The 258,283-nt window shown below is 48.5% G+C and overlaps 13 protein-coding genes, 1 long non-coding RNA gene, 5 other non-coding genes and 2 pseudogenes across 49 annotated transcripts; 16 read left to right on the forward strand and 5 right to left on the reverse strand.

Moving 5' to 3' along the window:
* The first annotated feature begins 26,074 nt into the window (after positions 1-26,074).
* Positions 26,075-27,759, forward strand: LOC131397154 (uncharacterized). Its single transcript, XR_009216726.1, has 2 exons — positions 26,075-26,232; positions 27,499-27,759. It is a non-coding gene; the product is annotated as an uncharacterized LOC131397154 (long non-coding RNA).
* Positions 27,760-30,435: 2,676 nt separating this feature from the next.
* On the reverse strand, positions 30,436-38,062 carry LOC131397639 (orphan sodium- and chloride-dependent neurotransmitter transporter NTT5-like). Its single transcript, XM_058530727.1, has 11 exons — positions 37,661-38,062; positions 37,066-37,223; positions 36,749-36,875; positions 36,389-36,564; positions 36,081-36,191; positions 35,658-35,899; positions 33,342-33,528; positions 32,749-32,950; positions 32,471-32,630; positions 30,911-31,073; positions 30,436-30,711 (listed from the first exon to the last, which is right to left on the reverse strand). The coding sequence occupies exons 1-11, from the start codon at positions 38,022-38,024 to the stop codon at positions 30,436-30,438; spliced, it is 2,166 nt and encodes a 721-aa protein (XP_058386710.1). The 5' UTR covers positions 38,025-38,062.
* A 19,134-nt stretch (positions 38,063-57,196) lies between these two features.
* On the reverse strand, positions 57,197-114,021 carry LOC131397152 (orphan sodium- and chloride-dependent neurotransmitter transporter NTT5-like). The gene is given in 15 exon segments (XM_058529853.1): positions 57,197-57,631; positions 57,633-57,827; positions 58,033-58,195; positions 60,020-60,179; positions 60,321-60,522; positions 60,865-61,051; positions 74,166-74,407; positions 74,583-74,693; positions 74,936-75,111; positions 75,332-75,458; positions 75,644-75,801; positions 76,193-76,701; positions 77,297-77,398; positions 103,916-104,121; positions 113,958-114,021. Coding segments are annotated over 14 exon segments (2,550 nt in total). The 5' UTR covers positions 104,068-104,121; positions 113,958-114,021; the 3' UTR covers positions 57,197-57,565.
* Positions 85,387-85,748, forward strand: LOC131397149 (replication protein A 14 kDa subunit-like; annotated as a pseudogene).
* Positions 110,412-115,559, forward strand: CD37 (CD37 molecule). 4 transcript variants are annotated; one of them, XM_058529831.1, is made up of 8 exons: positions 110,412-110,568; positions 110,679-110,751; positions 111,643-111,767; positions 111,882-111,956; positions 112,557-112,661; positions 113,334-113,570; positions 113,975-114,058; positions 115,176-115,559. In XM_058529831.1, the coding sequence occupies exons 1-8, from the start codon at positions 110,500-110,502 to the stop codon at positions 115,251-115,253; spliced, it is 846 nt and encodes a 281-aa protein (XP_058385814.1). In that variant the 5' UTR covers positions 110,412-110,499; the 3' UTR covers positions 115,254-115,559. The 4 variants fall into 4 exon arrangements, with proteins under 4 accessions (XP_058385814.1, XP_058385816.1, XP_058385812.1 ...); XM_058529833.1 differs by lacking the exon at positions 113,975-114,058; XM_058529829.1 differs by lacking the exon at positions 115,176-115,559 and having other exon boundaries at positions 113,975-115,168.
* Positions 115,560-115,709: 150 nt separating this feature from the next.
* On the reverse strand, positions 115,710-130,592 carry TEAD2 (TEA domain transcription factor 2). Of its 7 annotated transcripts, none has more exons than XM_058529817.1 (13): positions 130,568-130,592; positions 128,723-128,960; positions 128,257-128,321; positions 127,724-127,786; positions 126,202-126,213; positions 125,868-125,975; positions 125,707-125,765; positions 123,178-123,242; positions 122,000-122,148; positions 119,387-119,560; positions 117,703-117,864; positions 116,861-117,013; positions 115,710-116,320 (listed from the first exon to the last, which is right to left on the reverse strand). In XM_058529817.1, exons 2-13 carry the CDS (start codon positions 128,952-128,954, stop codon positions 116,207-116,209), a joined length of 1,356 nt encoding a protein of 451 aa, XP_058385800.1. In that variant the 5' UTR covers positions 128,955-128,960; positions 130,568-130,592; the 3' UTR covers positions 115,710-116,206. The 7 variants fall into 7 exon arrangements, with proteins under 7 accessions (XP_058385800.1, XP_058385802.1, XP_058385801.1 ...); XM_058529819.1 differs by lacking the exon at positions 130,568-130,592 and adding an exon at positions 130,528-130,550; XM_058529818.1 differs by lacking the exon at positions 130,568-130,592 and adding an exon at positions 130,524-130,546.
* DKKL1 (dickkopf like acrosomal protein 1) lies at positions 129,851-136,451 on the forward strand. 4 transcript variants are annotated; one of them, XM_058529837.1, is made up of 5 exons: positions 129,851-130,073; positions 132,432-132,606; positions 133,083-133,223; positions 133,346-133,438; positions 136,050-136,451. In XM_058529837.1, the coding sequence occupies exons 2-5, from the start codon at positions 132,451-132,453 to the stop codon at positions 136,359-136,361; spliced, it is 702 nt and encodes a 233-aa protein (XP_058385820.1). In that variant the 5' UTR covers positions 129,851-130,073; positions 132,432-132,450; the 3' UTR covers positions 136,362-136,451. The 4 variants fall into 4 exon arrangements, with proteins under 4 accessions (XP_058385820.1, XP_058385821.1, XP_058385819.1 ...); XM_058529838.1 differs by lacking the exon at positions 129,851-130,073 and adding an exon at positions 131,884-132,145 and having other exon boundaries at positions 133,346-133,387; XM_058529836.1 differs by lacking the exon at positions 129,851-130,073 and adding an exon at positions 131,962-132,145.
* A 17,255-nt stretch (positions 136,452-153,706) lies between these two features.
* KASH5 (KASH domain containing 5) lies at positions 153,707-175,479 on the forward strand. Of its 2 annotated transcripts, XM_058529785.1 has the most exons (20): positions 153,707-153,874; positions 154,261-154,401; positions 157,615-157,719; positions 158,216-158,402; positions 158,884-158,948; positions 160,215-160,281; positions 160,540-160,701; positions 161,218-161,335; positions 161,675-161,725; positions 165,861-165,938; positions 166,214-166,270; positions 166,539-166,598; positions 167,289-167,353; positions 167,516-167,603; positions 167,909-168,031; positions 170,659-170,714; positions 172,546-172,591; positions 174,038-174,105; positions 174,193-174,309; positions 174,428-175,479. In XM_058529785.1, the coding sequence occupies exons 1-20, from the start codon at positions 153,721-153,723 to the stop codon at positions 174,567-174,569; spliced, it is 1,950 nt and encodes a 649-aa protein (XP_058385768.1). In that variant the 5' UTR covers positions 153,707-153,720; the 3' UTR covers positions 174,570-175,479. The 2 variants fall into 2 exon arrangements, with proteins under 2 accessions (XP_058385768.1, XP_058385769.1); XM_058529786.1 differs by lacking the exons at positions 153,707-153,874; positions 154,261-154,401 and adding an exon at positions 155,012-155,244 and having other exon boundaries at positions 174,190-174,309.
* A 2,863-nt stretch (positions 175,480-178,342) lies between these two features.
* SLC17A7 (solute carrier family 17 member 7) lies at positions 178,343-195,394 on the reverse strand. 13 transcript variants are annotated; one of them, XM_058529789.1, is made up of 14 exons: positions 195,333-195,394; positions 190,864-191,116; positions 189,101-189,219; positions 188,694-188,808; positions 188,528-188,615; positions 188,251-188,337; positions 188,017-188,159; positions 187,202-187,351; positions 186,896-187,056; positions 186,123-186,233; positions 185,832-185,959; positions 179,095-179,219; positions 178,677-178,765; positions 178,343-178,577 (listed from the first exon to the last, which is right to left on the reverse strand). In XM_058529789.1, the coding sequence occupies exons 1-14, from the start codon at positions 195,392-195,394 to the stop codon at positions 178,391-178,393; spliced, it is 1,818 nt and encodes a 605-aa protein (XP_058385772.1). In that variant the 3' UTR covers positions 178,343-178,390. The 13 variants fall into 13 exon arrangements, with proteins under 13 accessions (XP_058385772.1, XP_058385776.1, XP_058385774.1 ...); XM_058529793.1 differs by lacking the exon at positions 178,677-178,765 and having other exon boundaries at positions 186,896-186,965; XM_058529791.1 differs by lacking the exon at positions 178,677-178,765 and having other exon boundaries at positions 186,896-187,028.
* Positions 181,601-184,129, forward strand: GFY (golgi associated olfactory signaling regulator). The gene is made up of 3 exons (XM_058529854.1): positions 181,601-182,797; positions 183,053-183,226; positions 183,717-184,129. Exons 1-3 carry the CDS (start codon positions 181,618-181,620, stop codon positions 183,914-183,916), a joined length of 1,554 nt encoding a protein of 517 aa, XP_058385837.1. The 5' UTR covers positions 181,601-181,617; the 3' UTR covers positions 183,917-184,129.
* Positions 195,395-198,250: 2,856 nt separating the features above from the next.
* On the reverse strand, positions 198,251-203,425 carry PIH1D1 (PIH1 domain containing 1). Of its 2 annotated transcripts, none has more exons than XM_058529856.1 (10): positions 203,348-203,425; positions 202,259-202,352; positions 201,861-201,927; positions 201,302-201,481; positions 200,082-200,143; positions 199,912-199,993; positions 199,340-199,469; positions 199,012-199,087; positions 198,515-198,658; positions 198,251-198,372 (listed from the first exon to the last, which is right to left on the reverse strand). In XM_058529856.1, exons 2-10 carry the CDS (start codon positions 202,346-202,348, stop codon positions 198,331-198,333), a joined length of 873 nt encoding a protein of 290 aa, XP_058385839.1. In that variant the 5' UTR covers positions 202,349-202,352; positions 203,348-203,425; the 3' UTR covers positions 198,251-198,330. The 2 variants fall into 2 exon arrangements, with proteins under 2 accessions (XP_058385839.1, XP_058385840.1); XM_058529857.1 differs by lacking the exon at positions 203,348-203,425 and adding an exon at positions 203,121-203,174.
* On the forward strand, positions 202,362-217,748 carry ALDH16A1 (aldehyde dehydrogenase 16 family member A1). The gene is made up of 17 exons (XM_058529855.1): positions 202,362-203,376; positions 208,172-208,274; positions 208,682-208,808; positions 209,380-209,558; positions 209,645-209,722; positions 209,932-210,113; positions 210,200-210,352; positions 210,840-211,025; positions 211,256-211,351; positions 211,561-211,697; positions 211,866-211,971; positions 212,056-212,186; positions 212,536-212,703; positions 212,998-213,199; positions 216,010-216,195; positions 216,503-216,625; positions 217,166-217,748. Exons 1-17 carry the CDS (start codon positions 203,098-203,100, stop codon positions 217,325-217,327), a joined length of 2,598 nt encoding a protein of 865 aa, XP_058385838.1. The 5' UTR covers positions 202,362-203,097; the 3' UTR covers positions 217,328-217,748.
* Positions 217,749-222,710: 4,962 nt separating this feature from the next.
* Positions 222,711-235,725, forward strand: FLT3LG (fms related receptor tyrosine kinase 3 ligand). 4 transcript variants are annotated; one of them, XM_058529861.1, is made up of 8 exons: positions 222,711-223,240; positions 223,558-223,624; positions 228,026-228,136; positions 228,316-228,369; positions 228,586-228,729; positions 229,231-229,369; positions 232,551-232,735; positions 235,461-235,724. In XM_058529861.1, exons 2-8 carry the CDS (start codon positions 223,592-223,594, stop codon positions 235,668-235,670), a joined length of 876 nt encoding a protein of 291 aa, XP_058385844.1. In that variant the 5' UTR covers positions 222,711-223,240; positions 223,558-223,591; the 3' UTR covers positions 235,671-235,724. The 4 variants fall into 4 exon arrangements, with proteins under 4 accessions (XP_058385844.1, XP_058385842.1, XP_058385841.1 ...); XM_058529859.1 differs by lacking the exon at positions 222,711-223,240 and having other exon boundaries at positions 223,350-223,624; positions 229,285-229,369; positions 235,461-235,725; XM_058529858.1 differs by lacking the exon at positions 222,711-223,240 and having other exon boundaries at positions 223,350-223,624.
* On the forward strand, positions 234,213-235,471 carry LOC131397158 (large ribosomal subunit protein eL21-like; annotated as a pseudogene).
* Positions 235,726-236,716: 991 nt separating the features above from the next.
* On the forward strand, positions 236,717-241,065 carry RPL13A (ribosomal protein L13a). 2 transcript variants are annotated; one of them, XM_058529863.1, is made up of 8 exons: positions 236,717-236,754; positions 238,890-238,965; positions 239,399-239,464; positions 239,658-239,759; positions 239,961-240,046; positions 240,227-240,286; positions 240,624-240,746; positions 240,950-241,065. In XM_058529863.1, the coding sequence occupies exons 1-8, from the start codon at positions 236,740-236,742 to the stop codon at positions 241,034-241,036; spliced, it is 615 nt and encodes a 204-aa protein (XP_058385846.1). In that variant the 5' UTR covers positions 236,717-236,739; the 3' UTR covers positions 241,037-241,065. The 2 variants fall into 2 exon arrangements, with proteins under 2 accessions (XP_058385846.1, XP_058385847.1); XM_058529864.1 differs by having other exon boundaries at positions 236,725-236,754; positions 238,893-238,965.
* Positions 239,013-239,096, forward strand: LOC131398007 (small nucleolar RNA Z195/SNORD33/SNORD32 family). Its single transcript, XR_009216806.1, has one exon. It is a non-coding gene; the product is annotated as a small nucleolar RNA Z195/SNORD33/SNORD32 family (small nucleolar RNA).
* LOC131398006 (small nucleolar RNA Z195/SNORD33/SNORD32 family) lies at positions 239,798-239,881 on the forward strand. The gene has a single exon (XR_009216805.1). It is a non-coding gene; the product is annotated as a small nucleolar RNA Z195/SNORD33/SNORD32 family (small nucleolar RNA).
* LOC131398009 (small nucleolar RNA SNORD34) lies at positions 240,087-240,157 on the forward strand. Its single transcript, XR_009216807.1, has one exon. It is a non-coding gene; the product is annotated as a small nucleolar RNA SNORD34 (small nucleolar RNA).
* On the forward strand, positions 240,366-240,452 carry LOC131398011 (small nucleolar RNA SNORD35). Its single transcript, XR_009216809.1, has one exon. It is a non-coding gene; the product is annotated as a small nucleolar RNA SNORD35 (small nucleolar RNA).
* An 8,678-nt stretch (positions 241,066-249,743) lies between the features above and the next one.
* RPS11 (ribosomal protein S11) lies at positions 249,744-252,176 on the forward strand. The gene is made up of 5 exons (XM_058529865.1): positions 249,744-249,843; positions 250,559-250,690; positions 250,888-250,963; positions 251,236-251,365; positions 252,001-252,176. The coding sequence occupies exons 1-5, from the start codon at positions 249,829-249,831 to the stop codon at positions 252,122-252,124; spliced, it is 477 nt and encodes a 158-aa protein (XP_058385848.1). The 5' UTR covers positions 249,744-249,828; the 3' UTR covers positions 252,125-252,176.
* LOC131398010 (small nucleolar RNA SNORD35) lies at positions 251,036-251,123 on the forward strand. Its single transcript, XR_009216808.1, has one exon. It is a non-coding gene; the product is annotated as a small nucleolar RNA SNORD35 (small nucleolar RNA).
* Positions 252,177-258,283: the final 6,107 nt, after the last annotated feature.

Consider the following 258,283-nt stretch of genomic DNA (forward strand, 5'->3'; position numbering starts at 1 on the left):
GGGGGTCAGAGCTCCCCCTACAGGCCTTCCTGACTCCAATTTAGTTAAGGTTTCTTTTATTAATTTCAACAGTATATAACAGGAAAGCTCCAGGTCTGGTGGGTAGCAATCTGACATGAGTCATCAAAATGGAGAATTACAACCTCTTGCTTCATTTCCACCTAATAAACCAATTTGGAAAACAAAAGTCCCTTAATTGAAGAGGAGGCTAGACTCTTCAGGAATTAACCTATAATACTGCCGTAAGTTCATATTTTACATCGTCCCTATTTGTGTGTTTTTCCTCAATGAGCCTATTTCACTTGTCTATTGCATAGCCCTAGTGGTGCATAGCCTGACCCCCTTGCATGATATTTGGTGACCACAAAGGAAAATTCTCCATCGGTGCTGGTGCTTTGTTTTCAGAAGCCATACAGAGTGTAACTGGGCTGTTATGAACGTGGAAGATATTCCCTCATACGAGTGATGGCAGGCCACCAGCAAGGCCAGTAAGTGACTGGGTGTCCATTAACCAAGGGTGGGCAGTGTAGCCACGATCTGCTAGTCTGGGGTCCTCTGGAGGGGGGGCTGCTGAGGGCGTGGCACAGCTCTGGCATCCACTAGCCTGGGATCCAGCAGGGCCCCCCAAGATGTCTGCTCCAGGTCTCAGATGTGGGGAAGGGGGAATGGCCATCAGTAGAATATGTGAGCCACTAAAACCCCAAACCAGCAGGTCATTTGAAAGAGGGGTGAATTTTATACAAAAAAAGGAAACTCCAGATAGAGGGGCTGTAGGTCATCAGAGAAAAGGGGCAACAGAGTGAAGACTCAAGAATGCATGTGCTTAATGATGGGAGGCGGAGGAACCGCAGTGTTAGAGGGACAGATGGGGCTATAGGAGATGGAGCTGTAAAGGCTGCTCAAGCTGCAGCCAAAACCTGGAATGGATTTGGTTGCTCCTGTGGGGTAAAGACTTAGGCAAGCCAAGGGGCTGATACAAAACCCGGACTGGATTTGAGAAAACTGTGGGTAGTGGACATATGTTTTTGTTTCTCTTGGGTAATAGCTAAGACTGGGATGTTTGGGTTGTATAATAACTTTATAGGAAACTGCCCCTCTTTTCCTAAGTGGTTGCATCTTTAGCATTTTGCATTTCTACGAGCAATATAGGAGAGAGTTTCGGCTGCTCTGCATCCTCACTAGCACTTGCTATTATCAGTGTTTTTAATTAGCCATGGTAATAGGTTTGTAGTGGTGTCTCATTGTGGGTTTAATTTGCATTTCCCTAATGACTAATGATGTTGGGCATCTTCTCACTTGCATTGCCATCTGTATGGCTTCTTTGGCAAAGTGTCAGTTCAAATCTTTTACCCATTTGCAAAATGGGTTATTTGGGGGCCGGCCTGGTGGCATAGTGGTTAAGTTTGCACTTTGCTTTGGCGGCCTGGAGTTCGCAGGTTCAGATCCTGGGTGCAGACCTGCACATCGCTCATCAAGCCATGCTGTGGTGGCGTCCCACATACAAAATAGAGGAAAATTGGCATGGATTTTAGCTCAAGGAGCATCTTCCTCAAGCAAAAAGAGGAAGATTGGCAACAGATATTAGCTGAGGGCCAAGCTCCCTCACCAAAAAAAAAAAAAAAAAAAAAAGGTTTGTTTGTTTTCTTATCATTGAATTGTAAAATTTAATGTATTCTGGATACTCCTTGATCAGATGTCTGTTTTGCAAATGTTTTCACTCAGTACCTAGCTTACCTTTTAGTTTTCTTAACAGTGTCTTTTGGAGGGCAGAATTTTTAAATTAACAATGAAATTTTATCAACATTCTTTTACGTTTCATACTTCTGTTGTCCTATCTGAGAGATCTTTGACTAACCCAAGGTCACAAAGATTTTCTCCTCAAAGTTTTGTAGTCTTGGGTTTTACATTTAGGTCTTCAATCTATTTTGTAGGGTTTTTTTTTGTTGTTGTTGTTAGAGAGTAATGTTAGAGTTAAGGTTATTTATTTATTTAGCATATGGGTTGTCTAATTCTTCCAGCACTATAGGTTGAAAAGACTGTTTTTTTCCTCCATTGGAGTATTTGGCACCTTTGTTGAAAATCAATTGACCATATATGTACGGACCTACGTCTGGGCTCTCTATTCTGTTCAGTACATCTATCTGTCTGTCTTTTCACCAATATCATTCCGTTTTGAAACTGTAGCTTTACACTAAATCTTGAAATCAGGTAGTGGAAATCTCCAACTTTCTTTTCTCTTTACAAAACTGTTTTAGCTATTCTTGTGTCTTTGATTTTTGATATAAATTTTGGAACCTGAATTGTCGATTTCCCCAAACAACCTGCTGGGATTTTGTCTGGGATCGTGGTGAATCTACAGATCAGTTTGAGGCAATTGATGTCTTAATGGTATTGCATCTTCCGATGCATGAACGTTACACATTTATTAATTTAGTTAGGTCTTCTTTACTTATGTCTGAAATATTTGTGGTTTTCAGCATACATATCTTGCACATATTTTGTTAGATGAATTCCTATACAATATGCTGTTGTATAAGATACTGTTTAAAATTTTTTTAATTTCTCATTGCTTATTGCTAGTATACAGAAATACTGCTGATTTTTTTGTATATTGACCTTGTATTCTATGACTTTGCTAAACTCACTTTATTAGTTCTAGTATCATTTTTGCAGATTCTTTAGGATTTTCTATGTATACAGTCATGTTGTCTGTAAATAGAAGCAATTTTATTTCGTTGTTTCCAATTTGTATTTTATTATTTTGGTAAAATACACATAATATAAAATTTACCATTTTAACCCTTTTTAAGTGTACAATTCAGTGGCGTTTGGTACATTTACAATGTTGTAAAATCATTACACTATCTATACCAGAAGTTTTCATCATTCCAAACAGTAGTCTTGTGCCCATTAAGAACTCACTTCTCATTCTCCTCTCCCCCCAGCCCCTGGCAACCACCAATCTGCTCTCTATCTCTATGGACTTGCCTGTTCTGGACATTTCATATAAATGGAATCATAAAATATGTGGTATTTTGTGTCTGACTTCTTTTACTTAGCACAGCGTTTTCAGGATTCATCCATGTTGTATCAGAACTTCATTCCTTTCTATGGCTGAATGAGATCTGTAGTATGGATATATCACTTTTATTTTATCCATTCATCCATTAACAAACATTTGTGTGGTTTCTACATTTTGGCAATTGTGAATAACGCTGCTATGAATGTTCATGTACAAGTTTTTGTTTGAACACCTGTTTTCAGTTCTTTTGAGTATCTACCTAGGAGTGGAATTGCTGATATTTCTATATTTAACGTTTTGAGGAACTGCCAAGTTGATTTTCCCAAGGGCTGCACCATTTTACATTCCCACCAGCAATCTATGAGGTTCCAATTTCTTCAAATCCACACCAACACTTGTTACTTTCCATTTTTTTTGGTTATTGATATCCTGGTGGGTATGAAGTGGTCTCACTGTGGGTTTGATTTACATTTCCCTAATGACTGATGACCTTGAACTTCTTTTCATGTGCTTGTTGGCACATCTTTGGAAGGAATGACTTTTTAGTAGTGACCTCCACTGCTTGTGTTGCTTTGCCTGCCGCCTAATCACCATTAACTAAGGATGGACGGGCCTTGGATGAAGAAAAAAATGAAGGCCCTGCTATCCAAGTCATTATCTTGAGGACTCTCTGGGCTCAAATGGACATTTCATAGCTTAGAAAAGACAAGCTGTTGGTCCTGCAGCCTCTACCTGCAAAGGAGGTCCAACAAAGATCAGCCTTCATGGATCTTGGAGACACGATGTCCCACAGGTGGAGAATTCACTTAAGCGGATGCTGTGGTCCCAAACTCACACATGTTAGACTCCTTGGTCCATGTCCCCCAAGGAGGAAAACGCACCTGAATTCAACTGATAATGCTCACACTGGGGGAAAAGAAGCTGAAGCGACTTTGTGGGGTCAGGCCTTTGGGCCAATTCAATGTGCCGTTGTTGTGGCTTCCACTACTGAATGTATAATTGGTGTTGATGTTTTACACGTTCATATTGTCAATGTCCCCTTAGTGTCAGATGATTCTCCCATCCAGGGACTGCAGCATGTGTGGTCCTCTAGGCAGAATTCCAAAAGGAGAAAGGAAAAAGGAAAATCACAGCTCTAGTGACTTAATGGCTGCGGGAGTAACCGAGAGGCCATTTCCCGGTACAACGGCGCCACCTGCCTGATGCAGCCACCATGACACCCCTTTGCAGAAAAGGCAGCTATTAACTGCTATTAAGCTCTCCTTGAAAGGGAAGGCCTGACCCGTGCAGACCTTGCGACGTCCTAGCCTTACGTCTCCGTTTTGGGGTAGGTCAGCTTGAACTTGACAACTAGTAAGGTCTGAAATGGTTAAATGTAAATGGCATATTCAAGAGCACTGCCGGCCTGGTCCTCGTGTCCTCTTAGTTTTGCGATGGAAAATGGCAGCTTTGAAGGAAACTTTATCCCCCTCTCCACTGCCTGAAGCACAGCCGCTGGCTCAGTGGGGCCCTGGATTTCCAGAGGTTCCCATAAATGGCTGGGCCTGGTTGGCTGCTGGTGGGGCTGAGTTAAAAGCTGGTGGTGTCCACTAGGGTGCAGCAGCCGCTCAACCCCCAAAGCCAACTGCAGAAGACAGACTGCGGGCGGTTGACAGTTAAGGTCTTGGCTGGGACTTTCTGCTTTCCCTACCACCCACCGGGATCTGGTATTATTGATTGTTAGAACAGTTTCCTCAAAAATCTGTTCAAGAATATATTTCTCACTCTCCTTTCCTCACCTCCTCCTGGTCCACACGCCTTAGGCAGTTTGGTCACTGAATGTGGGTGTTTCCAGAGCGGCCTCATCTCCTCTTGGTTGCCTCCTGGGTAGTGACTGAGACCAAAGGCATAGGGAGTTATACAGACCTGTTTTGAAAATTAAGGATTCTGCCCCCTGACCATTCTTGGGTCACTTTTCTTTCTTTCTTCTTTTTTTTTTTTTTTTTTGGTGAGGAAGATTGGTCCTGAGCTAACATCTGTGCCCATCTTCCTCTGTTTTGTATGTGGGACGCTGCCACAGCATGGCTTGATGAGTGGTGTGTAGGTCCACGCCTGGGATCCAAACCTGCGAATCCTGGGCCACCGAAGCGTAAGGCATGAACTTAACCACTATGCCACCAGGCTGGCCACTTGGGTCACCTTTCTTTCTGCTTGCTGGACAGCCTGGTGGTTACATCCTCCGGGTGGCAGCCTGGCCCAAAGCACGCCAACTAAGGAGTTCAAACTCAATTCTGGTTTAGCTGCCAGCATTCCCTCGTTGGCTTGACATGGCCCTAGATCAGGGGTTGGCAAAGTATGGTCTGTGAGATAAATCTGGCCTGCAAGCTAAGAATGGTTTTTACATTTTTAAAGAGTTGTAAAAAACAAATAACAAAGGGGAATATGCAATACAGATCATATGTCCTGCAAAGCCAAAAATATTTATCATCTGGTCCTTTATAGGAAAAGTTTCCTGACTCCTGTCTTAGCTGCAACTACTTGCTGACACTACCCATGTGGCTTACCCAAGTCAATGGAATGGTCATCCAAATAACAACGAAACTCACCCGCCCACCCTGCAAGACTGTCCTAGCAGACATACCTCCTCCACCACAGCCCATTGCAGGGGGGCCAGAGGCTTCCGCCCCACATTCACCAAGACCACCAATCTCCCCTGTGGAAGTTAATAAAAGAAACCTTAACTAAATTGGAGTGGGGAAGGCCTGTAGGAGGAGCTCTGGTGTCCTGTCACACATCGTCAGTTACACCAAACAGGGAGAAATAGATGCTGGCATCTTCACAGGAAGTAAAACCACTTTACCACTGACGGAAGATTTCTCTCCCCACCCAGCAACAGCTCAGCCAATGAGAAATGCCACAGCTCAGCCAATGAGAAACGCCACAGCTCAGCCAATGAGAAACGCCACAGCTCAGCCAATGAGAAGCCGTTGCTGCCCTGAACAGTTACTTCTTCCCAATGGACTTTCCTTTAGCACAGCCCCTCCCTACTCCCCCTTTTCTCTATAAAGGCAGCTCCCCTCCTTTGTTCTCTGGACTTGCCTATGTTTTGCCATAGCATGCACATCCTGAATTGCGATTCTTTTGGCTATTCCCGAAAGAACTTGTCTTGAGGGTAAAACACCAGGCGAATTTGCTTCTTCAGTTGACACCTCATACACAAAGGTCACCTCGCGTGTCCTTGTTTCCCCCTCCAAGCTTGTGGGAACGCCTCAGACTGGGGAATGTAGGTCGCATGCTGGCACCCTAGCCTCAAGGGTCAAGAAGCATTTAACCCGGTAGAGAAATGAAAAATGAAAGGATCCCAGGCCAGGAGACGGAAGACTTTGATTCTGTTTTCACCTCAATCGCTGACTGGTTGGTTGACCTCAGGGCAGTTCTTTTTCTTCTCTGAGCCTCCTGCAGTACCTACGTCCTGAAAGGAGAGGCGGGTGAAGGAGCCCAGCAAAGGGCCTGTCTGTTGCCCTGTCCAAGTATTAACGAGAGCATGGGGGCTTCTCGCAGGACTGGGACAGTGTCCTCTGTGCCAGGACTTCTCACCCCCCCAACTTCACACAAAACCACCGTAGAGCTAGAGCTCTACGTGACTTAGGACGCATCATCTAATCTGGCTTTATCTTACCCCCGCCAGACACGGTGATACCCGGTTCATGGCGGCCCGTCCTGGCTCTGAGAGGGGAAGAGAGACATAGAAGTGTGGGTGAGGGGGGAAGGGGGACCAGGCCCCCTCTACTCAGCTCCAGTTTCCTGAGTTGTGTCACCCCAGACCCAGGGTCCCTGGAGAGCAAGGGAGGAGGCAGGAGGTGTGAGTCTCAGGGGCAGGCAGGGCCTGGGGGCTTCTGCCTCTGACCTTTTCAGGGCTCTCCGATTTGGACTGTAGAAGCCATTACATTGGGGATGCAAGAAGAAAAATTTAGAATTCCTTCTTGTATCTATTTTTTTAACCAAAACAAGCAAAACAAATTAAGCTTTATTGCTATTAAGCATGGTAGAATGACAGTATTTCACATGTCAATTTTCCACATATGTTGGGGATATTTTCTCAAAATGTTGTCACTGATAGGGAAGTGTGATAAAGAATGTTTAGAGATCTCTGAGGTAAATAAAATGTGTGAAAGGGCAGGCGAAGATTTGGGAAGTGATTGGGAACCAGAGTGTGTGGTGATGGGAGCTGGCATTGATTCTTGAGGTCATGACCTTTGGGGATGGGGAATATGGGAGAAGTGTTTTTGCCCAGGAAGTCACTAAGGGGTGTGGTTTCTGGAAGGTGCCTCCACCGCCTGAGCTGCCTTAACTCCATGTGACATTTGAAGAGTAGTAACAGCCGGATAGTATTACCTAATCCCGTAGACAGCCCTAATAAGCTCCAAGTTCTCCAAAACTCCTTGGTGTCTAGCCCACAGAAACCACGTGACCCACCTCCCAGTGCCCAGGTGGGTGAGAGACTCTACCCCAAGTAAGAATGAAGCCAACTAGAGAGGACCTCCATGCCAGTGCTGTTCTAGGCATGCTGTCCTCTAGGTAGTAGTAGTGAGATGATCGTTATGGGACAGACTGAGTTTGGTCACCAATTACCAAGTTAGATTTAGGGATTAACACGCTTTCTAGATTAAGTGATACTGATTGCTGCAAAGTTCCCCCGCGGTTTGGCTCAACTCCGGGACAAGGAGGGGTCTAGAAACTCAGTATCTGTGTCCCCAAGGCAGAGAGGGATTGGGGTCCCCAGACTGGACACTCAGTTCACCAGAGGTTGGCGATTTGGAAGATGCGTGTGTGGGAGGAGGCTGACATCTGGGCTGCTCACAAAAGGAACGCTAGGTCCACAGCCTGGGCTTGGGTCGCATTGGACCAATTTATTGACTGATTTATTTATTGTTGTCCCAGACCCGTTCTGAGAGGACAGTCCCGGAGAAGTTAGCCACTCCACTGATCCAGTTTGGTGGGGAGGTGGAGGGTTGGAGAGAACACTGTTTATCTCCATGATAACTGGGAGCGTTGGATCCTGGAAAGTGCTATGATGCCCATCACCATTATGCCAAAATGGTGCCCCCACTTCATAGGAAGAGGGGGGCACTAGGTCCAACCCTGTGAGCAGCTGAGTTGATTTCTTCTGCGTTCTCCAATCCCAGAGTAGGGCGTTCCACTTAGCAGAATTGGTACTATTCCAGGAGAGGGAAGAGATCCCAGGTCGTCGATTTCCTTCTGAGGCCAAATGAGTGACGTCACCGGTTGCTAGGCAAGTTTTCCACGCGCCCCTGCCCCTCCTTTCTGGCAGAACCAGCTATTCTTGTAGCAAAATGGGCACTAATGCTGACAGTTATGGGACGGATTTGCTGCCTTGGAAAAGTGAGTGGTGTCCACCAGTTACTGAACAGATTTCTTGTGCAGATTTTCCCCCTTGGTCTCCCTGTGCTTGTCACTGTTGTCTATGGCTATCAAAGCCCAGCTCACCTGCCTTGAAGGCTGGCACTCCTCATGGACGATGCGGAAGTCAGGGAGGCAAGGGGAGGCAGGCTGAGCCAGGAAGAGCCCTGACTGCTCCTACTCTAGGGCGGGCTGGACTGACATAAGGAGTCCAGGTTCGGCCCCCTGTCCAAGGGCGTTGAACCCCCTCGATGAGCTCCGCTGTTTCTCTCCTGCGATGTGAAGTCGGACTGTATCAAGTGGTGCGAAGACCACTGGAAGTGCTTGAGGGGCACCAAGGGCATCTTTTTGGACAGTGGCTTTTCAGAGCATTCAGAGGCAATGTGGCCCTGGAGGCGCCACCACTGGTGAAGTGGGTGGCCTGGGATTGGCAGAAGGGAGAGGATACCAGCAAACCACTAGAAGCTAGCGGGGAGGCATGGAACAGATTCTTCCTCATCACCCTCAGAAGGAACCAACTCTGCCAGCACCTTGAGCTCACACTTCTAGCCTCCAGATCTGAGAGACAATAAATTTCCTGTTTTAGTTCCCCAGTTGGTGGTACTTCGTTATGCAGCCCTAGAAAACTAAGACACTCAGAATTTTCTCTTTTTGGACCTCAAGTTTGGAGTGCTGTGTTAATCAAACCCATTCATAATACATTTTCCTCAATTGGCAGAGCAAAATCTGTTTAATCTTTTTCTTCCTTCATCTCTGAATTTTATTCTTTCTCCTGCTTCTATAGCTACTCACTTTCGTGTGCTTGACCAGTAACGTTAAATATGGGCATTTCTTTGTGAAAAAATATGTTGTTTTGTGTGTGTCATTACTTAAGTGTCATTGTGCTGTAAATAGTTTTGTCTGTTATTTTTTCCCCTCAAGTTTTTGGCGACATCTCTACGTTGCTGGATGTTGAATGTAGTTTGTTGTTTCTGACTACTGCACTCTACTGTGTAACACGCATTTACAATCCACGTTTTATGTTTGATTTCCCGAATAATGACCCCACCTCCTGTGATCACAAACATTGCCATGGTGACCGTCCATTTGCAGGGCTGTGTGAGAAGTTGTCTGGGATATACACTTGGGAATGGGGTCATTGGGCCATACGTACTGTGCTTGCTTAATTTAACGAAATGCTGCCAAATTCTCAACTGTATTCTACTCTCTTGATTAGAAAACTTCTCTTCTCTGTAGCCTTGTCATTCAAAGTGGGCTCTGTGAAACAGCAGCATCACCTGCTGTTGTCAGGAACTTGTCAGAAATGCGGAATCTTAGACCCAGCCCAGATTTACTGATTCAGAGCCCCAGAAGATTCATAAGGCCCTTTACAGTTTGAGAAGCTCTGTCTAACGAAGGGCAGGGGGCTCAGATGGCAGTTCTTCTAGGGCCGCCCTGTCCAATATGATAGCCATTAGACACGTATGGCTATTTTTATGAAAATTAATTACAATTATATAAAATTAAAAATTCAGTTCCTCAGTCATATTTGCCATATTCGGTCGCATTCGCAACATTTTCAGTGCTCTACAGCCACATGTGCTGGTGGCTACTGTACTGGACGGTGCAGGTGTAGAGGGCTTCCGACATCACAAAGAGGCCTAGTGGACAGCGCTGCCCTAGGAGATAGTGGTCCTCAGTCTAGGCTGCTCATTGGAATCACTCAGGAGCCTTTTTAAAAAATATGAGACTCGGTTTTTATTGAGCTATAATTTTTTTTTTAATTTTATTTATTTATTTTTCCCCCAAAGCCCCAGTAGACAGTTGCATGTCATAGCTGCACATCCTTCCAGTTGCTGTACATGGGATGCGGCCTCAGCATGGCCGGAGAAGCGGTGCGTTGGTGCGCGCCCGGATCCGGGCCAGGGCTGCCAGCAGCGGAGCGCGCGCACTTAACCACTAAGCCACGGGGCTGGCCCATATTGAGCTATAATTTACAGACAATAAAAAGCGCAGATATTAAATGTACACTTCAATGAGTTTTGACAAATGACCCGTGTAACCAAGACCCCAGTCAAGACACAGAATATTTCCATCAGTCCAGAGAGTCACTTTGGGCCTCTTTCCAGTGTTTTCCCTCCGCTACAGAGGCAACTATTGATTTCCTTCCATACATATTCGTTTTGTGTTCTTGGATTTCATATAGATTCATACAATGTGTAGTCTTTTGTGTCTGGCTTGTTACATTCAATACAATGCCTGAAATTCATCCATGTTGTTGCACGTGTCCATAGTTCATTCCTTTTTGTTGATGAATAGTATTCTGTTGGTTGAATGAATTTACTAAGATTTGTTATCTGTTCACCTCCTGATAGACATTTGGGTCATCACAATTGAAGTTGGAGGGGCGCGTTGAGGCTGGGGATGCTGCTCGACATCGTACAATGCACAGGACAGCGCCCTCCATCTCCAGCAAAGAATTATCTGGCACAAAATTCCAATAGTGTCAAAGTAGAGAAACTCTACCTTAGCTGATGGAGTAAGTTCTGTTTTATTTCTAGTTTGTTTGCTTTTTTTTTCCCCTGAATAGGTGTTGAATTTTGTCAAGTTGTTCCTCTCCTTAATCTGTTAATGTAGTGGGTTACATTGATCAGCTAATTTCTGGGATAAACCCTCTTACTCACAATGTGTTTTGTTTGTTTTATGTATTATGGATTAAATTTGCTAATACTTTGTTAAGAATTTTTTCATCTATGTTGATGAAGGGTGTTGTTTTGTAATTTTCTTTTCTCATAATGCCCTTGAGGTGTTTTGCTGTCAGAGTTATGCTGGCCTCAAAAAGAGAGTTGGGAAGTGTTTCATCTTCCTTTATTACCTGGAAGATTTTGTGTTGGATTGGTATTACATCTTCCTTGAATGTTAGATAGAATTCACCAGTGAAGTCACATAGGCCTAGGATTGTCTTGGTGGGAAAGTTTTAAATTATAAATTTAAGTTTTAAACCCAGAAATAGGGGGCCATTTAGATTTTCTATTTCTTCTTGTGTCCGTCTTGATAATTTGTGCCTCTCAAGGAGTTTGTCCATTTCCTTTAAGTTATTGAATTTGTTGGTATAAGTTTGATCGTAACATTTCATCATTATACATTTAATGTCTACAGGATCCATAATGATGCTCCCTTTTTTAATTTCTAATATTTTAAGTCTGTATTTTCTTTCTTTCTTTTTTATCAGTTAGTGAGAGGGAATCGTTGAAATCCCCAACTATGATTATGGATTTATCTGTTTTATTTATTTATTTATTTATTTATTTATTTATTTATTTATTTATTTCCCCCAAAGCCCCAGGCGATAGTTGTATGTCATAGCTGCACATCCTTCTAGTTCCTGTGTGTGGGATGTGGCCTCAGCATGGCCGGAGAAGCAGTGCGTCGGTGCGCGCCCAGGATGCGAACCTGGGCCGCCAGTTGCGGAGCGCGCACAGTTAACTGCTAAGCCATGGGGCCAGCCCTATCTGTTTCTTTCTTTAGTTTTAAATTTTTTTCTTTGTTTTGAGACTCTGTTAGGAGGTGCATAAACATTTATATAATTCAGTCTTCCGGCTGAATTGACCCTTTTATCATTACAAAATGCTCTCCTTAATCTCTGGTGTTACTTTTCTTGACTTTGTTTGATATCAATATAGCCACACTAGCTTTCTTATGATTATTTGTTTGCGTGGTGTATTTTTCCATTCTCTTACTTCAAGCCTATCTGTGTCTTTATACAGAACATCTCTTGTAAACAGGATATATTTGAGTCTTGCATTATCTAGTCTGATAATCACTGCCTTTTAAGAGGGGTGGTGATTCGATGTAATTACCAATATGATTTGGTTTATGTCTACCTTCTTGCTCTTTGTTTCTTTTTGTCTCTTCTATTCATTTTTCCTCATTTTCTGCCTCTTTTTGGTATTTATCAAATAATTTTTTGTTTTCATTTTATCTTCTCTATTGCCTTTTGAGGTGAACCTCTTATTATTTTGTTTTTGGTGATTACTTGATGTTTTGAGAGGTTCGGTGGATTCGATTGGAGACACAAAAAGAAACTTTCCAACCCAAACGAATGGACTGAATGTATATTTTATTATATAGAGGAGAGTAAAGGCGATAATCTGCAAACAGATCTGAATAGGTCAAATACATGAGGGAAATGACACAAATTGATCGGAAAGGGAAACACCAGATTGACCAAGATAGAAGCAGATTCAAATAGGTCAAATAATAAGAGAGAAAAACATCAGATCGATCGGAAAGGGAAACACCAGATCGACTGAAGGGAAATAACACAAATCAACCGAAAAGAGAAACACCAGGTCGACCGAGACAGAAACATCGGATCGGTTGCTCACAACATCCACGCCCCTCTGCAGGGGAGAGTTCCTTCGATTGACACGGCTAGGCTGGGCGGGAGTCCAGTCGTCAGAGGTCTTGGGCAAGGCCTCCCCTCCACAGGTGAGACTCTCACCAGGCCTCAGTTTCCAGCAGTTTATATAGCATCGGTAATCTCCAGAGTAAGCATTTGCAGAGTTTGCAGAGTCAGCATTTGGTGTTCCCACGCACAAATGGTTTTCAGTTGCGTACATGCCCTGAGTCCCCTGGCTATCGTCCCAGCCCGGCACAGATGGCCAGTCCATCCTGAACTATGACGCCCAAAGAGCCTTGTAATCTTACAAATTGCAACTATCTCCGTGGGAGAAGGGCCAGTTCCCACCACACAGAAAGCAGCTTTATATTTCTTTGTGTGCTGGTGGCTGTAGGGCCATGGAATGGCCAAACATGGCTGTATTCATGTCAAGACACTCAAAAGCTGTGCTGTCTAACATAGAGGCCACTAAGAAGATGTGGCTATGAGTACTTGAAATGTGGCTAACATGACTGAGGAACTGAATTTTAAATTTTATTTAATTTTAATTAATTTAAATTTAAAAAGCTAGGTTATTTGGTTATTGGAAAACAATTAAGTGTGTTTGGAACAACTTGGCTTTGTGAAACTACTTTTTCAACTGTATATTTTTAGGAAATCTAAATACAAACCCAAGTATTACCGTTCAGCTGCAGGAATTTCCTTTAGGGCCGGCCCCATGGCTTAGTGGTTGGGTGCGTGCGCTCTGCTGCTGGCGGCCGGGGTTTGGATCCCAGGCGCGCACCGACACACCACTTCTCAGGTCATGCTGAGGCTGCGTCCCACGTACAGCAACTAGAAGGATTTGCATCTACGACATACAGCTATCTACTGGGGCTTTGGGGGAAAAAATAAATAAATAAATAAAACATTAAAAAAAAAAGAATTTCATTTAGTATTCTCTTGGTATAGATTTGCTGGTGATTAATTCTCTCAACTTTATCTGAAAATGTCTTCATTTCACTGTCATCGTTTAAGGATACTTTTGCTGAATATACAACTCTAAGTTGCCAGATCCTTTCAGCATTCTAAAATGTTTTATTCTATTGTCTTCTGACTTCCATTGTTTCTGACGATAACTTAGCCATCATTCCTATCATTGTTCCACTAGGTGCAATGTACTTTTTAATTTTTTCATTTCTGTAAACATTTTCTATTTATACTTGGCTTTCAGAAATATGACCACGATGTGCCAAGGTGTGATCTTCTCTGTGTTTATCCTGGTTGGGGTTTTCTGAGCTTCTGGGATCTGTGGGCTGATGTTTTTAATAAAATTTGGAAAAAATTTGCCCACTATGTAAAATAAATTTTTGCCCCAATTCTCTCTCCAATTGTACGTATTTTAGTCTTACAGGTCACTGATCCTGTTGCTCAGGTTTCCTTATTTTTTTTTTTTTTTCTCTCTGTGCTTCACTTTGTATAGCTTCTATTTAGCTGTCTTCAAGTTGACTGATCCCTTCTTCTGCTGGTTCCAATCCATATTAAATACATCCAGTGAAACTTTCATTTCATTTACTTTTTAAGTTCTAGAATATCCACTGGGTTAATTTTTAGAGTTTTCATATCTTTCCTAAAATATCCCCATTATCTTCACACACTTCATTCTTCTTTTCTGTTCAATTTCTTAACATATTTATAACGATTGTTTTAAAGTTCTTCTTTGTTCATTCTAATGTCTGGATGATATTTGGGTCTTCTTTTTCCTCTTGGCTATGGGTTACATTTTCCTGGTTTTTGGAATGTCTTGAGATATTTTTTATTTTATGCTGGACATTGTATATAGAAGAACAAAGGAGAAAGGTATAGTATTTGCTTTATTTTGTTTAGTCTCAATAAATTTAAGCCTTTTATTCCAACAGGCAACTAGGATGAGGGCTAATTATTTAGATTTTTCTAAGAGTGGAGTTGAGCTGGGGCTGGGTGGCAGTTTTAATTAGTTAAGCTGTTCTCTGCCTTTATATGGGATTAAGGAAAGCTCACTTTGCCCTTGAGCCATGCCTCCAACTTCCTGCACCCCCCAGCAGGGACTAATTCCTTTGAGGTTGTCATAATTTGAGTTGGAATAGTTGGATTGTAGCTTTAGATGTTTTTGGTTCGTCTTTGTATTCGACCCCTGTGGGGCCATAAATCTGAGCACCATAAGACTTTACATCCTCCCTCTGCTTGCGAGCCCTGACTCCACGGCAGCGTCTGCCACTTCCTCGACACAATTCCTAGGAATAGAGTGAGGATAACGGTTGGGTCAAGGAATTGATTTATCTTGCTGTCTCTTTGAGATTCCAATATCTATTGACAGCCCATACTGTCACTAAATGCTTGGATGGTTTATTCTTATCTGTGCAAAGTCTCTCCATCTATGACAGACCTGCTCCCCTCCACCCACAGGCACCCAGATTAGCCACTTACCTCCAGATATAAATGCGTTCATGGCTCTTTTCTCACTGACGATGGGCTTATTACTCTCTAGGATTTAGTTCATTAAGGCTTCTTTGTGTCCATTGCTCTTCAATAACTTTACAGGAAAGTAGGATTTTATTTTATCCATTTAAAAAATTGCTACCATTTAAACATTGCTATCCGTTTAAAAAGTTGCTACCTCGAAAGCATGATCTTTTGCGTCCTTCAACAGCCTAACTGGAAGGAAAATCCTACCTTGGAGCTTTTAAAAATCCCAATGCCTGAACGCACCCCAGGCCAAGTAAATCAGAATCTCTGGGGGTGAGACTCAGACCTAAATGTTTTCTAAGCCTCCTCAAATGATTCTAATTTGCAGTGTAGGCCAATAACCACTGATTGTGGCTCAGAATGCTGTAACAGCCTTCTCTGTGAGTTAAACAACTGATTTTGAAATCTTCTTTACATCATTTGCAATTTATGGAAACCTTTGGACAGTCACGTCTCTGAGACTATTATCTATAAAGTGGTGGATGTTAGAATATTCCCTTTTTGACTGTTTTTTCTGAGAACAAATGTGATATTATTGTTATGACTATTATTGTTGGAGAGGGTTGAGTTTGAAGATCCATGAGGCTGGGGGCTTGCTAAGGTAGAGGGAGGGGGATCTCTTCTTGGACCTGCAAGGCTGTGATTACTCACGTCTCAACACAGGTGTGGCCACTGGTGGTGGCCCAGAATCCCAGCGCTATAAAGATGATGGATGTGGCCAGCAATGAGGTCACCAGGTTGGCCAGGGCCATCGAGGAGGCCACCTGGACATACTTTTTGCCTCCAGCCTTGCAGGAGGACAAGTTGATGATGGTGCCCAGGCCCAGGCCAGGGGACTAGAGCACGTGGCCTCCTGCCTGTCGCCACAGGTCCAGCGAGGCCCAGGCAGAGAGCTGTGGATGGGGATGGGTGAGAGAGTTGGGGAGGGGGCTCAGAGTGGGGAACCACCAGTGAGCTGTCAGAGGGGCAGGCTGGGGCAGACAGCAGAGGAATGAGGGGAAGGATAGGGACAGAAGGAAAGATGTAGGGCAGGGCGACTCAGAGAAGGCCTGGGGTGTTGAGGAAGCGAGATTTGGAGTCGCTGGCCTCCCGGCTTTGGTCACCATACGTCTGAGGCTGGTGACTGCGCCTTCCAAGAAGAGACCTGGGATGAAGAGGCAGAGGAGGAGGGTGTAGAGGAGGAACATCGAGAAAATCAGCTTCTGGTCATGACAGAAACCAGAAGTCAGGGGAAGGGGGGAGGAGAGGAAGACAGAGCATTAGCAGGGGACTGCAAGTCAGCAGGAGTAGAGAGATGGAGGTGAGCCGTGTTAAGATGGCCCAGATGTAACAAGAGGGAGCTATGGGAGGAGTATTCTAGGGAGATAACAATGTTGTTTAGGGGAAAAAAAACACACCAATAAGCTGTTCAGGAGTGAGGGGTAAGACCCTAAGTAAAGACGACTGTTACGTGGTGGTGCAGTTGGACACTGTTAATTCACGGACCTTGGTTTTATGGCCTCTGTGGGGGTTTAGGGACAGGAACTGCAAAGGGGAGAGGAGCCAGTGAGGCTGAAGGCTGCATGGAACAACTTCACAGGTGAAGGGGGAGGAAAGGAAACTGAGACAAGACTTTGGGAGAAAGGAACACGGTTAATAGGAATTTTAAAGTCTTTTCACTCTGGGATAGGTGAGGTAAGGCCCCTCTCCCAACCTCAGTGTGCCCTACTAAGCCTTTAGTAAAGTCTGCTTTTTTTTTTTTTTTTTGTGAGGCGATCAGCCCTGAGCTAACATCCGCCAATCCTCCTCTTTTTTTTTTTTTTTGCTGAGGAAGACGGCCCTGGGCTAACATCGGTGCCCATCTTCCTCCACTTTATATGGGACGCCGCCACAGCATGGCTTACCAAGCAGTGCGTCGGTGCGCGCCCGGGATCCGAACCAGCGAACCCCGGGCCGCCGCAGCGGAGCGCGCGCACTCAACTGCTTGCGCCACCGGGCCGGCCCCTAGTAAAGTCTGCTTTTGTGCGAGTGGTTTATTTTGGAGGCTGTGAAGAGACAGGGAGTTGAGCCTCAGGGATGCATGCAGTGCAAGTTAATTGCTTGCATAGATGCAGGGGCGAGAAGATGCAGGTAAAGTTAACCAAAACGATCTAATAAACACACTGAAATAAATTTTCCACGTAAGGAGAATATCCAGGTGCCAAGGTGATGGATTGGAAGTATGGATTGGAATAAAATACTCTAAATGGGAAACTCTGGAAAGGAATCGGTGCCAGTCGGCTCCCTTAGGGGTTAACAGGCACTGTCACAATGCGAGAAGGTGGAAGATGCAAGGCTCCGTGGGTGAGGCTGTGGTCTGAATTCAAAGGCTGCCTGGGGGGCCCGCCTGGTGGTGCAAGTGGTTAAGTGCGTGTGCTCTGCTGCGGCGGCCCGGGGTTCGCTGGTTTGGATCCCAGGCGCGCACTGATGCACTTGGCAAGCCATCATGTGATGACTTGGCAAGCCATGCTGTGGCGGCGTCCCATATAAAGTGGAGGAAGATGGGCATGGATGTTAGCCTACGGCCAGTCTTCCTCAGCGAAAAAAAGAGGAGGATTGGCAGATGTTAGCTCAGGGCCGATCTTCCTCACCAAAAAAAAAGGTTGCCTGTAGGTCTCCACATGCAGTGACACGGGCATGAGAGATGGTGAAGAGGGAGTTGGGTCACTACAAGGTGATCCAGACATTGTATGGTATATCCATACAATGGAATATTATATGTCCATAAAAAGGAATGAAATTCTGATATATGCTACAACATGAGTGAGCTTTGAAAACATTATGTTAAGTTAAATAAGCCAGACACGAAAGGACAAATGTTGTATGATTCCACTTACATAAAGTATCTATCATAACATAATAGGAAAATTCATTGAGACAGAAAGTAGATTAGACATTACGAATGGGGCTGGAAAGAGGGAGAAATGGGGACTTGGGCAAATATAAGGGACTATTAGGACCACTTAAAGCAGTTGCACAGCATTGTGAATGTACTAAACGCCACCGAATTTTTCACTTTAATATGGCTAGTTTTATGTTATGTGAATTCCACCTTAATAAAAATAAATAATAAAAAATGAAGGTGAAATAATAATGCTATCAGACAAAGACAAGGTGGGAGGATTTGTCATCAACAGACCTGCACTGCAAAAAATATTAAAGGAAAATGTTTCAGCTGAAGGAAAATTACCCTAGATGCGAGCAGAGATATGCAAGAAAGAATAGAGAACACTTGAAAGGGTGAATATGTAGGCAAATATAAGAGACTATTGACTGCTTAATAGCAACAATAACAGCAATGTATTGTGGGATTTATAATATGTAAAAGGAAAATATTTTAGAACAATGGCAAAAACTGATGGGAAAGCTAGGAATAGAGGGTAACTTCCTTAATTCACAGCTTCCTTAAACCCACAGCTAACACTACACTCAACGGTGAAATATGAATGCTTTTCTCTTGAGGTTGGGAACAAGACAAGGATGTTTGTTATCACCGCTTCTACTCATATTGTACAAAACTCACACGAGTAGAAAGAGAAACTTTGAATTGTCCTATAACTTTCAAACAAATTGCTCCTGTCATTAGTAACTTTCTTCCAAAGAAAACTTCTGGCCTGGATGATTTCACTTGTGAATTGTACCAAACGTTTAAGAAATAATTACTACTAATCTTGCATAAAGTCTTCCAGAATAGAAAAAGTGGCAAGACTAGCATAACCTTAACCCCAAAATCTGGCAAGGGAATTATGAAAAAGAAAATCACACACCAATGTCGTTCATGGACATTGATGCAAATGTCCCAAACCAGATATTAGCAAATCAAATCCATCAATATATAAAAGCAATATTACATCACAACTGAGCTGAATTTAGTCTAGTAATTCATGGGAGTTTAGATATTTTTCCCCCCAAAGCCCCAGTAGATACTTGTATGTCATAGCTGCACATCCTTCTAGTTGCTGTATGTGGGATGCGGCCTCAGTATGACCGGAGAAGCGGTACGTCGGTGTGCGCCGGGGATCCGAACCCGGGCCGCCAGCAGCGGAGCGCGCGCACTTAACCACTAAGCCACGGGGCCGGCCCTCATGGGAGTTTAAAAGTAAAAAATCAATCAGTGATAACATAATAAAGAATAAAAATCATATGATTATCTCACTATTTGCAGAAATATTTGATAAAACCCAATAGCCATTCATTAAAAAAAACCTCAACTCTTAGGAAACTAGGATTAGGAAGGAACATTCTTGTTTTCATAAAGGTTATTTACAAAAAAGCTTACAGCAAACATCAGACTTAATGATAAAATGTTGAAGGCTTTTCCTTGGAGCTCAGGAATAAGACAAGGATGCCCACTACCATCCCTTCTAGTCAAATTCAATTTAAAGTTTGAGTAGATTAAGAGCATTAATGGTCCCAAGTCTTCAATTTTTCCTATATCCACCATCTTTGCAATGTGAGTCTGCAGTTCCTCTTGCTAAGGAGGCAATAATCTACTCTCCTACCCCTTGAATCTGGGCTGGTGTGCCAATTCAGAGCCTGGGCTTCAAAAGACCTTTTTTGTTATTGCTTGCCCTCTTACACTTCTGCTATCACCATGAGGACATGTCTAGGCTAATCTGCTGGGAAATGAGATGTGTCAATCAGAGCTGAATCACTCCAGCGGTCCCAGCTCAAGCTAGCCTAGATAAGTCAATAGCCAGCCAACTCCCTTACATATTTGCTGAGCCCAGCCCAATAACTCATGAGATATAATATGAAATTCTTGTTTTAAGCCACTGAATTTTGAGGCGGTTTGTTACGCAGCATTGTGGTAGCAATAGATATTTAATACAAGGGTCTAGAAAATGCAATAAGATTTTTAAAAGTTTGGAAAAGAAGTAAAGCTGTCATTATTTACAAATATGATTGTGCATGTAAAAGGTAACACAGAATCTGTAAATACATTATTAGGATTAATAAGTGATGTTATCAAGGTTGCTAGATACTGAGTTAATGGAATACAATTAATAGATTCTTTACACACTAACAAGAAATAAATAGATAATGAAAAAAATTAAAGGTAACATTTATAATAACATGGAGATATTTCAAGTGCTTAAGAATAAATCTAACAAAAGAAAGACAAGACGTCTATATCAAAACCTATAAATAATTATTGAGAGAAGTAAAAGTTTTAAATAAATGGAGAGAGAGTACATGTCAACCCAGAGTATGGTAGAAATAACAGTGTTAATTAGGATGGGAAAAGGTATATTCATACAGAAAAAATAAAATTTGATCATTATTTCACATCATACAAAAGTTAAACCATGAGGATTACAGGTTTAAACATGAAAGGCAATTCATAAAGCTTCTAAAGAAGTTAATGTTGGAGAATATCTTCATGAGCTGGAGGTTAAGAAAGATTTCTTAAACAAGACTCAGAGAGCACTAACCATAAGGGAAACAATAGATAAATTTGAGTTTATTAGAATTCAGAACATCTATTCCTTAAAAGACACCATTAAAAGAGTCAAAATAGAATAGAAAAAAGTTGCTACATATGTAGTTAATACAGGGCTTTTATCCAGAATCTATAAAAAGCTCCTACAAATCAATAAGAACAATATAAATAACCCAATAGAAAAATGCTCAAGAAACTTGAAGAGACCTTTCACCAAAGTGGTTCTCCAAATGGCCAGTGAAGATATGAAAAAGTGCTCAGGCTATTTAAACAGCAGGGAAATGGTAATTAAAACCATAATGAGGTGCCACTACACACCAGTCAGACTGGCTAGTATGAAAAAACTGAGAACACCAAATATTGGCAAGAATGACGAGCCATGGGAAATCTTATACACTGCTGGTGGGAATGGAAACTGACAAAAATTATTTTGAAAGATAAGTCGGCCATTATCTATTAAGATTGAAGGTATACATATCCCGTGAACAGCAATTTCACTCCTACGTATAATTGCAACAAAAATGTGTGTACATGTGCACTAAAGAATACACACAGTAATTTCCTTAACAGCATTGTTTGCAACAACCCCAAAAGGAAACAACCCAGAAATCCATCACAGTAGCATGGACATATAGCGATATAGCCAGTACAAAGGAATACTACACAGCGAAAAAAGACATGAACTACAGCTATGCTTAATGATGTGGATGAATCTCAAAAACGTAACACTGAGTGAAAGAAGCTATATCCTAAAGAATATATATCAATGGGGCCGGCCCGGTGGCCCAAGCGGTTAAGTGCACGTGCTCTGCTGCGGCAGACTGGGGTTCGCCGGTTTGGATCCCGGGCACACACTGACGCACTGCTTGGCAAGCCATGCTGTGGCGGCGTCCCATATAAAGTGGAGGAAGATGGGCACGGATGTTAGCCCAGGGCCAGTCTTCCTCACACACACACGAAAAGAGGAGGATTGGCAGATGTTAGCACAGGGCCAATCTTCCTCACACACACACGAAAAAGAAAGAATATATATCATATGGCTCTGTTTATATCAAAGTCCAAAAGAAACAGGAAAAACTAAACTTAAGTGTTTAGATATGCATACTGAGGTGGTAAAACCATAAAGTAAAGCAAAGAAGTGATGATCGTAAGTGTCAGGATAGTGATTCCCTTTCAGGCGGCAGGAGGGATTGGTGGCTGGGAAAGGCTCAAGGGAGCATTTTTAGCATGTAGGCAATGTTCTCCTTTTTTGACTAGGATGGTTGGGGTATTTGCTTTGTAATAAATCATTGAGTGGAAAATTTCAGTTTTGTACACTTTTTTGAATACGTATTATATTTTATGATTAAAAAGAGGTATATATGTATGCAAGAACATAACAAAGTCCAAAACACACTGCTAGGTGAAAAGGCACAGAATATCAAATGTATGATACCATTTATGTAAAAAACGATCCACATAAAGAAAATAACACATTTCTAAGTGTTCGTACATATGCACGTAAATGCATAGAAAACTCCTTTCTGGCTGCTGTTTTTCACACTAACATTCTCCTTTCTGTCCCTTCCCATCCTCCCTCATCCAGATAACTCCAACGCATCATTGATGTCTCCTCTCAGATCCAACTTCCTCCAGAATGCCGAGCTTGATCACCTTTGCTGCTTCCCTGCTGCAGTACCTGACATGAAGTTGGAACTCTCCAGAGATCTGGTGAGGTTTTAATACAACCACCTTACACATAAACGCCCTTTTGTAACTGAGCAAAAAGGGGCTCATTCTGCTTGCCACAATCTGATGCCAATCAATTGCAAACAAGCCAGTGGTTGAGAAAGGAAAATTTATACGATTAGCTAGCATAATCGGAAGATGGCAGACTAGTGTCCTAAAGAACCATCTTAAAATCATACAGAATCTTGAGGCAGTTATATAGGGGAAATGGGCAGGGAAGGAGAGGGTTTAGGGATATTGACCATCTGGTGTGATGAACTTCAAGGCACCTCATTATCTCTTTCTTCTGTCATTTGTGATGGATACCAACATAAAGTTTTTCTTTCTGGAGGTCATCACGTTCCTGGGGAACTCAGAGAACAAAGTTTTCATCTTATCACAGCTGGGAGATATATGTAAGCAAGAATCACAGAACTAGCAGATCATGTATTTTGCAAAAGTGAGAGGTGCTTAATCATCTAGGCTACATGCAGGCTAGAATGTATTCACAGAGACTAGTGAGTCAGGATCATAGTTACAATATTGCTTCCTTTCCCTAAGCTGGCTTCCCTCATGCTAACCTAAGATCTAGCTGTTACACTTGCACATCCCCAGCGCAATGGCCCCAATAGGCTCCATTCGGGGAAGTTCTGATTAAAATGCTTCCGCAAACTGTTGCAATCTGGAAATGCTGCTATTTTGGTATTCAGCTGGCATCTCCCTGACTTTTTGTCTCACCAGGACAGCCTTTGTTGGGTAACCAGTTTCCAAATTTGGTTTGGGGAATGTGGCTCCTCCCCGCCCCACCTATTCAAGAGCCCACTGCACAGACTCTAGCTGGGTGGGCGGTCATCCTGCTCTGCAAACACCTTTCAGCCTCCTCTGTGGGCAGTGCTGGCACCAGCATCAGCTTCTGCACCAAAGCAGCACACAATCCAGGTAGATTCGACCTGGTGACTTGAGAAAATGGCTCAGGGAGGATGCAAAGTGGGGTCATTTGGCCTCCTCTTGGTTTAAGTTTGAAGTTTTAGTTTAACTAGGTGCAAAGCCTCCAAAATCTTAAAAGGTACCATGATTTAAAAATGTTTGCTCCTTTTAGGTTTGGGAAAGCGGCACAGCCAATCTTAGAAATTGGATATTATCATATATGTATATATGAATATTTTATACGTGTGTATCTCTGACAAATTGGATATTATTATTTATATATATTATGTATTGGACATTGTTATACATAGAATATAAACACGTTAATATATTCCATGAGTATATGTATGCATCTTTATTACAAATTCGATATTATTATAGACTATATATTATATATTGGGTAATATTGTTAAATGTAACATATAGATATACATATATATTAATATATACTCTATGAACATATGTGTGTGCATTTCTTACAAATTGGAGATTATATATATTTCCATTATAACATAAGTATTTTCCTATGTAACAAAGTATTCTTTAAAAATATGATTTTTATGGCTACTTAATATTCCAGAGTTATTATATAAACCTGATCAAGTCTATCGTTTGCTTAAATCCTCCCCAGGGGCCTCAGGGCCCTGGCTAGCTTAGCACCCAGGGCCCTTCCTGACGGCCCGCTTCTTCCCGCTCCTGCTCCCGCCTCCCACCCTGCCTCTAGCTACAGCCCCACACTTGTCACCCTTTCAAGGCTACGTACCTGCAATTAACTCTGCTGCCGATGCTCCTCTGCCCTCGCCCCCGGGCGGTGCCAGCCCAGGGAGCATCCGCCTGGGGTAATTGTCTCTGTCACCAGGCCGGCCTGCCTGGATCTGTGCACTGGGTCTTTCTCGGCCTCCGTGCCCCCTGCTCTGTCTACTCTCCGCCAGGCTCTCGGAGCATCAAAGGAGCGACAGCCTGTTTGGAGGCCAGCTGAGAAACTGATCCGGACGGGCGAGTCCCAGGAGTCCACCCAGGAGCGAGTCAGCGAAGGGCGCGCCGACAACATCCCAGCCCCACCGGGCTCAGCCCCGCTCACCTGCCGGGAGGAAGTCGGTGTCTCCAGGGCGGGCCCATGCGCGACCTGAGAGAAGAGAGAGAGAGAAAGGGCTCGGGAGCCAGGAGGGGGCGGGATGCGCCACCAGATCTCTGCGCCACCCGCTGGCGTACCCCGCCCCTCCTCTCCCAGGCTCAGGGCATCCTTGACCCCTAAGTTCCTGGAAAGCAAGGGAGATGAGAAGGGAGGCTCGGAGGTTTGGGAGGGGTGGTGGCCGGGGCAACAGAGGCCTGGCTTCCCGAGAGGTCAGGAGCTGGGGGCCAGGACTACTGCACCCCCCTTTACCCGCCACCGACTCGAGAGTCCGGAGAAGACCAGCCGCTTCTGCGGGCACGCGTGTGTGTGTGTGTTGGGGGGCGCCTGGGCGCGCGACCGGGGGCCGAGGGTCTGCGGGAGCCACCGCCATCCACTGGGGCCAGAGGCGATGTTACTGTGTCGCTGCAGCCGGAAGGCGATTTAGGCAATTCACCCTGGAGATGCTCGCATCTGAGGTGCCCCCTACAGACCCCCAGCCCAGACCCTCTTCTGCCCCTGTTGATTCAGTCGTCTGGGCTCCGGACCCGCAGGTCGTAGGCCGCTGCCGGCGTCTCGGCCCCATCTCTCTGAAGCGTGCCGCCTCCCCCACGGTACCCCGAGCTCTGAAACCTGATGATCTGCGTGCTTCGGAGTGAAGCGCACTTCAGTTCCTCCCACTCCTTCCACCCTGTAAAAAGCACATGGTTATAGCGTCAACCAAACCATGGCGCTCAAAGTGTGGTCCATGAACCGGTAGCGTTACCTGGAGGCTTGATACAAATGCAAATTAATTGATCTAAATTTAGCTCCACTCAATCCGAATCACTAGGAGTGGATCCCAAGAATCTGTTGAACAAACTCTCTGGGTGATTCTTAGGTATACTAAAGTTTGAGAAACAAAGACCTAAATCGCAGAAAAAGATGGAGAGCTCATCATTTTACTTGATGAAGCTGGCATAACTTGAACACTAAAATCTAAAAAAGACAGTAAAAAAAAATTCATCTATGATGAGTAGAGGAACAAACTAAATAAATATTAGCAAATAGAATCGAGCAATATATCAAAAGGATAGTACATTACAACTAATGAAGGATTGATTCCACAAGGATGTTTCAATACCAAAAAATCTATCAAGAAGGTGAAAACACACTTGGTAAAATTCAGTTCTATCAATATATTAAAAAACATTGCATTGTAACTTTTAAATAGGTGAACTGTATGATATATGGATTATATCTCAATAAAGCTGCTATAAAGAAAATCTTAGACCTCTGAACAAAAGGGATCTTGGAAGGCAAGGTAGAAAGCAGACAGAATTAACGACTGCATTTTGGGTATTATGTGGGGAGATGGCAGACACGGGAGAATGGCGTCTCCAACTCCTGAGTCACCTTACTGCTCTGTCTTGAAAGGTGGAAGCCAAGAAGTGAAGGAGTGGGCGGTGCCAAGAGACCCTCTAACCTCTAAGAGGTTAGAGCCAATGGATATCAACAAGCAGAACCACACCCACAAAGTGGGCGGTGTCCCTTAACTCCTCCATCGTAATTAGGTTCTTTCAACGGCCAAATTAACCTCTTCTCAGCAGGAGTAAATGAGGAAGTCCAGAGAAAACGGCCCCTTGGACAACAGTTCTCTGACGAGCTACCCCAAACTTCAAATCCCACCCCCACCCCACAACCCTCTCAAGGGCAACCTACCCTGAATTATTAGGCAATCTGAAATCCTGGATCTCCAGGTAAGGGCTATCATTTCCTCGGTCTTGTAGGACTTTGTTCATTCAAAATTTTCAAGGCCTCAAGTTCTTCATTAAAGTCTCTTATTAACTTTTTGGAATCTCTGCTGCATTTGTAAAAACCAGATTTTTATTTATTCATTTTTTTGAAACTCAGCTTTTGACTTTGTGATCCTTTTTTCTATACCACTAATTTCTGCAACTTATTATTTTCTTCCTTCTATTTATTTTGGATTTATTCAGTTCTTTTTCTAGCTTCTTAAATTGGATGTTTAGCTCATCAATTTTCAGCCTTCTTTTCTGCTACTGTGTAATAATTTAAAATTAATTTACCATTTTAGCTCCCTCCCGTCAATTTGATATGGTTTTTATTTCTTACTTCTCTGTAGTTTCTAATTTTTATTATGATGTAGTCCTTCACCCATGAATTCTTTTAAATGTGATTTTTAAAACATCCAATTGTATGGCTTTTTCTTTTGTTATATTTTCATTGTTCATATCTGACTTAATTGCATTGTGGTCATAGAACATGGTCTGTATAATAATCACCTGAAATTTGTTGAGACTTGTGCTATGGATTACCGTGTGATCAATTGTATATTCTGTGTGCTTGAGAAAATATGTATTTTCTAATTATTGAATACAACATATGTTCAACATATGTCCCTATGTCAAGCTTGTTGTGTTCAAATCTATATATTTACTGTTTTTCTGCTTATCTATGGATTTTGATAAATGTGTGTTAATTTTCCTTTGTCGATTTCTCCTTGTAGTTCTGTCAGTTTTATACTTTTGAAGCTATATTATTAGGTTCATGCAATTTGTAATTTTCATAACTTCCTGTTAATGTAAACTTTTAACCTCTTTAGCTCAAATAATATTTTATTGCTGTAACGTGTATAATGTCTTTTGTTTAGTATTTGCCTGGTAGAGCTTCCTTCTTCCTTTTACTTTAAATCTTCCTATGTCCTTGTGCTATAGATGTGTCTCACATAAATAGCAGATAGCTGGATTTAAAACATTTGTCCTCAATATTTGTCTTTTAACTAGTATGTTTAGTCCATTGCAAATAATTGTGATTCCTACCATATGTAGATTTATTTCTAATATTTTACCTTCTGCTTGTCCCACTTTTTCTACATTAACCTTTTATATTTTGCTTTGCATTCTTTTGGGTTGATTTCTCTCTCTTTTTCTCCCTCTGCTGGTTTGTGAATGCAGCAGAGACTACTAATGCTTCCTAATAACTGTGTTCCTCTGTCCTACCAGCCTTCTCGTTCCAGCCAATGGAAGGTGAACAGAAGTGATGTGCTCCACTTGTAGACCTGACCCATAAAACTCATTCTCCTTCTCCATCCAGAAGCTCACTGGCAAGAACTCCAGAATCTAGAGGAGGGAAGAGCCCCAAGATGAAAGGAGCCTGGGTTCCTTAATGACTGAATGAAGTAGAGCCCCCCCCACCCCCATTCCAGGCTATACTGTACTAGACCTTAATATAAGCAGGAAATAAAATTTGATTGTATGAAGTCATTGAGATTTTGTATTTGATCTGTTAGAGAAGCTATCATTATTTACCTTAAATTAATACAGAAATTGTAAATTGTGTCTATCTTTTTTAGTGGTCACCCTTGAAATTTTAACATGCATCCTTATTGAAGTCTAATCAATATTATATTTATCATCCTGCTGAGATGAATACTCTGTCTCTAGCTTGTGTGTTATTTTTGTCCAGTATTTTAGTTCTATGTCATTTTTTTAACCTTACAAATGAAACATTGTTATTATTGCTTTATAGAATCAATATGTGTTTACGTTTACCCACATTATCATCAATTTCTTGGCTTGCCATGTCTTCTGTCTCAGGTCTCAGATCTTCCTTCTGGGATCATTTTACTTCTCCTTGAAGTATATTCTTTACCAAAGATTTGTGGGTGGAAAACTATTTTGTTTGCCTGGAAATATCTCTATTTTACTTTTTTCTTGAGAAATAGTTTTTTGCTAGATTAACAATTCTAAGTTGACAGTTATTTTCTATCACCCCTTGGCAGATACTTTCCCACTTCTCCTGCTGTTGATAAGGAACCAGCTGTGAGATTGGCATTCCTTTGTAGGTAATGTCTTTGTGCCTGGTCCCTTTAGATCTATTTTTAGAGTGTAGTTTCCTTTAGCTGCAGTTTCCTTTTATTTATCCTCCTTTGGATATGTTGTGCTTCCCCAGTCCAAAGATTTGTGTCTTTCCCCAATTTTGGAAAACACTCAGCTTTTTTTCTCTTTGCGTATGGCTCTGCCCCATTCTTCCAATGATCTCTTTCTGGAACTCCTGTTAGATGTATGTTGGACTTTCTTCCACTATCCTCTATGTCTCTTAATCTCATATTTTTAATACTGTAGTTTCTCTGTGCTACATTATTGGCAATTTCCTCAGATTTATCTCTCTTCATAGTTTTTTAACTGGTTGTTTAACCCATCCATTGATGCTTTTAATATTAATGATTTGTTCATTCCTAAAAGTTCTTTTTGGTTCTTTTTCAGACACCCTGATCATTTCTGAGAATCTTTTGTTCCTTGCTCTTCATTTCAACTCTTTAAAAATTTTTGTCTTTTCATCTTTAAATATATTAAGCATATTTATTCTATATTATGTACCTGATAATTCCAGTACGTTAGGTCTTTGCAGGTCTGACTCTGCTGCTTGATAGTTCTGCTAATTCTCCTTTAAGGTGCTTGGTTTCCTTGTGTGTTTTGTCATTTCTTTTTGTGACCTCATGTTCATTGAAAGTTTATCTGTGGGAATCCTGCGAGGCCTGGGAGAGGCTGTCTTTCCCCCAGAGATGATTTATATTTACTTATGACAAGTGCCGGGGGGCGGGGTGCTATCCACCAGGCACCTTTTATATTAATCTCAACTTGGATTTTTCAGACTACGCAGGTTGTGTGAATTTGAACCAAAATCCCATGTGAGAGAAGGTTTTGGGTTACAAATTCTCCAAAAAGACACTACTTCCCTCCCGTCAGAGACAGGACGAAGACATATACATTTTATTGCTATCTAACTCTTTCATAGAGGGTATAGCCCTTCAGTTTTCTATGTGTAGGGGTTTCTTTTCTTTCATCAACCCAAGACTTTGTCTTCACCTAGCCTCTAAAACCAAAATCTCTAAGTTACTAGAGAGTGACAATTGTCCCAAAGCAGTTACTAGCTTTAACACTTGCTTACCTATCTGAATTCAAGCCTAGGCTTAATTTCTGGCTTCTTAAAGATTTCCCTCAATTTCTTCTAAGCTCATCTATGCATTTAAAGAGGATTGTTGAAATGTATTTTATGTTACATTTTAGGTGTCTTATAATATGGTGTGTTTTGTTTGTCTTGTTTTATTGTCACATTGGCCCAGATGAAGTCCTCCTTGGTCTTCTTCCATCTCTGTAGTCAATCTCTACTCTCCCCCTCATTCCCTGCCAAATACCCTTCCTCCAGGCTCCTAGACCACCTTAGCAAAAATAAACAATGTTGTGTAAAGCTTTAAGCCCCTTGGTTGACTTGGTAAAGTAATCTTTCCAAGTATTTAAGTATTTAATTTAAATACTATTCCAAGTATTTAAGAGATATGCGAGGAGGTCACTAATTAGCAGATAGTTAACCACTTTGCCATAATCAGTGAATCCACTGTTTTCTGAGCAAACTCTCTCTCTCTGGTCCAGTTTACTTACAGGAAGCACCAGGCAGAGAGGACCTCGGATTCTAGCATTTGAGTTTAACAGAGTCATTGGAAGGCAAGACTGGGAGTTGGACACTTTTTTTTTTATGACAGAAGTAAAGTTCCACTGAACTGGTTTATTGACCAGCACCATTTTTGCCCTAGTTTCATAGTGGCCAGACCTTACACAGACCAGTTCCAAGAGGAAGGTAGCCTAGGAGGTGTGGGGTCAGCAGTCACCATCAACCAAATACTGGAAGTCAAAGCACACCATTATTACGGGTCTGGTGAGGGAAAGTGTGGGAGAGGTGGGGAATGACTGCTATGTTAATCCCCACCAGGCCAGAAAAACCTTCCTAATCCGGAAAAACAAAAGGTCTTTGGGTCCAGTTACATTAGCACTTGTACATTTACCTCTTCTAATGTCAAGTTGCCAGCCAGGGAGTTCCACTTTGAAAAAGAAATGATGCTATGCCAAATGCACCAAGTATTTATTTCCAAACGGAATTACTCACAGGGCAGAAAGTTTTTTCCCTGGGTATTTACCCACTTCATTAATCTTCTTTTGGCTTTGCCTCACCTGAAGCCGTGGACAAGGCTTGGGTAAGCGCCCTTTAGCTTTAGGTTTGAAGATATCTGTGGCCCTACTGTGGATCATGGAGACTACAGGAGGCATCTGAAGGAGGATGTACAAGAAGTAGGCAGGGATGGGCAAGATGGTAATGACGATGAGGACTATGAGCAAGACTTTAGCCCAAGATGGATAAGTTCGGCACACCTCATTTGACTGTGGAGAAAGGGAAGGAAGGTTTAGAATGTCCAGGTTCTGTGAAATGCAGAGGGTGGGGGTAGGAGACAAACCAAGGCAAGAGACTGAACCCCCAGGGAATCAGGGAATAAGACGACTGAGTCCTATAGGCAAGAGTGGATTGAAAGTTTTGTCCCCACTCCCTAAGGGGTTCTGGGGTCTAGGGAGGGAGGCTCACAATGCTTGAGTCCCAGGCCAAGTAGGTGATGGTCTTCAGATACAGATGAAACAGGGTGCTTACAAACAGGACCAGCAGCACAAGTGGAGACAGAAAGCACCACAGCCAACGATAGACGGGGGAGATGGGGCGGCCCAACATGATACTCAGATCTGCAAGGAACCTGGGAGGAAGGGCCACAAGGCTTTGGGAGACCTATTCAGGCCTTATCCAACCTCAGGGGAGGGGTCAGTCCAAACCCAGCCTGGAAGAGAGAGCCCTTAATATTTCTGAGAGCTTTCTGCTCACCTCCACAACCAGTCTTCTTGCCTCTAATACATCTCCTTTCAGTCTGATTTCTGTCTCAGCCCTAGGATGTTTTTTTTTAAAACATTTCTCTCCTTTATCAGTCTCAGGATAAAAACCAAGTTCGTTTTTTTTTTTGTAAGGAAGATCAGCCCTGAGCTAACATCTGCCAATCCTCCTCTTTTTCTGCTGAGGAAGACGGGCCCTGGGCTAACATCCGTGCCCATCTTCCTCCACTTTATATGGGACACCGCCACAGCATGGCTTGCCAAGCGGTGCATCAGTGCGTGCCCGGGATCCGAACCGGCGAACCCCGGGCCTCCGCAGTGGAGTGCACGCACTTAACCTCCTGCGCCACTGGGCTGCCCCCAAAACCAAGTTCCTAAATGTAGTTTCTTCAAGTCCATATATCCAGCTTTCTTTGGTGCACATTCTTAACCCTAATACATATGCAAGTAGGGTTCCTTCTGCCTAGAATGCTCTTCTCTCTTTCCCTCCCTTGACAAACTCCCCTTCAGCGGCCTAGATTCTGTTCAAGCATTCTCTCCTTGCCTGACTCTTAATCTTTAGATAACCACCTGTGTTCCGAGAGTGCCCTTGGCTGCCTCTGTCATAGACATACCACCCTGCCAAGGATCTGCTTCCCATATGTCTTCATTTTGGGGATCTAAGAGCAGAAACTAAATATAGTTTATCCCAGTATCCCCAGTACTCACCACAAGGCCTGCCTGGCACACAGGAGGCCCTAAGAAATTAATTCTAGAGTGAGCGAGTGCATGAATGAGTGAACTGATACCAAGAACCACCATCACCTGGAAACACTGCCACCCTTGGATCACACAGTGCTTCTCAAATGTTAGTATGCATAGGAATCCCTTAGGGCTCTTGTTAAAACACAGAAACAGATTCGAAGATCTGGGGTGGAGCCTGAGGGTGTGCATTTCTAATAAGCTTCCAGGTGACGCCAATGCTGCTGGTCCAAGGAGCACACTTTGAGAAGCAAGGGATTACACGTTCCAGAGGTAAACACGACTCTGGTTAAAAGTAGGGCTTGGGGCCCCCAGGACTTGATATAGACTGTTCACCACTTCTCCGTTTTACAGCTGTTTTCTCCAGGAACCAGCCCATGCCTTTCTCCTTCCCACCCTCCTGGGGCGTCTCCATAAGCCCTGGGATCAGAGACCTGGCGGTGAGAGCAGGAGGGGCCAACACCGCCTAGGGACCCTAGCTGAGTGGGTGCATGGCAGGAGATCCTGAGCTTGGGACATCCATCACCTCCTGGCCCCATAGATCCAGGCCATGGCCACGTTCTCCAAGATGACAATGAAGAAGAGGGGCAGAGACGCCCAGTAATCATCCAGCAGGTTCACATAGTAGCTGCCCGAGGGCCTCACGAAAAGGAGGCTGCCTAGGAACATAGGCACACAGACACCCACTGGAGGAAAACATCAGATTTGGATCAATGTCAGAATTCAAGCTGGGCTGTATAAGAGTCCCAGTGGGGTTAAGCTAAACAATGCCCATAGTGGGAACGGGGTCATAGGTCAGAGTACCTGTGAACAGCTTTGCATGTTTCCTGAGGGGAGAGAAGGTGTCCTGGAGAGGGGCAAGGATGCCCTGCAAGATCCCTATCATGGTGCTCAGCCCCAGGTTTGCCAGCAACAAGAAAATGGTGATGGCCCAGAAGGTGGATCCAGAAAACAGAGAGATAATGTCGGTAAATGCCACGATGGCCACACCTGGACCCTCCATAACCTGTGAGTGAAGGGAGGAATGGCGAGGGCTCTGAGCTCAGTCTGTAGAGTCCCAACTCTGTCCCCTTCCCTAGGAAACTATCTGCAGCACTGTCAATGAACATTATATACTCATCTGGCCTTAAGGCATGAGAACTTCCTCCTACAACAGCTGCTGTTTAACAACTCTTTTGGGTTGGGCGAATAGGCTTATATGAACTCTAGTGCTTGGTGCTACAGCTGCTACAACTGCCTCATCACAAAAGGATACCATGAACCTCAGTCTTGGTTGTCCAGGATGCTGCTGAGAATTGCCTTTCTGGATTCTACAGACACCTAAGAAGGGCTGAAGTGTCCAGTGCACTCGGGGCTTTGAGGGGAACTTTAGGGCCCCATCCCCAAACCTTACCTACCTCCTCCAATTTCTCAGATAGGTTGCAATCAGACAAATGGAGTAGGACCATGTTTCTGACTTGTTCGGGGAGGTTGTCGAGCCACCTGGAGTAGATGGAGCTCGGATCATGATACAGACTCTCTGGGGGCTGGGCCTCAGGAGGGATCACCCCAGTAGCTACCAGATTCATCACTGTCTCAGCATTCCTGGGGACAGGGGTAGAATCATATAAAATCATTTGGCCCTTTAGGATAACTTCTCCTTTATCTTCTAGATGAGAAGGGAAATCAGCAGCCTAGAGTTTTTTTTTTTTTTCCTTGTGAGGAAGATCAGCCCTGAGCTAAAATCTGATGCCAACCCTCCTCTTTTTTTTTTTCCTGAGGAAGACTGGCCCTGAGCTAACATCCATGCCCATCTTCCTCTACTTTATATGGGATGCCGCCACAGCATGGCTCGACAAGCAGTGCGTCGGTGTGCGCCCAGGATCCGAACTGGCGAAGCCCGGGCCACTGCAGTGGAGCGCGCGTACTTAACCACTTGCGCCACTGGGCCAGCCCCAGCCTAGACTTTTTGATCTGATTAAAGTAGAGCCAGCGCTGAAACCCAGGTCTCCAGGATCCTAGTGTACACTGCTTGACACCTACTTTCATAATCACAAAGGTGTTTGTGTGAGGCCAGAGAATTTCTGACTTAAGTGGACCCCTAAGGGGGTCTTTCCTACAGTATCACTGAGGACTTTAGCACCCGTACCTCCTCCTACACAATCTCCACATAACATTAAATTCCTTAGCTTTCTTGACCTGCTGGCCTCTCCAACCTCTTTACTTACAATTCTCTTCACCTTCTATACTTCAGCCATACTCAACTATTAAACCTTCAACTTGCCATGCTCTCTTGTCTCAGTATCTTTGGTACATGATGTTCTCTCTGCCTAGAACTACCCCACTCTACCCTGACTCAGTCTACCCCAATTCTACGCGCCACGGCACATTCTCCATATGGCAAATTCCTACAAATCCTTTCTCATCTCACTGAACTCTATTTACTGTCATGGAAAGCTGTTCAAGATCTACTCTCTTTATCTTTTTCTTTGTGTGTGTGTGTGTTATTCACTTTTTAAAATTTTATTGAGGTCACATTAGTTTATAACATTATATAAATTTCAGGTGTACATCATCATATTTCGATTTCTGTATAGACTGCATTGTGTTCACCAACAAAAGTCTGGTTTCCAACCATCACCATACATATGTGCCCTTTTACTCCTTTTGCCCTCCCTCCACCCCCTAAGAATTATTTTGATAAAGTCAAATCAACAAGCTACAGAAAAGTAGTACAGTGTGATCCAACTTTTTGAAAAATGGTACGTTTTTATATATAGGTCTATGAATGGGAAATATCTGAAAGAATACTAGCAGCGGGGGGCCGGCCCAGTGGCGCAAGCGGTTAAGTGTGCGCGCTCTGCTGCAGTGGCCTGGGGTTCACCGGTTTGGATCCCGGGCGCGCACTGACGCACTGCTTGTCAGGCCATGCTGTGGCGGAGTCCCATATAAAGTGGAGGAAGATGGGCACGGATGTTAGCCCAGGGCCAGTCTTCCTCAGCAAAAAGAGGAGGAACGGCAGATGTTAGCACAGGGCTGATCTCCTCACAAAAAAAAAAACAAAAAAGAATACTAGCAGTGGTTATTTGTCAAGAGACAAACTCAGCTCAGGATTGCCTCCACTAGGAAGCCTTCTCTGACTGCCCCAGGAAGTTAGTAGCTTCCTCCTCTGTGTCTCCTCATCATCCCTACTACCAGTTCTCACTTAGTTTGTGATTATCTGTTTAGTATCTGCTTTCTCAAAAGGCTATGATTTTCCTGAGGGCAGGGTTGTGGTCTGATTCATCATTGGCTGTGTTTCCAGAACTCATAGGGTTTGGTAGATAGGAGATGTTTTACAAATGTCTGATGAATATTTTTGGAATGAATGTCACAGGAGAAGAAAATGGGGAATAGGCTATGGGGGCTCTGGTGTTGTGGGCCTTTTGTTCCTTCTCTAATGGTTCAGCTAAAGGTATCCCCTAATTTTTCCATGGCAGTCCCCAGTTAAGAATGGAGCGCACACACCTTTGAAAACCTCCAAGATTGGGGCTTTCCTAGTTTAGAAAGGCAGCTCTGAAAGGGACAGAGTTGGAGAGATTCAGGTGTTTCTAAGGTTTAGGATGCTCCAATTTGAAGGCCCCATATTGACTGAACCAATATCCCTGAGGGATGGGGCCTAGACTGGAGTTTTGTGGGCTATTTCCGAGACTTTGGTCTTTTGTGATGATCTCCATATGAAAGATTGGGCTCACTTCAGGTAACATTTGTCGTTGTTCTCTACAGCCAAGTGGCCCATTAAGGCAAATACAAACACCGTGGCCGTCAAGGAGGCAGCCAAGTTGAGAAGAGCCACAGCAAAGGCGTCAATGACACAGTTGTTGGACCGAGGGATGTACGAGCTGATTGCGGTGAAGCTGCCAAAGCCGAGGCCCATGGACAAAAAGATTTGGTTCCCTGTCCGGCGCCACACTTCCACAGAGTACAGGGCTGACACCTGAGGAGGAGAAGGACCATGCAAACTGGGATGTAAAGCAGGGAGAGGTATACCATGATGGAGATGCAAGATGAGAGGGGAGTGAAAGAGGGAGCTAAGAGGGCCTCTGTCAGACTGACAACCATGCTGTCCCTGACAACCCCATTTGGATAAGAGGATTAAAGGGCAGAAGACACCTCACCTTGGCAGCCAACAAACTCTTCAGACCAAAATGTGCGCCTTTCAGCATGAGACTCCGGATAACGAGGCAGAAAAGGATGATGTAGGGAAGGAGTACTGAGACATACAGCATCTGAGTAGGAAGTATGATTCAGGAATAGAGTTCACAAAGGCAGAAGTTGGGATAGTAGAATTAAAGGCTATTGGGAATGACAGGTCAGATTAGAAGGAGTGAAAAGTTGGAGACCTACAGGCATCAAGTTGGGAGCATATTAGGGGGTCTCAGATAGAAGGGAGTCCGTCATCTTCGTAAGTTAGAGGGAGGCTCACCTTCCCAATGGACTTGGGCCCTTTGATCATGGAGATGCAGATAATTAACCAGGTCACAAAAAGAGAGACACTGAGATGCATGACTGGTAGCCCACCGATCTCAATTTCATCTGTGGCCTTCAATACCTTCCGGTACCAGAAATACGTGGTGGATGTTGTCCGTGCACATTCAGGATCTGAAGTGAACTGGCCATGGAGGAAACTGCAAGACCAGGCGCCTCCCCCTTCTTCACATCTACCCCCTCAATCCCACTTTATCATCTTCCTGCTCATCCCTATTCTCTCAATGATCCTCTTCCTTTTTCATTGCCCTATCCTTTTCTCAGCCCTCCCACTTGCTCTTTTCTTCCCTCTTCTCACCAAAATCACTGGAGTTCTTCAGTAAAGGGCACCATGCCCAAGGTAGTGGAGACTGGAAAGACTGAGCCAAATAGAAGAGACTCCAGGCCATGAGGACACTGTAGTACAAGCCCACAATGATGCACACCTAGGGAATATGAAGAATTCTGGAGGCAGGGGAAGAAAGGTGGCCAGTAGATGGGAGGGAATTTGACCTCACGACTGGGGAATTGGAGGGACTTGACCCATGGAAGTGAAGTCATAGGACCCATTCCAGGGCAAGGGTTGGGATGGGGTGGGGTGTAAAGGGTGGACCTGGGCAGCCCAGGCCTCCTCACCATGAAGCTGGTATACCCCACGCCACCAATCCAGGGGCTGACGACCTTCCATACACCAATGCTGCCCTGACGCATCCTCTGACCAGCTGCCATCTCCAGGAATAGAAGAGGAACTCCAACCAAGAACAGCATGAGGATATAGATGATGAGAAAACTGCCTGTGCAGGGGATTCAAGAAGAGGCTCTGAGAACCCTCTGGCTCTTCAGTGCCCAGACTTCTTCCAGGGTCCAGGAAAACACATTCCCCACCAGTGACCTCCTTAGGGCCATAGGCATCAAGGATTAATTGTTTCCACATACCTCACAGTCCCAGATGTCCAGTCCCTTGGCCCTCAATTCCTAGAAGACCCAGATACCTAGTTTCCACTCTCACCCTTGACCCAGGCCTCCAGCCCCACCATCCTTATGAACCTAAGTATTCAGATATTCTGCTCCCACCCTCCCAAGGTCCTAGGTGTTCAGGTACCTCGCTCCTGTCCCAGTCAGAATCCCAAATCCTCAGCCCCTACATTTCTCAGAGACCCTGGAATAGCCAGGAGAGTCCTCTGGTTCCTCATCTCCTTGTGGGTCCATGATTCCTGGTCCCCAGGCTTACCACCTCCGTTGTGAAAACACAGATAAGGAAAGCGCCAGATGGTGCTCAGCCCCACAGAGAAGCCAACCTGGGCCAGGAGGTACTCAGTTTTATTGGCCCAGAATGGGCGGTCAGTAGGGGCTTCATCCTTTGGCTTATCATCTTTTTCTATGGTCGCCAATGCTTCCTCATTATCTTCATCAGACCAAATGTCTGATGATGGCGCGTCATACTTCCGTCTCCCAATCAATTCCTCAGTAGGCAACAACTCGGACTTTAAGAACTGGGAAGTTGAGGTAGTAGCAATCAGGGATTCAGAATCCGAAGGTCTAGACATCCGGGGCTTCTCATCCTGGGCCTCCCTGTTTCCACTAACAGTTGTCATCCTGGGTAGACTCTAGTTCCTGCTTCTGCAGGGATGGTGCCTCCTTCCTTGTTGACCTTAAGGACATCAAGAACCATAGACTTGAGGTATATGAGCTGAGGAAAGACAAGACTAATCCTACAAGAACCCCTGAGGCCTCTCCAGCCCTCTTATCGTTGTGTGGATAAGAACATGGATTCTCCACCTGGGAGAAGATACCAAGAATATGCCTGCCTCTAGAAAATAACAATATAAAAATACCATTTACAATAATAGTAAAAGACATAAAATGCCTAGGAATAATTTTGACAAAAGATGAGCAAGACCTTTACACACACCAAAAAACTATAAAACATTATTGAGAGAAAATAAAGAAGCTGCAAATAAATTGAGAGAGATAACATGTTCATGAGTTGGAAGTCTCAATAGTAAACAATGTCAGTTCTCCCCAGTTTCATCTACAGATGCAATGCAATTCCTATTGAAATCACAGCAGGTGGGCCGGCCCCGTGGCTTAGCGGTTGAGTGCGCGCGCTCCGCTGCTGGGGGCCCGGGTTCGCATCCTGGGTGTGCACTGACGCACCGCTTCTTGGGCCATGCTGAGGCCGCGTCCCACGTACAGCAACTAGAAGGATGTGCAGCTATGACATACAACTATCTACTGGGGCTTTGGGGGGAAAAATAAATAAATAAAATCTTTAAAAAAAAAAAAGAAATCACAGCAGGGTTTTTGTGGCAATTGACAAGCTGATTCTAAAACATACATGAAAAGCAAAAGGCCTAGAGTGGTTAATACAATCTTGATGGAGAAGAAGAAAACGTAAAGACTAATTATAAAGCTGCAGTAATTAAGAGAGTATGATATTGACACAGGGATCTATGGCACAAATAGATCAATGGAGCAATATGCTGCACTTTTCAATATGATAACTACTAGCCACATATGGCTATCTAAATTTAAATTAATTAAAATTAAATAAGATTAACAATTTAGTTCCTCAGTCACACTAGTCACAATATCAAGTGCTTGGTCGCCACATGGCTACCATATTGGAAGGACAGACATAGAACATTTCCACTACCACAGAAAGTTCTTTGGATACCACTGGAAGATTTCAGAAACATACTCACACCTGGATATCTGATTTACAGCAAAGGATGGCACTGCAAAACTGTAGAGAAAGGATATTCTTTTCAGTAAATGACTGGTTGTTAGGGCAATTGGATATCTATATAAAAATAAATGAACCTTGGCCTCCCCAACTTCACATATTAAACAACAATCTATTCAGTGCAGATTATAGTTCTAAATGTGAAAGGTAAAACGATAACATTTCTAGATGAAAAACTTAGAAGAATATCTACATGACTTGAAGGTAGGCACAGATTTCTTAAATAGGACACACAAAACCACCAATCATAAAGAAAAAGTTTGACATAGACTAGAGTAAAAATAGAAACTTCTGTCAATCAAAAGTTACCATTAATTGAGTAAACAGACAAGCCATAGAGTAGTGGAAGATATTTGCAAAATATATGGTAGACAGAAAAACGCCCTCCTCCAAAATATCTACATCATAATCCCTAGAACCTGTGAAATATGTTACCTTAGATGGCAAAAGTGACTTGACTTTCCAGTGCAGTTAAGCTATGGATCTTGAAATGGGGAGATTATCCTGGATTATCTATGACAGGCCCAATGTAATTACAGCGTCCTTATAAGGGCAAGAGGGAGGTAGGAGAGTCAGAATCAGAGAAGGAAATGGGATGGCAGAAGCAGAATTTGGAGTGATGTGCTTTGAATGTGGAGGAAGGGGCCATGATTCAAGGAATGCAGAGGGTTCCTAGAAGCAGGAAAAGGCTAGGAAACGGATGCTCCCCTAGATTCTACATAAGGAACACAGGTCTGTTAACACCTTGCTTTTAGCCCAGTGAAACTGATTTCAGATTTCTGACCTCCAGAACTGTAAGATAATAAATTCATGTTGTTTAAGCCACTCAGTTTGTAGTTATTGTTAGAGCCACAGTAGGAAATTAACAAAATATACAACCAAAAACAGGACTTGTTTCCCAAAAAAATATTTATAAAAGAGAAATACCTACAAATAAATAAGAAAAAGCAGACAACCTAAAAAGTGGAGGGAAGGGAACAGAAAGCTTAAACAGGCATATTACTAAAGAAGATATACAAGGGGCCAGCCCGGTGGCTTAGCGGTTAAGTGCGTGCGCTCCGCTACTGGCGGCCCGGGTTCAGATCCTGGGTGCGCCCCGACGCACCGCTTCTCCGGCCTGCGTCTCTGGCCATGCTGAGGCCGCGTCCCACATACAGCAACCAGAAGGATGTGCAACTATGACATACAACTATCTACTGGGGCTTTGGGGGGAAAAAAAAAAGGAGGAGGATTGGCAATAGATGTTAGCTCAGAGCCGGTCTTCCTCAGCAAAAAGAGGAGGATTGGCATGGATGTTAGCTCAGGGCTGATCTTCCTCACACACACACAAAAAAGATAAAAAAGAAGATATACAAATGGTCAATATACCTATGAAAAGGTGCTCAGTGCTCAATTTCATTGGTCAACAAGAAAACGTAAATTAAAACCACAATGAGAATAGATGGATATATATGTGCTAAATCGATTATAGTAAAATGTTAATTGTAGAATCTAGGTTGATGGGTATATGGATGGTCACTGTATAAATCTTTCAACTTTTCTGTATGCTTACATATTTTTTCATAATAAAATATTGGGTGGGAATCACAATGAGATACCACTATATACCCACTAGATGAACTGACATGAAAAAGACTGATTAAACCAAATGATGGCATGTGTGGGAACTTCTGGAACTCACATACACTGTTGGTAGGAGCATAGATTGGTACAACTACTTCAGAAATAGTTGAATGTATCTACATACTTTAAATATTTTCATACTTTCTCACCCACTCCAAAGTGGTCATCTAACAGAAATGTGTACATAAGTACACCAAAAACCATGTCCAAGAATGCTAATAGCTGCACTATTCATAATTGCCAAAACCTGGAAACAACCCACATAGCCTTCAACAGTAGAATGGATAATGATAAAATAAAAAGAATGAATTACCGATGTGCACAACAACATGGATGAATCTCAAAAATGTTATTTTGAATGAAAGAAGCCAAATCCAGAAGAGAACATACTATATAATTCCATCGATATGAAGTTCAAGAATAGGCAAAACAAATTCACAGTACCAGAAGCCAGGATACGGGGCCGGCCCAGTGGCGTAGTGGTTAAGTTCATGTGCTCCGCTTCGGCGGCCCAGGGTTTGTGGGTTTGGATCCCGGGCACAGACTTGTGCACTGCTTATCAAGCCATGCTGAGGCAGGTGTCCCACATACAAAGTAGAGGAAGATGGGCATGGATGTTAGCCCAGGGCCAATCTTCTTCAGCAAAAAGAGGAGGATTGGCAACAGATGTTAGCTCAGGGCTAATCTTCCTCACCAAAAAAAAAAAAAAAAAAGAAGCCAGGATAGTGTGCTCACATTGTGATAATTTATCTAGCCATAATTATGATTTGTGCATACCTCAATATGTGATACTTCAATAAAAGTTTATCTAAAAAATAAATATTAGAAAACAAAAAAATCCTAGATTTCCATACAGTAATAATAAACAGAAAGTGGATTTTAAAAAAGAAAGATAGCACTTACAATAGCAACAAAAACTATATGGCATCAAGAAAAACCTAAACAACATTAAAACAGACCTAAATAAATACACAAATATCTAATGTTCATGGATATAAATATTCAATACTGTAAATATGGAGTTTCTCCTCCAAATTGAGTTATAGATTCCATGCAATTCCAATCAAAATCTCAATATAATTTTTCACGAAAGCTAACAAGATTTTACAACTTATATAGAAGAACAAAGTGCCAAAAATAATGAAGCAACTCCACTAGTCTTTGGTTGCTAGACACGATGGAGTAAACTAACAACATACAGCCAATCTCCCCCACTGATTATAGCTAAAATCTCTGGATAGAATATAAAAAGCTACTACCTGAAGACTTTGAAAAGTAAACAATAGTGGTCACACTGGGGATTTAAGTTAAAACTTGAATAATGACTTATAATAGGGGGAATGAGTTTCACATATATTTTTCCTCCTTTGTCTCTTGATCCAAGCCAAATCATGGAACTGTACAAAAAGCACTAAAAGCAAAAACTCCAGGAGAAACCCCCTATTTCCAGAGGACAAGGAAAAGGAGTTCCTATGCACCAAACAGTGCGAGGGAAATACCAATTTTCCCTTCTCACGTCAGAGGCTCACCTCTGAACTACACAAGTACAGAACAAATGCCAAGAATCATAGCAAGGCTTTAAAAACTGAACCACTGCCCAAGTCACAGACTAACCCCAGGGTGGCACATGCTAACCCAAATAGCACAGCAAAGGCTTTGAAAATTGAGCTAACATTGTAACCAACGCCCTCAGAAGATATGACAAAACTTGCCATCTGAACCTAACCGGGTTGATTGCCTGCTAAAATAAATAAGCAAACAAAATTCAACACTCTCCTGAGGATATTATATCTACAGGACCCTGAGTTTCAAAACATAATATTCAAAATTCCAAGGATACAATCCAAAATTACTCATAATTAAAAAAAAAAAAACACAAGAAAAATCTGACCATTTCCCAAGGGAAAAGACAATCAATAGATGTCAACTCTGAGATGACCTACATGATGGAACTAATAGAAAAAGACTACTATTTTTTTTAAAGTATGTATTTTATTTTTTCCAGCTTTATTGAGGTATCATTGACAAATAAAAATTGTATATATTTAAGGTGTACAATGTGATGTTTTGACATACATATATATTGTGAAATGATTACCACAATGAAGCTAATTAACTTATCCCTCACCTCACATTTACCATTATTTTTTTGTGTGTGGGAAAAACACTTAAGATCTACTCTCTTAGCAAATTTCAAGTATATAATACATTATTATTAACTATAGTTACCATGCTGTACATTAGGTCTCCAGAACCTATTCAGCTTATAACAGAAAGTTTGTACTCTTTGACCAACAAACATCTCTCCATTTCCTCTACCCCTCAGCCCCTGGTAACCATTCTTCTACTCTACGTTTCTATGAGTTCAACTTTTTTAGATTCCACATGTAAGTGAGATCATGCAGTATTTGTGTTTCTGTGCCTAGCTTACTCCACTTAGTATAACATTCTCCAGGTTCATCCATGTTGTCACAAATGCCAGGATTTCCTTCTTTTTTAAGGCTAAATAATATTCCATCATGTGTACGTGTGTCTGTCTGTCTGTCTATCTATCTATCTATCTATCTATCACATTTTCTTTATCCAGTCATCCATTGATGGACACGTAGGTTGTTTTCTATTTTGGCTATTGTGAATAATGCTGCAGTGAACATGAGAGTGCAGATATCTCTTTGAGATACTGATTTCATTTCATTTGACTATGTACCCAGAAGTGGGATTGCTGGATCATATGGTAGTTCTATTTTTAATTTTTTTTGAGGAACTGTCATCCTGTTTTCCATAATGGCTGTGCCAATTTACATTCCCACCAACAGTGTATAACGGTTCCCTTTTCTCTACATCCTTGCCAGCACCTGTTATCTTTTGACTTTTTGATATTAGCGAATCCCTGGGTAGGAAGACTGCCTTTGGAACTGCAGTAGAGCAGGGCTGGAGCTGGGTCACAGGATTGCTTCAGGTTCTACAGTCAGGACAAAGATTAGCGGGCCTGCCACTGGTGGTTTGGAGGGACATGTCTCCTGCCAGTTCCCTAGGTAGGCAGGACTCCCCCCAGCTGTGGCAGAGTGGGGCTGGCACTGAGTCTCAGGGCCACTTCAGAGTCCATAGGTGGGACTGACTTCAGGATCCACAGCCAGGACTGAGGTTGGCAAGCCTGCTACCAGGGGCACAAACAGGTGACGCTGGGTCTTTGGGCAGGCAGGACTGAGATCAGGGCTGAAGCCAGGTCACAGAGCTGCTTCAGGATCCGTAGTCAGGACCAAGGTCGGCAGGACTGTTACGATGGCATGTCTCCTGTAGGATCCCTGTGCAAGCAGGACTGACTCTAGACTGGCAGTGGAGTGGGGCTGGAGCTGGGTCACAAGGATGCTTCAGGATCTGCAATTTGGTCCACAGCTGGTGGGCCTGATACTGGGGGCATGGATGACCATGGTTCCTCCTGGGTGCCTTAGTCGGTGGAGCTGGTTGCAGGACTGCAGCCAAGTGGGGCTTGAGTCAAGTCCATAAGGGGATGGGGCTGCTTTTGTTCTGCACCCAGGACCACATTCGGTAAGCCTGCCCCCAGGGCGAGGGTCTGCCTTCTCAAAGCAACTCTCCTTAGTCTTGGGTTTCCATGGAGTTTCACAACCTCCCACCTGGATCCCAAAGTCCCACAAAGCAGATTTTTCTGTGGATGGCTGCTAGATGATTGCTTGTGTGGTGGGACATGAGCTGAGGCCCTCCTGTTCTACCATTTTGCTTAAAAACAAAAGCTATGCAAAGACTTCAAAGTAACTATTATAACCATCCTCCATGAGGTAAAGGTGTAATGGAACAATAGAAGTTCTCAGCAGAGAAATAGAAACTATAAAAAATAACCAAATGGAAATTTTAGAGCCAAGAAACAAAATATTGGCAATAAAAGAAATTCATTAGCTGGAACATGAAATGATCCAATCTGAAGAACAGAGAGAAAAACTATTGAAAACAAAATGAGCAGGGCTTCAGGGACCTATGGGACAATATCAAAAGTCTAAGAATGAGAAAGATTAATGAAGAAAACTATTTGAAGAAATATGGTTGAAAACTCCCAAAATTTGGTGAAATATATAAATTTACAGATGCAAGAAGTTCATCAAACCCCAAATAGAATAAACTCAAACAAAACCAGGTTCGGGTGTATCATAATTATGCGGCTAAAAAGCAAAAGAGAAGGATCTGTAAAGTAGGCAGAGAAAAACAACAGATTATATACAAGGCTACAACAATCGGAATGATTGTGGATTTCTCATCAGAAAACATGGCAGCCAGAAGTTGGTGGAACAATATCTTTAAAGAGCTAGCAGAAAATAAAGTGTAATATCATAATTCTACATCCAGGAAAAATATCCTTCAGAAATGAGGTGAGATAAAAACATGATCAGATGAAGGAAAACTAAGAGAATCCCTCATTAGCAGACCTGCTCTTACAGAAAGGCTAGTAAAGTTCTCCCGGCTTTAGGGAAGTGGTGTCAAAGGAGAACTAGGAACTTCAGGAAAGAGGGAGGAACAATAAATATTGGGGTATATAACCAGGACTGTTTTTCTCCTCTTAAAGATTTTCTTTAAAATATTTGACAGTTGAAAGCAAAAAATTATAACATTGTTTGGGGAGGCTTTCAATGTATATAAATATAATACATATGACAACTATAAAATAAACAACGAGGTAAAAGGTCCCATAAGGTTATAAGGTTTCCACATTTACTGGAAGTGGTAAAATATTAATTCAAGTGGTCCATGCAAAATTAGGTATGTATAATATAATTCCTAGAGCAACCACTAAAAAACTTAATTCAAAGATATATAGCTAAAAAGCCAACAGATAAATTAAAGTGGCATACTAAAAATGATTTAAATAAGCCAAAAGAAGGCAGGAAAGGGGAAACAGGATCTTAAAACAGAGAGGACGGTTAGAAAACAAATAATAAAATGGTAGACCTAAATAATCCAATCATAGCAATAATGTGTATATATATTGTAAATGGTCTAAATAGGTCAATGAAAAAACAGTGATTATCAGATATGGAGAAAAAAGATCCAACTATATGCTGTCCACAAAAAAACACCCACTTTAAATATAATGATATAAATAGGTTAAAAGTCAAAGGATAGGTTTTTGGAGGGGATGATGAAAACGTTCTAAAATTATATTGTGGTGATAAATGCACAACTCTGTGAATATACTAAAAATCACTGAACTGTACACCTTAAATGGGTAAATTTTATGACATGTGAATTACATCTCAATAAAGCTGTTCAAAAAATAAAGGATGGAAAAAGATATCCTACTCAAATATCAAAAGAAATCTCGAGTGGCTACGTTAATATCATACAAAGCAGATTTCAGAATAAAAAAAATCCCAGGGATAAGGAGAGACACTACATAATGTTAAAAGTCTCAATTCACCCAGAAGACATAACAACCCTGAACGTATATGCACCTAATAACAGAGCTCCACATACATGAAGCAAAAACTGATAGAACTGATAGAAGAAATAAAGAACCCACAATTAAACTTTGAAACTTCAGCACTATTCTCTGAGTAATTGACAGAACAAGTAGACAGAAAATCAGCAAGAACATAAAAGACCTAAATAACATTATCAACCAACATAATCTAATTTACATCTCTAGAATACTCCTCCAATAACAGCATAATACACACTATTTTCAAACACATGCAACAACCACCAAGAGAGATAATATCCTGGCACATAAAACAAGACATAATTTTTTTTAATTAAAAAAATTTTTGTGTGTGTGAGGAAGATTAGCCCTGAGCTAACATCTGTCACCAATCCTCCTCTTTTTGCTGAGGAAGACCGGCCCTTGGCTAACATCTGTGCCCATGTTCCTCCACTTTATATGGGATGCCACCACAGCATGGCTTGACAAGCCGTGCGTCGGTGTGTGCCTGAGATCCAAACCCTGGGCTGCCGCAGTGGAGTGCATGCACTTAACCGCTACACTACCTGGCCAGCCCCAAGACATAATTTTTTAAAAAAAACAAATCATATAAAATACATTCTCTGACCATAAGAGAATTAAACTAGAAATAAAAAACAAAGATTCTTGAAAATCCCCACATGTTTGGAAGTTAAACAACATACTTATCAATAACCCATGGGTCAAAGAGGAATTATCAAGGGAAATTGGAAAATGTTTTGCACTAAACAAAAATGAAAATACAACATATCAAATTTTGGGTGACGTAATTAAAGAAGTGTTTAAGGGGAAATCTATAGCATTAAGTGCTTATACTGGAAAAGAAAAAAAGAGAGAAATGAAGACATTCCCAGATAAACAAAAGCTGAGGGAGTTTGTTACTACTAGACCATCCCTGTAGGAAATGCTCAAGGGAGTCCTGTGGGGTGAAATGAAAAGACACTAGATATTAACTTGAGCCATATGAAGAAATAAAGATCCCAATAAAGGAAAATACATGGGCAATTATAAAAGCTAATATTACTGTAACAACAGTTTGTAACTCCACTTTTTATTTTCTACATGAAAGAGACTAAATCAAGAAACCAACACATTTTTTTAAAAATATTATTAGTCTAAAACCTAGTATTATTGTAACTTTTATTTGTAACTCCACATTTGGTTTTCTACATAATTTAAGAGACTGGTGCATTGAAAAGAATTATTAGTTTGTGTTTTGGCACCCACAATATACAAAGATGTAATTTTGTGAGATCATCAAGCAAAACGGTGGTAACAGAGCTATAAAGGAGCAGAAGTTAAGCAGTATGTTGTTTTAGTTAAGCTGGTATAAATTCAAGTTAGAGTGTTATAACTTTAGGATGTTATATGTAATCCCCATGGCAACCATAAAGAAAATAGCTGTAGAATATACAGAAAATGAAATGAGAAAGGAATTTAAACATTTCACTGCAAAAAATCACCAAAGAAGACAGTAATGCAGGAAATAAGTGACAAAAAAAAAAAAGCTGTAAGGTACGCAGAATACAAATAGCACAATGATAGAAGTAAATCTCTCCTCATCAGTAATTACTTTAAATGTAAATGGATTAAATTCTCTAATCAAAAGACAGATATTGTCAGAATGGATAAAAACACATGATCCAACTATATGCTGTCTACAAGAGACTCACTTTAGATCCAAAGAAACAAACGGATTGAAAGTAAAAGGATGGAAAAAGATATTCCACACAAACAGTAGTCAAAAGAGAGCAGGGGTTGCTATGCCAATATCAGACAAATTAGACTTTAAATTGAAAAAGTTTAAAGGGGACAAAGAAGGACATTATATATTAATAAGAGGTTCAATTCAGCAAGAATATATAACAATTATAAGTATTTACACATCTAATAACAGATCATCAAAATACGTGAAGCAAAAATCAATAAAATTGAAGGGAAAAATAGTTCTACAATAACAGTTCAGAAAATATTGCTGAAAGAAATGAAAGAAGAGATAAATAAATGGAAACACATCTCATGTTCATTGGATTGAAAGACTTATATTGTTAAGATGTCAATACTATCCAAAGCGATCTACAGATTCAATGCAATCCCTATCAAAATCCCAATGATGTTTTTATAGAAATAGAAAAATCCATCCTAAAATTCATATGGAATCTCAAGGCACCCTGAATAGCCAAGACAATCTTGAAAAAGAAGAACAAAGCTGGAGGACTCATACTTCTTGATTTCAAAACTTACCACAAAGCTACAGTAATCAAAACAGTGTGGTACTGGCATAAAGAAAGACATATAGACCAATAGAATAGAATGGAGGGCCCAGAAATAAACCCTCGCATATATGGTCAAACGATTTTTGACAAGAGTGCCAAGACCATTCAGTAGGGAAAGAAAAGTCTTTTCAACAAATGGTGCTGGGAAAACTGGATATTCTACATGCAAAAGAATGAAGTTGGACCCTTACTTAAACCATATACAAAATTAACTCAAAATGGATCAAAGATCTAAATGTAAGACTTAGATAACCTAATAATCTAAAATAATAATAATCTAAAATATAATAATAATAATCTAAAAAATGATAATCTAAATGTAAGACCTGGGGTAAAATCTGCATGACACTGAATTTGGCAATGATTTCTTGGATATGACACCAAAGGCACAGGCAACAAAAAAATATATAGACAAATCGGACTTCACGAAAATTTTAAAAATTTGTGTATCAAAAGATATTAACAGAGTAAAAAGGCAACCCACAGAATGAGAAGAAATATTTGCAAAATCATATATCTGATAAGATATATAATTATATATCTGATAATATTCAGAATATACAGAGAATATAACCTGATTCAAAAATGGGCAAAGGACTTGAATAAACATTTCTCCGAAGAAGATACACAAATGGCCAATAAGCACATGAAAAGATGCTCAACATCACTAATCCTTAGGGAAATGCAAATCAAAACTACAATGGGATACTATCTCACACTCATTAGAATGGCTACTATCAAAAAAAAAAAAACAAAAAAAACCCCAGAAAACAACAAGTGTTGGCAAGGATGTGGGGAAATTGCAACCTTTATGCACTATTGGTAGGAACGTAAAATGGTACAGCCGCTGTGTGGAAAACAGTATGGAGGTTCCTCAAAAAATTAAAAATAGAACTACCATATGATCCAGCTATTCCATTTCTGGGTATTTATCCAAAGAACATGAAAACACTAATTCAAAAAGATATATGCACCCCTATGTTCATTGCAGCATAATTTACAACAGCCAAGACTTGGAAACAACCTAAGAACCCATCAACAGATGAATGGTTAAAGAAGATGCAGTACTTATATATAATGGAATACTACTCGGCCATATAAAAAGATGAAATCTTGCCATTTGCTGACAACATGAATGGACCTTGAGGGTATTATGCTGAGCAAAATAAGTCTGACAGAGAAAGACAAATACCGTATGATCTCACTCATACATGGAAGATAAAACAACAACAACAACAACAACAAACAAATACATAGATACAGAGAACAGATTGGTGGTTACCAGAGGGGAAGGGGAGTGGGGGAAGGCGAAAGGAGTAAAGGGGGACCTTTGTATGGTGATGGATAGAAACTAGACTTTTGGTGATGAACACAATGTAGTCTATACAGAAGTCAAAACATAGTGATGTACACCTGAAATTTCTATAATATTATAAACCCATGTTACCTCAATTTAAAAAAATTGGGAAAAAATGGAATGCAAAATGGTATAGCCAGTTTGGAAAAGAGTCTGACAGTTTCTTAAAAAAGTTAAACCTACACTTTCCATATAACCCAGCAATACCACTCCTGGGTAATTTTCCAAGAAGTTTTGTTCACAAAAACCTGTATGCCAATATTTATAGCAGCTTTATTCATGATTGCCCAAACTGGAAAAATCCAAATGTCCTTCAACAGTGAATAGATAAACTGTGGTATATCCATGGAATACAATGCTAATCCGCAGTAAAAAGGAACAAACCATCGATACACTCAACAACATCTATGAATCTCATATATATGCAAAATGAAAGAAGCCAGACTCAAAAGACCACATATGGTATGGTTCCATTTAAATGACCTTTTGGAAAAGGCAGAACTATAGTAATGAAGAACCAATCACTGGTTGTCAGGGGTTAAAGGTGGGGATAGGGTTTGACTGTAAAGGGGTAGCACCAGGGAGTGTTTTGGGGTGGTGAAACTGTTCTGTATCTTGACTGTGGCTGTAGTTACGTGACTTTATATGTATTTGTCAAAACTCATAGGACTATACACGTAGAGTGAATTTTACTGTATATAAATTTAAATTTTAAAAAAGAATAATGAGGACACTTTTGAAGAATAATAAATCTATACATATATAGCTCGCTCACTCTCCATACATATGTATATATATAGTTTTTCAAAATGTATTCTGTATATTGTCTTAAACTTTCAATTTTTTGTTTATTTTGGTGAGGAAGATTAGCCCTGAGCTAACATCCATCACCAATCTTCCTCTTTTTGCTGAGGAAGATTGGCCCTGAGCTAACATCTGTGCCCACCTTCCTCTATTTTATACGTGGGACGCCTGCCACAATGTGGCTTGATGAGTAGTACAGAGGTCCGCACCTGGGATCCAAACCTGCAAACCCCAGGTCGCCGAAGCAGAGGGTGCAAACTCAACCACTACGCCACCGGGTAGTGGCGCCACTGGCCCCTCAAATTTTTGTTTTTTAATATTTAAGCCTTTAATCCATCTTGAATTGATTTTTTTTGTGTAAGATGTAAGGTGTGAATCCAAATTTATTTTTAAAAATATGGATATCCAATTGTATTAGCACCATTTATTAAACAGAATTTTCTTTCCCCATTTATCTGCAGTGCCAACTCTGTCATTTATTAAAGTTCCATATATGGGTGGGTCTGTTTCTGGGCTCTTTATTCTGTTTCATTGGTCATTTTGTATATCCTTGCACATTTACCTCAGTGTCTCAGTTACTGTAGCTTTACATAGTTAGATGATAGATAGATATAGATACATAGATACATGATAGATAGATAGATAGATAGATAGATAGATAGATAGGTGATAGATAGATAGATAGATAGATAGATAGATAGATAGATAGATAGATAATCTCCAAAACAAGCAAAGTAAAACTATGTAGCGATACATACATAGGTTGTAAAACTATAAAGAAACAAGGAAGTGCTTATCTTAAAAGTCAGAATAGTAATTACCTCTAGAGGGGAGGGAAGTAGTGGGGGGGGAGTAGGCACATGGGGCCTTATGGGATGCTGACGGTGTTCTATTTCTTGACCAGGGTGGTGGGGACAAGAATGCCTGGATTTCCTATGGGTCAAGTGGGCACCATGGAAGATAGCTCAGCTTACACTCATTAGTAGGTACACTATCTCAGAAGGCTGGCTTCTGGAGTAGGATGAGGGGGCTCAGAAGAGGTTATCTTGGAGTCAAATCTCCATGTCAGGGAATTATACTGTCAGGGAGAACTCACATATAAACCTCACCATTCAAACACCTCCTACACATTGGGGCACACAAGGCCAGTCTGTTCGCTAGAGAAACAGAGACCACCAACAGAGAGACAATTGCAGTCATGTCCCCAGTCAAATGGGAGATGACTGCTCCTTATTTCCCTCCATGGAGACTTAGGCTTGGGAAAAGGAGAGAGTCTTAAGCCTGAAAACATTAGAGAACTTGGGGTTAGAAATGCAGGCTTGGAAAGTGGGAGGAGATGAGTCAAAGGGGAAAGAAAAATAAAAGAACAGACACCTCTTCTTCAGTTCAGGTCCACTGAGTCACAAGCCTCTCCAAGCATGGGAGTGGGGAAGCTTTGAATCAGACGAGATTGGAGTTTTAAAATGCACGTTGGACTGGATTTTTAATGAATGAAATTGACCAGGAGTTAAGGGATCTGGAACGCAGCAAGATAATGTCAACAATATAAAGATAGGCACAGTGCCTGGGGAAAAACACAATCTTTTCATATTTATACTTTACCACTTCAGACTATTAAAAGGGTTTCTTTTTTTTTAATTAAGGAAGAAATAACAAATGAAGTGGAAAATTCTCACATTCAGACTGAAAACTGCTTTACTTATTTAAAATATCAACTTCTGGGATTAATCTATTCACTGAACAAATATTTGACGGCCTACTTGGGCTAAACACATGTATGACACTGTTCTAGGCATTGTGGATACAGTAGTGAACAAACGAAACTCCTGTCTTCTTGGAGCTTACATTATATTCTAGTAACAAAATATCTTATATAGTGGGGAATATCTGAGTGTGTAATATCTGTGTATAAAGTCTGAACAAATGTCCAGATTTAGAGAAAAATTATATAATCTCAGCACACTATCATCTATATCAGCTCTTTAATCTAGGGATAATGCCCTTATGCTTAACAATTTAATTTTCCCAACAAATCTGTGGGGTTGTTTCCCCATCTCCATTTGACAGATAAGAAAGCTAAGGATAGAAGACATAGTAACTTGCTGGGGGTCACAGGACTACTTGTGAGTTTGATATAACATACACACACAGATTTCTTTGTCTCCAAATGCCATGTTCTTCCCACCAGGCCAAGAAGCCCAAGACAGGGACTGCAACAACAGTCCCATCAGTGAGTGTGTCTAGGATCAGTCTTGCTGCCCGTGGACCCCTAAATCCGTGAGAGGACATGTGGGCATTTCCATCTTCGATGTCTGCCAACCCTACCACATAGAGTCCTAAAACCAAGGGTTTGCCTCAATTTGTCTGCCTAGACTCTAGGTCCACCAGATCTAGGTCTACCTGCTACTCCCTAGGTAGAAATACGGATGGATTTGTAAGTTTGGGGATGGGAAAATTGATAGAGACAATGACGAGTTCAGTTTGAGATGAGGGTGAGGGCTTGTGAGCACCAATTTCTAGCTGAGAAACAAAAATCAAGAGCCTCAGATCACATGAGAGAAATATATATAAATGTAAGATCCAAGAGGCGAAGTTAAGGGGCCGGCCCATGGCATAGCAGTTAAGTGCGCACGCTCTGCTGCTGGCGGCCTGGCTTCAGATCCCAGGCATGCATCAACAGACTGCTTGTCAGGCCATGCTGTGGCGGCGTCCCACATAAAGCGGAGGAAGATGGGCATGGATGTTAGCTCAGGGCCAGTCTTCCTCAGCAAAAAAAGAGGAGGATTGGCATGGATGTTAGCTCAGGGCTGATCTTGCTCACAAAAAAAAAAAAAAAAAGAGAGAGAGAGAGAGAGATAAAGTTAAAACCCTACAGTCCTGAATTTGAATTGAAAAAATGAGTATGAACTTACGATGTATTTTTATCTTAGAAAAAAACGTATTTCCTAGCTGTATCTATTGAAAAGGCCTAGAAACAATGACAAATGCAGCAGCAAGGAATACCCCTAGCACAAAAGTGTGATCTCTAAATACTATTTCCCACTAAAAACAACTAGGTATCCTTGGAAAAATAGCTGATTTCAGATCTGAAGGATGAAATGTCCAAGTTAATCGTGGACCACACAGTCATACCAGAAAGCAAGGAAATTATTAAATCCTACTGGGGTCTTGTTGAAAGCACTCAGGAGTCAACTTGAAGATGCTCCCACAAGCCAAAGATGAGATGATTTGAGCATCGACAAGAATAGCTGCAATGGACCAAAACACATCAAATATGTTTAAATCGATGAGGTCAGAGAGATACTAAAAAGAGAAAATCTCAATGATCACATTTGGAGGATATTAGGCAACAACCTCATTTTTTAAGCTGGTAAATAAAGGGAAAGATCAAAATTTATTCTGCTTTTCCTGTATAAACTGTATGCTAGGGTAACAAATGTTTGATAAGGAGAATTTTATCTTTCTGGGATATTCCAGCTAGTTAAAAAAATAAGGAATGATAAACTTAGAATACCACCATTATATAATCTCTAATGAATGTGTCAATGTACACAATGATCATCAACAGCCGCCAAGATATCAAAGATACACCCAGACACTTTGTGCCTCCTCAAAGAAGTACATAAAACAATTCATGAAATATTCTTGCCAGAATATTGAAGTTTCAACTAATCAACTTCTCAACCTAACTACCAATTTATCAGAAATATAGAGGACAGAAGAATATATTAAATGACACTACAGGGAGGCAATCAGCAAATTCCAGACGGCTGGAAATTCCACAGGACAAATAACCCATTTTTATCAACAAATACATTGCAAGGGAATAAAACAGGGAGGGAGCCCCATAGATTAAAAGATTCTTAAGAAATATAGCAACGAATTGCAACATATGAATTTTATTTGGATGATGAGTCAAACAAACTTTAAAAAATTGAGACAGTCTCTCAAAGTTAGACATAGAGATAGCATATGATCCAGCAATTCCACTCCTAAGTTTATGTCAAGAGAAATAAACACATACATTCGCCAAAAATCTTTTACATGAATGTTCATAACTGTATTATTCATAAAAGCCCCAAAGTGGAAACAACCCAAAATGTCCATCAACTGATAATTAGATAAATAAAATGTGGTATATCCATACAATGGAATATTATTCAGCAATAAAAAGAAATGAAAAACTGATACATGCCACACATGGATGAATCTTAAAAACACACTATGTGAAAGAAGTCAGTCACAAAGGACTAGTCATATAGTCTGATTCCATTTATACGAAATATCCAGAATAGGCAAATCTATAGAACAAGAAGTAGATTAGTGGTTGTCTAAGGCTGGGGTTGGGGGCTGGGGCAGTTGGGGTGATGGCTAAGGGGTGTGGGGTTTCTTTCGGGAGTAAGGAAAATGAGCTAAAATTGACTGCAGTAATGGTTGCACAATTTTGTGAATATACTAAAAGCCACTGAATTGTACACTTTAAATGGGTGAATTGTATGGCATGTGAATTATATCTGAATAAAGCTGCCAAAAAAGATAAAGCTACCACAAGAAAATTTATGAGACAGCCAGGAAAATCTGAATACTGATTGGATATTTGATGATATTAAAGGACTACTGTTATGTGTTTTAGGTGTGATAATAGTTTTGTCAAGTTTTTTAAGAGGTTCTTGTTTTTTAGAGCTATGTATTAACATATCTGCAGGTGAAATGATAAATTGGGAATTTGCTTCAAAATAATGGGGATGCATACAGCGGGGGGAGGAGAGATGAAACCAGATTGGTCAGGAGATGGTCATTATTGAAGATGGGTGATGAGTACAAAGTAATTCATTATGTTAATTTTTTGTATGTGTTTGAAAATTTCCAAAATAAAACGGCCAGGAGCCACAGGACAAGAATCTTGGTCAAGCTCTACTCCTGACTCACTGTGTGAACCCCTTTCTTTCAGGTCTTCTGATGAAAATTGAGGATGACAATACCTATATCTCATACCAATCTCGTGAGGAATAAAAGTGAAGACATGTGTAAGGTACCCTACCAAGGGCTGGGGCTCCATGTTGTCTAACAAGGCCAGAGATCAACAGCAGTCCACAAGAACACCCCCGCATCACACACACGGGTGGTACGAAACACGACTGTCGACAATAAGGACCTCTAGAGCTACCTAGAGAAGCACCTACGATAGAAGTCAGTGCTCCTATCTCTAATCAGCACTGTGAGATATTCCCACTTCAAACAACCTTGCCGTTAGGTGCCAAGGGACAGTCAACAAGTGGCCTGAGCAGAAAAAAATTTAGGGTGGGAAAAGGAGACACACCAAGATCTTCGTTCCACTCCCATCAGTTTATCCGGTAAGCCCTACTTTTCAATCCCCCTCCCACGGGTTCCATCCCAAAGCTGGAACTGGACTGGGGGAAGCAGAGAGGAGGATGAGCACCTGGGTTTCCAAAAGGAAGGAGGCTGAAAACAGACTATTTGATCAGGAGGAGAAGGTGACTGTCTCCTCTCCGATTCCCACCTTACCCGACTCAATAGCACGGGTCTTCGAGCAGACCGATCGTTTGGATTGTAGGGGTGGAGGTGGCGGAGGCGGAAGGAGCGTGAGGGGGGCGGGGCTACAAGGTACAGGAGCCAATGGGTGATGACATGCAGGTTCACGTCCTCTCCAGCCCTCCCATCTTCCAGCTTGCGGAGCGTGAAACTTCAGAGGTCTGGAGACATCTGGGAACTGCGCTCTCCATTCACCAAACCCACCCCCTAGAGTCCCACCTGCCAGCGATCGGGGATGTCTCCTTTTTCTTCCTTTGTCGCAGAAACTTACGCAGGGGCAGCCTCCCTGTGGGCCGTAAGCAATCCAAAATCCTGGGATCTCTGAGCATTTAAGGAAAACCCATTCCCTGGATCTTCGAGAATCCCAATCACCTCTACCCGCAGCCTCCATCCTCAGTCGCTAACTGACTGACCCCCATCTCCTTTTGGGAAGTACTTCAGCTCAGTTGTGGAGACATCCCTCCCACAAGTTCCCAGAGACCCACTCAGTTACCATCTGATGGGCAAATTCATTTGATTTAGCCCTGTGGTCAAACCTGCGATGTCTCTTACCAAGCAGATACGGGACTAGGGGGCTCAGTAATACAATTCGGTAGTTTCCTAAACTGTGGGTTGATTCACAGATACACTTAGTCCCTAACAGTCTTGGAACCTCTTTTTAAAAATAATTTTTAGACCCATGTAGGATTACCATGTCCCATTAGCAAGCACATTAATATTCTTTCCATCTTTGTTGAAGCCACCATTTCCTAGGTTTCTCTTGGCTAAAGGCCAGTCCATGGATAAAGTAAGTCTAATAATCTAGCATCTGAATTTGCCATGACAAGGAGAGGGCAGGAACTCAGGGCTGGACATTTGGCTCTCAAAAGAATGGAAGCCTCCTGAGGAAGACTAAACATCTGAGACATTTAGAGAAAAAAAAAGATCTGCTCACACCCAGTGCTTAGAGTCCCAGTGGACTGATTTATTGACCAACAGCATTACTCCTCCAGCTCTATTCCAGGAGCTGGGCAGACCAGTCAAGAATTAGGTTCGGTAGGCATCATCAATGGTGTATACGATGATGGGCAAGTGTAGGAAGGGGATGGGGAAAACACAACGACAGTGGTAACCAGCAAGGATGGGGTGTGGGAGGAGGGGCTGCAAAGCCAGGCCCCATGAGCCTCCCCAAATAATGCCCCTATCCTTGGGAATAAAAGCAGTTCTGGGTCCAGGGACATCAACAGTTGCAAGTTGGTATTAAGAGTTGCCTGTTAGAGCTGTTTTGAGGGACGTGTACAATGTCAGGCCAAACAAATGAAGTTAGGATGTCACACAACAGGTTGATCAGCAATTTTATTATCACCCTGTAGGAGTTCCTCCTTTTAGACCTCTTTAATGGGGAGTTAGTTGGATACTTAGGGGTAGGGATTTGGAGGATATCAAAGGCCTGGCCCAGCTCATGGCTTTGAAGGGAATCCTATGGGTGAGGCAGTATACAAAGTATGTGGGGATGGGGAGGATAACGATGATAAAAAGGGCAATCATCGCGAGCAGCACCCATGATGGGTATTGTCGAAGCACCTCTTTTGACTGTGGAGAGATGGGAAAACGGTTCAGAACATCAGAGTTCCCAAGAGAGGGAGGATATGGAAGAGAAGGGTGGGAGGGGAACCAGGGCAGAGAATAACCTCAGGGAGTCAGAGAATGGGATGATAGGGTCTTTAGGCCAAGAGTGGATTGAAAGATCTGGCCCCTACTCCCTAAGAAGGTCTGGGGTCTGGGGAGGAAGGCTCACAGTGCTTGAGTTCCAGGCCACGTAGGTGACAGTCTTCAGAGATAGATGAATCACAGTGGTCACCAACAGGACTAGCAGTATAACTGGAGACAGACAGCACCACAGCCATCGAATGATGGGGGAGATGGGGTGGTCCCACAGGGTCGCCAAGTCTGCAAGGAAACTGGGAGGAAGGGCCACAAGACTGTGGAAGGCCCAGTCAGGCCTTACCCAGTCTTGGGGGGTGAGGCCAACCTGACTTTAGCATCTTTCAAATATTCTACTTCACCTCCACCCTGCCTCAGCTCAAGCCTCATCCTCTCTTATCTTCTCCCTAGTCAGTCTTCCAGCCCAACCCAAGAAAAATTTTCAAACGTTCCTCTACTGCTCAAAAACCTTGCATGGGTACCCAGTGCCCTCAGGATAAAGGCCAAGTTCTTTTCATTCATTCCATGAATATGAGAATGTCTATGATGTGCCAGGGACTCCTCTAGGTGCTGGGTATCCATAGTGAACAACACAGACCAAAAAAAAAAGGTAACACTTGATCCTCAGGGAACTTTTCTTAGTTTCTTGCAGCCCATATATCCAGCCGCCTTTACTGCATGTTCTCAATCTCAATAAATATACACGTGGGGTCCTTTGGCCTAGAATGCCATTCTCTCTTTCTCTTTGTCTACCTGTTCCTCTGCCCCAACTCTGCTCAACCATCCTCTCCTCTAGGATGCCTTCTCTGACTCTCTAGGTGCCCCTAGAGGGCCCCTGGCTACCTCTGCTATAGACTTACCCCCTTCTACTGGGATTGTCTGCTTCTATATGTCTTTGTCTTTGGACTTTGTGCACTTTGAAAGGAGGAGCACATTCTAATTCATTTCTATCCCAGTACCACAAGGCTTTCCTGACACAGAGAAAATCTCAAGAAATATTTGTTGAGTGAGCTAATAAATGAATGAACTGACCCCAAGAACCACTATCACGTGAAAATGCTGCCACCTGAGCCTTCTGCCCTTGAATTATACCATTGGATGTCCACACACCAGCCTGTTAAACAGTCGGGCTCAGGAGTCCCTTGTAGTTGACTTAGATTCTCCCTCTCCTCCTTCCAGTTATGTCTACTAGCTGCCAGCCTCTGATTATCTTGTTCCCTCTTCCCTGGTAGCTCTTCCTTGCAGAATTAGACAACACATCTCAACCTACACCTCTACCACCCTAGCCCAAGCCATTGTTAGCTCTCATTTGGCATATTACAATAGCTCCCAACTGTTCTCCTTGCTTCACTCTTGACTCCTCGTAGTCTATTCTCCACACAGCTGTCATGAGTATCTTTTAAAAAAGTAAGTCTGATAATGTCACTCTCCTACTCAAAACCCTCCAATGCGTCCTCTCTCATTCTGCATAAAAAGCTAAGTCCTACCACGACTTAGAAGACCCTACATGATCTCCTGTTACCTCTCTGGCCTCATCTCCTAACATTCTATTTCAACCTCTTTGATCTCCTTGTTGCTCAAAAACTCTATGCACGATGTTTCCTCTTGCCTTGCTGCCAGTTCCTCTGCTTGGAATAGTCTTTCTCAAAATCTTGTCAAGGCTCCTTCCCTCATTTTATTCGGGAGTCTGCTCAGATGTCCCCTTATCGGAGAGGCCTTGCCTGCAATCCCATCTAAATTAGCACCACACCACCTTTGATCATCTTACTCACCCTATGATTTTCTCCCGTCAGTTATCACCACCTGAAACTTTTATTTGTTCATTTGGTTATTGTCTATCTCCACCACTAGAATGTAGACTCCCTGAGGATGGGGATGCTTGTTTTATTCAATGCTGTATCCCTGGTGGCTAAAACAGTGCCTCGCACATATTAAACACTCAATAAATATGCTAAATGAATGAATAAATAAGAAAGTTTCTCAGAAGGCCCTGAAGTTAAGGGTCCCTATGTCACTCTAGCTGGGTGAGAACAGAGGCCACAAAAAAGGGGTTAACCTTCCCTATAGACCCAAGCTATCACCTCCTGGCCCCATAGGCCCAGGCCACAGCCATGTTTTCAAATATGACGATGATGATGATGGGGAGGACTGTCCAGTATTGAACCAGCAGTGTGAAGCAGTAGATGCCTGGAGGTCGAATGAAGAAGAGGCCGCACAGGAACATGAGCACAAAGACAATCACTGGAGGAAACATTGGATCTGGATCAAGGTCAGAGGTCTGGCTGGGTGACAAGGGCTAAGCAGAGGTCATAGACCAGGGCTGGATAAGAGTCTCAGTGAAGTCAGGGTCATTGGTGGGAGTAGAGCCATAGGTCAGGGTACCTGTAAGCAGCTTTGTATATTTCCTGAAACAAGAAAAGGTGTCCTGGAGAGGGGTAATGATACCCTGCATGATCCCTATCATGGTGCTCAGCTCAATGGTCAGCAACATCAGGAAGGAGAGGATGGACCAGAAGACAGACCCAGGAATGAAGGACATGCTTTCAATGAAGGCCAAGAATGCAAAGCCTGGGGCCTCCTTAACCTGTTAAGAGGAGAAAGAGCAGGAGTTCAAGTGTCCTTGAACATAACAACAACAACAAAATACAGAAAAAAATACATTCTACCTTCCCTGTAAAACTCCCTAAAAGCCCTGGGTCACTGAGCAAATCAGATCTCTAAGCTGACCCTCTGACACGGAAAACCAATCCACCTAGCATTATCCATGGGAGGGTGTTCTGCAAGCTATAGTTCTTTGCGTTACCAGGGCTGTGGGTTATCCTGGTGCTTCTGGGTTTTTTTTTTTTCTGGTGCTAATAAATGCTGAAATTTCTGTTTTACAGAAGGCTTTGAGGAACTCTAGGCCTCACTCATCTATTTTACTGACCTTCAAAAACTGCTTCTCTAAGTTGCACTCAGGCACGTGGCTGAGGACCATGCTCTTGATGGGCTGGGGAAGGCTGTTGAGCCAGGAGGTGAAGATGGAGGTCGGGTTATCAAGCAGATTTGGAGGGGGCTGGGCCTCAGAAGGCAGTTTCCCCAGGGTTACCAGCTTCATAAGTGTTTCAGCATTCCTGGGGATAAAGAGTTGAATCACATAGAATCATCTGGCTCCTTAGAAGACCACCTCCTTTTCCCTTATCTTCCAGATAAGAAGGGACATCAATAGCTTAGCATTACTGATCTGGGTAAGGTAGACCCTGGGATGAAACCTAGAAGGCACCCACCTTCAGGGACATGAATTTGTGTGAGCCTAGAGAATTTATGACAACGGGGGGGGGCCAGGAGAAGCCTATTCTATAGTCTTCTTGGGGACTCTGGGGTCCCTGCTCCAGTGATAGAGTCTCTTATTCACCCCCTACTTCTTCCCTTCCTCCCTCCTTAGACAAGTGGGTAAAAGTCAACCTTCTATGCTTTGCATTACACAACGTCAATGAACACCGTTTACTTAGATTACTATATGCATAATGCTTCCATGGAGTTGTGCTATGAGAGAGAAATTGCTTCTTCGACTTTTTGATCTGAGCCCTGTTGACCTCTGTAGCCTTATGCTCCCCCCACGACCTTCTGTGTATTTCATACTCTGGTCAGACTTAACTCCTTACAGTTTCAAGACCTGCCACACCCTCTCATGCCCAAGACCAACCCCACCCCCGCCACAATTCTTCACTTGGATAACTTCCACAAATCCTTAAAAATTCAGCTCACTGCTCTATAAGAACTGCAATGGGAGGCCTGCCAAATCTTACTTATTAGAGCAAAATGCAAGCTGCAGGAAAAGAAGTATAATTTGATCACATTTTAGAAAATAAAATACTATTCTTCTGGTAATAGGCAAGTTAAATATGTAGACCAACCTTCTCACTGGAAATAATTTAAAAGTCTGGCAGATATTTGCTAATCTTAAAAGAGTGAAAATGTTGACAAGATAATAAGGAATTATTAAACAAAACTGAAGTACAGACAAAAGCAGTGGGGAAGGGGCCGTCCAAAACAGCTCTGCCCTGAAGGCACATGTCAAACACAACACTGTACTTGCAGTGTCCAATTTCATGACCTTTAAGAAATAAAAGGAGCGTGGGGATCAGATATAAAGCATCAGAGCCTGACCAAAGTAAGGATCAGAAGAGAAGGTTTTTCCCTACATCTGGCACTTCAAAGGGCTACACCTTCAGTATAAAAACGAACCAGAAGCAGCACGCAGCCCTTCCACACAACAGGGACGGTGAGGAAAGCTGCTTCAGAAAAGAGCAAAACAACGGGAAATTTTTAAAGTTCCTGACATGTTATAATCACAAGCCAGCACAAGTTTGGATTTGCAGCCCAAAGTTTTGAGCCTGGTTGTCTCAAAAGCTCAAGCCAAGAACCGAGTTTCCTTTTTCTTTCTTTCTTTTTTCTGAGTTTGAAGAAGTCTCTTTCTAATGTCCCTATGCATCAGGTAGAAATAAAAGTCCTATCTGGATGAATACACCTTCATCTTAGGCCTTAAAGAATTCCATAAATAATAGTCAAATAAATAAATAGGACATAGAGACTACCAAGCACACAAAAGCAAGACACCATGAGCAATAACCATCAGAAACAACACAGTAAAAATAGACCTAAAGTTACTTCCAAATATTAGAATTATTGAAGATTATAATACAACTGTGTTTACTATGCTTAATTAAAGACAAGCTTGGAAATATTTGCAGGGAACAAGAAACTATAAATTGACCATGAAGATTTAAAAAAACTAAACAGAACCTCTTGAAATAAAATATGAAATAACTGAGGGGCTGGCCTGGTGGCATAACGGTTAAGTTAACGCACTCTGCTTTGGCGGTCCAGGGTTTATGGGTTCAGATCCTGGGCATGGACCTACCCACCACCCATCAAGCCATGCTGTGGTGGCGCCCCACACACAAAATAGAGGAATATGGGCACAGATGTTAGCTCAGGGCCAACCTTCCTCACCAAAAAAAATCATAATACTATAATAAAATAAGTGCAACTGCAGTCCTAGAAAAAGAGGGGGGGAGAGGGGAGTATTTGAAGACAATATTGGCCTAAATTTTTCCTAATTTGATAAAAACTGTAAATCCCCAGTTCCAAGAAGCTTAACAAACCCCAAACAGGATAAACAGAAAACTGAAAGAAGACCTATGATAATAAAATTCCTGAAAAATGGTGAAAAGGAGAAAATCTTAAAAGTAGTCTGAGAAAGAATAAGACACGTTACAGTGAAAAAAAGATAAAAATGAATGCGGAAAAGCCATCAGAAAGTATAAAATCAAGAGGACAAGAAATTACATCATTAAAGTGTTGCAAGAAAAAAACTGTCAAACTAAAATTCTACATTCAAATATTCTTTTGTGACTGAATATATTTTATATATTCATATAAATATACGTTTCATAACTAAAGGTGAAATAAAGACTTTCAGACAAATAAAAGTTGAGAGAATTCATTGCTGGCAGGTCTGCATTACAAAAAATGTTACAGGAAGTTCCTAAATGAAAGGAAGATGACACCAGATGGAAACCTGGATCTACACAAAGGAATGAACAGTGCTGGAAATGCAAAATATTTAGCTAAATATGAGACACATTTAAAAATTTCTTTAAAAGACATCGATTATTTAAGAAAAAAATAATAGCAATGTATTCTGTTTATAACGTGGTAAAAAGAAAAATGCATGACAACAACAATAAAAAGGACAGGAAGAGAGAATAGAAGTATATTGTTGTAACGTTTTTAAAATTTGTGTGAAATTGTTTAATGTTATTTGAAAAAAGACTGTGATGATTAAAGATGTATATTGTAAGCTCTAGAAAAGCCATTAAACACACAAAACAAAAAGGTATAGTGAGGGGCTGGCCCGGTGGCACAGTGGTTAAGTTCCGCTTCAGCAGCCCGGGGTTTGCTGGTTCGGATCCTGGGTGTGGACCTACTCACCGCTCATCAAGCCATGCTGAGGTGGCATCCCTTATAGAAGAACTAGAAGGACCTACAACTAGGATATACAACTGTATACTGGGGGCTTTGGGGAGAAAAAAGAGGAAAAGAGGAAGATTGGCAACAGATGTTAGCTCAGGGCCAATCTTCCTCAAAAAAAAAAAAAAGTAAAACAATGCCACTCTTCTAAAAAATAAATAAATGAAATAAAACTCATTTCTTCCTTACCAATGAGAAACTTAAAAAAAAAAAAGGGTTATAGTGAATAAGCCAAGAATGGAAATAAAAATGGAATCCTAAAAATCTTTTTACAAAAGTCAATCTAATTAGGAAATGAGGAATAAAGTAACAAAGAAGAGATAGGACAAAAAGAAAAGTAGCAAGAGGGTAGACATACATACTGGTGAATCACTGCTTTTCCCTGAAAATGGCAAAATGCATGCATGTCCATTCTCACTCCTTATCAGCACAGCACTAAAGATTCTAGTCAGTGCAGTAAAGCAAGTAAAATAGTTTTTAAAAGATTAGAGAGGAAGAAGTAAAAGTCTTCATTTGCAGATACAAGATTGTGTATGTAGAAAAACCTAAAGCTATAAAAATAAGTGAGTTTATCTAGGTCAGTGTACATAAATCAGTTGTATTTCAATATACTAAGCAATGAACAATTGGATTTAAAATTTAAGAATGTTATTTAAGATAGAACATAAAACATTAAATCATTAGGGATAAACTTTACAAAACATATGCAAGGTGTGTTATATACTGAGATTTACAAAATATTGCTGAGAGAAATTAAAGAGCAGGTAAATAGAGAGAAGTACCATGTTCCTGAGTCATGTATTGTTAGTTGTTCATTCTTCCCCAAATGATCCATAGATTCAATGCAATCCCAATTAACACCCTGAAGGATTTTTTTTTGGTAAAAAATGGATAAGCTAATTCTAAAATTTACACAGAGAGCAAAGATATACAATAGCCAAAACAATTTTGGAAAAGAACAACACAATTGGAGAACTTACACAACTTGATTTTAAGATTTATTGTAATATCTTAGTAATCAAAACAGGGTGGTATTGGTAAAAGGATAGACATATTAATCAATGGACTGGAATAGACTCCAGAAAAAGAGAGATGTAAATATCTATGGTCAATTGATTTTCAACAAAGATAACAAGGCAACTTAATGAGAAAAAGATAGTCTCTTCAACAAATGGTGTTGGAATGAATGGGTATCTAAGCCGAAGAAAAATTAACCTTGACTCTTACTTCACACCTTATACAAAAATTTACTTGAAATAGATAAGATACCTAAACAGAAAAATGCTAAAACTGTAAAACTTCTAGAAGAACACAGAAAAAGACACATACTGTATGATTCCATTTATATGAGGCATCTAAAGTGGTCAAATTAACAGAAACAGAAAGTAGACAGTCACCAGGGGGTGAGGGGAGGGGGAAAAGCGAAGTTGTTGTTTAAATGGTATAGATTCTCAGTTTTGCAAGATGAAAATGTTCTGGAGATCTGTTTCAGAACAATGTGAATATACTTAACAGTATTGAACTGTACATTTAAAAATGTTTAAAATGGTAAATTTTATGTTTTTTTACCACAATAAAAAAAAATGATGCTGCTATGACCACTACAAAAAAAACAGACCCACAAAAAAGGTTCTGTGGTGAAAGAAGCCAGACACAAAAGGCCACATCATATTGTTTTATTCCGTTTGTACTAAACGTCCAGAATAGGCAAATCTGTGCAGACAGGAAGTAGATTCCTGGTTTCCAGGGGCTTGGAGGAGAAGAATAGAGAGTGACAGCTAATGGGGTTTCTTTTTGGGGTAATGAAAATGTTCTGGAATAAGATAGTGGTGATGGTTGCACAACCTTGTAAAAATAATAACAACCACAGAACTGTACTTTAAGAGGGTAAACTTTATGGTATGTCAATTACATCTTAACAAAGCTGTTTCTTAAAAAAAAAAAAACTTCTAGAAAAAAAGCAGGAGACAATCTTTGTAACATTGAGGTAAACAAAAACGTCTTAGGGCACGGAAATTTCAAACCATGAAAAAATTTTTGGTAAATTGGGCACCATCAAAATTATAAATGTCTGATCACTGAAAGGCATCATTAAGAAAATAAAAGGCAAGCCACACACTGAGATATAATATTCACAATATGTATGTCTGACAAAGAACTTGCATTTAGAATATATAAGGAATTCTTATAGCTCAATAATTATACACATACACACAAAATTTTGAAAATAGGCAGTAGATTTGAAAAGACACTTCACAAGAGAAGAAATGTAAAAATCCAACAGCACTTTAAAAAATGGCCAACATCATTAGTCACGAGGGAAATGCAAATTGAAGTCACAATGACATACCACTACACATCTACCAGAATGGATAAAATTTAAGACTGATGTTATCAAGCAACAGCAAGAATGTAAAGCAACTGAACTCTCACACCTTGCTAATAAGAATGTAAAATTGGTAAAAATAACTTTTGAAACAATTTAACAGTTTTATATGAAGTTAAACATACAGTAACCATATCACCAGTGATCCTTCTCCTAGGTATTCACCTAAAAGAATTGAAAACATATGTCTACCCAAAGGCTTGTACATGAATGCTCATAGCAGCTCTATCCATAATAGCCTCAAATTGGAAACAACTCAAATACCCAGGAACAGGAAAATGGATAAACAAAATTGTGGTATATCTGTATAATGAAAGACTATTCAGCAATAAAAAGGAACAAACCACCAATACGGATAAACACCAAAAACATTATGCTAAGTGAAAGGAGTCAGATATAAGATTGCATGCAGTATGATTCCATTTGCTGTAGAAAAGACAAATAAAATCTATAGTGATTGACTGTGGCCAGAGTGAAGAAAATACAGATGGAAAATACGAGAGTTTAAGAGACCTGGATGGCATAGTGGAAAGGTCTAACAAATGAGATGAGGTGGATAATGAGGCAGAGCCTCATTCTATGTGAACAAATATATGTGCTCCTATACGTGAACAAATAATGGTTAAGAATTTTCAGAAGTAATGAAGAACAGTAATCCACAGATGCAGGAAGCTGAAAGAATCCCAAGCAAAACAAAAAGAATTCCTCTTTGGATATATTACAATGAAATTGTAGAAAGCCAAATAAAGAGAAGCAACCTTAAAAGGTGCCTGGGAAAAACACAGATTACCTTCAAACTGACAGCTGAATTCTTAAGAGCCACAATGGAAGTTGGCAGACAGTGGAAAGAAGAGAGCCAGAAAGAGGAGCCCCAAATTCTGTATATAAACTCTGTCCTAATCTCTGGCTGACCTCTGAACAGCTCCAAGCAGCGCAACTAGAGTTAAAAATGTTGAAATACAATTTCAGTTGGCATATACCACAGGAAAGAAAGCTTCCATTTTGAGTTCAGTCAAGTCAACCGCCTTCCTAGTAAAACAACAACAATAACAATGAAATCAATACACTTTTGAGGAACATAACAAAATCCAGAGTCTCTACACCATATCTACAATGTCCAGGATATAATAAAAAAATATATTGGCACACAAAGTAACAGGAAAATGTGATTTATACCAAGAGAAGATGATGTTGAAATGAGCAGACAAGAATTTTAATGCTGTTGGACTGATGCTCAAGGACTTAAAAGAAAATATACTTGTAAGGAAAGAAAAGATAAAGATCACAGCAAAGAAAAAAATTATAAAAGAGAACCATAATGGATGTTTCAGAACAAAAAAATACAGTATCTGAAATTTAAAAATTCAGTAGGTGGACTGAATCAGAAGTGAGTTGGTAACTTAAAGACAGATCAATAGATACCATATGCTCTGAAGAACAGAGAAAAAACATATCTAAAAATATGATAAACAGAGCGTCAGGGGCTTGTGGGACAATAAAAAAAAAGTCTAACGTACATATGTATACACAATTAGGGTTCCAGAAGAAGAAGAGAAAATGAGGCAGAAAAAATATTTAAAGGAAGAATGGCAGAAAACTTCTCAAATCTGGTGAAAAATATATAAATTTACAGATTTAAGAAGCTCCGCAAACCCCAAGCAGAATGAATATTTTTTTAAAATACCTTCTCATCAGAAACTACAGAGCTCAGAGCACACTCACTCTGCCTCTACTGAATGCAACTAAAAACTCTACACAGAATACATGGAAAGACTCTGAAAAAAGTAAACAGTAGTGAGCAGCGTGGGGAAGGAAAATAGAACCTAAAGTACCACCAAAGTAGCCATGAGTTTCCAGTAATTTTTCCCTTCTGTATCTCCCAGTCTGGACTCAAAAGCAGCCTGAAACCCAGAACTACATATCAGGTATGGACAGAAAGAGTTCCAAGGGAAGCCCTCTATTGCTGGCCAAAGGAATAGGAAAGAGGCCTCAAAGTCTCAGAGAGAGTGGGGGAAATCCCCTGATGTTTATTGCTCTTTTTCTGTTTTATCACACACATCAGACAGTCCTGCAGCAACAAAGGTGGCTATGGCAGTGGTGGCTGGACAAGCACCTATAACTCTGAGATGGAAACCCTCCTCTGACCAAAGAAACTGTGGTCCTAAGAACATGGATAAAGGAGGAGAATTCTGCTTTTTAAAGATTTCTATCCTCTCAATCCTTAGCCCTGGACACAGATGCAGTTGATGAAATGGGTAGCAGAGCGGAGAAACTAAAGCTCTAGTTGTCTAGGCAGAAAACCAGGTAGTGTGACTTCTCAGAGCTGGGAAGTGTCAGGGAGATTTCAGGTAAGAGGGGGCTCAAGAAAGTGATCCCATACAGCGTTATATGAAATGCTGGGCAACACATGATTGTATTTGACCCTAAACAGTATTCCAAAGACTTTGAGAACTGGAAAACAGGGTATACCACTGCCCAGCTCCCAAAGTACTGGTGGCACACAGCCAGGACAGATCCAAAGAGCAGTGCAAAGACTTTGAAAACTAAATGTTGGAACCACAGCCCACAGAAGATGGGCTGAAACTTCCAGCTTAAATCTAACTGGGTCAGTTGCCTCCTAAAACTAAAAAAAAAAAAAAAAATCAACATTTTCCAAAGAACTTAAATAAATGCAGTCTCAAATATATTTACTTATTTATTTATTTATTTATTTATTCATTCATTTATTTGTGGAGGAAGATCAGCCCTGGGCTAACACCCGTGCCCATCTTCCTCCACTTTATATGGGACGCCTCCTCAGCATGGCCTGACAAGTGGTGCATTGGTGCATGCCTGGGATCCGAACCCAGGTTGCCAGCAGTGGAGCGCACGCACTTAACCGCTACGCCACGGGGCTGGCCCCCTCAAATATATTTAAAATAACCAGAATACAATACAAAATTACCTGACGTATGAAGATCCAGGAAAATCTCAACATGCCATAAGGAAAAAGATAATCAATATACACCAACCTCAAAATGACACAGAACTTTTAATTAACAGACTTTAAAGCAGCTATTACAATCATATTCTGAGAAGTCAGAGCAGCCACTCTTGAAACAAACAGCAAGACAGAATATCAGCAGACAAAAGATATAAGAAAAATACTAAGGGGAAAATTTTATAACTAAAAGCTATAACCACAAATAAAAAATTCACTTGATCTGCTAAATAGCAGAATGAAGATGACAGAGGAAAGAGTCAGTGACCCTGAAGATAAATCTTCAAGATTCATCTTGATAAAATAGGAAGCATCCAATAGGAACAAGAGACAGAAAAAAGAGTGAGAAAAAGTGTACAGAGCCTCAGAAACCTATGGGACAATAACAAAGGGCCTATTATCCGTGTCATCAGAGTCCAGAATGAGAGATGAAAGAGTGCAGTGCAGAAAAAATACTTGCAGAAATAATGGCTGAAAATTTCCCACATTTGGGCAAAGTCGTAAAGCTTTAGATTCAAGAAGCTCAGCAAACCTCAAACAGGATACACCCAAAAAGCCCAGGCCCAGACACACCAAAATCCAACAATTGAAAACTAAACATAAAATTTTAAAAAAACTTTGAAAGCAGCCAGAGAAAAACGACACATTACATATAGGGGAACAACAATGTGAATGACTGCAAATTTCTCATCAGAAATGGAGGCCAGAAGGAAATGGTACATTTTTAAGGTGCTGAAAGAAAAGGACTGTCAATAACTCTATATCCAGTGAAAATATCCTTCAAGAATGAAGATAAAATAGGGGCTGGCCCGGTGGTGCAGGCGGTTAAGTGCACGCGCTCCACTGCAGCGGCCCGGGGTTCGCTGGTTCGGATCCCGGGCGCGCACTGACGCACCGCTTGTCAGGCCATGCTGTGGCGGCGTCCCATATAAAGTGGAGGAAGATGGGCACAGATGTTAGCCCATGGCCAGTCTTCCTCAGCAAAAAGAGGAGGATTGGCAACAGATGTTAGCTCAGGGCTGATCTTCCTCACACACAAAAAAAAGAATGAAGGTAAAATAAAGGCATTCTCAGATTTTAAAAACTCAGAAAATTCATTGCCAACATACCTGCAACATAAAAGAAATGCTAAAGGAAGTTTTCAGATGGAATGGAAATAATACCGAAGGGAAAATTCAAACTTCGGAAATGAAGAGCAACAAAAACAGTTAACTATCTAGGGAAATATCAGAGCATATTTTTCTCCTTCTAAGTTTTAGAATATATATGTCAGTTAAAAGCAAATGTATATCAGTTTAAAGCAAAAATTATAACATTGTTTGATGGGGTTTTCAATGTATGTAAATATAGTACATACGACAACTACAATATAAAAAGGGGGAGAGTAAGGGGTCCTATATATAAATTTCTCCAATTTTGTGGCATGCATTTTCATTATCTTAATGGTATATTTAAAAGAGAAAATGGCTTTAATTTTGATAGTGTCCTATTATTAACTATAACAGGGGCTTCTCTACTAAGGGGTAATGAGAACTCTACAGAATAGAGGAAGAGCCGATACAGAGGAGAGCAGGCACTACCTCTAGGCCCTAAGGCAGATCACCTAAGAAAAGAATGAATGCGGAAGAGATTCCCAGGATAGCTTGTTAAATGAGAAAAGTAAAAAACAAGAGTATAAAATCAATAGTATGCTATCCTTTGTGTAAGAAAATATACATCTTTCTGCTTATTTTTACAAACAAACACAGGAAAGATAAACCAAAAAATCGTGAAATTATCTATAGGGGATGGGTGGGAATTGGGTTGAAGTGATGGTGGGCGAGTGATGTTTCTCTGAGCATCTTTTTGTGTAATTTTGTCTTTTGAAACCATATTAATGTTTAACAAAAAATAAAATTAAGTTTGGAGTGACACTAAAATGTCGTACAAACAGAAACAAATGAACCTAACCGTATTTCAAGTCAACATCATAACCATACTGAATGGAAAAAAAACTAATCCAAGTAATTTTTTAAAATAATTTTATTTATTTATTTTTCCCCCAAAGCCCCAGTAAATAGTTGTATGTCATAATTGCACATCCTTCTAATTGCTGTATGTGGGACGAGGCCTCAGCATGGCCAGAGAAGCAGTGTGTCGGTGCGTGCCTGGGATCCGAACCCGGGCTGCCAGCAGCAGAGCTCGCGCACTTAACCACTAAGCCACAGGGCTGGCCCAAATCCAAGTAACTTTTGAATACAGCATTTTGACGGTAAAATCCAGGACAAAGACAAAAAGTCTTCAAAAAATAACGAACCCTGGAATTAGTATGTTTCTTTTTGCAGTGGCATGGGCTAGCAATCTTGTAACGATTATGCAGTGTATTCTAACTCAGGATTAAGCAAATGGGTGTGTGTGACACAGAGAGAGACAGACAGAGACAGAGACAGAGAAATCACTACAATCCTACCAACACTGTGGAAGGTAATTTGGCATTATCTAGTGAAACTGAAGATATACATGGTAGATTGAAGACATATGGTCACGGTACTTTGCAGCTCCTCTCATCAAGAGGTAAAGTCTACTTTTCCATCTCTTGAGTCTAAGGTAGCTTTGTGACTTCCTTTGACCAAAGAAATGTAGCGGCAATGACAATGGGAACACTCCCATGCCTAGGCTTCAAGACACTTTGCTGATTCCGCCTTTGTTCTCTGTGAGCTGCCATATGAGGAAGCCCAAGCCAGCTACATGGAGAGGCCTTCTGGAAGAGAATGGGCCTTGCTGGCCGGAAAGCTGACTGCGAGCTCTGGAGCGAGCCCAGCCAGCACCACATACAGCAGAGCAGTGCACTCCCAGCTGCGCCCAACGGAAGGCAGACGTGTGAGTTAACCCATGCAAGCCCAACAGAAGAACTTTCCAGCCAAGCCACAGAATCACGAGAAATAGTAAATCGTTGTTTTCAGTCATTGACTTTTGGGGTGATTTGTTACACCCCAATGTGTAATAGATAACTATGCCCCAACAATCTCACTCATAGGTATATACCCTAGAAAAATGTGCACACACACAGTACATTAGGAACACGTATAAGAATATTTAGAGCAGCATTGTTCTGAGAGCCCCAAACTGGAAAGACTCCAAAGGTCCATCAATAGTAGAATGGATAAAGAAATTGCGGTACAGTCATTCTTCACTTAACAACACGAATACATTCTGAGAAATGCATCATTAGGCAATTTCATAGTTGTGTGAACATCACAGAGTGTACTTACACAAACCTAGACGGTATTGCCTACTACACATCTAGGCTATATGGTACTAATCTTATGGGACCACCATCATATATGTGGTCCATCATTGATCGGAACATCATTATGCGACGCATGACTGTGTATTCATACACCAGAACATTATACAGCATTAAAAAGCACAGACTAGAGCCACACACAACAATATGGATGAATCTTACAATCATACGTTGAATGAAAGAAGTAAAATAATACAAAGAGAATATATATAAATCAACAAATTACACAAATGGACATACTAAACTATATTGCTTTATATAAGTGTACAAATCAAACTATATTGTTTAGATAGGCATACATAGATAATAAAATATAAAGAAAAACAAAAAACCAATTATCATAAAAGGCAGGACAGTGCTTACCTCTAGGAGTGAAGAAAGAGGTTCTAATTAGAGATACATAGAGAGGTTCCAGGGTCATTCCAGTTCTTAACATTGATGGTGTTTATTTTATAGTTCTTTACACTGCACGTTTTGTTTTATGTGTGTTTCTATATGTATGTAATATCTCATAATAAAATGTTTTTTAAAAACATTAAAAATTACCATTACACTCCTAGCAGATTGGCAACAATTTTAAAGTTTGACCAAGTTTAATCAAGTGTTGTGCAGAAAGTAGAATACATGGAATTCTCACACATCATAAACCACTTTGAAAATCAGGCAATATATGGCAAAACTGAAGGTGTGTCTACCCCACCCAGCAGTTCCATTCCTAAGTACATACCCTAGAAAACTCTTGCGTGTGTGCACATGCCCAGGTATCTTCTAGAAGAAAATGGCGGTTATTTTCATGGGTTAGGATTGCAGGGGACAAATTCAGCTTAGGTTTGCATCCTCTGGGAGTCCTTCTCTGACTAGCCCAGGCAGAAATAATGGCTCTGTCTTCTGTCTTCCCCATCACTCCTGCTACCGGATATCATGAGTTTATGACTATCTGATTAAGTATCTAATTCCCTTCCCCCTTTCTCCCTCCAAAACTGAAAATTCAATGAAGGCAAGGACTGTGCTCTGATTCACCTGTCCACGTCCCTGTGGTACACAAAGAGTACTTTCTAAATGTCTGATGGATGTTTTTTAAATTAATGCCTAAAGAATAAAAAACAGGGGTGAGCAGACAGTAAAGGCTCTGGTTCTGAGAGTCCTTTTGGGATTTAAGTATGATAGATTGACAGAAATCCCTAAATTTAGAAGTTGACAATTAAGAATGAGGACATTCAGGAAGAAGGTTCTCCAGATGGGTGTGGTCTTAGATGCTGTCTGGGACTAGCATAACCTTGATGTTTGCCACTTTTAGCATATCTCTGTGGTGGTAGTCCGAGGTGTACAGTTGTCAACCTCTGAGTCTGAAGATTTCCAGGGCTAGAAAAGGGCTCTGAGAAGGATAATATATGACAGCGATTCTATTGTCTCTGTTTTTCACTCTAAGAGAAAACAGGCTTGCAAGGGCATCTAAGGTTGAGATGTGTGAATGTGGACCTTTGTAGCACCTCTAAGGTTAGGATCTCTGGGTTTGTAGTTCCCTGGGGCTGGGACCCTCGACTAAGGGGCTGGCCTTACTTCTCACTGCAGCGGTGCGTGATGACTGTCGCCCAGAAGCCCAGTACAGAGAAGACAAAAATTGTGAAAAGCAGCATGGTGACCAGGTTGATCAGAGCCACAACAAAGGCATCACTGAGACAGTTGTTGGATGGGTGCATGTGCGAGGATAAGGAGACAATGGGGCCAAAGCCTAGGCCCAAGGCAAACAAGACTAGGATCCCTGCTTGGCACCACACATTCATGTTGTACATAGCCGATATCTAAAAGGGAAAAGACAAGTATAAGGGGGAATGTCAAAGAAGGAGAGGAGAACCTTAACAGTGGGGGAGAGGGACACGGAGGGAGATATTGGGGAAAGGACGCCCTAAGAATAGGCAATAGGTGTCCTCTAAGGCCTGATAGGGGAGTGAGGAAGATACACCTTACCTTCCTTACCTTGGCAAATGCCAAATATTGAAGGCCAAATACTGCCCCTTCCAGCAGTAGACTCCGGATAAGGAAACAGAGGACGATGAGATAGGGGACTGGTACCAAGACATACATTACCTGAATTGAGAGTGGGACACATCAGCAACCATGGACCAGTGGGAGTCAAACAATAGTCAGCAGGGATCAAAGGTTCTGAGTCAGAAATGAGGAGGAGTTAGACGACAGCTTTCAGCAGGGGTCAGGGGCTAGCAGGAGTAAAAGGCCAGATGGAGTGAGAAATTACAAGATTAATGAGTAACAATGTTAGGCGAGGACTAAAGCATCTGAGAACATCAAGAAATCCAAAAATGGTGGCTCACCTTCCCAGTGGACTTGAGCCCATTGATCATGCAAGCACCAATAAGACACCAGGCCACCAACAAGGGCAGGCTCAGGCTGAAGACTGGTGGCCCACCATCCTCAATTCTGTCTGAGGCCTTCAAGGTCAGCCGGTACCAGAAGTACGTGGAGGGTGTCGTCCGTGCACATTCAGGATCTGGGGGGACCTGGCTTTGGGCACTCCTGCTAGACAGAGTGACCCCTCCCCTCTTCTTTAGGCCTTCCCCCACCTCCCTCTACTCCTTCCCCTCCCATTTCTTCTTCCTTCTACTGCCTTCCTTTTCTTTATCCACCCCCCCACCCTGCTCCTTTCTCCTCTTACAAATTCCCTTCCACCTCTGTTTTCCCCTTCTCCTCCTCTTTTACTTCCTCCTCACCAAAGTCACTGGAGTTCTTCAGTAAGGGACATTTCTCCCATGGAAGGGGAAACTGGAAGGATTGGCCCAAATAGAAGAGGGTCCAGGCATTGACCACATTCAAGTACGAGCCGGTGATGAAGCACACCTGGGGATCAGGGAGGAGGTGGCTGGGGAGGAAAAGTGGGGACTAGAACGGAGGGGATTTGACAGAGGATTGGGGAGCTGAAGGGACTTGACCCATGGAAATGAAGTCACAGGACTCACTCCAGGACAAGGGTTAGGATGGGGTGGGGTGTAAAGGGTAGGCCTGGGCAACCCAGGGCTCCTCACCATGAAGCTGGTATACCCCACGCCACCAATCCAGGGGCCAATGAGCTTCCACACACCAATGCTGCCCTGACGCATCCTCTGACCAGCTGCCATCTCCAGGAAGAGGAGAGGAATCCCGATCAAGAACATCATGACAGTGTAGATGATGAGAAAACTGCCTGTGCAAGCAATTCAAGGAGGGGCTCTGAGAACTCTCTGGCTTTTCAGTGCCTGGACTTCTTCGGGGGTCCAGGAAAATATATTCCCCACCAGTGACCTCCCTCAGGGCCACAGGCATCAGGACTCAACTGCTGAACATCCCTCATAGTCCCAGGTGTCCAGTCCCTTGGCCCCCAATTCCTGGAAGACCCATATACCTAGTTTCCACCCCCATGCCCGCACCTCTACCCCTCTCATGACCCTAGGTGTTCAGGCACCTGGTTCCTATCCTGCTCAGAATACCAAATCTCCAGCTTCTACACATCCCAGAGACCTTCAAGTTTGAAGCCTGGACAGGCCTCTGTCCTGCTAGCCCCTTGTAGATCCACGATTCCTGGTCCCCAGACTTACAACCTCCGTTGCGAAGCCACAGGAAGCTAAAACGCCAGAGACTGCCTGCCCTCATGGAGTAGCCCACCTGGGCCAGCATATACTCAACTTTGTTGGACCAGAGTGGACGGGTGAAGAGGGCCTTACTCGTTTCCTTCTCTGACACTTGCACATTCTCAGGTAAGAGTTTCCGTTTCAGGGCTGGGGCAGCTGCCACTGGCAATACAGAGGTTTGCCTGGGTTGGCTGGCCCTGCTCTGAGCCTCAGAAGCGTGAATCTCCCAGGCCTGAGCCTTCGCAGCCTGGGTCTCTGAAGCCTGGGCCTCCGAAACCCAGGCCGTCAGAGACCAGGTTGCTATGCCCTTGTCTTCCCAAGTTTGGCTTCCTGGGGCACTCTCAGAAAGCTTTAACTCAGTAGATGAGGCTTTTGTTGGGTAAGATTCTGAAGCCTGGGCCTCTGTCTTCATTCCAGGCGGACTCTCTGGAGCAGCTTCAGCGTTTTCCAGGGAGGGTTCATCTTCTTGAGTAGGCCTTAAGGACACCAAAAACTAGATTTCAGAGTCAAGGAATAACTGAGTTCCAAAACAGTCCTCAACACCTCCTTAAAGCAAACTTTTCATTTCTGTCCCTACCACCACCAAATTCAAAGCACAAAAACATCCCTTACATAAGTTTTACTTCTTAGAAGCGTTTTGGTGAAAGGGATTAGGGTAGAGATAGCCAAGCTTAGAGTTCAGGAATTCCACTCAAAGAGTTTCTGAAAATATTGAGGTATACTGCCTACAGAGGGAGGTACATTTATAGTGGGCTTTTGAATCAAAGAAACTAATTTAATACTAAATCTGCCTTGTAACCTTAGGAAAGTTGCTTTACCTCTCTGACCTTTCTCATCTGTAAAACACCCAGGTCTCTGCTCAAATATCACCTCACCTAAGATGCCTTCCCTGCCCATCTGTCTAAAATAGCAGCTACCTACCCACCACTCTCTCTATCCTAGCCACTTTTATTTTTCTCCATAGCTTTTCTCACCTCCTGATGTGGTTATCTATTGATTGTTAATCTAGTTATTGCCTATTTCCCCCTCCCCCACTGCTGCTCTATTCCCAGCAAGAGGACGGTGCTCTACCTCATGTCCGGGGCCACTTTCCTCTCTGCTCTCTGTGCTTTCGCCATTCTCGCCTTTTGTTGGCTCTTCAAATGCTCTACAAGGCAAAGGGCAAGGAGCGTGCTAAAAAAAAAAAAACAAAAAAAAAACCAGGATGTGGAAGAGGGGAAGAGAAAGGCAACTGGAGTTTTCTTTCAGAGGAGGAAGAAGCATGCCATCCAAAAGCAGAGGCAGTGGGTGGGCATCAAGGCAGCACTGGCACATCTGGGTCACAGGGATAATCAGTTGTGAGACACACTGTTTCCAAAGAGTTCTTTTTTTTTTTTTTTTTTTTTGAAGGAGATCAGCCCTGAGCTAACATCCGTGCTAATCCTCCTCTTTTTTGCTGAGGAAGACCGGCTCTGAGCTAACATCTATTGCCAATCCTCCTCCTTTTTTTTTTCCCCCCAAAGCCCCAGTAGATAGTTGTATGTCATAGCTGCACATCCTTCTAGTTGCTGTATGTGGGACGCGGCCTCAGCATGGCTGGAGTAGCGGTGCGTCGGTGTGCGCCGGGGATCCGAACCTGGGCCGCCAGTAGCGGAGCTCCCGCACTTAACCGCTAAGCCACAGGGCCGGCCCTCCAAAGAGTTCTTAGTAGCTCAGGGAATGCTTATAATTCGGTGATAGGCTAAAAAGACAAAACTCAGACACAAATCTCTACCTTTAGTTCTCTCTCTACTACATTTAAAAACGCAATGGAAGAAAAGGCTGAAAGAAAATACATCAATATATAGAAGACAACAGGATTATAGGTATTTTTACCTATATCTTTATATAGGTAAAGATATCTTTATATCTTTCTCTCTGATTTCAAATTAGTCTAGTAAATTGTCTAAAAAAACACGTGTTACTTTAATAATCAAGAAAAATACGTATTGATAAGCAAATACTAAAAATAAAAAGATGACACTGGACACAGAAGTCAGATTGAAGGCGCTCCCAGCAGCCAAATATGAGACAATTAGAGCATCAAAATAAATAAAATAGTAACAGATGAGAACCCATAGAATAAAATAAGAATCCATGAATTCATAGTGATATAAATAAGGAAAAGAAAAACCTCTTCCTCACAGTAAAATGCAAACTAATAGATGTACAAAGAATGATGAAATTAGAAGATCATCCTTTGGAAACCATGAGAGTAATAAGTGATTCAAGCAAGCATCATCAATGGTTGCTAATACAAGGTAGTGAAAGTTTGATGGGGACAAATAATTGCCTGGTATTAATGCATCTCCCTACAAGATAGCCTTCTCAAAAAAACAGAAAAATAGTACCTTTACAGTGTTAGACACTACCTTAAGCAAGAAATGGAAGTTAATTGATACCATCTGCCTTCTGATGTGATGCACTGAGAAGAACATGCCATCACTTCAGCTATTCCTGCCAAAAATGTAGAGCCAGAATCTAATTATGAGGAAACATCAGACAAATCGAAATTGAGGGACTTCCTATAAAATAACTGGCCTGTATTAAAAATGTAAAAGTCACGAAGACAAGGAAAGATGGAAGAATTGTAGGTCCGAAATAACAACTGCAAGTCTGAAATCATGTCAAAATAAGAAGTTAATACTGGAACTCGAAAAACATCTGGGCTGGACTTCCAGTTTCCAGTTCACAGGTGAGGAGCTTGGAAGTCACCACTCCACCCTAACAAGCAAAAAGCTCAACAGACGGAAAAATCAACAACTATTCTTGGATCCCTAAGGAAGGTGAGGACATAGGGCAGACCACTGCCCCCAAGATTGGAGAGACAGACAGGCAAATACAAAGGTTCGCTGATGACCAGAATAGAGACTCACCAGCGGAAACCACCACAGGAACCAGTGCCAGGGTAGGAAAATCCTGAACCGTAACTGACAAATTGCTGGAGGCTCAGCATGGACAACTCTGAGAATTAGAAACTCCAGGGGGACCCAGTCATGGGGCGAAAGGAGCACATTTTTGTGAGTTTAACTTCCAGGAACCTAACCAAGTTCTCACAGAATATCAGAGAAAAAAACCCCTGTGCTTCCAGCAAGGGGAGGGAAAGGGAATCATTTTGAAGTGCTCCAGAGAATTCTGTTCTTAACAAGGCTTGCCCTCAGGAGAAACTATAGACCAGGGCCTAATCTGCTGGGATAATATCAGAGTCAAACTGACCTAGAGGAAAGGAAATATCCAACTCCAGCTCACTCTAGCCATCCTGTCCCACCTAAGAAGGGAGAAAAAAAGACCCCAAGAAACACAAGTGAAGTTCACAGTGCAGAGGCATAGGATCACTAAAAGACTGAGACCTACTCACAGGACTATAGAACACTTCTACACCTCACCACATTACTAAAGGCCTGTTCACAGCAGTTCCTTTTACCCGGTAACTCATATCTGGCTATCAAGAATAAGTTAAAAGGCATACCAAAAGGGAAAAAACACAATTTGAAGAGACAGAGTGAGCATCAGAACCAGATATGGCAGAGATGTTGGCATTATCAGACCAGAAATTTAAAACAACTATGATTAATATGCTAAGGGCTCTAACAGACAAAGTATATAGCATGCAAGAACAGACGGTCAATGTAAGCAGAGATGGAAATCCTAAGAAAGAATCAAATAGAACTGATGGAGATAAAAAATACTGTCACAGAAATGAAGAATACCTTTGACAGGCTTATTAGTAGACTGGACACAGGTGAGGAAAGAATCTCTAAGCTTGAAGATATCTCAATAAAAATTTCCAAAACTGAAAAGCGAAGAGAACAAAGACTGAAAACCAGCAAGAAGAAAATCAGTAAGGATATAGTCGAACTCAAAAACACCATCAATCAATTGGATATAATTGACATCTACAGACTACTTCATCCAATAACAGCAGAATACACATTTTTCTCAAGCTCATTCACCATGATGGACCACATTCTGGGCTATAAAACACCTTAACAAATTTAAAAGACTATAAGTCATACAATGTTTGCTTTCAGTCCACAACTAAATTAAACTAGAAATCAACAACAGAAAGATAACTGGAAAATCCAAAAATATGTGGAGATTAAACAACACACTTCTAAATAACACATGGGTCAAAGAAGAAGCCTCAAAAGAAATTTAAAGATATTTTGAACTAAATGAAAATGAAACACAACTTACCAAAATTAGTGGGATGCAGCAAAAGCAGTGCTTAGAGGGAAATTTATAGCATTGAATGCATATATTTAAAAAGAAGAAAGATCTGGGCCGGCCCGGTGGCGCAGGCGGTTGGGTGCGCGCGCTCCGCTGCGGCGGCCCAGGGTTCGCTGGTTCGGATCCCGGGCGCGCACCGACGCACTGCTTGGTGGGCCATGCTGTGGCGGCGTCCCATATAAAGTGGAGGAAGATAGGCACCGATGTTAGCCCAGGGCCGTCTTCCTCAGCAAAAAAAAAAAAAAAGGAGGAGGATTGGCGGATGTTAGCTCAGGGCTGATCTCCTCACAAAAAAAAAAAAAAAAAAAAAGAAGAAAGATCTTAAATCAATAATCTAAGTTCCCACCTTAGGAAACTAGAAGAAGAATAGAAAATTAAATCCAAAGTAAACAGAAAAAAAAGAAGAATTAGAGCAGAAATTGAAGACAGGAAATCAATAGAGAAAATCAACAAAATCAAAAGCTGGTTCTTGGAAAAGATCAATAAAATTGATAAGCCTCTAGCCAGGCTAAGTAAGAAAAAAAAGGAAAAGGACACAAATTACTAGTATCAGAAATGAAAGAGGGGACATCACCACAAATCCCATGGACATTAACAGGATAATAAAGGAATACTATGAACAACTCAAGGCATATAAATTTGATAACCTAGATGAAACGGGCCAGTTCCTTGAAAGACACAATCTTCCAAAACACACACAAGAAGAAATATATAATCTGAATGGGCCTGTCTCTATCAAATAAATTTAATAAATAATTAATAACCTTCCAGAACAGAAAGTACCAGGCCCAGATGGGTCCACTGGTGAATTCTACCAAATATTTAAGGAAGAAATTATACCAATTCTCTACAATCTCTTTGAGAGAATAGAGGAAAAAAGAATACTTCCTAACTCATTCTACGAGACCAGGATTACCGTGATAATGAAAGTAGACAAAGATAGTACAGAGAAAGAAAACTACTAACCAATACCACTCATGAACATAGATGCAAAAATCCTCAACAAGATATTAGCAAATCCAAATCAACAACATATAAAAAGAATTATCCACTATGTCCAAGTGGGATTTATCCCAATTATGCAAGGCTGGTTCAACATTCAAAAATCAATTAATGTAACCCATCACATCAACAAACTAAAAAAGAAAAATCATATGATTGTATCAATAGATACAGAAAACGTATTTGACAAAATCCAACACCCATTCATAATAAAAGCTTATCAGTACACTAGGAATAGAGCGAAATTTCTTCAACTTGATAAAGAATATCTACCAAAAACCTACAGCTAACATCATGCTGAATGGTGAGAAACTAGCTTTCCCACTAAGAGCAGGAACAAGGCAAGAATGTCCCTTCTCACCACACATTTTCAACATTGTACTGCAAGTCCCAGCTAATGCAGTAAGACAAGAAAAGGAAATAAAAGGCATACAGATTGGGAAGAAAGAAATAAAACTGTATTCATTTGCAAATGAAATGACTGTTTATGTAGAAAATCCAAAAGAATTGACAAAGATGTCCTGGAACTAATAAGCAAGCATAGCAAGGTTGCAGGATACAAGGTTAATATACAAAAGTCAATCACTTTCCTACATACCAACGATGAATAAGTGGAATTTTAAATTAAAAACATAATACCATATACATTAGCACTCAAAAAAATGAAATACTTAGGTATAAATCTAACAAAATATGTTCAAAATCTATATGTAGAAAACTCTGATGAATAAAATCAAAGAACTAAATAAATGAAGAGATATTCCGTGTTCATGGATAGCACAACTCAATATTGTTAAGATGTCAGTTCTTCCCAACTTGACTCATAGATTCAATGCAATCCCAATCAAAATCCCAGCAAGCTATTTTGTGGATATTGACAAACTGATTCTACAGTTTATATGGACAAGCAAAAGACCTAGAACAGCCAACACAATATTGAAGGAGAAGAAAAAAGTCGAAGGACTGATATAGCCTGACTTCAATACCCACTATAAAGCTATAGTAATCAAGAAATATGGTTTGGCAAAAGAATACACAAATAGATCAATGAAACAGAATAGAGAGCCCAGAAATAGACTTGCATAAATATAGTCAACTGATCTTTGAAAAAGGAGCAAAGGCAACACAATGGAGCAAAGACAGTCTTTTCAACAAGCGGTGCTGGAACAACTGGATATTCATATGCAAAAAAAGAATCTAGACACAGATCTTACACCCTTCACAAAAATTAACTCAAAATAGGTCAAAGACCTAAATGTAAAATGCAAAACTATAAAATTCCTAGAAGATAACATAGGAGAAAATCTAGATGACCTTGGGTATGGCAATGACTTTTTAGATATAACACCAAATGTAATCCATGAAAGAAATAATTGATAATCTTCATTAAAATTAAAACCCTGCTCTGCAAAAGACTCTGTCAAGAGAATGAGAAGACAAGCCACAGACTGAGAGAAAATATGTGCAAAAGACACATCTGATAAAGGACTGTTATACAAAATATATAAAGAACTCTTAAAACTGAGCAATAAGATGACAAACAACCTGGTTAAAAAAATGGGCCAAAGACCTTAATAGACACCTCACCAAAGTAGACATACACAAGGCAAATAAGCACATGAAAATATGCTCCACACATCATATGTCATCAGGGAAATACAAAACAAACAACAATGAAACAGCACTACACACCTATTAGAATAGCCAAAATCCAGAACATAATGACACCAAATGCTGGTGAGAATGTGGAGCAGCAGGAACTCTCATTCATTGCTGATGGGAATTCAAAAAGGTACAGCCACTTTGGAAGACTGTTTGGCGGTTTCTCACAAAAATAAACATACTCTTACCATATGATCCAACAATTGTGCTCCTTGGTATTTATCCTAGAGAGTTGAAAAGTTACATCCGTACAAAAACCTGTACATGAACATTTATAGCAACTTTATTTATAATTGCCAAAACTTGGAAGCAACCAAGATGTCCTTCAGTAGGTGAATGGATAAACCGTGGCACATCCAGAAAATATGATTCAGTATGAAAAAGAAATGAGCTATCAAGCCATGAAAATACATGGAGGAACCTTAAACGCATATTACTAAGTGAAAGAAGCCAACCTGTAAAAGCTACATACTATACGATTCCAACTATACGACATGATGGAAATGGCAAAACTATGGAGACAGTAAAAAGATTGGTGATTGCCAGGGGTCAGCAGGGGATGGATAAGGAGGTGGAGCACAGAGGATTTTCAGGGCAGTGAAAATACTCTGTACGATACTATAATGGTGGATATGTCATTATACATTTGTCCAAACTTATAGAATGTACACCACCAAGAGTGAACCCTAATGTAAATTATGGACTTTGAGTGATTATAATGTGTCCACGTAGGTTCATCAATTGTAACAAATGTACCACTCTGGTGGGGGATGTTGATAACAGGGGAGGCTGTGCATGTGGGGGGGGCAGGAGGCATATCAGAACCCTCTGTACCTTCCTCTCAATTTTACTGTGAACTTAATGCTGCTCTTAAAAAATAAAGTCTGCAGCTGGCCCGGTGGCATAGTGGTTAAGTTCGTACGTGCCACTTCGGCAGCCTGGGGTTCAGATCCCGGGCACGGACATACACACCGCTCATCAAGCCATGCTGTGGTGGTGTCCCACATACAAAATAAAGAAAGACTGGCACAGATATTAGCTCAGGGACAATCTTCCTCAAGCAAGAAGAGGAAGATTGGCAACAGATGTTAGCTCAGGGCCAATCTCCCTCACCAAAAAATTAAAAATAAATAAAGTCTTAAATATGACAAAAAATACTGGCAAGCTCTCTGCCACTCCTACTATTTGTGATCAAAACAAAAGGAAGTGTCTTCTAGGAAACATGGTTACATGAACACTGATGTGCAAACTTACAATCTCCCCCACAACCAAGAAAAAAACAAGTGAATGATTATAAAATATTAAAAATATGGGGATATATGCATCATTTCTGAAAAACAGTTTCCACCTTCATGTCAAAAATGGAGAAAATTCTGCTACATACACAATAGAGAAGACCAAATTGTAGTCACTGAGGTGTTAATTTACATCTATCCTTCCTGATGAAGTGGTTCAATATTTTATGAAGTAAGTTATAATTTTCCAGGCAGCTTGTTGGAGAGATAAAAACAATCCCTCTCCAAAACTCTTCCGCTCCAGTGAACCAATGACTTCCAGACGCTGTGTCCCAGAGGGCACAAAGACACGTGAGCCACTCCAAAGAGAAAGTCAATGGGTTGATGGGTCTCTCCTTGAGACAAACTGTGTCACCACAGCATTAAGAGGGAGCATTAATTTGCACCACAAATGTTCAGAGAAGAACAAAAAATTAGGTAGTGAAACCCAGCGTTTGGCATATCTTTAATTAAAAAAAAAATTGGGAAATACTACAGAGATGAAGAGTTAAGTCTAGTCACAGGCCCAGCTGCCTCTTCTCTCCATCAAGCAGCCTAAATCACTAAACAGGAATATAATTCTAGTTAGCAAGCCTTCAAGCTTAAGACCCGTGAAGAACATTCTACATCAAGAATCAGATAATCAGTGGGGTTACAAAAAGAAATTTAATGCCACACAATTTTTAGGCAAGAAGCAAGCTAGGACTACTACGTCTTCATTCAAAGACAAATAAAAAGAAACAGAAAACACAATTTGGATCTTAATGCACGTGCACTCTTCCTTAAAAAAAAAAAAAAAAACCTCAGGGTTAACTAAGATATCAAGCAATAATTGGGATATAATGGCCTGGTGATAACCATAGAAAAATAATAACATTTTTAGCAATCATTTAGGGAGTGTCTACTAAATTTTCCAGGAATAAATGTAATATTTTTACACCCCTACTCAAGACAGCTACAGTTTGCACCGCAATCATGGTGGACGAGATGGAGTTGCTCAGGTCGTGCATTAAGGCCACACAGTTCATCAACTGGCCCATTTTTATTGGGAGCCTGGAAAAGATTCACCCCACTGGAAAAAAATGTTTGTTTTTCCAGAAGGAGAAGGGAAAAAAATGAAACCATTGAATTGATGGAGCTCCTTGATGAAGAAATCTCTGGAATCATGGAATTAGTTGGAAGAATAACAGCCAAAGTAACTATCATGTATGCATCTTATGTCCAGTTTAAAGAAGATACCCAGCCATCCTTTCGATGTTGAACTTTACAATGAAGCTGTGAAAGTTACCCACGAGTTCCCTCAGGTTTTTCCTTTGGGAGTTGTGCAATATGATTGATCTTGATGAATTTTTTATGATTGCAAATGAGCTACATTAAAGACTATTAAAGAAAGCCCCTTTTTTGAGGGAGAGATTCCTGTGGTTTCTAATATTTAATTTGCTCTCTTTTTAAATTTCATTTACCTCATTTTAGATATTCTAATCTGCAGTTTTTGATGGAACTATATTGACAGTTCTCATCTAAGTCCTCTTATAAAGAATCACTTCTCCAGTATATGGAATGATTAGAGGCAAGAACAAAACAGTTGTCTGAGTTCAGTTTTCTATTTTACTAATAAAAATTAAAATTCTTTTAGTCATGTATTCAAGCATAAACTTGGAATTTCATAGCTGTAAGGTCAGGTCCTACCAAAGGAAACCCTGTGTCAAGTGTATTAAAGATTTACTCACTACCTCACAAACAATGCCATGTTAATTACTTCTTTGACATTCCCTATAAAAAAGATTTTGACAAATTAAAAGAGCAAACAGAATGCTACATCTTCTGTAATTTGTGAAGCACCTCTTTTTTGGGATTTTAAAACTGAGCATTCACTAGTGCCAAAAAAAGGATACATGATCATTAAAACAGTTGACGAAATCATTTGATTTTTTTTCTTCCTTTCAACTGTCATTATCCTTAATATGGAATTCCCGTTTACCACCAAGTAATTTTGGGCGTGGGCAGGGAGTGATGTGGCAAGTGTAGGATAGAGGGTGATGCTGAATAACTTGCGATGAACTGTATGGCCAGTTAGGTTTTATGGCTTGACCCATTCTTTTCAGTGAGAAAATAAACTAATTCCAAACCCACTTAGATTGTAAATTATACCAAAAATACTTATTTTAAATTGATATAATATTAAATTTCAACTTTCATCATCCCAAAATATTCTGCAAATTACCTAAGGGACATTGCCATAGCCACTTAGCAGTAAAGCACTTTATTACAGAAAGTGAAGACAATTATAATTGAAATTTAGGAGGGACATCAGCCAGTGTTGATAACAGTGTTACCTTAAATGCCAGAGAAGGGGTCAGTCTCAATCGTGGTAACCTCTGAAAACTCAGTGCTATTAAACGTTAAGTGTCCTGCTTGCAGCCTTCCCTTGAGCTACCATGTTTAGTAAATTGGACTAAATGAATAGGGTATCTTGCTTTCTGTTGATGAATCCTTTATGCTAATGATTTATGGTGCCATATCTCTAGATCCAAACTCACTTCTGAGCTGCACAACATCTGCACCTGGATGCCCCACCAGTACCTCAATTTGAACATGTACAGTTTGAACTAGTGTAGCTCCCCTGCCATGTGTTCCCTGATTTTTTGTAATAATTTTATTGAAGTATAGTTCACATATCATACAATTTACCATATTTCAAGTGCACAATTCAGTGGCTTTTAGTATATTCACAGAGTTGTGCAACCACCACCATAATCAATTTTAGAACATTTTTATCACCCCAAAAAGAAGCTCTGTACCATTTACCTATCATGGCCCAATACCTCCACCACCACTACTCACCCCCCAGCCCTTAGCAACCACTAATCTACTTTCTGTCTCTATAGATTTGCCTATTCTGGACATATAATATAAATGGAATCATATAATATATGGTCTTTTGTGACTGGCTTCTTTCACCTAGCATAACGTTTTCAAGGTTTATCTATACTGTAGCATGTATCAGTGCTTCACCCTTTTTTATGGCCAAATAATATTCCACTACAACACATTCTGTTTATCCATTCATCAGTTGGTGGACATTTTGGTGGTTTCCACCATTTAGCTATAATGAATAATGCTATTATGAGCAATTGAGTTAAGTTTTTTTTTTTTACTTATTTTTTTCCCCCAAAGCCCCAGTACATAGTTGTATGTCATAGCTGCACATCCTTCTAGTTGCTGTACGTGGGACTCAGCCTCAGCATGGCCGGAGAAGCGGTGCATCGGTGCGCGCCCGGGATCCGAACCCGGGCCGCCAGCAGTGGAGCACGCGCACTTAACCGCTAAGCCACGGGGCCGGCCCTGAGTATAAGTTTTGTGTGCACATATGTTTTCATTTTTCTCAGTTATATACCTAGAGTGAAACTGCTGTGGCAAATGGAAAATATGCTTAACTTTTTGATGAACTGCCAAACTGTTTTCCAAAGTGGCTGCACCATTTTACATCCCCAGCACCAGCATATGAGGGTTCTAATTTCTCCATATCCTCAACAACACTTGTTATTATCTGACTTTTTTATTATAGTCATCCTATGAGTGTACAGTACTATCTCATTGAGATTTTAATTTGTCCTGTTTCTTTTAAGGTTACCATAAGCCACTCAATTTCCCAGAAATGCTTAAATACCTCCTTTTCACAGCCATTGCCACCATAAGTTCAGGTGACTGTCATCTCTCACTTGAACTACTGCAACAGCCATAGGTATATAACCGGACTTTCTGTTTCCAGCTTCTTCCCATCATCCAGCTAAGAGAGTTGCATTAAACATCAGTTGTAATCATTATACTGCAAAGCTTAAAAACTTGAAAAGCATAAAAAGGGGAAAACTTCCTGGGAAGCATACAGTAGAGAAACCTGGGAAACAGTACCTTAGTGAAGTGATCAAGGTTAAGATCACCAGTGATGTCAGGCAGATATCACGAGCCTTCTAACATGATGTGATGAGAAGGGCACTTCACTTCTACGGTACTTTTGCTAATACTCTTAACTCCAGTCTAATCATGAGAAAACAACAGACAAACCCAAACTGAGGGATATTCTACAAACTATCTGATCAGCACTCCTCAAAACTGTCAAAGTCATGAAAAACAAGGAAACACTGAGAAACTCACAGAGCAGAGGAGACTGAGACATGACAACTAAATATGATGTAGGATCATGGATTCACTCCCGGAACAGAAAAAGGATCAATGGAAAAACTGGTGAAATCTTAATAAAGCCTGGAGTTTAGTTAATAGTAATGCACCAAAGTTAGTTTCTTAATTTTGAGAAATGTACCATGGTAACGTAAGATAACATTAAGGGAGATGAACTGGATGAGGGGGTAGATGAGGGGTTATACAAGAATTCTCTGTACTATCTTTGAAACTTTTCCGTAAATCTAAAACTACTCCAAAATCACTAATAATAAATTTCTAAAAATATACAAGACTTATATTAAAAATACAAAAATTTATAGAAAGAAATAAAAGAAAACTTGGATAAATAAGGAAATACACTACATTCCTAACTTTGCCTCCAGTCTTTACCATTCCCAGCTATGGGGTGTAAATAAAGCATCCAGTTTAATCCACAATCTTCCCTCAAGCCAACTAAAGAATTTTTAAAATTTAAAAATATAAGAAAATCCATATCATTTATGGACAGTAAGGTCTCATCATCATGTCAAAACACAAGGAAATTCTAAATAGAACCAAATCAAAGTCACCAAAGGGACAACTCTCAATTCCCATTCCTGATAATGTGGTTCAGTGTTTATATTAGTTGCTCAGGGCTGTCATAACAAAGTACCACAAATTAGGTGGCTTAAAACAATATAAACTTACTGTCTCACAGTTTTGGATGATAGAAGTCCAAAATCAAGGTGTCAGCAGGGCCATGCTCCCTGTGAAACATGTGGGAGAATTCTCTCTTGCCTCTTCCTAGTCTCTGGTAGTCGGCTTGCAATCTTTGGCATTCCTGGGCATACAGCCGGACAATTTAATTTCTGCCTTCATCATTACATGGCATTCTCCCTAATATGATCATCTTCTTATAAGGACACCACTCGTATTGGATTAGGGGCTCACTCTACTCCAATATGACCTCATCTTAACTAATTACATCTGCAATGATCCTATTTCCAAATAAGGTCACATTCTGAGTTACTGCGGGTTAGGACTTCAACATATATTTTTGTAGGGGACATAATTCAACTCATAACAGCATTTCAGAAAATAAATTTAAAATTGTCAGGCAGAACTGCATTAAAATTCACTGAATTGTCTAAATAGCTAATAGATAGAGCAGAGTCAGTAAACTTGAGCATGGACTGATAGAAATCATCCAATTTCTGAAAGAGAAAGTGAAAAAAAGATGAAATTTAAAAAGTCTTAGGAATCTGGGAGGCCAATCAAAAGGTCTAACAATGGATAAGTAGAGTCCTAAAAGGAGAGGAGAGAATGAAAATAAGTCAGAAAAATATATTTGAAGAAATAATGGCAGAAAACCTCCCCAATTTAGTGAAAGGGATAGATTTCAAGTCAAAGAAGTTCAAAAAAATGCCAAACAGGATAAATACAAACAGAAACATGTGTAACATGAGTACAATCAATCTGCTGGAAATCAAAGATAAAGAAAAAAATCTTGAAAGAAGCCAAAGAAAAAGAACATATTACATATAGAGGAACAACACCAAATACTGCATACTTCTTATCAGAAATTTATAGAGGCCAAAAGAGAGTGGAATAACATCGTCAAAGCACAGAAAGGGAAGAAAAGACTGTCAATCAGAATTCTATAAGCAACAAAAATATCCTTCAGAAAAAAAGGTGAAATAAAAACATATTCAAATAAAGAACAACTAAGAGAATTCATCACCAGCAAACCCATACTACAAAAGATGACGAAGGAAGTTCTTGAGACTGAGGGAAATGATATCAGAGTGAAAACTCAGATCATCAGGAACAAATAAAGAGTACTGGAAATGGTCTATATGTGGCTACACATAAAAACTATATTTTCCTTTTAATTTCTTTAAAATACATATGAATGTTTAAAACAAAAATTATAATATAAGTTGTAGGTTTCATACTACATGGTAAATGTAAGACATATTAAAAGCAGTGGGGGTGCAAATATTATGTGGTTGCAAGATTTCTACATTTTATGTGAATTGATAAAATATTAACTCTAAATAGACTATAAAAAGAATATGAATTGTAATCCCTAGAAAAACTGCTAAATAAATATCGCAAAGAGTTATAGCTACCAAGACAATAAATAAATTAAAATGCATACTAAAAATTATTCAAACTATCCAAAAGATAGAAAAGAGAAATAGAACCAAAAAATGGACAAATAGAAAATAATAAAATGAGAGGCCAAAATCCAACCATATCAATAATTACATTAAATGTTTTTAGTTTAAGCATTCCAATTTTTTTTTTTTTTTTGGTGAGGGAGATCAGCCCTGAGCTAACACCTATTACCAATCCTCCTCCTTTTTTTCTTCCCCAAAGCCCCAGTAGATAGTTGTATGTCATAGTTGCACATCCTTCCAGTTGCTGTACATGGGACGCGGCCTCAGCATGGCCGGAGAAGCAGTGCGTCGGTGCGCGCCGGGGATCTGAACCCGGGAGGCCAGTAGCAGAGCGCGTGCACTTAACCACTAAGCCACGGGGCCGGCCCTAAGCATTCCAATTAAAAGGCAAAGATTGCCATGATGAATAAAAAAGCAAAAGCCAATTACATGCTTCTGAAGAGATGCACTTTAAGTTCAAAGACACAGACAGATGAAAGTAAATTAATAGAAAAAAAGATATATCATGCAAATTAAGCATAAGAAGGCTGTGATGGCCTTATTAGTATAACATAAAATTGGCTTCGAGATAAAGAGTATTATCAGATATAAAGACAAACATTTACTAATGATAAAAAGGTCAATCCATCATGAGGACAATAGCCACAAATATGTAGAAACATAACAAGTCTCAAAACACACGAAGCAACAATTTACAAAAGCCAAAGGAAAAATAACCTAATTCCACAATCATGGTAGCAGTTAACACCCTTTCTCAGCAATTGATAGGAAAAAAGAAGACCAAAATACCAGTAAAGACATAGAAGATCCAAAAACAGTATCAGCAACTTTGACCTAACTGATATTTATAGAGCCCCAAAACTGCAGAATACACATACTTTACCAATGCCATAGGCTAGGTCATAAAACAAGTAACAATAAATTTACAAGGACTGAAATCACACAGAGTATGTTCTCAGACTCCAATGTAAGCAAATTTAAAATCAATAACAATAAGATATTTAAGGAAACTCCAAATACTTGGAAATTAAAGAACACATTATTAAACAATCCACAGGTCAAAAAATAAATCACAAAGAAATTATAAGATACTTTAAACCAAAGGATAATAAAACTACAAAACATCAAATCTGTGGGATGCAGCAAAAGCAAGGCTTAGAGAGAATTTTACAGCTTTATGTGTTGATATTAGAAAAGAAGAAAGGTTTAAAATCAGTGTCTTATAAGATGCTTTCAAGAAGAGAACAAAGGAAAGTATAAAATCAGAAATCAACGAAATAGAAAACAAACAGGCAATAGAGAAAAGTAAGGAAGCCAAAGCTGGTTCTTTGAAATGATCAACAAAACTTGTAAACCCCTAGACAGATTAAGACAAAAAGAGATAATGCAAATAATCAATATCAGGAATAAAAGACAAGTTATTACTACATATCCTACAGACATTAAAAGAATAATAAGAAAATATTATATGACAGCTTTATGTCAACAAACGTAACAACTTAGATGAATTGGGAAAATTCCTTAAAAATACAACTTAACAAAATTGACATCAAGTGAAATGAGAAGTCTGTATAGTCCTATATCTAAGAAATAAATTGAATTTCTTATCAAAACTCTTCCCAACAAAAAAAAATTCCAGGCCCAGATGGTTTCAATTAGTGAATTATATCAAATATTGAAAGAATAAATAACACCAATCTTACACAAATACTTTCAGAAAAATAGAAGAGGGAGAAAAACTTTCTAATCCATTTTATGAGGCCATCATGACCCTAATACCAAAACTTGATAAAGATATTAGTAAAAGAGACAATTTCAGACCAATGTCTTCACGAATATAGATGCAAAAATCCTCAACAAAAGTTACAAGGCAAATCCTGGAATTTATAAAAGGGATAATAAATAATGATCACATAGAGTTTGGCCCAGAAATGCAAGGTGAATTCAACATGCAAAAAGCCAAACAATGTAATTCAGAAATAGACCCATAAGTATACTTTGATTCTTTTGATTCTTGACAGAGAGTCCAAAGACATCCAATTGGGAAAGAAAAGTCATGTCTGGAATAATTGGATATCCATATGGGGAAAAAAGTGAAACTCGAACTCTACTTCACACCATATGCAAACATTAATTTGAGTTGAATCATAGACCTAATTGTAAAATCTAAAAGTATAAAGCATTTAAAAGAAAATATAAGAGAATATCTTCATGACTTAGGGGTAGGCAAAAGTTTCATAGACAGGACACAAGATGCAATTATCATAAAAATTAATCATTTAGACTTTACCAAATTAAAAACCTCTACACATCAAAAGACTTGATTAAGAAAATTAACAGGCAAGCCTGAGACTAGGAGAAAATGATCTCGAGACGTATATCTGACAAAGGACTTGTATTTAGGAAACGTAAAGAATTCCTACAACTTAATAAAAAGATATACAACTCAATAAAAAATGGGTAAAGGATTTGAAAAGGCACTTCACAAAGAAAGATATACGAATGGCCAACACATATCTGAAAAAAGTGCTCAACATCATTACTCATCAGAGAAATACACATTAAAACCACAATGACATACCATCAAACACCCAGGAATTAAGTATACGTGGTACAAGACTAATGGTACCCCCAGGCACTTTGCAGAAACAAACTGAAATCCTCCCTGGAGTAAGAACTTTCATTCTAAGGCCTTAAACTATTCCTCCAAATAATTTGTCAAGAACAAGGAGAAGCATAGCACATAAGGAAAAAAGGTACCACTAGTGAGAATTGACAGGAACAATAGATGTCAGAATCAGATTAGCAAAGACATCAAATATTGGAATCATTAGACAATGTCAACAAAATAACTGGTTTCCATTTTTAAAGAAATAAGTGAAAAGTTTGAAAATATCTGCAGGGAACAGGACTCTATAAAAAGTGATTTAACAGGTTTTTAAAAAAATAGAACTCCTAGAAATGAAGAACAGAATAATTGAAATAAAGTTTACTGGATGGATTTAACAGTGGTTTAGATTCTGCTGAAGAGGGTATTAGTGAACTGAAATAGGTCAGAAAAATAACCAAGAACATATCACAGAAAGATAATGACACGGAAAATATAAAAAGGAGGTTAAGAAACACATAAGTTAAAGAAATTTTTTAAAGTCTGACAAATATTTAATTGGAGTTCCAAAAGGAAAGAAAAAAAATGGTGCAGAAACAATGGCCAAAGAGATTAAAACAGAATTTTCCAGGGGCCGGCCCGGTGGCAGAACAGTTAAGTTCACATACTCCACTTTGGCGGCCTGAGGTTCTCAGGTTTGGATCCTGGGTGTGGACCTACACACCGCTCATCAAGCCATACTGCGGCGGCATCCCACATACAAAATAGAGGAAGACTGGCACAGATGTTAGCTCAGGGACAATCTTCCTCAAGCAAAAAGAGGAATATTGGCAACAGATGTTAGCTCACAGCCAATCTTCCTCACCAAAAAAAACCCCCAAAACAAAAAAACACAGAATTTTCCAGAACTGATGAAACACACCAATCCTAGATTCAAAAAGGCCAACAGAGTCCATGGGAGACAGAAGGAACTCCATATATAGACACATCATTATAAAACACTTTAAAACAATTATAGGAACACAAATTACCTGTAAAGGAGAGACATAAAGGTGACTTCTCAACAGCAAAAATGGAAGCCGCAAGACAGCGGTAGGATATGATCAACATATTGAAAGAAAAAAAACCCTGCCAATCTAGAATTTTAAGCCCTAAAAACACTCACCTTTTAAAATGAGGGTAAAATATAGTTTACAATAGACAAAAATTTTGAAAATCCGTCACCAAAAGATCCTCATTAATGGAAATTCTAAAAAATGTGTTTCAAGCAGAAGCAAAGTAATCCCAGATGGGTGATTTGAGAAGCAAGAGGAATAAGGAGGAAATATTTAAAATATATAAACTATGTAAGAAAATCTGAATGAAAAAAGCGACTACATGAAACAAAATAATAATGTCCTGGGAGGTTAAAAAGTAAAAATAAAAAGCATCAAAACAATAACATATAAGTTGGGGAAAAGGTAAACAGAATGCAAATATTCTAAGTTTTCTGTATCTTCTGGGAGGAAGGGAAACATACTGTAACTTCAATAAGTTAGGTGTGCATTTTTTAAGTTCTAAGATGATGACTAAATAAATATGGAGTGTAAAATTTTATAACTACAAGAAGGAGAAAAATATACGTAATGATAAAAAATACCAGTCTTCTTACTTACCAAAATCGATAAAATTAAGAAGACGAACACCAAATGTTGGCAAAGAGGTGGAGCACCTGGAACTTTCATACATTATTGGTGGGAGTGTAACTGGTATAACCATTTTGAAAAAGGTCTAGCAGAGTCTATGAAACAGGACTTTTTGAATCTTAGTTCTTATTAAACTCTAGACCCAGTAATTCCCCTCCTATGGGTTTACCCCCCCAAAAAATAAAAAGATTTGCCACAAAAAGATTTTTACAGGAATAGTCATAGCAGTGTTATTCATAATAACCAAAAAATTAATGAAATAGAAAACAAATATACAATAGAGATCATCAACAAAGCCCAAAATGTCTTTAAAAGAACTAATAAAATTGACAATCTTCTAGTGAGAATGGTCAAGAAAAAGGAGAGAAAGCACAAATAATTAATATTAGGAATAAAAGAGGGAACATTACTATAGATCCTGCAGACATTAAATAAACAAATAATAATAATGAATATTAACATTATTGCATCAATAAATTTGAAAAAATAGATTAAACACTCAAATACCTTTTAAAAATTAACCAAAGAACTACCTGAAGAGGAATAGAAAACCCGAGAAGTCCTATAACCATTAAATACATTGAATCTGTAATCAAAAATCTTTCAAACACACATATGTATTCATGCGCGCACGCACACACACACACACACACACACACATACACAAACCTGTCTAGTATCAGATGTCATTGTTGGCAAATTCTACCAACCTTTAAGAAAGAAATAATTCCAGTATTAAACAAGCTCTTCTAGAAAACAGAAAGAGGAACACTCCCCAGCTATAAGACCACCCATAACCTTGACATCAAAATTTGTTTGAAAATGCAAAAGCCCAAAAATAGCTAAGATACTCCTGAATAAAAACAAAGTGAGAAGACATGCTCTAACAAGTATTAAGCCTTATTATAAATCTGTAGTAAGACAGTGTGGATTGAGACAGGGACAAACAAATAGACTAACGGAACAGAATAGAGAGCGTAAAATCAGACCCGTGCCTATATGGAGTCTTGATACATGACAGATCCGCCTTAGCAGACCTGTGGATAAAGGGTGAACTTCTCAATAAACGGTGCTGGGATAACGGGGTATCCATATAGCAAAAAAAGAAACTGACCCTCTACCTCAAAGAACATGCAAAAATCAATTTCAGATGGACAAAAGAAGTAAATGTGAAAAGCAAAACTATAAAATTCTAGAAAATATAAGAGATGGGGGATCAATGGCTTATACTACTCCAGGGGACAAAATTACTGACTACGTAAATGGTGTCCCTTAGTACACCACCTCGGTGTAAGAAAAGATTTCTTAAAAAAGACACAATAAGCAATAACCATAAATTTTCAATTTGATATATTTTACTATATTAAAATAAAAAACTCCTTTTCATCAAAACACCCCAAAAGGAGAAGAGAAAGAAAAACTATAGAATGGAAGAAGATATCTGCAACCTACATAACAACAAATGACTAACATTCAAAAGATATAAAGAACACCTACAAATCAGGAAGAAAAAGACAGACAATCCAGCAGGAAAATGGGCAAGAGGCTTGAAAGGCACTTCACAAAAGGCCAATAAATATTTTAACAAGTGTTCTATTTCATTAATAATCAGAGAAAGGCAATTAAAATAAAAATGAAATACCATTGCACACCCACCAGATTGGAAAAAATGTTTAAGTCTAATAATACCATGTGTTGATAAGACATAGAGCAATCAGGAAATCTCATCTTCAATTAACGGTAGTGTAAATTGTTATAACTACTTTGGAGAACAAGTTGGTATTACTAGTAAAATTGAATACACAAATACCCTATGACCCAATAATTTCCACTACTGGGTATACTCCCTAGAGAAACCTTCACTTGCACAACAGAATACAGTAATAATGACAATAATGATAACCAACACATTGTGCTTACCTTTTGTCAGCCACTGTTCTAAGTGCTTTACAGTTTGAAATTACATTACTCCTCACAACAACACTATCAAGTAGGTACTACTGTTGTTTCCATTTTACAAAGGCGAAAAAACTGAAACACAAAGAAGTTACACAATTTTCCCAAGGTTACACCGCTAATGAGCGGTAGAGTTAGGATTTAACACAGTCTGGTTTCAGAAACAGAGCTCTTAGCCAACTACATTATTCCCCTGCTCACAAGAATGTTCTCAGCAACATTACTGATAATGGTCATAAAGTGGGAAAATAAAAATGTCCATCGACAATAAAATAAAGTCTAGAATATTCAAATAAAAGAATACTGTGCAGGGCCAGCCCTGTGGCTTAGCGGTTGGGTGCGTGCGCTCCACTGCTGGCGGCCTGGGTTCGGATCCCGGGCGCGCACTGCTTCTCCGGCCATGCTGGGGCCGCGTCCCACGTACAGCAACTGGAAGGATGTGCAGCTGTGACATACAACTATCTGCTGGGGCTTTGGGGGGAAAAAATAAATAAATAAAATCTTTAAAAAAAAAAAAAAGAATACTGTGCATATGTGAGGAAAATAAACTACAGCCACACTCAACAATACAAATTAATCGCACAATGTTGAGCAAAAGCAGCACGACATAAAATATTCCAGACAGAATGAGTCCATATTTCTAAGTTCAAAAGGAAGCAAAATTAATCTATATAGTTTAGGGATGCATGTACATGGTAAAAGTATAAAAAAAAGCAAGGAAATGATTATCACAAAAGTCAGACTAGAAGTTACCTCTAAAAGGGAGGAAGGTAAGAGAAAGAAACTAAAAGACCAATGGTGAACTGACAACAGGAGATGTTCTAGATTCACGGTAATGTTCTGTTTCTTGATCTGAGCGGCAGTTACACAGATAAGCTTTATAATTATTCATTTAAAACTCTGTGTATATGTCCCATGCACTTTTGTGAATGCATATTCTATTTCACAATTTAGAATGTTAAAAATAAAAAATAAAGAAAAAGAAGTTATGGCCAGAGAATTAGGAGAAACGCTGGAAGAAAACGCTGTCACAAAAGCTCAAGATAGACAAAGTAACCAAGAGCCTCAGTTTTATCAACACAAAATCAAATAAGATAAACTCTAAAAAGCGTCCACAGTGATTTCTTTCTTTTGGGTTTTGCTTTCCTGTTGGGGAAGCTGGTGGTGTAAGAATAAACAGAAATCTTAATTCAATTCGTTCAAAAGTTAACCAAGTTGAGCCAGCTGGAGACATTTGTCTCATAGTTGGCAGCTTACCTAGGAAGCACAGATCTTCACTACTTCTAGATATTTTTCCAGCAGCTGAAGTGTAACATACCTCAAAACAACAAGGAGTACTTCTGATTCTCATAACTCAGGCTGTGAACACTGACCCTGACTCTGTGTTCCACTAAAAACAGGAAAATTGTATTCAAGAAAAATATATATCCACCTTTCTTGAACACGTTGAAAGAGTGTATTCCTTAAAACGAGGTTTCTGGTCAATTAGTAAATTTGATCCTTCAGTGAGAGGACTGAGTTTTGGCAACCTGAGATTCTGCAATCTGGCCACCTGTGACACCTAGAAAGCCCCTTGGACCCCTGGCAGACCCTTCCTCCCAGGCTCGGGAGGCCCCGGTGGTGACCCAACGTTTGAGACCCCCCTATATCGTCATTCCAGCAACTGCTCTCCCAGGCCCATGCCCTGTGGGGGGATGCTCAGGGTCCCCCAGAAATGCCTGTTCCTCCCAGTCTACCTCCCTCCTTGGAACTATAACCTCCAAAAAGGGAAGGAGGGAGCTGTCCAGGTTCCTCAAGGAGCAGGACATAACTGTTAGTCCCTAACAGGCCGGGGATGGGGCTGGACCCGGCTTCCGCTGTCTGGGAGCCTGAACCATGGGTTTCCCCGGCGGGCAGGGACTGATGGCCGAGTCTCCCGAAGGCTGGGCCTCGGGACTGACTCCAAGCCAGATTAGGAGGGTCAAGGGGCTGAAGCCAGTTTCCTAGGTCCTAGGGGACGAAAAAAGAGGGCCCTCTCAGGCCTATTTAATCCCTCAGCCCCACAGAGCCCAGGAGGCTCCCGGCAGGTGGCCTGTTACCCCTCGGGGGAGTCCAGGGACCTCAGGCCCCGGGAGTGACGCCTAGCCTCACACACCTCAGGTCTACGAGTTTCTGGGTTCTCTGGAGCCAAGTCACCCTCACCCTAGCCTCAGGGGGCCTGGGCTCTTCAGTCTGGTCAGTCAGGCGAAAATGAGGGTGAAAAAGCCTCAACTGAGAAGCCTAGCGACCATCTCAGTTCCCTTCAGGCCTCGTCGGGCCCGCTCACGCGACGCTCCTCGCTCTGTCTGAAGGGTCGCCTTTCCCGCTGTTCCTCTGCGCATGCGCAGCTGCTCCCCACGCGCGCCCTCTACCGATTTAGCGGATGATTCCGCCACTCCGCCCGCGCCGCGTCAGCTTCATCCCTACACGCACGCGCACACATGCACCCCAGAGCACGCCCTCCGCCCGCGCATGCGCCGCTGCTTCTCTCGCTTCCCGCTTTGGACCAGGAGCCCAAGCCCGTTTCCGGTCCCGTTTCTCCCCTCCACTGCTCCTGCTAGGCTCTTAGCCGTGGGCTTCGTCTGGAGCATGCGCTTTGCTTCCACAGCCCCAAGGAAGGTGGCGGTGAGGATGATGTGGGAGGCTTGGTCTTCCCATTCGTTCCTTCTTGCCTTCAAACCTTTGACACTTACTTAAGGCTCCCCTACTACTAGCCAAACCTTAAATATGTGTCCAACAAGACAGACAGGAACCTTGCCTTCAGAGAGCTGAGAAATCTACTGGAATTGCAGACAAGAATCAAAAACCCAGATGAAGATTTACTTAGGTCAGTGGGTCTCAAACTTTTCTGTCTCAGGACTGCTTTTATACTCTTAAAAATTAAGGACCCCAATAATTTATGTGGGCTATATTTATGTAAGTTGTGCGTTTATGTGAATTATATCTATAAATATTAAAACTGAGAAATTTCTAAGATGTATATTATCATCAGAAATCCATGTGTCAACATAAATAACGTTTTTTAAAATAACTATAATTTCCACACCAAAAATAATTTAGTGAGAAGAGTGTTTTACATTTTTGCAAATTTCTTTAATGCCCAGCTTAATAGAAGACAGTTGGATTCTCATTTCTGTTTCTGCACTGGGTCTGTCAAAATAGCTCATGTCCTGTAGCTTCTGGAAAACATTGCTGTTCACTCAAGAGAAAATGAGAGTGAAAAGGCAAATAACATCCTAATTTTATTATGAAATTATGAAAATAATTTTCACTTCATGGACTCCTGAAAGTGTCTCAGGAACCTCTAAGGGTCCCTGGGCCACATGTTGAGAACCACAGGCTTAGATACTTACCACTGAACAGAGAGATGTAAAGGAAAATGTCTAGGTGCTGTAAGAATGCATCACAATCTGTGGAAATCATTCCATCCTTCAACACATAGACCTAATTTGGAGGGAGGAGTTCTCTGAGGAAGTAATATTGAACCTGAGGCTTGAAGGATGATTTACTAGTGAAAAATGAGGTGTAAGCATCTCAGGCCTGGAGACTATGCAAAGGCGCTGAGGCAGGAAAATCTGTGAATTCAAGTCACTTGGAAAAAGGTCAGTCGATAAATATGTATTGAACGATGTGCCGCACACTGCCCTAGACACTCGGGATACTGTTATGAAAAAGATTTTATAGTCTAGTGGCAAAAAAACAGTAAACACACAAACAAATAAGAATTTCCAAAAGTGAGAGTGCCATTAAGAAAACAAAAGAGGGGCCAGCCCAGTGGCGTAGTGGTTAAGTTCACACTCCGTTTCAATGGCCCGGGGTTCCCGGGTTGGGGTCCTGGGCATGGAACTACACGCCACTCATCAAGCCATGCTGTGGTGGCGTGCCACATAAAAAATAGAGGATGATTGGCACAGATGTTAGCTCAGGGACAATCTTCCTCAAGCAAAAAGAGGAAGATTGGCAACATATGTTAGCTCAGGGCCAATCTTCCTCACCAATAAAGAAAAAAGAAAACAAAAGAGAGTGTTATGAGGGGACAAGGCAGAGAGCTATAGACAGAGTAGTCAAGAAAGACCTCTCAGAGGAAGTGAGAAGAGTCTTGAAGGAGATGAGGAAGGGAGCCGTGAACAACATGGGAAAGAGCATTCTAGGCAGAGAGAACAGCAATGGCAAAGACCTAGAGGCAGATGTGTACTTGACAGGTTCTTGAAACAGCATGGAAGACAGTATGACTGGGTCCCAGTGATTGAGCGATAGGGCGGTAGTAGATGGGATCAGAGAAGTAGCAGGGGCCAGAGTGTTGTGTGGAGGCCCTTGTAGGTCATGGTAGGAAGTTGGGGTTTTTTTCCTGAGCAAGATGAAAAGCTATTAGAGGATTTTCAGTCAAGAAGTGACTTATGTTTTAACAGGAGGATCCCTCTAGCTTCTGGGCAGACAATAGGATGTCTGGGCTAAGGGCAGCTTCTGGTGGCTCCAGGCATTCCCTGGCTTGTCTGCATAACTCCAATCTCTGCCTCTGTCTTCAAGTGGCCTTCTCTTCTAGGAGTGTCTCTCTTCTGGGTGCCTCTTATAAGGACACTTGACATTAGATTTAGGGCCCACTCCAATAATCAAGGATAATCTCATCTTGAAATCCTTAATTACATCTGCAAAGACCCTTTCTCCAAATAAAGTCACATTCACAAGTTCTGGGGGTTAGGACAAGGACATACCTTTTGGGGAGCCACCATTTAGCCCACTACAGTAGGTCTGGGATGGGGACCGAGAATATGCATTTCTAACAAGTTCCCAGGTGACACTGATGCTGCCCTTGCAGGGACCACAACCACTGGTGTAGAGAGGTCAAGTAAGAGGGGGACCAAGGATTGACTGCATGGATATCATTGGTGACTTGGACAAAAGTGGTTTTGGTTGATGAGTCAGGATAAAAGCCTTACTGGAGTAGAGTCAAGGGAGACTTGGAAGAGAGGAAGAAGAAGATGTGAACATAGACAACTTTTTAATGGATTTTATTATCAAGAGGAAGAAATGGGACGAAAGTGTAGAAGGATGTGTGGTCAAGGAATGAGCTTTTAAGATGGAAGAAATAATAGCACGTTTGTATGCTAGTAGGAAAGAGTTGGTAGAGAAGGGGAACTTGGTGATTCAGAGGAAAGAGGAAACAAATCATAGGAGGGATGTCCTTAAGGAGGAGGCAAGAAAAGATGGAATAGAGCATCAGGTGCATTGGTTTCCCTTAGAGCTGGGTGGTCCAAGATGGTAGCCACTCACCACATGTGGCTTCTGAGCACTCAAAATGTGGTGAGTCCAAATTGATATATGCTGTTAGTGTAAAATACACACTGGATTTCAAAGACTCAATACAAAAAGAATGTAAAAGATCTCATTAATACTTTTTATATTGATTACATGTTAATATTTTAGATATGTTGGATTAAATAAAACATACTATTAAAAATAATGTTTCTTTTCTTTAGTATTTATACTCATATTATCTGTAATAACCCAAAACTGGAAACAACCAAAATGTACATCAACAGTTGAATGGATAAACTGTGGTATATTCAGACAATGGAATACTGCAGAATGGTGAGAATGTAAGAACTATTGCTACTTATTCCATTGATGAATCTCCCAAACATAATGTTGAAAAAAATTAAGTCCAACAGAAAAGAATACTTACTCGATGGCTCTATTTGCATAATTAAAAACAGGCCAAACCAAAGTATAGTGTTATAAGTCAAGAGGAAGGGGCTCGGGGCTGGCCCCGGGGCTTAGCGGTTAAGTGCGTGTGCTCCGCTACTGGCAGCCCGGGTTCGGATCCCGGGCGCGCACTGACGCACCACTTGTCCGGCCATGCTGAGGCCGCGTCCCACATACAGCAACCAGAAGGATGTGCAACTATGACATACAACTATCTACTGGGGCTTTGGGGAGAAAAAAGAAGGAGGATTGGCAATAGATGTTAGCTCAGAGCCGGTCTTCCTCAGCAAAAAGAGGAGGATTAGCATGGATGTTAGCTCAGGGCTGATCTTCCTCACAAAAAAAAAAAAAAAAGAGGAAGGGGCTAGTGATTTGCAAGGGAGTAAACAGTTTCTGGGTTGATGCTAATGTTGATCTTAGTTACATGGATATTTACTGTGTGATAATTCACTGAGCTGTACATTGTGTTTTGTGAACATTACTATATGTGTCATCTTTCACAATAAAAAAAGGTAAAAAATAACATTATGCACTCAAAACTACTAAAAGAAAATTTGACAGCACTGGAGTTTATCACAGATCTGAATTTTGATGCTGACTAAAACGTAGTTACAGGTATTCTACCCATAGCAGTCAGGACTATTAAAGCTAGTTGCTTTAACACACAACCCTAAAATATTAGTAGCTTAATGCAATATTTTCATACTTATATAAAGTCCAAAAGGCTCTCCTCCAAGGAGAAACCAGGGACCTAAGCTCCTTTATCTCTTGGCTCTCCATCCCTGAGTCCTCCAATGACTTCTCAGCTTCTAGGCAGCCAATAAGTGAAGGGAGAGAGACAAGGTAAAAACTGTACAGGACATGTTATGGCCAAGTCCAGAAGTGGCCTATATCACTCTGCACCCACCCTATTGGCCCAAGACTAGTCACGTGGCCTCAATCTCACTGGAAGGAGGCCTGGGAAATGTAGTCTTTCTGTGTGCCTAGGAAAGAGGAAAGAAGAAACCAAGTTGGTGAGTATCTAGTGAATCTCTGCCACCTACCCCTGGACCTCCAGTTACTCATGTACTCATCTCTCAGGAAGGGATTGGTGGGTGGAATAGGGGGAGATTGGTGTATTAGTTTCTTGTGATTGCAATAACAAATTATTACAAACTTGGTAGCTTAAAACAATGGAAATTTATTCTCACACAGTTCTGGAGGCCAGAAGTCCAAAATCAAGGTGTTGGCAGGGCTGCACTCCCCATGGAGGCTCTAGGGGAGAATCAGATCTTTGCTCTTCGAGCTTATGTTGGCTCCAGGACTGCTTTGGCTTGTGGCTGCATAACTCCAATCTCTGCATCTCTCTTCAAATGGCATTCTCCTCTTCTCTCTGTGTCTTTTCCTCTGTGTGTCTCTTATAAAACAGGACACATCATTAAATTTAGGGCCTACTCACATAATCTAGGTTGCTTTCCTCCTGAGATCCTTAACTTAATTACATCTGCAGAAACCCTTTTTCCAAATAAGGTCACATTCAGATTCCAGAACATGGATGCACCTTTTGGGGGGTCAACATTCAACCCACTACAATCAGTTCAGAGGCAATTATAATTATTTGTGTGGAAAATGATGAGATCCTGGATTAGGATGGTGGCATTGGAGTTGGAGAGAAGTGGATGGATTTGAAATGTATTTTAGTAGTAGAGCATAGAGGACTTCATAATGGCTTAGAAGTGGGAGCTGAGGGATGAGGGGTGGTGAGTTGGTGTCCTAACTGAGATTTGGACATAGGGCTGTGTAACTCAGGTCTTGGTTTCAAAAAAACTCCTCTGGGGCCATGAGGGGAATAGGCTGGAGGGGAGAGACTAAGGCCAGAGAGGAGCCTGAGGTCTGGGTCCAGGTGGGAGAGCACAAGTCCTGAGCCATCCTGAGCCATAAGGACAGAGATGAGGGGACAGAGTAGAGAATCAGGAGGCAGGAGGAACTGGCTTAGAGACTGATGGGCTGTATGGTAAAGAGGGAATAAGGATGTCACCCAGGGGTTGGCCCACCCAGGAAGAAAGAATCGTGAACTTGAAGACAGATCTCTTGATATTATCCAGTCAGAGGATAAAAAAGAAATAAGAATGAAAAAGAGTGAATTCAGGGGCCGGCCCGGTGGTGCAGCGGTTAAGTGCGTGCGCTCTGCTTTGGCAGCCCGGGGTTTGAGGGTTCAGATCCCAGGCGCGCACCAACGCACTGCTTGTCAAGCCATGCTGTGGCGGCATTCCATATCAAGTAGAGGAAGATGGGCACAGATGTTAGCCCAGGGCCACTCTTCCTCAGCAAAAGAGAGGAGGATTGGCATCGGATGTTAGCTCAGGGCTGATCTTCCTCAGAAAAAAAAAAAAAGAGTGAATTCAATTTGCTAGTATTTTGTTGAGGTTTTTTGTATCTGTGTTCTAACCTTACACCACAAGGAACTAGAAAAAGAAGAAGAAACTAAATCTAAAAGTAGCAGAAGAAAGAAAATAATAATTATTAGAGCAGAAATAAATGAAATAGAGACTAGGAAGACAATGTAAAAATCAATGAAATGAAGAGTTGCTTTTTTGGAAAGATAAACAAAATTGACAAACCTTTGGCAAAACTAAGAAAAAAGATAAAATGACTCAAATTAATAAAATCATAAATGAAAAACGAGACATAACAACTGATACCACAGAAATATAAAGGATCATAAGAGACTACTATGAACAATTATATGCCAACAAATTAGATAACTTAGAAGAAATGGATAAATTCCTAGAAACATACAACTTACCAAGACTGAATCACGAAGTAAATCTGAAGATACCAATAATGAGCAAGGAGATTGAATCAGTAATTAAAAATCCCCCAACAAATAAAAGCCCAGGACCAGATGATTTTACTGGTGAATTCTACTAAACATTTAATGAAGAATTAATATTAATCCTTCTCAAACTCTTCCCAAAATTTGAAGAGAAAGGAACACTTCCAAACTCATTTTATAAGGCCATCATTACCTTGATACCAAAGCCAGACAAGGACACAGCAAGAAAAGAAAAATTACAGGCCAATATCCCTGATGAACATAGATGCAAAAATCCTCAACAAAATATTAGCAAACTGAATTCAACAGCACATTAAAAGGATCATACACCATGATCAGGCGAGATTTATCCCTGGGATGCAAGTATGGTTCAGCATAGGCAAACTAACACATGAGTATACCACACTGATAGAATGAATGGTAAAAACCATATGATCATTTCAATAGATGCAGAAAAAGCATTTGACAAAATTCAACAGCCTTTCATGACAAAAATTCTCAACAAATTAGGTATAAAAGGAATGTGCCTCAACATAATAAAGACCACATATGACAAGCCCAAAGCTAACACCATACTCAATGGTCAAAATTTAAAAGCCTTTCCTCTATGATCAGGAACAATACAAAAATGCCCACTCTCACCACTTCTATTCAACATAGTTCTGGAAGTCCTAGCCACAGCAATCAGACAAGAAAAAGAAATAAAAGTTATCGAAATCAGAAAGGAAGAAAATTATCAGCTTGCAGACAACATGATCTTATATAAAACACCCTAATGACTCCACCAAAAAACTGTTAGAACTAATAAATGAATTCAGTAAAATTGCAGGATACAAGATCAACATACAAAACTCAGTTGCATTTCTATACACTAACAACAAACTATCTGAAAGAGAAATTAAGAAAGCTATCCTATTTATAATAGCATCAAAAACAATAAAATACTTAGGAATACATTTAACCAAAGAGGTAAAAAATCTGTACACTGAAAACTATTAGACATTGATGAAAGAAATTGAAGAAGACACAAGTAGAAAGATATGGTCTTGGATTAGAAGGATTAATATTGTGAAAATGTCCATACTACCCCAAGCAATCTACAGATTCAATGAAATCCCCTATCAAGATTCTAATGGTGTTTTTCACAGAAATAGAAAAAATTATCCTAAAATTTGTATGGAAATACAAAAGATCCTGAATAGCCAAAACAATTTTGAGAAAGAAGAACAAAGTTGGAAGCATCACACTTCCTGATTTCAAACTATATTACAAAGTTATAGTAATCAAAACAATAGGGTACTGGCATAAAAACAGGCATATAGATCAGTGAAACAGAATAGAGAGCCCAGAAATATACTCACACAAATACGGTCAATTCATTTTTGACACATGTGCGAAGAACAATACTGGGGAAAGGATAGTCTCTTCAATAAATGGTGCTGGGAAAACTGGACAGCCACATGCAAAAGAATGAAACTGAACCACTATCGTATACCACTCACAAAAATTAACTTGAAGTGGATTAAAGACTTAAATGTAAGACCTGAAACTGTAAAACTCCTAGAAGAAAATATAGGGAAACTGCTCCTTGTGTTTTGCCAAGTTGGTCTTGGCAATAACTTATTGGATAAGATAACAAAAAACACAAGAAACAAAAGCTAAAATAAACAAGTGGGATTACATCAAACAAAAGAGCTTCTGCACAACAAAGGAAACAATTAATAAATTGAAAGGCAACCTAAGAAATGAGAGAAAATATTTGCAAAGCATATATCTGATAGGAGGTTAATATCCAAAATATATAAAGAACTCATACAACTCAACAGCAAAAAAGCAAATAATCTCATTAAGAAATAGACCAGAAGAGACATTTTTCTAAAGAAGATATACAAATGGCCAATAGGTACATGAAAACATGCTCAACATCACTAATCATGAGGGAAATGCAAATCAAAACCACAATGAGATACCATCTCACACCTGTTAGGATGCCTATTATCAAAAAGACAAGAGAACAAGTATTGGAGAGGGCGTGGAGAAAAGGGAACCTTGTGCACTGTTGGTAGGAATGTAAATTGGTGCAGCCACTATGGAAAACAGTATGGAAGATCCTGAAAAAATTAAAAATAGAATTACCATATGAGGGCCGGCCCCGTGGCTTAGCGGTTAAGTGCGCGCGCTCCGCTACTGGCGGCCGGGGGTTCGGATCCCGGGCGCGCACCGACACACCGCTTGTCCGGCCATGCTGAGGCCGCGACCCACATACAGCAGCTAGAAGGATGTTAACTATGACATACAACTATCTACTGGGGCTTTGGGGAAAAAAAAAAAGGAGGAGGACTGGCAATAGATGTTAGCTCAGAGCCGGTCTTCCTCAGCAAAAAGAGGAGGATTAGCACGGATGTTAGCTCAGGGCTGATCTTCCTCCCCCCCCCAAAAAAAAAATAGAATTACCATATAATCCAGCAATCCCACTCCCACGTATATATCCAAAGTAAATGAAATCAGTATTTGGAAGAGATATCTGCACTCTCATGTTCATTGCAGCATTATTCACAATAGCCAAGACATGGAAACAGCCTAAATGTCCTTCAATAGATGAATGGATCAAGAAAATGTGGTATAGGGGCCGGCCCGGTGGCATAGTAGTTGAGTTCTCATGCTCCGCTTCCGCAGCCTGAGGTTCGCAGTTTCGGATCCCTGGTGCAGACCTACACGCCACTCATAAAGCCATGCTGTGGTGGCGTCCCACATGCAAAATAGAGGCCTGGCACAGATGTTAGCTCAGCGACAATCTTCCTCAAGCAAAAAGAGGAAGATTGGCAACAGATGTTAGCTCAGGGCCAATCTTCCTCAACAAAAAAAAAGAAAGAAAGAAAGAAAATGTGGTATATATACACAACAGAATATTATTCAGCCATAAAAAAGAAGGAAATCCTGCCATTTGCAACAACATGGATGAACCTGGAGGGCATGATGCTAAGTGAAATAAGTCAGAAAGAGAAAGACAAATACTGTATGGTATTACTTATATGTGGAATCTAAAAAAAAAAAAAAAAAAGCCAATTTCATAGAAACAGAGAGTAGAATGGCAGTTGCCAGGGTCTGGGGAGTGGAGGAAATGGAGAGATGTAGGTTAAGGGGTACAAACTTTCAGTTATAAGAATAAGAAGTTCTGAGGATGTAAGGTACAGCATGGTGACTATAGTTAATAATACAGTATTGTGTACTTAAAGTTGCTAAGAGTAGATCTTAAGCATTCTCACCCCCAAAAAAAAAAAAAGAGTTAACTATGTGAAATGATGAATGTGTTAAATATCTCAAGCTTGGTAATCATTCCACAATGTATATGTATATCAAATCATGTTGTACACTTTAAATATAGACAATTATACTTGTCAACCATTCCTCAATCAAGTTGGGGAAAAAAAGGAAAGCCCAGAGTCAAAAATTGGAATACTATTAATATGAATTGATTTTTGATGACATTAATAAGAAAATTAATTGCATTAGGAGCCTTTAAAAAAAAAGAAAATAGTGGATGAGACTTCTCAGAAGAGAGGATGCTGGGCTGGCCCCGTGGCTTAGTGGTTGAGTGCACGTGCTCCGCTGCTGGCGGCCCGGGTTCGGATCCCGGGCGCACACCAACGCACCGCTTCTCTGGGCATGCTGAGGCCGCGTCCCACATACAGCAACTAGAAGGATGTGCAGCTATGACGTACAACTATCTATTGGGGCTTTGGGGGAAAAAAATAAATAAATAAATAAAATTGAAAAAAAAAAAAGAGAGGATGCTAAGAGAGGCTGGTTTTCCAGGGCCTGGGTGAATGTCAGGATGGTAGGAACATCCCTGACATTGCAAATCTGTGAGGAATTTGGGACAAGAGTGGGGAGCCTGTGGGGCCTCAGGGGAGACTTCAGAAGCTGCTGGGTGTGCAGCTCAGGCCTGGAGACAATTAGGTACTGCAAACCTGGATCTAACTGCCAAAGTCCCAGGCTCGATCCTGGCTCCTCCTTTTGGGGCCCCACTGCAGAGGCAGGAAGTACTGCCCGAGGCTTAGCTTCCGCTCTGGGTGTTTTGGTACCACCCAGTCGCCCTCCTCACTCCCAGGGACCTTCCCATTTGGGGCCTGCAGCACTTTCACTTCCCCCAGGTGCCCAGCCCCTGCCCCAGCACGTGGGAGCGCCATGATCGACACTTGTCGCCAAGAACAGGATGCAGACTCCGAGAGAGAGGGGCCATGACAAGGGGGAAGAAGGGGCTAGATAAACAGAGAAAGCACAGGCATGCAGAGAGAAGGGGCCAGAAACCCAGAGAGGGAGAGGATAGAGACCCCCGGGGGTGGGAGGGACACAGAGACCCAGAGAGAGGAGAACAGAGACCCAGAGGGAAAGAGAGGACTAACAACCCAGAGAAAAGGGAACAGAGACCCAGAGAGGGGAGGAGAAGAGACCCAGGGCCAGGAAGGGAGGACAGAGACGGATGCAGGGATGGCAGGCGGTGAGGTCAGAGTGTCTGTGAGGTCGGCTGCTGTTCAGAGCCAGCCTGGGGTCCTGGTGCCCAGAGGAGGTGGGTACAAGTAGACCAGGAGTTCCTGTGGGTCCCCCAGCCTGAGCCATGGAGACCTGGGAGGGACTGCCTGCTGTGTCCGTGGTGCCCACAAATTCCAAGGCCCCTCAGGTATGGGTGTGTGTGTCGCAGTGGGGCAGGTGAGGGAGACAGGGACAGAGACAGAGAAGAAAGCCACCTCGGGTGTGGAGGAAGGGGGTGGGGCTCCACCCCTGGAACTTCCTCTTTCTCTGTGTTCCTTTCTCCCTCTCTCAGCCTCTCCTCTCTCTCTCTCTCTCTCTCTCTCTCTCTCTCTCTCTCACGGCCTCTGTCTTTCTGCCTGTCTCCCCCACTGCCAACACCTCTTCTGTCCCGTCCCTCCCACTGGTGGCTCACCCCTCTACGTGAAGATGTCAGCCCAGGACAGATGCCTCAGCCTCATCAAGTACCTCCTCTTCGTCTTCAACCTCTTCTTCTTCGTGAGTTGCCTCATGGCTACCCAGCCCGGGTCCCCACCCCTGCCACAGCCGCCCGACCACCTATCCTAGCCCCCTTTGCCCACCGCCGTATTCTCTTCTCCTCTCCCCAGGTCCTAGGCAGCCTTATTTTCTGCTTCGGCATCTGGATACTCATCGACAAGACCAGTTTCGTGTCTTTTGTGGGTGAGGGGGCTGGGGCAGTCGGCGGGGGGCCTCCCTGCAGCAGGCGTGGACTCAGCCTCCCCACAAGTGGCCTCCTGGGGTCTCTCTTGTCCCAGGGAGGCCCACGGTGCTCAGCTCCCTAGGCAGGTCCCAAGCTTTGCTCCACTGCTCGCCACTGCCATGCCTAAGCTTAGCACCTTCCTCTGACAAATGAGTTGTGCGTACTACTACTACTACTAATAATAATAATAGCCATCCCTCAGGCACTTCCTATGTGTCAGATCTTGGGCAGATTCTCATTCTTCAGCAAACCTTCCTCTCTCTTGAGGTTCAGAGAGGGGAAGTCACTTACTGGATGTCACCCAGAAAGGAAGTGGAAGAGCAAATGTGACACTAATAATAAGAGTAGGAAAATAATAATGGGGTAATAGTCAAAACCCTAATAGCTCATATTTACTAAGTGTTTGCCCTGGGTTGAGGACTGGGTTGAACACATGTCCTTCAAAACAACCCTAAGAAATAGATATTACTAACCCCTAGGCTGCAGGGATGTTTAAGTGACTGATCTAATGTCACAGAACAAGTAATGGGCTGATACTCTCAGGGTTGAGGAGGAGCTGAAGGACAAAAGAGAGACTGAGAGCAAGAGGGAGAGACAGAGACCAGGGAGAAAGGGACAGAGACCCAGAGAGAGAGGAGGACAGAGACTCAGAGAGAGAAGGAGAGAATCTCAGAAGAAAAGGGACAGAGACTAGGGCCAGGGCAGATACCCAGAGAAAAGAGTGCTGGGAGCCCAGAAAGAGGCCCCCGCCCGGATGCTGTTCCCCACTTGGGTGGCCACGTGGGTGGGGAATGGGGCTGCCTGGAGCTGTGCACATGGGGCCCAAAGTCACTGCCTCTCATGTCCCCCAGGCTTGTCCTTCATGCCCCTGCAGATCTGGTCCAAGGCCCTGGCCATCTCAGGAATCCTCACCATGGGCCTGGCCCTCCTGGGCTGTGTGGGGGCCCTGAAGGAGCTTCGCTGCCTCCTGGGTCTGGTGAGTGCCCCCCGCATCCCTAGGACCACTCACATCCCCCCCTCAAATAGAGCCCTGGCAGGCCCTGCATCCAGGGGAGGGGCTCAGCCTGACCTCTCCACTCTGCCCTCCCAGTATTTTGGGATACTGCTGCTCCTGTTTGCCACGCAGATCACCCTGGGGATCCTCATCTCCACTCAGCGGAGCCGGGTGAGGTTGCCTTCCCCTCTCCCTCCCTGCAGCTAGTGGGTGGGCGTGGGGGAGTGGGAGGAAGTGGAAAGAGAAACAAAGGCAGACGGGGGCTGACATAGATAAAAACATATAACCAGGCAGAGGAAGACTGAGAGAAACAGACAGAAAGAGCAAGAGACAGAAGAGAGTCAGATACAGAGAGTGGCAGAGGGACACAGAGAGAGAAAGAGACAGGGAGAGTTAGAGAAAGACTCACCGACATGGACGGAGGAAGACAGACATAGCAAGAGAGAAAGAGATCTAAACGGAAACAAACAGGAAAAACAAACAAACAAACGATAAAAAACACAGCAGAGAAACAAAAGGCTCCCAGGTAGTGATAGAGACCTAATGAGAGATCGTGGGAGATAGAGGGAAAAATAGAAAGACAGAGGGTAGAAACTGGCTGAGGTTTTGAGGAACAAAAACATAGCTAGCCCTTCAGTGAGGAACTGAGGCCAACATAAATGTGCTCAGGGATCCCACGGGGCTGAAACAGCCGGGGAGTGGCTGGAGTGGGTCGGGGCCGGTGGAGGTGGGGAGGCTGGTAGGGGTCCAGCCTCACTCTCGGCCTCTCAGCTGGCGCGGAGGGTGAAGGAGATCGTGCTGGAGACTATCCAGAAGTACCGCGCCAAACCGGAGCGGGCCGCGGCCGAGGAGAGCTGGGACTACGTGCAGTTCCAGGTGCGTGAGACCCCCATCCCCCCGGACGTGTACCCCTCCCTCCAGCTCTGAGACTCTGACGTGGCTCTGCTCTCGGCCTCGAGGAAAGTCCGCCCCAACGGAGCCGGGGCCCCCAGCTCCAAGACCCTGACGTAACCCTAACTATCCACTCCACCTCTCGCCACGCCGGACGGGGCCCCGCCCTCAGATAAGAACACTGGCCCCAACGTGGCCCAGTCCCCCAGCTCCCAGACTGTGGAATGGTTCCGTCTTCTGCCTCGACAAGACTCGGCCCTCAGCCCCCAGGCCCGAGTGACCCTACTCCCTGCCCCGTAGTGACTCGGGCTCCCACGGGATCCAGCTCACGTGAGGCTCCATTCCCTGGTCATTCGTGTGGCCCCGCCCTCCATCCACCTGTCCCCTACCTGAGGCTAAATTGCACTGTCCACCCAATCTTCGGTCCACAGCGTGATTCTACAGCTCCTCCCCCAGCCCCAGGTCGCCCCGTGATTCGTCTCTTCCAACCCCATGTTCCCCTAATGTGCCCTGGCCCTGTCGTGACCCCACCCTGCACCCACCACTTAGCCCTCTGCTCCCCAACATGACCTCATACCCGTCACCCAGTCCCATGATGCCCCAAATCATCTTGCATCCCTCCAGTCCCGGTCCCTCTGACTCTTGTCCCTCTCCTAGCTGCGCTGCTGCGGCTGGAAGTCTCCTCAGGACTGGTTCCGTGTCCCCAGCCTGAGCAGCAACGAGTCGGAGGTGCCCCACGTGCCCTGCTCCTGCTATAACTCATCGGCCACCAACGACTCCACAATCTTCGAAAAGATCTCCCTCCCCCAGTTCAGCCGGCTCGGACCACTGGCGCGGCCGCGACACAGTACAGACCTTTGCGTGGTCCCTGAAAACAGCTACATCTACCGCGAGGTGGGGCGGGTTCGGGAACCGCTGGAAAGGGGAGGGACCTGTGGGAGGTGTTGGGCTGCCGGGAGGGTCCCCAGGAGGCGGGGCCGTAGGACGTGGGTGGGGTCTGCACGTAGGTTGGAACCACGAGAAAGAACGGTACAAAGGGAGGGGCGGAGTCCCCTAAAAGGGGCGGGGCGTGTAGGAAAGGCGGGGCCTAAAGCAAAGGACTGGCTAAAAGGGTCGCACCTGGAACGCTGATGCCTAGGGAGGGGGACGCTTGGACGGGGCGAAGCAGAGACTAGAGAACTCTGGTCACGAAGGAAGCAGGGCGGTGCCTGAAAGAGGTGCGAGGGGTGCGCTGAGAACGGTGGGCCCAGGCTTGAGGGCGAATCCCAAAAAGAACTCTACCTTAAACCATTCCCCAGGGATGCGAGCAGAGCCTCCAGAAGTGGTTGCAGAACAACCTCATCTCCATAGTGGGCGTTTGTCTGGGCGTCGGTCTCCTCGAGGTGATCTGGTCCCGCCCCCATTCGCGATTGGCCCTACAATCCCTAGCTGGCCCCGCCCCAAATTGCGCTTCCTCCCAGTCTCTGGGAAAGGCGCATGCGTGGTAGAGCGTCAGCCAATCCAGACAGGCCCTCCTGCCGCTCCAACTGGGACGAGGGAGGCGACCTAGCCTCTGTGAGCCCTGATTGGTTGTACGGAGGAAGCAGGCGTTCCCGCCCTTCCTCGCGAGGCTCCCATTGGCCTTCCTCGGAAGACCAGCATCCTGCTATTGGCCACAATATCCCTCCCCTTTCCCTGCAGGTGAGTGTGGCAGGGCTGAGCCTGCTACTACTGCGCAGGGCGCTCTACCGGGAAGCCCGGCCGCAGGTCCTGGGTGCCCACGGTTCGAGCCCTGGGCCCGGCCTGAGCGCTGACGGCGACGGAGGGCGCTGTGGTGTGCTGAGCAGCAGCGGGCGTAGCGGCAATCTGTGGGGTGGCTGGGGCATGGCCGATGCCTGCCCCAACTGGGGGGACAAGGCCCCGCAGGGCAAGCTGCCCATGGCCCTGGGGCCCTGGCCTCTTTGGGATCAAGACGAGGAACAGCCTGAGACCAGGAGCGCGGGCACGGAGGTGGAGGCCGAGGTGGAATTACAGGCTGAGGCGGAAGGGGAGACAGATGAGCCTCCAGAATAAAGGACCCTGGGCTTGCTCCGGATCTCACTCCTTCCCACTCTAGACCTACGCTAGACGCAACTGGGTTCCCTTACCCTATTCTGTTCCTCTTCCAGCTCCCAACTCTGTTCCCACCCTCCCCGGCCCGCTCTCATCTTCTGTGGCCTACCCCATGACCTCCTGCCCTATTACCCTTAACTCCACCACATTCTCCACCTCTTATCTTCCCCCCAACTCCCATCCCTAACCCCACCTTTCACAACCAGGCCCAGTTCTCCCTCTAGCCCAGCCCATTTTCTACCTACTTCTTTCTTCGCCCCTCCCAGGACCCCTCCCGGCCCAATTCTCGGTGCCTTACTTTCTTGCCCTGGCCCCACCCCGACTTTTCTCCCTTGGGACCCTCACTACCCCACCCCCCTCTCGCCGGCACCCCCTCGACCTCTCTGACTGCGTCTCCTTTCTCTATAGCTCAGCTTCATGACGCTCTCGATATTCCTGTGCAGAAACCTGGACCACGTCTACGACCGGCTCGCTCGGTACCGCTAGGCCCCGCCCTCCCCAAAGCCCCGCCCCGCCCACTTCCAGTGCCTGGGTATTTCCCTGTGGCCTGTAAATATTTGTTTAATCCCCAGTTGGCACCAGCCATTGAGCCCTCTGCCTCTTTATTCCCCTGGGGACCCAGGTGTCTGCCTGCCCCGCTGCTGTCACCTCTCCCGCGGGACCTGGGGCTTCTGCCACCAGTTTCCTGCCCCAAAAGACACCTCATTTCCTTAGCTCATCTGTCGGCCTACCACTTCCCACAAGATGATTTTTCACCCAAACCCCAAATAAATCCCCTGTGTTTTGGTAAAATAGCTTTATCCTCTGTCAAAACACAAACCAACACACTTGGGGGAGGGAGGGGCAACACAGTCTAGCCCACGGCTCATTTAGAAGAGGGGATGAGATTTAAAAGCCTCACCCCACTGTTTGCCCAGCTGAGAAAAAGTCACGACCCTAACACCCACTTATAAATATCTCTTGTTATATTAAAAAAAAAATATTTCCAGGGCCCACCTGGCTCTGCTCCTGCACAGAAAGGGTTAACCTTCAATATTCGATATTAGGGTCACAGGTTGGGGGTGGTAAGGAAAGGAAGGCAGGGAAAAGAGGGGGGCTGAGAAACAGAGTGAGGGACAAGCCGATGTGTAACGAGGGCCCTCCGAAACATCCAGAACAGAGTGGGAGGAGGGCGCCTGGTAAAGACTGAGAAACCAGTGCTGTACCTGGGGGTTGTCTCACTCCTGTGACCAGTCCCTGATGCGCTGGAGTGATGTGTCCTTTCAGACGCCCCTGTGAGGTCCCATATCAGGATCGATTCTTTCCTCTCGGTCCCAGCCCATTCAACTCACCACCCAGCTTTTAAGGTCCCCTCTAACAGGGAGCAGCCCCCTCCCCAAATAAAAGCATGAGGAAAGCTGGAGGTCCTTCCGGGGGTGAGCCACTTTGGGGGTTCCCCTTCAGTCCCTGACCAGGCGGTAAATGTGGTGCTGGGCCCCCCGCTCGCTGGTGGAGACCTCAAAGACGTAGGCGGTGCAGAGCAGCAGCTCCTGGGTGTCCCTGTTGGTCACCACCTGCCAAGGAAGCCAGAAGGGGTTTACGCTTGGAAGGGGGAGCAGGGACCACTGTGCCATCCCTAAGGCATCATGGGTTACCCAGGAAAGGGGTCCCCACCATGTCACGTTCCCCAGATAGAGCAGATGCCCAACATGTCAAGTTCCTGATTTGAGGGTCGGCAATGAGGGGCCTCACATCAGATGGTATATCATGTTACAGGTCAAGGGGGTCCCCACCACATCACGTTCCCCAGAGTTAAAGAGGATCCCACCATATCGTGTTCTCTGGGCTAAGGTTAGGTTCCCCATGAAGGGGGTCCCTTAAGCTGAGGATCCCCCGCAGGATGTCCTCCAGGTCAATTTCCCCAGTGAAGGAGAGTGCTGTGGAGTTCCCACCATATCAGTTTCCTGGGTAAAGGGGTCCCCTAAGCTAAGGGTCCACTGTGGCGTCCCCACTGTGTCAGTTCCCCAGGTGAAAGGGTCCCCGGGCTGAGGGTCTGTGATGGGCACTCCGCTCCCCGTCCAGGGCCCTGCTCCAGCCCAGCCCCCGCGCCTCACCTGGAGGATGGTGAAGTTCTCCAGGACGCTGTTCATCATATAGCGCTCGGGCAGCTGCCGCAGCTTGTGCAAGAAATTCACCAGGTACTCGCACATGGGCGAGCGCAGCAGGCGGTACACGAACCTCCCATCCTCCAGCTGGGCACGCTCCGTCTGACCCGGGGGACGGGGAATGGGGAGGACAGTGACCGAGAGACACGGGGTGGCCCCAGGAACCAAGCCCCACTCCTCCATGCCTCTCAGATGCCACACACCCCCCCCACTGCCATCTTCCCTCCAGTGCCCCATCCATAGTGACCGGAGACGGGACCCTGCACCCTTGGGTATCCGGCTCAGGATCACTGAGCCTGTAAACCAGGGGCCCCTCCAGCCCCTCAAAGCCACGCTCTGAACCTTCAATGACCTTTGAACTCCTCTGACCTCCAGGCCCTCAGATATCCTCAAACCCTCCAAAGACCCCTCCGTGAGACCTCCAAACTCTGTCTTACCTCTGAACTCAAGATCCCTCAAGCCCTCAGCACCCCTAACTGTGACCCCTGAACCTCCTTGGCCTGCAGACTCTTCCATATCCATAAGAACCTTTTGAATCTTAGTGACTCTAAATCTCTGTCCCACACACTACCCTTGACTCCTCCAAGTGACCCCTACATGTGACTTTGGAACTCCATGTTAGCTCTAAGCCCATGCATTAAACCCCCAAAGAGGCTAGGACACCCCCCACTCCACCATGCAGACCCCCAAATGCCTGAGCTGTCGTGGCTCCTGGTGCATTTCGTCTGCACCCCCGAAGTGGCAGGTGGCTGGGCGCTCACCCGCCCAGAGCTCCACCCCTCCAGCCTCACCTCCACCTTCTCCACCACCTGCTTGCCAAAGGAGCAGACCTTGGAGGAACAGGTGAGGGTCATGTGCTCCAGGCTCTCGTACTGGCTGCTCACTCCGTAGAAGCCACCACTGCTGCCGCCGGCCCCCACCTCCTCGCCACTCGGGCCCCAGTTCAGGTCCGCCTGGGGGATGGGGAGGCACAGATAAGTTGGAGGGGACGTCCCTTATAAACAGTGGGGACTCTTCTATAGTGGGAACCCACACATGGCCCGGTTTCTCCCATCGCCCTGCAGTTGTGCACCTCTCTTTCTCAGCGTTCAATGTCCCCACCTCTCCATGGGCCAGTTTCTGGAGAAGACCCATCCTTCCATCAGCGTTGGAGAAGTCTAGGTCCTGGCCCTCTCTCCCCGGTAAACCCCCTGCCAAACGAGGCTCGGAATTCAACTTTTTTCTCCTAAAGCCCCCAACTCGAGAGTTGGCCAAGTGGGCAGTGGGCCAAGTGGGCAGTGGCCAAGTGGGCAGAGAGTCCATTAGGCCAAGCAGAACCTAAGGAAGCCTAAGACCTCATCACACCTCTGGTCCGAGCCCATTGGTCACCTTCTTGGGAGCCACATCCCTTTCTCCACACCCCTAACGTTAGTTGCTAATTTGACCAGGCACTTCCTGGGGTGGTTTAGTCCTCTCCTCAGGGGACTGACTCCATCCATCACCCTGGCCACAGGAACTGGTGAAGCCAGACAAAACTGAAGGCCTTCCCAGCCACTCCCCTGCATCCATTCAGATGCTGGGCTTCCTAAGGGTCGCTCTCCAGACCTGCGACCTGGTGAGGCCCGTCTTAAGCCCTGACAATGCCAGGACCTCAGCAGCACATCCCCAGAGCCGTCTTGGGCCTCCACTTCACACACTAGAACACTTTAGAACCATGGTAGCTATAGGAAAAGCAAGGCCAGTAAACTTCAACCCTCAGCAGGCTTCCTTCCTTCTCAGGGACTAGATCCCGCCACCGACCTAGTTGCCACAAGAGGTAACACCCCCTAAGCACTCACCACATTTATTGAACCCTGATAGCATCAGTCATCGTACTGGACACAAAACCAGAGGCCCAAGAGAGACCCAAGATGGACCCTCTTGTTCACAATGATATACATAGCACCTGGCATGGGGCCTGTATATAGTAAGTGCTCAATAAATGATTGTTAAATAAATATAGGATTTCACACAGCCACTCCCCAGGTCCTTCAATCGCTTCCTCAAGGCCAGACATTCGCTAGCAACAGGGTCTGGTGGAACAAGCAAAGCCTTGTCCTCTGGAGATGAAACTCTCCTTGACTCCATTTGCTAAGGGGAGGGGGCCATTCCTTAGCAACAAGGCTTGGGGTGGTCAGATGGGGCATAGGGAAGCCTGAAACGTTACAAGCCAATCCCCAGGGCCGTATCAGTCACACGGCTGGATGTGGCAAAGTCTAGTGGGATCTGGGGAGGTCAGAGTCCTAGCCCTATGCCTGCGCTGACCCCTCATCCCCCACTGGGGGCAAAACTCCTCTGCGTTCCTGGTTGCAAAGGGGGCCAACGCTCTGAGCCTTGAGGACCGGGAAGGCCCAGGCTGACCTGGTAGGTCCTGAGACTGTGTCCCTTAGAGCCAGAGGCCTTAGCTGGGAGGCCACATGATTTATGAGCCCTCTTGTTTTCGGTGGCAGAACTCACCCAGAACTTGACCAGGAAGAAGGCGTGGGGGGGCCCACGGTCATACAGCTCCCGCAGACCGCCCTTTTTCTCAGGGAATTTGTCATATATCTGCCGGACGTCCACACTCTCGAGGGGGGGCGCTCCAGGGCTGGGGCAGTGCTGGCTGATGTGTACGAACAGGTGCCTCTGGTACTGAGGAGGGTCAGCCATGAGTAAGGAGTGGAAGATGGGCTGGACCTCCGGCCCTCGATGCCCAAGCTCGTCCCACACTCCTGTCGCCACCCACACAGTTCCTGCTAGCTTTTCCATACTGTCCACCCAGACACTGGGCCCTACTCCCAGGCACAGTCCCCACTCCCTTCTGCCCCTTGACTCCCATAATACCTCAGTCCCCAAGCCCTGTCCTCTCCCACTCTCACCCCAGCCTCCTCCCTAGCCTCCCAGCCTCTAGTCTCTCCTCTCCAGTTCATCATTCACATGCTCCAGAGCTGACCGTGGCCCTCCCCTGCTCATAATCCTCCCATGGCTCCCTACCGCCCCCAGGACAAAGCCCACACCCCCTCTACTTGGCCCTGTATTGAATAGGTGCTCATGAACGTGCGATCAATGGATGGATAGATGGATGGATGGGAATCCACAGAGCCCACATCAAGACTTCCTCTCTACTCCCATTCTCATCACGTTTTGTCCATATCCTGAAAATCTTCCCCATCTTCTCTTCCAATACAAATCTTCCCTCCATCTTTCCAGACCCAAGTTCATCCAAATCTGCCTCTTCCTGGAAGCCACCCTTGATCACAATCAGATGGGATCTCTCTACCCCACCTTTTCCATGGATCCCCATCACCCTCAGGAGAAAGTCTGGGTCCCTCAGCTTGGCAATGCCAGCTCCTCCAGAACCGGCACCTGCCCACCTGTCTGCAGCTTCACCAGCTCCCACCATATTCAGTTATTTGTTTCCCTGAAAACTTCATGCTGTTTCCATCTCTGTACCTGAAACATCCAGTTCTGCACATGGCAAACTCCTATGTAACCCTCAAAGCCCAACCCAAATGTTGTCATCTCAGGGAAGCCTTCACTGACTCCCCAGGCAGAATTACTCCTCTGTACACCCATGAAAACTTGTGCTTCCCCTATCCCAGAGCATACTCATTATTCCATAGACATCTATTGCGAGACCTACTATGTGCAGGCCCTACTCTGGGTCCCAGGGCTACAAGGCAAAGTCTATGACTTCATGGAGCTCACAGTCTACTGGCAGAGACAGAAAATCTTAAAAATCATACAATGGACAATGTCAATTTCAGAGAGTGATGTATGCTATGAAAAAAAATCCTAACAAAGCATAGTACTGGGGTCAAGAGTGACGGTAACTGGTATTTTTCATAAAGTGGTTTGGGAAAGCCAATCTGAGAAGGTAATCAAGCAAAGGCTTGAGTGAATAGAGGGAGAGAGTGGGTTTATCTGGAGAAAGCATATTCCAGGCAGCAAGAACAGCAAATGCACAGGCCCTGAGGCAGGAGTGGGCAGGGCATGTTTGAGAAAGGGCATGGAGGCCGGTGTGGTCAGAGCAGAGTAAGTAAGGGTGAGAGGGCAGGAGGTAAGGGCAGAGCAGGAATAGAGGTCAGATCCTGCAGAGCCATGTGGGCAACTGAAAGGACTTCAGCTTTTGCTTCAAGTGAGATAGGAGGGTTTTAACCTGATCTGACTTGGGTTTTACCAGGACCACTATATACAGCAATTGGTGTTTACATGGCTGTGGCAGAGACTGCTGTGTTCACAAACCCTGGTTCCTTTTCACACAGCTAAACTACATTTCCCAGGCTCCTTTGCAGTTAGGTGTGACCACATGACTAAGTTCTGGCCAATGGGATGTGAGCAGACCTGATAGTTGCCACTTCCAAGCCACACCCATAAAACCTCCTGCACAATTCTTGACTCTCTCCCTTCCACCATCTGCCAGCCAGATGCAGAGAATCCAGCAGCAGATTCTGAAGCCCAAGAAAATGGCAGAGGCACCAAATGGAAGGAGCCCAGTTCCCTGAATCACTGCGTGGAAGCTTCCTGCTGAACACCCACACTGAAATGTTACATGAGTGAGAAACATCTATGATGTTCAGTCCCTGAGCGTTGGGGTTATTTCTTCTAACAGTCAGCCCACCCTGACTATTATGGCATGTCTCCATCCTAGGCCAGGAAAAGCTCGAGCCTAGAAACAAGATCTGCTTTACCAGGTTCCCAGCGTCCACCACAAAGCCTGGCACACAGTAGGCACTCAAAAATGTTTGATGAATGAATGAACAATGTCCCCGGGGAGTTTCTCTGACGTTCCTAACCCATGACCCCATGATCTTCCAGTTCCCTTACGCTAGTAGTTCTCAAAGTGTGGTCTCTGGACCAGCAGAATCAACATCCCCTGGGAGTTTGTTAGAAATGCAAATTCTCAGGCCCCACACCAGACCTACTGAATCAGAAATTCTGAGGGTGGGGCCCAGCAATCTGTGTTTTAACAAGCCCTCCATGTTATTATGATACATGCTAAAGTTTGAGAATCATTGCCTTATGCTTTCCCTTCCTATAGCTCTCTACATCCCAAAACACCCACAGTGATTATCCCAAAATTGCACTCACAGAGTCAACTGCATCCGGCGGTTCCACAAACGCCGAGAACTCCACCAGCTGCAACCGGGCAGTGCCCAGGGCCCGAGCCTGCCAGGCTGGCGGTGATGGGGCAGGTGGGGGCAGGGCAGGAGGTGAGAGGGCTTGGGGGGGCTCGTACCCTAAAGAGAGAGAACAAACAATAAAAATTGCTAACATTTATTGAATGTATCAAGCACTGTTCTGTCTTGCCTGCCTCTGCTTAGAAGCTGAAAAAGCTAAAGACTCACTTTCCCAGCCTCCCTTGCAGCTAGAGGTGGCCATGTGACACAGTCCTGGCCAATGAGATGTTAGGGAAAATCTGCTGGGGGGCTTCTGGGAAGGAGTTTCTTCCTGAACAAAAAAGACAGAACTTTGGGAGGAGAAAGCTTTTGGCCCTGACCAAGTCCTGCTTGGGACATGATGCTTGAAGTCATAACCGCCATCTTGGGACAATAAGACAGAGGCCAAGGGACCTATAGAGATGCCAGGCCTGATACTGCTGAACTGCTGAGCCAGCACAGAAGCAGCCCACCTCCAGACTTTTTGTTATGTGGAATCATTAAAGCCTTTATTATTTAGGGCACTATTAATTTGGGCATTCTGTTACTTGCAGCCAAAAGCATTCCTAATTGATGAATCTGTGGAACCTGAATTCTCTTTCACCAATGAGTTCTTAGGACCACATAGCATGAACTTCTGGAAGCCGTCTTTGCTACCAGGTGGGCAAAGCCTGCCTGGGAATGAAGTTGCCACAGAAGAAAGCAGAACCAACCAATTCTTGATGCTAGCATTTGAGACCCTGGATCCAACCATACCTGAAGCCACAACTCCTGATAAATCAGTTACCCGAACTAATAAATTCCTCTTTTTTTGGTTATCTGATTGATTTGGGTTAACGTCACTTGTGGCTGAAAGAATCTTGACTAGTCCACCTCCCCAGTGTCCTTTAGTCTAGCAAATGGCAGAGCACAAACCCAGTGTGTCTGGCTACAGAGGCCATGCTCTTACCCACTACAAATTCTGCCACTCTTCTTTCCATACCCCTCCATGCCCTGCCTCAGAGCTGGAGCTCAGTAAGCATGTGTCCCCTGCTTAGTGGAAGGTTGAAGGAAAGGCAGTTGGGGTTGAGGAGAAAGGGGAGACAAGGAAGATGGAAAGCAGGCTCTTACCTGGGAGGTCAGTAGATGGGGGAGTCAGTGACAAGGAAAACGGCGTCTGTGAGAATGGCTTCACACTGAGGGAGAAAATAAGCTGGGGGTCAGAGAGGTGGAAAGATGCTAATCGTACTAGCTAACAGTTGCTGAGGGGCCATGACACGTCGGACCCCGTGCTAGCACATCATGAGCACGATTTCATTGAAGCCTCACAGCCTATGAGGTAGGTGCAGTTACTGCTCCTCTCATTTTGCACAGGAGGAAACTGAGGCACACAGGGGTCAACTGACCCCCCCCCAAATTCCCACAGCTGGGCACAGTGGAGCCTGACCTTGAACCCAGGTCAGTGCCCCCCACGAAGCCTGTGGTCTTGAGGAAGATATTTTGGTACCTCTCACAAAATGGCAGAAAAAGAAGAGAAAGAGAGTTTCAAGAGGTGGGGGGAAAACAGAAAGAAGAGGAAATCTGGAGAAAGAGGAGGCCGAAGGGTCGGAAGGGTGGGGAGAAAACGAGCAGCGATCTGGAGATGAGACATCAGGCCAAATTTCGGGGTGGGGAGGCCACACAACAGAATCTAAAGCAGTGCTGCCCAACAGAACTTTCTGTGGCGATGGAAATGTTCTGTATCTGTGTCACTGGCCACAGGTGGCTACTGAGCACGAATGTGACTAGTGTGCTTGAGGAACTGAACTTTAAATTTTATTTAATTTTAATTAATTTAAATGGCTAGTGACTATAGTACATGACAGCACGGCTCTAGAAGCCAATGACCTATAGGTAGGTAGCGGTGAGGAGACTGAGAGGTCAGAGGTCAGAGAGACAGGACTTGGGGTCAGAGGTCAGGATGAGGTCAAGGGTCAAAAGACCAGGCTCAGAAAGATACAAACTCCATGGACCTTCAGACCTCAACTCCCAGGGGCCTTGGCCTAGAACCTGCCATCCCAATTCTGAAGTCCAAACTCCAGTACCCTACCCACTGACTTAATCTCTTGTCGTCAGGGCCACTGCTCAAATGTGACCTCCTTAGAGAGGCCCTTCCTGACCCCAGAATAGAGCACATACACCCTGCTTTATTTCCCACATTTATTCCTTTCTTATTAATGCTTATTTATTTGTTTACATGTCTGTTGTCTGTCTCCTCCCCTCTCCAAGTATATAAGCTCCACGAAAGCAAAAGATTCTGTCTAACTTGTTCAGTGCTGTGCCCCCATCCAAGTAGAGTACCAGGCACTTAACAGTTGCTCAATAAACATTTGACTGGCTGGCCAATGGCTTAACACGTTCTCTCCATTCCTGGAACTCATCAAACTTTCCTACCTCAGGGCCTTGGCACGTGCTGTTTTCTCTGCCTAAAATATTCCCACCCCCGTTATACACCCAGCTACGTCCTCCTCAGCCTTCAATGTTACCTCCTGAGAGAAACTCCCAGAACTTTCTCCTTCACTTCAGACCCTGTTGCAGTTCTTCACAATATGTCACAGTCTTCAATTTTGTGTTTACGCAGGGGATAATTTAATTAACCTTTATCTCCCCCATTTGATTGTCGGCTTCACAAAAGGCAGGACCCCAGTATCCAGTGCATGGCTTGCTGAGCTGCCCCTCCTTCCAGCTCAGCTCCCTCCCCTGCAGACCTGAGGCCCTTTTGGCCCCCTGGGGACTTCTTCTGACCCTTTCCTGTGTCCTCATCCAGCAGCTCCTTCCCAGTGAACTTTCTTCTCTCCCAGCCCGTCACTTCACTGTTTCTCTGGCAATATGCTCAACACTCCCGCCTCACTGCCCTGTGGCCACACTGCCCTTCCATTGCCCAGCCTGGACCCACTGGCTCCTCTCTGGGCTGAAAACTGTACTTCCCATGAGCCTCTGGAGTCCATTCCTATTCTTCTAGGCTAGAAATACATCCTGTCACCCTCGGGGCTCTCTCAGAGCTGAAAAGGACACTCCCATGTACCTCGGGGACCCATTTTCTTCCTCTTGACTCTGAGAGAAGATAAGGACACCTGCTCTACCCTCAGGCCCAAGAACACATCTATGGGACAAGAACAGCCTTCCCATGAGCCTCTGGGGCCCAGATAATCTCGATGGGAGATTGAAATATAATGCCATTATCCCCATGGATGATCTCTAGGCCCCTCACATTCATCAAGTTCCAAGTTTTTGAGCTCATTTCTTCCCTAAACCCGCTCCTCCCCGGGCCGCATGCTGTCTCACCAACCCCAGTCACCAGCCAGCCCCCAAGCATTGTCCTTGCCTCCTCCCTCCTTCTTAGCCCGTCAGGCCCCAATGCCATCCCGCCTCCTCCTGCCTCCCTCTGCCCCGTCCTCTCCTCACTTTCCCAGCTCAGACCTAGTCCTCTTCCCCAGACCATCGCCCCAGCCTCCACCTTGGGAGGTGGAGTAACCTGGCTCCACCTATGGAGTAACGCAGTAACCTGGCTCCAGAATCTATGTTCACAGGGAGCTGGGAGCTGGAAGGTGGGGTGAGAAAATTCTGTGAGGGGGAGTGGAGGTAGGGGGCAGGTACTGAGTCAGAAGAGAAAGTACTCACTCTGGAACATTCCAGGGGGGCCCAGAGCCCCCCGGCCAAAACTGGAAAATCTCAGAGGCCTGGAGACAGGACATAGAAGAGGAGTCAGTCAGTCAGTCCCCTGTTGAAACTGTGGCCCCACCCCTCCAGCCCTGAGCCTCCCAACCCCCAATCCAGGCCACCTGAGGACCCGCGGGACCCAGTTTGGCCTGCAGGGAAGGTGCTGAGATGAGCTGGGCTGAGGACATGGTGGCCATTGTCTGGAAAGCCTTGTCCTTGGAAACCTGGTCCTGGAGGAGAAGATGGAGGTCCAGGTTAATGGGCAGTACTGGTCGACACAGCAAGGGTGGGTCAGCGATGGGATGGGGCAAGCAGGGGGAGATGCAGAGTTGGGCAGTCAAGGCAAAAGGTTTGGGGAGGGCCCAAATCCCTCTCATTACAGCCCCTGCCCCTCCTGGCCTCCCCAGGAATGTCTGGGGTAAGGGAGCAGGTGGGAGGATGGGCAGGGGGACTTACCACATTCAGGGCCTGCCCGTGGGGGTGGGGGAGGGTGCCAAAGGAGGAAAGAAAACACGACTTAGGAAGTGAGGCCTGGGCTCCCCCACCTTCCTGCCCTCCCAACTCCTACAGCCCCACCACCCTGAGCTGAGCAATGGGAGGAAGGGGCAGCAAGGATGGATACGGAACAGGAAGGAGAGGGGCCAGGCCTAGAGGGGAAAAGGGGTTCCCATGTCCAGAATAAAAGACAGTAATGAGAGTTTCTAGGTCAAGAAACAGCCAGAAGTGAAGGTTTCCGGATACGCAGGCAACAGGAAATGAGAATTTCAGACCCAGAGGGAATAGGCCACGAACATTCCCTAGCATGGACAGGACAGAGGGGGAACAGCGAGGTTGAGAAAAGACAGGAAAAGAAGGTTTTTAGAACTAGAGAGAAAGGAAGAGGAGGCTTCCGGGTACAAAAAAGGGAACCAGAAGTGATGGTCCCCAAATACAAAGGAAGAGGCAGAAAAGACCCCACACCCAGAAGCGTAGAAGATGAGGGTCTCCGGCCAAGAGGGAACAGGAAATCCGGAGGATGAAGAAAAGAAAAGGGGTGTAAAAATCTCCAGAATGAAATGCAGATTTCGGGGCACAGAAGGAGCAGGCAAGCCACACGGGGACTGGGAAATGGGAAGATGAACCAGGAGATGAAGAGGAGATCCTTACAGCACAAGAGGGAAAAGGCAATGGGGATACCAGGAGAGCAAAAGGAGGGACAGGAAAAGGAGAGGAGAGGGAGGGAAGACAGCAGGAGCCAGGAGAGTCCCAACACCCCATCCTTCTGGACTGTCCTAAGCTAAATCTCCATCCACCTCTCTCTACTGGTCTCTCCCTCCCCAGGGTCCCTATCCACCATCGCTGCTGGGCCATGAGCCCCATCTTGGGTCTCTGCTCCTCCACTCTGTCCACCTCTCTGTGTGACTCTGTCCCCATCTCTGGGTCTCTGTCGCCCACCCAAGTCTCTCTGTCTACTTTCTCTAAGTGCCTGACCCTCTCTCTCTGGGTCCCTGTCCCCCTCTCTCTGGGTCTCTGTCCCCCTCTCTCTGGGTCTCTGTCCCCCTCTCTCTGGGTCCCTGTCCCCTCTCTCTGGGTCCCTGTCACCCTCTCTCTGGGTCCCTGTCCCTCTCTCTCTGGGTCCCTGTCCCCTCTCTCTGGGTCTCTGTCCCCCTCTCTCTGGGTCTCTGTCCCCCTCTCTCTGGGTCCCTGTCCCCTCTCTCTGGGTCCCTGTCACCCTCTCTCTGGGTCCCTGTCCCCCTCTCTCTGGGTCCCTGTCCCCTCTCTCTGGGTCTCTGTCCCCCTCTCTCTGGGTCTCTGTCTCCCTCTCTCTGGGTCTCTGTCCCCCTCTCTCTGGGTCTCTGTCCCCCTCTCTCTGGGTCCCTGTCCCCTTTCTCTGGGGCTCTGCTGCCCTCTCTCTGGGGCTCTGCTCCCCTCCACCTGGGTCTCTGTGCCCCTCTCAGGGTCTCAGCCCCCCTCTCAGGGTGTCTGCCTTGGTCCCTACCTTGAGCTTGGATTGGATTTCCCTCGATTTCCTTCGGGCCAAAACCTGGATGTGACTAGAGACCTGGAGGGAGTGACAAAGAAGCAGATTCAAGCCACAGCCACTAGCCCCTTGAGTCTCCTACCCCCTCCCTCCCTCCGGGTGCCCCACAGAGCTGCTGGAACATGCAAGATCACAAACACACAGAACACGCTAGCTGTCTCAGGAGCAGGCTAACACAGACGTGTCCATAAAGGCTATCCTTTTCTCACCAACACTACTGCTCTTCCCCAGGCCCAGCAAATCTGGGTCTCCTTTCCCTTCTACAACCTTCTCTTTGGCTCTTTCGGTCTCTCGATCTTACTCTCTGGTTCCAGGACACGGCTAAGAGAACTGTACCAGAATTGGCACAGTTTGAGCATACTAACAGAGGAGCCAGAAGACAGACAAAAGCACATGAACCAGATCCTCCTTGAACCTGAACTTGCCCATACTAGGATGGCCCTGAGAAGCCAAGCCCGCCCCAGACAGAGCCCACAAGTCAGTCCAGAGACCTGTTTGCGAGTTCGGGTCTTCCCCGTTCTCAGCTTGATGTAGCGGGCAATCAGTTCATTCCGACCTGAAGAGTCAAAGACGGAACAGAGTTAGACCTTCAGCAGAACTTCCCAACAGAGGGGACACGAGAGAAGAAGAGAGAAGCAACAGTTCCCAGAGGTCTGCTGCAAGCCGGGCTGCAGGTCTCCTCAGCGGGACAGGAGTTATGACCGCAGGCTTTGGAGCCACACTGCCCGGGTTCAAATCCCAGCTCCCCCACAGACTAGCTTTGTGACCTTAGGCAAATCACTTAACCTTGCTATGCCTCAGTTTCTTCATCTGTGCAAATGGTGATGCTAGCTCCTACCAGAGTCACTGTGAGGATATAATGTGCTTTTAAGTTAACAGTGTTTAGGGCTCCATAAATGTTGGTCATTATTTTTATTAATCAGTGGGGGCCAGGCCAAAAAAGAGGGGCGGACTCACCATACATCTTGCCTTCATCGGACAGGATGATTTTCCGCCGGCCGCAGGGCGGGTAGATGGCCAGGGCCTCCTGGAAGCTCTGCTCGATATCCGGACTCCAGACACCCTCTGCGTCCGGGCCCCCGTCTCCCCCAGCCCCCTCGCTGCCACCGGTGCCCTCCTCACTTCCTTCCTCACTTCCTGTCCAGCCGCTGCCATCATCCAGGGGGGCCCCAGCCCGGGGTTCCCCCATCTGGGCCTGGAGGAACACAGAGGTCAGCAAGCCTCCCCGGACCCTCCCAGAGGGAACTCAGGGCTGGGAGGCCAGACTGCTGGGTCTGAGGGAGGAGGGGCTGGGGGACCTGACTCCCGGGTCTGAGGGAGAAGGGGGATGGATTTGGGGGGAAGGTTAGGGTGAGAGTGTTCCCTCTGTGTTTCCAGGAGAGCCTGGGTTGTGATGAAGTCTTGAAGACCCCAGAGTAATGCTTAGAGCCCATGAGGGCCGAACCTTTGGTGTATGGATTTCTGACTTAAAGAAGACAGGAGTCAGGGCCTAGTTACAGGGAAGGGGGTTGTGAGTGAGATCTTCTCAGTCTCACCCCAAGAACAGGTGCTAGGATGTCAGCAGCAGCTGCTGGAAAAGAAGGAGGAGGGGCACAGGCCCTCGTAGGGCTGAAGGGGATCCAGAGAGAGGGGGACAGAGGCTCAGAGAGAAGACAGAGTCCCAGAGAGAGGGACAGAGACTCAGTGTGGGGGGTAGAGATCCACAGGCAGGGAGACAGAGACTTAGTGTGGGGGCAGACCCAGAGAGAGAGGGACAGAGACTCAGAGAGAAGGGGACAGAGACCCAGAGAAAAGGGGACAGAGAGTCAGGGCAGAAACTCAAGCCGAGACCAGGAAAGACCCACACAACCACAGGCTGAGGGGCAGGGGAGCCCTGCCATCAGGAGAGCCAGAACAAAGGGCCCAGGCGTCCCCTCCCCCAGTTTCCCACAACCCCCATCAGGGGAGGGGCTGGGCAGCGAGGCCGCCTCCCCTCGGGCCCCAGGCCCCGCCCCTCCCTTCCCCTCCCCCTGCGTCGTGGGCTCGGATCCAACTCAAGTTCCCAGTGACTTTCCGGAGGCCGGGAACAGGGGAAAACTTTTTCCAATACAGTTAGATCCCGCCTCCCTGGCGGCTCCACGTCTGCCACAGTTTTCCCAGGACCCCAGAGTCCAGGCCCCATCCCCCTCCTCCCTGGGACCCTGGATCCTCGGCCGAGACAAAGACCCCAGGCCGAGCCCAGTGGCGCTGCGGCGTTCAGGACCCCCGTAGGCCAAAATGCCAGCCCAGCTCTCCCCCATGTGGCCAGACAAAGGGACGGAGAAGCCGGGTAAGAAAGGTCCCCCCAATTTCCCGCCCCAGGCCCCAAACTTCCTAAGAGACAAGACTGAAGATCCAAAAAGCACCGTAGCCCTCCCCCTGGCACCCCGGAGGCCTGCTTTCTCCATGAGGAGGACCAGGAACCCACAAATGACACACACACCGATTCGGTCAGAAACACGCACGGGGTCCTTTCTCACTTGAAACCGACACCGCCGCAGAAACTCACACCCCCCACACACACCCGCCAAGGTCTCCAGCCCTCACCCACCCCCGGGCGCACACTCCTAAACTCAGACCCATCCGCAGACACCCCAACTCCGGCGAAAGTTCCAACTCCACACTTAGACTAGTCTGAGCGCAAACTCGGGCCCGCCGGCAAAAGGAGGGCTGCAAGCAATTCAGAGTCGGTCCCACAAACACCTCAACTCAGAACGCGTAACTTCCCACCCCAACTCACCCACCCCAAAGCAGGATCCCCGACTCCCGCCGGCGCCTTCCTACCTCCCGGCCTGGGGCTGGGGAGCCGCGGGCGGGCGGGGCGCTGCGAGGGAGAAAGTTACCCGGGAGCTTTGTTTGGGAAAAGTGGGAGGGACCGGAGGGGGGGCGGGTCCGGGCGCCGGACAGCGGGAAGGGGGATCCGACGGTGACAGTTTGGGGGAAGATTTTTTTGCTTTGGCAAAGGAAAGGTGAAGTCTTGCTGGGTCCGGATTTGGGTGCTCGGATCCCTGGCAGAGGAGGAGGCTGGGAATCTGGCCTCCTGGGTCTGAGGGAGGAGGTTGATGAGGGCCAGGAAACCGGGGTCTGTAAAAGGAGAAGGCTGGGGGCCTGAACTCCTGGTCTGAGGGAGGAGGCAGCTAAGGGCCGAGATTCCTGGGTCTGGAGGAGGTGGGGCTGGGGGCCGGGACTCCTGGGTCTGGGGGAAGAGGAGTCTGGGGGCCTAGACCCCTGGCCACCCTCTAGTGTGTTGGGGATGTGGAAGTGATACACAAAAGAGTCTTTCCTGTTCAGCCCCAAGTATGTTTTTGAAGTTTGAGATATGGATATGGGTTTTGACTGATTTCTATGACAACGTAGTTTCCTTGTGACCTCACCAGACTTAAGAGGCGCGGGCAGGACGACCGGGACTTTATTGGAGGTCCATGGAGGTGCAGACTCCCGCATCCACACGCGCTAGTGGACTGGAGGTGGCGCTGTCCCAGGACCGGGGGAGAGCCTCGGTGTCTGAGGGGAGAGGGGCCTCCGGTGCGGACTGTTGGGTCCCTTAAAGATGAGAGGGTGGGTGTTCAAACTCACGAGACTAGAGGGGGCTGGAGTCCGGACGCTGGGGTCCTAAGGGAGAAGGACTGGATTTAGGGTTTCCGGGGCTTTTTAGTGGAACCGAAGAGGGCTCCGGGTTCAGCGTCCCTGCACAGTCCTCTGTTGAGTGCATTAATCGTGTCAAATCCTGGAGAAGACCAGAAGGGACACGGAGAAACTCGGAGATAAATACAAAACTAAGGAGTGGGTGAACCAGAAGGACTGTTAGGACTCGAGCGTTTCAGGAGCAGAGGGAGCCTAGGAATGGCATTGAGAGCCCTGGGAGCAAGATCAGGGGCACAGGGGCGTGGCCTAGGTGCGGGGGGCGTGGCTATGAATCGAGGGGCGTGGCCATCTGCGATTGGACCGGGACTCCGGCGGGAGGGCCATGATCAGAGAATACAGGCGCCGCTGGGTCTCCAGGGCCGAGGTCAACCGACAGGGGCGTGGTCTGAAGATGGGAGTGTGACCATGGAATGACCGCGCGGCGCTGGTTTAAGGCGCGTGGCTAACGAAGAATAGAGGCGTGGCTCTGCCCTAAGGGTGTGACCACCCAATAGAGGGCTCGTGGGTGAGGTCAGCAGATGGGGGCGTGGTCAGACAATAGGGGTGAGGCCGGGGCTCGCGGAGTTCATCCAACGCTCCAGGTGTCCGGCCTGGGCTCGAGACCAAAACTGTTTGGACTTAACAGTCCGTGGATGGCCGGAGTCTGAGAGTCCGGTGATCGGGCTGTGGTGTAGCGTAAAGGCGGGGCCCAGAAGAAGGGGCAGGGCGTGGGAGAAGGTGAGGAATGAGATCTGGGTATGATTGTGGGCAAATGAGAAGCGTGAGATCGGTGAATGAGGCCGGGCCCAGGAGAGCCTGGCCTGGGAAGAGCCGTGTCCCTTCAGGCCTGACGCGATGGAGGGATGGGAGTGGAAGGAAAGGGGAGGGCGAAGATGGGCTTGGTGTGGGGGCGGAGCCTGGGCCAGGGATAGGAAAGGGGTAATTGTCTTGGGAGGGGGCTTGACTGCTGAGGGGGCGGGGCCTTGATAGGAGGCCTGGGCACTGACCCCTACCAGTGCCACAGCCTCCTGGCCAGCCCCGCAATGTGGCACCCGCTGGTCCTGCTGCTGCTGCTCCGCTCTGCCTCCGTGCCCCCCTCCACTGCAGCCCCCATCCGCGATGCTGACGCCCTGGAGAGCTCCTCGGGTTTTCTGGGCCTCCAGAGCCTTCTGCATAGCTTCACCCGGCTTTTCCTGAAAGTGAGTGATGGCAGGGGCTGAGGGGAAGAAGAGGTACAGAGCAGAGGGACGGGAACAGACGGAGACTGAGGGATGGAGGGGTTCAGGGAGACAGACTGGGAGATCTGTCGCAGCCAGGAAAGACAGACAGGAAGAGAGGGAGTCAAAGGGACAGAGAGACAGGATAGGAAGAGAGGAAGGGAGACAGGCAGAGAGGGAGATGGAGCAGATGCAAAAGACTGGAGAGGGGGATGGGAACAGAGAGACAGTAGGACAGATGAGGGGCATGAATAGGAAGGTGATGGGACAGAGAATGGAGACAGGACAGATGGGGGCATGGGGGCAGGAGGTGACCTAGTCAGGCCCTAAGGGTCAGAGGACACAGAGGGAAGGGAATGGGAGGGACATGGTGGGCCTCGAGGGCATCCTGGCAGGGCTGCAGATGTACTCGCGAGTCCTGAGGTCCAGCAGCTCACCGGTCCCTCCTCCGGCCCCAGGATGACCTGCTGCGGGGTGTGGACAGCTTCTTCTCTGCCCCCATGGACTTCCGGGGCCTCCCCAGGAACTACCACCAAGAGGAGAAACAGGATCGCCGGCTGGGGAACAACACTCTCTCCAGCCACCTCCAGATCGACAAGGTGCCTATGCCGGGAAGTCCCTCCTGGAGTCTCCCCATGATCCCTCATGCTGCAGTATCTGTTGGGAAGAGGTGAGAGGAGGAAAGTAGTTTGGCTCTCACTCTCTCCTCCCATCCTCACAGGTGACCGACAACAACACGGGAGAAGTGTTGATCTCCGAGAAGGTGGTAGCATCCATCAAACCAGTAGAAGGGATCTTGGAGGGTGACCTGAAGGTTAGGACATGCCCCCTAAAGTGTCCAGGCCCCAACATTTTCTGTTGTTTAGGAGGAGGAGAAGATGCGTTGACTCTCCCTCTCCCTCTGTGTGAGACTTCCTCTCTCTGAGCTTCGGCGGTGTTGTTTTTTTTAAAGGGAAATTGGGATGTAATTTTATTTATTTTTATTTTTTATTTTTTTTGGTGAGGAAGATTGGCCCTGAGCTAAATCTATGCCAATCTTCCTCCATTTTGTATGTGGGATGCCACCACAGCATGGCTTGATGAGCAGTGTGTAGGTCCACGCCCGGGATCCAAACCTGTGAACCCCAGGCCACAGAAGCAGAGCACATGAACTTAACCACTACGCCACTGGGCTGTGGGCCTCAGTTTTGTCATCTGTCAAAAGAGACTAACCAGCTCTCAGAAATGAGGTTTGCAACCTCAGCGTACATCCCCACTCGCTTAGTAAACCTCAAAGGGTTTTGTGAATGCCAAAGTGTTTTGTAAACAAAGAAGTGCTTTTAATTCTGAGTGTTTGATAAGCTTCACCCTCCTAAACCTCAAAGTGTGTTTTTATCTCAAAGTACTCTGCAAACCTCAGACTATCTTTTAATCTATCCCAAAGTACTTGGTAAGTCTCTCCCCTGTATACTTCAAAGTGTGATTTTTAGTTCCAAACCCTTTATGAACCCCAAATGCTTGTGTAGCTCCCCTTCATAAACCTCTGAGTGATTCTAACCACAAAGTGCTTATTTTTTTATCCTAAAAAGTTTCAAGAAGCCCTGAGTGTTTGGCAAACCCATATGGTGCTCCCACACACACACACAGTTTTTTATTTTAAAAATTTCAAATCTACAGAAAAGTTGGGAAAATAGTACAATAAATATTTCTGTATTCCCTTGTCCACAGAGCAGGGTTTCTTGACCTTGGCACCAGTGGCTATTGGGGCTGGATCGTCTTTTGCTGGGGGGCTGTCCTGTGCACCGTAGGATGGTTAGCAGCTCCCTGCCTCCACCGACTAGACGGAAGTAGCACCCCCACCTCCACCAGTCATGACGACAGAAACTGTCTCCAGACTTCCGTTGAGAACCACTGACCTAGATACACCACATAACATTTTACCACGTTTACTTTATTTTTACTCTTTCATTTTTGAACCATATGGCAGTCAATTATTGACATCATGACACTTTAGCCCTAAATCCTTCTGCAGATATCTCCTAAGAATAATGAATACATTCTCCCACATGACCACACCCAAGAAATTTACCGTTGGTGGCAAACTGTTGTGTCCGGATTAGTTTTCGAGGCCTGCCGTAGCAAAGCTCCACAGATGGGGTGACTTAAATAACAGACATTTATTGTCTCAGAGTTCTGGAAGCTAGATGTCCAAGATCAAGGTGTTAATAGGTTGGTTCCTTCTGAGGCTGTGAGGGAGACTCTGTTCCAGGCCTCTCTCCTACCTTCTGGTGGTTTGCTGACAATCTTTGGCGTTGCTTGGCTTGCAGATACATCATCCCCATCTCTGCCTTCAGCTTCACATGACATTCTCCCTATGTGCATTTCTATGTCCAAATGTCCCCTTTGCATAAGGACACCAGCCACATTGGATTAGGGCCCCCCCTAATGGCCTCATCTTAACTAATTCAATCTGCAATGGCCCAATTTCCAGATAAGATCACATTCTGAGGTATTGCCAGTTAGGACTTCAGCATATGAATTGGGGGGGACACAATTCAACCCATAACAATGTCCTACAGGGCATCTCCACCTCAACTTATTAAAATGCGGGCTCTGATTCCGTAGGTCTGGGGAGGGGTGGAGTCTGCTAATTTGCATGTCTAACAAGCTCTCCGATGATGCTGGCGCTGCTGGCCCACAGCCCACACTTCGAGAAGCAAGGACCAAATAAACATTCAGTCTATATTCAAATGTCCCCACTGGACCCAAAGCTGTCCGTGGGAGCTGATTTGATTTTTGATCCAGGATGCAATCAAAGATTACACATTGCAATCATGGTTATGATCCTTTAGTAAAGCCAAGAGCTTTTAATCCTGAAGTCCTTTGTACATTTCAAACTGCTTTCTAAAGCTCAAGGTGGGGCCGGCCCCGTGGCTTAGCGGTTAAGTGCGCACACTCCGCTGCTGGCGGCCGGGGTTCGGATCCCAGGGCGCGCCCCAATGCACCGCTTTGTCCGGCCATGCTGAGGCCGCGTCCCACATACAGCAGCTAGAAGGATGTGCAGCTATGACATACAACTATCTACTGGGGTTTTGGGGAGAGAAAGGGAATAAAAGGAGGAGGATTGGCAATAGATGTTAGCTCAGGGCCAGTCTTCCTCAGCAAAAAAAAAAAAAAAGAGTTACAGCTTAAGGTATGTTTAATCCTAACGTGCTGTTGAAACCTCCAAAATGTGTTTTCAATCCCAGAGTATTCCATAAACCTGAGTATTTTTTATTCTAAAGCACTTGTAAACCCAAGTGCTTTGTAAACTGCAAAGTGAGCTTTTAACTCCCTAAGTGAAGTGCCCTGTAGGTGGCAAAGTGGGTTGAATAGGCCAGGGGGGACCGAGCATCTTGAGGTTGTCGTGTGGAGTTTGAGAGGGTCTCCTTGTCCCTTCTCCCCAGGCACACAAGATAGAGGAGAAGGAGGCCGTGGTGCCTGTCCCGAAGGCCCTGGACACCTTCCGCCAGGAGCCCCGTCCCCGAGTGGCCTTCTGGATCATGAAGCTGCCACGGCGGAGGTCCCGTCAGGATGCCCAGGAGGGCAGCCGCTGGCTCAGTGAGAAGCGACACCGCTTGCAGGCCATCCGGGATGGGCTCCGCGAGGGGACCCGGGAGGACGGCCCGGAAGAGGGGACCCAGAGTTCCTCCCACTTCAAGCTGCCCCCTCGGAAGACCCACTTCCTGTACATCCTCAGGCCCTCCCAGCAGCTATAGGGGTAGGGACCGGGGAACACCTGCATGTACCCCCCGCAACAGACCCCACCCCAAGCACCACATGGAAATAAAGTTTTTTTCTTACATCTATCAGCACTATCTCCTTTTGGGATCTGTCCCCAAGCCTCAGCCGACCAGGCCATGCGAGTCCCCCCAACCCTAGCCTTGAGCATGACATCTGGCTGCACTGCCAGCTCTTGCCAACGACTCCCGGCTTGCTTTCCTCATTCAGACGCTGTCTGTCTTGATTCAGCAACTATGCCACCTCCAGCCCCATCTATCCGCTCAGTTCCCCACCCTGTCACCTCCAGCCCTGTCTGCCCTCCCGCTCCCAACTCTCGCTCCAGTCCTGTCTGTCCACTCAGCCCCTGCATTAGTTTCCAATTACGGCCACAACAGATGACCACAAATGTAGCGACTTAAAAACAATGCAAATGTGTTCCCTCGCCGATCTCTGGGTCAGAAATCCGAGATGGCTTGGCTGGTCCTCTGCACAGCGTCTCATAAGGCCAAAATCAAGGTGTCGGCCAGCTAGGCTCATACCAGGAGGTTCTGGGAAGAATCTCAAGGTCATTCAGGTTGTTGGCACAATCGCGCCCCTGTGGACTGAGGTCCTGATTCCTCAGTGGCTGTCACCTGATGGCCACCCGCCCTTGGCTCCTAGCTGCTGCTCTCTGGTTCTTGTATGTGGACCTCACGCCTCAGATCTCACACTTGGAATCTCTCTGACTTGTCCTTCTGCCCCCTCTCTATTGTGGCTTCCTCTTCTTCCTCCAGTGGGAGACAGTTGTCTGCCTTTGAAGCTCATGGGATCAGATTGGGCCCACCTGGACAACATATGTCACAGCTTCCAGGAATTAGAGGGTGGTCATATTTGGGGGGCCATTATTCTGCCTACCACGGGTCCAGACCCTGTCACCTCCAGCCCCCAACTCTGCATCTCCAGACCCATCCCTGTTCTTCGCTCATATTTATCTTCTCATTCCCTGACTCTCAACTTAGTGTTGACTCCATCTCCGACTTGCTCCCCTTTGTCCCTTTGTCTGTCCCTCCATGCCCATCACCTGTGATTCCATCTCTGTCAGCCAGGCCTGATGCCTCAGCCAAACCTGAAAGTTCACAGACCCTATGTTCGGTGCCCTGTCCCCTTTGTCCCCATCCTCAGAGCATCTCCTGTTCCCTCCGAGACTCCTCCCTCAAGACCCACCATCGAGAAGGCACATCAGGGTCCTCTTGATGCTGAATCCCGTAGGGAGTGCAGACACGACTTTTTCTCTTGAAGCCAGGGCTCAGCGTGGGATCACCCCCCAAACAGACCCAGTCCATTCAGGAATCTAGCAACGCACGGGTGTAAATAAAAGTGAACTTTCTTTTGAAAAAATTTAGATTTTTGATCATTCAAAAAGAGCATTGGGGCCGGCCCGGTGGCGCGGGCGGTTGGGTGCGCGCGCTCCGCTGCGGCGGCCCGGGGTTCGCTGGTTCGGATCCCGGGCGCGCACCGACGCACTGCTTGGTAAGCCATGCTGTGGCGGCGTCCCATATAAAGTGAAGGAAGATAGGCACCGATGTTAGCCCAGGGCCGTCTTTCTCAGCAAAAAAAAAAAGAGGAGGATTGGCGGATGTTAGCTCAGGGCTGATCTCCTCACAAAAAAAAAAAAAAAAAAAAAAAAAAAGGGCATCAATACGGTCCTCATGGACCATATCAGAACTTGGGGGTAGGGCTTCAACATACAAGTTTTGGGAGAACACACCTCAGCTCATAACAGTAAGTATTTCTTGCAAAATGTGTGAATTCCTTTTTATGCAAGTATTCTAATTTTATTTATTTATTTATTTATTTTTCCTCCCAAAGCCCCAGTAGATAGTTGTATGTCACAGCTGCACATCCTTCTAGTTGCTGTATGTGGGACGCCGCCTCAGCATGGCCAGAGAAGCGGTGCATCGGTGCGCGCCCGGGATCCGAACCCGGGCTGCCAGCAGCGGAGCTGGCGCACTTAACTGCTAAGCCACGGGGCCAGCCCTATGCAAGTATTTTAAATTTATGTCAGTGGTATTACATATTTCATTCTGATGGGGTTTTTTTTCCAGCACCATCTTTAAGACCCATCCAGGGGCCGGCCCCGTGGCTTAGCAGTTAAGTGCGCGCACTCCGATGCTGGTGGCCCGGGTTCGGATCCCAGGCACGCACCGACGCACCGCTTCTCCGGCCATGCTGAGGCCGCATCCCACATACAGCAACTGGAAGCATGTGCAACTATGACATGCGACTATCTACTGGGGCTTTCGGGGAAAAATAAATAAATAAAATTATAAAAAAAAAAAAAGAAGTGAATTGTTTAAAAAAAAAAAAAAAAGACCCATCCATGTTGCATTGGTACATCCAATCCATCGAATAAGACTCTACAGTCAACCTTCACCACATGTAACCTCTCCATCCTCTCAGTGATGCACAGCTGAGTTGCCTCAGATTTCCCACCACTACAAATAATGCTACAATAAACACCAGTGCGTATGTCCCCTGATGGCCCAAAAGGAGGGGGAGGAGGGATTTGGGGGGCCACAAATAGGAAAATAATTTCTGGGTTGTAGGGGATGCCTCCACCTATTTTGATTAGGTAGAATGTCCTGACAAGTCTACTCCCTCTAGCAGTCCACAAGGATCCCATAAACCTTAACCACACCTGGCATCTGGGGTCACTTTGTGTTGTGTCACCTTAGCTAAGCTGAAGCTATATTTCCCGAAATTCCTCTCTCTGCGTGGTTTTGATTTAGCGTTGGCCGCAGGAGAAATTTGCGTTACAATTTGGAAGGCTGAAGGGAAGAAGCAGCCATGCTCACTCTTGGAGGTTTAGCGAGGAGTCAGGTGATGCTGCAGCTCAAGCACGTCACCATGGATCTGCTAGTCCACTTTACTGGCCAAGGCGGGCAGCAGCGGGACACACAGCTCTTCCCGTTCCCACCAGACCTCCTCTGGCTCCTTGAAATCCTGAGCCCGTTTCGTGTACAGCTCCGTGGCAAAGTGTGCCAGCTTTTCTGCAGGTCACCGGCGCGGTTGAAGTGGGAGGCTTGCAGGCAGTGAGAGATTGACACAAGTTAGAGTTCATCACCATGAGTTCCAGCTCACGCTCAGGGTTCCAGTCTGTTCTTGAGCTCTCCAACTTCATGTCCATCCTCTCTTCCCAGTGGCTGGCCTGGCACCAGAAACAGGGGCAATAGACTCACATAGACCTATTCAACCAGCTCACAATTGCATGAGGTCTAATCCATACTATAAATCTATTCTAGCACCTCAAAAATATGTTAAGTGAAAGAAGCCAGTCACAAGGGACCACATGATGTGTGATTCCATTTATATGTCCAGAGTAGGCAAATCTACAGAGACAGAAAGTAGATGAGTGGTTACCTAGGGCTGGGGGGATGCTAGGATTGAAGTAGCGTAAAGGCTAAAGGTTTGGGGTTTCTTTTTGGAGCAATGAAAATATTCTAAAATTAATGGTGGTGATGGTTGTCCAACTCTGTGAATATACTGAAAACCATTCAATTATACACTTTAAATGGTGAATTGTGTGGTGTATGGACTATAACGCAACGAAGCTGGCTGTTAAAATTAATTAATTCCAAAATACCACTCATAATGACCCGTTTCTCTGATCAAACCCTAAACGATGTAGCATTATCCAGCCTGTTGCTGTTTGCCAATCTAAGAAGGGTAGTTTCTTGTTGCTTTCATTGGGCTCTCTCTGGTTACTCATCTCTTGAGTTCCTTATCACATATTTCTCAATCTTTTGAATTTCCTCTTCTGTAAATTGCTTGTTTTTCTGTAAATCCTTTCCCATTTTTCTTTTGGAGTTGCTATCTTCTTCTTTTCCATTTGGAGGAGTTCTTTCAATAGTCTAGTTTTTCATCCCTTGTCAACTTTAGACATTAAAAATATCTTCTCCCAGTTCATCATCTCTATTATCTTGGCCCGTGGGGTCCTTCACTGAACTGAATCCTTCATTTTGATGTAATAAAACTAATTTTTTTTTGACTTATGGTTCATCCCTTTGAGATTTTTAAAAAGATGTCCTAGGGCCGGCCCCATGGCTTAGCGGTTAAGTGCGCGCGCTCCGCTGCTGGCGGCCCAGGTTCGGATCCCGGGCGCGCACCGACACACCGCTTCTCCGGCCATGCTGAGGCCGCATCCCACATACAGCAACTAGAGGGATGTGCAACTATGACATACAACTATCTACTGGGGCTTTGGGGGGGGGAAAAAGAAAGGAGGAGGATCGGAAATAGATGTTAGCTCAGAGCCGGTCTTCCTCTTCAAAAAGAGGAGGATTAGCATGGATGTTAGCTCAGGGCTGATCTTCCTCACAAAAAAAATAAATTAATTAAAAAATAAAAAAATAAAAAGATGTCCTAATACTCTCCTACATTTTATTAACTTTATGATTTTAACTTTTGTATTTGGGACTTTATTAGCAGATGGTATCCACCTCACATTATTATGTTCTAGGGGGGATAGAGCACCCATAACTGAGGGTCTTTAAAGGCATAACTGGGCATTAGGCCAATTAGAGAGGAATAAAGCAGTAAAGGATGAGGGACTGACTGCACCTGTCTCTCCTGGGCCTCACCTCCTCCAAGAAAATCCCACAGGCCCTCACAATCACCACATCCCAAACTGATCCTAGCATCTACCTCCCAGCAGCTTCACACAACTGGGTGAGAGCTCCAACATCTCCTTGGTTACCCAGGCGTTGGGTACACTTGGTGTCCCTGGTGTTATCCTAGGGTGGGGGGGTGGGAATTGGAAAAAAAAAAGTATTCATTCATAACATAGCATTTATTAGCTTTACAAATATTTATTGAACTCCAAGCACGAGGGGTGCATTAAGCTATAAACAAGACAAAGCCCAGCCTCATGGGGTTTCGGGTGAAGACAGATAATAATTAAACATGCATCAGGTGGTGACAAATGCTGTGAAGAATAAAGCAGGGTGAGGCAGAAAGGAAGTTCTGAGGGGGCAGGACCTGTCGCAGATAGGGTGGTCAAGGAAGGTTACTCTCATATATGAACAGAGACTGAAATGAGGTAAAGGAGCAAATCATATCTGGGGGGTATCGGGCGGAAGAGACTTTCAGGCTGGGGAACAGCAAGTGCAAAGGTCCTGAGGTTGGAAATGGCTTGGCTTGATCAGAAAACAAGGAGGCCAGGGCAGACAGAGCACAGGTATTGATGGACACAAATAGGGGGCAAGATCACAAAAGCAGAGGTGGGGTGGAAAAGAGCAGATTATGTAGGGTCTTTGGGCCATGGTGAAGAGTTTGTATGTTATTCTATTTGCAACAGGAAGAGATCTAAGTGTTATAGTTAAAGAAGTAACATAAACTTATTTGCTCATCAAAAAGATTACCCAGAATTTGCTTGCCAGTATGATGGAGTAGCTAGTATCTGACTAACTCCCACCAAAATAACTATAAAAACTGAATACAATTAAATAAAAACAACTGATGCATCAGAGAGCAACCAACGCAGCCAGAAGATAAAGAATCATGATCTCAGAGAGAAGGGAAGTGTAATGAAGAGAGCCTGACATTCTGCATGCAATTTCTCCTTAAAGCATTTGCCAACTCCTAAATTGTGCTTATGCTGGAAGAACACTAAGACATCAAGCAGAAATCAAGAAGAGAGTTGCTTCCAAAAGAGTAAAGAGCTAAGAAGAGAAATTGGCAGTTGTACAGTGCTAGAGAAACAAGAATTGGAATTCAGGGCCTGCCTAGGAGGAGGGATCAGGTAAACACCTCACGCTTTCACATGAGAGTCAGGAAAGGCTACACGCCAGCAGATGGGGCAAACCGAAAACAGACCAGGCTTGACTGGATCATGGTGATCTGTCCATACTCTATCTGCATCACAGAAGAAAATTCCATCTTTTCTAAAGGGAGATAACACAAGCCAGAGAGTGCAATTTTTATACACAATGTTCATATTTTAATTTAAAAATTACTAGTCATGGGGCCGGCCCGGTGGCGCAAGCAGTTAAGTGTGCGTACTCTGCTGTGGCAGCCTGGGGTTCGCTGGTTTGGATCCCAGGCGCGCACCAATGCACTGCTTGTCAAGCCATGCTGTGGTGGCATCCCATATAAAGTGGAGGAAGATGGGCACGGATGTTAGCCCAGGGCCCGTCTTCCTCAGCAAAAAAAAGAGGAGGGGGGCCAGCCTGGTGGCACAAGTGGTTAAGTGTGTGTGCTCTGCTGCGGCAGCCCGGGGTTTGACGGTTCAGATCCCGGGTACACACCAACACACTGCTTGGCAAGCTATGGTGTGGCAGCATCCCATATAAAGTGAAGGAAGATGGGCATGGATGTTAGCCCAAGGCCAGTCTTCCTCAGCAAAAAAAAAAAAAAAAAAAAAAGGAGGATTGGCAGATGTTAGCATAGAGCTGATCTCACAAAAAAAAAAAAAAAAAGAGGAGGATTGGCAGATGTTAGCTCAGGGCAGATCCTCCTCACAAAAAAAAAAAAAAAAAAAAAAGAATTACTAGTCGTGCCAGGAAACATGACCGAATGATCGAAAACCAAGAGAAGGGCTGGCCCCGTGGCTTAGCGGTTAAGTGTGCGTGCTCTGCTACTGGCAGCCCGGGTTCAGATCCCGGGCGTGCACCAACACACTGCTTCTCCTGCCATGCTGAGGCCGCGTCCCACATACAGCAACTAGAAGGATGTGCAACTATGACATACAACTATCTACTGGGGTTTTGGGGGAAAAAAAGGAGGAGGATTGGCAATAGATGTTAGCTCAGAGCCAGTCTTCCTCAGCAAAAAGAGGAGGATTAGCATGGATGTTGGCTCAGGGCTGATCTTCCTCACAAAAAAAAAAAAAAGAACACCAAGAGAGAAAAAAAAACATAATTGAAGTATGCATACACAGACGATCCAGATACTGGCATTATCAGACACAGACTTTAAAGCAACTATGATTAATATATTCAAAAAAAATAGGTGAAAAGATGGAGGATTTCATCAGAGAATTGGAATCTAAAAAAATAATAACTTTTTTTTCTTTTGCTGAGGAAGATTTGCCCTGAGCTAACATCTGTGCCAGTCTTCCTCTATTTTGTATGTGGGTCGCTGCCACAGCATGGCTGATGAGTGGTATAGGTCTGCACCCGGGAACTGAACCTGCGAACCAGGGCTGCCAAAGCAGAGCACGTGAACTTAACCACTAGGCCACCGGGCCGGCACCCGGAATCTAAGGAAAAAAAGAGAGGGAAGTCAATGTAAATTTTAGAAGTTAAAAATAAATTAATTAAAATAAAAATTCTACAGATGGGTTTTAAAGCAGAATAGACATGGTGGAAAACAGTTCAGTACAAAATATCTAGATTGTATCATAGTGAAAAAGGATAAAAAACATATTAAAAAAAGATGAGACATACAGGTCATGGTGAAAAAGTCTAACAAACACATACTGAAATCCCGGGAGAAGAGGAGGAAGAGAATGAAAACTAAGTAACATCTAAGAGATACTGGCCAAGAATTTTGCCAAATTGATGAGACATCAACTCACAGATCCAAGCTTTAGGAATTCCAAGCTGAACAAACACAAAGAAAACCATACTTAGCATATCATAATAAAACCTATGAAAACCTAAAACAACTACCAATCTTGAAAGTGGCCAAAGGAAGGAGACACTTTACCTTCAAACAGGCAATAATAAGACTGACAGCTGACTTTTAAACAAAAAAAAAAAAAAAATGGAAGTCAAAACACAACGCAACGACATATTTAAAGTGCTGAAAGAAAGCACTTGTCAAACTAGAAGATTATACCCAGTGAAAACATCCTTCAAAAGTGATGGCAAAATAAATACATTTTCAGACAAACTAACCAAACATTCAGCAGCAGCAGCCCCGCACAAGAAGAAATGCTAAGTAGAGTTTGGGAAGAAGGAAAATAACTCCAAGATGAAAATTGGATAATATAGGGAGGTAATATAAATTGGGTAATATAAATAACACTGGAAAAGGTAAGCACATGCTAAATATAAATTGGATATCGAACGCTTAAAACAATAACAATGATATCTTGCGGAGTTTAGAATATCTGTAGAATTAAAATGCAAGATGACAGTAACACAAAAGCAGAAGGAGCTAAAGGGAATTGAAATGTTGTAAGGTCCTCACATTGTCCAAGAAATGGTAAAAGTACTAATTTAAAACAGAACTCTAATCAGCTGAGGATACATATTGTAGTCTCTACAAAAACTGCCAAAAGAGGAATAAACGAATATAACTATCAAGATAGCAGCAGAAGAAAATGGAATAATGTTAAAAACTTGATATGATATAAAAGAAAGCCAGAAAAGAAGACAACACATGGAATAGACAGGACAAATAGAAAACAGATAGTAAAGTGGTGGATCTAAACAAATATATCAATATTACATGAAAACTAAATGGAGCTTTGTCATAACTGTTCCATTAAGATTTGTACACCTGAAATTTTTACAATGTTATAAACCAATGTTACTGCAATAAACAAAAAAATTAAATTCCCCCCAAAAAAAAGATTTGTGCATTTCAATGCATGTAAAGTTTACCTGAAAATAAGAAATGTTAAAAAATAATAATAATATAAAGTGGGGAGGCAAGGCATAAATGCTACGAGAATGGCAGAATGTTGATAATTGTTAAAGCTGGGTGTTGGGTATACAGGACTTCATTCTGCTTACTTAGTATATGTTTGAGATTTTTCAAAATATAAATATATTTTTTAAGTGATTGGAACCGAAAACTCCAAAGAAAAGGCAAAGATTTTCTGATCTACAACTACATGCAACAGTATGGATGAGTCTTACAAAATATTGAGCAAAATAACCAGACACAGAAGAATATATAGTGTATGGTTCCATTATAAGAAATATGGAAACAAGCAAAATTAATATATGCTGTTAGAAATTAGGGGAGGGGTTGCCCTTGGGGAGAATAGAGACTGGAAGGAGCCAGAAGGGAGATTCTTGGAGGCTGGCAGTGTGTTGTTTCTTGAACTGGGGTCTGATAATGCAAATATGTTCAATTTCTGAAAATTAATCAAGCTTATCACTTGTGCTCTATGGACTTTTCTAGATAGATATACTTCAGTGAAAGTTTTTATAAAGTCAAAGAATAACAGTCCACAAAAAAAAAAACCTAATTATATGCTTAAATATAAAGACCCAGAAAGATGGAAAGTTACAGGCTGTAAAAAATATAATATACAAACATTAACCAAAAGAAAGCTGGAGTAACTACTTTGTATATCAAAGTAGCCATTAAGGCAAAAAGCATTATTTTTTTTCTTTTGTGAGGAGATCAGCCCTGAGCTAACATCTGCCAATTCTCCTCTTTTTTTGCTGAGGAAGACTGGCCCTGGGCTAACATCCGTGCCCATCTTCCTCCACTTTATATGGGAGGCCGCCACAGCATGGCCTGACAAGTGGTGCGTCAGTGCGCGCCTGGGATCCGAACCGGTGAACCCCGGGCCGCCACAGCGGAGCACGCGCACTTAACCGCTTGCGCCACTAGGCCAGCCCCAAGGCAAAAAGCATTTTTAAAAGTGAAAAGGACATTTCATAATGATAAAAGGGTCAACTCACCAGGAAGATATAAGAGTTCTAAATATTATGTACCTAATAATGTAGCTTCAAAATACATAAAGTAAAAACGGACAGGATTGAGAAAGGGAAAAATCCATATAGTCTTTCAGTAACTGGTAGAAGAAACAATCAGTAAAGATATTAAAGATTTGAACAGCATGATTAACAAACTTGACAACATCAACCTGCAGATTATGTGTTCCTTTCAAATACACATAAAGCATTTACTAAAATAGACCAAATCCCTAACCGTAAAGCGAGTCTCTATGAATTTCAAAGAATTGAAGTCTCACAGGGTATGTTCTTTGACCACAGTGAATTAAGTAGAAATCAACAATAAAAAGATAACTAGGGGGGCTGGCCTGGTGGTGTAGTGGTTAAGTCTACGCGCTCTGCTGTGGTGGCCCGGGCTTCAGATCCCAGGCGTGCAGGGACGCACCACTTGTCAAGCCATGCTGTGGCGGCGTCCCATATAAAGTGGAGGAAGATGGGCATGGATGTTAGCCCAGGGCCAGTCTTCCTCAGCAAAAAGAGGAGGATCAGCGACAGATGTTAGCTCAGGGCTAATCTTCCTCACACACACACAAAAAAAGATAACTAGGAAGTCATAAGATATTTGGAAATTAAGCAATATAGCACTAAAATAATGCTCAGGTTAAATCAGAAAATATTTTGAACTGAATAATAACGGAAATGTGACACACAAAACTTCTGGAGTATAGCTCAAAAAGTTCTCAGAAAGCAAATTATGGCCTTAAATGCATATATTAGAAGAGAGGTTAAAATCAATAATCTAAAAATATCAGTGGTCTAAGCACTCATTTCAGAAAGCTAGAAAAAAAACCCAGCAGATTAAATGCAAATAAAGTAGAAGGAAATAAGTAAAAAATAAGAGTAGTCATCAATGAAACAGAAATGAATATATTTAAAAATTAATGAAGCCAAAAGTTTATTCTTTGAAAAGACTAGTAAAATTGATAAACCCTAGTAATTCTAATCAAGGAAAAAAACAGCCCAAATTACCATTATTATTAATATTTTTCATCACAGATCTTACAGATATTAAAAAGATAATAAGAGGATATAATAGCAACAACTTTATGCAAATAATTTGAGTTTTTATATAAAATGTACACATTTCTTGAAAACCATACTTACCTAAAATAAAATAGAACATCTGATAGTTGTATTTTTATAAAGGAAATTGAATTCGTAATTCAAAGTCTTCCCACAGAGAAAACTCTAGGTCCAGATGGCTTCACTGATGAATTCTTCCAAACATAAAAAATAACATGGATCTTACACAAGCACTTCCAAAGAGCAGAAAAAGGAAGAACGCTTACCAATGTATTATTTGACGTCAGCACAGCCTTGTTATCAGAACGGAACAGAGACCTTACAGAAAAGAAAATCAGGTCAAATCTGGCAATACAGAAAAAGGGTAATACATTGTGACCAAATGGAGATTAATCCAGAAATACAAGATTAACTTTAAAAATAAATTAATGTAATTAACTACATTTAACAGTCGTGCATCACTGAACGACAGGGATATGTTCTGAGAAATGGGTGACTAGGCAATTTCCTCATTGTGCAAACATGATAGAGTGTGCTTACACAAACTTAATAGGCACCTAGGCTATATGGTGCTAATCTTATGGGAACAACTGTCGTATATGCAGTCCGTCATTGACCAAAATGACATTATGTGGTGCATGACTGTAAACGAAAAAAAAGATAATCTCAATGGATACAGAAGGAACAGTTGATAAAAATTTAGCATCCATTTATGATTTTAAAAAAACTTCTCAGAAAACTAGTATCAGGGCCAGCCCTGATGGCCTAGCGGTTAAGTTCAGTGCGCTCCTCTTCAGCAGCCCGGGTTCGGTTCCCTGGTGCAGACCTACACCACTCGTCTGTCAGTGGCCATGCTGTGGTGGTGGCTTAAAACAAAAAGAGGAAGATTGGCAGCGGATGTTAGCTCAGGGCAAATCTTCCTCAACAACAAAAAAGAAAACTAGTATCAGAAAGGATCTTCCTTAATCTGATAAAGTGTATCATCATACTTAGTGGTGAAACATTTGAATGATTTCCCGAGATCAGGAATGTGACAAGGATCAGGATATCTGCTGTCACCATGTCTATTCAGTACTGTACTGGAGGTCCCAGCCAGTGCAATAAGGTAAGAGAAAGAAATCAACAATATAAAAATTTGAAAGTAAGAAATAAAATCATCATTATTCATAAGAGGCATGATTGTGTATGTAGAAAATCCAAAAAAGTAAGTTTAGCAAGTTTACATCTTTTTTCCTTCCACCCATCTTAGGTTCATTGGCCAGGGCCCTGTAAATTAGACTCACAAAAGACAAACTAACAAGAGAAAAACAGAAGTTTATTAGCATGTGCATCACGCATACATATGGGAGCACTCAGAGATGAGTAACTTAAAAGAGGTGATTAGAACTTGGGCTTATGTAGCATCTTAACAAAAGAACAATAGATTTGTAGAGAAGTGACAAGACAAAGGAAAATGACTGAGTTTCTAAGGCAGCAAATTGTAGGACAGCAAATATATAGGGGAACTAATGAAGAATAAGGGATAGTAAAGTTTGTTATGTAGATTCCTTTGGTGCTGTATCTGAGTTGATAAAGGTCTAGAGTTGTCTCCAGTGATTAACTTTTGTCCTTCCTGGTAGAGAGGGGAGAGGGAACACCTTTACAAATTAACACCAAACACGCAAATAGGAGGAGGGCAGGGAGCTTCTTTTGTATCTGATTTTTCTCAATTGTCTTCAGCTCAAAATGATTCCTATGCCATAGTGGTGTATTTCAGGGTGGCATATTCTGATACCCTTCACTGTATATAAGATTAACACAAAAAATCAATTATATCCCAAAACATTAGAAACAAAAAAAATTTTAATGAAATTTTTTAAATATGATTTGCATTAGCATAATGCATATAAAATATATAATACATAATACAAAATATATAATACATAATGCATATAAAATATATAAAAGCATATAAAATACCTAGGAACAAACCTAACAAAATACTTGCTCAATCTCTAAACAGAAAACTGTGAGACATTCCTGAGAGTAATTAAAGAAAATCTAAATAAATAATTCATAGCAACAGTATTCATAATTGCCAAAAAGCAGAAACAATCCAATGTCCATCAAGAGTAAAATGGTTAAACGGTGGCATGGTCATACAGTGGAATATTATACAGCAGTGAAAAGAATGACCTACTGCTAAGGATAAATCTCATAAACATAATGTTGAGCGAAAGAAGCTGTAACCAAATGTGGTTACCTTTGGAGGGTAATAACTAGGAGGAGGTGTGAAGAAGGCTTCTGGGTTTTGGGCAATACTGTCTTTTTTTATACGGGTGGTTTCATTACTGTATTACTGTACTAACTGAGCTATAACTTAAGATTTAGCACCTTATGTTGCAACCATACTATAAAATTTTTTTTTTAATTTTTTCAGGTTTTACAAAATTACCCAGACCTCAAAAAAGGAAGGAAGGAACAAGAACTACTGCAGGAATAAACTAAAAGAATGAAATTATAGCAAAGCTAATGGAGACCACCACTTGAAAGCCTGTGCTAAGCAAACATTGGTAAACATTCTTACTGAACTCCCATAAGACCCCATGAAGTGGATATTATTTGTCCCCATTTTAGAGAAGCTAAGGTTCAGAGAGGTGAAGTCACTTGCCAAGGGCACACAGCAATGGCACTACCTTTGTCTGATTCCATATCTCACGCTTTTAACCGCTCACCACATCACCCACCAAACAGGTTCTTTCCCAGGCCTAATAACAAGCCACCATCTAATAGCCAAAATAATAACTGTCAATTAACAAGGATTACCACCTTAAGTCCTCAAGGTAACATAAGAAGCAATTATTATCTTCATTTCTGGGAGGAAAACTGAGGCTCAGAGAGCGTAAGCCATTGTGGCAAGGTTGCAGCTAGGAAGTGATGGAGGCAAAATTCAAACCCACAAATGTCTGACTCCAGGCCCACAGCCTTATCATCACTCTATACTGCCCAGTAGTTAAGAGACATGGATTCTGTCCATTCATTCACTCATTCATTCAGCTCATTTTTGTGTGTGCGCATGAGGAAGATCAGCCCTGAGCTAACATCCATGCCAATCCTCCTCTTTTTTTTGCTGAGGAAGACTGGTCCCGGGCTAGCATTGGTACCCATTCTCCTCCACTCTATATGGGATGCTGCCACAGCACGGCCTGACAAGTGGCGCTGGGTGCGCGCCCGGGATCCGAACCCGGTGCCCAGCAGCGGAGCGCCCGCACTTAACCCCCACGCAACGGGGCCGTCCCCCTCAGCTCATTTTTTGTGTGTCCGCACTGGACTAGGCATGTTCTAGCCCCAAAACAGTCTCCTGCTGCATATAGCTCACCTTGCAGTGAGGGTGACAGACAGTACACAAATACAGAGTGTCACATGGTGAGACGGGCCATGAGGACCACTAAAAAAACAGTTAAGTGGATACTAAGATGGAGGCCTAGTGTAGACACCGCGGCAGGGGAAGGTCTCTCTGAGGAAGTGACAGCTGAATAAATGATGGCTGGATGAACAAGAGGATGCAAAAGGATTCTTTTTCTGTATCTGGGCTAGCAGAGAGGCCGAGTGGGTGAGACATCTTTTGTCTCAAATCCCCCTTTTTGGGAGTCAATGTTAGATGTAATTCTCTTCCTCTCTCCAGCCAGAAAAGCTGAGAATATTTTTTCCCCACTCTCTCCTAAAAGGAATGAATGAAACGGTTTGGGAAAGAATCTTTCGGGGACCTGTTAATACATTGTGACTAGAGCCACAAAAGGGCGCGGGAGTGGTGAGGCAGCAAATCATTGTGACGGTGACGTGCAGCCTGGCACGGAACAGAGGGCAGAAAGGGCACGGCTTGGTGGCTGATAAGAAGGGAGGGATGGACAAGGAGTCCCTCAGTCCAACTCTCCCTTGCTTGGGCCCATTTCACCGAAATTTGAGGCCGCACAGAAGACCCCAGCGTAGACGTCGCCGTCACCCCTCCCTCCCAGCCATAATCTCTCCCGCAGTCACCCGTTCGGCCAACGCGCATGCGCCCGCCCCACCAGACTGGGAGCGCGCCCGGGCAGCCAGACGCATGCGCAGCCTCACTGTTGCAGGTAACCGACAAGACCGGCGCGCGCCTTCTGCCGGTGTGCGCCTGCGTCAGGGGAGGAACCCGGGGGGGCGGGGTTTGGGCGACACGCGAGCTCTCGGTCCCGCCCCGGCCCTCTTTGCTTTTTCTGGCGGGAACGGCGCACGCGCACCTGCTCTCCACGTAACTGCCGTTGTTTGTTCGTCGCTCTCGTTTGTGTCCCGAGACTGGGACGTGGCCTCAGGTGAGCCCTGGCCCTGGCTGCAGCGAGGTTCCCCAGAGAAGCTCTGTCAGAGCCCCGCCCGCAGTCCTGGCAAAGCCCCCAAGTCGTAGAGGAGAGTCCCCGATATCAGGGCCTTCCAAATCTAGCTAAAATTCTTCTTGAAATCCCGACCAAATACCCTCAGAAATACTGAAAGGAACCCATCAGGAAATCTTATAGATGACCCTGGAAATCTTCTCAGAATCTTCTAGAAGTTCTGTCAGACTTCTCCCTCAGAGCCTGTCAGAGACCCCCCTAAAATCCTATTAGACTCCCTCCCCAAATCCTATCAGAGACCCCAAAAGTTCTGTCAGAGAGCCCCAGAAATCTTCTCAAACCCACCAAAAATCCTGTCGGATTCCCCTCCCAAAAACCTATCAGAGACCTCGCAAATCCGGTTGGAGACACCCCCAGAAATCCAGAGGCCCCTCCCCCTAGAAATCCAGTCAGAGATCTGCCCAGGAATCCAGAGACGCCCCCCCCTAGAAATCCAGTCAGAGGTCTGCCCAGGAATCCAGAGACACCCCAGGAATCCAGTCAGAGATGCCCCAGAAATCCAGAGACCCCCCTAGAAATCCAGTCAGAGACCCCCCAGAGACCCCTCTAGAAACCCAGTCAGAGATCCCCAGAAATCCAGAGACCCCCTAGAAACCCAGTCAGAGATCCCCAGAGATCCCCCCCAGAAACCCAGTCAGAGATCCCCCAGGAATCCAGAGACTCCGCTAGAGACCCAGTCAGAGATCCCCCAGGAATCCAGAGACCCCCCCCAGAGACCCAGTCAGAGATCCCCGAGGAATCCAGAGACCCCCCCCAGAGACCCAGTCAGAGATCCCCCAGGAATCCAGAGACCCCCCCCAGAGACCCAGTCAGAGATCCCCGAGGAATCCAGAGACCCCCCCCCCAGAAACCCAGTCAGAGATCCCCAGAAATCCAGAGACCCCCCTAGAAACCCAGAGATCCCCAGGAATCCAGAGACACCCCTAGAAACCCAGTCAGAGATCCCCCAGGAATCCAGAGACCCCCCCCAGAAACCCAGTCAGAGATCCCCAGAAATCCAGAGATCTCCCTAGAAACCCAGTCAGAGATCCCTAGGAATCCAGAGACCCCCCCCATAGACCCAGGCAGAAATCCCCCAGGAATCCAGACACCCCCCCCTAGAAACCCAGAGATCCCCCAGGAATCCAGAGACCCCCCTAGAAACCCAGTCAGAGACAGCCCTCACCCCCAGAAACCCAGCTGGAGGCTCCCCGCAGAATCCCTGCCTAGGTCCTCCTGCTCAAGTCTCCCCGTCAGAGACCCCCAAGATCACCCAACAGCCCCTGCTCCCCCGCCAGGAGTCTGTCCCCGAACCCTGTCAGAAGCCCCCAGTGCAGGTCGGCAGCCTTGCAGGGCCCCTTCCCCACTGAGGCCCCACGGCCATCGCCCCCCTTATGCACTTTCTGGGCTCGTCCAAACCCTGGAAGGGTCTCTTTTCAAAGACCCCTTTTTCTAGGACGTTCTAAAAGCCACCAAGAAGTGCGCGCTCCACGGCCGTGGACCCCGTCTGGCGCCAGGGAGAGCAGGGAGTGGGGAGTGCTTGGTGAGGAAAGGGGGCTGAGCAGGTGGGGGGAGGACACACAGGTCCCGGGTGACCCTCTGTGACCATTTGCCCCAGTGTGCCCAGTTCAGCTTCGAGGGGCACCACTGTCCAGTGTGATTGTTAATAGCGCCCCTTTCACTCTTGCAAGTGTCCTGGAGGTGGGACGGCAAGTCGTGTGGTCAAGCTGATTATCACGGAGGCAGGACAGGGCGTTGTCAGGGCACAGAGGAGAGGGGCCCTAACTGCTCCAGGGACTCGGGGAAGGCTCCCAGGAGAGCTGTCACCAGGGCGGGGACCACTGGTGAGGATGGTGCGTGCGTGGCCTGGGCGGACCGTGGGAAGATGCTAAGCTCCCATGGCCGTGATGGGGGTGAGCAACCTGGAGATCGGCCAGTGGAGGGAAGAGTGACAAAAAGAGGCAAGGAGTTGCAGGAACCACTGTGTACCACGCCAGCCTGAGGGACTGGGACTTAGTCCTGGGGGCACTCGGGAGCCATGGGTGGGCTGGGAGCAGGGAAGGAGCGGGATCAAACTCCAGTGAAAGGCCAGCAGCTCCAAATACAGGCTGACCTGGCAAGAATGTCAGTAGCCCAGGGCGGTGGGGGAGCCCAGGGACAGCACCTTGTTCAGAAACATTGTCCCAGCAGAGGGGACATGTGAGCCGAGACAGGAAGGGCTGGTGAGGAGGGTGTCCGAGGCAGAGACCCAGAGGGGGGAACAGCCTTTGGGGAACAGCATGCAGTTGAGTCGCTGGAGCAGCAAGTGTGATTTGGAGTGGAGAGACAGGTGGGGCCAGGCCGTGCAGGGCCTTCAATGCCAGATCCAGGGTCTAGGCTCTGTCCCCCGGGTGCTGGGGAGCCGTAGAAGAACACTGAGCAAAGGAGGGACAGGTCAGCTCTGGGGCCCTGTGGGGATGGACTGGAGGGGGAGGGATGGAGGCCTGACCCAGAGCTGTAGAGAGGGAGAGGAGGGGACAGGGTAGAGTCACCCTGCGGGAGCAGGGCTGAGGGCTTAACAAGCTGTGGGGAGGAGGGGAGGCAAGTGACCCCCGCCCAGTAGCCCCCCTTTGATCTCCGCCGCCCGCTCCTCGGGCCCCCATTTTCCCAGCCCACACCTCCAATCCATAAAACAGGTCTGAGCGGGCGCTGCTCTGGTCGAGGCAGGGTGGGCGAACAGGTTCTGAGAACCCAGAGTGGCCCGGGGCACAGGAGGGGCAGCACGGTCCCCATCCTCGGGTGGCTGGTCTGAGGAGGCCGTTCTCTGTTTGTCCTTGCAGGAGCTCTCGGGGCCGCCGGTGCTTTGTCAGTCTGTCCCAGTGATGGAGGGAGGCTCTTAGCGTCGCCAGCGGCTGCAGAGCAGAGGCAGTGGCCCATGGACCTGCCAGAGAGCCGGGCGGGCAGCCCCGCCGCTGCAGAAAGTAGGTGGCTGGGCCCCTGTCTGTCCCATGGGAGGATAAGGAGGAAGTAGTGGGTGAAGAGGGCACCAGGCTGTGACGCGGGGACTTTGGAGAGGTGGCTTGGGCTGGCTGAGCCTCCCCCTTGGTGCAGGGTGGGAGACAGAGAGCTATCGTTGATTAAGTGCCTGCTATGTGCCCTCCGGTCTGGACACCTTGTCGCATTTGCTCTAGGGAGGCCAGAGCAGCAGCCTTTGCAGGCGCTGTCCCCCTGCCCCGGGGACCTGCGGGCTTCCCCCTCACTTCCTTCAGATCTCTGCTTTCTGTAAAGCAGCTGCCTGTCACGCTGTCTCCCCTTTCCTGCTTCACTTCTCTTCGTAGCACCGACATCTGTTTGTCTGTCCGTCTAGTCTCTGTCTCCCCCACTGGAGCATGAGGTCCACAAGGCAGGGTCATTTTAGTCACTCTGGTATCCCCGTCCCTAGAGCAGCGTGTCCAACAGGCGAGCCATGTATGTCATTTTACATTTTGTTAGGAGCCACATTTAAAAGAAACAGGCAAAATGAGTGGCAATAATAGATTTTATTTAACTTAATATGTCCCAAATCATCTCCTTTCTGCTTATCATCAGTATAAAAATATGTTGGAGAGATTCTCTTTTTTTTCATACTAAGTCTTCATGATCTGGTGCGTACTTTACACGAACAGAGCATCTCAGTTCACACTCACCACAGATCAAGTGCTCAAGCAGCACCTGTGGCGAGGAGCTGCCCTCCCTGTTGGTTACGCTGCCCCAGAACGATGCCTGACACGGAATAGGAGCTCAGTTACTGTCCTTGAGTGATTGGAAGGACGCAGACCCTCTGGGTGTGACAGCCGGCTTCATGAGGAAGACGCTGGGTGGCGCTCTCTGAAATTCATCTAAGTGGGAGAGCCCCATGTGATGGGGGAGGAGGCTCCCACCCCAGGGCAGCAGCAGGGTCCCTTTCTTAGAGGCTCCCAGCATCCAGCAGCAGAGCCTGTGTCTTTCCTCAAGGCCTCAGGAGGCTTTCCAGGTGGGAAGGCGGAAGGTAGACACCTCGGTGAAGGAACCTGAGGGCAGGCTGATGGAGTAACCGACATCTAAACTTCGCCGCCACCAGCAGAGGGCGTGCGGCCACCGAGGAACCCGCGGGAAAGGGCTGAGCCAGCTTCGGGAGGCTCCTGAAGGAAAGGGAGGGACACACCCAGGAGAGATGGAGACAGAGGAAGGCAGGTGGGGAGAGAGCCAGAAAGGCAGCAGAGGAAAGAGAGAGAAGGTTCGGGGAATGGAGAGTCACTGAGATATGGGAAGAGAAGCACAGAGACGGAGACGCAGGGAAGAAAACGGGGCAAAGGACAGGGAGACCAAGAGGCGGGGCTTAGGGGAGAGAGAGATGGGAAGGAAGATGTATAGAAAGAGCCCGAGAGAAAAGTAGAAAAGGGCAGGGACAGAGACACACAGAGTGAGGTAGAGACACTGAGGAAGAAAGTACAGGAAAGAGAACAGGAGAGAAGCAGAGTGACATCCTCCTGAGGGCCCTGGGAAGGGACTGTAGACACGTGCGGATCCTCAGGGCCCCTGAGATGTGGAGCCAGACAGTGCTGGGTTGACTCCACCTGGCTCTCCTTGGCTGAGCGGCTCTGGGCGAGTGACCTTGCTGGACCTGTGACCTCACTGGGCCTCAGGGTCCTCCTCCGTAACGTGGGGAGCACAGTGAGAGGAGGAAACGAGAGTGCCCGTAAAGCTCCGGGCATGGGCCCTGGTGTCTCCCCTGATGTGGGTTCCTGCTCCCCTTCCCTAGGAACGTGGGCTCAAACCCAAGGGGACTGAATGTTAGCTCACTACGAAGAACCGTTGAAGAGTTAGAGGGCTGAGAAAGGGCACTCGTGTGGAACAGGTGACCCTGGGCAAGTTCCTAACTTCTCTGTGCCTGGGTATCCTCATCTGTAAAGTGGGGCGAATAATAGCAGCCACCATGGTCCGTGCAAAACACTTAGAAGAGGCATGGCACCTATTAAATGCCGAATACGTGTTCCATTCTATTATTGAGCTTCCACCACGTACCAGTCTCTCTGCCCAGGCCTTTCCAGATTGTCTCTCATTTCTTCTCTTGGAAGGAGGTGAGACCAACCCCATTTTCCAGACGAAGAAACAGGCTCGGAGAGGCTGAGTCCCTTGCCTGGGTTGCTTCCCGGGTCTGCTAGACTCTGCAGCCCGTGCTCAGCCCGCTGCTATACCCAGCTGTCCAAAGGCAGGGCGGGGAGTCTCGAGGGTCACTTCCAACCCTGGGGAAGAGGCTGGGCTGTCTCAGTGGCTCCTAGAGTAGAGGATCTCCTCCTATATCTTGGCGCATTTATTGAGTGCCTACTATATGCAGGCGCTGTGGACCCAGCAGTGGACAGAGCCGGGACATTCACATTGTGTGTATGTGTGGGCTCTTCACGTGCATAGACCTAACCCTCCCAGCCTTGGGGAGGGGCAGCACTCTACCTGCGCATTGTACCCGTGGGGAAGCTGAGGCTCCAAAAGGAGAAGCAGTTTGCCCACAGTCATGCAGCTGGGCTCCGAGCCCTTGTCAGCCTGACTGTGACGCTCCAGCTCCTAACCACTCCCCCACCGCCCACCCTGCCTAGATCACCCCATCTCCCCGGCTGTGGGCTCTGACGACGCCAGCCTCCCCTGGAGGATCCAGGGAGGCCAGAGACCTGGCCTCCCGGGGGATGGGAGACCGGAGATGCGGCCGGCGCATCGATCCAGGCTGCCCTTGAGTTATTGGATTGTTCCTGCTCCCGGGCCCTCCCTTCACCCTCCGCTCCTCCCAGAATCCTCTCTTCTTTGCCCTCCCCCGCCTCCAGCCCCCTCTGAGCCGAGCCTGGGAGGCAAGGGAAGAGAGGAGGAAAGAGTGATCTCAGGAGCATTCGTTCATTAGTTACCTGGGCTCTTGAGCAGATTGGACACAAAAGATTAGACAGCAGGGGGCACTTCCTGGCCTGAAAGATGGGCCCCACATCCCCGTGTGTGTGCGTAGGGGGTGTGACTCGAAGACCCTCTCATTGCTGCCCCCACCCAAAGCTTCCTGCTCTTCCCCACCAGCCCCAACTCCAGGCAGCTCGGAATAAATTCCCTCCCCTGTTCAGGAGCCCAGGACCTGGGCTCACTCCTCTTCTCTCCTTGTCCCCCTCCTCACCAGTGGGCTGGCCCTCTTGTCTCCTCAGTATACCTCTGGGACCAGTCAGAGGAGGGGACCCTGGGGATGCCGCTCAGCTTAGAGGAGCAAATACTCAACTCCACGTTTGAAGCTTGTGACCCCCAGAAGACAGGTGGGAGGGGCAGGATGGGGGCGGGCACCACTGGGTGTGGGAGAGATGGGGAGTAATACTGGACGGAGATGGGGGGCAGAAACTGGGGAGCCGTAGAGAGAGGGATGGGCTAGGGCCCCTTCTTGGGGGTCCTGCAGGACAAAGTGGGTGATTGTGGGAAGCTTCAGGAAGGAAGTGGATAAAGGGATAGAGGCCTTTCAGGCCCAGGACAATGAGGGGAGGACAACTTGGGGGACATTAACGGAAGAGGGTGGGGCTTTGGGGCCTGGGAGAAGGCAGGAGGGCAGCCACTGTGGTCCTCTTTGGTCCACCCTGTGAGTGAGGATGACTGGGCCCCATTTCCAGGTGCAAAGTTGACTCAGAGGAGGGGAAAAGACTTGTTCAAGGTGTCTTGGCCTCCAGCCCAGTCAGTGACATCCTACTTCCAAGCCATCGCCTGTCCCCAAGCCCTACCCCCACCTGCCCCAGACTCCCTCATGGCATGCTCTGTCCCCAGGCATTGTGGCTGTGACCCACGTACTAGCCTACCTGGAGGCTGTGACAGGACAGAGCCCCCAGGATGCACGCCTCCAAACACTGGCCTGCAGCCTGGACCCCAACGGAGAGGGGCCTCAGGCCACCGTGGATTTGGACACCTTCCTGGTCGTCATGCGGGACTGGATCACTGCCTGTCAGCTGGATGGGTGGGTCCTTGTACCTCCATCCTCCCATGGGAAGTCCTTCCTAAGATCTAACCTTATGTCTCACTGCAGCCAGCACCCTTTGGGCACAGGGACCTAGTGTGGTTGGAAGGAGACTGAGGAGGAGAGAAAAGTAAAGAGGTGGGGTTGGGGGAGAGGGGGAGGGTCTGAGGACAAAATGCCTGTGATGGGGAGGCAGAGAGGGTCTAGGAGGCAGAAATAAAAGGGGCTGGAAGGAGGAGAAGGGGGATGTTGGGGGCCTGACAGTGGCCCTCCCCATCCCTTCTCCAAACCCAGTCCTTGCCTCTCCTGCTTTTCCATCTGGCCCCGGGCGCTTGCCATCTGGCCTCACCTTCCTCCCCACGGTGCTCACTCTCACCTGACCTGGCCCCTCCCCCCGCCACCTGCAGTCCTCCTGCTGCTGGTGGCTGGTCAGGATTGGGGGGTGGCTGCAGGAGCTCTAAGCCTCATCCCTTTGATACAGGGGATTAGAGCTGGAAGAGGAGACCGCCTTCCAGGGGACCCTGACCTCCCAGCAACTGCCATCTGGTGAGATTGCTATATATAGAATGAAGCAGGCAGGCCCAGGGTCAGACGGTGGGGGGACTTCCCACCCGGGGACAGAGCAGTGGATAGGGTGGGACCCGGAGACCTTTGCTCTAACCTGGAGCTGAGTTTGGCTTTCTAGGTGCCTCCATGACTGCCTCCCCACCTTCCCTGAGCTTTGGGGAGATTTTTTCCTGCAGGGTTGTTTCCAACTCCTCTCAACACCAGCCCTATTATAGAGACCCACAGGCCCCTCCCACCTCTCGTGGTCATCATTCTGGTCATGGAGCCGGCCCCTCCCCACTGTGGCCTTGCTCTTCCTCGAATGTGCCGCGTGCCTGCCTGCCTGCCTACGCGCCTGGGCCTTGGCACAAGCTGCCTTCCCAGCCTAAACTTTCCAGCCTTCCCTCATCCTTCACACCTCAGGGATGCCCCAGGCTAGGGTCACTTACTCTCCAGCTCACTCATGCACAAACTTTCATTCCCTTCCTGTGGAAATCTGATTATCTGATTAGTTACCTGCCCTGCTGTTTGGTTGGTTGGTTTGCTCACCGTTGTATCCCTAGGACCTCACACGTAGGAGGTGCTCCATAAGAAAGTGTTCATGTTATATTTCTCCAGCCTTACAAAAGCAAAAGAAAAGCAAAAACATACAGCTTTCTTGACGTTCTGTTGAACCTCCTCCAGCCAGGCTTGGGGCCCAGGGGAAAGCTGTGAGCAGGGGAGGGGCAGGCCACCTCCAGATGAGGAAAGACCCCTTTGGGGCTGAGTGGGGGCAGGACAGGAGGGAGAGGCTGGAGGCCAGGAGGCTGGGGAGGAGGCTATGGTGAGGGTCCAGGGGGAGACGGTGAGGCCTGGGCCAGGACGCGGTGTGGGGATGGAGAGGAGAGTGGAGCAGAGTCAGGGAGGAGGGGGACAGGGCCTGGGCTCTGGTAGACTAGGGGTGAGGAAGAGCGTGGGAGCCAGGACAGCCTAGTGGTTTGGTGGGGAGGGGCACTGTGAGGAGAAACAGCTTCTGGGGCAGTTGAGGTGCTGCCCAGAGTCAGGTGTGATGAATGTGAGCAGTTGGGGGCTGTGGGGAGATCCAGCCTGAGCTCAAGGTACAGATGAGCAAGAGGCCTGGTGGGTGTCATTGCAGCCCCGGGAGCAGATGAGATCCCCAGAGCAAATGTGAGGGTGGAGGCCAGAGGAGGACCAAGCCCGGAGTCCGGGGGCACCCGCACATCTAAGGCCACCGGGGAGCCCACCACCCTGTCTGTCTCCCTCCAGGATGCCCAGAAGCAGAAGAGCCAGCCAACCTGGAGAGCTTCGGAGGCGAAGACCCCAGACCTGAGCTGTACCTATCCTCAGGCCCCTCCCTGCCCTCCTCCTGCCCCGTGCCCTCCAGCCCGCCTGGGGCGTGGCACGGGGTTTGGGGTCCTTCGGGGAGTGGGTGAGGGACAGGGGCTGTGCTAATAGCTCGGGGAGAGTGGGGCAGAGTCTCTCCTGTTCCTCCTCCTCTAGAAGAGCCATATCTCCCCACCACCACCACCTGGCCAACCTGGGAAGCTAGAAGGGGCTGTGGGCGGTGACCCCCGCCCTTCCCTGCCCCCAGGCCCGCCACGGCTGACCTGCTAAGCAGCCTGGAGGACCTGGAGCTCAGCAACCGCCGGCTGGCGGGGGAGAATGCCAAACTGCAGCGCAGTGTGGAGACGGCCGAGGAGGGGTCTGCACGCCTCGGGGAGGAGATCGTGGCCCTGCGCAAGCAGCTTCGCAGGTGGGCCGGGCCCCAGGTCCACCCTCCTGGTGCCCCTGTGTCCCTCCTGCGCTCAGCCCCAGGCTCGCTCTCTCTGCACCGCCTGCTCTGTGTCTTTGACCCTGCGCTTGTCCCCTTCTTCTTTTCCTCTGTCTGTCTTCTCTTTCTCTCTTGTGTCTCCCTGTTCTTGTCTCTCAGCTTCTAGGGTTCAGACCTCTCTCTCCTTCTCTGATTCTCCATATCAGCGGCCTGTTCCTGTCCCTGTGCTCTGTCTTCCTCGTGTCTGTCATGTTCCCCCTAGTTTAGTCTCCCACTGCCTCTAGGTCTCTGTCCCACCTCCTTAGTCTTTTAGGTAGAACTGGGTCTCTGCCCCCAACACTCAGTGTTTTTCCCCCTTTTCTCTCTGCATCTCCATCCCCCTCTCTCTGGGTCTCTGTCTGGGATTTCTCTGTTGTTTCTGTCTCTCCGAGTGATCTATCTCTGTGGTCTCTGCCCTCCTTTCCCTTGTGTGGCCCACTTGCCCCCGTCCGCACTCAGTACCCAGCAGGCTCTGCAGTTTGCCAAGGCTGTGGATGAGGAGCTGGAGGACCTGAAGACTCTGGCCAAGAGCCTGGAGGAACAGAATCACAGCCTCCTGGCCCAGGCCCGGCAGACGGTGGGTTCTGGACAAGGGGCACAAAGGCGCTTCTTTCTTTCCCCTTTCTTGGAGTCTGAGCATCAGAGCCTGACTATGGAGTGGGGAGGGGCAGAGGTCACCCCAGCTTCCTCCCTCACTCCAAGTCCTGCTCGCCCCAGACTTGGGGGCCAGGTCTACTTGCCATCCCTCTGGTGACAGAGGGGACAGCAGGAGCCATCAGGCCTCCCCAGGCCCATTCCCCCAGCCCTGGTCCTCAATGACCCAGGTCTGAGTTGTGTTCCCAGGGGTGGGAGAAGGGCAGTATTAGGGCAAGGAGACGGGAAAAGAAGCCTTTGTCCTCTCTCTGGGGTTACTCAGGAAAAGGAGCAGCAGCATCTGGTGGCTGAGATGGAGACTCTGCAGGAGGAGGTGAGCTGAGGCCCAGCGCCCACCTCCACCCCTTCCCCAGTCCTCAGGATCTTCCCGCCCTCCCCGTGCTGCCCCATACACCCCCAGCAGCCCGTGACCAGGCACCCTTCAGTCTAGTGAGGGAGATCACAGAATCCTGCTAATGTGTGAATGTCCCTGAAGGTCACATCACCGCATGTGAGAACTGCCATGGTTGGTCAGAGTGTGGGGCACAGGGCGGACTGCCTGTATAAGCATGGGCCAGTCTGTCCCCTCTCTGTGCCTCATTGTCTTCACCTGTGAAAGTGGCAGAATAATAGAATATTCCTCGTTGGGTTGTATGAGATTTAACCAAGAAGACGCTTGTCAAGTCTTTGCACAAGGCAGGATGTGTGGGAAGTGCTTACTAAAAGTTAGCTAGTGTTGTTCATATATTAGTATTTCTTTATGGTGGAAAGAACACAGGCCTTAAAGTCCGAAGTTCAAATCCCATCTCTGCCACTTACATGACAAACAATCTCTAGTCATGTGACTTCTTCCCAAGCCTTAGTTTTACTCTCAAAGAATGGGAGAGAAGGGTATCTGCTCAACAGAGTTCTTGTGAGAATTAAATGAGAGCTTTTAGCCCAGGGTGTAGCATATAATATGACCAGGCGCCATTCAACCTCATGTCTGATTCAAGTGCCATTCCAAGACAGAAAACATCTTCTTAGTTAATTCTGGATCCGCTTAGTGCTTTTAGGTGGAAACTGAAACTCATCAATTGATGAAACTCGTCACCACCCCCCTACAAGGTGGCATCTAAGTTGCTGGCGACCATGCAGCATCTCAGTGCTCCAGGAGGCGGCGGGCCTCGCTCAACGTCTGTTTTCTCTGCTGGTCACGAGATTGATGTTCCTTGTCCCATCTGGTCCTTGGCCTTAGTCACCACTTCATGCTGGCATCCACTGGGAGGCTGGCGCTGCCTCCTGGTCTCTGGACATACAGTCCTTGCTGCATCTGCTGGTTGTGGCCGTCGCCTGAACCCCGCAACACATGAGCCACTGGGGCTCTCGCTCGGCCACTTCCACACCCTTCTAGGGGCACAGAGGATGTTTAGCTGCTTTCCTGTGACTCTTTGTGGCTGCAGGGGCCTCACTGGGCCCTTTCTGCTGTAACTGCTCACAAGCCATCTCTGTTCTATTTATTTGCACACCTTGCTGGTTGAGACTGAGCTGGGAAACACCTCTCTCAGATTCCCAGACATCCTGGGCGTCCGTGGTTCAACCGCCCCAGTCCTCCCCGCCCTTCGCAGCTCTATTGCTCTCTTCTTTGACTCTCCTACACCCTCATCAGTCCAGGCAATGATGCTGATTCTGCCTGCCCCGCAGTCTCTTTGTCCTACATCTGTATTGTGGCTTTTACATTTAAATCTAAAAATTTTCCACTGTTGTTCTCTGGCTCTTCCGTGAAAATTCTCCTCCTTGGGCAACAGGAATCTCGCTGCAGGATAGCTGCCACAGTGTGAGGCATGGGGTGCAGACAGGATGTCACTGTTTCTTCCAGAGCATCTCTTTTTAAGAACAGGAAAAAGCTTTTCCAGGAGCACCCCCACTCCACCTCCTACCCCAGCAGACCTCTCTTACATTTCACTGGCCGGAACGGGATCACATGACACCCCCAGCTGCAAGGGAAGCTGGGAGAATATCTGACCTTCCTCAGCCTGTGGAGGGGGAGACAAACAAGTGAGAGGGCATGAGAATGGCTCCTGGGTTGGCTAACCAGCCGGATCTCCTTTATCTGCTGAGATTTCCATCTTGCTTAACCCTCGGGCTGAGGCTGGGACAGCCTGGCCACGGGGAGAGTGGACCCCCAACAAACACAGAAGAAGGAATAAGCAGGATGAATGGCAGCCAGAAGTCTCTCCCTCCTCCTGGCCCAGGCCTGCTGCCAGATCAAGTGCCTTGAGCAGCGCCTGGGACGTCCTAGGTGCTCAATAAACTGGAGCTATTCTTGGTTCCCTCGCTCCACCTTTCCCCTCCAGGCAGCTGCATACAGAGCGTCTATAGATTGAGTTCTCAAGTTACAGTAGAATAATGCTGGAGTAAGGAACACTCAGACACTCAGCTTTCCTACAGAGAACCTGCGGAGTGGGGCTCAGGTTACTGCAGAAGAGGGCAGGAGCGGCTGAGTAACCAGGTTCCCTGCCGAGTGGCCCGGGATCCAGCCTGCAAATCCCGACCAGGTGGACAGATGTTGACACAGCATTCCTGGCCTGTCCTTCCTCTGCCCTTCACCTGGCAGCCCTGGCCCGCTGAGACCCAGAGGGAGGGAACTCGGCTGATGCAGGACTTGGAGCCAGCAGGGCTGAAGAGAGGGAGGAGCTGGCCTTGGTGTCCCCCGGGGCGCCAGGAGGAGGGGTGTGGCAAAGGGAAGTCAGACTGCCTCCATGCCCCGAGGTGCTTTCCCCCAGTGACCACCTCACATTGAAACTCAGTGCGACTTGCTGGGTTTTTGGTGCCTGGAAACTCTAGACTGGAATTTGGGCCATTTTATTCTTGGGTCCCCTTTCCTGACTGGCGTGGCCTGCCCTCTCCCGACCCTCTTGTTTTCCTGGATAACTCTCCTCACCCTGAGGACTTAGCCCCAGCACTGCCTCCTCAGGAAGCCCGTCATCTGGGCTCCCACAGGGCCCAGGCCCTAGGCCTCATCAGAGTCCGCCCACCTCACACGTTGTCATCATCCGCTTCTGTATCCGTGTCCAAGGGACAAAGCTGGTTCCCCATTCTCACCCAGGGCCACTTCTGGCTCAGAGGAGTGTCTAAGAGTTATGAGCGCAGGATTTGGAATGGGATTTGGGTTTGAGTCCGCTTACTCACCATGTGACCTTGGCCAAGTTTCTTAACCCTTCACTCCTCAGTTTCCTCTGTGAAATTGGGGATGATGACAGTAAGAACATTAATAGCTGGGACAGCCAGACATTACATTCTTCCTGAATGGCACAGTAGGACGTGTATAGCAGCACCCATGAAATCTTCCTGCCAAAAAACTGAACAAGAGTCTGGACAAGGCCCTGGATCTACCCACCAGTTCGCAAGGAATAATGAAGAGGGAGGAACGTCGTGAACGTCCTGCACAGGGAGCGAGAACACAGTAAACCAGACCCAGATGCAGCAGACAGCAATTCTACAGAAGAGATAACCCGATTCCTTCCACAAATGAAGGGCCCGAAAACATGCCAGGATTAGGGAGGGGGTCACTGTCAGATGGAAAAAAATGAGACATTTCAACCAAAAGCCGTGGTGGGCCTTGTTTGGATCCTCATTCAAACAAACTAAATGTGAAAAGACGTTTGTGAGAGGAGCAAAACGACAAAAGAGCACAAGTTGGGTGTGAGGTGATACTAAGAAATTATTACTTATTTTGTGAAGAGTGATGATGGTATTGTGGTTTTGCTAAAGGAAAAAGTCCACAAGTAGATTAAAATGCTTCAGTAGTTACAGATGAAATCATATAATGCCTGGGATTGTCTTTAAAATAATCTGGTTAGACAAAACAAAACAAAAAATCTGGAGGATAAAGAAGAAATAAACTGGGAAACTTTATATAATTATTGAAGCTGTGTGATGGGTAATGGGGATTCATCTGCTATTATTTTTACTTATGTGTGTTAAAGAATTCATAATACAAAAGTGTAAACATATTTTTTAATACAACATTTACGGAACGTTGATATAGGCCAGGCACTGTTCTTAATTCTTTTGCTTATTAACATTCGTTAACATGTATTTGCATGAATTACCACCTGTGTGACCTGGGGCTAGTTGCTCAACCTTTCTTGCCTGAGTTGTCTTTATCTTTTAAATAGGGGATAAGAAATGAGTTAACATGTACAAGGTGCTTAGTAAATGTTAGCAATTATATTAGCTCAGTTAATCCACACAGCAACCCTGTGAAGTAGGTCTTATCTCCATTTTCACAGATGAGAGACGACTGATGCACAGAGACATCAAAGCTGAGATCCCATAGGATGGGTGGTTGGAGGGGTTAAATGGGCTAAAACATATAAGTGCTCTGCATGAGGCCTGATGCCCATCAAGTGTTAGGCGAATGTAAGCTGTGAGTATTAACATCGTTGTTTGCTGAAGTGGACATGACCAGTCATTCCTTCTTCCAGAATGGGAAGCTACTGGCTGAGCGGGATGGAGTGAAAAAGAGGAGTGAGGAGCTGGCCATGGAGAAGGATGCTTTGAAGGTACCACTCCTTCCTAGGGCCTTGACAACTTCCCACCACCCCTGGGGCCATTTTTACCATCTCCAGTTTCAGCCACTCTGGCCTGGTGAGAGCCATCAGGCTCCCAGGGCCGCCTGGCAGCTCAGCTGAAATCCCTCCCACTGTAGCTGATGTCCCGAGACTTCGAGGGAGGTTGAGGAGAGGGGCTTGGGAGAGCAGGGCGTGCCCGGGGAGGGCAGGCAAGCTGAGACGAGTCTTGGGAGAATGGACAGATGGACGGGCTCCTTCCTTGGCAGCGGCAGCTCTATGAGTGTGAATGCCTCATTTGCCAACGAGACGCCGTCCTCTCGGAGGTGAGGGGGCTGTGGGGGAAACATTTCGCTTCCATGTGCCCCTGCCCCTCTCCTGCCCCAGTCTGGAAAGGGAAGTCCCGCCTGGCTCTAATGCCTGGATAAGCAGCCCAGAGACGCCACAAGCATGACCCTGCAGGATCTGGAAACCCAGTGCTCTCCCCCAGGCCCTTGGTCTTCCTGGGAGCTCACCCTGCCAGTCCCCATCCCCGCCCACCTCAGTGTCTTTGGGAGGCTGGGCCCAGTCTCAGTCGGCTTTGGGCTTTCCCAGCGCACTCGCCATGCGGAGAGTCTGGCCAAAACCTTGGAAGAGTACAGAACGACAACCCAGGTAACCCGGCCGCCCTCGCCCACCCTCAGTGGCCCTCTGCCTGGCCCCACTGTCGCCACTTCTCTTTTGCCATCTCCAGGACTTAGTGCCTGTTTCTGTGTCTGTCGATCTTTTTCCTAGTCTCCTCATCTTGTTTCTTCTGTCTCTACTGCATGACTGTGTGTCTCTCCCTTTGTTTCTGTCTCTCTCTGCCTTTTCACTTTTTCTCTGTTCCTTCCTCTCTCTGTCTCACTCTGTGTATCTGCATCTTCTGTCCAGTTTCATTCTCTGTGGTGTCTTCTCACTGTATCTCCCCTCCTTGTCTTTCTGCGTCTCTGCTTCTCTCGGGGTCTCGTCTGTCTGTCTCCCGGGGTGACTCCTCTCTCTGTCCCTGGTCTTTATGAGTCTCTAACACCCCGTGTGTCTCTTGCCTGGCTGTCAATCTGTTTCTGTGTTTCTCGTTGTTCCGTGTATCCCCATCTCTGCCTTTCTTTTCTTAATTTTCCTGGCTAGTAGATTCTTTTCTGGGTTCTTCTTGCTCTGTGTCTCCCTTTGGCTTCTTAAATTTCTGTTACTGCTTTCTTCCCCTTGTCCCTTGGCAGTATGTGTCTGGAGGAGCCCAAAGAAGTCAGGGGAGTGAAACTGACCTTGGAAGAGGTGGGAGGTGGGGAAGAACAGAGAGCCAGGGGTCCCCTACTCCTTCCTTTCCAGGAACTGAGGCTGGAAATCTCACACTTGGAGGAGCAGCTGAGCGAAACCCACAAGGGGCCAGATGAGTGAGTGGAATGTCAGGGCGTGGAGGAGGCAGGAGGGGAGGCCAAGGTAGGGACCCCCAGCATCCAGCCCCAAGGTGGGCAGGGAAGCCACCCCAGTGTAGGCTGACTGAGAGGTGGTGGGCAGGCACGGAGCAGCCTTCCCTCTCCTCACTGTGTGGCCAGGGTACCCGAAGGGGCTCAGGTGAGAAGAGTGGACTGGACCAGGCCGCTGCCCCCGTCTCTGGGTGTGGAGATCAAGGCCATTCAGCAGGTGGGCCTGGCACCCTCAGAACACCCCAACCCACCACCAGCTGCCACTCCGACCCAGCCCTGACTCTCACCCTACCCCACGTCCCCCCAGGACCATCTCAATCCTTAGCCTCATCCCTAACCCAGTCCTTGGTCCTGGCACCAAACCCTCCGGGTCCTGCCTCCACCCGCTCCCAGCCCCGCCTCACACCAGCTGCCTTCCACCTCCCATTCCCACACCTCAGCCCATCTCCATCCCCATCTCTGACCTGTCTCCTGCCTTCATCTGGCCCACCCTGACCTCAGAAACAACTTCTCCCCTCCCAGAATCAAGAAGTGGCAGCTGCCGAGCTCTCCAGCCCTCTGTGTGGAGTGTGGCCGTGGAAGGAGGTCATCAGTGAGACCAGTGAGGAAGCTGAGTTTCCGCCTGAAGCCCCAACTGGGGGACAGGTGAGCACAGGAGGGGCTCTGAGACCGCTGGGCCTGGGACCCATGTGCCTTCGCTGTCCCCCTGTCAAGAGGCACATGTTGACTGAGGGCCCGCTGGGTGGTGGACAAGGAGCCCAAGCTAGACAGGACGCCATCCCTGCCCTCTGGGGCCTGGCCTGCGAGTGTGGTAGACAAAAGTGGACAAGGCACACACATAAATTACATTGTGGTGGTGGTGGTTGTTATTTAAAAAACACTGTCAGGAATCATGTTATTTAAAATGATGCTACAGGGCCCGCCCCGTGGCTTAGCGGTTAAGTGCCCGCGCTCCGCTGCTGGCGGCCCGGGTTCGGATCCCTGGTGTGTACCGACGCACCGCTTCTCCAGCCATGCTGAGGCCGCGTCCCACATACAGCAACTAGAAGGATGTGCAGCTATGACATACAACTATCTACTGGGGCTTTGGGGGAAAAAATAAATAAAGTTAAAAAAAATTTTTTTTAAATGATGCTACACAGGGAAAGGAGTAAGTGAACTGTTTTTCCTCATGCCATAAAGATACATTAAGCATTTACCTTTTGAATATAAGGCATCTCTAAGAAAAGCTTAGCAAGCCCACTGTGAAATCTTAAACTCAGCAATAGCCATTGTTTAATGACTTCCATAATTACCTGAACAATGTTTCAACATTGTTTGAAACAACTGACACAACTCCTCTTCAGTGTCCACAACCGAAAAGTGAGATTTTAATCTATTAGTGCTAGAAGAATTCTTTTTTTTTTTAAAGAAAATATTGCTAACAGTTCTGTAAACCACACTATATTGTCTTGAAAACTATCCCACTTCAAAGCTGTTGGCCATCCTTGAAGGAGAAACTCATTTCTCTGCTCACATTTTCCCCTGGGTTGTTTCTGGGTTTTTCTTTGACACAAGTGCTCTTGTTTGATTTCTCATTGACCTCTCCCAGTGTCTCTACGAGGTGGGCATCCTCATCCCTCATCCTGTTACTTCTGGGAAACTGAGGCTCAGAGAGAGATCACATGTCCACGGTCACACAGCTTGTGGGGTGCAGAGCCACATCCTCAGAGGAAGTGTAAATTAGAGTGAGCTTCTGCTGCGAGCTGTCGCACCCTTGTCGAGGGGAAGACTGACCCAGGCCTCAGGGTGTCACCTGTGCTGGGTCCTAGGGATACAGAGAGGAGTCACTCGGGGCTTGGGCCTCTTAGCACTCAAGGCCTGGTAGGAGAGATCATGCAATGCAGGACCCAAGCAGGATGATCTGTGTGCTAGAAGTGGGGGCGAGCCCTGTGGGAGCCCAGAGAAGGGGTACCTGTGTCAGGGGAGATTGGGGAAGATATGACACGGAAACTGACGGTTGAGTTTATTGTGAAGAAAAAAAGAAAAAGAAGTTAAGTGGTGTGAGGAAAGAGAGGCCTTTCAGGCAGCGGGAACAGTATGTGCAAGGATGTAGGGACATGAAACCACATAATATGCTTGGGGGGTAGAGAGCACTTGGGGGTGACTAGTGAGAGATGAAACCAGAGCCAGATCACGAAAGGAATGCCCTGTCAATCAAGCTGAGAGATTGTACTTTTCTCCATCAAGCCACAGGAGGGCTGTGAGCAGGTCTGGATGTAGAAAGACCCCTCTGGGGCCACATGGGGACTGACTGGAGGCAGGGAGGCCAGGGAGGAGGCTGGGGCAACTATCCAGAGGGAGAGGATGAGGCCTGAGCCAGGCCAGGGCCTTGGGATGGAGAAAAGGGGACGCGCAGAGAGAGTTGGGGCAGGGGAGGCGGAGCTGCGGACAGGCAGGCTGCAGGTTGGGAGTGCTGGGAAAGAAAGAGAAGAGGGAAAGAGGCTGAACTTATCTTGTGACCTCATGAGGTGAGCGCCCTGAGGGACTGCCCAGAGGCGGTGGGTGTGTGAGGCTGGAGCTCAGGGATGTCTTTAGAAAACAGTGTTGAGGGGGCCGGCCCCATGGCTTAGCGGTTAAATGCGCATGCTCCGCTACTGGCGGCCCCGGGTTCGGATCCCGGGTGCGCACCGACATACCGCTTGTCCGGCTGTGCTGAGGCCGCGTCCCACATACAGCAACTAGAAGGATGTGCAACTATGACACACAACTATCTACTGGGGCCTTGGGGAGAAAAAGAGGAGAAAAGGAGGAAGATTGGCAATAGATGTTAGCTCAGGGCCGGTCTTCCTCACAAAAAAAAAAAGAAAGAAAGAAAGAAAACGGTATTGAGTTGGTGATTGAGGCCACAGGCAAGGATGAGATGTCTCTGGAGAAAATGGAGAGGGACCTGGGTCCTGAGGGAGAACAGCTGATGGTGCCACCCCAAGACTGGGAACCTGGGAGGAGGAGGGGGTTTGGGAGGGAAACACTGAGCCCCTTTTGGGCCCAGGTGAGTGTGAGAGGCTTGTGGAGTGTGAGAGGTTTGGGGGACCTGGACTCCTGGGTCCCGAAGGAGAAAGGGGCTTGGTGGGATCCAGAACAACTGTCCGGTTGGTTTCTGGCTTCTGCTCCTGGGGGGATGATAGAGCCATCCCCGGGGAGGGGTCCCAAGAGGAAGGCAGGTTTTAGAAGCAGGTGGTGAATTCTCGTAGGTGTTGCAGCCCGGGAGACCTACCTTTTCTTTCCCACAGAGAAACTTCCAGGGAGAACCTGTGCACCCTCAAAGAAGAAGGGAGCGATCGATGTGGTAAGAAGCTTGCTCCTCGTGGAGCCATCCCTCTGCCTCAGGGTGACGCCTGATTCCCAGACAGATAGACTACAAGGACTGGAAGAGCCCTGAGGGAGTCGCACATTACTCATTCATTCATTCACTCATTCACTCACACTGAGGCAACCCTGGGCCTGTGGACCAGGATGAGTCAGACCCATCCCTGACCCAGACGGTTCTGGGAGAACATCTGGCACCTGACCCCACGTTGGGGGAACGCTTCCTGGGGAGGCGATGCCTGAATGGGGTGCTGTAGGAGTGGTATTCATATAGGAGACCCTTAGACAAGATGACACTTATCGGGCAGATGAGACAGCTCAGTCCCTCAGTCACTCTCACTGAACACACGTCTCCCAAGGCCTCCAGGGAACCTGGGATGAATGAGACCCAGGCTGGGCCCTCGGAGAGCACCCAGGCAGTTGGGAGACCATCAGGGGCTCTGATTTCAGACAGCCTGGGTTCAAATCCCAGCTTGGGTACCTTGTGATAGGCTTGGTGTGAGCATTTGGCAGTAATGCCATGGAGCCCCAGCCCTGTGATTGTTATGCAGCTGTTATGAGGCTCATGTACAGGCCTCTGAGGAGAGAGAAAGCACTCCATGTCCGGGCCCACCCTCCTCCGGGGCCCTGGCTTGGGCCTCTGGTTTCCTGTGGTTTCCCTCTCCCCCTCCCCTCTTTCAGGCTCCCGGCTGCCGCTGCGGGGACTAATGAGGCTGCCTGCCACGGCCTCTAATTGGACTTGTCTGGGAAAGCTGAGATTGGGCGGGATGGGGGCTCCAGAGCTGTGACCTCCCCCTGCGTCACCAGGGAATGGAGAGGAGACGAGGCTGAGCAGCAACACGGGTGGGGGCTGGGGCCAGAGCTGGACCTCTGAGTTTCCGGTGGGCAAGGCCTGTATGATCCACAGGTTGGGAGGCTGGGAGTGAGGGAGGTGGTGACTCCTGTGGCCCCTAGAGATGGCTAGGGGTGAGGGCTTGGACCTTGAGAGGCGCACGCGGCTGTGTGTTTGACTGGGCAGAGGCTGGGGGTCTTTGAGCCTGTATGCCTTACTGAAAGGGAGTTGAGGAAACAGCTGTTTCTTGAAGATGATGGGTCTGAAGCTGGCGGCATCGGCTGGAAGGCTGGATCCTTGGTCCTCAGTGAAGGTGGTGGCTGGTGGTGTGGATGTCTGGGTCTCCCAGGGGCGCTGGGGCTGGGCAGCTTGAAGCCTGAGTCCCCGGAGAGGCATTTCAGGGGCTCAGGGAGCTGTGACTTTAGGAGGAGCAGAGGCTGGGGCTTGCACATCTAAGAGAAAGGATGTGGGATGGGGGCGGGGCTCACACAGTTAGAGTCTGGAGGCAAGGAGGTCTGAGCTGCAGTCCCAGTCCTCCAAGAAGCCCCAGTAAGACTGAGACTCGCTGAAAATGGCACACCCCACTGGGAAGGAGGAGGGGGGTAGTCTGCTCGTGCTCTGGGCTCTCAGAGAGGGCTGAGTCTCTGGTGTTTGGGGGTGTGAGGGAGCCAGAAGCCTTAGATCTTGGCGGGAGGGTGAGCTGGGAAAGTGGTAGCTGAGAAAGCCAGTGAGGTGAAGCGGCCCCCAGGCCCTTTTAGGGGTCGCAGACTCCTTTGAGAATTGGTTGACAATTCCCCTGAAAAATAGAGCCACTGACCTACACACAGCAGTTTGCTCATGGGACCCCAGGACCCCCGCAGGCCCATCCATGGTGCCCGGCCTGCGTTAAGACCCCTGCTTTGAAGGTTCCGCCCACAGTGGGCGAGTGGGAGCCAGGCAGAGGAGAAGGGTGCTTACAGTGACTTTGCTGTTGCCCCAGGTTGCCCGGAAGAGAGGAAGAGGAGGAAGCGGAGACCCGGGTCACGGTAGGCGGTCCCCAGCCACTCCAGGCCCTCGGAGGAGGCTGATGCAGTCACAGCTCCTCCTCAGCAACCCCTCCTCTCGAGTGGACAGAAAAGTCGTTTGGCCAAGAGATAACAAGGCCCTCGCTGTAGCTAATGAGAGCTGACAGTGCTGTGGGGGGAGGCCTGCAGGCCAGTGGGCGGCCAGAATGTTCCCAGGGGACCCTCCAAGCACCCACACAGGGCTGTGGCTGCCACACTTCAGGCCTCACAGATGTGGCTACACCCCCGGATTGCGAAAATGCACACGCAGACGCGCCCACACACTGCAAGGGGCCGGGCCCTCCCCAGCCAGCCTCAGAACTCCCTCGGGGCACAGCGCCCATCACAGCTCTCCTGTCCGGACCACACACACTGGCTCCTTTGCTCCTCACAGCGGCAGGTGACAATCCTGATTCTCAGGCAAGGAAAAGGAGGGAAGGAAATTTGGTGAGGTGAGGAGCCTGCGGTCCTCAGTTGAGGAATGTGAGAGCCCAAATGTGTGCCAGGCTCTGCTCCAGGCGCCTAGGACCCTTCAGGGTCCAAACCGTCCAAGATGGTTTCTCGGAGCAGCCTGACCCCAAAGCCTGCCTCCCTCCCGCCACACCGTGCTCCCTTCCACAGAGACTGGGGCCCCACTCAGTTTCCTCACGGCTGGCGTGGGTGGCGATGGTCGTCACCAGCTGGCAGGGTGGGGGCGAGGATTAAGGATCGCATCACAAAGGGCCTGGCACAGAGCAGGCACGCAGTAGGTGGTGGTGGTGAAGGTTGTGTAGGGACCGGTGTCCTGTGATTCTTTATTTATTGTATTATTATTGCCATCATCATCATCCATCGAGCAAAGACGTGGATGGGAAAGCCCGAGACTGCAGGGGTCGCGCTTTCAGAGAGACGTGGGGCGTGAGGTGGCCCCTGGGGGAATATTTGGGGCTTTAATCTTAAAGCGCCTGCTGCTTCTGGCTCAGGCAGGAAGACAGGCCTGAGGAGAGCCCACACTGGACTAGGCCCACGCAGGGCTGGGCTCCAGAAGATGGGGCCTCTGCCCTCAGGGAGCTTGGATACTTCCAGAACCAAATGGAAATAATAATACTGAATAGCTCACACAGTTATTGAGGCCTTTCCTGCTTTTTTGTTTTTACCTGCATTCGCTCCATCAGTCTCTACTTCAGCCCTGTGAGGGGGTGCTGTCATCATCCGTGTCCAGCGGATGGGGAAAGGGGCGTGGAGAGGTGGGATGGCATGCTAAGGGACACACAGCTGGAAGCTAGCAGAGCTGGGAACCCAAGCCGGCATGTGTCTCGGGGAAGCTCCTGCCCTGAACCGTTGTGTTCCACCCCCTTCCATGTGGTCACTTCTGTCCAGTGGGCTGAACCGAGGGCCTCTCCCAACCCAGGACTCAGTGACTCAAGTTCATCTCCTTTGTCCTTCCAGGCTGATCTCCTCCCCATCCCTCTGGGAGCCCGTCACCCTGGAGACATCCCAGGAAGCCCTCCTGAGAGGTAACGGGACCCACGGGGCCTGGGAGGGGACTTGGGGGCAGAGGACAAGTCCAGCGCGATTGCCTTTCCCTCTTCTCTCTCCAGCAGCCCTGCCGAGCCAGGACTGCAGCGAGCACTGGTGCCCGTGGTGGAAGGGCTGGTCCCAGTTATGAGGCCAGTCTGGGGCCAGCTCTGCCTGACCCCCTCGCACCCCCAGCAGCTCAGGTATGCCCCAAGATGTCACCAGAAGGAGGGTGGCGGTCAGACATCAGGCATTGCCCACTGCTGGGACACCACGGGCTCCCCTGGGCCCTGCCCTAAGCACTGTCCCACCTCCCACCAGGGTCGCTCGGCACCCACTGATCCCGGCGCCTGTCCTGGGCCTGCTGCTGCTGCTGCTGCTCTCCGTCCTGCTGCTCGGCCAGTCCTCGCCCCCCACCTGGCCCCACCTCCAGCTCTACTACCTCCAGCCCCCCCCAGTGTGAGCCATGCTCCCCGCCCCTCAGAGCAACATCTAGTTCAGTGAATTCTCCAGGGCCTTTTTTACTGTTATTCCCATTGTTGTGCCACTGTCACTTGGGATTACCCTAGTATGGGGACCCCAGACACAGTACTCCAGGATCCACACCCCTGTATTGAGTTTTTATGTGAAATCTCTTGGTGTTTGAATGTTGGCAACTACATTTCTTAACAATAGCAAAACATGCCCAATAATGAATTAAGCACTAGGGGTTTATTTTCCTCACAAAACAAGTCTGGAGGAGGAGGTGTGCACCCACAGCTCAGGGCCAGGGTGCTGTGATTCTTTGTGACTCTCTTGGCCCTTCCCTCGTGCTCAGGAGATGGTGGGCATTGTAGCTTCATATGTCACATCAGGCAGAAGGGGACCTCTCCCTTCCTTTTTATAAAGAAAAGCAATAGTCCTCCCAGAGCTGGCAGCAGACCTGTGTTTATGTCTCCTTGGCCAGAACTGTTTGGGGTGACCACCCCTAGCTGCAAGGGAGGCTGGGAGACTGAGCACCTCTCCTGGCAGAAAGAGGGAGAGAGATACGGGCCAGGCACGTAGCACGATGTCCACTCCAGTGCAAATGGCCAGCAGGAAATGGACCAGTGTGCCATTTGTTCACTCAACAAACTGACTGATCATCTGTTTGCTTCTAAGCTAGACCTTAGAAGATAGAGCTGTAGAGGAGGAGGCCCTCCAATGCCAGGCTGAGGAGTGTTGATTTTCTCCCGAGGATGATGGGAGCTTCGGGAGGTTTTATTGCTTGTTTTTAGTTAAGTTTTAATTGAGGTGTAACTTACGTACAGATAAATGGACAAATCTTAAGTGTCAGCTGGATGCATTTTTAAATATGTAAACAGCTATGAAACCGAAACCCAGGTCAAGATAGAGAACAGGGGCCGGCCCGGTGGCGCAAGCGGTTAAGTGCGTGCGCTCCGCTGCGGCGGCCCGGGGTTCGCTGGTTCGGATCCCGGGCGCACACCGACGCACTGCTTGGTAAGCCATGCTGTGGCGGCGTCCCATATAAAGTGGAGGAAGATGGGCACAGATGTTAGCCCAGGGCCGTCTTCCTCAGCAAAAAAAGAGGAGGATTGGCGGATGTTAGCTCAGGGCTGATTTCCTCACAAAAAAAAAAAAAAAAAAAAAAAAAGATAGAGAACAGTTTCCAGCACTGCAGAGGCTTGAGCAAGGGAGGGTCAGAGTCACACCTCTTTGAAGACAGGTAGTGACAGAGGTGGCTGCTGGCTCTGTGGGAGCCCAGAGAAGGCTCCTAACCTGGCCTGGGAGGTTAGAGATTTCTTCCCAGCGAAGTGACCTCTGCATTTAGTCTTGAAGGATGGGTAAGGTGGGTTCCAGGGAGCAGGGGCCAGGGGAGGGTGTCACGGGCAGAGGGAACAAAGTATGTGTGAAGACCAGGAGGTGGGAAAGAGCCTGTGTGTGGAGAGCCAAAGGCAGCACCCTGTTGCCAGGATTTTACAAAGATTTGAAGCCAGGGAAGGATTTGAGGCTACAGTACAGAGTGATAAGAAATAAGAAAGGTGGCAAGAGCCCATGAAGGGTTTTGAACAGCAGCTTGAACGTTACTCCCAGTGCCCGAGAAAGGGCTGTGAGCAGGGAAGGGGCGGAATCACCTCTGGGTGGGAAAGAGATCTGAGCCTGTATAGGGGATGAATATCGGAGTGAGGCTGGAGGCAGGCAGTGGGGGGAAGGCTGGGGCCGTGGTCCCGATGGGAGAGGATGAGGCCTGAACTGGGCTGGGCACATAGATGGAAGGAAGGGAAGGACGGAGCCGGAGACTGACAGGCTGTGAAGGCCGATGAAGAGGGAAGGGGCAAGGACAGCCCTTGGGTCTGGCCCACTGACTAGTAGACAGTGGAGCATTTCCCAACATGGGGACCCCATGAGAAGGCGTGGGTTGAGGGGAACACTGAGCTTATGAGGATCGGGTGTCAGGGTTCTAAGAGGTGCCTGGAGCCCTGAGCCTTGAGCTCTCAGTCTGGATGGGGTCTGGGTGGTGGTAGCTGTGGGTGGTGATCAAAGCTGTGGAGATTGCTGAGATTTCCTGGGGAGAGGGGACGAGTTCTGGGAACCATTTTGTGAAAAGCCTTCAAATGCTAGGCAAGAGATCCAGGGAGAAAGTAGAGTATGGGAAGCGGCCAGGCCAAGACCCAGCTACCAGGCCTTCCAGAAGGCAGAGGATGAGGCTCCTCACAAGGCTGTTGTGAGATTGAAAGAGCCAGTACAAGTGCAATATTTAGAAGAGTGCCCGGCATATACTAACTGCTCCTAACATTTTAATCCCACTTCTCCATGAGGGTAGTGGAAAGGTCTAGACTTTTGAAGTTGCACAGATTTGGGCTCCACTTGTCCTTCTGTCCTTTACCAGCACTGACAACTTGGGGAAATTACTCCTGACTTGCAGAGTCGTTTCTTTATTTGTAAAATTTGGCCAACTCTGGATGGTTTTGAGGAATACAGTTATTCCTTCCTTATTCAGTTTTGCTGAATAAGAGACAAACAGGCCCACCCCCACAGCCTAAGGGCCAATTAGGGCGCAGTCCGCCTTCAGGAAATGCAAATTGTGGGAGAGCTTGCCAATCAGCAAGCACCAGGCCCGACCCTTCCCGCTAAGCGCCCAGCTACACCCTCGTCTCTAGACCAATCAGGGCGCGGTCCGCACGAGCTGCGTCCGGAATGCGCGGTTCAGATACCTCCGCTGCTGCTGGGAGTGGGTTGCCATGGTCACCGTTGATGGGCCGGCTTGAAGAGCGGGCGGGCCTCTAGAGAGAGAGGCAGATTCTGATTGGCTGCTTCCTCGCTTCAGCCGCGGCCCAGGTGTCTCCCCACCTCCGCCCCCGCCCTCCCGGATCCTGACGCCTGCTCCCCTATCTCCTCTTCTCCCACCCCAACCTGGATCCCGGCTGATCTCCCGGGAAGGGCTCAGTCAGAAAACCCTGAAGAAACTGCTGGAGGCTGCTGCGAGAGAGCAGAAACTCTTTTCTAATAAAAGCGTTTTGCTCCGTGCGGGGTGCTGTGCTGAAGTCTTCGCATGGTGTATCTGGTTTAATCCTCATTACAGATGAGGAAAAGGAGGCTCAGGGGTTAGGAAGCCCTCCCGAATACTGCACAGCTGGGTTGGGGGAACCTGGTGTTGAACGGCAGGTGCATGTCACACCAGAGCCCCGGATCTCTCCACTGCACCCAGAGAGAAGTCGGGAAGTGACCAGAGAACATAAAATGAGAGCTGGAAAAAAGTAAGACAAACGGAGACCCAACCGAAGAAAGAAAAGGAAGACACGAAGGAGTGAGAGGAAAGAGTGATGAAGGATGGAAGGAAGCGTTTTAGAGGCAGAAGGAGGAATAGAGAGAGGGGGCGGAGATCCCAGAGGGCCAGGAAGCCAGGAGGGGGAAACGAGAGAGAAGCACGGGGACGCAGAAGGGGAGCAGACACCCACAGAGGGAGAGACCCAGACAAGGGGACAGAGACGTGGGACGTTACAGAGAACCAGAGAGAAGGACAGAGACCAGGGATGGGGAGGGCCAGAGGCACAGAGTGAGAGGAGGGGACAGAGCAGAGATCCAGAGAAAGAGAGAGAGAAAGAGAATATGAGTGGAGGGAAAAATGATTTTTTTAAAAAGTGAGAAGGGACTGAGAGGCGAGATCCCAGAGTAGCGACGCAGGCCGCGCCCCCGTACCTACACACACACGCGCGCGCACACACACACGCACACGTGGCGCAAAAAGGAGGCGCAGTCCGGAGCGCGCACGGGGTCTTTATTCAGGGGAGGCGGGCGGGGCGCTCAGGGCGCGTCCAGCACCAGCAGCTTGTGCATGTACCAGTTCAGCCAGTGGCGGCGCTCGAGGGCGGCCAGCAGCCGCGCGCGCTCCCGGAAAGCCGCATCGTCCGCCAGCGCCAGGCTCCGCCGCGTCGTCCTCAGCGCCGGGGGGGTGGCCGGACCCGCCCAGTCCCGGCCGGGGGTGCGGAGGCTGCGGGGAGAGCCAGAGACGCGGTTACCGCGCGTCCAGGCCCCCCGCCCGACGCCGCCCGTCCTCCCCGCCGTCTAACTCGAAGCCCTGTTACTGCACCGTCTGTGGAGTGGCTCGGTCTCTGTCCCCCTGTCTCCCTCTTTCTCCGCGTGGGGCTCTGTGCCTCTGTTCACCAGGTTCGGAGCTCCCTGAGTATGGAGACCGAGTGTGATGCCCCTGTCCGCCCCCAGCTCTCAGCGCACGGCCTGGCACACACCAAGAACCCAATAAACGTTGCTCAAGGAACGAATCCGTTTCTCCTTCGACTCCTTTCCAGTCTCTCGACGGCTTTCTCGGAATCTTTTTGAATCTCTTTCCTTGCCGAGTTCCTGTCCACCCTCTCCCACCCCTAGTCTCTATCCTCCTCTCTCTGGGTCTCTGTCCCCCTTTCTGAGTCTCTGTTCCCCTTTCTCTTTGGGTATCTTCCCGCCACTCTAAATCCCCACTCCTCCCTGGGAGTCCTGGGCGTCGCACGTACCCGAAGACCCCCGCGGGGGGCAGGGCGACTCCTGAGGCGCTGCGGACGCCCCAGGGCACGAGCAGCAGGAGGAGCACCAGCAGCCGCGCCCGGAAGCTCCTGGGCACCTGGCGGGTCTCCATCACCTGTGGGGAGACAGGGAAGGGCTCAGTGAGGCCCGCGTCCTGGCCCAGGACCCCGGACCCCACCACCCACCCACCCCTGGCAACCCGCTTGCAGAGCCCCCTACCGCGCAGTGGGCTCGGGCAGCGAGACTGGCAGCCCCCTTATATCGCCTCCACAGCCCCCGCAGCGGGCAGTGACGCAGACCAGGGGGCCGGGGCGCGGGGTCAGCTCCCCCCCGGCTCATTAGGAGCCGCCAGCGGTAATGAGGAGCCGGGGGGGGGGCCCCGCCGCTGCCGTGGCGGCCACCAACTAATTGGGACCAGGAGCTGGGACCTGAGGAGAAGCGGGAGGAGGAGAGACAGACAGACAGAGAAGTGGACACAGGGGGTGTGTCAGAAGGATAAAAATAGAGACCAGCGGAGGGAGCATCAGAGCAGAACCCAGAGGGAGAAAGAGACAGGGAAAGGAACAGAGGAGGGAGTGATGGGGAGAAGCAGAGACACAAAGAGAAGTGACCTCGAGAGGGAAGGACAAAGACAGTGATAGAGGAGAGGAAAGAGGAAGAAAGAAAGGAGAAGGAAGGAAGAGCGAAAGAGAAGGAAATCAACAAAGAGAGCCAGCTAGAGACAAGGGATGAGGGAGGGAAAAGGTTCTGAGAAAGACAGAAGGGGGCAGAAGTACACCTGGACAGAGACTCCCAGAGATAAATCCGGAAAGACAGAGAACCAAAAAGATGAGAGAGATAGGGAGGGGGAAAGGCAAGAGAAGGCAAAGGGTATCGTGGTGGGGGGAGTGAAGACAGGTAAAGCGACAGGTAAAATCAGAAAAGTCTTAGAGAGACTGCGAAGACGCCCAGCTACCCTGTGGAGGTGTCTAAGCCTTCCCGGGGAGGAATTTGGGGGTGTTGTGAAGATAAAGCCCAATTCCCCCCCACACGCTGATCCTTACAACAGCAGGGAGGTAGGCGAAGGTTGGGAAGCCCCAAAGGGCGATAGCCATCTGGGTCTCTGATCAGCAAGACATGGGAAGCTGGACTCCTAGTTCCTCAGAGAGGAGGGGAGCAGGGCCTGGGCTCCCGGGTCTTAGAGTGGAGGAGACAGGGACCAGACTCCTGGGTTCTGGGGTAGGTGGAGCCTGAGGATTTGGACTCCTGGATCTGAGGGGAGGGAGCTAAGGGCCCTGACTCCTGGGTCTTGAAGTAGGAGGGTACCAGGGACCTGGACTCTTGGGTTTGGGGGTAGGAGAGGGCGGAGGGCCCAGACCCCCGGTTTCAAAATGAAGGTAGCTTGGCTGGGCCGCATCCCTCCACCAGGCAATCCAGTCCCTAACTCTCTTCCCCACTCCAGAGTCAAGGTCCTTTATCTCTGTCCCTTTAAGAGCCCAAGCCTGTCGCTAGGCTCCCAGGATCCCCAGGGAGAGGGTCAGGTGCACCACCTGAGCCCTTGGGACCCTACCTCCTGCCACCCTGCCCAGAGCCATTCTGCAGCATTCACCGATCTCCGCATCCAGTTCTGCTCACCTGCTGTTATCTTGGTCCCCACTGAGCAGGTAAGAGACCCCAGAGCCCCACATGACCCTGTCTCATCCAGGTGTCTGCCGCCCCCACATCCACCTGACCACAGACCTAGGCATCTCTGCCACAGACCAGCCCCTGAGACCCTGGGATCCCAGCTCCATCCTCAATAGACAGAGAGGCATGAGTCCTGCCCGACAGCTCTCCCCTCTGAGGAACCCAGTCCCCTATCTCTGGAAGACCGGAGACTCAAGAGTTCCCAATCCCCTTCTAACTCAGGACCCAAGTGTTCAAGGCTCCCATCTCTTTTTGTCCCTGTAATCCAGCACCCCCCACCCAGCTTTGCTCCCTCAAAATTCTAGGCATCTGAACCTCCAGACCTCTCCTGTCTAAAGAACCAGGAATTTAGACCCACAGTGCCCTCCACTCTCGGGAACCCAGGAGTCTTGGCCATCAGCCCCCAGCTGTTCCTTCTGAACCTCTGCTAGTGTAAACAACTAAGTCAAGGTGTCCCCGGAGCCCTCAGAGAGGAAGGGGTCCCGTGTCCCCTCGGAGGTCTACACCCTCCTAAATCGAAGTCGAGGAGGTCTGGGGGCTTGGAGAGGTGTCATTCTTTCCCAGTTTTTCTGGGACCCCTCAGGGAAACAGATAAGGAAATTAACTACGACTCCCAAGAAGCCCCGCGCTTCCGTCTCCCTTAGCTACAGCGGCTACCGCCCCACAGCCTTCAGGGAGTTAGAGTTGGGTTCTCCTCCTTTCCCAGGAGCCCAACTGGGCGGGGGATGTGGTCCACCTGGGGACCAGTGGGCGTGGCTTCTGGAGTAGATAAGACCTCCCCAGGGGCTTCCGGCCTTAACCCCCCCCTCCTTCCCGCTCGCCCGCAGCTATAGGCGTTTCTCAGAGCTATGAAATCCTTCAGCCCGATCCTCTTCGTCCTCGTCTTCCTCCTCGCCTGGCTGAGTTCCAAGGCCGCCCCTTCGGCCTCACCGTCTGTGGGGTCCAACTTCACGGGGATGGGCCACCCCTCCGAGATTTCCCCTCACGCTTCTGAAAATTCCACTCGCGACTGGCCTAACCCAGAATCGCCTGAGACTGCTTACCCTGAGCCCTCCAAGACACCTCATGCAGTTTCCCCAGAGCCTTCCCCCCTTGACTTCACTGAGACGCCTAACCCTGACCTCCAAGAAGCACCACACCCAGGGTCTCCGGAGACCCCCAAACCTAATTCACTCAACATCTCAATATCAGAATCCCTGGAGACCCCAAAAATTAACCCTTCCAATAAAACAGATCCAGAACCTTCTGAGACCCCCAAATCTGACCCGACTGAAATTCCACACACAGAATCCCCTGAGACCCCCAAACCTAATCCCTCCAAAACTTCACACCCAGCATTTCCTGAGACCCCAAACGCTGAACTTACCCAAACTCCACCCCAAGACTCCCCAAAGATTCTCAAACTTAACTCCACTGAAATCTCACATGCAGAAGCCCCTGAGACCCCAAATCCTGGCCCCACCAAGACCCTTGACCCTAAATCTCCAGAAACTCATGACGCTGACACCACTGAGACCCCAAACTCTGAATTCCTCCAGACCCTCCATCCTGATCCTACCAAAACCGCTCACCTGGAAGCCCACATAACCCATAACCCCAGCCCCACTGAAATTCCCCAAACAGAATTCCCCACAACCCCCTACCAAAGTGCATCAGAGGTCACTATGACCTCCGACCCTGGGATCTCCATTAGTCTTCACCCAGAAACGCCTGCACCCTTCAGGGAGGAAGCTACCGCCCTAAATGAACTGCCCCTAAATCCCAAACCAGAAACTCTTGCAGCCACCCAGCCCGACTCCCTTGAATCACCCACCTCAGATTCTCCTGAGACTGTTGAGCTGAAGGCCCCCCAGAACTTTAGCTCTAAAGGGCCCAATGCCCCTCCTCCCTCAGCCCGGATTGCAGGCCCCCCTGCTCCTCCAGGGCCCCCCAATCAGCCGGCCCCTGCCACTCCGCGGGCCCCCCAGCGGCGCAGCCGAGGTGAGAGAGTCAACACTATCATCGTGGTGGAACGAGTGCAGGAGACCGGTGAGGGGCTACGATCCGGACTCCCGGGTCTGAGGGAAGAAGGGCCTGGGAGCCAGAACTCCTGGGTCGGAAGGAAGAGGTGCTGGGGGCCCGGCTCCAGAGTGTGAGCGGGGAGGAGGCTGGGGGCTCAGACTCCCGGGTCTGATGGCTGGTGCTGTTGGGTCTGAGGGAGGAGGGGCTGGGGGCTGGACTCCTAGATCTGAGGGAGGAGGGGGCTGGAAGTTAGATTGCTCATTCCCTGTCTCCCTCCTGCAGGCGTGACCCTGGTGGGGCGTCCCAGGGGCCCGGCGAGCGGGGCCCTGTGCCTATTTCTCGGCGGGGCCGGGCTACTGATCGGCATTTTCCTGTTGCTGTGGTGTCTCTACCGCCAGGCGGCTCGACACCGGCCTTTCGCACACCACCGGCTTCCGAACGACGGAGATGAACCGAGTGAGCGACCCTTCCACCGTCCCGCCCTCGAATACCCGCACGTTTCCTTAACCTGGGTTCGCCTGGCATTTCAGGGCGCCCCGCCAAAAAGTACAGGTCTCCCACCCAGGCTTAAAGAAGCCCTGACCCCTCTACGGTCAGGTCCTGCCCCCCAATTCTCTGAAATTTCGCACACACACGTCCAGTCCCGCCCCCAACCCAGCGGGGACTTGCGACAGGATCCGGGCCACGGGTTCCTACAAGCCCCGCCCCATCCCCCTCCCGGAGCGCGGCCAGAGCCCTGTAGCTCCGCCCCTCCACTGCAGGCTCCACCCCTGCTGCGCAGAAGCCACGCCCCCTCGCCTATTCTGGGGCCCTCGCCCTTTAATTGAAAACCCAGCTACAAGGGGTGGTCGAAATTCTCTCCCCGCCTCCCCATTGGCCAGCGGCGCAGCAGAGGGGACAGGCCCCCTGTCAGCCTGGGGATGACCTCGCTCCTTTGCTCCCACAGTCATGCATTTGGACGCCCCGAAGGACCCCTATGACCTCTACTTTTATGCGCCGGACGCCTGGGTCCCTTCACACATCGCCACCAAGCAGCCGCCGCCCACGCCCCCGCTGCCGCCCAAGCTGCCCCCGCCGCCCCGCGGGGGCCGCCCCCAGCGCCTGGAGCCGCTCTCCCCCGCCACGCTCCCCGACAACTTCGTGTGAGCCCCTCTCGGTCCCGCCAGGCCTGCGCCATCCCCAGGCAGAGGAAGCACCCACGGCTCCTGTCCTGCTGGCATGCTTTGCCACATAGTGGTCCTCTCGATAGGGGGTCCAACACAGAGATGCTTTGCTGTGACCGGGGAACACCGGCTGAGGACGAATAAATCACTTGTTCCCCCAGCTAGACACCACCTCTGGCCTGAGTCCTGGGGGAGGAGGGGCTGGGGTCCTAGGATACTGGGTGTGAGGGAGGAGGGGCGCGGGTGCTGGGACTCCTGTGATTCCCACTGCCGATTACGACTGCGTACACCAAAGCATTTTATTGGGAATGGGGCAGGGCAGGATTTACAGTCACAGAGACAGAAACACAAAGACACAACCCTGCCCCGCAAAAACACCCCTCTCCCCCAGCCCCATTCCCTTTCCTGGGATTCTGTGACTTCTCCTATGTATGTTCCCCAAATTCTAAGCCGAAATAGGGGAGTCTGAGAGGGGAAGGATCCCAGATTCTGAGTCATTTAACCCCTGAGGGACACCACAAATGGCCACTGAGAAAATGAGGGTAGTTTGAAACCACCCAGGAGAATAAAGTGCAAGGAATTGAGGGGAAGAGGGGCATCTTGAAACCACCATGGGGAAGTTCAATGGTGGTGGCTTCAAACCGTTGAGTTGGTGGACTTGAGTAGCCACTATTTAGACCTGAAAATCGTGTCAGAAAAAGTGCATGGGGGTGGAGAGGCATACCGTTAAAACCGCCATTTTGGTTATTTCCCTAGACATTGTGCTAAACTAAAGAGAAGGTTTTGGGGGATTTGGTGCTTCAGCAGAATCTGCTGGTGGAGAAAGGGCTGAAGAGCTGGGGGGGGGGGGGTGCTAGAAACCGCCATTTTCCTTCAGAAACGCTGGTGAGAATCAATCCCTAGAATGGCGGGGATGGGTGATTGGGTAAACCAACCTGAAAAATGCAGAATAGAGTTGAGAGAGATTTGAAACTTCTAGAGGAAGACCTTGAACTTTTCTGAAAGGAGAGGGGGGCTGAGTAATCTCAGGGGTCAGCCCGAGAGTCTGTGGGATTAAAGGAAAGGGAGGAGGTGCCCCAAAACCACAAGAGAAAGTGAGAGATTGGAACTGTCCACTCAAATAAAGCCCTGAAAGGAGAGATTTGAAACCACTGAGGCAGAACAAGTGGAGAAAGGAAACTTTAGGGGAATTTGGGTATCCTTGAAACTGCCAGTCTGCAGCTTCACTACCCCTGAGAGGCAGTTGGGAAGGGAAGAGGACTTGACAGCACTGGGAACGAGGGAGAGTGCTTCTCAGGCCTGAGGCAGGACAGAGAGGACTGGGGTTCCTTGACTGTCACTCAAGCCAGAGGTGTGCGGAATGGAGGTGCTGGAAACTGCCATCCAGTGGGAGGCACATGGTCAGTAGTCCCGGACAGGGGGTGGGGGTCTTGGGGGCTGAATTGTGCTGTGTGTGGCCCCATAGGAGGGAGGGGGCGCAGGCGGCGCCCCGGGGGGTTCAGCCTCATCCTCCATTTCGCTTTCGTCGCTGCCAGCCAGCTGGTCATGGCCAACGAAGCCACACTTCTCTTCACTCATCTCCTCAGGCTCCGCCCACGGCTGCTTCTCTCCGGAAGCAAAGACCCCGTAGAAGATGACACCCCCATAGTGCACCAGGGAGGCAATGAGGAACACGTACTGCCACTCCTCCCGAGTCTGTGGGGGAACAATGGGGAGGCGAGGTCAGAGGACTGAGAAACAGGAGGTGGAGAGAGAACCTGAGAGGGGGTTGGGGAGGCCCAGAGAAAGGGAGACAGAGATCCAGAGAAAGGCTGAAAGTGACCCAGGGAGGCAGGGATGGAGCCCAGGGAGGGTGACACAAATTGGGAGCGCGAGTGGGTCAGGGCGGGTGCACGGACCTTGTGCTTTGTCATGGCGCCTACGATGATGGGGCACACCATGCCCGACAACGTGCCGACGCCGTTGGAGATGCCCATGAGGATGCTGGCGTAGCGCGGGGCGATGTCCAGGTGGTTCACGTTGAACCCTGGCGGGGCGAGCCAGGAGGCGTCACACCGGAGTCCTCCCGGCTCCTCCCGGCTGCCCTTTCTAGTCCACCTTTTGCGAGGCTGGGAGGTCCCCTTCCTGTGCCAGGAAGTTCCCCACACAGCTGACCAAGATCCCCCAAGCTGCGGATCTGCGGTTCTCACCAGAGATGGCGAAGCCGCTGAAGCCCACGGCGAGGACCAGGAAGGAGATGGCCACTCCCTTGGAGTGCGAGTAGCCGACCACCAGCAGCAGCGTGGCTTCCATGCCGAAGCCTGTGGAGGGCCCCCTCCTCTGAGCGCCGGCCGAGGCGGAGCGCAGGCAGCCCCACACCGCCTCTCCAGACCTGTTCCCACCCCGGCCTGCCTCCATCCGCCCCGGTCTGGCCACCTCCACTCCTGGCCAAGGTCTCGTCCCCCATTCCGCATGCGCCCGCCCTAACCAAGCCCTTACCTCCCCAACGCCTGGCCCTCGACCACGCGCACAGGCTCCACCGCCCCAGCTGGGCCTTCCATGGCCACACTCTGAAGACGCAGGGTCCAAGCCCCATCTGTGCACCCTCTGTCCTCACTCCTTAGGCAGCAAGCCGCCCAGACCTTGTTTCTCCAGGACCCCACTCATAGCCCCTCTTCAGCACCTAGTTCCCGTCCTACTCCGCCTGGTCCCATGTAGGCCCCGCCCTTCCAGACCCGACTGGGTCCCGCCTCTGCGCCACATGGACAGTCACCCCCGCCTTGCCCTTCCACGCCGTGGCCCCTGAGGCTACCGCCTGAGATTCCGTTCCATCCAGGCCAGGCCTCCCCCAGGCTCCGCCTCTTTTGGACACGCCCCCTGACTCCGCCCCCATCCTCCTACGGTCCCGGCCCGCGGATCCGCCCCACCGCGCTCTGCCCGGCCCAGGCCGTCCCAGACCAGGCCCAGGCCCCGCCCCACTCACCCCCACAGTTCATCAACTTGCGCACGTTCGTGGTGGACATGATGCGGCGGCTCCTCAGGAAGTCCGCGATCTGGCCGCCGATGGGCACGATAATGGTCATGACCAGGTGGGGCAACGCTGACACCAGGCCCACCTGCGCCAGCGGGCGTACAGGGCGGGGGCTGAGGGGCCGCCGGCCGGGCGTCTCCACGCGGTTCGTGCACCACTGGCTCCTCCCCGTCCCTGGTTCCAACCCCTTGGGCTCCAGGCCCCTCTCCTTCCCCCTCACCCCCGCCGCGCCCCCTGCCCTCCCCTCCTGGGCCCCACCTTGCTGATCTCGAAGCCGAACACTTCTTCGAAGTAGGCGGGCTGGGAGATGAGGAGCAGGTAGAATGTCCAACTGCGGCAGAAGTTGGCCACGATGATGGCGTAGACTGGCATGGACGTGAAGAAGCGCCGCCAGGGTGTGTTAAACTTCTGCGGGGGGCGAAAGGAGGCGCCGCTGAGACAGAGACCAGGGCTGGGCGCTCTCCGTGTCCCCTCAGGGACCCCACTGGAGTCCCGCAGAGACCTAGGTTTCCCGACCTCACTAAAACCTCCAGGGACCCAGGGGCGCCGGCTCGGCCACGTCTCTGTTGGGACCCTGGCATCCTAGGCTCATGGTAACACTTGAGGGATGCAAAAGTCCCGACTCTATAGTGATCCCTCAGGTTCGCCCGTGTCCGGACGCCACGATGACCCTCAGGGACCCATAAATGCGGGCCCAGGAGTCTCCTTCCACTCAATTACGTCCCCTAGTTCTAGCCTCACCCACCCCAAGATCTAAGCAAAACCCCCACGTTCTAATCCCGCCTCTGCTGGTTTAACCACGCCCCATCAATGGTTCTGGATCCGCCCACCTCGAGACCTAGCCCTGCCCTCAGCACCTGCGGATCCTGTCCGCTCCTCTGCACGCTTTAACCCCGCCTCCTATGTTCTGGCCACGCCCCCTTTGCGTTCCCACCCTGTCTCCTCGAAGAGCCTCCCCGAGCCCACCACGATCTACACACTGTGCGGGCTCGAAGCACCCTTTTCTCCTGCCTCCCCGCCTAGATATCTCTCCTCGCCCCACCGCGCCCCGCCGCGCAGGCTTGGGCCCAGACCGTGAGCGGGTTCATGAGCTTGGCGCTCTCGCCGATGGCGTCCTCGATGTACTTGCGCTCCTCCTCCGAAATGCTGGGGTGCAGCGCCGGGGACTCATAGGAGACGAGCAGCCAGAACAGGTACCAGAAGATCCCGAAGCTGCCTGGGGGGGTCAGGAGGGGGATGGAAGCGAGGTGACCACCGGCCTCGCTCCTCCCCAGCGCCACCCGCACCCAGGCGTCCGGGCCCCTCACCGTAGACGTAGAAGACAGAGCTCCAGCCCGAGTACTGCACCAGGACCCCGGCGAGAGGCATCGCGACCACCGCCCCAGCATAGGAACCTAAGGGAGAGGATGCGGGATGGAGAACGGGCCCATCCTCCCTCAGATCCAGGAGTGCGGACCCCCAGCCCCCGCAGTTCTGGGACACAAGAACAGGCCACAGCCCCTCCTCCCTCAGACCCGGGAATCCAGGCCCTCAGCCCCCTCCTCCCTCAGACCCGCAAGTCTGGATCCCCAGCCCCTTCCTCACCGCAAAAGGCTGTTGTCGCCAGGCGACTCCGCTCTAAGGGCGGGGCCCATTTGCTCCAGATCCCGTGGCAGGCGGGGTACGTGACCCCCTAGGGCGGAGAAAACCAAAGTCAACGAGAAGGGGTGGGGTCAGGACGGGGCGGGGTCATAAGGGGGCGAGGCTTTACCTCTACCAACCCCTGCAGGATCCTCACGAAGATGACACAGCCATAGTGGACGCGGGCAGCCGAGGGGATCAGCATGTTTAGAGTGGAGGTAGCCACAATAGCAAAGCCGAAAACCCTGATGGGAAGAGTCCGCGGTCGCAGAAAAGGGTCCAGCTATCCCTCCGTGCCTAGGATTCCGCTCTTTCCGCCCACAGCAGGCCAGGCCTTGCGTTCCCCGGAACCCCGGGCCCCACCTTGTCTGTGACTCCTACCGGCCACAATCACAAGCCCCGCCTTTCTCTAAGACCCCGCCCCCGAACCCAGGCTCCTCCCACTTTCCCAGAGGAAGCCCCAAACGCAAGGCCACACCTTCCAACCCCGCTCGCCCAATTGTAGTTCCCGCCCACCTTGAGACCCCACCCCTGTACCTGTTGGCTGCAAATTTTTGGCAGATAAATCCTCCGGGAATCTGGGTGACAATGTAGCCCCAGAAAAAGGAGCCGTGGATGAGGCCGACAGTCTCTGGATCCCAGTTGAACTGAGCTTTCTGTGGGCCGAAAGGCACATCAAACCAGCCGCCCTGCCCCAGGCTCTGCCCCTCCACCAATCAGCGCCCACCGACTGAGTCCCTCGGCCAATCAGCAACAAGGATCCCGCTCGCGCCAAAACACCTGCCAATCAGAGCTCAAGCCGTCCCTCCAACTCCGCTCCTCCACGTTGCTAGGGGCGCACTACCTTAGCAACGGGGCCTGATGCTGCCTAGAAGCCTGGCTCTGACTGCTTCCCTGCCTCATCCCCTCTCTGAATGTCTAGGGGCCCATATATGCGGGTGCGGACTCTTTCTCCACTTCTAACCAACTTACGGACTTTTTTCAGAGTGACCCAGATGGAGTCTAGGCAAGGACAAGAAGTAGCCAACGGGGCGGGCCTGATTGGAAGGGAGCAAGGGACCGGGTAGTCCACAGCCCAAATCAGGAATTTTCTTCTGAGGCAGGGGCTCTATACTGAAATTAAAATAGAGAGAAATTCTGGGGCCGGCCCGGTGGCGCAGGCGGTTAAGTACGCGCCCTCTGCTGCGCCGCCCAGAGTTCGCCGGTTCGGATCCCAGGCGCGCAGGGACGCACCACTTGTCAGGCCATGCTGTGGCGGCGTCCCATATAAAGTGGAGGAAGATGGGCACGGATGTTAGCCCAGGGCCAGTCTTCCTCAGCAAAAAGAGGAGGATTGGCTGATGTTAGCTCAGGGCCGATCTTCCTCACAAAAAAAAAAAAATAGGAAATTCTGAGACAAAGTGGGGCTTTACGCAACGGCCAGAGCAAACCAAGCGGGATTTAGCAGCGGCAACTTTAGAAAAGCCACAATCAGGGGTTGGCCCCAGGGTGTAGTGGTTAAGTTCTAGCGCTTGGCTTCCGCGGCCCCGGGTTCATGAGTCTGGATCCCGGGCGCAGACTGCGCACTGCTCATCAAGCCATGCTGTGGCGGCGTCCCACATATAAAGTAGAGGAAGGTGGGCACAGATGTTAGCCCAGGGCTGATCTTCTTCAGCAAAAAGAGGAGGATTGGCAACAGATGTTAGCTCAGGGCTGATCTTCCTCACCAAAAAAAGAAAAGTCACGATCAAAATTCAGGATGGAGGTGCCGACCCGGTGGCGTAGTAGTTAAATCCGTGCGCTCTGCTTCGGCAGCCCTAGGTTCACAGGTTGAAATCCTGGGCACGGACCTATACACCGCTCATCAAGCCATGCTGTGGCAGCGTTCCATAAACAAAATGGAGGAAGATGGGCATGGATGTTAGCTCAAGGCTAATCTTCCTCAGCCAAAACAGGAAGACTGGCAATGGATGTTAGCTCAGGGCCGATCTTCTCACAAAAAAAAAAAAAAACATTCAGAATGGAGCCTGAGATGGGACTGGGATTACGTAGATGTGACATTGGGACAGGCGTGGAGTGCCGGCAGAGCAAAGTTGCTAGGAGGCCCTAAATGGAGCAGAGGCAACATATAGGGAACCTGATGCTGGGGCAGAGTCAGCGTGTTGAAACCAAGGACCTGAAATAAATAGGGGCGGGGCTTATGTGGGCCGGGGCGGGGCTTAGAGCTGAGAGAGTGGCACAGATGGGCGAGGCTACTCCGGCTGTGGTTTGGAGGGGGCGTGGCCTGGGCGGGCGCGGGCAGGGCTCCCGCCCTGAGCTACCTGCACCACCACGTGGCCCCCACGGTGGGTCGTGCTGTTGTTGACCATAGAGACGATGGCCACGCCCAGGTTGCAGCGGATGCCAAAGCTGATGCAGAAGCCCAGACCGCTCATGATTGCAATGATGTATCGGCGAGGGAGGCCGAAGCAGGTGCAGTCCACCACCGGCGGGTCCCGGGTCTGCGTGGTCACGGGGCGCCCATCAGCACTCAGCTCCAGCGTCTCTGCGCCTTCCTGCCGCTTCTCCAGCAGGCTGCCGGGCGGGAAGAGTCAAAGACTCGGCCGTCCAGGCCCCCAGCTCCCTCCTCCCCATGACACAGGAGTCCAGCCCCTAGTTCCCCTCTCCCTCCAGGACCCAGGAATCTGGTCCCCCAGTCTCCGTCTCCCTCAGACCACGAATCCATGCCCCCAGCCCCTTCCTCCCTCAGACTCAGGTGTGGAGGTCCTCAGTTCCCTTCATCCCCAGCCTTGTCATTTCTCCACTCAGGAGTTTTAGACCCCAGACTATCCTTTGCGATCCTTGAGCCTGTGTCCCCAGCCCCCTCTCCAAAGCCCAGAGACTCACTCCAGCCCCCTCTCCTAGATATGAGTCTATTTGAGGAAGCAAAAGGCGCTAAGGAGAGGCTTCAGCAAAGGTGTCAAAAGAACAGATGCTTCTCAGCCACGTCTGCTATATATACCGACCCCCCTCCTCCCCTGCACCCTGTGGCATGCCCTTCTCTGCTTCCAGGCCCCAGATGTGGAGCTGACATACAGCTGACTCCATTCAGCCACCCAAAGCCCATTCCCAGGGACTAGGGGCTGGGGAGACATCCTGGGCCCTGGAATCCAGCAGCCCAGCTGGACATCCCTGGGGAACCTCGAGTTCAGGCTGTCAGCCTAGGGGGTAGGGAGGGGGAGTGGCGGGTGGTGTCCTGGCAAGGGACAGATGGCCCTGGGAGGGGACTGGCTCAGTCCCCAGCGTGGCTCTCGCCCCCGCCTGTTCTGGATCCAGGATTGAGTCTGTGATGATGGATAGGGTACTTGCAGAGCCACCTCAAACCCAGAGAGAGGCTGCAGGGAGAGAGCAGTGCCCCGAGACAGGTGTGGAAAGACCCTAAAGGAGGGTGACAGAGACGGGGGAGGGGGACAGGCTGAGAGAAAGAGCGTCAGAGACACAGAAGGAGGGAGAAAGATCCAGAGACAGAGAGAGGGATAGATACCCGAAGAAGGGGAGAGAGTGAGACATGGGCAGAGACCTTGAGAGAAGTGGGGAACAGGACAGGGTCCTTGAGAGGGAGGGGACAGAAACCCAGAGAGGTAAGGGACAGAGACACAGAGAGGGAGGGGGACGGAGATCCAGAGGCAGGTGAGAACAGAAACCCAGGAGAGAAAACATAGATGCAGAGGCCCAGAGCATTGAGAGAAAGATGCGGAGACTAGGAGCCTGAGGAGAGTGGTTGGCGATGTGATTTGTGAGGTGCCGCCCCTCTCTGAGGCGGGGAGGCAGCCGGAGGATCGGGCTGGATCCCAGGAAGGGGCTAGAACAGATGGAGGCGAGGGAGACTGGGACGGGGGAGGAAAGAACAGCCAGACGGTCTGGGGGGAGGCGGGTGGAAGAGATGGGAGAACACAGCCACCCCTCCCCATCCTAGAACTTAAGGAGGTAAGGAGGGGGGAGGTTAAGAAACGGGTGGGAAGAGAAGGAAACTGGGGGAATGGACAGAACCTAGGGGGACGAGGAAAGAGACCCTGAGAGAGGAGGAAGATAGAACCAGAGAGAGGGGCAATGGAAGCTCCCAGAATGAATAGTGTAAGGTGGTCAGGACTGCCCCCTCCCATCATAATGTGACAGCCAATGAGATTAGACCTTGACCCAGGTTGATATCAGATGCCGTTTGACCCTGAAACTCAAGATGTGATTGCAGGCCCTGAAATTTGATATTCATTGTTAATATTATGAGATGTCAGATCTTTGACCAAGGCTGTCTAAACTGGGGGGAAGCGGGGGGCCTCAGTATCCTGTATCTACCAAATGGGGGCATGAGTAGAACGGGAGTTTACGAAGAGGGAACTTCAAGGTGGTACTAGTTATTTCAGAATAAGAGAACCAGGGAGGCGGAGGTGAAGGTGGCCCCAACGCTTTGTAGAGGACAAGAACAGAGAGGGGAAAGCCTGGATCAGATCCCCCTCCCCTCCCTGGGTGCCTCCCCTCCCTGGGTGCCTGCAACTCAGGTCTGGGGACTTGGTGATGAGGAAAAGCAGTTAACAAAAATGAAGATGGTGTCTCAATCTTCCTCTCTCTGGGTCTCTGTCTCTGCTTCTCTCGAGTTCTCTGTCCTCTTATGTCCCTTTGGTTCTCTTATGTTCCCATTGTACAGCTAAGGAAACTGAGGCTCAGAAACCGGAAGTAGCATGTCCAAGGTCACACACAAGAGTAGCAATGGGGCCTGATGGTTTCCTGGCCCCCAGCATTGCCCCACCCAAGGCCGGGATCTCAGAATGGAGGCACTTGGGCTCCTGTCCCCTCTGCAGTCCCCTTCCCCCCATGTCCGTGTCCTTGTCCCAAGTCGCCCTGGGTTACCGTCTGTTTCCTGGTCTGGGAGTTCTCCACCCACTCTAGCATCGTGCATCTCGAGGAAACTCTGCAGCCTCCCTCCCAGGCTTGGGAGGGAGTGACGTGAGTTCGGATGATGACACTTGTACTCATCCCTTGATGTCTCCCCCTTCTCAAACTGAGCCTCAGTTTCCCAGCTTTGTCTAGAGAATTAAATGGAATCAGAGTGTGTGTCCAATACAGGGCATTCCTCCCTCTCTCCAACCATCAAGGTGAGCCCCAAGATTCAGATGCAAATGCTCTTTTTGGCTCAAACTCCCTGATGACTGTCCTGGCGGGAGCTGTGAGCTCTGGGGTCTCCAGGGGCCCAGGAGGCAGCTCAGAGAGGCGAGGGTAAGGCAGAGACAGACTGAGAGAAACCCAGACACAGATGAGAAGCAGAGACTGAGGGAGGGGGCCTGAGAAACACATCCCTCCCGCCGCCTTCCCCCCACCCCCCCTTCATCAGCACGTCTCTCTGGCTCTCCTGACTTCGCACTGATGTATTTTCAGAAACTCGTGAAAGGAGGCGAGAAAAAGGGTGGAGAGGGGCTGGAAGATGGGGAAAAGAAGGGATGAGGTTATCTCAGCTCCCCCACCCCCTCTCCATCACTGCACCATCCTCCTGCCCCCTCCCTTCTGTCCAGCCTTATTCGCATTTCTCATGTTACTAGAAGGCGGGGTAACTTTGGAGCTTGGAGGTGGTCTGCAGCAAGCAGGACTGATGTTAGACTTAGAGAAGGACTTGCATGGCCTAGTGAGATGGACTGAGGGTCAACTAAAGATGGGGTCAGGACGGTGGGCCAAGGGGCCAGGGTCTGAGGGAATGGCGGCGGGGACACGGTGCTGATGAGGCCATCGCCTCCCCACGCTGTGGCCAGATATTTTTAGGCTTCTCTGCAGCTGAGTAATTTCTCTGACTTGGAGCCAGGGCTGGGGTTGGGGGTGAGAGACTAGGGGAAGGTGTCCAGATTGCCCTGGGGACACCCAGGTCACTGGCGTCATCTCCCTGGCTGGGAGGAAGTCCCTCTTAGCTTTAGCCTATATCCTTTGGGCATTCTGCCCTACCCCAGGAGCCTGCATCTCTCTTCTCCCCCAGAGATCTAGGATACCCTGGCCTCTTCCACCCAGCTTAACTCTCCTCAAGGACAGGGAGCAATGGGCCCCAATCCGCTTTAGCTTCAGATTAACCTCTCTGAGAGATGGAAACTGAGAAAGGTGCAGAGATGGAGAGACCCGGGATGGGGGGATAATAACCCAGAAAGAGGGGACACAGACACTCAAGGAGAGGGTCAGAGACCCAGAGAGAGGGGGGGACAGAAAGCCTGGGTGGGGAGGACAGAGACCCAGAGAGACGGACTAATAGAGATTTAGTGAGAGCAATGGCCAGAGACGCAGAGAGATGGGGACAGAGACTCAGAGATAAAGAGAATAGAGACCCAGAGAGAGGAGGACAGAGACTCAAAGATAAAGAGAATAGAGACCCAGAGAGAGGGGGACAGAGACTCAGAGATAAAGAGAATAGAGACCCAGAGAGAGGGGGACAGAGATCCGGAGAAAGAAGAAGAGAGAAGATAAGTAAACAGAGACCCAGAAGCGGGGGAGGGGGTCAGAGACCCAAAAGAAGGGGGATATACAGTCCCAGAGAAAAGGGCAGAGCCTGGGGTGGGGTGGGGCTCAGAAAAATGGACGAGGTGTTGGATGAGACCGGACCACAGAGAGCGGCACCATTGGCGACAGAGGGAGAAAACTGGACAGATGGGTGGACCGCCCCCCATCCACAGGTACCGCTGTCTGTCTGTCTCTCCAGGCTGTCCGTCTGCGCCCAGGTGGGAATGAGCATCCTCCTCCGACCCCCGCGCTCTTCCCCGCCCAGAACCCCCACCACGCTCACCGGTGCAGCCTCCCGAGGGCGCGACCCGCTAGCTTCCGAAACTCCTCCTGGCGGAACTCCATGGTGGCTGCCCCTGCCGCCGGTCCCCCCGCCGATCCCCCCGCCCGCGGGCCCGGGCGGCCGCGTCCGGGTCCCCGGGGTCCGCCCCGGCCCGGCCGGCCCCGCAGCTCCGCTCGGGGGGAAGGAGGCTGCGAGTGCGGGCTGCCGGGGGGCTGTCACTGCACTGGGCGTCGGGGGCGGGGCGGGGCGGGGAGAGGCCCCGCCCATCCCTGCTAGACCCCGCCCCTCGCATTCTAGTCCCGCCCTCCTTCCGCAGCCTTTCATCGCCATTCTGTCCCCGCCCTTCCATCCCAAGACCACGCCTCCGGCTTCTGAACTCACTCCTCTGAGCTGCATCGCCCCCAATTCCATCCCTTCCCGGAGTTACTCCCCCCTGTGCCACCCCCCACCCCCAAGTCCTTCTATCCCAAATTTTCTCTCCTCCTTAGTTCTCTTCCTCATTTGAGATTTGTGCCCCCCACTTCAGTTTCCCCTAAATTCATCCCCGCATTTTCGTCCTCTACGCTTCCATCTTCGTCTGAGTTTCCTTCTGCATTTCATCCTCCCAGTCCTATCCCTCCGAATTTCTGTGCCCCCACAGTTCCACATCCCGCCCCCCGACTTCCAACCCCATCCCCAGTTCCAACTCTCTCATTCTTTTCTCATTCAGAGAATTATTTCTCCCATAAATCCCAACCCTCCCTTCGATGCACCCATTGTCCCCTCTAGCTCCTCCCCCATCCAGTTCCCTCCCTCTTGACTTCCATCCACCCGTGTCCACCTTTCCCCTCTTGAATCCCACGTCCCTACAGTTCTACTTCCCCTCTGGGCGCATCTCCCTTCCAGTTCCTTCACCCCGATTTCCTTCCCCTGTGAGTTCCACCTCTACAGTTATACTCCACCCCCTCTCCCCCCCAGTTAAAGGCCATAATTGCCTTCCCACCCTGGGATCTATCCCGCCCTTTGAGTTCTGTCCCCACCCTCTTGAGTTGTGTCCCCGCCCCCTTGGATATTTCTCCACCCCCTGAGTTCTGTCCTGGCTCACAGAGTTGTGTCCCCTTCACTGGGATCTGTCCCTGCTGATTTTTGCCCCCACTCCCTGGAATCTGTCCGTCTGAATTCTGTCACCCACTGAGTTCTGCCCCTTGCCGCTGAGATCTGTCACCGCCCCCCTCCGGGATCTGTCCCCGCCCTCTGAGTTCTTGCCCCACCCCCGAATTCCAGCCCCGCCCCTCTGGGGTTGAACCTCGACTCTGGCGCAGTCCCCAGCCGGCAGGCGCGTCCTGCCCGGCTCCTCTCTGCAGACCAGCCCTCTCCCCGACGCTGAGTCCACTGCCAGATCCAGGCCCCACTGCCAGATCCAGGCCTCAGGAGTGTGCTCCTTTCCCCACCGCCTCCCTGCTTCGGGCCGCAAATGCATTTGGGATTAAATTTTCATGATGTGGCACAGGCCCGCAAGGGGGTGGGAGGGAGCAGCCGGCGCGGCGGGCTGGTGCCAGGGACGGGGTGGCCCGGCAGCCACTGCCCGGCGCGGCCTCTCGCCTCTCGCCTTGTCTCGCTGAGTCTCTGGGTCTCACAATTTTGCCTATGTTTGAGAAACCCCGGCTTCCCGGGGAGCTGGGACTCCTGGGTCTGAGGGAGGAGTAGCCCGCGGAGCCGTCCCCACGCGCCACCCTGTGGCGGCAGAATCCCCGGCCTGGGTGCGGAGGCGGCGGCCGCGGCTTCGGGCCAGGTGTGAAGGTGGAGCAGATGGTGAAGAGGAGGGAGTGGGAAGGGGGGCCTGCTGCTGCCAAATCCTCGGCCTTCGCCGGAACCATCACCATGGAGACAGAGGAAGGCGGAAAGGACCCAGCCCCACACTTTTTCAAGACCTGGGAATGAGTTCCTCGGCATCCCAGGGAGGGTTCCCGTGTGAACTACAAGTCCCAGCGGCCGCTGGACCTCACTGTTTGCTTCGGAAGGGTCGCGTACTCCGAGGGCCGCTGGGAATTGTAGTTCTCTGAGATAATGGGATGGGGCTACATTGCGCCCTCTGGTGGACAGGACGCCCACGTTCGCTCCTTCAGAGGCACCACAGACCCCAATGGATGTCATTCCCTACCTTTGCCCCTTCTCACCATCTACTCCCAGTTCCCCCCAATTCACTCCCTTCCAGCCACACTGGCCTCCTCGCTGTTCTTCCAACATTTACCACTGAGGCTCCTCTATTTACTCATCCTCCTAGGACTCGCTATGGAAGAAGGAGAGAGTGTTGGCAATCATTCATTAATTCAATAAATATTGAGTTCCTACTGAATGTCAGGCATTGTCACACCACAGGGGACACTGCTATGAGAGTAAGATTGTGATGTGAATTACAGTTCCAGGAACGGGCAGCTTGTCAGTACCAAGGGTGGGAAAGGCTGGAGATGATGGTGCCGATCTGATCACCAAAGGGCTGGGGAAACGTCGCCTGTGAGGACGAGACCATTAGAAATGTCCTGGGTTGTACTGGAAAAAAGAGGGAACAGCAGAAACTAAGAGAAGGTGCAAAAAACCTGTGTGGTCAGGACACTGCTCAGTGTGACTAGTCTGAGTGAGAGGGAGGAAAAGGCCAAAATGAGGCATGGAAGGGGCCAGCCCACACAGAGCCTGGACCTTCTCCTGGGGGCGCTGGGGAGCCATGGAGGGGCGGTGAACAGGAGAGGGGCAGGGTCAGCTGGAGGAGGGCCGTGGGGGAAACTGACCAGGGGAGACACTGGAGCCAGGAGGCCAGGGAGAGGATCCAGGAGACAGGACAAGGCCTGAGCCGGGGCAGGGACCTCTAGGTGACTCCAGGGCTATGGTCCAACGTCCCTCTTCCCTCCCTCTCCCCACGTACTCCCAGCCAGAGACAGAACGAAGGCAAAAATCTTTTATTTCAATTTTAAAGAAGCTACCAGCCTCTTCTCCCCACTTGGAAGCATAGGGAGATACCCGGTCAAGAAGGCACCGACAGAAGGGGCATCGCCACCATCAATTGCTGAGGAGAGACAGGAAAGAGGAGGATCATTCAGGACCCAGAAGTCGAGCCCCCAGCCCCTCCTGCCTCAGACCCAGGAGTGCAGGCCCCCCAGTGTCTCTGCTTCCCTGCGCCACCCCCTCTCCCCCACCACCCCAGGTACCCTTCTCTTCCGATGGAAGGCCGCCTTGCTCTGGTCAGAGTTGATCCGCAGGGGGATGTAGGCATCCAGACGGTACAGCGGCTGGGGGCCCCCCATCACCAGGCGGTTCTCTCCAATCTCCAGCGACAGCCCCAGAGCTCCATCCTGGGGATTTGGTGAAATCAGTCCACTCTTCCCTTCCCAGCAACAGGACGATAATAATAGGGGCCAGGGAGAGAAGCCTCGTGTGTCAGGATATCATATTTAAAGGGGCTAATCTCCCAGGGAAAAGGTGGGAGACTGAGCTCTCCACGACTGAGCACTTACAATCCCCTGGGCATCCTCAGAACAGCACCAGAAGTGAGCCTGAGGGCCCCTGGGACAGAGAAGGCAGCCGTGCTCAGAGGGTAGCACTAACCAGGCTCACACAGGTCCAGCAACAAGCCCAGATAACTCCCCCTTGGAGACCCTGACTCTTCCAGACCTCATTCTCCTGCTCTGCTCCAGCGTGCACTGACCAGTTTGGGGAGGTCAATTTCCGCCAAGAGGAGGTCAGGGGCTTCCAGCCAAAGGTTCAGGTGAGGCTTCTCAGGGCTGGGGAAGAAGAAGACCCAGAAGTGAGAAGAGCCGCCAGGTCTTTGCTGAGGCTGTTCCCTGTGCCTGGCATGCTGTTCCCTCCCCGTCTCCCTCCTACCAGCTCTGCTGCCTCAGGAAGCCTTCCCAGTGGGAGTTCTGCTTCTCCCCTTTCTGAGTTCCCAGAGCCCCAGGACACCACCCCCTATGGAGAGGGAGGGATTCCAAAGAGCCTTGAGGAAACACGAGAGAGGGGACCCATCAAAGGCCCACCCTTCCTCAGGTCTGAGGGAGTCGGGTGTGTACACGTCCCCCAGCTCCTGGATCCGAGGACGCTGTTGGGACCGGATATTTTGCTGGGAGATGGAGCCGAGGAAAGCCCGGTTCTTCAACATGCGCCACTCTGCGGGGAGGGAGCGCGGGGTCAAAGGTCACAGGGGTCAAGATTCCCATTGCTCCTTTAGGAGGCATTGCGCAGCCAGAGCCTCGTGGGAGAGACTCCGCCCCTCCGAGGATGCCAGCGATCTGACCACACCCCCAAGCTTGGCTTTAGGAAGCCCGCCCGCCTTAGCCCCGCCCCTCCAGGGTTATTGGCCAATACGATCTGCCTCCTGGAGATGCTGCTGGCTCCGCCCCTCCCAGGCTCTCCAGACTCCGCCCCTTATCTGGAATCCCCGGCCGGTCCCCCGAGCCAGGCTCACCTAGGGAAGCCTCGCCCTCTCCCTGCAATCCGCAGCCTAGGGGACTAAGAAAACCCTTGCCCACACTAGCCCGCGTCTCCCAAGGGCTGCCCCCGGCTGCTCCCGGCTCGGCTCCTCCCCGGCGGCCCAGGCCCCGCCCCCCACCTGGATTCAGCTGCAGGCCGTATTTGTCCTCAAGGCCCTCCCTGGCGATGGTGACCACGAGCTCTCGCAAGAAATCGCTGTTCTAGGAGAGAGAAGCGGAGGAGATGCGGGAGGGCTGGGGGCGGAGGAAGAGGCCCCCGCCCAGGCCTCGCCGCAGCCCCGCCCCCCACCTGCATCCTCCGGTAGAAGTCGCTGTTGACAGCTACGTCGTAGGCGGTACAACCCTGGCCTTCTGCGGGGAGAGAAAGGGGGTGAGACCCCCAGGCCTCCGTGAGAACACCACCGCTCAGACACAGACAAGGAGAAAACAATGGAGGACAGCAGCCACAGGAACCAGAGAGACCCAGAGACTATCAGGAAGTGAAGACTCGAGATACGCACTTGCCAGGCTGGACTCATACCAGCCTCCTCTCCAGCTCCAGCCTCTACCCCTCGGATCCTTCCCCACCATGTCCCAAAGCTGACCCCGCCCCTCCCTCACTCATAGCCCTCCCATGGCTCCCCAGTGCCCCCAGGCTAAGGTCTGAGCCCTTCCGCCTAGGCTGGATTCCCTGTGTGGTCTGCCCCTCCCACCTGGAGAGAAGCTCAATTCTCCTCTAGCGACCTTGTCCCTTCAGACTTCTTCCAAACACTCTGGATTACTGACCAATCCAATTCAATCATTCTCTCTGGCCTCTGGACCCCTCTGTCCCCTCTGCCTAGAACCCTCTTCTCTGTCTTGGCCTAAAGAACTTCTCAGGTTCCTTCAAATCTTATATCCAACATCTCCTCCTCCAGGAAGCCTTCCCTGACCGCTGGGTGGGGTGAGGAGCCCCCTCCAGCGCAGCACAAATCGCACCACATTGAAATCATATCTGTCTCCTTCGCCCTCACCCAAGACTGGAATTTTCTCAAGGACAGGTTCTGGGTTTGATAAGTCCCTACTCCCCAGGGTAGTGCCCAAAGCTTGGTCCCAGGAGGCTTCAGGGGACATATGTGAATTGAAAAAACACGGATATAGACACAAAAACGCAACAGAGACAGGGGTGAGACAAGGCAGAGAGATAGAAACAGGGAAGGAGGGCGGAGGAGAAAACAGGGATGAGAGCGAGAGCTGGTCCCGGACTAGAGCCAGGAGATCTGCTAATGAGCACAACTGCCCAGCCCTCCCTCGCCCTGGGGTGGCGCGGGGAGATTTGCCAGCCTGGCCAGGTGGGCAGAACCAGAAGTGCCGCATGCAGCGGGTGCTGGATGTCCAGGAGGCTAGGGATATGCCACGGGGAAGAGGATCAGATCAGAGGGGCCAGATTTCTAGGTCCTGAGGGAGGAGGGTCTCGGGCCCTGGATTCTTGGATCCCCGGGAAGAAAGGACCCAGGGGGCTGGATTCCTGGGTCCTCCGAGGGCACTGACTTGCATCCAGTTCAGCATGAGGCTCTCCCAGACTCATGGGGATGCGAAACCCGGCTTGGTCCTCCTCCAGCATCTGAAGCAGCTCATCCTCGGTCACGTCAGCCGGAGGAGGGATGCAGGGAGAGTGACAGATGTTGATGAAAACCTTCCCTTCCGAAGAGTTGGTCTTCACGCAGAAACCTGGTGGGAATGGGTTTGTCCTGACCATCTGTCTCTGCATGGGTCTCAGTTTCCGTCCATCTTTTGATCTGTCCTCCCCTTTGAGTCTTGGTCCTGCACTTTCCAGTCTGTTCCCTTTCCCACCCCTGGGATCTCTGACTCTCTATCTCTGAGTCTCTGTCCCCCTGGTCACTCCTGTCCTCCCCATCCTCTCTTTGGATCTTTGTCCCTTCCCTGCTCTCTCTGGGTCTCTGTTCACCGGGCCCCCCGCCCCTGCCCCCAGCCTCTCTACCCCATTATTGTGTCTCTTTGCTTCCTCCTCTCTGTGTCCCCTGCCCCCAGTCTCTATCCACCTCTCTCTGGGACTCCATCCCTCTCTTTGGGTTTCTGCCTTTCTCACCAGGCTGAGGCTGGATCTGTGTTGATTCTGGTCTGCTTGTCTGGGCTTGCTGGAGCTCCTTGGATGCCTGTGTGAAGGAAAACAACCTCCAGGCTTGGCGTCTGAGTTATCAGACCCCTTCCTTGTTCTTCAAATGTTTACTGAGAAATTTTTATGTATATAAGCTGTGCGGGGAATAAGACATACTATGTCCCTTTCCTCCTTTGAGAACCCGGAAGAACAACCCCAATCCCACTTCCATTTCTTCCAGAACCTAGCAATCTGGAGTTGAGCACCTACAATTCCATGTAGGCACTGTTGTTGCCCTAGTGCATTCTGGGAATTGTAGTCCCATCTCTGAGCACCAAGAAAAAACATCCCCCGAATACCCAGTGACCCAGGAGCTGGTCAGTCCGCACCTGCAGCAGCAGCTCCTCGAAACGCGCCGCCTCAGCGCCCATCGTCTCTGCCTCGTTTAGCTCCGGCACCAGCAGCCTCGAGTCAGCCATGGTCCTGGGGAAGAGACCTAGGCGTCCTCAGTAACCCCGACGTGGGGCACCTTCGCCGAACTCTGGAGCCTGCTGCCGGGCCCTCAACTGACTCCTGACACCCACTATTCTGTACGAAAATCTAAGAATCTGGCCTGAGACTACAAGTCCACTCAGACCAGACACCGTCGTCAAATCTGCTGTGAGCCAATATCTCTAGATGCTCCGTAGGTTCTACGCGCCCCATGTGTTAATAGCAGCCACACTTCCGGCCTCTGTGTAACCAGGGACTCGAGTAGGCCACCCTTCCGGCTACCCCGACGCTCATTCGTCAATCCTGCGACCGCATTCGCGTTACCGACCTATCACAGTCTAAGTCTGAAGCCGCGCCTCTCACCTCAACCAATCAAAACTAAATCCTGAGTCTGAACCCTAAATGCCACACTTCCTGTATCGCTTAAAGCCACACTTCTCCCGACAACCACATCTGTCTAGGTAACGGGCCAATCAAGGCTGGCGCACTTTCAAAACCTTAATTTCGATGTCCATCCTCCCTTCTGATCTCTAAACTATCACTTCGTCCCAGAGCCAGATTTGATTCTCTAGTAAATGTATTTCGGACTGAAAGCTGCACTTCCTGTCTCCAATATATGGACAGGGTGGCGAGAAGACACACCAATAAGGCCACCTTTCTAAATCTGGAGCCCTCCTAACTATTTGCAAAGGCACCCACATTTTCCTTCCCCCTTCCCCTGCTTTGAGGACTGCGCATGCTCCAAACTATATTTCCCACCGCAGGCCTAAAGGCGGGGTCACCGGGTCCTAAGGCGGGGTTACGCTCTATCCCCCCCCTAGCCCCGCCCTTTGGGCTGGAGTGGGTGGTGCCGACTTCGGACCCCAAGGTTCCCCTTTGGCAGAGCGCCCCGCAGTCCTTCGTGGAAAGCGGCTCAGGCGGGGTGATGGCTGCGACTCGAGCAGCGCCCCGCGCCCGAGAGATCTTCTCCACGCTGGAGTACGGACCCGTCCCCGAGAGCCACGCATGCGCACTGGTGAGGGCCTGCCAGGCCGGCGCTGCCTTTTCCTCCGCGGTATCTCTCTCCCCCCCCCAGTTCTCCGGGCCTTGCTTTGCGCGCCGACTTCCGTGATCCTCCGCGGCAGCTCAGCGACTCCGCCCCTCTCGGTTCCCGTGATTCCCGCCGCGCCTTAGCCCCACCCCTGGAGGACGTTCCCATGAGCCCTTGCGGTTGCCGTCTCAGCCCTTTCGTCTGTTCCTTGATCCCTGGGAGGTGTTGTGCTCCGCCGTGCAGAACTCACGGTGGTGCCTCCCCGCTTCCTCAGAAGCCCCCGAGGGGCTCCTGTGATTCCTCAGGGCCCCCTCAGAACCTCCCGTGATCCCCCGGGACTCAGAACTCCTGTGGGGCTCCCGTGATCTTCCAAGGACCCCCTTAGATTTCCCGTGATTCCTCAGAACATCCTGTGGCTCTCATGGTCCTCCGGGGCCCCCCCAGAATTCCTGGGTGGGTACCCAGGTAACCCGGAGACCTTCGGAACCTCCGTGGAGGCCCCCGTGACTCCTCAGGGCGCCCTCCATACTTGTGGGGCGCCTGTGATCTCGGGAACTCTCAGAACCCCGTAACTTACTGTAGTTACCTACTGCCCCTCAGAATACCCCCGTGGGGCTCCCGCGATCCCTCACTGCCTCTCAGAATGTCCCTTGGGGCTCCCATGATTCTTCAGGGCCTCTTAAGATCCTCGTGAGGATCCCGTGATCCCTCGGGGTTCTTCAGAACTTCCCTAGGACTCCCGTGATCCGTCAAGTTCCCTCAGAGCCATCTTGGGGTTCCTGTAGATAAGTAGGGTGCCTCGAAGATTCTGTAATTACCTAGACCCTTCAAAATTCCGCCATGGGGCTCTGTGATCCCACAGGGGCCTCTAGCCCCCAGGCGTGGGAAGCTTGGGCTTCTCTTGAGGGAGAGAGGAGGAGGCTAGAACAGTGGTCCGAGTGGAGGAAGATGAGGCCTGAGCCTGGCACAGGCTGTGGAGATGGAGAGGAGGGGATGAGACAGAGGTCCAGGAGGGACAGGTTGTGGGGCATTGAGAGGGCAAGGATTGGGGTCTGGCCTGTGACTGGGTGGCTGTTTCCCCCCCCACCCCATGGTGAACCCAGGAGGAGCTAGATTTCGGGGGAAAGACGCTGAGCTTGGTTATCACATAGTGAGAGTGTGAGGGACCTGGGGACAGCCTTGGGCCATGGCAGGAGCCAAATACTGCTTGGGCCTGAGCTTCAGGTCTGGAGACAGGGAGCTGGGACTCGCCAACATAGAAAGATAATTGAAATGTGGGAGTGACCAGATTATCTAGAAATAGAGTGTAGACTCAGATAAGAGGATCTGAGGTAAGTACAGAGATCTCCCACACTAGGAGGTTGGTTAGAGATGGAATATCCTGAAATAGCAATAATGTGATAATAATAGCTTGTATTTATGAGATGCTTTCTATGTGCCAGCCTCTGTGCTCAGCATGATCACATTTAATCCCCACAACAGCTGTGAGAGGGGATTATTGTCATATTTTAGTGAAAGCACACAGAGGCTTGAAGAGGTAAGTAATTTGCCCACAGTCAACGCAGTTTACAAGAGGTAAAGCTGAGATTTGAACCTGAGCCCTTGGATTCCAGAGCCCTTGGCCCCCACCACCTACCCCCAAGCAAAAGTCTCAATTTTGCATTCTGTGGGCCAGACTCAACCAACAAACATGTTTTCTTTGGCCTGAACTTTATTTTTGAAAATGTGCATCAGCCAGCAACTAATTCCATGTAAACATCCGGGATTCCAGCTTCTCTTGAAAATAAAATCCCACAATTTGGCGACCTTTGGCTCACATTTCCCGACAAAAATCATCTGGATCCAGTAGCGACTGGTTTTAGACAAGTCGTGAGTTCCCAGTCTCCACCAGGCCCTCTTCCCACACTAACATGGCCTGCCAGGACCCTGTGGACATTCTTTTAGAGGTTTGTTTTTCTTTGGGGGTAAATTTTGCAAACTTCCACAGAGTAATGATGATTCTGAACTCCCATTTAGCCATCACTCAGCTTCAACCATCATCAACATTTGGCCTCATACTGTATCTCTTTGTTTTCTCTCTTTTTTTCTGGAGTGATTTAAATCCCAGCTGTCATGCATGTTATTTTCCCATAAATATTTGAATCCTCATTTCTAACAGATAAGGGCTCATTTTGTAACATAACCATCAGGCCATTTTCATACTTGACAACATTAACAGTTATTCTTTAATATCATCTAATGCCCAGCTCGTGTTCATAGATCTCCAACTATTTCAAAAATGTTTCTGGGCCAGCCTGGTGGCGTAGCAGTTAAGTTCGCACACTCCATTTCGGTGGCCGGGGGTTCGCCGGTTCAGATCCCGGGCACGGACTGACGCACCGCTTGTCAAGTCATGCTGTGGCAGCATCCCATATAAAGTAGAGGAAGATGGGCACAGATGTTAGCCCAGGGCCAGCCTTCCTCAACAAAAAGAGGAGGATTGGCAACAGATGTTAGCTCAGGGCTGATCTTTCTCACACACAAAAGAAAGCCTCTTTCCCTGGGGAGTCTTTGAATTTGGAACTTCTGGCTGACCGTTTTATTTTATAATTTTATTTATTTATTTATTTTTCCCCCAAAGCCCCAGTAGATAGTTGTATGTCATAGCTGCATATCCTTCTAGTTGCTGTATGTGGGACGCGGCCTCAGCATGGCTGGAGAAGCGGTGCGTCGGTGCACGCCCGGGATCTGAACCCGGGCCACCAGCAGCAGAGCACGCGCACTCAACCGCTGAGCCACGGGGCTGGCCCCTGACCGTTTTATTTTAAAGTAAGCAGAGTAAGAGAAAAATCAGGAGAGTGTGGCATTGGAAATGCTAAGAGAAGACAGAGTTTGTAGAAGGAAAAAGTGGGAAGCGTGTCTTGGGTTTAGCAAGGTTTTAGGGAAGACAGGACCAGAGAGGGAAAGAAACCTTTAACAGATGTGGAAGCGAAATGCAATAAAATTCATAGAAGTTCTTAAGTCGTGCCACTCTGAGCATGTGACATGTATTGATCCATTTAGTCCTCACCGCGGCCCTGTGAAGTGTGGAGGGCCTATGATTATCCACATCTCCCAGTCATCTCCCAGATGGCTTAGCCGAGGCCAGGGTGTTATAAGACCCTAGCTAAGGTTGCACCCAAGTAAGTGTGGGAGCCAGATTCAGAGCGAGGCCATGTGGCCCCTCCTCCAGGCGCTCCACGCTAAACTGCCCCTCTTGCAGCACCCATGTGCTATGTCTTGGCCTTGGTTAGATGCCTCACAGCCAAATAAGTGGCACCTGGCAGGGCAGCATCGGGCCTCTGTCTTCAGTGAGGGTCCACGTGGCTCCCTCGCGTGATGACAGCTGAGGTGGGAGGGAACACCACCACACAGGCGCAGGAGCCGCCTGGCTTAGAAGCCACACGTCCCAAAGAGAGCCTGGTACCGCTTGATACAGCCTCATGGGCATCGCTTCTAGGGTCCTGGCAAGGGACATGCCCAATCACAGAATGCAGAGCACTCCAGGAAGCCCCAAGGCTCTGGCTTCCCACTGGACACTTATGATGCATTCCCAGTTTCCCCCGTCAAGGTGCAATGGCCCAGTTAGGGGTCAACATTGCCTAGTAAGGCAGCTGAATTGGGGCCGTCACGGTGGCATAGTGGTTAAGTTCGAGCACACCACTTTGGTGGCCAAGGGTTCGCAGGTTCGTGATCCTGAGCACGGACCTACGCACCGCTCATCAGGCCATGCTGTGGCGGCGTCCCATATAAAGTAGAGGAAGATGGGCACGGATGTCATCTCAGGGCCAATCTTCCTCAAGCAAAAACAGAAAGATTGGCAACAGATGTTAGCTCAGGGCTCCTCTTCCCTATCAGAAAACAAGAAAACAAAACACAGCTGAATTGTATCAGGTTTCCAGGGAAATAGAAAGTTATCCTAAGGTCATTTCTCCACAGAGGAGAAAAGCTTTTATTAATCCTTTGTTCACATTTTCTGTTTAAAAGTCAGTAGGATGCCCTTCATATATTGCTGATGGGAAAGTAAAGTGGTGCAGCTACTGTGGAAGACGGTTTGGCGGTTCCTCAATAAGTCACCCCTAGAGTTGCCACGTGACCCTGCAATTCCACTCCTAGGAATATACCCAAAAGGAGTCATGACAGGTGTTCAAGCAAAAACTCTTCCAGGAATGTTCCTAGTAGCACTATTCACAATAGCTAAAAGGCAGAAACTACCCCAATGCCCATCCGCTGAAGAATGGATAAAGAAAACGTGGCCTGTCCAGACAATGGAGTATCACAGAGCCATAAAAAATGAAACATTGATACATGCTACAACATGGGTGAGCCTCGAAAATACCGTGCTGAGTGCAAGAAGCCAGCCACAGAAAGTTACATGTTGTGGGATTCCATTTACTCGAAATGTCCAGAATAAGCAAATCTAGAGACAGAAAGCAGATTTGTGGTTGCCAGGGGTTGGGGCCAGTGGGGAGGGAGGGTGAGTGCTTAAAGGGTACAGAGTTTCCCTTGGGGTGATAGAAATGTTCTGGAATTAGATAGTGGTGATTGTTGCACAACGTTGTGAATGTAGTAAATGCCGCTGAAGTGTAGGCTTAAAATGGTGAATTTAATGTGCATGTGTATTTTTCTCCTACACAGGAAAAAAACTTAGCTGATGAGGCAAAGGGGGGCAGGTGTCCCCCTCCCAGAGGACTCTGGGTAGAGATTGAGCTCTCCCAGCTGCCTCCCAGAGCTCTTTCCAAACTGTCCCCCTCTCTCCCAGGCCTGGCTGGACACCCAGGACCGGCACTTGGGTCACTATGTAAATGGGAAGTGGTTAAAGCCAGATCACAGGAATTCAGTGCCTTGCCAGGACCCCATCACAGGTATGAGGTGTCCCCAGTCATTATGGGAGGGAGAGGTGTCTATACCCCAGCCGTACCCACCAGCAACACCCCATTCTCTTTGCTTAGGCCCTGAGGGCAGGGAGCAGCTGGTCGGGGGAGGAGGCTGAGATTTCTGGCTCCTCCTGATCACAGTCATCCCAATTATGGTTCCAAGTCCCTTGGACGCTTTTTGAAGTCACTATCTGCTAAAATCCCTTCCTTGCCTGTGGGAGGCAGCCAGAGCCATGACCAATAGATTTATCCCCATTTGTCAGATGACAAAACTGAGACCCAGAGTGGGCTGGGGACCAGTGTTACTGCCTTGGGGCGCTCCTGGGCTCTGGAAATCTCAGCCCCCTCCAGTTCTTACATGCCCCCAAATCTGGGTCCCCCATTCATCTCCCCAGGAGAGAACTTGGCCAGTTGCCTCCAGGCCCAGGCCGAGGATGTTGCAGCAGCTGCAGAGGCAGCCAGGACTGTGTTGGAGAACTGGAGCAGACTCCCTGGAGCCTGTCGGGCCCAGCACCTGACCAGGTAATGCAGTTGAGGTGTGGACCCTGGGAGGTGGGGAAGGACTTGGGGACAAAACTGTATTTCCCAGTATCCCATTGAATTCATTGGCAGCTAAGGCTCATATTCCCAGCATGCCTTTGAGCCTTCAGCAGCTAAAACATCCATTTACCACTATTCACTGGGATAGTAATGACAAAGCCTCTATTTCCCAGCATATCTTTGGGGCTCATCTGAGCTCCATTTCTCTGCAGCTCATTGGGGCTGGTGGAGCCGTTTTCCAGCACATTCTTGGGGCAGCTAGAGACAAAGATTCTGTTTCCCAGAGTGCAATTGATACTAGAGCTTAAGCCTCAATTTCCCAGCACCTTTGGGGGTTACAAATAGCCGACATCTTTACACAGCACCCTCAGGTTTTCGGTGTTTCCAGGACTACATTTCCCATGAATCTTTGGTGCCTTCCACCCCCTGGTAAATGGTGGGGATGCCGCCAGCATTTCATGGGAATTGTAGTCCAGGTATGTGGGGTGTGTATCAGGACTCTATAAGGCTGGGGGATAATGGGAAATGACCATCTGCCTTGCCTTCCCCACAGGCTGGCCAAGATGATCCAGAAGCACCAGCGGCTGCTGTGGACCCTGGAGTCTCTGGTTACTGGTCGGGCTGTTCGAGAGGTTCGAGACAGGGATGTCCCACTGGCCCAGCAGCTGCTCCAGTACCATGCAGTCCAGGCACACAGCCAGGAAGAGGTGCTGGCGGGCTGGGAGCCCATGGGTGAGAAGCAGGAGTCCTGGCCCCCAGCCCCCTCCTCCCTCATGACCCAGCAGTGCCTGCCCCAGTCCCCTCATTTGTTCTTGCAGGAGTAATTGGTCTCATCGTGCCACCCACATTCTCCTTCCTTGAGATGATGTGGAGGATTTGCCCTGCGCTGGCTGTGGGTAATTGATGGGCTGGGGGCCTGGACTCCTGGGTCTGAGGGTGGTGGGGCCCGGGGACCGGGACTCCTAGGTCTGAGGTGGGAGGGGCCCGGGGGCCCAGACCTTTGGGTCTGAGGGAGGAGGGGCTGGGGGCCCAGACTCCTGGGTCTGAGGGAGGTGGGGCCCAGGGACCTGGACTCTGGGGTCCTTGAGCTGCCTGCCTTCCCCAGGCTGCACTGTGGTGGTCCTCGTGCCCCCGGCCTCCCCAACGCCCCTCCTCCTGGCCCAGCTGGCAGGGGAGCTGGGCTCATTCCCAGGAATCCTCAACGTGATCAGTGGCCCTACCTCCCTGGGACCAGTCCTGGCCTCCCAGCCGGGAGTCCAGAAGGTGGCCTTCTGTGGAGTCGTCGAGGTATTTTCAGGGCTGAGAGGGGGCCGGGACGTGGCTGGGGGGCCAGAAGGCGCCTGTCCCAGCTGAACCTTGCAGGGGTCCCACAGGAAGGACGTGCCCTTCGGCGGACCCTGGCGGGCAAGGGTCTCGAGCTGAGCCTGGCCCTGGGGGCTGAGTCGCTGCTGCTGGTGACGGAGGCAGCGGACGTGGACTCAGCCGTGGAGGGCGTTGTGGATGCAGCCTGGTCCGACCGCAGCCCGGTGAGCCCCGTGCGCTCGTGTCCCCTCGTGTCCTGGGGGCCCTGCATGTCTGTCTCCAGACCTTAGGGCCCCACGTCTCTGTTCATTTTCATTTTCAGTTCTTTGCGTCCCAAAACTCTATCTTTACACTGTCACACGTGTGGGGGTCCTCAGCACCTCAAGTTTCTGAATCTCCAGGTCCCAGCTCTCCTGGTCTTGCAGAGTCGGGGGCTCTGTGTCTCTTATTCTTTAGGACTTCCTTCGTTTTTCTGAGTGGCCATGTCCTTCATTTTCCAACCTCTCTCTTCACTCTGAATCGCCAACTTTCTGTGACCCACTTCCTATCCGGAGTTTGGGGCCTCGGAGAGTCTCCCGGGTCCTCGGCCCCTTCTCCCTGACCCTCCCCTGATCTGTGCATGTGTGTCCCTGGGTCTCGGCCCTCTGTGGGGACCTGTCCCCATCACGTGGGCCCTGAGTTCACCCCCACTGACACTGCTTTTCCTAACAGGGGGGCCTCAGGCTTCTCATCCAGGAGTCTGTGTGGGACGAGACCATGAGACGGCTCCAGGCGCGGATGGGGCGGCTGCGTGCTGGCCGAGGGCTGGACGGGGCCGTGGACATGGGGGCCCGAGGGGCTGCCGCACGTGACCTGGCCCAGCGCTATGTGCGCGAGGCCCAGAGCCAGGGCGCACAGGTGAGCTGGGGGCACAGACTCGGGGGTGCTGGGGGAGGAGGGCCTGGAGACCTGACTCCAGGGTCTGAGGGAGGAGGGCCTAGAGACCCGACTCCAGGGTCTGAGGGAGGAGGGGCTGGGGGCCCGGACTCCTGGGTCTGAGGGAGGAGGGGCTGGGGGATGGACTCCCGGGTCTTTGGGGAGGAGGGACCTGGGAGTGGACTACTAGATCTATTTCTCTTTCTCCCCAGGTGTTCCAGGCTGGCGATGTACCCTCAGACAGCCCATTCTATCCCCCAACCTTGGTGTCTGACCTGCCCCCAGCCTCCCCATGCACCCAGGCAGAGGTGAGCCCCTTAGGCCCCCAGAGATCCTCCTCCATCCACCCATCCTCAGCCGGCCGTGGGCAGCAGCACACCACCTACAGAGGCCCGGGGGGTGACCATTTGGCCTGGGTCTGGGGGCTGCCGACCGCTGCAGGCTGGTCCCCTAATGGGTGGGATATCGGAGGGAGGGGCCGGCCAGGCTGCCTGCGCTCCCTCGTCACCCCTTCCAGGTGCCGTGGCCTCTGGTGGTGGCCTCCCCATTCCGCACAGCCAAGGAGGCACTGGCCATGGCCAACGGGACGCCCCGAGGAGGCAGTGCCAGTGTGTGGAGCGAGAGGCTGGGGCCGGCCCTGGAGCTGGGCTACGGGTTAGTTGGCATCCACGGGGGCACAAAGAGCTGGACGGCCCCAGCTTCGTTCCTGGTGTCTCCCTCTCTCTCCGGGTCTCTGTCCCTCTCTCCAGTCCCTCTCCCCCCAGTCTCTCTGACTCACTGCCCGCCTCAGTTTTCTCTCTGCTGTCCCCTCCCTCCCTGCAGGCTCCGGATGGGGACAGTCTGGATCAATGCCCACGGCCTCAGGGACCCTGCGGTGCCCATGGGTGGCTGCAAAGAGAATGGGTCTTCCTGGCACGGGGGCCCAGATGTGAGTGCCCCCCTCCCCACCCGTCCCACCCCTTTGTCCACCCCGTGCCCACCTTGCGTCCCCTTGACACTGTCCCTCTCACAGGGTCTGTATGAGTACCTGCAGCCCTCAGGGACCCCCGCCAGGCTGCCCCACCTTTCCGAGAATCTCAACTATGACACTTTTGGCCTTGCTGTCCCCTCCGCCCTTCCGGCTGGGCCTGAAACAGGGCCCAGGTGAGCTCTTCCAGGGGCTGCAACTCCCCGCATCCCTGAGGGGCGGGAGGGGAGAGGAGAAGTTGTGACAGGCTCCTCCACAGACTGGAGGGTGATTCGTGAGAGCCCTTGAGGGTCTTGCTGAGAATTGCATTCTGGGTCTTACGGCTTCACCCCCCCACCCCCAGGCCTGATGAGAGTCTTAGTTCTGCCAAATGAAAGTCTGTGCTCTCGCAGAGACTCATGGGGCCAGGAATTTGTGGTCCCCCAAAGGTTCATGGGAGCTGTGGTGGTTCATCGAATGGGATGAGGCGTGGGCTCTGAGCAGACCTGGCCCCAGGACCCACCCTGACACCTCACTTTGCTCCAGCCCAGCACCCCCCTATGGGCTTTTCGTGGGGGGCCGTTTCCAGGCTCCTGGGGCCCGGAGCTCCAGGCCCATCCAGGATTTGCAGGGCAATCTCCATAGCTATGTGGCTGAGGGTGGAGCCAAGGATATCCGAGGTGCCGTGGAGGCCGCTCACCAGGCTGCCCCCAGGTAAGGGGCGTCAGGCGGGAAAGCCCAGGGGTCGTGAGGCATCAGAGGGGGTAGTCTGGGACCCCCAAGGGCTGATGGGTTATGGAATCTGGACGCTGAGGGCAGATGGGCAGTGGAGTCTGAACTCCCAGGGCTGATAGGATATGGGTCTGGCCCCTCACTCGCCTCCCCGGAAGGATGGGCCACAGCCCCTGGACCCTGAGGGCAGGGGCTGTGGACAGAGATGGGGCACCTGGGATGAGCCAGGCCCAGGATGCCCACCTGGTGTGTACTGTGTGCACTGTTGACCCACAGCTGGGTGGGCCAGTCGCCAGGGGCCCGGGCAGCCGTGCTGTGGGCCCTGGCAGCCGCGCTGGAGCGCAGGGAGTCTGCCCTGGCCTCGAGGCTGGAGAGGCACGGAGTGGAGCTCAAGGTCGCCAAGGCGGAAGTGGAGCTGGGTGTGAGGCGGCTTCGGGCATGGGGGGCCCGTGCCCAGGCCCAAGGCCACACCCTGCAGGTGAGAGGGGTCTGCAGGCGGGCGGACAAGGGGGGGCAATCTGGAGGGAGGTCAGAGCAGGGGCTCTGGAATGAGTCAGACATGGGGTCCGGGCCCAGCCCCACTGCCTCCCAGCTGCATGATCATCGGCAAGTAGCCTCACCTCTCTGCACCTCAATTTTCTCATCTGTGTAATGGGCATACGGCCTGCCTCATAGAGAAGTGTTTCAAATTGTTGTTAGTGACCCATTACTGGGCTGTAAAATCAATTTAGTGGGTTGGGGACCGGTCTGGTGGCATAGTGGTTAAGTCTGGCGCGCTCTGCTTCGGCAGCCCAGGGTTCGCAAGTTCAGATCCCGGGTGCAGACCTACACACCACTTGTCAAGCCATACTGTGGTGGCGTCCCACATACAAAAAAGAGGAAGATTGGCAACGGATGTTAGCTCAGAGCCAATCTTCCTCACCAAAAAATAAATAAATTTAGTGTGTCGTAACCATGATTTTCTCTTTTTTTTGATAAAAAAGACTAGGGTAGAAAATAGAGAGTACATTGCACAGAGTATTTTTTGGTGTGACTTTTGTTTGATTTATATACATAATATGCAACTAAATATGGATACTGGGTTGGTGTGAACCATACGGCGGGTCCAGTGAAGAAACTGTGAGGATTCAGCGACCTCAGGGATAGAGATAACAGAAAGATAACAGAAAGATAAGAAGTCATTTGACCTGGGTCACCTCCATAAATGAGATGCAATCATACAATTACAAGATGGTATTGACCTTGAGGAGTTGTTAATGAAGACTAAATGAGCTGAACACCTAAGGCCTGACATATAGCCAAGGGCTCAAAAAATGTTTGCTTATGGATGGCCACTAAGCACCAGAAAAGACGCTCAACATCATTGATCACTGGCGAAATGCAACTCAAAACCACGATGAGATATCACTATGTACCTATTAGAATGGCTGAAATTCAAAAGAGAACCACACCAAGTGTTGGTGAGAATGTGGAGGGACTGCAACTCTCGCCCCCTGCTGGTGGGAGTGTAAAAGGGACAACCACTTTGGAAAACCCTTGGGCAGTTTCTTAAAAAGTTAAGGGTACTCGTACCATATAACCCGCCATGATTCCTAGTTATTTATTTAAGTAGATTTAATTTTGGGCCGGCCCCGTGCTTAGCGGTTAAGTGGGCGCGCTCCGCTAGTGGCGGCCCGGGTTCAGATCCTGGGCCCGCACCGACGCACCGCTTCTCCAGCCATGCTGAGGCCGCGTCCCATACGGCAACTAGAAGGATGTGCAACTGTGACATACAACTATCTACTGGGGCTTTGGGGGAAAAAAAAGGAGGAGGATTGGCAATAGATGTTAGCTCAGAGCCAGTCTTCCTCAGCAAAAAGAGGAGGATTAGCATGGATGTTAGCTCAGGGCTGATCTTCCTCACAACAAAAAATAAATAAATAAGTAGATTTAATTTCTAGATTTTAACCCAAGAGAACTGAAAGCATATACCTGTAAAAAGACCTACACACAATTGTTTATAGCAGCCTTATTCATAGTAGCCAAAAACCAGAAGCAACTCAAATGTCCCTCAACAGATTAATAGAGAAACAAGGTGTGGTTCATCCTTACAATGGAATCCTACTCGGCAGTTGGAAGGAGTGACTATGCTACAACGTGGACAAATCTCAAAATGACTCAGCTGGGTGAAAGAAGCCAGATAAAAGACTATGATTCCATATCTAGAAAATTCTGGAAAATTCTAGAAAATACAAACTAATCTATAGAGAGAAAGCAGATCAGTGCTTGTCTGAGGACAGAGAGGTTTCAAATAGGGGCAGGAGGGAAGGTGCAAAGGTGCACAAGGAAATTTGGGGGGTGAAGTTCATTATCTTGATAGTGGTGATTGGTTTCATGGGTGTCTACATGTATCAGAATTTATCAAATTGCACCCTTTAAAGTGTGTGCAGTTTAGTGAATGTCAGTTGTGTTCTATAAAGCTTTAAAAAAAAAAAATGGGGCTAGCCCCATGGTGTAGTGATTAAGTTCGGTGCATTCCACTTCAGTGGCCTGGGTCCACAGGTTCTGATCCCGGGCGCGGACGTGCACCACGCGTCAGCCACTCTGTGGTGGCGACTCACATATAAAGTAGAAGAAGATTGGCACAGATGTTAGCTCAGGGCTAATCTTTCTCAACAAAAACAAAATACACACTAACAAACCTAGACTCAGGCCAGGTTCTGAGCCCTCTACACACATTAACTCATTTCATCCAACAAATCTCTGAGGTAGGCACTATTATTAGCCCCATTTTTTTTTTTTTTTTGGTGAGGAAGATCAGCCCTGAGCTAACATCCGATGCTGAGCCTCCTCTTTTTTGCCGAGGAAGATTGGCCCTGGGCTAACATCCGTGCCCATCTTCCTCTACTTTATATGGGATGCCGCCACACCGTGGTGTGACAAGTGGTGTGTCGGTGCGCACCCAGGATCCGAACCCATGAATCCCAGGCCACCAAAGCAGAGCGTGTGCACTTAACCGCTTGCACCACCGGCCAGCCCCTAGCCTCATTTTAAAGATGGGAAACTGAGGCCCAGAGAGGTTAAGTGACTCACCCAAGGTCACACAGCTGGTGAGTGGCGGAGCTGGGACTTGAAGGCAGGATCTGGCTCCAGTGTGTGCTCTGAACCATCACCTGTTATGTTATTATTGGAGTTGTTACGGAAAACAAAGATGGGGATGAGGAAGAGAAGGGGCGGGCGATGGAGAAGGCCCTGGGAGGGCAGTCAGGCTCCCTTGCCCCTCCCTTGACCTCCTGCCCATCCCTGCAGGTCGCAGAGCTGAGAGGCCCCGTGCTCCGGCTGCGGGAGCCGCTGGGCGTGCTGGCTATCGTGTGCCCGGACGAGTGGCCCCTGCTCGCCTTCGTGTCCCTGCTGGCCCCTGCGCTGGCCCACGGCAACACTGTGGTCTTGGTGCCCAGCGGGGCCTGTCCCATCCCTGCCTTGGAGGTCTGCCAGGTACAGTCGCCTGCCTTCCTGCTGCGGCTCCCAGCAGCCTCTGGGGCAGCAGATGGGTGAAGGGTGCCCCCAGGCCTGCACGGAGCTCGGCTGCCACCCCACCCGCCTTGATAACCCCAGACCCAGCATCCAAGCCTCCCTCCTTGTAGACCCAATGACCATTCTCTCCAGACTGCAAGCCTTGACCAGTCAGGATCCCAGTCCCATTCCTTCCCCAGATGCTCACCCCTCACCCTGCCCCCACTGCCCTCAGGGTCTCTGACTCCTTCCCTCCCAACCCTGGATGACCCACTCTCCCATCCCCTAGGATATGGCCACCTTGTTGCCTGCGGGCCTGGTGAACGTGGTGACAGGCGACCGTGACCACCTGACCCGCTGCCTGGCCTTGCACCAGGACGTCCAGGCCCTGTGGTATTTCGGATCTGTCCAGGTACCCTTTGTTTCGCTATCTTCAGCATCTTAAACGTGGCTACACCCCTTTAGAACCACTGTTGCTAAGGGAGAGAAACTCCTTGGCAACCAGGTTCTGAGGTCTTGCCCCTTTAGAGCCCCGGTTGCTAAGGAGGAAGATCTCCTTAGCAACAGGGGACTGAGATTCTGCCTAGCCCAAAGACCTAATCTCATTGGACATCCCATTGCTAAGGACCACACCCTAGCAACAGAGTCAGAAGCCCACAGTCCACCCTCTTAAACCTCCTGATGGTGACAGATGGGAACTCCTTGTCAACAAGAACCCTGGGCGCCATTCCTTCCAATGTGGGCTGTTAACAGAGGAAATTCCCTAGCCACAAAGGTCAACCTTGTTTCCCTCAGCATCTGGAAATTTTGCTTGCTAGGAGCTGAGCAGTATAGCAACAGAGCCTAGATCAAGCCCTGAGTCCCCTCCTCAGTAACAGTTCTTGTTGCCAAGGGAGCAGCTGCTTAGCAACCAAGCCAGTGGATATGCTGATCCCCCCTCTCCCCATGCCAGGGCTCCCAGTTTGTGGAGTGGGCCTCAGCAGGAAACTTGAAGCCGGTGTGGGTGAACAGGGGCCTCCCACGGGCCTGGGATCAGGACGCTGAGGGGGCAGGCCCAGAGCTGGGGCTGCGGGCAGCACGGACCAAGGCCCTGTGGCTGCCCATGGGGGACTGACGCCTGAGCACCACCACTCCATCTTGGACGGAGGAGAGATGGATCCAAACCAACACCAGATGCCTGAAACTTTCTTCTCATGGTTCCGTGCTCTCTAATACACCCTGACCAACCTTGGCTGTGCTTCTGAGGGGAGGGAGAGCAGGCAGCAACTTCTGGTCTATTTGAGGCCATTTTAGTTCTGACTCTCGGCAGCCCCGAGGGCTGGTTCCACTACAGCACAGAGTTTATGAAACAGATAAGGGGACCCTGGAATCCACAGCCGGGGCCCTGGGGCCTCTCGTCTCTTCCGATCTGCTCCATCTGGCGGCGGCTGCTCTTTGCCTTTGTCTGCGTACACGTTGCCGCAGAATCCATAGTGTGCTGGTACGAAATAAAATGCAGTAGCTCTCTGGAATAAAATAAAAGCCCTGGTAAGTAACTTTTGCCAATTTCTGTGGTGTAAATGCTCCCACCATGTCAGATTTCAAGCCCCAGATGGTTGAACAACCAGCTGACAGAATTCCTGAAATTTTTTTTTTTGCTGAGGAAGATTCTCCCTGAGTAACATCTGTGCCAATCTGCCTCTATTTTTTATGTGGGTCGCAGCCACAGCATGGTCGCCGACGAGTGGTATAGGTCCGCACCGGGGAACTGAACTCCGGCTGCTGAAGCAGAGCATGCCCAACTTAACCAGTAGACCACAGGGCTGGCCCCCAGAATTCCTGAACTTCTAGTAATCGGGTCCCATGAGCCAAAATGAGCCGCTTCAGCATACCACTGTTTTAGCAGATGCCAGGAACCCACTCAGGCTAGCTTAGGATAAAAGGGAATTTTCTGGAAGGCTACAGAGATACCTTACAGAAGACAGGGCGGGACAGGCATCTGGGCGCCCCGGGTCCCGAGAACCCGGAATGTAGACAAGAACCTGGGCGGGTCCTGTCTCCATGGGCCCCTGATCTCTTGGGTCTTGTATTTCTGCCTATCTGCTTCATTCAGATCTTTCTAGAAAAGATGTGACTTTAGGAAAGCTTCTTAATGACTCTGGGCCTGAGTTTCCTCATTTGTAAAATGGGGTTCATAGTTCCAGCCTCATTGGGTTGACTCAGTGATGGGTAACACAACGTGCTTAATGAGTGTTAGCTGTTAATTAGCGGTTGATTGTGTTCTGGGGCAAATGAGAATGGGCAACCTCCTGTCCGTATTTGACTAAGGCTGGGCAGAATAGATTACCTCTCATGGGATCTGGACATTTGGACGGGAGAGACACAGGAATGGGAGAGTTGGAGGAAAGTCTCTGGAAAGTTCTAGTTCCTACCTGTGGTTTGACAACTGCCTCCCAGATTCCGTGGGCTGCCTTGGTGTCCTTCCTGTTAGTCCTGTTGCTTTAACCAGCCAAAGCCAACTGTGGCAGGTCTGTGTACCACCGACCCAGACCACAGAGGATGCTCAGTGCCGCATCCCCAGGAGGGGACATCTGATTGGCTGGCTAGGTCAGGTGTCCACTTCTAGTCCAATCATCTCTGACCAGGAGGCAGGGGTTCCTAATCAAAGCAGCCATCCAGTCAGTCAACAACTATCCGTTGGGTGCCTGCTCTGAGTGGGTCACTGTTGTAGGTGCTGGGGAGATGGCCATGAACAAGACAGAACCTGGCCTCCTGGAGCTGAGGTTCTGGTGGGTGAGAGGCGTATTAGTTTCCTGTTGCTGCTGTAACAAATTACCACAAAGTTAGTGGCTTAAAACAACAGAAATGTATTATCTTGCAGTTCTGGAGGTCAGAAGTCTGAAGTGGGTCTTGCTGAGCTAAAATCAAGGTGTCAGCAGCGGCTGGGAATTTGTCCCAAGGGCACTAGTGAGCTGCAGAGAGTCTGTGAGCAGAGGAGAGGTAGGCTCAGCTTTGGTTGAAAGACACACAGACATAACCTAAGGGGACATGTACTATGATAATAGACGAAGCTCAGGGCACGCTAGGGGCTCAGAGAAGGCACCCTGCCCAGCCTGAGTGTGTGTGTGTGTGAGGTGAGGGTGAGGGAGGTGGCAGGAATTCCCAAGGAAGGTGCAGTCTTCATTGAGTTTTTTTCCCGACTTTATTGAGGTATGATTGACCAATAAAAATTGTATATATTTTGGTTGTACAACGTGATTTTTTCAAGGTGTCAGTGTGGCAATTTAATATACTTATGCATTGTGAAATGATTACCACAATCAAGTTAATTAACACCTCCACAACACCACATATAGTTACCTTTTATATACGTGGTGAAAACACTTGAGATCTATTCTCTTAGCAACTTTCAAGTATGCAATTCGTGTTTTGTTTTGTTTTGTTGCTAAGGAAGACTAGCCCTGAGCTAACATCTGTGCCAATCCTCCTCTATTGTGTATGTGGGTCACCGCCACAGCATGGCCGCCAACAAGTGGTGTAGGTCCGCGCCCTGGAACCGAACCTGGGCCACCAAAGTGGAGCGCACCGAACCGAACCACTAGGCGACAGGGCCAGCCCCTGAAGTATCCAATTCTTTTTTTTTTTTTTTTTTTGGTGAGGAGATCAGCCCTGTACTAACATCTGCCAATCCTCCTCTTTTTGCTGAGGAAGACTGGCCCTGGGCTAACATCCGTGCCCATCTTCCTCCACTTTATTTATTTATTTTTTTTAAATGTTTTCTCTCTTTGTTTCCAATATCAACTTTTTTTTTTTCCTTGAGGAAGATCAGCCCCGAGCTAACATCCATGCCAATCCTCCTCTTTTTGCTGAGGAAGACTGGCTCTGAGCTAACATCTATTGCCAGTCCTCTTCCTTTTTTTTTTTTTCCTCCCCAAAGCCCTAGTAGGTAGTTGTATGTCATAGTTGCACATCCTTCTAGTTGCGGTATGTGGGACGCGGCCTCAGCATGGCCGGAGAAGCAGTGTGTCGGTGCGCACCCGGGATCCGAACCCGGGCCACCAGTAGTGGAGTGCGCGCACTTAACCGCTAAGCCACAGGGCTGGCCCTTCTTCCACTTTATATGGGGTGCCACCACAGCATGGCTTGCCAAGCAGTGCGTCGGTGCACGCCCAGGATCCGAACCTGCGAACCCTGGGCCGCCGCAGCGGAGCGCGTGCGCCTAACCGCTTGCGCCACTGGGCCGGCCCCTCAAGTATCCAATTCTTTTTTTTTTGTGTGAGGAGATCAGCCCTGTGCTAACGTCTGCCAATCCTCCTCTTTTTTTTTTGCCGAGGAAGACTGGCCCTGGACTAACATTCCATGCCCATCTTCCTCCACTTTATATGGGACGCCGCCACAACATGGCTTGCTAAGCAGTACGTCAGTGCGCTCCCGGGATCCGAACCGGTGAACCACGGGCCGCTGCAGCACAGCATGTGCGCTTAACTGCTTGCGCCACTGGGCCAGCCCCTCAAGTATCCAGTTCTTGAAACCAGCATTGACTAGTATTGTTAACTGTGGTCACCATACTGTACATTAGATCCTCAGAACTTATTCGTCTTATAAGTAGAAGATTGTACTTTTGGACTGACATCTCCCCATTTTCCCCACCCCCCAGCTCCTGGCAACCACCGTTCTACTCTCTGGTTCTATGAATTCAACTTTTTTAGATTCCACATATAAGTGAGATCATACAGTATCTGTCTTTCTCTGTCTGGCTTATTTCTCCTAACGTAATGTCTTCCAGGCCCATCCATGTTGTCGCAAATGGCAGGATTTCCTTTTTTATGGCTGAATAATATTCCACTGTATGTATGTACCACATTTTCTTGATCCATTCATCTGTCAGTGGACACTTAGGTTGTTTCCGTGTCTTCCTGGCTATTGTGAACAATGCTTCAGTGAACACAGCAGTGCTGATATCTCTTTGAGATACTGATTTCATTTCCTTTGGATAAATACCCAGTAGTGGGATAGCTGGATCATATGCTAGTTATATTTTTAATTTTTTGAGGAATCTCCATACTGTTTTCCATAGCGGCTGCCCCAATTTACATTCCTACCAATAGGACACAGGGTTCCCTTTTCTCCACACCCTCTCCAACACTTATCTTTATCTTTTTATAATACCTATTCTAAGTATGGTGTAAGGTGATAGCTCATTGTGGTTTTCATTTGCATTTCCCAGATGATCAGTGATTGCATTGAGTCTTGAAGGGCAGTGAGGATCTGATTAGGCTAGAAAAGTGGGGGCGGGAGAGCCTCCCAGCAGAGGGACCAGCATGTGCAAAGGCCCAGCAGTGGAAACAGCCTTGAGGGAACTGTCATAGGTTGAATGATGGCCCCCAAAAAGATATGTGCACGTCCTCACCCCTGGAACCTATGAATGTGACCTTATTTGGAAAAACAGTCTCTGCAAATGGAATTAAGTTAAGCATCTCAAGATAAGATCATCCTGGGTTATCTGAATGGCCCCACATCTAATGGCATGTCCTTATAAGAGACAGAAGAGGCGAAGACACAGTGAGAAGAGGAGAAAGTCATGTGAAGACAGAAGCTGAGATGAAACTCAATTTCAAGCGCCCCTCCCCTTCCCCTGGAGGTTGGAGGTTGGAGGTTGGCAAGTTGGGCTGATACCCTGTGCCTCAAAGCCCCAACCTTCTGATCACATGGTTGGTCTTTCTGGCCTGACCAGCCCCCTTCCTTCTGACCAGCCACCTCATTAGCATAAACTCAAGTGTGGTCAGGGGCCGCCCAGGAATAGCCAAGACACCGCTATCACTTATTCAGGAAATTCCAAGGGCTTAGCGGTTGTCTCGCAGGAACCAGAGACAAAGAGCAGACGCGTTCTCTATTATACAACAGTAACGAGGAAGGAAAGAGGCCGGGATGCAGTTGTTCATCCATTTAACAAATACTGAGCGAGCACAGGTACGGTTGGTTCTAGGTGCTGGAAATCCAGCAGGGCAAACAGACACCCACCGTGGTCTTCCTGGAGCTGACGTCCCAGTGGGGGCAACTGACAAGCCGATAAGTAAACTGCATGGTGTGTCAGAAGGTGATAAGTGACAAGGGAGAGAGCAGTGGTGGGCGTGCTGGGAGGGGGTGCAATTTGAAAAAGCGTGGTGAGGAAGGCTTTGCCTATATAGTTGAGCAAAGACCTGAATCGGGGGGGTGAGCCATGTGGGTGTCTGGGGCAGGGCATTCCAGGCAGAGGGAACAGCCAGTGCAAAGGCCCTGGGGCAGGAGTGTGGCTGCCTCAGGCACAGTGAGGAGGCCAGGGCAGAGAGGGGACAGGGCCAGGTCCTGCAGGTCCATGTGGGCCACGGTGAGGAGTTTGATTCTGAGTGTGGTGGGAGCCAGGGGAGGCTTTGGAGCAGAGCGGCATGAGCTGACTTGGGGAACACCCTGGGGGTGAGGTCGTGAGGTCTGTGGCAGGGAGCCCAATGAGGAGGCCGCAGTGATACTCAGGTGGGAGATGGTGGTGGTGGACCCAGGTGATGGCAGTGGGGGTGGTGAGAAGTGGTCAGATGCTGGATACATTTTGACAGTCATTCAGCAAATCTGCTAATGGGCTGGCTTGTCAACGGGCAATGAGAGCAGAGTCAAGTCAACTCCAAGGCTTTGGGCCTGAGCACCTGGAGGGACAAAGGTGCCACCTACCTGGCTGCAAAGCGCGGCGTGTTTCAAAGCGAAGATACAGGGCTCCGGGTGCCTTCCTCCTTGCCCCGCGCGCATTGGCTCTAGCTGGAGACAGAGCCGGGTTGGAGCTTCTGCCCCGCGTTCACTGTGTGTCTCACCCCGAATCAACCCAACCTCAGCCCTCGTGGGCGCGAGTCCCCCTAAAGCGCCCTCTGCCATGTGAGCCCCCGGCTGTCACCACCAGGTGGCGCCCCTTGCCTCTGCCACATCCACCCCAGCTCACCATCTACTCCAAATTTCCCTTTCACTTTCGGTCTCTGGCTGTCACCCAGCCTGGCTCCTTCCACACCCAGCTGGGGCAAGCCTGGTGCGTGAGGAGAAATGGGCTCTGGGTCCCGAGGGGCGGGGCCGGGGTCTCCCTCCTGGGGCTGAGGGAGGAGGGATGGGAGTCAGGCTCCTGGGTCTCTGGCCTGGGGAGGGTTCTGGGGACCGGACGTCGGGGTTCTTAGAAGGGGAGATGAGGACCTTTCACTGTAACTGGGGCTCACGCAGGAAGCCCGTGGGAGTAGGAGGCGGAAACCTAGCCACATCAAGGGGCCGAGGCAGGGGCGGGGAGGTGGAGGGGCGGACGAGGAAGGGCCTGGGGTGTGGGGGTCTGAGACTTGCTGTTCTGTCCCTTCCAAGATCCAGCCACAGGCATGAGGGGCCCCCGGCCGAGATGATAGTGCTGGCGCCAGCCTGGAGCCCAACTGTGCGTATACCAGGGAGAGAAGGTGGGGGAAGGCAGAGTGGTGTCAGGATGGGCAGAGCTGAGAGGGCAGATGACAGAGGTGGGGAGATGACAGAGGTGGGGGAGATGACAGAGGTGGGGAGATGACAGAGGTGGGGGGAGAGATGGACAGAGGTGGGGGGATGACAGAGGTGAGGAGATGACAGAGGTAGGGGAGATAACAGAGGTGGGGGAGATGACAGAGGTGGAGGGAGAGATGGACAGAGGTGGGGAGATGAAAGAGGTGGGGGAGATGACAGAGGTGGGGGAGATGACAGAGGTGGGGAGATGACAGAGGTGGGGGGAGAGATGGACAGAGGTGGGGGGATGACAGGTGAGATGACAGAGGTAGGGGAGATGACAGAGGTGGGGGAGATGACAGAGGTGGGGGGAGAGATGGACAGAGGTGGGGGGATGATAGAGGTGAGGAGATGACAGAGGTAGGGGAGATAACAGAGGTGGGGGAGATGACAGAGGTGGAGGGAGAGATGGACAGAGGTGGAGGGAGAGATGGACAGAGGTGGGGGAGATGACAGAGGTGGGGGGAGAGATGGACAGAGGTGGGGGAGATGACAGAGGTGGAGAGAGAGATGGACAGAGGTGGGGGAGATGACAGAGGTGAGGAGATGACAGAGGTGAGGGAGATGACAGAGGTGGAGGGAAAGATGGACAGAGGTGGAGGGAGAGATGGACAGAGGTGGGGGGATGTCAGAGGTGAGGAGATGACAGAGGTAGGGGAGATGACAGAGGTGGGGGAGATGACAGAGGTGGAGGGAGAGATGGACAGAGGTGGAGGGAGAGATGGACAGAGGTGGGGGAGATGACAGAGGTGGGGGGAGAGATGGACAGAGGTGGGGGAGATGACAGAGGTGGGGGAGATGACAGAGGTGGGGAGATGACAGAGGTGGGGGAGATGACAGAGGTGGAGGGAGAGATGGACAGAGGTGGGGAGATGAAAGAGGTGGGGGAGATGACAGAGGTGGGGGAGATGACAGAGGTGGGGAGATGACAGAGGTGGGGGGAGAGATGGACAGAGGTGGGGGGATGACAGGTGAGATGACAGAGGTAGGGGAGATGACAGAGGTGGGGGAGATGACAGAGGTGGGGGGAGAGATGGACAGAGGTGGGGGGATGATAGAGGTGAGGAGATGACAGAGGTAGGGGAGATAACAGAGGTGGGGGAGATGACAGAGGTGGAGGGAGAGATGGACAGAGGTGGAGGGAGAGATGGACAGAGGTGGGGGAGATGACAGAGGTGGGGGGAGAGATGGACAGAGGTGGGGGAGATGACAGAGGTGGAGGGAGAGATGGACAGAGGTGGGGGAGATGACAGAGGTGAGGAGATGACAGAGGTGAGGGAGATGACAGAGGTGGAGGGAAAGATGGACAGAGGTGGAGGGAGAGATGGACAGAGGTGGGGGGATGTCAGAGGTGAGGAGATGACAGAGGTAGGGGAGATGACAGAGGTGGGGGAGATGACAGAGGTGGAGGGAGAGATGGACAGAGGTGGAGGGAGAGATGGACAGAGGTGGGGGAGATGACAGAGGTGGGGGGAGAGATGGACAGAGGTGGGGGAGATGACAGAGGTGGGGGAGATGACAGAGGTGGGGAGATGACAGAGGTGGGGGGAGAGATGGACAGAGGTGGGTTGATGACAGAGGTGAGGAGATGACAGAGGTAGGGGAGATGACAGAGGTGGGGGAGATGACAGAGGTGGAGGGAGAGATGGACAGAGGTGGAGGGAGAGATGGACAGAGGTGGGGGGATGACAGAGGTGAGGAGATGACAGAGGTGGGGGAGATGACAGAGGTGGGGGAGATGACAGAGGTGAGGGAGATGACAGAGGTGGAGGGAGAGATGGACAGAGGTGGAGGGAGAGATGGACAGAGGTGGGGGGATGACAGAGGTGAGGAGATGACAGAGGTGAGGGAGATGACAGAGGTGGGGGAGATGACAGGGGTGGAGGGAGAGATGGACAGAGGTGGAGGTGATGACAGACGTGGGGGAGATGACAGACGTGGGGGAGATGACAGACGGGGAGATGACAGAGGTGGGGAAGATGACAGATGTGGAGGGAGATGACAGAGGTGGGGGGGATGACAGAGGTGGGGTGACAGAGGTGGGGGAGATGGACAGAGGTGAGGAGATGGACAGAGGTGGAGGGAGATGACAGAGGTGGAGGGAGAGATGGACAGAGGTGGGGGAGATGACAGAGGTGGGGGAGGTGACAGAGGTGGGGGAGATGACAGAGGTGGAGGGAGAGATGGACAGAGGTGGGGGAGATGACAGAGGTGGGGGGAGAGATGGACAGAGGTGGGGGAGATGGACAGAGGTGGGGGAGAGGACAGAGGTGGGGGAGATGACAGAGGTGGGGGAGATGACAGAGGTGGAGGGAGAGATGGACAGAGGTGGGGGAGATGACAGAGGTGGGGGAGATGACAGAGGTGGGGGGATGACAGAGGTGGGGGGATGACAGAGGTGGGGGAGATGACAGAGGTGGAGGGAGAGATGGACAGAGGTGGGGGAGATGACAGAGGTGGGGGAGGTGACAGAGGTGGGGGAGATGACAGAGGTGGAGGGAGAGATGGACAGAGGTGGAGGGAGAGATGGACAGAGGTGGGGTGATGACAGAGGTGAAGAGATGACAGAGGTGGGGGAGATGACAGAGGTGGGGGAGATGACAGAGGTGAGGAGATGACAGAGGTGGGGGAGATGGACAGAGGTGGGGGAGATGGACAGAGGTGAGGAGATGGACAGAGGTGGGGGGGATGACAGAGGTGGGGGAGATGACAGAGGTGGGGGAGATGACAGAGGTGGGGGAGATGACAGAGGTCGGGGAGATGGACAGAGGTGCGGGAGATGGACAGAGGTGGGGGAGATAGAGGTGAGGAGATGGACAGAGGTGGGGGAGATGACAGAGGTGGGGGGGATGACAGAGGTCGGGGAGATGGACAGAGGTGGGAGAGATGGACAGAGGTGGGGGATGACAGAGGTGGAGAGAGGTGTGGACAGAAGTGGGGGAGATGACAGAGGTGAGGAGATGGACAGAGGTGGGGGAGATGGACAGAGGTGGGGGAGATGGACAGAGGTGGGGGAGATGGACAGAGCTGGGGGATGACAGAGGTGGAGGGAGAGATGGACAGAGGTGGGGGAGATGACAGAGGTGGGGGAGATGGACAGAGGTGGGGGGATGACAGAGGTGGAGAGAGGTGTGGACAGAGGTTGGGGAGATGACAGAGGTGGGGGAGATGGACAGAGGTGGGGGAGATGGACAGAGGTGGGGGATGACAGAGGTCGGGGAGATGGACAGAGGTGGGGGAGATGGACAGAGATGGGGGATGACAGAGGTGGGGGAGATGGACAGAGGTGAGGAGATGGACAGAGGTGGGGGGATGACAGAGGTGGGGGGATGACAGAGGTGGAGAGAGGTGTGGACAGATGTGGGGGAGATGACAGAGGTCAGGGGATGACAGAGGTGGGGGAGATGACAGAGGTGGGGGAGATGGACAGAGGTGGGGGAGATGGACAGAGGTGGGGGATGACAGAGGTGGGGGAGATGGACAGAGGTGGGGGAGATGGACAGAGGTGGGGGATGACAGAGGTGGGGGAGATGGACAGAGGTGAGGAGATGGACAGAGGTGGGGGGATGACAGAGGTGGGGGGATGACAGAGGTGGAGAGAGGTGTGGACAGAGGTGGGGGAGATGACAGAGGTCAGGGGATGACAGAGGTGGGGGAGATGACAGAGGTGGGGGAGATGGACAGAGGTGAGGAGATGGACAGAGGTGGGGGGATGACAGAGGTGGGAGGATGACAGAGGTGGAGAGAGGTGTGGACAGAGGTGGGGGAGATGACAGAGGTGGGGGAGATGACAGAGGTGAGGGGAGATGACAGAGGTGGAGAGAGGTGTGGACAGAGGTGGGGGAGATGACAGAGGTGGGGGAGATGGACAGAGGTGAGGGGAGATGACAGAGGTGGGGGGATGACAGAGGTGGAGAGAGGTGTGGACAGAGGTGGGGGAAGATGGTCAGAGACAGGGGGAATGGATGTGGACAGAGGTGGAAAAAGAGATTCCGAGAGCCAGAGATGGGCAGAGGTGAGCAGACACGGAGAGAGACGGGCCGGGTTGGGGATCTGGGGAAAGGGACAGACATGGGACAGAGGCGATTGACGGGGCAGGACAGCAGTGGACAAGAGGCAGAGAGAAAAATAGGGAAGGATGGTCAGAGATGGGACCTTGTGCGCCAGGTGGAGGAGGGGCGGAGACCTGGAAGAGGTGGACTGAGCCCTGGGAAACGAGAAAGAGGGAAGAGAGAACAGGGGGCTGGGGGGCCCAGACGGGGTGTGGAGCCAATAGTGGGCTGCCCCCCGCCCGCATCCACAGAGCTCCCTGCTGCTGCTGCTGCTGCTCAGCCCCGGCCTCCGCGGGACCCCCGACTGTTCCTTCAGCCACAGCCCCATCTCTTCCACCTTCACTGCCACCATCCGCAAGCTGGTGAGGGCCCTGCTGCCATCCTCCTTCGCGGTCCTTTCCCAGGGGAGGTGCTGTCACTGGGTCTGAGCTCCCCCCGTCTAGGTCTCTGTCTTTGCGGGTCCCTGTCCCCCTCTCTCTGGGTCTCCACAGCTCTCTTTCCTCCTGTCTGCAGCCAGGCCTGACCCTGTTTTCTCCCGCAGTCCGACTACCTGCTTCAAGATTACCCAGTCACGGTCGCCTCCAACCTGCAAGACGTGAGTGGCAGAGGGGCGGGGCCTGGAGTGGAGGTGGAAAGGAGAGGCTCCAGATGCACCACCCCTCAGGGAACCAGGCTGGTTGGCTGACCCAGCCGCCTCCTCCCCTGGGAGCCAAGAGTCCCAGCCCCCAGTCCCTCTTTCTCCCAGCCCCATGCATCCACGGCCCCAGCCCCCTCTGCCCGCGGGGCCCAGACTTGGGTTGTCCCTCCCCAGGACGAGCTCTGTGGGGCGTTCTGGCGCCTAGTCCTGGCCCAGCGCTGGATGGGACAGCTCAAGACCGTGGCTGGGTCCAAGATGCAAAACCTTCTGGAGGATGTCAACACCGAGATACTCTTTGTCACCTTATGTGCCTTCCAGGTCAGCCCTGAACTTGGGGGACAAGTGAGGGAGCGAGATGCCTTCCTAGGGATTGGAAGTCAAGCTCTGTGGGTCTCCCTGGAGATTTCTGTTGACAGTAGCAACCCAAGGGAGGAGGAGCTGGAACCCCAGTCCCCCTGGGGGCCCCATTGCTGGGAAACAACACTTCTCTAGGCCCCAGAGGATGGTGAAGGGTCTGGGCCTGATGCGTCAATTCTGAGTTTATTTCTCAGGCCCTGTTGCAGGATGCTGCTAAGGGGTTCTCTCCCCTAGCAACCAGGAGAAAGAGGGGATCTAAACTCCCTCTGGACCCAGGTCTGATTGGGCCCTGTTGCCGGGCGTTGCTAAGGATGCTTCCCCTAGCGACCAGGGGGATCAGGGGTCCAGACTCTGAGACCAAGCCTCACTGGGCCCCATTGTTGGGCAGTGCCGGCAGGGAAGGCCCTTGGCCTGAGACGCCGGGGGTGATGCGGTGGTGACGTCTCCCTCCCCTGCCCCCAGCCCCTCCCCAGCTGTCTTCGCTTCGTCCAGACCAACATCTCCCACCTCCTGCAGGACACCTCGCAGCAGCTGCTGGCCCTGAAACCCTGGATCACCCGCCGGAATTTCTCCCGGTGCCTGGAGCTGCAGTGTCAGCCGGGTAAAGGCTCCCAGCACCCCCCAGCCCCCCAACCCACCCCTCTTCCCACCCTCACAGCCCCTTACCCCCTCCCACTGGCTGCGTGACATTGGGCATGTTCCCCCAAGTTCATTCTCCTTTCTGGGCCTCAGTTTACCCATCTCTGAGAAGGGAACAACAGTCCCTGCCCGTTTCTTTACGGCAGCCCTGTCTGATAGAAACAGGAGAGCCATATGTTGAAGTGTAAATTTTCTAGCAGCCAAGTTAAAAAAAAAAAAGTGAATTCACTTTTTTTCAGGAATTTTAATGTTCTTTATTTTTTAGCAAGTTACTAGTTTGATTTTTTTCTTTTTTTGGGGGGGGGCGTGGTGAGGAAGATTAGCCTTGAGCTAACATCCATTGCCAATACTCCTCTTTTTGCTGAGGAAGATTGTCCCTGGGCTAACATCTGTGCCCATCTTCCTCCATTTTATGTGGGACGCGCCGCCACGGCACAGCTTGATGAGCAGTGCATAAGTCCACACCCAGGATCCGAACCTGGGAACCCCAGGCCGCCAAAGCGGAGTGTGCGGACTTAACCACTATGCCACCGGGCCAGCCCCTGATTTTTTTATTTTGGAAGAATTATAGATTCACAGGAAGATGCGAAGAAATGCACAGGGAGGTCCAGGGCACCCTTTACGCAGCCACCCCAATGTTGCATTTTGCCTGTTGACGTCAATTATAAGACAATATCAAAACCAGGAAATTGACATGGGCACACTCCACAGAGCGTATTCAGCTTTTATCAGTTATACATGCACTCGTTTGTGTGTGTGTGTGTGTGTGTGTGTGTGTGTGTGTGTCGGTGTCTGTGTCTGTGTCTGTGTCTGTGTCTCAGTGTGTCAGTGCTCGGGCTGCTGTAACAAACTACCACAACCCAAGTGATTTAAACAACAGAAGTTTGTTGTCTCCCAGTTCTGGAGGCCAGAAGTCCAAAATCAAGGTGTCGGCAGAGTTGGCTCCTTCTCAGGGCTGGGAGGGAAGGATCTGTTCCAGGCCTCTCTTCTTGGCTTGTCGATGGCCATTTTCATGTTCCCATGGCATCTTCCTCTATGCATTCTCTGTGTCCTGATTTCCCCTTTTTATAAGGACGCCAGTCTTATTGGATTAGAGCCCAGCCTAATGACCTCATTTTAACTTAATTACCTATTTAAAGACCCTTGTCTCCAAATAAGATCACATTCTGAGGTACTGGGGGTTAGGACTTCAATATAGGAGTTTTGAGGGCCACAATTCAACCCCTAAAAGTGTGTGTGTGTGTGTGTGTGTGTATCTATGCAGTTTTACCATGGGTAGCTTCCTATTGTCGCCACCACAATCAAGATACATAACTTTGGGGCCGGCTCAGTGGCATAGTGGTTAAGTTCAGCATGCTCCATTTCGGTAGCCCAGGTTCGTGGGTTCAGATCCCAGGCACGGACCTACGCCACTCATCCAACCATGCTGTGGCGGTGTCCCACATACAAAATAGAGGAAGATGGGCACAGATGTTAGCTCAGAGCCAATCTTCCTCACCAAAAAAAATTAAAAAAAAAAGATACTTGACCCCCCTCCTAACAATTCCATCCCTAACCCCTGGCAACCACTAATCTGTTTTCTATAATGACATTATTGAATTTAATTTTAATAATTATTTTTAATAATTAATCATTTAAATCACAAATTTTATTTAACCCAATATTTCCAAAATAGTACCATTTCAATACATAGTCAATATTTTAAAAAACTAATTTAGTGAGTTATTTCACATCCTTTTTTTCCCACTAAGCCTTTAAGAATCCAATGTGTATTTTCCACTGACAGCGCATCTCAATTCAGACCAGCCACAGGCCACATGCTTGACAGCCACGTGGGGCAAGTGGCTGCCATATTGGACAGGCCGGCGCTAAAGTATCAAAATGAAATAACTTTATTGCAATATGATGAGAGACTATGCCCTGTGAAAATGCAACTTTTTCAGTTTATTCAGGTTTCCTTTGTGGCCAAGTATATAGTCAGTTTTGTAACTGAGCATGGTCTTAGGAAAAGAATAGATTATTTTTTTTGGTAGGATCAGAGTTGAATCTGTGTGTATATAGTCTGTCAACCTTATCATGGTATTACTCAGAGTCTTTCTGTCCTTCTTATATTTGTCTATAGATCTGTCAAGTTCTGAGAGAGATATTAAAAAATCTCCCACTCTGATTATATTTTTCTCAATTTCTCCCTACACTTCCAATCATTTTGTCACTTCTATTTAGCTTCATTTGTCATTCGTATTTACATTTATGACTCTTCATTTATTCAACCAAGTTTTATTAACCATCTCCTTGGTGCCTGGCATTGAAGACACAGCACGGAACAAGATCAAGTCCGTGCACATGTAGGGCTGACATGTGAATCAGGAGACAGACAATAAACATGTAAACAAGTAAACAAACAGGAAAATATCTGAGTATAACAAGCCTATGCAGGCAAATTAAAACGGGGTGATGGAATCATGGTCTGAGGTGACTGGCTGGAAGGTCACTGAAAGTCGGGAATAAGAACAGGCAGTGCAAAGGCCCTGAGGCAGAAACCTGCCTACGTGTTCAAGGAATAGTGAGGAGGCCCCTATGGCTGGAGCTGAGCGAGGGAAGGGGAGAGCGTGAGGGATGAGGATACAGGGGGAACAAAGGGGGCCAGGTCGGGTGGGGCCTTATGGGCCATCATAGCTTCATACATTGTATCATTTATTGTTTTATTATTTTATTCAAATATTTAATTTATGTAAATTCAACTATTATAGTAGTATTTAGCGATCACTAAGTAGTAGGTTCTGGTGATAAATAAGACAGATAAGGCTCCTGTCGCCCACATGGAGCTCACAGACTACTGGGGCAAGGAGATCAATAAACAAATTGATACATAAACTCTAGAAATATATTTGTCCAATTGGAAAATAAAATGCAACCTATGTGCCAGACACTGTTCTAAGCACTTTCTGTATATCCACTCATGTCATTTTTGTAACAACCTTATGAGGTAGGTATAATGATTACCCCATTTTACAGATGAGGAGACTGAGGCACAGAGAGGTGAGCAGCCCCCCCGAGGTCACACAGCCAGCACCAGACAGACTTTCTCTCCTTCCCTGGCCCTCCCCTTCTCCCGGGTCACCCAGCCTCCTCTCTCCCCCCAGACTCCTCCACCCTGCTGCCCCCGAGGAGTCCCGGGGCCTTGGGGGCCACAGCCCTGCCGGCCCGTCAGGCCCCTCTGCTGCTCCTTTTGCTGCTCCTGCTGCCCGTGGCCCTCCTGCTGCTGGCCGCTGCCTGGCGCCTGCACTGGGGAAGGAGGAGGCGGAGGACGCCCCGCCGCGGGGAGCGGGTGAGCGGGCACGGCGGGCAGAGGGGTGGGGAGGGCTGAGGGGTGGCCAGAGGCCCCAGTTGCCCGGCTGCGGCTGACCCCGTAGGGGCCACGGGTGCCCCCCACCCCCAGTCCCCAGGACGTGCTGCCTCTGCGGCTCGTGGAGCACTGACTTGGTGAGTCCTTCACCAAGCCGAGGACCCTGGACTGGGTGTGTGTCGGGCGGGTGGCATGAGGAGTCACGGGAGGGCTGTGAGCAGGGGAGGGGTGGCGCACCTCCGGGTGCAGGAAGATCGCTCTGGGACCATGATGGGGACAGACTGGAAGAGAGAGGCTGGAGACCAAAGAGGAGGCTGGGTGAGGGTCCAGGGAGAGAGGGCGCGGCCTGGGCCAGAGCTGGAACTGGGACCATGAGGATGGAGAGGAGGGGACAGACGTGGAGGCAGAGGCGGGGGGCAGGGATCACGAGGGGCAGGGCTGGAGACCCACAGGGTTTGGGGGGCTGGCACAGACGACCCTAGGTGTGGCCCAGTGGGGCACCTGGGGGAAGAGGGAGATTAGGGAAGGACAGTGAGCTCCGTGGGGACCTGTGGGCGTGAGGCACCCGGAGGAGGTGTTTGAACACAGGAGTCTGCAAGCCGGGAGAGGGTGGCTTCCTGGAGCAGGCGGGGGGTGCTGCCTTCGCAAAGCCCTCTAGGTGGGAAAAAACTCAGGGTGTTCCAGGAACTTCAGCCAGCCTGGGGCAGGTGTGGGTAGGGGTTTGAAAAATGCCACAGGAAAATGTAGGCCTCACACGCCAGGCAGGGGAGCTGGGACTTCCTGCCCAGAACAGCAGCGAGCCATGGAGGCGAGTGATGGAGAAAAGAACCTGGGAACCACTGCGGGGGCAGGAGACAAATGGGCCAGGGAGGAGGAAGGAGGACAGGCCCAGTGGGTTCCTCAGGGGCCCAGAGGAATCTAACAAGAGCCATTTTGCAGTAATCACTCATACATACAGTGCCTCAGTGACCAGGCCTTGTGCTGGGGCATTCTACAAATTAACTCACTTAATCCAGAAGCTGGTGCCATTATTATCCTCTTTTCACAAAGGCTGAAACCAAGGCACAGAGAGGTAAATAATTTGCCAAAAGTCACACAGCTCGTGAGTGAGAGAGCCAAGATTTTACTCTGGGCCTTCTGGTTCCAGCCTCTGTGCCTTTCTCTCATTCTTCTGCCTCAGTTTCTTTATTTGTACAAAAGACTCTAATAATAGTCCTTTTACCATAAAGGTTAAATGAAGTGACACATGCAAAACCCTTAGAGCAACGCTGTCCAACGGAAATAGAACACAAGCCACAGGTGTGATTTCAAATTTTCTCGTAGCCACACTTTTTTTTTTAATAAAAAGAAAACAGGTTACTTTAAATATTTTATTTCACCCTGTGTATCCAAAATGTTGTCATTTCTACGTCATCAATATTTTTAAAAATTATTAATGAAATGTTTTACATTTTTTTCAAACCAAGTCTTCAGAATCCAGTGTGTGATTCTACACTCACAGCACAACTCGATTCAGACGCTAAAGTTTTAACAGAAATACTTGATATGTATTAAGATTTCATGAAACTTACAGTTGCAAAAGCAGATTCGTATGTTGTTCGCAAAATACAGAAGTTTTCCAGTTACTGGATGGAGGATCAGTTTCTAAATTTAATGATTCTTCCTTCCTTTTGGCTGGAACCACCATCTTCCAGTGATTTGCCAAAATGACCGACACACAGCGAAAGAGGAGAGGCACCGCTGCCTGTTCTCTAGGCCTTCTAGAAAACATGGAATTGTTCCTTTGGCCACATACGTGCAAATCTATAAGAAAGGTGATATTGTAGACATCAAGGGAGGGGGCGCTGTTCAAAAAAGAATGCCCCACCAATGTTATCCTGGCAAAACAGGAAGTCCACAGTGTTACCCAGCATGCTCTTGGCCCTGTCGTAAAGAAACAAGGTAAGGGCAAGATTCTTGCCAAGAGAATTAATGTCCATATTGAGCATATTAAGCACTAAAAGAGCCAAGATAGGTCCCTGAAACTTGTGAAGGAAAATGATCAGAAAAAGAAGGAAGCCAAAGAGAAGGGTACTTGGCTTCAGCTGAAGTGCCAGCGTGCTCCACCCAGAGCAGCACTTTTCCAGAACCAATGGAAAGGAACCAAGCCACTGGAACCCATTCCCTATGAATTCATGGCATCATAGGTGTAAAAAAAAAAAATAAAAGACCTCTGGACTGTAAAAAATAATGGTAATAATAATAATGATTTTTCATTTCAGCACGTGTTTCTGAACAGTAATTTTTACTATAATTTTTTTGTGGAAAGGAAATACATTGAGAAGTTTTCCCATCCCCCTTGTTCCAGGAACAAGAGAGAGTCACCCTATTTTCCCACGCCCAATAACCACACTATTAGTTTAAGTTTAAATTAGGTAAAATTAAAAATTCAGCTCCCCAGTGGCACTGGCCACATGTGGAGCGCTCAGTATTCACACGTGGCTGGTACTGTGGCTGTAGTGGAGAGCACAGATCGAAAACGTGTCCGTCATTGCAGAAAGTTCTCTTGGACAGCGATGCCCTAACACATAGCGAGTGCTGGCTGTGAATGGAGTTGTTTTCCACACCGAGTCTGTGCAGAGCCCTGAGCTTCCTGCTTTCCTCTCCTCTGTTCACGGATCCTCAAACACCCCGGTGAGACAGACGCATCTATCACCCCATTTTACAGAGGACACTGAGGCCCAGAGAGAGCAGTCACCTGCCAGAGGACACAGAGCCGGAGCTCGGAGGAAGTCAGCTAGAGACTGGTCCCTTCCCCAGCCGTGCTGCCCCTCTCTCTCGCTCTCCAGGATGGAGGCAACACCAGCATCCAGTCCCGGCCCCAGCCCCACCTGCCCCTCTCTGTACAAAGCCCTCATCCCCGGGAAATTGTATATAAATCATGTTTTTCTACCAACGCTGGCCAGGCCTGTCTGTGGATGGGACAGAGTATGAATGGGGCAGTTTGGGTCTGAGTCTTGGTTTTTCCGTTAGTGCAGTGTTTCATTCAACACCTGTTTTCTGAGGCGTCCTGGGGCCCAGGGCCAGTGCAGGGCAATGCTGGGACCCAGACGTGAGCCAGAACCAGCCCAGCCCTGTCGGGGCTCCTGGTCTATGGGGACCCAGAGAGCCTTGGTACAGGATGACACACGCTCTAATGGAGGTGGCACAGGCACCGTGGGAGCCCGGAGGAGGCACCTGACCCAGCCTGCGATATCAGGGAGGCTCTCTGGAGGATAGTACTCTCGAGCCATAGGGCGCTGGGACTGTGACAGGCCAGATTCTAGAAGGTGGGGGTGGAGGGGAAGGGATCCCAGGCAAGGGGCACAACCGAAGCAAAGGCCTGGGGTCCAGAAAGGGAGAAGCTCCTTTGGGGGACGCTCAAGCATCTGGAAGTCATTCCTCCATACATTGAGATCATATAGGGAAGCCCACCTCTACCTTTTTACAGATGGGGACACTTGAGGCCCAAACAGGGCATGGGGTTTGGCCAGGTCGCAAGCAGAGGAAGGGGCACCCGCAGCCAGATCTCAGCCTAGACTGAGCGCTAAGGGGCAGGCCTAGTTGCCCCCTGCGGGCCACCACGTGCCCAGCAGCCTGCTGTCACTTGAGGGGTAAAAGCGCTGCCCCTTGCAAACCCAGCTCGCGTGAGCGAGACAAGCAGCCCGGCAAAAATACGGCGGCCGAGGCGGGACAGCCCCGCCCCAGCACAGCCACCTCCTAGCCCACGTGATCTCCCGCCCGGCACAGCCATGGCCGCCTAGGTCTGACGGAAAGGACACCGGATTGGACAGTGACAAGAGAACCCGCCTTCTCAGGGGCCTCTCTGCGCACGCGCAAGGCACTTAGGCCAATGAAAAGACAGAGAGCTGCCCGCGCAGCCCGTGTGGCGTCACTTCCGCCGCCCTTGTTGCAGGGATAAGAAACTGTGCGGCGAGACTTCCTTCTTTCCCAGGCGGCTGCCGAAGATGGCGGAGGGGCAGGTGCGGCCTCCTCGCGGGCCGGGGCTGTGTGGGGCGGGGGGCGTCTGGGCGGGAACGGGGCCCTTTTTCTTTTGTACGTATGTTCTGTAACTTGAGCTCGATAATTGGGCAGAATGGGAAGCTTCGGGGGTAGGAGGAATCCGTAACGAGGGAATAGGAGATGCTGGGCCTCTGTGCCCGGGGCTGGCAAAAATGCGGCCTCGTTCCTCTGCGAGGGGCGATGCTGGGCGCCTCCAGCACAGGAAGACTTATTTGTAAACTAGTTCTCGTTTACTGTGATCTTGGCCGGGCCTTGGCCGAATCGCTCCCGTCCACTGTCCCTAGCGCCGGGGAAGCACGCGGAAGGCGGCCGGGCGGCCTGGGGGCGATGAGAAGTCGAGGACTGGCCAAAATGGGGGATACTTCCCCCCTGCCCAAGGTGCGGATGGCTTCAGCCTCACGTGGGAGTGCTAATCGGTGTTTCTCTGCAGCTCTTGGTATTTTGGTGCTGTTGGAGTGCAGAATTTGCCACCCGAAAATATGTCTCTTTGGCATAAGGATTATTTGTAAGAAACTGCAGACACAGGAAAAGCTGTGAAAACTGTTTAGAAGTTATCTCTTCGTAGAGACCTTTACACGTATAAGGGGAATTTTTTCCATTTGAAAGGATGTCTTCCTCGCTGTACCAGGAAGAGGAGGATGACTTGAAATCTCTAGAAATTTATCAGTGGAGAAGGCATGAGCTTAAATCTGCATAACAATTCTACCCTTGTTTACTGTGTTTTTCCTGGTTATCTCCCATAACCCCCCATCCCCAACAACTTGGTCTTTAGCTGGCCGTGTTATTAAGGTGGTGATTTTGGCAAGTTACTCGGTTTTGTCTTGAGTCTCTCTCGTGTGTATGGGAGGTATTCGTGTTGTTAAGCTTTAATTTTTTTTTTCCTTGTTACTGTTACATCAATTTAATTTTTAGGCCAGCCAGAAGAACTTAGAAAGGTGGAAGGAAATTTTTTCTCTGGGACAGTGCAAAACCTTACGCAGTGGGTCCAGGGAGCACCTGCCTGCAGGGCATTCAGGGACAAATTGCTCTTTTCCTTTCCTTTCGGGGTTGATGGATGCCTTGAAGGTCTCTTGCCACTGGAAGCAGAGGTTTGTGATGATAGGCTCCCCGGGCCTGGGTCATCTTTTGTTCTTAAGCACCTGGGGGCTCTCAAGGAAAACAGTAGAGGCTTAGCTCTGAGTGCCCTGGCTGCTTATGTAATTAATTACGTATAAAGGAGGGGATGGCTCTAGGGAGGATGTCTTTGTGAATTTCTCGTAATGAGTCTGTGTGGTTGAGGAAGGAAACCCAAGTTTGGAACCAGGCAGACCAAGGCAAGTCTTAAAAATCTCGCAGCGTGTGCCCCTCCACTCATTGTGTGCCTGCCACAGTTTGCTTTCTATTTGGTGTCAGTCAGTTAACGTCACGATATTCTTGAGGCAGATATTGTTGCCTTCATCTTAAAGATAGAGAGGTGGAGGTTTTGGCCAGTCACCTTGTCAGGAAGTCTGGCTTCAGATTCTCTTTCCTTCTGCACTGCTTTCTGGACATCACAAAACATAAGCATAAAAATAGGGACTTTTTTTCTTGCCGAAGAAGATTGGCGTTTGTGCAGTTCGCCTGGGGATGCAGAGTGAGTCCATAGCAGAGCCACCGTGGGCTTTTGACTGGCCTCACCCGCTCTGCACCTCAGTTTTCTTTGCCATGATGTTTGTGCTAGAAACTGCTTTACCTTTGAGATCACAAGAGCATTAGATTCTGTCAGGCTTCTGCTTGTATCGCATTGTAACTGGGTGATCGGTGTTGCCAGGCTTGGTTCACATCCTCTTACCCTCAGTTATAATCTGGGCATAAGATTTCCTGCCCTTCAAGCAGCCAAGATGTGAGGGGAGTTCTATGATACGGTACCCGGCTGACTGAAATCCTGAGTTAACCATTTGCTTTCCTAGCCTCATCTTTGAGGTGAGCCCGGAGTTCTAGCTCCCAGGTCTGATACCTCGAGAGGAAGCGCCATGCGGGATAAGTCACCTGGAAACAAGTAGAAAGCAGTGGTTGATTGCTTAGGGTGGGACTTAAAAGCTGGGGGTACCTCTGAGCCCTGTCATTCCGTCTCCAGCAGGTCCTGGTGCTCGATGGCCGAGGCCATCTCCTGGGCCGCCTGGCGGCCATCGTGGCCAAGCAGGTGCTGCTGGGTAAGTCTGCCCTCTGCTCACAGCCCCCTGGACGTGAGCTCCGGCCGGAGGTCTGTGATGAGCAACAATCACCATCTTTCGTTTGAGTCTCACGACCATGAGATCAACCCCATGCACCGCTCTGAGACCTGCCAGCAGCTCCATCCCTGGCGTTGAGGCCTCCGGGATCAAAAAGGCTTTGCTGTCGGGCTGACTTGTAACTGAAGCGTGAATTCAGCTCCACCAATTCCTGCTCTGTGGCTTGGGGCCAGAGGCTCCCCTACCAGGGGCTTGGTTTCCTTGTGCATTGTGGTCACTTCCACACGGGAGGATCCCGTTTCCGGGTCCTTAGCGGTAACGGGGCAGGTGGGTGGTGGGTGGGTGTAGACAGAGCCCTTGCATGGCTTCCTCACCTTTGCCCTCCTTGGTTGCCTCATTTTTCTTTTCCCTCTAGGCCGGAAAGTGGTGGTTGTGCGCTGTGAGGGCATCAATATTTCTGGCAATTTCTACAGAAACAAGTGTAAGTTAGGGCACAGGAGAAGGGCTGAAGAGGGTTGACTGAAGAGAGGTGGTCTGGCTTCATGGGACCCGGCAGTGGTGGGAGGTGCTAGTTTGAGTTCCCAGACAGGCCCTTGGGAGTGTGGATGTGGGCTGGGAGAACTTAGCGTTTGCCTGGGGACCGTGAGGCCTCACCCGCTCTCCCCTCTCCCCAGTGAAGTACCTGGCCTTCCTGCGCAAGAGGATGAACACTAACCCATCCCGTGGCCCCTACCACTTCCGAGCCCCCAGCCGCATCTTCTGGCGGACGGTGCGAGGTGAGCTGGGCCTGAGGACTGCGGTGGTGATGGGGTGGGTGGCCCATGATGAGGATTCTCCCACTCGTGTTCGAGTTTCCCAACCATGAGATGACTCCACATGCACTACCATCTGAGGCCGCCTGCCTGCCCGCCTGGGTGGGGCAGGGTGGGGGTCCTCGTGAGCCCCGCTGAGCAGGCCCGCTGTCCCCCTGCCCACAGGCATGCTGCCCCACAAGACCAAGCGAGGCCAGGCTGCCCTGGACCGCCTCAAGGTGTTTGACGGGATCCCCCCACCCTATGACAAGGTGAGCTCGACCGCGCCCCCTGTGCGGCATCCACGTGGCCCGGCGTCCGTGATGTTCCACAGGTACCTACATTGTTTGATCCTCATGAGAACAGCACTGGCTGAGACGCCGGCCCCAGCCAGCCTTCTTCCCCATCTGTCCCTCACTCCAGGTCTCTAAGCCCCTCTCCTTCTCTAACAGAAAAAGCGGATGGTGGTTCCTGCTGCCCTGAAGGTCGTGCGTCTGAAGCCCACGCGAAAGGTGAGTTCCGGGGTACACTGGGTGGTCTAATGTGGGGCTCCCAGGCCCACTGGGTGGTGAGCTTGAGGTCCCCGACACTGGCAGATGATGGCTTTTTCTCACGATGGTCTGCGGATGCCACTGTGGGCAGTGCCGATAACGCCAGTGGCTTAGCTGATGCCAGGAGGGGCAGGGAGCCCTTACAGGGGTGGGTGTCTAATCTAAGCTTGCAGAGAAAAATTGGAATAGTAGACCCCCAGGGTCCTCCAAGACAGGTTGTCAGCCCCTCCCGTGGCCGCGAGCCCCAGTCCAGGCTCCACTTCCTTATAACGTCACTCTTTCCCCTCTCTCCCCCCAGTTTGCCTACCTGGGGCGTCTGGCTCATGAGGTCGGCTGGAAGTACCAGGCGGTTACAGCGACTCTGGAGGAGAAGAGGAAGGAGAAGGCCAAGATCCATTACCGGAAGAAAAAACAGCTCATGGTGAGGGCAGGGGCTGGGGATGAGGGGGTGCCACACTCCTGGGCAGCGCCTGGCAGGTGATAGCTCATGATGTGACGGCTTTTGTTTGCCCCCAAAGGGTCCTGCTGCAGGTTCAACCTGGGGTGGGGAGTGGGTTAGGGTTCCTCAGACGAAGGTGGTCCTGCAGCAGCCACTGATCCTCATCTGTTTTCTCAACCCCACAGAGGCTACGGAAACAGGCTGAAAAGAACGTGGAGAAGAAAATTGACAGATACACAGAGGTTCTCAAGACCCACGGACTCCTGGTCTGAGCCCAATAAAATTGACTGTTAATTTCTCATGCTTAGCCTGGCCTGCCCTTCCTCCATCGCCGCCCTAGGATGTGGGGGGCTCCCAGGGGCTGACGTCCAGGTGCCGCAGGCAGCCTGGGTTTGGAAGGCTGGGAACACAGGAAGGGCCTTAGTCACTGCTGTTTAAGAAAGGCCTTATAGGAAGTGTAAACAGCTCTCAGAGCTGCACAGGCATCATTCACCCATGACCTACTTGTTAATGAGAGTTTAAGGAAATCGGTAGATGGAACAGCCATTTCCGTTTCAATATTTGTGAAAGTGAGCTGGAAAACAGTTACATTGTGAATGAGGCGTCTTGTTTAAATTTCCCCCACGGTCAGATACTATACTCTGCAGCTGTTAGAACGTGAGAGAATGCTCAGGGGCAGGAGAAGCCTGGCGTTGTGCGAAGGTATTTATAGATGTGTAGCCTGGGAAGTACAGCCACAGTCACAGGCATTGTCCTCGAACCTTCCCTGTATTTTGTGATCAGAAATGAATAAATTATTTTTAAAGAAATGTGGCGTCTTTGCAGTGTGTGTCTGCTGCGGAGGCAGGCCCAGGGGAGCCAGGCCTTTGTCTAGAAAAAGGAGGTTGAAGAATAAAACTGACAGTGCTGTCTCTTTCCACAGATGAATGTTGGTTTATAACCTGCCCTTCATAGAAGGATTAATGTTTGTTGAGCTCACTTACATGCCAAGGAATTTCCCTGAGAAGCCTACATAACTGATGTTTCTCAAAACCAGCACAGCCTGTGTTGCCCCATTTATGTAAAGCTGACTCACTGTAATTCAGCTGCAAAGTATGGAACTGCCACCATTTTAAGCCAGTCCCCTGTTGTGGGACATGTGGGCTAGTCCAGTCTTAAGCCACACTGGGGGGTCTGCTTTGTAAAGACAGGAGAAGATTCTGCAGGTGGTCATTAGGCACTAGAGGTGGAATATGAATGTTCATGATGACTTATCTAGAACTGAGACTAGGCATCTTAGGAGTTCAGTGTTTATAGTCCTGACTTTAGCACAGAGGAAGCTAGTTGAGAATAATGTGCATTTTACTACGGGTCCTGGGCAGATTATAACTTCCACACCGTGCCATTCTGTCATGCTTAATGTTTCTCAAACGTCCAAGATACCACAGTGGCTCAGGTTTTCTCAATCATTCAGCAGATGGGTGGTGTCCCTACCCCTCCTGGGGCTTCTGCTCCCCAGGGCAGTTGCCTCCAGAAGTGACTAAAGACACGTAGAGCTTAGATCTTAAATTTAGCAAAACTGTTAAAGCAGCACAATGTGATCCCACCGGAAGCACAATCTGTTAAAAAGAAAAATCTGGCTCGATAGGAATGTAAAACTGCACTTCAAAAGACACCAAGCTGGGGCCGCGCCGTGGCTTAGCGGTTGAGTGCGCGCTCCGATGCAGGCGGCCCGGGTTCAGATCCCGGGCGCGCACCGACGCACCGCTTCTCCGGCCATGCTGAGGCCGCGTCCCACATACAGCAACTAGAAGAATGCACAACTATGACATACAACTATCTACTGGGGCTTTGGGGGAAAAATTAATAAAATTATAAAAAAAAAAGAGACACCAAGATGAAGGCAAGCGGCAGACTGGGAGAAAATATTTGCAAATCTTTCCTCTTGAAGGACTTGATCCTGAATATTTGAAACTCAGTAACAGAATGACCAAGTAAAAGCAAAAATTTGAATAGGCGTTTCACCAAGGAAGATATATAAATGGCCAATAAACACATGAGAAGATGCTCAATATCACTCGCCACGAGAGAATGTAAGTGAGCTCTCTGGGCGTACCCTCATCCTTCCTGTAAGACAAACACAGGGAGTCAGAACCTCTGGGCAACTGCAGGACTATTTTCAAAGCTCCAGTTCCATCTTGCCCAACTGCCCACAACCAAAGACCCTCCAACAGTACAGGGGCCCGCCTGTCCTGTCCGTGGGGGAGAGAAGGCCACCAGGGCAGGTCTTGGGGTTTTCTTGGGTTTTCTTTTCAGTGAGGAAGATTGGCCCTGAGCTAACATCTGTGCCCATCTTCCTCTATTTTGTGTGTGGGACACCGCCACAGCATGGCTTGATGGGTGGTGAGTAGGTCCACTCCGTGATCTTAACCCGTGAACCCTGGGCCACCAAAATGGAGTGCGCGAATTCAACCACTATGCCACCGGGCCGGCCCCATGGGAAGGTCGTCTTTTAATGGGCATTTCAGTGCTCACTGGGGAGGGTAAGCATCTCCAGGTTTACTAGTGTTTGCATTTCTGTTGTGAAATGCTGGTAAATATGTCTGAAATCTGGCAGAGGCAAGGAAATAGTCCCTCAAGAGGTAATAACTAGAATGGGCTGAAGTTCATTATTGGTCACCAAGGCTGTTCACGATGCAACTCAAAAAATCAATGTGGTGGGTTGTTGGGGGGTGGGCAAAAGAGGTAAAGGGGCACATATGTATGGTGTCCGATAAAAATTAGACTATTGGTGGTGAGCTCGATGCAGTCTATACAGAAACATAAATAATAATGTACACCTGAAATTACACAATGTTTTAAACCATTATTTTTTTTTAAGAGTTTATTTATTTATTTTTTTCCCCCAAAGCCCCAGTAGATAGTTGTATGTCGTAGTTGCACATCCTTCTAGTTGCTGCATGTGGGACGCGGCCTCAGCATGGCTGAAGAAGCCGTGCGTCGGTGCGCGCCCGGGATCCGAACCCGGGCCGCCAGTAGCAGAGCGCACGCACTTAACCGCTAAGCCACGGGGCCGGCCCTAAACCATTATGACTTCAATAAAACGATTGAAAAGAAAAATGAAGCTAAGAAAAAAAACAAAAACGTGGTGGATTGCAACTAGCCTTAAAATAAATGAAATTGAATAGAAAGGAAAAGGAAAAATCAGTGTATTGCAGGAAGGAGAGGAAAGAGTTAAAAGTTAAAAAGTGAGAGGAAGGCAGGAGGAAGGAAGAGAGCAAAATATGTTTTGCTCACATTGTAGAATGTATTTCCTACTGTGAGTTGTGATCAAATACGTTGAAAAGCCATGGAGCTAAACCTCTCCAAACTGCCCGCTCAGAGTGAAGCAGTATTGCTTTTCTTTGTTTTTCCCTTATCATCAAAATCTCACCAGCTACTCAGAGCAATTTGCAAAATATTGAGCATTTTCAAAACCAGAAAGGAAATCACACCTAATCCGACCACCTGGAGATGTAAACCATGTGGGCGGGGTCGTGCATTTCCTTCCAGGCTTTCATCTAAGTAACTTGTGTACATAATTGAGCACACGTTGTAGATAACAACCGTGGGTCCTGCTTTTCTTTTTTCTTTTTTTTTTTTTAACTAAATATCATAAATCCTTTCCAAGTTGTTCGAAAACTCCAGAAGTTTTTTATCTAGAACCTTCTATGAACCCCAGAGGGACTGAAACAACTGTAATTAGAAATGTATCATTCAAAATTCACAAAGCTATTAAATGTAAAAGAGATTCAAATAAACTTTCCAATGATTCTTTGTAAGTTTGTAGCATTTGTATTTCTGAAATTATTCCAACTTAAAAGATACTATATAATATATATACATGTACACACACAGCCTTCTCTGTTTAGAACAGCACTAACAGAACTTTCTGCTTTGATAAAAATGTTCTAAATCTATTCTGTCCACTAAGCAAGCCACTAGCCACATGTGGCTACTGAGCACTTGAAATATAGAGTGACTGAGGAACTGAATTTTTAATTTTATTCGATTTAAATTTAAATAACCACATATAGCTATCAGCTACGTTATTGGACAACGCAGTCTATAATACCTAAAAAGATATAGCCCACAATTATATCACATAATAAGCTTTACAAAAATGCAGTCATCCCACAGATTGTCGATAAATATTTGTTGAATAAATGGGTCATGCTATGCCTCTTGTTCTGCAATTTGCTTTGTCCACATACAAATTCAACTGAGAGTAGAATAGTCTGGAAGACACACTGGAAGCTGATAACAGGATGACGGCAGTGGCTTCTAGAGAGAGAAACTGGGTGTGGGTGTCTGGGGAGAAAAGTGGGACAGAGATTCATCTTTCTCCATTTACTTTTCGTGCCTTTTGAATTTTGTACCACGTGCATGAAATACCTATTCAGAAGTAATTGCAAATTTAAGCATGAAAAAATGAAATATGGCTAGCAATCTTTCATTTCTGGATTGATCGACCTCCCTCACATTTATTAAGCGCTTGCAGAGTATTCCATGGTCGAGCTACGCCATGAGTTATCCATCTACCTATAGATGGACATTTTGGTATATCTACTTCTCCTCCGTTCATTCATTTAGTCAGTCATTCGAGATGCACCAGTTGAGCACCTACTGTGTGACAGATGCCAGAAGCCCTGGAGAACAGGGCAGACAAAAATCCCTGCCCTCATTCTAGTGGGGAAGAGGAAACAAAGCATAAATAAGAATACACGCACAAATGAAATCCAGCCTGTTAGCAGTGCTGTGAAGGAAACCTCACACTCTTATTAATTAATGGGGGGAGGGGGGGCCCCCAGTGTGGGGGCTGGGGAGGGTTCCACAGGAGCCTGAGAGGTGAGGCACTGGAACAAAGCATTCAACGTAGATGGAACGGAAAGTTGAAAAGTCCCAAGGCCTGGAAGAATCTACATGTTCTGGAAACAGCAGGGAAGGAGGGAGAGCAGGCGGGAAGGGGGGAGGGAGGAGTGCTCAGCCCTGAGAATCTAAACTAGAGACAAGAGCTGATCACCAAGAGCAGAGCCGTTTACATGTGGTCTGTACACCAGTGCCCCACACTACAGGGTAATCACACAAATTGAGAGGGAGCGTTGGACACCTGGACAGCAATATGACAAGTTAATTCAATGTCAGTTGAATCTAAAAAAAAATTTAAACCTGGGCCTTGGCATTTTTTTACAACTTAGTCTTCCTACTAATTCATGGCTATTGTATTTTACAAAACATTGGTCCATGGCAAGTTGCAAATTTAAAAAACTGGGCCTTCACACAGATTGTTTGAGAAACAACAATGTAGACATTTGTTGCACAGATTTTATGTTCTAAATGCAATACTTGAAAACGTTTTCAGCAGACTCAGAAGTGGAAACAAAAAAACCTGCTCATTTTTTCTTCTAGTACATTTATGGTTTCATTTCCACCGCCCCCCCCCATTTTATCTTTGCTCATCAGAAATTTATTTTGCCATGAAGTAGGAGGTAGTGATCCAACTTTATTTTTTTCCAGATGGCCACACAATTGTCCTAACACAAAATTATTGAATATTCTGTATATTCCCTATGGACTTTAATTGCACCTTGCATCATATGCTAAGTTCTCAGAGTTGCATTTATTTTTGGACTTCTTAGGTGGTATATTTTAAATATTTACATTGAAGAAAGTAACTTTTTACTTAAATGTTTACATACTTGCTTAAATATTTACATTGAAGAAATCAAATTTCTTTTAAAAGAAACTGGGTTTAACCTTCCCACACAAATACAAGCTAATATACGAGGATTTGTTTTGAAATGATTAATTCACAGGCAATTTTGTTACCACACAAAATTGGGGTTCTCTTGGCCAATGTGCACAGAAAAAGCCAATTAATTATGGAATCAGCTTTTGGGAAAAGAAATCAGCTTTATTTTGCAAGATTAATTTGCAAGGAGACAAGAGCATATGCTGTCAGATCTGTCTCCCCGATCCAGGGCCTGGGGCACAATCTATGGGATGAAAAGCAGTGTAGTCTGAAGTGTGGAAACAGGTGATTGGAGGTGAGAAGATGTGAGGTAATTGATGATTTGCGCAAGCGTTGTCGAGCTTCATGCCTCTTCATAGGATGCATGTTCACGAAATGGCGGCTTTACCATGATCTGAGGGTGGAGTTTTTAGCCCCTTGACATCAAAGAGGTCACTCATCGAGCATGCGCAGGCCCAGTTGATGGGTTGGTGGCCTCAACCAGCCTGAACTGGGCAGACGGGTCTCCGTTCCTGAAAAACCACTCTTAATTACTCTGTTGATAAGATGGAGTCAGCTGAACTGGTCCTAGAGGGCCCGCAGTTACAGTTTGGACCAGAATAAATACAAATTTAAGTCTTGTATATGTTTTGTGTGTGTGTGTGTGTGTGTGTGTGTGTGTGTGTGTGTGTGAGAGAGAGGAAGATTGGCCCTGAGCTAACATCTGCCAAACCTCCTCTTTTTTTTGCTGAGGAAGACTGGCCCTGGGCTAACACCCGTGCCCATCTTCCTCTACTTTATATGGGACATCGCCACAGCACGACTTGACAAGCGTTGCGTCAGTGCGCGCCCAGGATCCAAACCAGCGAACCCCAGGCCGCCGCAGCGGAGCGCATGCACTTAACCGCTTGCGCCACCTGGCCGGCCCCTAAGTCTCGTATATGTTGATTATCAACTCAGTGCATCTTTGTGTGTTGAACTGGGACATACCAGCAAAAGCCTAAATTTGAGTTCTCTGATGAATGTGAAGCCTCACCTAGAGAGCTGGGAGAACATTCCAGAGAGAGGTGTGTATGTGTGGCTGGAGGGATCTTTCTGGGTTTTAGTTTTTAGTTGAATAAACCATGAGTATTTCTGGGCTTCTGATGCCTTCCCCACCTGCTTTACAATTCATGAGGAAATTTCCAAAAGAGGAAAGAGCTTAGGCCTCAGATCCTCCTGGGTTCATTTCCTGACTGCCTTTGGCTGAAGGTGTGACCCTGAGAGGTGACCCATCCTCTCTGAGCCTCAGCATCCCCATCCTTTCCTGTAAAATGGGATGATAGCAGTAACTCCTAGGGGGTGGGAGGAACAGCTGAACACGCATTTCTAGAGGTGGGGAGTAACACTGAACAAGGAAACACTCAGAATAATTAGATCAAGGTTAGGGGGAGAGGCATACGACCCCTATGGATGCTGGCCACGATATCAGTTCCCCTACATTAAACCCAGCAGATATGGGGTTAAAACCAAAAGGGCTCATCGCCTTTCCCTGCTTCTCAAAATTACATTCATATGTAAACATCGGTTTTTAAACCTTCCTATCCCTGAACTTCACAAGACATATAAAAGTTACAAACTGTTAGAGCCCAGGTGGTCTCATGCTACCACTTTGCCTAGTTACAGGTCCTGTGAAGTTTTGTTACAGGGAAACTGATATCCAGAAAACATCAAGATGGTAAAGCATCTCAGACGTCAACTCCTTGGCTTCCTGGCACCAGAATCCACCCTCCACCACAGAGACCGCTGAAGGACACCCACCTGCGATTTCCTTATCTCACCATCCTCCTCCCTGCCAGCAGCCTCACAAGGCCAAAGGCAGGCTGGCGGGAAGGCGCTGACCAGCAAGACCACAGGCTCCCCCTCCCTACAAGCAGCCACATTCCTCACAACCTTTAAAACCCCTTGCCTCCTGTCTTTCAGGGATATGGGATGAATCTGAGAGCTCTCATCTCCGGGCTGATGTTACCCGAAATAAAAACCCTTTCCTTGCCATAAGCCTGGCATTCCCATTTTATATGGCCCCTCTTGTGTGGCAGGTAAAGAACCTGCCTATGTATCTGGGAACACTATCTGTGCCAAGGTCTGGAGTTTGAAATCTTGCAACAAGGTCCGAGTCCGTGAGGGTGTGGACAGCTGTCAGGGTTGGCCTGAGACACCGGGTTGTTGTCACCACTGCCCAGCCCAGGGCAGGTACACAATAGGTGCTCATTAAGTGTGAGCTGAATATAAAGACTCAAGGGTTCCTCCTTTAAAGGTAGGTTATTAAGAACTCTGAAGCCAGAGTGCCCAGGTGAAATTCCTACCTCTGCCTCTCATTTTCTGCGAAAACTGGAGCAACTGTGCCTCCATTTCCCCATCTACAAAATGGGAATAATAACAGAACCATCCTTACCGTGTTAGCACAACGCCTGTTGCATATGGCAATCGCTTCATAAGATTTTGCTGTCTAAGAGTTTGTTAAATAAATTAATATCCAGTTACAGACCTACACTGCCCAACCCGGTACACATTAGCCCCACGTGGCTATTTAAATCTAATAAAATTAAACAAAGTTGAAAATTCCGGTCCTCAGTCGCGCACACCACATTTCAGGTGCCAGTGGCTTCCATGGTGGACGGCGCAGACACAGAACATTCCCACCACAGCGGCAAGTTCTATTGGACAGCGCTGTTACGGACAGAAGATCAGCAGAAGGGCTTTTTTCCCCTAAACCATTGTCTGGGACACGGAAGAGAACAACTTGCATCAAACTTCAAAAAACTCACGGGCAGCGCCCGCCCCTCAAACACATGGCGGCGTCGCCACACATGCTCCTCAGACCTTCCCAGCGCCCACCCCATAGAAAGACGGCTATCACTGCATCCCGTTTGAACCCTGTACGGACTTAGCCACGCGGTCCCCAAACTCCACGTGATCCCACGCCCCGCGGTAATAGGACCGCCTCCTTATAACTCTCGCGATAACGTAGGCGGGCTCAAGGCTGGCCACGCCTCCCCAAGGTGAACTAGCGCGCCCCGCGCAGCGATGCCCTGACTATCGCGAGACAGCGTCAGCGACTTCCCGCCCTTCTGCCCTTCACCATCATGGCGGCCTCGGCGCAGTCTCCGAATCCCGTGCTTGGTTAGGGCCGCCCGTCAATCAGAGTATCGCCCAAGGCCCCGCCCCAAACCGTGCTTCCCCGCCCCTTTCCGTCACTTCCTCTCCAGCCCCTGCGCAATCGATAAGGAAACCCGGACGCCGCCGCGACTTTCCTTTTTTCAGGCGGCCGGGAAGATGGCGGACATTCAGGTGTGGGCTCGGGGCTGGCGCCCGGGCTGCGGAGCAACCCCCGGGCCTCACGGGCGCGTCCTGGAGAGCGGGCCCCGGCGCCCCAGTTTAGGGCTTAATCCCGGGCGTCCTCGATTTCCCGGGGAGCCATTCGAGCAGAGAGCGCGTGTCTCCGTTGATCTAGATCAGCGCCTCCTAAACCCTGGGGGCTCCGCACTTGGGGTTTAATGGAGGCTCAAGGTTTTTAGGAGTTGTCTGCCTGAGACTCAAAGTTTTATGGGGTGGTTTTCTGGAGGCCTTGGGCTTTAGGATTAGTCCTGGGAGAATTGAGTCCTAAGGGGTCATCCAGGGAGCCTATCGTTTGGGTATTTTGAAGCCGCATATATCAGATAAGGAGTGACTCTTGGGTGGGTGTCTGTTTCTTGGAGCATAATCCTTGCTGAAAGGTGTCCGGGGTGTTAGAGGGGTGATTTTGTGTCTCTGAGTCTCAAGGGGATTTCTGCAGGCGGTGGGAGGTGTGGAGCATAAATGCTGAAGTGACCCCGGGTTCAGGGTTGAGTCTGAATTAGAGGTGAATTTGGGGTGACAGTGTCTTAGAACGTAGTTCTAGGGCACTAGGCGTTGGAGGCCAGCGTTTGGGGAGTAAATGCCAGAGAGGATGGATCTGGGGGTTTCTGGGCACGGTTTCCAGGCGAGGCTGCTGCCCGCTCCGGACTCACCAGCTTCCTCCTCGTAGACGGAGCGCGCCTACCAGAAGCAGCCGACCATCTTTCAAAATAAGAAGAGGGTCCTGCTGGGAGAAACGGGCAAGGAGAAGCTCCCGCGGTACTACAAGAACATCGGTCTGGGCTTCAAGACGCCCAAGGAGGTACGGGGACCCGCAGAGGAAAGAATGAGACCCCAGTGTCCCCGCACGTGTGCCCCAGCTGAGTTGCCCTGCCCACCTGAGTGGCTGCTCCCCGGGGCTGCTGGGAATTGTAGTTTGTGTCCCTGAGGCCACGCCCCTTGTTCTTTCCAGGAACTACCTGTTCGAGGCTCACCCCCTTTTCTTCCTTATCCCTTCAGGCCATCGAGGGCACCTACATTGACAAGAAATGCCCCTTTACCGGTAACGTCTCCATCCGAGGGCGGATCCTGTCCGGTGAGTGAGGACCTCTGGGGTCTGAGGGAGGAAGGGCTGGGGACACGCAGGCTCCTGGTTCCAGGGCGCACTGGCAGATGATGTCTGTTCTCACGATGGTCTTCAGATGCCTGCTACGGGCACTGCTGAGAAAGCCGCTTGGCACAGCTGATGCCAGAAGGAGGGCTTCTTGGGAACTTTGCTTGGCAGCTCCCGATTCCTAGCATGCCCTGGGCTGTCCGTGGCCCCTTTCCCCAGGGGGCCTGACCCACCATCTGTCCCCTCCCCCCCAGGTGTGGTGACCAAGATGAAGATGCAGAGGACCATCGTCATCCGCCGAGACTACCTCCACTACATCCGGAAGTACAACCGCTTCGAGAAGCGCCACAAGAACATGTCCGTGCACCTGTCCCCCTGCTTCAGGTGAGCACGGGGGACCCCCAGGGAGACCAGGCGTGACGTGGGACCTGACTTGGGGGGTAACAGGATGCCCCAGCTGTCCCGTGGAGGTAGTGAGCTGTTGGGGGGAGGCGGGAGTGAGGAGGCTGCTGTAACTAGGCAACCATCCTTGGGAGCGTCCAGTTCTTTGTTAGATGGAGCATCCTCTGCAGCACTGAGCTGGATGCCTTGCAGATAGTTTGTGCTCACTAGGCACTGAGCTGGATGCCTTGCAGGTAGTTTGTGCTCACTAAACAATGACTAGGGATGGCCCGGCCCAGTGGTGCAGCGGTTAAGTGCACATGCTCCGCTTCAGTGGCCTGGGGTTTGCAGGTTTGGATCCCAGTCACGCACTGACGCACCGTTTGTCAGGCCATGCTGTGGTGGCGTCCCATATAAAGAGGAGGAAGATGGGTACAGGTGTTAGCCCAGGGCTGATCTTCGTCAGCAAAAAAGAGGAGGATTGGCATTGGATGTTAGCTCAGGGCTGATCGTCCTCACAAAAAACAAACAAACAAACAAACAATGACTGGGGGGCAGATGGGGTCTGGTGGAGCCAAAGCTGAGAAGTGAGGGAACCGCCCTCCACCCCATGACACAGCCACCGCCCACCTCCGCAGGGACGTCCAGATCGGCGACATTGTCACAGTGGGCGAGTGCCGGCCCCTGAGCAAGACCGTGCGCTTCAACGTGCTCAAGGTCACCAAGGCCGCCGGCACCAAGAAGCAATTCCAGAAGTTCTGAGACTGGACACCTGCCCGCTCCCCCAAACAAAATAAAGTTATTTTCCCAGTCATGGGCCAGGCTCAGGGTATCTGTGCCCTTATGGGGGGAGGGATTGGCCTTGGGAATTGAGCAAAGGGTTGACATGAAAGGTGGGGTTCGTTTTCATCCTCCAGGGACCAGTCCTGCCCTCATCTCTGGGTGAAGACTGCCCCTCTCTCTGGATCTCCCTTCGGTTCTGCGCACCTTTCTTGGTGTCGGAATAAATAAGGCCTTTACCTGGCGTAGAGCTGCCCCCCCCTCCGCTTCCCCCCAAGTCTCTGGGGAGGAAATGAGTGAGGGCGGAGGCTCCTGGGTTCTGTAGACTTGTCTGGGCCCTTTTGGTCTCCTTGGGGAGGGGGAGGAAGAAGTGCCACCCTCTGGGCCTCTCTGGGGGGTTGGGTGGGCTTGAGGAGTTCACAGCTGCCTGACTGAGCTATGAGGGTCTTCCCTTCCACCTGGCCTCCCTGTCTCCCCTGACAGCCAAGGAGTGGGGCAGGAAAGTAAGGCAGGGGCTCCCCCTGCGAGCCCCACCGCCCCTGCCTAAGTGGACACTGGGCCCATTTACAGATGAGCAGTCATCTGAGGGGGCAGGTTCTCTGCCTGCAGCCCTAGTGAGGAGCTAAGTTTCGGGTTCTGGAAACTTCCTTTGCTGGCAAAATCCAAGTAAGGAAAATTGGCCTTGAGGGCAAGTCTCAGAATGAGGCCATGCTGGAGCCAGCCTGGAACCCAGCTCAGCAGTGCGGGGTTGCAGGCTGCTGAGAAGTGCATAGGAAGCGCCTGGAAGTGGGTCGAATGGGGAGGGACAGACCAGGTGGGGCGCCTTGGGTGAGGAGAGACACAGGAAATGGGAGAATGGGGACAGGGTCAGGCAAACTTAGGGAAAGAGGTTTCTGACAGCCAGACAGAACGACCTTGAGTGTCAGGGAAAACGTGGGAGGTGGGAGAGGTTGACAGCTGATAACAGGGAGAGGGGCCTTGAGCGTCAGATGCAGGGATGAAGAGAGACGGGCAGAGAGCAGAGGGCTCAGCTGGACACAGCAGGAACCCAAACCACAAGCAAGGACAGACTCGGCTTTCAGAAACAGACCTAGATGGACCTTGAGCATCACAGAGTTAGAGGTGACAGGCATGGGGTCCACCAGGCAGGAGGGCGACAGGTGTAGACGAGTCAGAGAAACACCATGGAGAGGGAGGCAAGGACTCCTGGGATCCGAGGGGCGGAGACGGACGCGCAGAGAGAGAAGGGAGATGCTGGAGTCATCCTGCCGGCTTCACCCCTGGGGGCCCGGCGCTGCTGGGGTCCCCAGGTCCCTGCCCCCCATGCCTGTACCAGGGACTGAGGCGCAGCACTGGTACAAGGGTTGGGAGACAGGGCCGTGAGGAGAGAGGAGCCGCTGCCGCCTCCAGGGACGCCGCCTCTGGACCGGCCCGGTGGCTCCTTTTTACCCAGGCCCAGCGAGGGCGGGGGTTCCTGCCAGAGGAAGTGGGGCCGCATCAAAGAGGGCAGGAAGGGGCAGGGACGGGTCAGGAGGGGGCACCGCCCCGACTGTCAGCCTGCACGCCCGCCCCACCCCGCGCTAGAGGGGTAGAGACCCTGAGAGAGGGGACGGAGATGGGGGAGTAAGATCCAGAGAGAGGAGAAGGGAGCAGTGACCCAGGAGGGACATGGATGGAGACCCCAGAGGGAGGGGGATGGAGACGCAGAGAAGGATCCGAGGCCGCTCTGGCGGCCCCCCTCCGCAGGTGTTTCCGTTCGGGGTGGGGATTCGTGTTTACAACAACAACAGCCCAGCTCCCCTGTTTCCTCCCAGCAGTCGTTGGGGCGTCTCCTTGGCACCCCACCGCGTTGGGCTACCTGGTCTCGGGTGGGGCACCTCTGATGGGCCTGGAGGGTCGAGAGACCTCCAGGTGGCCCCAGTTCTCGCCTGAGGAGTGGGTGACACTGTATCTGCCCTTTTAGAGCCGTGTGACAACAGAGATACAATCCCAGGCCCGGGTCACAGCCCCGTGCTTCCCCCTCCGCCCTCTGCCCACCACTCTCCCCTCCCTTCCTCTCCGCCTGCCCGCGCCCCTGGGACCTGGGCCTGGAAGCTTCTAACTGTGCCTCCGTCTCTAATTCTCACAACCCCCTTCCACTTGGCAAAACCTCCGACCTTCCCCCTCACCCCTCCCTGCTGCGTTGTCCTACACAGTCAGGTAAAACCTGTTTATGGTGTGTTTGTGTGTTATTGTATGAATTCGGTACAACATAGCATACCTACTTGTTTACCTGTCGGCCCCTGGAACGTGAGCTCCATGGGGCAGGATCCCCGCGTCCCCAGCGCCTGGAACAGTTGTAGATGCTCTGGACGTGTTTAGTTGAGCGAACGAATTCATTTCAAGTTAAATCCTCGCATTCTCCAGGGCGGGCCTGCCCCCTAGGTCTCAGGGCACAGAATGGCCAGAAGCAGTGAACACGAGCAGAATCCTCCCAGTGTGAGCATGGAGACTGTGGGCTCGGTTCCGGATTCTAGCCCTGCGGCTCGTCAGCTGTGTGACCCTGGGCAGGTGGCTCCCCCAGCCACAGAGCCTCAGTTTTCTAATCTGTGAAACGGGTTCTTGCCTCCCTGCCCCATTGGGAGGATGAAATATGCTCACGTGTGTTAATGGGATAGAACTAGTTCTAGTAAGTGATACTTCTTAGCAAAGTAATTATTCTGGAGCCCTGAGCCTGTAGAGAGGCCCAGTGGTGTCTTGGTAGAGCAGGTCCTGGGTCCCTTCAGACAGGCCCAAAGACAAGAGTCTTTGCCAGGTGGCCCCAGAGGGATTATATGGTTGTGGACTCCTGGGTCTATTAAAGCAAGCCCTGGTGGTTTGGCCTGGGATCTTGAGTCTGTTTTAACGTGCTTCTGGAATGTTCTGTTGCATGCCTCTTATAGGAGGCCCCGGTGGCAGTGGCATTCTGCAAGGAAATTAGCTCCCCAGTTTCACAGCAGGGTCCCGGGTGTATGATGACAGCAGGCATCAGGCCTGTTACATGACAACAGGGCAGATCTCGGTGGTATCATAGTGTACTATGGCCCCGCACTGTCATACAGCCACGGGAATGTTCTGTTACAGCCAGACTGGCCATCAGTGTTGCATTCTATTGTAGCGGGACCCAGGTATACGGAGTGTGGCGGGCCCTCGGGGCCTGTAACAGGCCCTGCTGGGGGTTGCCATACCCGAATTGTATTACAGCCGGCCCATGAGTATTAGCGTGTAGAGACAGCTGAATTCATTTACCTGGTCCCCAGGTCTGAGAGTGGAGTCTAGGGCAATGGAATTGGAGTGGCTGCCGTGTGTGTTTGCACAGCTGTGCCGTCATATTTTAGCACCACCCTGAGCCCATCCTTGGAAAGCCCCGGGTCTTGCATTACAGCAGGTCCCAGCTCTAGTACATATTGTAACAGAGACCTATGGATTGTTTCAGGGGTGGGGATAGATCCTTCTAGAACATTCTAGCAGGACACCAAGGCCATTCTGGAAGAGTTTTAGGGGCATATCAAACCAGCCCAGTGTCGTTCATTATTGCCTTCATTCATTCGTCTGGGGATGTGAGAGTGAGCAAGACAGATCCAGGGCCTGGTGTCTGAGAGCCCACGATCTAGTGTGACCCTGGGGACCTGAACAGCAGCCTGGAAGGGGGCATTAAGGGGAACAGGAGTTACGACTGTGCCCTACTCTGTGGCCTGCGCCAAGCCTTTGACTCGCCGAAGCCTGTCTACTGGGTTGGGCACAATTATTATCCTCCTTTTGCAGGTAAAGACACGGAGGCTCAGAGAAGCCCACCTGCGAGAGGCAGGATTTGGTTTGGAACTCAGGTGTGATTGCCTCCTGGGGTCAGTAGGGGGCACTATGGTGTAGGTGCAAAGGGGACGGGGATGTTAAGGTGGCAGCGACTCAGGTCGCTCAGAGCTGCCAGGGGGCCATTTATAGTACACAGACCCCAGGGGCCAAGGCGGCTTCCTGGGTGAGCTCCCCACGCAGTGAGAGCTCCTTCAGAGGGACCTATGCTTCATTGAATGCTCTGCTTGGACGTCTTGGAAGTGGAACACGGGGCCCCAGGGTTTCATTTGGCTTCGGGTCCACAGGTTAATAACCGGTCCTGCCACAGGCTTTCTGTTGCTTTATAGTGGGCCCCTGAGGACCTGACAGCAGTACTCCCAGGGTCTAGAGGGCACAAGCAGGATGTTAAAGCAGGACCTGGGGATACGACAGGAGACAGTCAGCAGATGCTGTACGTGGCTCCTGAGATGTAGCAGGACCCCAGGGCACCTGGAAGGGGTTCCCGGTGGGCATTAAGGGACCTTGAGGGCTTTTTCTTTTGAAGCTGGAAGGAGGGATGTTAGGGGGAAAGTTTGGGCAGACCTCTGAGAGGCCTCTTGGTGAAACCCTGGGGCCATATGACAGCAGAGAGAGGAGATTAGAATGGGGGCATTCTAGCAGGGGCAAGGGAGGGCGTCCTTGGTGACTGTGGTAGGCTGGATAATGGTCCCCCAAAGTTTTCTATGCTGTAATCCCAAAAAACCTGTGAATATGTGACATTACATGATAAAAGGGACATTGCAGCCACGATTAAATTTAGGATCTTGAGATAGGGATATGATCCTGGATTTTCGAGGTAGGACCAATGTAATCACAAGGATCCTTAGGAGAGGGAAGGAGGATCAGAGTTAGAGAGAGGTGTAAGGATGGATGCAGAGATCAGAGAGGAGAGAAGATGCTACACGGCCGGCTTTGAAGCTGGAGGAAGGGGCCACGAGCCAAGGAATGCAGGTGGCTCTAGAAGCTGGAAAAGGCAAGGAAATGGATTCTCCCCCAGAGCCTCCAGAAGGAACCAGCCCTGTGCACCATTTCAGATGTCTGACCTCTGGAACTGTAAGGTCATACATTTGTGCTGCTTTAAGCCACTAAGTTTGTGGTCATTGGTTACAGCAGTGATAGGCCACTAATACAATGATCTGGGGTGTGTGTGGATGGCGCTGATGCAGGATCCTGGGGCGCGCATGGATTTTCCCGGAACCCCGCAGGACACTTGGATGGCTCTGGAACACAGTAGAGCAGGCCCTGGGTGTGTTTTAGCAGGAATCTGAAGACTTCATGGTAGGGCTAAGAGGCATTCTAATAGGGTCCTGGCAGGACCCAGAGGGCTGAGAGGGGACTCCCCAAGGCCGTTTTGGCGACCCTCAAGGCCACACAAGGGAAGGCTGTACCCATTTTAGCAGGAACCAGGGGACCTTCTGAGCACTCGGGGGAGAGTGTTGCAGGGTCCTGGAGACATTTTATCAGGAACCCAAGGACTTTTTGACAGGAGCCAATGGGTATTAGCATAGGGTCCCGAGAGGTGTTGAAGTGACAGCCGACGGGGTTATAGCAGGACCGAGGACACCTAGAGGAGATGCCCAGAGACGGTGAGGCAGGAGCTGGAGGACAGTCGAGCAAGATGTGAGCATTCCAGAAGGACCTGGGGCCACCAGGGCGGTGCATTAGGGTCTTGGGAGCATGGTGGCAGAACCCAAGGACTTGTCATCAGCACTCTAGTGACATTATTTTAGGGTCCTAGGCAATGGAGAAGAATCGTGGGGGGTGTTTTAACCATTAGAGGAGGACCCAGGGTGTCTAAAGATAGCGGGGCCTCCTGGGTGAGGGGGCAGCGGTCTCGTCCGATGCAGGGCCGTGGAAGGGGCATGACGGCGAGTTCCTGGGAAATAACGGAGGTTTCTGGCCAGGGAGGGAGGTTATGGCAGGTCCTGGACGGTCTGTCTAATTGTTTCTGTCTATCTGTTTACCTCTGTCTGTATATCTGTCTACTGGTCCATCTGTGTATCTATCTGTCTGCCTGCCTGCCTACTTACCTGTCTATTTTTCTGTCTATTTGTCTGTCCATCTGTCTGTCTACCTGTCCATCTGTGTATCTATCTGTTTGTCTGCCTGCCTGACTAGCTGCCTGTCTATTTTTCTTTCTACCTACCTATCTATCTATCTATCTATCTATCTATCTATCTATCTATCTCCCTCCCTCCCTCTCTCCCTCCCTCTCTGTGTCTGTCTGTCCATCTGTCTTTCCTGGGGAGGTTCTGGATAGGGCAGGGCCTGGTGAGGGACAATAACAGAGAG

The sequence above is a fragment of the Diceros bicornis genome, chromosome 34 (genome assembly GCF_020826845.1).
Source record: "Diceros bicornis minor isolate mBicDic1 chromosome 34, mDicBic1.mat.cur, whole genome shotgun sequence".
In the NCBI taxonomy this organism is placed as follows: Eukaryota; Metazoa; Chordata; class Mammalia; order Perissodactyla; family Rhinocerotidae; genus Diceros; species Diceros bicornis.

Coding starts and splice junctions, on each gene's coding strand:
- RPS11 (XM_058529865.1), top strand. Junction 250,964..251,235: donor CCGAGGGCGGATCCTGTCCG/GTGAGTGAGGAC, acceptor CCTCCCCCCCAG/GTGTGGTGACCAAGATGAAG. Junction 251,366..252,000: donor CACCTGTCCCCCTGCTTCAG/GTGAGCACGGGG, acceptor CCACCTCCGCAG/GGACGTCCAGATCGGCGACA.
- GFY (XM_058529854.1), top strand. CDS start 181,618: ATGAAATCCTTCAGCCCGATCCTCTTCGTCCTCGTCTTCCTCCTCGCC. Junction 182,798..183,052: donor GGAACGAGTGCAGGAGACCG/GTGAGGGGCTAC, acceptor TCCCTCCTGCAG/GCGTGACCCTGGTGGGGCGT. Junction 183,227..183,716: donor GAACGACGGAGATGAACCGA/GTGAGCGACCCT, acceptor TTGCTCCCACAG/TCATGCATTTGGACGCCCCG.
- RPL13A (XM_058529863.1), top strand. Junction 238,966..239,398: donor GGCCAAGCAGGTGCTGCTGG/GTAAGTCTGCCC, acceptor TTTTCCCTCTAG/GCCGGAAAGTGGTGGTTGTG. Junction 239,760..239,960: donor CTTCTGGCGGACGGTGCGAG/GTGAGCTGGGCC, acceptor CCCTGCCCACAG/GCATGCTGCCCCACAAGACC.
- TEAD2 (XM_058529817.1), bottom strand. CDS start 128,954: ATGGGGGAACCCCGGGCTGGGGCCCCCCTGGATGATGGCAGCGGCTGG. Junction 123,243..125,706: donor CCCCCCTGGAATGTTCCAGA/GTGAGTACTTTC, acceptor TTTCTCCCTCAG/TGTGAAGCCATTCTCACAGA. Junction 116,321..116,860: donor AGAACTTCACCATCCTCCAG/GTGAGGCGCGGG, acceptor CTTCCTTGGCAG/GTGGTGACCAACAGGGACAC.
- CD37 (XM_058529829.1), top strand. CDS start 110,500: ATGTCAGCCCAGGACAGATGCCTCAGCCTCATCAAGTACCTCCTCTTC. Junction 110,569..110,678: donor TCTTCAACCTCTTCTTCTTC/GTGAGTTGCCTC, acceptor TCCTCTCCCCAG/GTCCTAGGCAGCCTTATTTT. Junction 112,662..113,333: donor GGGACTACGTGCAGTTCCAG/GTGCGTGAGACC, acceptor TCCCTCTCCTAG/CTGCGCTGCTGCGGCTGGAA.
- KASH5 (XM_058529785.1), top strand. CDS start 153,721: ATGCAGTTGAGTCGCTGGAGCAGCAAGTGTGATTTGGAGTGGAGAGAC. Junction 157,720..158,215: donor TTGTGACCCCCAGAAGACAG/GTGGGAGGGGCA, acceptor CTCTGTCCCCAG/GCATTGTGGCTGTGACCCAC. Junction 166,271..166,538: donor GAGACGCCGTCCTCTCGGAG/GTGAGGGGGCTG, acceptor GGGCTTTCCCAG/CGCACTCGCCATGCGGAGAG.
- DKKL1 (XM_058529837.1), top strand. CDS start 132,451: ATGTGGCACCCGCTGGTCCTGCTGCTGCTGCTCCGCTCTGCCTCCGTG. Junction 132,607..133,082: donor TCACCCGGCTTTTCCTGAAA/GTGAGTGATGGC, acceptor CTCCGGCCCCAG/GATGACCTGCTGCGGGGTGT. Junction 133,224..133,345: donor GCCACCTCCAGATCGACAAG/GTGCCTATGCCG, acceptor CCATCCTCACAG/GTGACCGACAACAACACGGG.
- LOC131397639 (XM_058530727.1), bottom strand. CDS start 38,024: ATGACAACTGTTAGTGGAAACAGGGAGGCCCAGGATGAGAAGCCCCGG. Junction 37,224..37,660: donor GTGTTTTCACAACGGAGGTG/GTAAGCCTGGGG, acceptor TCCCCTGCACAG/GCAGTTTTCTCATCATCTAT. Junction 35,900..36,080: donor AGAGTTTGTTGGCTGCCAAG/GTGAGGTGTCTT, acceptor TCTCCTCCTCAG/GTGTCAGCCCTGTACTCTGT.
- ALDH16A1 (XM_058529855.1), top strand. CDS start 203,098: ATGCTCCAAACTATATTTCCCACCGCAGGCCTAAAGGCGGGGTCACCG. Junction 209,723..209,931: donor TTGCCCTGCGCTGGCTGTGG/GTAATTGATGGG, acceptor TGCCTTCCCCAG/GCTGCACTGTGGTGGTCCTC. Junction 211,026..211,255: donor CCCAGAGCCAGGGCGCACAG/GTGAGCTGGGGG, acceptor CTTTCTCCCCAG/GTGTTCCAGGCTGGCGATGT.
- FLT3LG (XM_058529858.1), top strand. CDS start 223,391: ATGAGGACCTTTCACTGTAACTGGGGCTCACGCAGGAAGCCCGTGGGA. Junction 223,625..228,025: donor CGCCAGCCTGGAGCCCAACT/GTGCGTATACCA, acceptor CCGCATCCACAG/AGCTCCCTGCTGCTGCTGCT. Junction 228,137..228,315: donor CTGCCACCATCCGCAAGCTG/GTGAGGGCCCTG, acceptor TTTCTCCCGCAG/TCCGACTACCTGCTTCAAGA.
- SLC17A7 (XM_058529789.1), bottom strand. CDS start 195,394: ATGGAGTTCCGCCAGGAGGAGTTTCGGAAGCTAGCGGGTCGCGCCCTC. Junction 185,960..186,122: donor CAGCGGCTTCGCCATCTCTG/GTGAGAACCGCA, acceptor TCGCCCCGCCAG/GGTTCAACGTGAACCACCTG. Junction 179,220..185,831: donor GCGCCATGACAAAGCACAAG/GTCCGTGCACCC, acceptor GTCTCCCCACAG/GTGATGGAGACCCGCCAGGT.
- PIH1D1 (XM_058529856.1), bottom strand. CDS start 202,348: ATGGCTGACTCGAGGCTGCTGGTGCCGGAGCTAAACGAGGCAGAGACG. Junction 199,994..200,081: donor ACTTCTACCGGAGGATGCAG/GTGGGGGGCGGG, acceptor TCTCTCTCCTAG/AACAGCGATTTCTTGCGAGA. Junction 198,373..198,514: donor CCTTCCATCGGAAGAGAAGG/GTACCTGGGGTG, acceptor GTCTCTCCTCAG/CAATTGATGGTGGCGATGCC.